The following is a 227,050-nucleotide window of genomic DNA, read 5'->3' as shown; positions in this document are numbered from 1 at the left end:
AAGATAGTTTTCAAACTTAAACATTATAAAAAAAGAGTAATTTAAGATTGAAAATACAGTAGGGACTCTGTAAATGGGGTGAAGCCAGCCCTGGTGACCTAGTGGTTAAGATTTGGTGCTCTCGGGGCTGGCCCCGTGGCTTAGCGGTTAAGTGCGTGCCCTTCGCTACTGGCGGCCTGGGTTTGGATCCCGGGCGTGCACCAACGCACTGCTTGTCCTGCCATGCTGAGGCCGCGTCCCACATACAGCAACTAGAAGGATGTGCAACTATGACATACAACTATCTACTGGGGCTTTGGGGAGCAAGGGGGAAAAAGGGAAGAGGAGTGGCAATAGCTGTTAGCTCAGGGCTGGTCTTCCTCACACACACACAAAAAAATTGATCACATTTTATAAAGATTTGGTGCTCTCGGGGCCGGCCCTGTGGCGCAAGCGGTTAAGTGCGCGCGCTCCGCTGCGGCGGCCCGGGGTTCGCTGGTTCGGATCCCGGGCACGCACCGACACACTGCTTGGTAAGCCATGCTGTGGCGGCGTCCCATATAAAGTGGAGGAAGATGGGCACCGATGTTAGCCCAGGGCCGTCTTCCTCAGCAAAAAAAAAAAAGAGGAGGATTGGCGGATGTTAGCTCAGGGCTGATCTCCTCACAAAAAAAAAAAAAAAAAAGATTTGGTGCTCTCACTGCTGTGGCCTGGGTTTGTTTCCCAGTCAGGGAACCATACCACCCATCTGTCAGATGTCATACTGTGGTGGCTGAGTGTTGCTGTGATGCCGAAAGCTATGCCACTGGTATTTGAAATACCAGAAGTGTCACCCATGGTGGACAGGTTTCAGCAGAGCTTCAAGACTAAGACAGACTAGGAAGAAGGACTTGGCTACTCATTTCCAAACAAACAAAATCAATTGGCCATGAAAACCCTATGAATAGCAGTGAAGCATTGTCTGATATGGCACCAGAAGGTGAGAGGATGGCACAAAAAGACTGGGCCGGGCTCTGCGCTGTGGTACACAGGGTTGCTAGGAGTTGGAATCGACTTGAGGGCACTAACAACAACAAATGGGGTGAATATAACTAGTAACTTGAGATGAGCTGATAATTATAGTTGGGCTCTGAATTTGGCTTAGATTCCTGGTAACCAATGCAAAAAGGGAAATAGGATGGATATTATAGGTCAGACCAAAAAAAAAAAAATACGAATGTTTTTATCTTTTATCTGATAAGAATAAATGGCATTAAATTAATTAGCATTAAATTCAAGGAGGAATAAACCATTTGTCCCCTAAAAAGTTATTGTACTCTTTTAGAAATATCAACAGGAAAACATAAAACTCATTAAATATTTACCCTATCTATAGGTGGTCTACTATTCTTATTAGAGATGAGAAAATGGCATACTAAAAATATATCAGAAGTTACAGGGAGGGGTGGAATATAGATAAAATTTCAAGTTGTTATCTTTCACAAGCCTTCAATATATGTTCATGATGTTTGGAAGGGTTGAGAGATCAGTTGGATAGGAAAGATAAAAGCATTACCACCCTGCTGGGTTGGCACGTGCACTACTTTACAGAGAGGACTGAAAAATTCAATTAATCTTCTTTCTAAGGAATCCTATTTCTTGATTCTTGTAACTACCATCCCTCCTCCCCACCTTCTCACCCGCTAGAATACTTTTTGCTATGTAAAAACGAGAACTCGTTTGGCAGCTCCTCAAAATGTTAAACATAGAATTACTGCATGATCTGGCAATTCTACTTCTGGGTATATACCCAAAAGAATTGAAGGCAGGGACTCAGATATTTATACATCCATTTTCATAGCAGCATTATTCACAATAGCCAAAACGTAGAAGCAACTCAAATATCCATCAATGGATGAATGGATAAACAAAATGTGGTATATCCACACAATGGAATATTACGCAGCCTTGAAAAAGAAGGAAATTCTGGTGAATTGTGAAGTCATTATGCTAAGTGAAATAAGCCAGACATAAAGGAACACATACCATCTGATTCCACTCATGTGAGGTACTAGAATAGGCACGTTCAAAAAGATAGAAAGTAGAACAGTGTTTTCTAGGGGCTGGGGAATGGGGAAGGAGGAAGTTATTGTTTAATGGGTACAGAATTTCTGTTTAGGATGATGAAAAAGTTCTGGAGATGGATGGTGGTAATCATTGCACAACATTGTGAATGTACTTAATGTCACTGAGCTGTGTGCTTAAAAGGATTAAATTAAAAAAGAAAGGGGGAGGGGCTTGTTACTCAGGGTCCAAGGATGAAAGCTGACTGCAGACATTGTCCCAGTTATGCCCCGGTTGGTAAGCGCACTGGAATTGTCAGTTCAGCCCTGGGCATGAAAAGTTCTTCTAGGCCTCTACACTGCACATGCTCTTGGAAAGAACTGTACAGAGATCTCTTTCTTTGCATCTTGACCCACACATCCATGCCCCTCTGCCCTGTGCTGGGAGCCCTCCATGCTGTTACTTAATCTTCCCATCATTGCTAAATCCTTGCTGAAAGATGCACCTCCCTCAATCCCAACACACGGTGTGCTCCCGCTCTGGCCCCAAGTCTCCCATTAAAGGCGCTGGGGTAGCTGCCTAGCCACTCAGCTTGTCTTTCCACCCCATTTACTTCTTCCTTCCTTTGGACTGAGAGCACTTTAATCCTGTGCATTCCATGATGTGTGGGTGGAGTGGACTGTTGGGGACACAGCAGAAACAAAAAATTACAATACAGTGTGGTATGTTTTATAACACGAGTAATGAATGTACGAAGAAGATTGTGATTACCTGTTAAAATGGGATCCAGAGAAGCTCAAAGGAGCTATTTTTTAAAAATTTTATTGTGAAATATTGTATATATAATTAATAATAATAGCTAACATTTATTGAGCACTATTCCAGTTGCTTACATGAATAAATACACTTAAGCCTCAGAGCAATCCTAAAAGGTAGGTACTGTGATTATCCCTATTTTTGAGATGAGGAAATTTGGGCAGAGAGGTGAAATAACCACCTCAGCTGGAGAGTGCTTGAGCCACAGTTTGAACCTGGGCAGTCTATTTCCAGAGCCTCCCTCATAATTGCTACATTATACTTTCTCTCCTATATCAGCCACAAAGTAATATAATGAACTTTCTGTTCTTGCCAGAAAGTATAATCAAATCTTAATATTTGCCATAATTTCTTTAGACTTTTTTTTTTTCAAAGAAAGATTCGCCCTGAGCTAACATCCATTGCCAATCTTCCTGTTTTTTTGCTTGAGGAAGATTGTCCCTGAGCTAACATCTGTGCCAATCTTCCCCTATTTTGTACGTGGGATGCTGCCATAGTATGGCTTGATGAGCAGTGTGTAGGTCCCCCCTGGGATCCAAACCCGCGAACCCCAGGCCACCGAAGTAGAGTGTGTGAACTTAACCACTACACCACTAGGCCGGCCCCTAATCTTCCTCTCTTTTGTGTGTGGGTCGCTGACACGGTATGGCTGATGAGTGGTGTAGGTCTGCACTGGGGATCCAAACCCCCGGACCTGGGTGGCCAAAGTGGAGCCCGCCAAACCCAACTACTAGGCCATGGGGCCGGCTCTAGACTTTTTAAAGATATAAAACAGTATGGCTATGCTAAATGCAATGTGGTAGCCTGGATTGGATCCTGGAACAGAAAAAGGACTTAGTGGAAAAACTGATGAATCCAAATAAAACCTAATGTTTAGTTGTACCAATGTTAATTTCTTAGTTTTGACAAATGTACTATGGTTATATAAGATGTTAACATTAGGGGAACCTGGGCGAAGGGTATATGGGAACCCTCTGCACTGTCTTTGCAATCTTTCTGTAAATCCAAAATTATTCCAAAGTAAAACGTTTATTTAGAACAACAACAATATTATAGATATGAAACCTCATTGATACCTTTCTCCTGTGGCCCCTCCTCAGAGGTAATCATTGTCCAGAATGTGATGCTTATCATACACAGAGCCCGACACAACTCTTAGTGTACTAAAGTGCTGCGCAAGAGCAACATCTTGTTAAAAAGAGGATTTCTTATGGCCTGTGGACTTCAGTGAGATGTCAGGGGTGAGGTGCTTCCTAGAGACCCTGCCCCTCCTTCACATAGGACCCCTCCCCTTGATCAACCCACTTTCACCCTGACCAGCCACCCAGCCCACAGGCTTGGTCCCACTACTGACCTTCTCAAAGAGGCCACCTGTAGGCCATTGCCACTCCCTGCCTGCGGATCCTTCACTCAATCTTTCCCCAACACCGTGCACTGAATTTCTCTGAGCTTGAGGACAAATGAAGACCTCTGAGAGCTGCCAGTCTCTATTACACTCTAGGGCAGCAGACACGAGGCCCGAGGCTCAGCCATTTTCTGTAGGAGAGACATTATTTACACCATGGGCCATGTTCCAAGTGGTAAAATTCCCACCGGAAGCCTCTCTATTTACTCAGCACTCAAGCTATGCACCTACACCACCACCCACCCTACAGGACTCTACATGGGAAAGGGGAAGATCCAGAGCTCTGAGGGCTTCTTTCATTGCTCCAGAGGCTAAAGTATTTCCCTATGTCTAAAAGTCATTAGAAGGGCAATTGCTTGGAGACCTCATTTGTCTGTTTATTTAAAGACCTCCCCCTCAATGTCTATTTATAAAAAGGTAACTGTGTAGACAGAGATTCACAGAGGCTCTCAAAGAGGAGGCATAGAAAGCCCACCAGGGAGGGCAGGAGGGAAGGCCTGAGGCCTGGTCAAGGCTGTGCAAGGCTGACCAGGACAAGTTAAGAAGGGGGAAGTGTCTGGCCAAAGTCTCTGGGAGAATAAATAGGCTTATCAATTGTCCTTTGACCTAGAGATACTGCTCTTTGGTCAGGAAAGACCAAACTGGACCCTTCAGCTTTTGGATTCCTGAATGGTAATGAGGGGATGCAGAGCCCACTTCCTGGGGAAATGGTCTCCTGAATTCTCCCATGTGCAGTGCATCCAGTGCTAGGTTCAGAGGCAGAAAGACCACAGAGGTGAATTGCTTGTTTGTGTTTTTCTCTAAAATTAACACAAAAAAGAGAATATCCACAGGAGAGGAAGTAGGAATGGCGAAGGGGAGGAGGAGTTCAGACTAAGCCCTTCTGTTACCTCACTGCAGCTTTTAACAGCTGACACCTCTAACCTACAAGACAAGGATACTTGTGTTCTTGCTTAAGCAAATATTTGAGCCGATAAGTTCTTGTTTTCTCTATTAACTCACTTAATTTCTTTTGAAATTTCTATGAAGTGTATTGGATTAAGAAATTTGTTTCGTAACATAGACACCTAGAATCACAATGTTTTGAAGAAGGATCATTATGGATCTTAGAGTGAAATATGATTTTATGATACATAAAGCTAAGTCATGCAGTTCTACTTTCCTGAAGAAACAGCAACAACAACAACAACACTCTCACAGTTTTATTAACTATCAGGACTATGTCATGTTTCCTAGTAGAAAAAAGTTTCTCACTTTATGCTGTAGCGATGTGTGGTCCAAATTGCTGTGGACTGAGCCAGAGAACCTGAGTTCTACCCCAGCCCTGTGGTAACCAGCTATTTGACAGCAAGCCTCAATTTTCCCATGTTTGAATGAGAAGTAAATCTCCTGTATATGATCACTAGGAGGCTGTAATCAATGTTATTCATAAAGCTGGAGAGGAAAGTGGACATATGCAAATATAAAATCCACATGACAAGTGTACATGTACGTATATGACATATACAAAGTAATAATGAAGGCACTATGATTAATAGTGTTAAATGCGAAATTTTGCTATCAGAGATTTTTAGCAAGAGAAATTCTCTCCAGAGATGATTAATATTGAAATTGGTTGAATATTTATGGGACATTTACCTTTTGAATTAGAAAGGTCTGTGTATTCTATTCTGAATGATTTTCAGAAAAGAAGTTTAAACAATGATGGGGTTCAGGGCAGGCCGCCCCAAGATGTTTCACTCTCGTATGTGGATTATTTCGAGCTGAAGACAATAAAGGCTCAGAAGAATCATGAAGGACTTCTCCAAAATTGTCTAAAGGAATTTTTAAGATAAGAGGCCTGTCCCCAGGACAGGCCATCACCATAGATAATTCTGGGTATGGATAGACTGGGAGGGTCCTTGCTAAGCCCATTCTTATCAAAGATCTGTTTACTAAACATTTACATTTGTAAGGGAAATCTCCATTTGTAAAGGTATCTCCTGCTCTGTACTAGGAAGAAGTGGGGATGACCTCATCTCTAGAAATTTATCAATGCGGAAGGTGAGGCCTTAAATCTGCATACTCTTGTTTACTGTGCTTTTCTGGTAATCTCCCATAGCTGACTCTCCCCACTCCCAACATCCTCCTTTGTCTTTACCTGAATCTACTTAAGAAGAGAACCTCCACCATTTTGTCAAGTTACCCAGTTTTTCCTGGGCTCTGCCATGTATACATGTTATAAAGCTTTGTTTGATTTTTTCCTGTTATTTTGTCTCATGTCAATTTAATTTGTAGCCCAGCCAGAAAGGACCGGGAGTGGGTAGAAGATAATTTTCCTCCCCTACAACAACTTTCTCAGGTAATTGTCTCAATGTCTAAAGAGCCTAATGGTGAGCAAATTATTCCTTTCATGTAATCCTCTGCTACCTTTGTTCTTAATCCCATGAGGCGGGGCAAAAAGGACATGGATTTAGATATGAACCAGTCCTGGCTTTGGCACCTACTAGCTTTGTGTGAACTTGAGCAAGGTAAATTATCCCCTGCGCCCCAGCCCTTTGTCTATTAAATGAGGATAACAATGCTCACAGCTGGTATCCAGGAAAACAGCTTTATAAGGTGATGAAAATACTGATGATTATCCTAAACTCTAAGGTGTCATATTTATAAAAGACAAGGTATTATGGGAGATCAGAATTGGCCATCTCAAAATATGTCTCTTTACCTTGATCATTTTCTCTGAAAGAAACTTTGACCTCCCCTCCCTGACTAACTGCCTAAAAGAATTTAACTCTGGATATGGATAGACTGGGAGACTCATTGCTAAGCCCATTCCAAGTAAAAGTAGAAGTTACCCTTTGTAAGAGACATTTACATTTGTAAGGGAAATCTCCATTTGTAAAGGTATCTCCCTCTCTGTACCAGGACGAAGGGTGGTGAGCTTATCTCTAGAACCTCTTATCAGTGCGGAAGGTAAGGACTTAAATCTGCATACTCTTGTTTACTGTACTTTCTGGTAATCTCTCATAGCTGACTCCCCCCACCCCCAACATCCTCCTTTGTCTTTAGCTGAGGATAGTGTTTAAGGTGAGAACCTCCACCATCTTGTCAAGTTATCCAGTGGGTCTCTCCCATGTATACATGTTATAGAGCTTTGTTTGATTTTCTCCTGCTATTTGCATCTTATGTCAATTTAATTTGTAGCCAAGCCAGAAAGGACCCACAGTGGGTAGAGGATAGTCTTCCTCCCCCTTCAGTATTAACATTCTAAGATTTTAAACAATTAATTAATTTACTACAATCCAATGCAACCACATGGAAGAATCACATAAAACATAATGTTGAGTGAAAGAAGCCAGATGCAATACAGTAGGTTCTATATGATTCTACAGAGGAGGCGTTCAGGAGCCTGGGAGTGTTCTATTTCTAGATCTGTGCATTGTTTACATGGGTGTGTTCAGTTTGTGATCACTCAAGTGTGAGCATAGAATGTGTGCCCTTTTCTGTATGTATGCTGTACTGCTGTACTTTGATAAAAAGTTAAAATTTTTGATTTAGAAAAATTAGACACCATGGATAAAAAACAACAGCAACAACAAAAAATATCCAGATTTCCCATCTTCTGGAGATAGCCACTCTTAATATTTGGATGTAGATCTTTCCTGAATGTTTTCTCCATACAGACACATATATTTTACAAAATGGGATCATACTGTATACCTTTTAGTAACCCAATTTTCTCACTGGGCAATATATTGTAGAGTCTCTCCATGCCAATAAATTATCAGTTATTTACTGCACAGTGCTGGAGTCTATTTTATCAATGCCCTATTTTGCTATTGCAAGTACTGATAAACAAAACTTGTTCAGACATCTGTGCTCAGTAATTGGTTTATTTTTTTAGGATTCCGAAAACTGGAACTGGGGACTCGAGGAGGACACACATCTTTAAGGCATTGGGTTTTTTCCTAGAAAGACTGCAGCAATTTACATTCCCATCTGCAATGGATGAAAATTCCCCTACTCCTGTTGCCTTGCCAAAAAAGGGGTACTATCATTCTTTTTAATTTTTGCCAGTCTGGAAGTTAGGTGTAACTGAGCACCAGGACTACAGAAGAGGCAGGAGGGGTTTAAGTTCTGACTGTGGGATGGAACAGACTTGGGTCTGCCTTCCAGCTCAGAACCCAGTTTCCTCAGCTATGAAATGGGATAAATGATAATAGTTCCTAAAGAGAAGAATTAAATACCTTACCACTAGTCACAACCACTTCTGACTGTTCTCCCTGCTTCTTCCCAAACTGCCTTCCAATCTCGTTTCCCCCCAGCAGCCTGGGTGTTCCCCTATGACTGTAAATCACATCCCATCATTCCATCACTCCCTAACTTAAAACTCTTCCTCAGCCATTGTACATAGAACAAAACCTTAACTCCTTAACCTGTCTGACCTGAGTCCACCTGCCCTGCCTTTGCCTGCCTCCCTGGCAAATGTCGTCAGGCCTCCATTTCCCTCACCCCCCCTTTGCGAGGCTGCGCTGGCCTCTTTTAGCTCCTCCCGCGGGCCTGTCCCCCAGGCCTGTTTCCTGGATTGCTCCTCCTCCTGTTCCTTCCTGTCCTTGCCTACTTTAGCTTAAAAACCACATCCTTAAAGAGACCTTCCCCACCCCATCTTCTATTTTCTCTCACAGCATCCTGTTTAGTCCCTCCACAGTTCTTATTACTACGTGTAATTATATATTTCTTTGCTTACTTTTGGTACTTTCTGTCTCCCCACCACCTGGTAAGCTCAATGAGAACAGAGACAAAGCCTTTTTGGTCAATGCTGTATGCCCAGTGCCTGCGTCATTAGTAGTTGCTCAATAAACTCTGGTGGAATGAGTGAATAATCATTTCACTTTACCTCTCGGTTGGTGGCTTACAAACTCATTGCTCTGTGATATGGCAAGATAGCTGTCAAATCTTTGTGACCTGTCCATCTGGGCAGCTCTCTTTCTGATCTGGCCATTTCTGATCCCTCCTATCCCCCATCCCTGAGTTCCTGTTTTCTATTTCACCTTCCGCAGCTCTGAAATGAAATATCTGCTACTTTGTACTGTTCGTTAAGTGTTTGGAGTGCCTCCCCCCAACTTAGGGAACCATATATCACACTAATCTAGTTTCTTCAAATGGCACTCTGTCTCAAGGGGTGGGAGTTTCAGTAAATATTCACTCATTCAGTATTTATTTATTAAGTGCCGGGCACTATATTAAGCACTCAGGATACAAAGATGAATAAAATATAGCATTTCCTAACATCAAAGAGGTCACAGTCTAGGGAGTAAAGCACATAATTGTAATATTATGTAGCAAGTGCAATGACTTGCGACATAAAAGACAAAGACCAAGACAGTCTCATGGGAGAAGGAAATCTAACCCAGTTTGAGAGAGAGGAAGATCTGGGCAGGCTTCCCGGAGGACATGTCATTGGATCTGAGCTAGATAAAGGGGAGGAAGGCATTACAAGCACAGGGAACCGCATGAGCCCAAATATGGACCTGAAAGGCAAAATTTTGTGAGCAGGGAAACAGCCAGCAGTTTAGTGTTGCTAGAAAATAAAGTGCAAATCAGAAACAAAGTGCTAAAAAATAAGTCAGAGAGATGGGCTGGGGCCTGATGAGGGAGGGCACTGGAAGTCATGGTTAGAAGCTGGACAGCTAAGCAGGAGGAGGTCACTGAACGTTTTAATGGGGGGAGGGCAGTCAGGTGGGGGAGGTGGTGGATTTGAGGAGGACACATTTGTAGGCAGGGAGACCAGGTGAAATATGATGAGGATCCAAGCTGTTGAGAGAGAGTCAGGGACAGTTTCAAGAAACTTTAAGAGGTAAAACTGGTAAGACTTGGTTACTGATTAAGTGTGGGGCAGGTTGGCTGGAAGGTTGCTGAGAAAGAAGAGAATCAACAGCTTGCGGGATGCAGTTATGATGGAATTCCATCAACAAAGAGAATATCTTCGAGCAGGTTTGGTGAGCTGGAGAGAGTGAGGTGCTACATTAGGTTTGGGATATGTTGAACCTGAGGTGTGTCGACTTAAAAAGCAAATTTGCCTATTTTACCCTCAAAATGAGTTTATTCAGGAATAGCCAAAAGAATTGCAATTCAGGATGTGCATGCTATGGCAAACCATAGGCAAATCCAGAAAACAAAGGAGGGAGCCGCTTTTATAAAAGAAAAGGAGGATAGGGAGGGGCAATTCTAAACCAAAGTCCATTAGGGGAAAGTAACAGGGCAGCAACGGCTTCTCATTGGCTGAGCTGTGGCATTTCTCATTGGCTGGGCTGTTGCTGGGTGGGGAGAGAAATCTTCCTTCAGTTGTAAAGTAGTTTTACTTCCTGTGGAAGATGCAAGTGTGGCTCTCTTCCTGTTTGATGTAATTGGATATGTGATAGGACATGAGAGCTCCCCCTATTATAGGCCTTCCTGACTAATATTTAGTTAAGATTTCTTTTATTAATTTCCACAGCTGCTTGTGGGAACCCAGAAGAAATAGGGCCAGAGATCAGGGCTGGAACTCTAGGTTTGGGAGTCATTACCCCCCAGAGTATTTGGGAGATTTTGATTTGAGATACAGAGAGAGTACTTGGAATGCAATGAGCAGTGGGCCAAGGATGGGGTCCAGGGAAACCTCTGTATTTGTTCTTAGCTGGAGTAAGAGAAGGATAGATGTAGTTAGAGTCCCCTCTTGTTAGCTATTCTTATGTGCTTGTTAATCTTGTTCCTGTTGCCTTCAGAACTCTCTTAGGCTTGAGTAACCAATCTCTAATCGCTAACAATAGCCATCATTTATTGAGCACTTATTATCTGCTACATATATTCTAAGTGCTTCGCCTATGTTGATTTCTTCACTCCTCACATAAAGCTCCATGAGGTAGCTCCCTCCATTTTTTGAGATGACAAAACAGATGCATAGGTAAGCAACCTGCCCAAGGTCAGACAGTTTATAAGTAGGGGAGCCACCTTACCTGGGGCAATTCCTTCTGTGGAGGAGGGCTGCAGTAGCTGCAAGTCTTTCATAAATCAGATTCAAAGCACTTCCTTTAATTTTCCTTTTCTTTCTTTTAGAGACAAAAAGACAGCCACAATGTTGCTTGTTAACATTTCCAGGACCTAAAGATATTACTAAAGAGAGAAATAACTTTTTAATGAGGTCCAGATTCCAGTTAGCCTTATCATGAATTAATTTGGGTTTCTCTCTTAAGTACTAGTGTTCAAAAATGAATAAATATTGCTGAGTATGGCAGGGTGCCATCATTCTGATGTGCACACAATTCCTGTAAATATCCTTTGTTTTAGAATGAGCATTTCAGTGAGGAGACACACAGATCATATGAGGGAGCTCTCACATGTGATATAGATACTCCACAGTTGATGGGCCACCTGTGGGCCCAGCAGAGCTGTGAGGACCTTCCCTACACTCCCATCACGATTCCTAACATTGAACAGTATATTGTAAAAACACTTTGTGTGTAAGAGAACTTTATTATATAGCTTTATTCTGTAGCTTCATTATGTAGCTTTGGGGGGTAGATCCAAGACTCACTGTATCAGCCAGTCATTTTATAGAGAGCTTTTTTTTGTAAATTTTGGGTAACATTATATTTTCTGAAGTTATATCCAAAGCTGAGTAATGATGACCTGTTATAAAACATTCAAAGAAAAAAATAAACCATGCTAGGACCATGAAATTTTTATTGATGCATCAGTGAAGTTATAGAAATATTCTAGAACTGTTTTATATGCTTGCTGGCATGAGAGTGTAACCAAGAGTTCTGTTGTAAATTAGAAGTTAAAACTTTATTTATAAAAACAGGTGGCTGCCCACAGGCCATAGTTTGTCAATTTGGTTTCTAAAAAATATTATATTAAAATGTTATTTATCTGAAAGCCTTTCCTCTAAGATCAGGATATCAAGGATACCCACTCCCACCACTTTTATTCAACATAGTATTGGAAGTCCTAGCCAGAAAAATTAATCAAGAAAAAGAAATAAAAGGCATTCAAATTGGAAAGGAAGAAGTAAAACTGTCTCTATTTGTAGGTGACATGATATTATATATTAAAAACCCTAAAGATTCCACCAAAAAACTGTTAGAAATAATAAACGAATTCAGTAAAGTTGCAGGATATGAAATCGATATATAAAAATCAGTTGCATTTCTATACATTAACAATAAACTGTCAGAAAAAGAAATTAAGAAAACAATCACATTTATAATTGCATCAAAAAGAATAAAATACCTAGAAATAAGTTTAACCAAGGAGGTGCAAGACCCGTATACTGAAAGCTGTATGACGCTGATGAAAGAAATTGAAGAAGACACAAATAATTGGAAAGATATTCTGTGCTCATGGATTGGAAGTATTAATATTGTTAAAATGTTCAAACTATCCAAAGCAATCTACAGATTCAATGCAATCCCTATCAAAATACCAATGGCATTTTTCATAGAAATAGAACAAATAATCCTAAAATTTGTATGTTAGTGCCATCAAGTCAATTCTGACTCCTAGGGATCCTGTGTACAGCAGAGCAGAACTCTACCTGATCTTTTTGCACCATCCTCTCACCTTCTGGCGCTATATCAGACAATGCTCTGCTGCTACTCATAGGGTTTTCATGGCCAATTTTTTCAGAAGTGGGTGGCCAGGTCCTTCTTCCTAGTCTGTCTTAGTCTGGAAGCTCTGCTGGAACTTGTCACCATGAGTGACCCTGCTGGTATTTGAAATACCAGTGACATAGCTTTCAGCATCACAGCAACACACAACCACCACAGTATGAGAACCAACAGACAGGTGGTGTGGTTCCCTGGCTGTGAAAGGAACCCGGCCACGGTGGTGAGAGCACCAAATCTTAACACTAGACCATCAACAGTTAATAATACTGTATTGTAAATTTCAAAGTTGCTAAGAGAATAGATATTAAAAGTTCCGATCACAAGAAAAAAATTTGTAACTATGTGTGTGCAGTGATGGATATTAACTAGACGACTTGTAGTGATCATTTGGCAGTATATACATACATTGAATCACTATGTGGTACACTTGAAACTAATTTAATGTTATATGTCAAGTATATCTCAATGAAAAAAAATAAACACAGAATTTCTAACTCCTCTTTGGGCAGAAATGAAGAGCTATAGAAATTTAGATACTATTTAGGGGCCGGCCCTGTGGCGCAGCAGTTAAGTTCACGCGTTCCACTTCAGCGGCCTGGGGTTCGTGGGTTTGGATCCTGGGCGTGGACATACTCAGTGCTTATCAGGCCATGCTTAGGCAGCGTCCCACATAGAAGAACCAGAAGGACCTACAACTAGGATATACAACTATGTACTTGGGGCTTTTGGGAGAAAAAAGAAAACAAAAAAAAAGAGGAAGATTGGCAACAGATGTTAGCTCAGGGCAACTCTTTCTCAAAAAAAGAAAAAAAAAAGAAATTTAGATACTATTTCCAAATAAGTCTCAGAGTAATGCAAAAAGGAGAAATCAGTCATTTCACCCATTAGAAGAAAGCCAAAATACCAAAAAATCCATCTTAAAATGTTGTAGGACAAACACAAGCTTTTATAGAACCAGGGCAGTCAGGGGGGTAAAATATATATACATAATTTATCTTGACAACTGAATTTTTTGGGTCCCCTGAAATGTTACACCGGAGGCTAGTGCCCTCATTCACCTCACCCTAATCCCAGCCCCGAAAATCAAAACCATCTTGAAGAACTATTGTCTATCATAGGGTTTGAGGCACTAAGGGAAAGCACTCACACAAAATCTCTTCTACCAATACTCAATATTTCGTCAACTCTAATTTATCACTTTATGATCATTATTGCTCTCTTCCTCTCTCTCACACACATATATATAACACTGATACAAACACTTTCTCCCTCTATAGTCCATTATTAAAATGTAAACATTTCCAGTATTACAATAATAGCTAAAATCTATTAATAATAGTTAACTTTGTTGAAAGCCTACTTTACACATTATGTCGTGTAATCCATGAACCACTCCTGCGTGGGAGGTGTTTTTAGTCCCACATTACGATGAAGAAACTGAGGCTCAGAGAAGTTCAGAAGTAAATGCAGCCTCTGGAGACAGACTGGCTTCAAAGCATACCTCTATCACACTTCCTGTGACTTAACTGCCCTGAGCCTCAGACTCCTTTCAAGTAGGTCTACATAAGGATTAAATAAGATAATATACTTGAAGTACTCAGTTCAGTGCCTGGCACATAGCAAGCATTCAATAAATGTTTATTATTATGTAATTGGCCAAAGGTCAATAGCTACTAGGAGATGATGTCATGCTGCTACTGAACTCTCAGAATTCCTTCCTCTGGAGGCAGGGCCTCAACCCTAGGTAGGTGGTAAGACAAAAGGTAAAGAGTATGTATTTACCTCCTTCAAATTAAGCATGACAGATTTTGAATTACCATAGATACTATTTTCAAAATGTATCACTGCCTTGACCGTTCCCATCAGCTGAGCTAGTCAAAGAAATAGCAGTATGAACAGTTTCCGGAGTCATCTAGAAGCATAGCCTGTGGGAGTCCAGGCCTCTGTGCCGGCTGTCAAAATTCCAGTATTACTGTCCAGCCTAGTTTGGCAAACAATGATATTTATGTCTCTTCCCTTAAATGGCTATTTCACAATTGCAAACCACACAATTCACACATTCCCCCTGCTATTCTTCTATTGCCCCATCTCCCCCACCAACACACAGTTTTTTCTAGTCTGGACTCCATATTTAATCATTTAGTCATAAGTTTTTTCTTTAAATATCTCCTTTGCTTAAATTCTGTTCAATTATTGAGACACAGGAAACTAAACCTAACATTAACCTCTCTGCCCCTCCCTCTCAGCCTTTCTCCTCGTCATCCTGAATGAAGGGCCCTACTCCTTCTGAGAGGTCTCTAGTTTTCTCAAGAACTTCCCCCTTCAATTATCCGCTCTCTAGAGTACCATCAATTCTCCCTCTATCAGTCTTATGGGCATACGAATTATTTCTAGGGTGCTATCTTTACAAAAGAATCTTTGACCCTACATTCTCCTCCAGCTATGGCTCCATTGCTACACGGCCCCTCCCAGGAAAACTGTCCACATCCTTATTGCTCTCTCTCTTCAAGCTACTCCAGTTGGCTCTGGACCCTCCCTTTCCACTAAAACTGCCCTTTCAAGGTTGTCAGAGACAACACTGCTGTATGAAATAGTCATCTCTCTGTCCTCATTTGACTTGACTTTTCAGCAGCATTTGGCATGAACGACCACTCCCCTACTTAAGCACTGTCCTTTCTTGGTTTCTGGAATATTATGTTCTCCTTGGTTTTCCAATGGCTTCTTCTTTGCTGGCTCCTCCTTACCCACTGGATCTCTGAATTTTGGTGGATCCCAGTCATATTAGTTTGCTAGGGCTGCAGGAACAAAGACCATGGACTGGGTGGCTTAACAACAGAAATTTATTGTCTCACGGTACTGGAGGCCAGAAGTCCAAGATCAAGGTATTGGCAGGGCTGATTCCTTCTGAGGGCTGTGAGGGAGAATCTGTTCCATGCCTCTCTCCTAGCTTCTGGTGGTTTGCTGGAAATCTTTGATGTTCCACGGTTTGTAGATCTCTGCCTTCATATTCACATGGCATTCTCCCTGTGTGCATGTCTCTCTGTCCAAATTTCTCCTTTTTACAAGGACACCAGTCATATTGGATTAAGGGCCCACCTTACTCCAGTGTGACCTCATTCTAACTAATTAAATCTGCAACAACTCTCCAAATAAGTTCACATTCTGAGGTACTAGAGGTTAGAAATTCAACATATGGAATTTTTTTGCAGGAAAGGACACAATTCAACCCATAGCACCATCTTGGGGCTTCTTTCTGTCTCAGATGATCTTGTATCGTCCCATGGCTTAAATGTTGTCTATATACTAACGCCTCCCAGTTCTATATGCAGCTCTGACCTGCTCCTAGAACTCTAGAGCAGTTCTTCTCAGAGTCTGGCACCCAACTAGGGGCATCAACATCACCTGGGAACTTGTTAAAAATGCAGATTTTCAGGGCCCACCCCAGAGCAATTGAATCAGAAACTCAGAGTGGGGCCCAGCAATCTGCTGTAACAAGCCCTCTGGGGGATTCTGATGCAGGCTGGTTTTAAGAACCACAACTCCAGACTCATATCCAAGTGTCTATTTTTACAATGCTACTTGGAAACCTAATAGGTACCTCAGACAGAACTCATGATTCCCACATCCTCCCCTGCTCTGCCCTCCCCATACCATTTCACCCCATCCTCACCTTAGAAAATGGCACCACTATATCAAAGGGGAGGATATTCCTGTTATAAAAGGAGCAAATGAATAGAGAATGAGCTCAGGGTGCCCAAGGAACAGGAGGAAGTGCAGTCTGGCTGCAGTTTACGAAACAAAGATGGGGCAGAAGCCAAGGGTGAAGGGGCTGGCCAGAGGCTTTTGGTGATGTGTATACATATAATGGTGAGAAACAGGTTTTGTGGCATCAACAGCTCCCTCAATGGAGCTCACCTGTATTCTGGGAAATGGCTTTTCCTAACACAACTGTGAGTGATTAGTGATTGGCAGTGTTCACCGTGGTAGGTACACCTCCGGGATCCCTTTTACCTACAGGTACCTCTGTCCCCGGCTGCTGTGAGTGCTGGTTGATGACAACTCACAACCTCCCCTCCTCCTGGCTGTGGTCCTCTAGCAAACAGGAGTCAGGGCTCCCACAAGGCCATGCCCCACCCTTGCCAGCTGTCTGGCACTGAGCTACAAAAGGGGGATTGACTACGTGGTGCAGTTCAGGTTTCCAGAGCTGCCTGGAGGGATCAGCTTGAAGCTAGCCTCAAGCTGAGACCCATCCTTGCTTGGGTTTTCCCCGTCCTATCTTGCTTCCCTCACTCCCCTCCTAAGAATATTTCCCCAATGAATCACTTGCTCAAGAAGCCTCCTGCTTCTTAGGAACCTCACCCGTAACAGAGAGGAAGGTTCAGGAGAGCTTGGGCAGTTGGGAGTTGGCTGGCCTGAGTTTCTACAGAAATCTACAGAAGAAAAGAGCATACTGAAGAGGAGTTTTATTCCTCTGGACAGAGGCTGGTGGTGATACTGATAATAAGAGGATTACCTTTGTCCGGAGTAAAAGGTCACTTGTGTTATGATTATTAGTATTGTTAAAGCACAGTCCTAAATCTCTGAATCAGAAGCATTCATCAGACTTCCAGTCTATTGGCTATTAAGGTTCCTGAGGTATGGGACAAGTTCTTTTTCCAGAATACTATGCTGCACCTCCCTTCTTTACTCTTCATATTTGAAAATAATGTGACTGAACCAAGGTGCCCATTGGTGGTCACCCACTGTCACCCCCAGGCTGGGTTGGTGTCCTCCTTGGCTCTGCGGTATCCTTTGCTTCCCTAAAGCAGCCACTCACCATACTGCATTATCTACGTAATTGCCTGATAAGTCCAAGAAGGCTCAAGAACTCTGAGCATAATTCAGGCTAACATGGCCTGCTCCCTTGTTATCTCATAGTAGGTACTTGAAAATATTTGCTGAATGATAAAAATGAGAGTAAATGAGTGGATGATCAATATTACCAAACTGCGTAAGTTCCATGTAAAAGCAAATTTGTTTTCACTTGTACAGCATCCCTTTGCCATATGTCTTTTTAATCTGTTTGCTCTATTGCCTCCAATGGACAGCAAAGACCGTGACTTCTAGTTCCCTTTTATCCTTGCAACAGACAATAGAACTTGTGTGTGATTGAATTCTTAATTTTGAATAGTTAATTAACCAGTCAACATTTATTTGAGCACAAACTATTTTAAGGACGTTTTAAAGACAAGAATTTAAAAATAAAACACATGGGGCCGGCCCGGTGGTGTAGCTATTAAGTTCGTGTGTTTCACTTGGGCGAGTGGCCCGGGTTCACAGGTTCAGAGGGATCCTGGGCGTGGACTTCCTTACCACTCATCAAGCCATGCTGCGGGGGCGTCCCACATAGAAGAGATACAACTCTACAACTATGATACACAACTATGTACTGGCGCTTTGGGGAGAAAAAAGAAAAAGAGAAAGATTGGCAACAGATGTTAGCACAGGGCCAATTTTCCTCAAAAAAAATAAAAAAATAAAAAAATAAAAAATAAAAATAAATAAAACACAGTGGTCTTCAAGAAGCTCATGGTGGCCTGACTATAAAATTTGTTCCTCTTAGAAAAAGCGTCTTGTTGAATACAAAACTGAGTTTGGTTTAATATTTGTTCCTTTGTTATACTTTTCACAGAAATACATTCACAAATCATTAAAAATTTCTTCTGCAGACCATGTGACCTAATTTTATCAGCAATTATGGTTTGCATGCCAATCAGGCTCTGGCTGATGGTGCAATCAATACATGTTACTTCTTGGCTAGAAAGACAAAGTTGCTGGGTCATGGCCTACTGTGTGCACCTGTAGGGGAATCAGGTTTCCTATAGTGGGACATGTTTGAATCTGAATGCAAGTTGTAGGGTGGGCAGGCTCACTTTAAGCAGCAGTTCCCTTTAAAGTTCTGGCACTAGATCCCCTGCTCCAGGCTTTGAAATGAAATCAAAGCTTGCTTTGTCCTTGACTCTAGCTTTGGTCTAACACTAGTTTGATAGGTATGTGTACAGCAGCTTTTTAAATTTACCTTTTCCCCTGTAATGGCAGGAACACAAAGTCTTTGAATTTCTTGGCATCTGTGAGGTGAGTCATGCATTTTATAGATTCAGAAATTGAAAGAGGAATGACTTGCATAAGGCCAGACAGCAACTCCAAGAATACAGTGAATCCAGCTCCACGAGGCCACCCAGATCTACTGGCCTGCTGCCCCTCTTCTCATGCCTCCACCGTACCAGGTGTAAACAATAGTAAAGAAAAGCGATTATCGCCCATTGAGAGGAAAAGAGACAGAAGCCAAGAGTTCACAGCATTCGAAAGGGTAAAGACAGACCCAGGTTGCATTTCTGTTCTGCCCAGTTGGGGTGAAGAAATACAGGTGGTGGGTTTCTTCCTTCTCACCTGCTCCTGTCCCACTTGGCCCAACTCAAACAGTCAGCCAGCACTCTTTCTTCAGCAAATGTGTGCTGGGTTCTGGACAAAACAATGTTATAATAAAAACAGAAAAGATGAACCATGACATTGGCTCCAATTGCCCCAAAAGGGTCTTTGTCTCTAAGCTAGAAGACACGTAATCTTGCATTTTCCCATTAGGGATGGAGACATCTTACTTGTCACCCATAGGAAGTCTCCTACTTTCTTGAGCATAATGGGTGTTAGCAAAAGCATCCATCATCTACTGAACACCTATTTGAGCCAAGTACCTCTGGGCATTTGGTATAGTCTCAGGACAACCAATATTTATTGAGCAACTACTGTGTGTCGGACACTAGGGATAGGAGATGCAAAAATAAGTTGGGCACAGTCCCTGCTCTCCAGAGTTATATAGTCTAGTGTGGAAGATATAATCATGATCAAGTAATTAAAATACAGTATTTTAAGGGCAAAGAGGTGAGCCCAGGTGGCTGTGGGAGCACATAGTAGGAGACCCTAACTCAGTTTTGAGATGCCAAGAAAGTCTTCTTGTAGGAAATCATGTCTAAACACTATTCAATGGAAATTATCATCCCCAGAATTGTCTCTGAGCCTCATAGAGTTTGTGGAAGACAGAACACTGGCCCCCCAAAATGCCCACATCCTAATCCCCAGAACCTGTGAATATATTACCCTATATTGGCAAAAGGGACTTTGCTGATGCGGTTAAGTTAAAAATCTTGAGATGGAGAGTTTATCTAGGGTTATCTGGGTGGGCCCAATATAATCTCTTATAAGAGGGAAGCAAGAGGGTCAAAGTCAGTAGTGGGAGATGTGATGACGGAAGCAAGAGGTTGGAGTGATGACAGGCGGGGATCACAAGCCAAAGAATACAGGTGGCCTCTAGAAGCTGGAAAAGGCAAGGAAACAGATTCTCCTTTAGAGCCTCCCAAAGGCATGTGCCCTGCAAACATTTGGTTTTAGTCTATAAGACTCATTTTGGACTTCTTCTAGAACTGTAATAGAATAAACTTATGTTGTTTTAAGCAGCTACATTTGTAGCAGCAATAGGAAAGTTGCTATTTTGTTACATTTTGTTGCAGTTACTCATTTGTTCAGCAGTAATAGGCCAGTAATATAGAGTTTAAGTAATAACTTGCCAAACGTCACAAATTAGATAGAATGAAGCCAGGACTAAAATCAAGAGTGAATATTCTAAAGCCTGGGTGGTCTTTCTCCAAAACTTATGTTACCTCTTAAGAAATTCCTTGGGTATTTGCTCGATATGTTTTGATGAGCTTGTCTGCCAGGCTCCTTCCCATCTCTCTTGCCTAAGGCACACTGTATATTTATGGAGATAGTGAATGGTATTAGATGCTAAAACGCTGGGATGCTAGATAAAGGACAAACATTTGTGGATTGATGAATTGTTTTTTGAATAGTATAATGGAAAGATAACTGGATTAAAGTTAAGAGACTTAGGCTCTAGTCTTGGTACTGGTACTAACTAGCTCTGAGACTCAGCAAACCCTTTCATGTTTTTGGGCCTTGTTTTGCTTATCTGCACAATGAGGGCTTGAGCTAGATAGATCTTGATGTTCCTTGTTTTAAGATCCCACAATTTCTTGAGACTACCAGTATGTCCTATGCCTCCTCCGCAGCACACACACTTTGAAGCCATTAAGACCCGTAGTGGGAGTTGTCTTGGCAACTTGGATACCAGTTCATTTATTATTTAACCAAGGAAAAGGAAAGAAACTTCTCCTCTTCCAAAGGGGCCCATGTTAGCAGAGATCATCTTAAATTCCCTGAGTTTCAGAAAATCTTCAGATCAAGCTGGAAGATTACTTAGCAACTGGCAATGCTGAAGAGAATGATCTCAGTTTGTAAATTCTGTCATTGCATGTCAAGTATTATTTAAATGGTTCTAGCTAATTCCAGAAATGGCCATACTCCATGTTTTCTGGTGCCAGAGCCTGAAAGGAGAGCTTGAAATAAGATCTGGATCTTTGGCAAACGATCTTAGTGGCCCCAGTACACTAGGGTCAAGGCTGTCTCAGATCATGTGTTCAAACTAAATGCCAATTTGTTAACCTAGAGTGATTCTGAGGCTTTAGCTATGCTGGAGTGATACTCTGTGGGTTTCAAGCAACTTTAATGTCACAGCTTTGCATCTTTGAAGCATGGAAACCACAGCACAAATTTCCCTCCACCTTTCTGTGCTGGTCCCAGGTACAATTCTATGACTGCTGCTCTTGTTACCCAAATTGCTTCCTTGACTTTTCTCTGCTTTCTGCACTGCAGATGCCCAGGAACACTCAGGAAAACATATTGATTGTTAACCTGACCAATAAACAAATAGTAAACAATCCCATGGCCTTAAGGTACTTCTCTTTCTTGACCTCTCTATACAGCACTTGACACTGTCATCCTTCTCTTCTAGAACATGTTTCCACCTTATTCTGTGATGCTTTGCTTTATCCACTCCCCTTCTCGGCTGCTCCAGCTTAGTCTCCACCTCTTGCTTCTCTTCTTCCCTTTGCCTGCACATTCTTAGTCTTCCATTTCCATTCTTGGTTCTCAACTCTTTCCTCTGCGCATTATCTCCCTTGATATAACCTGGTCCAACCACAGTATTCGATTAGCATCCTAATGTGGACCGCCCTGAAGTCTACAGAGAGCTCTGAGCTCTCTCTTGAGCCTCAGTTTCCACATACTGAAGGTACTGGGGTCACAGAGCCCAAGCCAAATCCCGAATTCTGCTGCTCAGATCAGAACAGCCGTGTGAATGTGGACAAATGACTTAAGCCTCAGTTTCTTTATTTATAAAATGGGGAGAATAATAGACTGCACCTCATAATATTGTAGTAAGCGTTAAAGTTTATTTTGTAAAGTGATTGGCACATAGCAATCACAATACATATTATCTGTAATTCTTATTTGATTGAGTTTTTTAACTTACATATTCTGTTAGCAGATCCAATGCACACCTCTCCTCCCTAAAAAAAAAACAAAACACAACACCTCACACACCCCTCTAAGGATTCCTACTTCTGTTAGGATTACCTGCCTCCCCATTTTCTAGACCCAAGAGTTTGAAGTCTACTTTGAGCCTCTTTTTTGTCTTTGTATCTGATGAATTGCCAAGTCCTACCTCTCAGTTAAAATCTGGCTCTTCCTCTTCATTCCTATGCTCAATAGCCTAATTTACATTCATTATGGTCATGGTTCCCTAACTCTCTTACTCTCATGTTTTTCTCATGGCCACTCCATCCTGTACCTTGTGGAAACGTTCATCTTGGTGTAGAGCTGTAATTGCACACTCCCCTGGTCCTAAACAAACTTCCACTGACTCATCCTTCTTTTTGAATTCCTCAAAGTAACAGTCAAGTTCCTACACGGTAGGTAGGGTTGAGGCTTGGCTCAAAGAGAGTGAGGGGACGGGGAGAGGACTGCCCTCTGGATGGCATGAGGAGGCGTCAGCTTGGGGTGGGAGAAAATACGAGTCACTTGGTGGTTCTCAGTAAGTGGCAGAGAGTATACAAAGAGAATGGATAACTCCAATCTAAATAGCAAAAAATAGCAAAAATCATATAGGCATGGATAACATTCAATCACAAATATCTATCAAGCATTTACGAAGTGCCATACGCTATGGCTGGGTGTTGGGAATGTAGCAGTGAAGGCAACATTGTCTTTGCTCCCAAGGATTTACGGTCAGGGAGGGAGATGAGTAAGTCCATGGGCCATTATAACACAGCATGAAAATTGCTGGGCTCTTGTAGGGGAATACACAAGAGCAGCACCCACACCCACATGAGGGGGTTGGCAGGACGTGGGAAGCTCCTAGGAGGAAATGATGTCTTAGCTGAGACAAAAATGCGGAGACTCACTTAGGCAGGCGAGGGTGTGGAGGGGTGTTTCAGGATGAGGGGGTCCCTGGGCTCACTGAGAGACAGAGAGACCTTGGTGTGTTGGTGGGTAGGTCTGAGGCTTAGCTGGGGGCAGAGGGGAGGGGTATTGAGAGATAAGGCAAAGGGGAAAGCAGGGAACGGATGTGAAGAACTTTTTTTACCATGATACAAGGGTTGAGTTTTATCCTTGGGTGGTGGGGGGTTGGGGGGTAGCCACTGACAAGTTTTAAACTAAGGGCTTGTTTCGTCAGATTTTCTTTATTCTCAAAAGCTGAGAAAAAGGCCTGGATTTCAGTTGGGAAGAGGCTAAGTACACCAATAATTAGACCTCAAACAATTTCAGTTTTATTTCAGTAATTCTGTTTCAACAACTGAAACAATTTCAATTTCAAGACACTTAATCTTACTTAATTCTTTACCTCCCACCCTTGCAGTTTGTAAGTAACATGGGAAGTCATCAACTGATGTTTGTGCTGTTGTCTAGATTAGAATTTATTGGGATCACAATTACAGGATGTCAGGGTCAGAAAGGACCTCAGACAGACTCCGGTTGAAAATAAAGTCTTTGGCGCACTGAATGGTGGGTCCTTGCTTTTTTTCTGGTTTGCTGTCTTAATTTTGCACCAACTGCTTCTGTGGCCCTGAGTAACTGTAAAACAACCCGAGGTGGAGGCACGATGCCTGGGAAGGCACTGAGTGCTGGTAAGCCTGGCCCAGCCCAACACCCTCCTTCTCAGGGAGGTGGGGTCATGGTGAGCTCCCCACAATGAGCCTGAAGCAGGTTCCCTAGGAAAGAGATGAGAATGAGCGGGAGGGATCAGGATCCTAGAAGAAGGAGAACTCAGCCCCGTTATGCTAATAGAGACGGCTTCTTTTAGTCCAATTTTGAAAAACAGAGATACAATCTTTGCTCCGGGTTGACTCAAAGGCTGGCTTAAGAGAGTTTGGTCCTATGTAGCATGTCATTAGAAAATAATCTTCCTTGATGGCTTAGTCCTTATAAGGGCTACTGTAACATAATGGGACAGCCCTGGAAAGGAGGATTAGTCACAGAGTGGAATGACTTAGATCTGATTATTTCCCACAATGAAGGCTGAAGAAGTGGCTCCCCCAAACCCCAAGTGTTAATTTTAAGGTTACTGGAAATTTCAGCGTCACCATTATCCTAAAATAACTTGTGTCACCAATCTGGGGGACATCTCTATACTTCGAGTTAACACTATAGAGTGTGCTTACATTTCAGAAAGCCTTTTTATTCCATCTACATAACACTGAGATTTCATATACAAGCAACATTGTACAGTGTAGGCTCTGTGAGAGACCTGCCTGGGTTTCTAATCTAGAACCACTCTCCTCTGCTGTGTGACTTTGAGCAAGTCACTTAACCTCTCTGTTAAGGAGCCGCTGGCTCCTCATCTCTAAAATGGGGATAAAAATATCTACTTTACAGATTTGTGGGGAGGATTAAAGGGGGTAATTCATGCAAAGTGCCTAGCACAGTAAATGCATTTCAGCAAGTAACTGCCTTTTCACGTATGGATTTCTGTTGTTCTGTTAGGATAAAGTCACACCTGGGAAAAGAAGTCACAGGGACAACGACTCTGTAAATATTAGCTGTTTCTGTTATTACCAGTCCATCCACAATCCCAAACAATCTTGTTCACTTGTCGCCTCACTGGTGGTGTCAGTTATGACACTGTCTGGGTGATTGATGTCAACCTTCTATTTTACTCATTCTGGGGCGATTTGTGTTTCTTCTATGATTTACCTGCTCTTGTCATTTGTCCACTTTTCAATTAGGGGTAAGTCACCTTTTTCTTACTAATCTCAATTGAAATCTACCTGCACACATTCGTATGACACAGATGTCAGGGTTCTTAGACCCCGAGGAAAATGAGGCAGCCCTGGCCCTGTCTGCACCGATACCTAGAAGATTTTAGAGGCCTCCTTGCAACTGGCTCACCATCACCTCACAGACTTTCCCTCTGCAGCGTCAGTTCTTTCACAAGAACACTCAACACTTCTTTTTCTTCCTTTTAATCCTTTCGCCACTTCCTATTTCCCTAAATACTGAGGCTCCCCTCCCCCACCAAGGAGACTTTGACCATGAGATCTTGTAGGTAAACCACCATGGATCCCAGAGGGAAAACTGAAATCAAAGGAAAAACTGTACTCCAATTACTCTAGCATCTTCCATTACATACCTGCAAATTGCATTTACTTAGCCGATCATCTACCATCTACTCAGGGCTCACAATGTGTCAGGCAAGGTGCTGGCACCTGTCCAAAGATAGGAAGACATGACCGAGGCTCAAGGAGCTCGGACCAAAAAGAAGACCCCAAAGGAAGACAGACCTCGGACTTGGTGAAGTGGCTGCTGTGGATCTATGAACAGGAGGCAAGATGAGGGCAAGGAGCTGCGTGTACTACGTGTAAAACATGCTGAGTGCATTTGTATTTTAATGTTTGTTTGCCTTCTTTTCCTTAACGAAGCCTCTGGAAGACAGAGTCCTGTCATTTTCTTTCGTGCCCTCACAGGGCCCAGGTCTTTGTCCACACTGCCCCACGAGCAGTTCTTCCCTTAGCTCTCTGTGTACCACGAGCTGTGTGGGGTCTGGGGAAACCAGGACGCGGTTGTGCCGGCAGAGCCCCAGTGCCTGTTGACTTTTTTTCCCCGGTGTGGTGGGTTCAAACCCAGATTTCATCCCAATAGAGCAACAAAAATCTGCAAATGAAAAAGCAGTTGCTTTTTGAAACACACTTGCTGTGCTAAGCACTTTACACAAATTCTCTCTTTTAATTCTCATAACAAATCTATAAGGTAGATATTATTATCTCCATCTTAGAGATGAGGAGCCAGAAGCACAGAAAGGTTAAATAACTTGCTCAGAGTCACACAGCTGATAAGTGGTGGTTCCAGACTATGAACCCAGGCAGCTTTCTCACAAGAACCTACCCTATACAATGTTGCTCGCCCATGAAATCTCATTGTTATGCAGATGAAATTAAAAAAGAGAGATAGTTTATTCACTTATTAGATTGGCAGAGACTGGGACGCTGAACGATGTCCAGGATGAGGAGGTCTTGGGGAAAGGTGTGCTCTGCTACCCTGTGTAGATAAGATGATGGACATCCATTCCTCCTTTCCTAACAGAAGTCAGAATTTATTTAGGTAGCTGCCTATCTCCAGCTCTAGAATGGGAGCTAAGCATCCTTAACCTAGTGTTTTTCAAACTGTAAACGTGAAGTCTGTTTGGTGGATCACAACCAGTGTCTTTCTAAAACTGAAATCAAGTAAAAATAGAGTGTATCACACCTTTCATCTGGAGTTCTGGTTTGTGTGAGAAAATAAATGTCTTTATCATTTAAGCCAATTTGCGTTGGGATTGTTGTTCCTTTCCAGCTGAAAGCCTCCTGGATGATTCACTAAAAGTGTGAACTGTGCAATATTTCTGGAGGGCAATCTGACTACATGTGTCAAAAATTTAACTAAACATACTCAGCAATACCACTTCTAGGAATGTATCTCAAAGGAGGAAATTATTGCATGGACGGTGTAAAAAGATGTTCACGGAATCAATATTTTTAATAGCAAAAAACCAGAAATAACCTAAATAATCATCAATAAAGATTATATAAACTATGTTATATTCCAGATTCTATACAACGGAAAGCTATGCAACCAGTAGTATGATGAGATTTAGAAAGCAGTGAATTTTTCCCATCCTTTTTTAGTGTAAAACACATGAACAGGAAATTAGTCAAGCCATTGAGTTAAAATGAAAAGTTAAGATGCCTGTGCTTTTTGCAACCACTGATGTATAATTGATGTATAATTTTAGCACCAGGTGCTAAAACCACTGGGTAAAATGTTATAGGAGCAGGATGTTCACATCGTCTCTAAAGGTCACCCCTAAGGTTATTTATTGATTACGAAGGGGAAAAGGGAACTTTATATTGAAGAGATCTGGCAGATGCCACCTTTACTGAGTGATCAGACTTTGTGATCCCAACGAGGACACAAACTCACATCATGAGCCTCCTGATGTGATACCTCGTGAAGAACCAACACCACTTAGGTCACATTCTTGTCAGAGAGATTTAACCGGAATCTAGTCAAAAGGAAACAGACAAATTCAGATTCAACTGTCTACAAGAAAGTTGACTTGGATTCTTCAAAAATGTCCGTGTCACAAAAGAAAAAAAAAGGCAGGAGAGAATATTCTAGAATAACTCTGTACAATAGAAATATAATGTGAGCCATATATGCAATTTAAAATTTTTAAATAGCCACATTAAAAAGTAAAGAGACAGGGGCCGGCCCGGTGGCGCAAGCGGTTAAGTGCGCGCGCTCCGCTGCGGCGGCCCGGGGTTCGCTGGTTCGGATCCCGGGCGCGCACCGACGCACTGCTTGGTAAGCCATGCTGTGGCGGCGTCCCATATAAAGTGGAGGAAGATGGGCACCGATGTTAGCCCAGGGCCGTCTTCCTCAGCAAAAAAAAGAGGAAGATTGGCGGATGTTAGCTCAGGGCTGATCTCCTCACAAAAAAAAAAAAAAAAAAAAAAAAAACAAAAAAGTAAAGAGACAGGTAAAATTAATTATAGTAATATATTTTTAGCCCATTATATTCAATGTATTGTCATGTCAACATGCAATCAATATACAGAATCACTAATGAGATAATTTACTTTCTTTTTGTGTGTGTGCTAAGTCTTTAGTACGATCAATTCGGACCAGCCACATTTCCAGTGCTCAGTAGCCACCTACAGCTGAACGCTTCTGTACTGGACGGCACAGTTCTAGATTAAAGAGGACTCAAGAGGCATAACACCAAACGAAATGTGGCATCCTGTATTGGAACAAAAAATAGCTATAAGGGAGATTGTGGGGATAATTGGGGAAATTTAAGTATAGACTGTATATTAGATAATATTATTGTATATATTTGAAAGTCCTTGGTAATAATAATACTTAGTTATATAGGAGAATGATGTTATTCTCAGGAGATATATGCTAAAGGACCTAGGTGTAGAGTATGATGTCTTACTTTCAAATGATTTAACAAGTTATAGACAGACGATACATAGATAAATAGAGATGGAGGTAGATAGAGATGCAGAGAGAGAGTGAGCAAATGTTAATAATTGGTAAATCTAAGGAAAGGATGTTCAGATGTTTGTATACTGTTTTTTCCAACTTTTTCAAGGTTTGAAAGGTCTGAGAGTAAAAAATAGATTCCAATAATGGTAATGACATTTTACATTACCGTACGGTTTATGGTGTATTTTCACATATAGTGTTAATTTGATCCTTTGAAAAGTCCACAGAGGTAGATACATGGTGTGTTTTTTATTTTTATTTATTTTTTTATTATTATTATTTTTTGGGTGAGGAAGATTTACCCTGAGCTAACATCTGTTGCCAATCTTCCTCTTTTCTTGCTTGAGGAAGATTGTCCCTGAGCTAATATCTGTGCCAATCTTCCTCTATTTTGTATGTGGGATGCCACCACAGCATGGCTTGATGAGCAGTGTATATGTCCAGGCCCGGGATCCAAACCTGCAAACCCTGTGTTGCTGAAACGGATCATATGAACTTAACCACACCACCACCGGGCCAGCCCCTATCTTTATTTCATAGTCAACAAAAACATTTCTTCAGGGCCTAACCACGTGCTAGGCATGGTGCATACATTTTCTCTTTTAATTTCCACAAGAACTCCCAGAGGCAGACAGAGTCTATTCCATTCACAGAGGCTGACATCTGAGGCTCTGGGAGGTTAGAGGATGGCCAACGTACCCCAATGAGCAAGGCCGAGCGCTGAGGTTTCAATACATCTCTGTCCCACTCTGGGGCCTGAGCTTGTTTCTCCCTTTGCATCCTGTTTATAAGTCCTGTTTTACAGATGTAGAAATGGAAGCCCAGAGAAGTTAACTAACTTGTACAAAGTCACACAGCTACTAAGGTGTCAAAGCCAGAATTCAAGCCCAGACTCAGTCTCCTATCTTAAGACTCTTTTTTTCACAGCACCCACGCCACCTGTGGAACCGCCCTCCCTCAATGAACACTCTGAAACAGGTTTAGGCTCTAATGTGTTGGCTCATGTGAAGAGAAGTCTTAATGAAAGTGCCCTCAGCCCAGGAAATTGGCAGTGGTGTTGGAGTGGAGCCAAGGAAAGGCCCACAAGCTCAGAGCAGGACTCGCTGGGGAGAAGCTTTGTAAGCACAAGACCGCATGGGCTAAATCATCTGATGCTCTGATTAAGAAGCAGGAGGTGCCACACCATGTGATTGGGAGGCTGTAAGCTGCAGCCCTGGAGACATGATCTGGCAGAGATTCCATTGTTGGAGCGGGAGGACGGTACCCAGGCAGGATTACACTTCTGGGGGGAAAAGCAGGTCAGGACTCCAGTCTCACAACTTGTTATGCGGCATTTTTTAAGAGTAAATACTATATTCAGTTTTCATTTAATTTGCAATGAAATTTAAATTTTTCATTGAAAATTAAAATTTTCTTTTAAATTATTTGATTAAAAGACTGTGTGCTTTACTGAAAGTCTTAGGCTAGAGAACAATGAAGTCATTTGTCAAAATGCTCAAATAAGAAAATAGCAATAATAACAGGAATCTAAGGGAACCGTGAGTTGCGCATCAGAACGGGCTCAGCGCAGTGAGGACTTCTCAAGAGGCTCTATAGATATCGCCCCTTTGAAGACCACCCCCTCCTCTCCCATGGAGGATGAGACTCAAGCAGGGATCCACCAGGTGGCCGTAGAGCTAAGAAGGTCATCTACTGAGTGTCCATCTTGCACCACAAAGCACTGCTTGAACTGCTGCAGGCAGCTGACTGGCTATCCTGGAGATAGCAGAGTCCTGGGGCCGCTGGGAGCAGCCAACTGCTCAGCCGTGGAAGCTTCTGCTCCATTGGGCAGCCTGGAATGTGCCTCATTCTGACCATGGCAAGGCCTATGCTAGGAGTCTAACCGAGAATAACACCTCAGCTTAGATTCTGCAGCAACTGTCCATCTAGACCCCGATTCCAGGAATGGTCCAAGTTAGTGCCGAGTGCCCATAAGTGGGACATAGATTTAGTCAGAGATCTGGGAAGCAGCCACTGGTTAAGGCCTATGTAGGTGGTGGTGGCTAAAGCCCGCCAGTAGACACCAAACCCCTGACCGGGTGGTCCTGAAGGAGGAAGTCCAGGCAAGCTGCCAAGATCAGTCATTCGCACAGCCCACGTGGGTCAATGAATCCTGCAGATCTGCATTCTCATCCTGAACTGGTTTTGTTACACCGTCAACCCTGCCTGAGACCTTCCTCCAGACCTGTCTGGAAGGGACCCGACACAAGGGCTGCAAAGCCCAGCAGCAAAGCACTTGTGCTGAGACCCTTCCAAATGCTTTCTCTAGACTGACCAACAGCGCGTCCTCTGTTGTCCAGCTTGAGTCCCACCAGGCTTTTTTTTTTTTTTTTTTTAATTCAAGTCGTTACCCTCCCAAGCACTAGGAAAAACATGATTTACAGAGTTAGTAGCTGACAAAAAGGGGTTGCTACACATGGGCTGGTGACTCTGCAGTCCAGAAGGGCTCAAACTCCCCTGGAGACTCCACACACCCACTGAGCCCTGAAGTGGTTGACCAGACCTCAGGGCCGGAAGAAGCTTGTGTGGCTCAGTCTCAGAGCAGAGTCCTCTGAGCTGGAGGGGCTTGACTGAGAGAATGCTGGAGGGACCTCAACAGGCCAGTCAACCCAAAGACTTAATGTTGGCTACCACATCGTGTGACTTGTGATATCAAAGACTGCTCCTGGTGAAAGGAAATGACGGAGCTTCCACCCCTCAGAGGAGATCTGTTGTCACTGCAATCAGAGTAATACTCTGTTCTATTTCAGTGACACAATGGTCACATTATCTTTTAAACTAAGAAAATTCACGTCAGGCATAATAATATTGCCTCCCCCTCTCTCCTTCCCCTTCTTCCTCCTTCCCTCCACCGCACTCTCCCTTACCCTTTTCTCACTATATTTTTATTGATGTGAAATTCATGTAACACATAGTTAACCATTTTGAAGTGTATGACTCAGTGGCATTTAGTGCATTCACAATGTTGTGTGACCATAACCTCTCTCTAGTTTCAAAACATTTTCATCACCCCAGAATACCCCATAGGCATGAAGCAATCACTTCCATTTCCCCTTCCCTGCAGGCCCTGGCAGCAACTACTAATCTGCTTTCTGTCTCTATAGATTTGCCCATTCTAGACATTTTATACAAAAAGAATCATACAATATGTGACATCTTATGTCTGATATCTTTCACTTAATGTTATATTTTCGAGGTTCATCCAAGTTGTAGCATGTAACAGTACTTCATTCCTTTTTATGGCTGTATAATATTCCATTGTGTGGATATGCTACAATTTGTTTACCCATTCATCCATTGCTGGGTATTTGGATTGTTTCCACCTTTTGGTTATTATGAGTAATGCTGCTATAAGCATTCATGCACAAGTTTCTGTGCAGACATATTTTCCTTTCTCTAGGGTATATACCTAGAAGTAGAATTACTGGTTCATATGGTCACTCTATGCTTAACATTTTAAGGAACTGCAAAAAAATGTTTTACAAAGGGGCTGCACCATTTTGCATTCCCACCAGCAGTGTAGGAGGGTCTCTCTCTCTTTCTTTCATCCAGTGAAACAAAACAAAATCAACAAAACAATTTGCTCATCGTAAAACACTGAGTCTGCCAAGGGCGTTTAAATAACCAACCATCTTTCCTAATAATGATTCACAAAGTGGCTGTGTGAAAAGGTGAGTCTAACACAAACACGCCCATCTGGTCCACTACTTACCCTGGAGGATGGAACAAGCTCACCTCTCCCCTGCATTAGTGGGGGAAGACCACACTGAAGTTGTTCTGCTCCTGGGATGGCTCCCCTGTCAGCTGCTCTTCTCTACATTTTAATCTGGTCTGTCAGCAGGTCAGCTTGGCTGGACACTCACTGAGCATAGAACACTTACCTCCCCAGCTGGTGGGAAGACATATGGAAAAAGATGGCAGAGGTCGTCCAAGGAGCGTATTATATTGTAGACAAGTCTGAACCGACAAGCAAGGAGATGGCATTTTAGAGCTGGAAAGGACTTTGAGATCTCAAACAAGTCAGACACAAGGTTCAAGTGGAGGAAACTGAGGCACCACTCCTCCCCGGATTCAGCAACTTAAACCTGGCCTGTCAGCAGCAGAGGAAGCCAAGGTGGGAAATCAGGTCCATGGTGTTGAGAGCAGTGCTGGTCCACTACACTCGTGTTCCCAGATTTGTCCAACAAGTTCAACTGAGGAGCTGGTAATCCCTCAGCTCTGCCTAGACCAACCAGACCTGACCCTCTGGGGAGAGCATGTGTGCTTTTAATGGGTCTGATCAGGAGGTTTGGGGAACATGCCACTAACTGTGAACAAAATGATAAGGCTGACTTAGCGGCACCAAAGTTGCCTAGTTCTTGATTTCAGTGCTGATATATCCTTGCATTCAAGTGAAAATTTGAAGTCATCCTGTTGTTTGATATATGGCTTCTGTTAGAGCCTACCTTATGGTCTGATGATTTAGACCATCACAGTCTATGATACATTTGCGCGCGTGTGCTCACGCGTGCGTGCGCACACACACACACACACCCAGAATGGATGGAGAGTTGCCTACCTCTTTTAACCCAGATTATAGCAGCTAACCTCGTTGTTCTGTACCTTGCTTAAAAAAATTTTTTTAAGTTGCCTTATATAATCTGATAATAATTATTAAGAAAAAGCATGTGCAGTAGATATTTTTTTAATCCTGATTTCACAGATGAAAAAACCGAGATTCTGAGTCTCAGTTACTTGCTCAAAGTCGTGAAACAAGTTATGGGCTATTATGGGTTGAATTGTGTCCCCCAAAAGATTATGTTGGTGCCCTAACCCCCAGTACCTCATAATGCGATCTTATTTGGAGATAGGGTCTTTACAGAGTAATCAAGTTAAAATGTGGTTATTAGGGTGGACCCTAATCCAATACGACTGGTGACCTTTCAAAAAGGGAAATTTGGACACAGACACTCACACGGGGAGAATACCATGTGAAGACGAAGGCAGAAATCAGGATGATGCTTCTACAAACCAAGGAATGCCTAAGATTGCTAGCAAACCAGAAGCTAAGGGAGAGACGTGGAACAGATTCTTCCTCCCAGCCCTCAGAAGGAACCAACCCTGCCGACAACCCTTTCAGAACTGTGAGACAATAAGCTTCTGTTGGGTTAAGCCATCTAGCCTGTGGTGCTTTGCATGGCAGCCCTAGCAAACAAATACACTGGCCAAACTGAGAGTCAAACCCCATCTGTCTACATTTAATTAAAGTGCACATTCCACAGCACTGCGACCATCTCAATGAGCCCAGAGTGTAGTGGGGGACAGGCATATGAGCAAATGACCCCCTAACAGTTCCGTGACAGCTCTGTGCAAAGACTGTGAGAGCACAGGGTAGGGAGTGTGATGGGGCCACGGGGTTTTAGAGGCACCTTCAAGCAGGTAGTGTCTGGAGGTGGCCTGTGTGCTCAAGTTGGTTCCAGGGTTGTGGTCTAGAATGCGGTACAGCAAGCACATGTCAAAGGCTCATAGATCTCGCCATGTACGCACATGTGAACAGTACCATGGACAGTGGAAAGAGAAGCCCCTGAGGGCTTCTCTTCTATCTCTAAACCATTCTATCTCTAGGACAAGTCACATAGCCTCCCAGGGCCTCAGTTATTCCAGCTATAAAATTGAGATAATAATACCTACCTACCCTGATGCAGGGTGGTAGACCAGATGCCCACTTAAGGTTCATTTGTGAGGTTTATGTTTGGGAGAAGGTGGCTTGCTGTTAGGGTAGTGGTTCCCAAACTGGGTTCAGCCTGGGGAGCTCTGAAATATCCAGATTCCAGGGTCCCTCTCCCAGAGCCTCTGATTCGGTGGTCTGAGGTGCTGAACATTGCCATGTAAAACGAGGCTAACCAAAGGTTTGTGTTTAGATACGAGATGATGCAGTTGGGAGATGCTGTCATATAACCTGCAGAGTACTGAGCTCAAGTTGACCTCGGAACACAAATGTCAGGTGTGTGGTGATCTCTGAGGCTAGTTCCTCATAATGGAATGAACACTTTTGGTATGAGTGAAATGATCCTTCTGTATACACACACATGTATGCACATACACATACATATACTCACATGTGCACACACACAAATACACATGCACACACACCAACATGTGCTGCCGAAGCATTGTGCTACAAGGGAGTTACCACGAGCAGGTCTGGGAAGATCATGAGAGGTGATCCAGGATCAAGGGAGTTGCTGGAGGTGGCTGCAGTTCTGTCTGGGGGAACTGTCACTTTGCAGGATGCACACCTAGAGCATTAGGCAAAATAAACATCACTGTGTCAGAGCTGGGAAAAATTCAGGGCATGGGGCACAGGGGTTGCTAGCAGCGTGAGGGATACTAAAGCGGAACTCAGGGAAAGATTTTTAGAAAGACTTTTGTCACCATGAAATGACATGCCAGGCCTGGTGGCTGCACGGGAGGAGTCAGGGGGTCAGAGAAGAGAGTCTGATAAAGAGCCATGAGCAGGCCCATCTGAATGGCAGCAAGGGAGAACCGAGAGGCAGGTGAAGGGGGCGCCTGTGGAAGGTGCTAACCCGCGAGTCTGAGCCTGAGCTGGTCGTGTGGGGATGTGTGAACAATGACTGGAAGAATCATTCTGATGTTTTAAAGGAGGAGGGGGAAGTAGTGTTTAATACTGTCAACTCTAACAGACATGCTTAATTTCAATAGGTTTACTCTTGCATTAATTGACTTGCTGACTCAATAACTCGTAATCTATCACATTTACCAGGTAATGTATAGGACTTACAATGAAGTAGATTTTTGGCTCAATATAAAGAATTTTTAATAAAAGTCCAAAATAACTCTCTATAAATAGAATCAGCTGACTGATCGCTCTGGGCTAGGACCTCTCTAGATCAGGAGTTTGCAGATCCGAGCTGGGTGGGGCAGTGAATTTGCCGTAAGTGGTCACAAGTGGGAAAAACCAAGAGGTAAATATAGCTTGCAACCTCCGGAGAGTTTAGCCTTTAAGTGTCAAGACTTCAAGTCCAAGGTGTCAAGGCAGGTCAAGTCAAAGCAGCACCGCAATCAGGTGGGAAATCCCAGAGTTGGAAGCCCATTAGAGCCTGGAGCAGAGCAGGAAGCAAGAGCAAGGGCAGGATCCACGGGAGAGTGTTCTAGATAAGTGCTGACCATTTGCGCAAATGTGCTGTGTGTGGTTGGCGGGTAAGAGAAGCTTAAGTGTGCTGACAGGACTGACTACATAATTTGTGAGGCCCAGGGCAAAATAAAAATGCAGAGCCTCCTTGCTCAAAAGTTGTGAATTTCAAGACAGCAACAGCGGAACATTAAACCAAGCGCAGGGCCCCTCTGAGTGCAGGTCCTGTGCAACTGTACAGTCGCTTGCCTGTGAGGCCAGCCCTGTGTGCTGGCTTGGTGGGGAAGGAAGGCAGTGAGCTCCCTGCTGTCTGTGTTAGAGCAGAATCTGCTGGGCACTGCAGAGGTCAGGCCTGTACTGGGCGAAATGGCCCAGAGAATGCCTACTAAAGCCATTCTAATGCTCAGAGTCTTTCATTTTACCAGCTAAAAACACCCTGGGATTTTGTAGATGGTGTAACATGGTCCAGACAAGTCAGCCAAAAAGACAATGCAAAGGTCCCTCCAGGCCCATGTCTAACAATCGAATTACAGCAACTTCCCCATATCAAATTCTTCAGCCTGTCCACGTTGAAGATGGCCACTCTGCTGTAATTTACACAGAAAAGCAAGTACAGTAGCAATGGTACAAATAGGCCAGGCAGGCGGGGTTCGGCTCACCGCATTCATTACTTTTCTAGGTTTCCAGTACATTCTTGGCAGCAGAGATCACAGCCTCTCGTCTATTTTGAAGGGTCTATTTCCTTCCTATCATGTACAGAATGCTGACAGGTGAGAGGGAGAAGAGGGTAATTGGTAATTGGATTCACATTCTGATGTTGTAGCACTCCTGCCTGAGAATAGATCACGAGAAGAGTACCTTCCTCAATTAAACTCGAGAATCTAAGCAACTGTTTGTTATCGCTTCTCCTTCTGGAGGAAAAAAATATGATCTGAAATGTCAAGGTTAGCAGCCTGAAAATATGGCTTAGAGGTCACACATTGGTCTTTTGGCTATCTGTGTATATATAAATACACACACACATACATGTATTGTGTATGTGTGTATATGTGTATATGTATATGCAAGTACATGCGTATGTATATATATGTACATATATATACGTATATGTATATTGTATATATAAAGCACTGACAAGAGTTATGGTGGCTATGAAGACAACTTCAGTCAGCAATATTTATTTTGGGGAAAAATGATATATTCAAAATGCTATAAATCCAGTTCTGAGAAAACTATCACCTGTATTGGGAAACTGATTTCTCCCACATCTGCCTGTGACCAGGGATTTAAGTCGCCTACATGCAGATCTCGAGCTCACTCCTCCCCTCTATTTGCCAAGCCACGTGGTTTGTAAAGCATGTTTCTCTCTCATGCAAAGAAACAGGAACTGGGAGGTTAGGTGGAAGACTGCCAACAGGGCGTGCCAGGAACGTGACCTTCTAGCACCTTCTCCCTGACAAGTTTAAATTGGCAGTTGAAAGCCTCTCTTGGTGAAAAACCACCTAAAAGGATTTTTGGTGCAAGCTGTCTTGAAGCCCTGCACTGACAGAGCTATAACTTAGTTTTATATGCACTCCAGTGAGATTGTGACTCCAAAATAAGGATCGGGTGTCTTCACAGTGCGTTTTCTGCGTGAGTCTGATGATGCCTGGTTTAGAGAAATCAGATATTGAGACAAACAGCTGAAGAGTGTGAAAGGGGTCTGCTAGGTCTTTCCCTGTGTTAAATAGAGGCTTACTTCACATACCGCAGTGTTACTGATTCATATAGATGTAGTGTTAGTAATATTTCAGGCCATTTATTATTTTACTTTAACATATGTCAAAGCTGTCTATATGGATGGAAACAGAATGAGGAACGTGTACACACATTTATTTTACTTCTTCATGCCAATTGGACTCATTTGGTTGGTCCTTGTGGCCATAGCCTTGGGGACCCACTCTTCACCAGGAAAGAGGGACTGAAGTTATAGCTATTTTAGGAGAAAATAATTCATTTATTGGATAAGTCTTGAAAAACAAAACCTACAAAGTCATAGTATATATAACTGCATGTTTTACATGACAGTAGAATAAGAGAAATATCAAGAAAAAAATATGAAGATAAATTAAACATAACTGTTGTTTTTCTCCCATACCAGTCTAGCTGCTTTGATTTCTCTCTGACTCTGAACTCAATGAGGGCAGGGTTGTTTCCACATTTGCAGAGTATTGGCTGTTGCTCGTAAGATGGAGTGCTGTCATCTAAGAGCTTGCATTAACATAGATAACCTCTAAAGGAGTGGAAAAATAAATTAATGATGGGGTGATGAAAAAGTGCTGGAACTAGAGTGGTGATGGTTGCACAACATTGTGAATGTACTTAATGCCACTGAATTGTACACTTCAAAATGGTTACAATGGTGATTCTTACCTTTTGTATATTTTATCATAATAAAAAAATTAATGAGTGCCCATCAGACACTGATTCAGAAATGGAAATAAAAAGAGAACAAAAAGCTCAAAGCTGCCCAAGTCCGTTATCACATGAGTCTGTCCATACCATAGTGCATAGACACGCAAATGTTATGATCAAAATCACATCTACTCAAAGAGAAGAAAGCCCACATACATGGTGGTGAGCCTATAAGGCTAGCATTAACTCTGACATGAAATTAGAAGAAAAAATAAATAACAATAACTAGACATTCTCAAAAGGAAATCCTTGAGCCTGGGAAAGGGATCTGCAAGGGTTGGCACACTATGGCCCATGTGCCAAATACAACCCCACATCTGTTTTTGTGTGGCGTGTGAGCTAAGAATGGTGTTCATATTTTCAAATGGTTGAGAAAAAAATCAAGAGAAGAATACTATTTCATGACACATGAAAATGAAATGAAACCAAAATTTCGGTGCCCCTAATAAAACTTTACTGGAACACAACCACGCCCATTCCTTTAGGTCTAGTCTATGGCGCTTTAGAGCTATCACGGCGGAGTTGGGTAACAGTGACAGAGACCACCTGGCCTGCCAAGTGGCAAGTATTTTCTATGAGGACCTTTAAGAAGTTTGCCAACCCTTGCTCTGGAGGATGGACAGTACTTCCAGATGAAGGTGGACGACCCCAGGGCCCCAGGGTCCAGACTGGGGGCCACCTTTTTGATAAAGCCACCATACAAAGAAAGGTTCATCAAAGAGAGAATCCAGTCCAGCACTCCACAAGGGTCGGGAGGCATAGAGGATGCCAGAGAGGAGGACGGGCCGAGACCTCCTGGGATGAAGGCTGGGAAACAACACTGCCACCTGCCATGTGCTTTAACACACCGTCACTCACATTATGTGTGTCCTGCTTTTGCCTCTTTCAAAGCTCTGTGCGTGCTCATGATATGTAAATGTTCCAGGTATATCAACGTTAGGAGGGTGGCGGATGGAAGCGTTGCTGAGGATCTAGTAGGTGCCAGATATTTAAATGGTAGCTCTTCTAATCTTCCCCACAACTTTCCTGTAAGGTAGGCATTATTAGCCCCATTTTGTAAATAATATTAGCTAGCTTTTTTTCCCTTTTTTTCTGAGTGATTGTCATGGTCTGTGGCATTATTCTGTAAGCTTTACATAAATTCAATCATTCAATCCTCAGAACAACTCTACAAGTAGGTACAATGATTATTCTCATTTTACAATTGAGGTAATCGAGGCCAAGATGTATTAAGTAATTTGCCCAAAGTCGCTCAAAAAGAAAACACAGAGCCAGGATTTGAACCCAGGTGCCTTGGCATGGAGCCAGGGCCTTAACAGCGCAGCTAGACCATCGAAACAGCACAGAGAGGTTCTGGATTTTGCTAAGGAAACAGATGGTAACAGCAGAGCAGCATTTCAAACCAAGCATATCTGACTTCAAATTCCGTATTCTTTCCACTGCTCCTTAACTGATCTTCCTTCAAGGCTCTGGTTCCAGGGGATGGGCAACCAGAAAATGGTCTTAATTAATCAAGAAACCACTACATTTTTTAATTCTAAATTTCATCTTCTGATACCTAGCAATGAGGATAGCTGTCGTTGTCCCCTTCTCTAAAAAGAATTTGGTAATAAAGTGAAAACCTGTCCTTCTTTTTCGATGAGGCCGACCTTCTGGATCTGAGTTGGAATACTGGCTTTTCAGCCAGTTCTTTTCAGAACGGAGATCAATTTGCTAAAGGAGAAAAGGAAGAAGATCAACTCAGTTGCCATTGTATGTAAGACAATGATTTAAAAGACAATCCTTCTCTGATAGATTTAGTTTATCCAGATGGAGAGAACTTCTTTGGCTCTAGACTAAGAAGGCTGGGGGAATCTTTGAAGGAAATTATCCATGGGTAATAATATATTTGCAGTAACGTATGATTCAGCTAGCAAAGATAAGTTCTCACGCTAAAAAAAAACCTATGTTCACAGCAAAGAGTGTAAAGGAGTCAGCATCAGACTCAGTTTGAAAAGTTTGCCAGGGACACCAGCTCAGCATGCTGGGTTCATGAGACTCGTGCCTGCTTAAAATGGATTGCAGTAGTCAGCAGATACTTAGAAGAACAAGATGCCTTGAAATGATTTGGAAGACCGACGCAAAACACCGGAGAGCAGAAGGAACCTCTGTTCTTGTTTCTTTAAGCGTCAGGGGATCAGACTCAGGAGGTTTAAGGAAAGACTGGACCCCAGGTGACGGCAGAGAGACTGACCCCTCTCTCCTCCCTCGCCAACTGCACTTCCTCCCCTCTGGCTTCCACGTGGAGCCTGCAGTGGAGACAGGAGGTTCCCCAGTGACCTTGCTTTGGACAGTGAAGCAAAGAATGAATCATCAGAGGCATTTAGCAGGTGCATAAATGCTACGCCAATGCAAACAGGAATACAGTGCTAAGCTGGCAAGAGTGTTCACATAAATAACATCCAGGGAGACCCTGCAGTTTGCATTCCTAAAGGGAAACAGAGATCAGAAGCCAATAAAGTGGCAATAGGGTGCCCTTATGTGCGTAAGATCTGGTATTCATTTTAGCCGGCGGCATTGCAAAAAGATGGGATAGCTACTTTCTGTTCTAAGCTTTAATCAAATTCCCTCAATCCTGGAGTCTATTTTTCAAACAGTTACTGAACAGCTACTTTGAGGCAGGCCGCATGCCAGCCTCTGGGAGAACAGTCCCTGACCCCCAGGGCTTCACAATCTGGCATCTTCTGCAAACCTCTGAGGAGTCAACCTCACGTGTCACACTTGTTTACTTGTGCTTTTTGTGTGTGTGTGTGTGTGAGGAAGATTAGCCCTGAGCTAACATCCAACGCCAATCTTCCTCTTTTTGCTGAGGAAGACTGGCCCTGGGCTAACGTCTGTGCCCATGTTCCTCTACTTTATATGGGACGCCGCCACAGCATGGCTTGACAAGCGGCACATCCGTGCGAGCCCAGGATCTGAACCTGCAAACCCAGGGCACTACAGCGGAGCGCGCGCACTTAACCACTACGCCACCGGGCTGGCCCTTGTGCTTTTGAGGGTAGAAATGCAGCAGGCTGGGACTCACAGATGCGTGTGCCACTCCTCCCAGGGGGCCCTTCTCTTCTGTGTTCTCCATCACACACAGGGTGGGGTAGTTTTGACGGCTCTGTAATCTCAACCACAAAGAGCTGCTCCACCCTTTGTCTCAGTGAAACTTTGGGTTGTCCTGTAATTATTGCCATGCTGCAATCTAGTGCCATCTGATAAGTACAGATTTCAAAACAGTGCTCATAATTCCTGCCAAAGCTATCCTGCCAACACCAGATGTAAACATTGGCTGACCTACTCGGCCTGGGCTGAGTGCAGGTGCCATAAAACCGGAGACGAGAACTCAGCAACCACCTAGAATAAGATGACGCGTGCACGCACACACACACACGCGTGTGCCCACACACTCACCCTCTTCCTGGTGCTTCGACCCAATCACTTATATGATTCCATCTCAAATTTCTAGAAAAAGGAAGCTGTCCTGAACATAGTGCGTTGAAAAAATAAACATGAGCAATTCAGTAGCTCCCCAGAGGGGAGATCCATAGGGCAGTGTCGGGTTTCCTCCAGTTCTTGCACAGGAGCACGCCCAGGTGGAGTTTGTACTGATCAGGGCTCCAGCCCTGATCCTGGGAGCTGACCGTGAAGGGTCAGGTTTGCTGCATTTAGAAAATGGAAGCCACAGGGTCATTTGGCAGAAGTTACCAGGACCCTGCCCATAGTATGTCGACTGCATTCCAAACATGCAGAGAAATGTTCTAGGAGTAAGCTAGTTTGGCAATCTTTTTAGGGTGGCAAAAGAGAAGAATGCTAATAACCAAGAATTTCCAAGAATGCACTGTGGTCCAGGCCCTGTGATGAGGGCTTCACGTGCATTACCTCATGGAATCCTCACAACCACCGTCTGAAGTGATTACTATCATTCCCATTTCACAGATGGGGAAACTCAGCTTTAGTGAGATTAAGCAATGTGCCCAAAGGTCACGTATCTAGTAGGAGAGGGAGCTGGCATGTGAACCAGATCTGTGCGATCAAGTGAAGGTGGACACAGGCTGGGAGGGGCTCCCCATCTCATGCTGCCCATCTCCTCTTGCTACCATGCTCCCCTCTGCTATTCCCCTGAGGTGGTGGGCCTGTGGGCTGTGCTGTCCTGAGACAGCCTCCCAGGGCAGAGGGAGAAGCACAGAGACTCTGGGGCAGCCCTAGTCCCAGAATGTTTGGGGGGGGGGCAGGAGGAGGGACGCATTCATTTCTGCATACTTGGTAACAAAATCTCCCTTCCCCACTCTTGTTGAACCCCAGGTGCATTTGTTGAGACACCTCAGTTCCTGGCCTCCTGTCATCCACCCAGGCAAAGCTCATCTCTTGTTTTATTTTATATTTTGTCCCCTTTATCCCCCTTCCAAACTTTCATTCTCACCCCTCTTGGATTTGTACACTAACATGTTTACACACATGTCCTTAGATATATGTGTAAACCTGAATGTATACATGGGTATAAATGTATACATATATAGCCTCATTTTGTGTATATGTTTTTAAGTTCTATAAATGTGCCACCAATTTCATTCTATGCCTTCTTTCAGTTGACTATATTTTTTTGTTTGTTTGTTTTGGTGAGGAAGATTAGCCCTGAGCTAACATCTGTGCCAATCTTCCTCTATTTTATGTGTGGCTCGCCTCCATGGCATGGCTGACGAGTGGTGTAGGTCCGCGCCCGAGATCCAAACCCACAACCTGGGCTGCCAAAACAGAGCGCCTCAAACTTAACCACTAGGCCACGGGGCTGGCCCCTAGTTGACTATGTTTTTAAGTTCTATTCACATTACTGTTTGTAAATGTAGTTTATTACTTCTGACCATGCAAAGTATTCCATCCCTGCCCCTCACACTGCACCCCTGGGGGGTGTGTGTGTGTATGTGTGTGCACATGCATGGTTGCATGTGGGTAATATTTGTTTATTGTCTGTTAGCACTCACTGAAATGTATGTTCCATGAGAGCAAGGACTTGGTTTTAATCACAGCTGGATCCTTAGCAATTAGAATAGTGCCAGGCCACAAGAGGTTCTTAATAAATATTTGTTGAGTAAATGAATGAGTATGCGTCCACCACATTTTACTTCTCTCTTTCTCCAGGGAGGAACACCTAGGTCATCTCTCGCTCCCTGCTACCAAAGACACCATGTAGAGCAGAGCTGCTGGGATGGGAGCTATATTCACATTTAACTTCCCCTTCCTCTCTCTCTCATTCTCCTTTCCTACTTTCCTTCCTTCCTTCCTTCCTTCCTCCCTCCCTCCCTTCTCTCTCTTTCCCTCTCTTTCTCTCTCTTCCTCCCATCCTTCCTCTCCCAGTCTCTCTGCCTCTTCTTCCTTCCTTCCTTTCTTTTTTACATATATACCATTCAAAGAGTTCTCTCAGTCTGAATCCACCATAGGCAGATGGAAAGGAGAATATTTGCATTCTTTGAGGCTCCACCTCCATTAGCTATAAATGAAATCTTTTGAAAGGCACTACTGTAGAGATGCTTATTCCTGAGCCGATATACGGGACTTCAGACGATATATTTTTTCGATTTGACAGGCATTTATGGAGTCCCTGCTCTATGCAAACCCCTGTGATAGGTGGGGAAGGGGTGGGGAGGGGGCATGAAGATCAGACTCTGCCCTTAAAGGGGGGAGGACATGGAGGGAGGAGCATGCAACATGAGCAAGGGTGTAGGTGGCCAGGTGCAGACTGCGCACATGTGTTATGGAGTATGCGGCCTTCTGGTCTGTTCTAGAAACTTCTGGGTGCAAGTTTGAGAGGAACGGGATATTTATAGTCTCATAGTATCTCCCCACAGATTAAAACTAACATCATGTGCCTCTTGGCATGATGCCCTAAGAAGATATCACTTACGTAACACTTCTGCCCAAAGTGCATAATCTGAACCTAATCACAAGGAACAAATCAGGCCCAAATGCGAGGTGTTCTACAGACTCTTCATGTTACAACATGAAAGACAAAGCAAAATTGAGGAGCTAGCCCAGATTAAAGGAGACCAAGGTGACACGGCAACTGAAAGCAACGTGTGATTCTGGGTTGGATCCTGGAGCAGGGAAAAGCAATTTCTCTAACGGACGTTACTAGGTCAATTGGTGAAATTTGAATATGGGCTGTATGTTAGATCATATATTGTATTAATGTTAGATTTCCTGAATATGATAATTGTTTTGTCGTTATGTAAGATGATGTCCTTGTTCTTAGAGGTAAAAGGCAAAATACTGCAAATTAACTCTCAAATGGTTTAGCAAAATATCAATAATGATACATGTATATATAGAGAAAAAAAGATGAAGCAGATGTGTAAAATATTAACAATCAGTGGATAAAAAAATGGATAGAGTTCCACTTTTCTTGAAACTTTTTTTGTGGGGTTGAAATTTTTTCCAAATAGAAAGTTAAAACATCTGTTCTAGTGTTAAAGTCAGGGATTTAAACATGGAGGCAGTGTAGCATAAGAAAAATGATGGTTAACACATATGGTGCTTGTGATGTGCTAGGCTCTTTATACCTAGTAAGTTGTTTAATCATCTCAGCCACCCTATCACGTAGGTATTATTATTATTCTTATGCCCATTTTACAGATGAGGAAATACTGCCCAGGAGGTTAAGTGACTTCACTCCCCCAAGATCTCACAGCTAGTATATCAAAGAGCTTAGGAATGTTGGCTCCAAGAACCACACTCTTTACTGCTGCTGTTGTGGGTATTAAAGCTGAGACACCAGTCAGACTGCCTGGATTCAAATCCTACATTCACCATGTTACTAGCTGGGTGACCGTGGGTGAGCTACCAGCCTTAGTTCCCTAAAGTGTTTTTTAAAAATGAGGGTTATAACAGCACCTACTTTATAGGGTTGTTCTGGGGTTGAATGAGGTAGAGCATGTTAAGGGCTCAAAGAAGTGCTTGGTACATAATAAACATATCACGCAGAACCTTCTGGAACCTGGGGCCCAAAAGCTGGTTGCCCTTAAATTCCGCTAACTGTATGGGTGACTGAGAGCAATTAAACAGAAATGAATGACTACAGAAATGAAGGCAGGTTTGAGACAGGGCAGTCATTATGTCAAAACTCACACACAGCAGGAAGGACATTCCACAGGAAGACTAGAAACCACTACAGAATATTCTGAAGTTCTTCTAAACTTCTTCAATTTTTAGGCCCTTCCCTGGATTGTATAGTAAATATCCATAGTCAGAACCATCACCTACACGGAATCCCAAGGGGAGACAATTATCCAATAAACAAAATAGCTCATTCACTTTTGGGCACTGTCTATACTGACAAAAGCCCCTTGGTAAGAGTGCTTGACTCGATCTCTGTCTCTGTCTCTCTCTTTATATATACACTACACACACACACACACACACACACCATCACACCATCCAGAATTCTTTTGGTCTGAATCCCCCATGGGCATGTACATAGCAGCACAGCACTCTGCCTGGCCACGCTGACCAGCCACGACTCTGAGAAGCTCTTCTGCTGGGGATGATACAGTTCCCATGAGTCCTTGTGACAACCACCCCAGAGGAGAGAACAGGAACTCCACTGTTTAAGGGCAGATAGATTCAATGGGCTATCTTTGACCACAGTTGTTCCTTTAGGGCTAGGAAAAGCTGAAGTTGGAAGTTATTTATGTGTATATACATATCTATATATCGAGAGAGAGAGAGAGCTAACAACCTGGAAGTGAAAGCCAAAGTTTGGCAAAAATGATGACCAACAAGCAGTGGTTGGGAAATTTAGATCAAAGTGTCCACAGAAAGTGGAGAGAATTGAAAAATCTGAAAACAGCTCTTGTAGCCCATCAACCAAAACTAGTCCAAACATGACTAGGAACGGGTCAGAGGAAAGCGAACCCAGGAACGTGGGCCTTTTTGAGTAACCGATTTAGCTAACTGGAACTGTTTCCTGTTTCTCCTCAGAGCCTGGCTAGGCTGAAGGCATCCAGCTTTCTGCCCAGCTGGGTGTGGGATGGGGGGTGAGCTGGATGGCCTTGGCTGGGGGAGGGGAGGGACTCAGATACCCTGCAGAGGAGACAAAACTTTGAAAGAGAGGCTTCAGGTAATGAAAGCCTTGGATCACTTTAGTGTGGGTTTATTTTGGGGTAGCTACCAGTGAAATGTCCTCTGGGATTTAATATAACTCTATTTAATTTAAATCTATCATTATATCCTTAGCTGTCCCTTGCCTGCATGTCACCCATGAACTGTGACCTCAACCTAGTCCAGATTCTCAAGATTTTTAAGGTGAACAATCAAATCCATGTAAACATCCCCACTGGAGTGAGTAACCACAGGCCCAGCTTCCTCCTGAAGGTGCATTTATACATTTATGTCAAACGTACAATCACAACACTTGTGTGTTATTGGATGGCCTGTGTTGGAAGAGAATGGTTTGTTGAGGAGGCTGAGTGCCCTGGAAGGAAGTTACTCAATTTAGGTGGAAACCAAACCCTAGCTTTGGTTTCCTCGGGAAATTTTGCAGTAACTGCTTTTGTATAATTAGTGAGCATGGGCTTGACCAAGGCCTTAGCCTAGACCCAGCCATGGCATGTGTGGACATGAGTGGTGCACAGACCTAGAGCCATCAAACTGGTCACCTTTGCCACTCTAGAACCGTGGAGGTGTGTGAGTCTTGGAAGTTTGCTTTTGAAGGAACCACCCAGTCTGGGGTTTTCAAACTTGTTTCTCAGTCTATTGTGGATTGAAGAGAAGGAGGAAGAGGAGGGAAGATGAAGGTTTGGTTCATAGCAGCTTTACTTTCATCTATTGCACATAAACAGGTCCGCATTTGAATGAGGATTCCATTGCTGATAAAAAGAGAAAAGTATTTAGCAATCACAAATTAGTCTTTGCCATTTCACTGATGAGGAGATGAAATTCCAGAGAGCTTAAGTTACTGGCCCAAGGTTGTGAGTTTACAGTAAATGGCCAAGGCTTCTGACTTCACATCCAGGGCCCGTTCTCGCTCCTGCACACCACCCAGTAACACTGAAGATAGCAGAGCTGCGGGTGCTGTTGATAAGCCTTCTCATGGCCAGAGTGACAATTGATTAATCAATCAATTATCTATCAACTCCTACTATGCAGGTAGCATTGTGCCGGCTTCGGTGAGGTACAGAAAAGTGTTTAAACCGTGTCGTCTCTCCCACAAAGAGCTCACTCTATACCTTAAGAGACATGACACGTGGTCAAAAGATGTAAATAACAGTGCGAAACAAGGATGGTGGAGTGTGGAAATCAGTGCCATGGGAATCAGAAGAGGGAGAAAACTCTTCGAGGAACCTCTGTGGAGAGCTTCATGAAGGACATGAGCCTGCGCTGATCCTTGGAGGATGCATTCCAGCCACACAGGTGAGAGAAGAGCCCAGGGACCCTGTGAGGACAGTGTCAGCTGCAGAAACAGAGGTGTCCGTGAGGACATAAGAGAGTATCCCGGCTTTGGGGTATGTTGACACTAGGAAATACTAGGAGAGAAGGCAAAGAGCTGGGAGCCAGGGAGTTGATGAGTACCCGGAACTTGGTGTCAGCAGACGGAGGGTAGATGCGGGGAAATGGCTGCTCAGGATTGCCTGGACCCGTTGGCTTCCCCCACCCTCCCTCCCACCTGACTGATCTGCAAGTCACAGCAATACAGTATGCAGTCCACACCCACTGCTGGGTCCTTAGATCAGACTTTCATCACCCCACCCCCACCTGGCCCTCTCACTGCTCTTCTGGCACGTGATCTGGTGTCCCTACCCTTCTAATGGCCACCAGAATTCTCTTGCTAAAACACCAATGTTACCATGTCCTCACTTGGCTTCAGGACTCAAGCAACCCATTGTCTGTAGGATAAGTCAACACTCTTGGCAGGGCAGAACAGGCCCTTCAAAGGCTGACCACACCTACTTTATGTCCCCTCCCTTCTTGTACCCTTGGCTCCAGGCTGATGTCTTCATAGGCCCTTCATATAAACAATGTACATTATCTTCGATGATTCTCTGAATCTTCCATGCCTTGCTGGCATAGTTCCTTCTTTGCAGAAAGTCTTTGACCATTTGTCTTCTAACTTTTCTTTGACACTCACCTCAAATGCATCACCTCCTCCAGGAAGCCTCCTTTCCCTAACACTCAGGTTCCTAGCCCTGAGCTCCAAAGCATGTCGTTGTTCCTGCTCCATCCCCATTTGTTTAAATATCTACCTCCTCTATAAGCCAGAGCCAGAACCCACGGCCTGATGCTAATTCTGTTCCACCCGGGGCCTGATGTGGCTCATTTTTCATAGGAAGTTGTTAATAAATATCTGATGAGTGAATGAGTGGAAGAGTATGATAGAGAGGAGTAAAAAATGAAGCCAGATTTTCAGGTTGTTGGGGCAAAATGAGTGGAGGACACCATGGGCAGATGTGGCCCTATAAAGAGGCTGACTCTGCCCCAGGAATGGCTCGAGTTTGCCCTTGCTGGGTCATCCCCCCTCCTCCTGCCCTCCCATCCTCTAAGACTGGGATTAGGGTTCCAGGAAGGGCACCCCTGGCCCAAGCTAACTGCGATGATCACAACGGCAGAGGTTTAACATACTTTAAAAACCTATTTTAATGTTAAAAACCAAAAAATAAAATGGAAAGTCAGGAAGAAAAAATGAATTTAGCCATAATCCCATGACCTCAATACCATCAATTACTATTATTTTTCAATTTCCCTTCTTGTCTTTTTCCTTATGTCTTGTGATGGTTAATTTTAGGTGTCAACTTGATGGAGCTGAGATGAACAGAGAGCTGGCGTAACATTATTCTGGCTGTGTCTATCAGGGTGTTTCTGAAAGAGACTGGCGTTTGAATAGACAGACTAAGATCACCCTCACCAGTGTGGGTGTGCATCTTCCAATTCCTTCAGGGCCTGAATAGAAGAGGAGGGCAAAGGAAGGATGAATATTCTCTCTTTCCTCTTGAGCTGGGACTTCCGTCTTCTCCTGCCGCTTGGACGTCAGCGCTTCTGGTTGTCAGGCCTTTGCGTTTGGACTGGAACTACACCACCAGCTTTCCGGGGCTTGCAGATGACTGAAGGCGGGACTTCTCAGCCTCCAGCATTGCTGAGCCAATCCCTCATAACACATCTCTTGCTCAAATCAACACATTGTAGACCTTTAAACTTACACGATGTTGTATGTCAATTATATCTCAATAAAGCTGGAGAAAAACCCTCTTTCTATGTATCTGTATATATCCTATTTGTTCCGTTTCTCTGGAGAACCCTGACTAATACATGTCTATAGTTGCTATTATGGTTTTTTTAATATAACACATAAGTGGGAAATAGAAATTCTAGAGAAGACATCTTTTATTTGCCTCTCGGTGTTCTGCATACCACGGGTGCTTAACAAGTAATTTTAGCCAGACTAATATGTATCCTGACTAAAAGAGTCCTCAAAGGCCACGTGACCACCATAGTTACCTCTTCTGAAGGAAGCCAGCGCTAACATCTCTCCAATACTTCCTGCCCTCTCTTTCCTGTCTGGAACACATTTTCCTCCCTTTAAATCATATTTTTTATTCCTTCAATCTGTCATTTGGTCAACAAACACTGAGTGAGTGCCATTTACGGAGCGGGCCCTGGGCTAGGCCCTGTGCCTACTGCCCCATGGCATTTACTGGCCTATGGCCTGTGCATCCACTCTCATGAGAATCCTGTAGCCCGAGAGCCCCTTCAAGACCCTTTATTGGTGGCTCATCCTTCAGGACTTCTCCAGTTCAAATGGAAAGTCCATGTGTACCCAGGCTCCTGCTTTTGTGTGAGCTGCACCCAGAGGCAAAATAATTGTCCGGCTGTCCCAGGAACAGCCACCAGTTGAGACTGTGTCAGCGGCTCTTTGTTCAGTTCCCAGAAAGGCCGGCCTATTAGGTAATCATCCATTCCAAATAGAGGGCCCGAAATTAACTCTTGCCACATCCTCCCTCAAGCTGACAAACAGTTCTTTCACTATGAAAGAACAAGCGTAACTAACCAGAAAGAGTCTCAAAAATGTCTTTTCTAACTTTAAAAAGGAAACCAGAGAATCTGGCTTCAGGGGCACACACTGGACGATAATGCACGAGGGGAACTCCAAGGAACAGAGTCAAGCCAGAGGGGGCTGGTGTGAGCACAACAGGCATCGTTCTCGGAGAGAAGCCACATTTCTCAAACTGCTCCTCTTCCGCCACAGGGAACGTCAGCACGGGTGGGCTTGTGAAGGCGGTGTTGTCACATGATGGCACTTGAGGAAGGCATTGCATGGACGAAGGCTAAACACTGCATGAACTTCAGAGGAGTTCATCTCAAATGCTGAGACCTAAAGAACCCTGTTTACCTGCAACAGCTTGGAGCTCTTCAGCCTCCCCGTAGACTCACAGACCAGGATGAGGCAGAAAGGAAAGCCAATTTCTTTTTTATTTTTATTTTATTTTTTTTTGTGAGAAAGATCAGCCCTGAGCTAACATCTATGTTAATCCTCCTCTTTTTGTTGAGAAAGACTGGCTCTGAGCTAACATCTATTGCCAATCCTCCTCCTTTTTTTTCTCCCCAAAGCCCCAGTAGGTAGTTGTATGTCATAGCTGCACATCCTTCTAGTTGCTGTATGAGGGACGCAGCCTCAGCATGGCTGGACAAGCGGTGCGTCGGTGTGCGCTGGGATCCGAACCCGGGCCGCCAGCAGCAGAGCGTGCGCACTTAACCGCTAAGCCACCGGGCCGGCCCTGGAAAGTTGATTTCTTACACACCAGAGCTCCTACGGGGCAGGCAGTGGATCAGGTGTCCTCCGGAACTGCTGGGCTTTCTGAAAGGCACACACACACACACACACTGTCATGGGCTGAGTAGTGTCCCCTAATATTCACATGTTGAAGTCTTAGCCCCCAGCACCTCAGAATATGACTGTATTTGGAGACAGGACCTTTAAAGAGGTAATTAAGGTTAAATGAGGTCATTAGGGTGGACCCTAATCCACTATGACTGGTGTCCTTATAAGAAGAGTAGTCTGGGGCACAGACACACACAGAGGGAAGACCATGTGAGGATGCAGGGAGAAGACAGCCATATGCAAGCCAAAGAGACAGGCCTCAGAAGAAGCCAAACTTGCTGAAAGGGAGCAGAATATGCCGCCCCAAAATGTGCCACCCTGGCACGTGGATTATTTTGAGCTGAGGCAATCAAAACCCACAGATTCAGGAAAAACTTTTCTTTCTCCCTTAACTGACTAAAAGAATTTAAATAGGGGGCCTGGCCCAGAAAGAGAGTAATTACCAGAGATAACTTTCTTTCCTTTTTTTTTATTGAGGTCACATTGGTTTGTGGTCTTATATAAATTTCAGGTGTACATCATTATATTTTGACTTCTGTATAGACTGCATTGTGCCTACCACCACAAGTCTAGTTGCCATCCGTCACCGTACACATGTGCCCTTTACTCCTTTTGCCTTGCCCTGACCCCCTTCCCTCTGGTAACCACCAATCTGTTCTCCATATTTATATGTTTGTTTGTTTGTTTATCTTCCACATATGAGTGAAATAATATGGTATTTGTCTTTCTCCATCTGACTTAGTTTGCCTAGCATAATACCCTTAAGGTCCATCCATGTTGTAAATGGCAAGATTTCACATTTTTTATGGCTGAGTAGTATTCCATTGTATATATACACCACATTTTCTTTATCCATTCATCCACTGATGGGCACTTAGGTTGCTTCCAAGTCTTGGCTATTGTGAATAATGCTGCAGTGAAAATAGGGGTGCATATATCTTTTCAAATCACTGTTTTCGTGGTTTTTGGATAAATACTCAGAAGTGGAATTGCTGGATCATATGGAATTTCTATTTTTAATTTTTTGAGGAACCTCCATACTCTTTTCCATAGTGGCTGCACCAATTTACATTCCCACCGACAGTGCACAAGGGTTCCCTTTTCTCCATATCCTCTCCAAAACTTGTTATTTCTTGTCTTGTTAATTATAGCCATTCTGACAGGTGTGAGGTGATGTCTCATTGTAGTTTTGATTTGCATTTCTCTAATAATTGGTGATGTTTAACCTCTTTTCCTCTGCCTGTTGGCCATCCGTATATCCTGTTTGGAAAAATGTCTGTTCATATACTCTCCCCAGTTTTTGATGGGGTTGTTTGTTTTTTTGTTGTTGAGTTGTATGAGTTTTTTCATATATTTTGGATATTAACCCCTTATCGGATATATGACTTACAAATATCTTCTCCCGAGTGGAGATTGTTTTTTCATTTTGTTGATGGTTCTCTTTGCTGTGCAGAAGCTTTTTAGTTTGTTGTAGTCTCATTTGTTTCTTTTTCCTTTTGTTTCCCTAAAAATAACTTTGTTATCTGAAAGACTTACCTGCATGGTTGGGTGAGCATCTGATTACCAAACATCTGCTCCTCTTATCTTCCTGTGAATTGCCCTCCTTTCCTTTGAAGATGCAGGCCCCTATCCCATTTCTTAGCTCAGGATGGCATATACGCCTCAATTGCCTGACTGCCTTTGGGTCTTATATTTTTATGAGGCTCCTGTTAAGTATGAAATTAAATTAATTTTTCTCCTGTTAGTTTGTCTTATGTCAATTTAATTATTAAACCAGCCAAAGAACCTAGAAAGGTAGAGAAAAATTTTTCCTTCCCTAAACTGCCAAAAACTTGATCTTGGACTTCCAGCCTCCAGATCTGTGAGAAAATTAATTTCTGTTGTTTAAGCCACTCTGTGTGGTCCATTGTTATGGCAGCCTGAGCAGACTAATACACCTACTCACACAAAGTCACTCCCTCACGTGCTCACACTCACACATACACAAAAACACTCTCATTCACCTTCACTCTCACACACTCATCCACACAGACACACACACACTTTAAAACAAAAGTCACTCGCACATATATACATGGAGACTCACACACACACTGTCTACACAGACTTACACACTCATTCTCTCTCACATACACTCGCACACATAGTCTGTGGTGAGACACACTCATAGACACTCATCTCCTATACCCCACACCACCTGTGCACTACTTGCTCCACTCACACACTCACACCCCCAGACATCATCCACATACGTAGTTACTCCCCTCACACATACCTCCTGAGCCCAGAGACTTGGGCTGGTGTGGCTCAGGCCTGCACTGAGGCCAGTTCCTTTCCTTGAATAGTGGAGCTTTGCTCCCTGTCAAGCTCATTCCTCTCGTTAGAACCTTGGATCCATCCTGGGGCCCTTTGTCTGGAGTCTGACTTCTTGCGTCCTGACCCTGAGTGCCTGGCACCTTGTTTTCCCGTCTCCCAACACTGGCCTGGACAGGAGCTGGGAGGCCTAGATTCCATTGACCCATGGCAAGGAACAAACACTCTGAACCTCAGGATTCTCATCTCTAAAACCAGTAGTTTAAGCCAACACAGTGATACTCAGAGCGTGTTCCCCAGACCAGCAACATCAGCATCACCTGGAACTTGTTAGAAAACACACATTCTCAGGCCCCACTCAGACCTACTGAGTCAGAACCTCTGGAGAGTGGAGCCCAGAAATCTGTGTTTTAACATGCTCTCTGGGTAGTTCTGAACCAGGTTAAAATTTAAGAACCACTGAACTGGATGATCTCTAAAATTCCTGATAGGGAATATATCTCCCAGACTTGCTGTAGGTATTAAGTATGATCATTCTCATGGGCATTGTTTATGAAATGCCTTCAATGTGCCTGGCCCTTTCCAAATATTATCTCTACAACAATCCTCTAAAGTAGGTATCATTAAAAGTATTTTCCATATGAGTGAAATGAGGGCCAAAGAGGTTAAGTAACTCACCAAGGGCCACACAGCTGGAGATGCGCAAGAGGAGGGTTCAAGTGGGGGCTGCCTCACTGTATTATCTCTACTACCCAACATGGGCTACCACCGTGACGAGTGCCCAGCCCACGGTCAGCACTCAATGAATGTCCTTTTCTGGTCCTATGACCTTTAGTTACCTGCTCTTCCCACCTCAACCAACTCTGCCAGCCTCTGTCACTGCCCTACCTGATTTGCAGTGCCTCCCAGCTCTTCCCCAGCCCCCACCCCAGTTCAACGCTGAGCCTTGTTTCCCTCTGGTGTCCACAGCAGTGAACAGTGAAGCATCACAACCATTCCATGGATGACATCACTGTTGGAGCCAGCTTGGCTACTGAAGAAAGAGGCCAGTCTAGGTTCAAGACCTGTGATGGCCTGGAACACGCACACTCACCCCTCATGACTTCCCCCTAAAAGAAAACCTTCTGCGGGTGATGTTGAGACTTCCAAAGCATTGATCCTCAAAAAACGCAAATCCTGTGGGAGAAACAATGCCGGATCACCTTGAGGCACGCCTCGCCTCTTTCTAGTTTTAGAGAGGAGGCCTGCCTGGTTCCCTAGCGCCACCACCCTGGTCTTAGCAGTGCACTGCTTGGCTATTCCCACCAGGAAGAGAGGCATTTTGTCTGTCTTTTCACTGCTATATCCCTACTTCTGCACATAGGAAGTGCCTGATCAATATTTGTTGATTGAATGAATGAATTCTTGTCCCGTCTACCAGATTCTACCTCAGGGGTGGCTTCACACACTCGCACACGTGTGCGCACACACTCCAGGCTGGTGGAGGAAAGGCCAAGGGAAGGACAGAGTAAGGAGGTGGGACAGAGGGAGGGTGGTAATGGGGCAAGAGCAAAGCACAGAAGGATTGAGAGAGGATGAGAGTGGGTCTTCTCACAGCTGAGGCCTGTAAAAAAGAAATGGAGCTGAGGCTAAAGGAAAAGTATCATAAGTTGGAAATCAGGCCTGAGACATGAATAATGGATGTTTTTCAAACTACGGATGAGGTTTGCTTACAAAAATTATTATTTGTGTTGAGTGCACAAAGGTCACTGACGTGGCCAAGATGGTCCCAAGCACGTGAACTTCCCTGTGAGTCTGGACTCAGACCCAGTCGTGGGGTCACCTTGTGGGCTGGCCTAATTTGGTAGTGTGCAGAGGTGCACCAAGGGGGTTTTTGTGGGCTGGACCTTCACCCTAAACTAGGTTGAGTTCCATGTTCCATCTGTAGAGAAGTCTTTCAGAGCTTTTTGTTTGGGGGAAGTGTTCTGCATAATGTTACACACAGTGTGCTTGCACAAGATTTCGTTGCAACCTGAGCAGGCTGGGGACTCCAGGCCTTCTGTGACCAGGTTAAGACAGAGTCCTCCTACCCTAAGCTCCTCCTCTTCACCTGGGCTTAGTAACCCTCCATTTCAGTGGATCACCTGGTAATTCCTGGTGATTCCGTGACCCAGGGCCCAGCAATCACCCAAAGGCTTGGTTCACCTTCGATTTCTATGCTGCCCACTGCATTCTTCTTGGACAGTCTGCGATGTTGAATAGGCATCACTACCGCCCTTTAGAACCAGGTAATGGTTACTGAGAGCAACTCCCAGACAGGGGAGCATTGCAGACAAAACCTTGGTTAAGGTGGGCAGCAGAAAATAGCGATCTGTCAGTTCCTTTGCAACGATAACCTTCTGTGTGAGGTTGATGAGCGGATGGTCATTGAGGGCACACCACAGGCCCGGGACTCGACCAGCCACCTTCCCATGGGAAGGTCCAGTGGGGCTGTGGTTCGCTGTTTAGAGAGGAAGCTGACACTCCGAAGGGTGGAGTGACACAGCCAGTAAAGAGGGAAAGCCAGGACTTGAACCCACGTCTTCTGACTGCAGACCTGTGTTCCTTTTACCATTCCAAAAAGCCCCCGTTATAAATGACAGTACATGTTCCTGGACAGACTGGCTCACAGGACTTCAGTCATGGAGAAGTGAGATTGTCCCTGCGAGAAATTTACTCAGTACCCGCACAAGCCAGGTGATCAGTATGACTCAGCTTCATGAGCAGCCTTCCCACCCGTGTGGCACTCGAGGCTCAGGGGCGTGTTTGACGCCGGCGGAGGCTCCCCGTTAAGTGCACCGTGTAAACCTATAGATGGTAAAATTACAGGTGTCATGTTCCTCTTGCTCAGCACAGCCAGGCGTGTGGACTACTTCTTATCTTCTTGTAAAGCAAACAACACATTTTATTGGGAATTTAACAGCTGTGAATGGGTGAAGGGAGTCAAAAGGTACAAACTTCCAGTTATAAATAAGTCCTGGGGATGTAATGTACAGCATGGTGACTACAGTTAATAATACTGTACTGTACACCATATCTGAAAGTTGCTAAGAGAGTAGATCTTAAAAGTTCTCACCATAAGGGAAAAAAAAGCGTAACTATGTGTGGTGACAGATCTTAACTAGACTTATTGTGGTGATCATTTTGCAATATATACGAATATTGAATCATTATGTTGTACACCTGAAACTAATATAATGTTATATGTCAGTTATATCTCAATAAAAAAATTTTTTTAATAGTCATGAAATTTTGTCAGTAATATGTAAGCACTGAGTGGATCTTTGAGTAGTAAATGAATAAAATAATATGGCAAAGGGAGTCTAATCACTGAACCCATGCCCAAATTCCTAATTCCCCAAGACAGTGACCTTTCACATTTTTAAAGGACTTGTCAATAATGAGCTGATAACACACTGCCCTGGGGAGGAGGTCAGTTTCAGCTTAGCTCCAAATGTGAAAGGAAATTCTATAAAAACTAAATGTGTGAACAACAACTTCTAGCTCTTCAAAATAGAAGTGTTTTTGTATCACTGGGGTGTCTCAACGGCAGGAAGAGCTAGGAAATGAAAACGTTAGAGAATGAAGTTCACCGCCGGGATGATCATAACCCAGGTGAAAGCTTCGCTAAAATATGGACTCTAAATGAGACAGCCAGCTTCTGGCCTCTGAAGGGGGCAGTTCAACAACCTGACCTTCTCCCCAGAGCCGTGGGGCTTACGGGGGAGAGATGCCCAAGGCAGCCCTTAGTGGCAGCAGACAGAGTGAGCCTGGCCAAGAGCCAGGGGTCTTCTGAGCCCATCCTTCCTGAGCTCTGCTAACTTAACTTTCCTTGAGCTCCTGCACCAGTAGCCTTTTTCCTGAGGTGACTTCAGGTGATCCTGAAGAATCTCTGTGCTCTTTGCATCCCCCAGGACAGTGGGGATCTGGCATTTTCTTTACTGAAAAACTTCTCTCAGGGGCTGTTGGATGCTCTGGTGTTATGAGTTGAATTGTGTCCCCCTAAATTCATCTGTTGAAGTCCTAACCCCAAGTACCTCAGAATGTGACCTTATTTGTAGATATGGTCTTTATAGAGGTCACCAAGTTAAAAGGAGGTCATTAGGGTGGGCTCTAATCCAATATGACTGGTGTTCTTATAAAAAGGGGAAATTTGGACACAGACATGCACACAGGGAGAATCCCATGTGAACATGAAGACAGCCTTTTATTAGCCAAGGAGAGAGGCCTGGGGCAGATCCTTCACTCACAGCCCTCACAAGGAACCAACCTGCTGACACCTTGATCTCAGACATCTGGACTCCAGAACTGCGAGAAAATAAAATTCTGTTGTTAAAACCGCCCAGTGTGTGGTGCTTTGTTATGGCAGCCCCAGGACACCAACACATCTGGTGTGGTCCTCTGCCTGGCCCAGGGGCCCTGTCCACCAGCACAATCCCACAACTGCAACAACAAGCCCAGCACTTTAATCTCCAGTCCCAAAATGAAACCTTTGATTTTGTGTTTTATTTTACTTTGTTTTAAACATTTCAGGACAGTCACATGTGCATAGTTTTAGAAGTCAGTTCGCATAGAAAGGTTTATATAAACAGGCAGCAGGGGTTCCCGGCCTCTTGCCTCCCCAGCACCATCCTACTGCCCAGAGGCAAAGGTTTTCATTGTTCCTGTGTTTAGGTATTCCAGGGCCGGCACATCTGAGTGCAGGCGAAGGTCGCAGAGCAAAGCACTGACTTGTTCCTGTCCCGGGAGCTCCCTCACTAGAACATCACTGGAAAACCCCAGCAAAGGTGAAAGGTGAAAGGAGACATGTTCTTGGGGAAGCAGGACTGCTGTAAATAGCTACCTGGTTTGCTAAAGGGATTCAGGTACTTTAGAATGGGACCGCTCAGTCCACAGTGCTCCTGTGGCTCCTTGTCACAGAGCAAGGGCAGGACCCAGAGCCGACCCTCAGCTGGCAGACTGGAGATCAGCTGGCAGACTGGAGATCGCAGGGCAGAAGTGACCATCCTACCAGATTGTCCTGTTGCCCCTCTGTGCTACGTCCACCAGCGCAGCCTTGGGCGCAGAGAAGACCCTTGATTTGTATGTATTTGCTGCTAATGGTTGTAGCAGCAAGAAGTTATTGTGGGGACCCTGACACTTCCACACACCAGATAATTAATTGGCAGGGACTGCTCTCTTTTGTTCTTTTTTTTAAGAGACTTTATTTTTTATTTTATGTTGACAGAAAAAATTGAGCAGAAACTACATACTTTTCATACACCTCCCTCCACCACACACACAGAGTTTCCACTATTATTAACATCTTGCATTAGTGTGGTACATTTGTTACAACGCATGAGCCAATACTGAGACATTCTTCTTAACTAAAGGCCATAGTTTACATTAGGCTTCACTCTTGGTGTTGTACATTCTGTGGGTTTTGTCCAGACAAGTGTCATGTATCCACTACTACAATATCATACATACTAAGTTTCACAGCTCTAAAAACCCTCTATGTGCCACCTAGTCATCTCTCCCTCCCCGCAACCCTGAAACCACAGATCTTCTTGCTGTCTCCATAGTTTTGCTTTTTCCAGAATGTCGTATGGTTGGAATCATACAGTATGCAGCCTTTTCACGTTGACCTCTTTCAGTTAGTGCTATGCATTTAAGCCTCTTCCCTGTCTTTTCATGGCTTGATAGCTCATTTATTTTCGGTGCTGAATAATCTTCCATTGTCTGGATGTACCATAGTTTATTTATCCATTCACCTACTGAAGGACATCTTGGTTGCTTCCAGGTTTTGGGAATTATGAATAAAACTGCCGTAAACCTGTGTGTGCAGGTTTTTAGGTGGGCGTAAGTTTTGAACTCTTTTGGGTAAATTACAAAGAGTGTGATTGCTGGATCATATGGTAAGAGTATGTCTAGCTTTGTAAGAAACTGCCAAGCTGTCTTCCAAAGTGTCTGTGCCATTTTGCATTCCCACAGCAATGTATGAGGGCTCCTGTTCCTCCGCATCCTCACCAGCCTCTGGTCTTGTCAGTCTTCTGGTTTTGGGCCGTTCTAACAGGTGTGTAGTGGTATCTCATCATTGTTTTAATTTACAATTCCCTAATTATATACGATGTTCACATATATGATATTTTCAAACGCTATTTGCAATTTGTATATCTTCTTTGGTGAGGCATTTTTTCAAATCTTTTGCCCATTTGTTTCCTTATTGTTGAGTTTTAAGAGTTCTTTGTGTACTTTGGATACAAGTCCTTTATCAGATATACGTTTTGCAAATATTTTCTCCAAGTCTGTGGCTTGTCTTCTTATTCTTGTAAGTCTGCTCTCTCCTCTTATTCTTGTAAGTCTGCTCTCACTTCAGACATCTGGAGGGCCAGTAGGACAGACAGTGGCTCCCAGGGTGTGCTGTGTGTGTGTGCAGTGAGACACACCTCTTCTGGCCCACGCTCACTGGGCAGCAGGCTGAGCTGTGGGGCCACATGTAGGCAGTGAGAGAGAGTGTGTGCTGGAGGAACATTTATTTTGGGTGGGAATATGTCAGCTTCCATTGCATTAGCTCCATCCATCCATCTGTCTATCCATCTGATATTTAAGAGGCATCTGCTATGCACCCTGCATGAAAAACTCGCAGGCCAGTCTGGGAAGTGGACAAGGAAATAGATCATTTCAGTGCAACATGAGAAGTGTCTTGGCAGAAGTGGGGCTGAAGGAATATCAGAGTGAAGGTCTCACCTGCTTTGTAGCCTCCAGGGACGCCCAAGGCAGCACCAGACATAGTCCCTGTGTCTGCTGAACCTTTTGTAGGGGTGCCCAGGAGCTTTCCATCACCAGAGGGTGAAGGGCAGGTGGCCCTCCCCATTCCCCACTCTCACTGTCACAGCCACAGCTTCCTCTTTGTCACTTTTACATGCTATCTTCCTCCCCAAACAGGAACTGCTGCAATGCCCACAGCAGCCACGGGCGAAGCAGCTCTGGTGATGGGGTAAGTGGCCTATGCATCCCGGAGGGACAAGCTACAGCCTAGTCCTGAGAGCAACAGCTTCCGCTATGCTCACGGTCAGCCTAGCAGAGGAATTTGGGGTGTGATAGGTACAGGTTTGTTCCCTCAGGTGTGTGGGTGTGTGCATCTTCCTCCCCCACCCTCACCCCTGCAAGGTGCGGCCTGACCAGTAGCCCTCAGAAGGATGGAATCACTCCACGCTCACTACAGTCGTGAAGGGGAACCAAGGAACTTCCCATTTTCTAGGTTCTGTAATCGGCAATATGAGGAAAATGTTTACTCATCACTCTCAACTAGAAATCCTTTAAATTGTAAAGGGAATGCATGCTTCTAGTAAAACATTCTAATGACAATAGAGGAGAGGACAGATGAAAAGTTAAAATCCTTCTCAGTACCCCATCACCACCCTCCTTCTCCCCAGAGAGAACGACCGTTAAGAATGTCTTGTGTCTCCTTCCAGACCTTCCCTAATACATGTCTTCGGTTGTGCAAAAATAGGTTGTAGAATACACAGTGTTCTGTGACTTCCTTATTCACTTATTTCTACATTTTGGACATATTTACATGTTACAATAGATAACCTGATCTCCCTTTTGTTTTTATCAATCTCTCTCTCTTCTTTAAGGCAACTGATTACGCCAATGAAATGCTTTCAACTAGAACTGGGTAGGGGGGTGGTGGTGGCTGTCAGCCACCTTAACAGTGACAGGAGGCAACAGAGTGAAGTGGAAACAACACAAGACAGATCGAGCCCAGAATTCCAGCTCGCTGTGTCATCTTAACAGGTTTCTTAACCTCTCTGGGCTCAGATGCCACATCAGGAAAATGCAGATTCTACATGATTTAGGAGAAAGGCCAGAGTGTAATAGTTGCTCAAGAATTTGGCTCTTCTTAAATAAGTGGAGACATTCCATGTTGGTGGATTGGAAGCCTCAATGTTATTAAGATGGCAATTCTCCCCAAATTGATGGATAGATGCATATCAATCCCTCTCAAAATCCCATCAGGTTTTTTTTTTCCCCAGGAAGTTTTTCAGTGGTTCTCACCTTGTGGCACATTGGAATCACTTGTGGGGAACACTGATGCTGATCCCACCTCAGGGGCTCTGATTTAAAATAAGGCTGACACTGCCTAACTCACAAGGGAGGTTCTGAGTTCCGGGTGAGCTGAAGGAGGTGCAGGTTCCTAGTTTGGGGCCCTGCACATTTGCAGCTAATGTTGGTTTCCTTTCTGAAACCCACGTGCTCTTTTATTCCCAGGAACCTGCATATTGGTAAGAATCGAGGGAGAGCATATCACACGTGTGTTAGTGAACAGATCACATGTGGATTAGTTTCCTAGGGCTGCCTAACAAAGGACCACTGACTGAGTGGCCTAAACCACAGACATGGATGGTCTCCCCATGCTGGAGGCCAGAAGTCCAAGATCAGGGTGTCGGTGGGGTTGGGGCCTTCTGAGGGTTGTGAGGAGGAATCTGTTCCTAGCTTCTGGTGGGTTGGTGGCAATTCTTGGCATTGTTAGACTTGTAGATACATCACCTCAATCTCTGCCTCCTTTTCACATGGCGTTCTCCATGTATATGTCTGTCTCTTTGTCCAAATTTCTCTTTTTTATAAAGACACCAGATCATATTGGATCAAGGCCCACCATAATGACCTTACCTGAGCTTAATTTCCTGTGTAAGGACCCTATCTCCAAATAAGGTCACATTCAGATGTACTCGGGGTTAGGATTTCAATATATCTTTTTGAGGGGACAAGTCAACCCATAACAGATGGTAAAGGACTTAAAATGATGCCTTACATTTAAAATGAATATACTACTGAGCGTATTGCAAAATTTGTGCGGATTTTTAAAGATAAATCACAAAGTATCCCAGGAAGATCTAGCTTTTGGTAAGCAGCCCCTACCACAGGCACCTGCTACCCTCCTCGCCACCTCTCCCAGGGGGTGCAACTCAGCCCTTTAGTCTTGAAGAGCATTTTGATGGCAAAGCTGGATGAGGAAACTGAGGCTAGAAGAAGGGGCCAGGTGGTAGCTACCCTGCGGTGGGCCCTCAAAAGGTATTTGTTCTCCTTCATTTCGCTTGACCAAAGCAATGGACAGAACATAGCCCTAGGTCTCTAAGAGCTGATCGCACTTAGAATCTTCATTAAATCCCTCCCTATTCCCTCCACAGCCCATCAAATATGAAGAAAAGAGGATACATTGATACAGGCCACATCTAAGGCCTATAACCCTTCCATCTGTTTGACCTTTGGCTCTTTGCCTTATTTGGAAAAGCCAAGTCGTGGTTATCGGATGCCACCAAGTGTGTCTGGTGCCGTGTCTCCAAAGGCTCATCTGCAGTAGTCCTTTGAGCCTCTCAGTGACAGCTTCACGGAGGGCCGGAGGGCCAGAGGGCCAGTGTGGCGGCCCCATGGGCTCCACTGCTCTTGTTAGTAACCACACTGGGAAAAGCCCTGAAGATTCAGATGTAACTTCATTGCTAACAAACTGTTTCTCCCCAAAATTCTTGTCCACTGTTGAAAGTGACTCTACGGTGATGTTGTTCATTTTGGGAAAATTCACCCTTCTGACCTGTGCACTTTCAGTGTGTATGTTATTCCTCAGGAGGGTGTTTACTTAAAAAACAACTTTATAAAAGACAGACTGTGATTACCACTGAAGACCAGAGGATGGTCATTATTTTAGAGGACTGGGATTAGTGGTGACTTTTTTTTCTTGTGTCTATTTTCCAAATGTTCTATAACATCATGAAATAACTTTTATTTAAAAATTGAAATGCTTTATCCTAGATGGAAATATCTATTTTTACCAACATCCACAGCTTGTTATAGATGTGGCATGTTTTTGAAAATCAGAGGGAAGATTTACTTTAGGAGATTATCTAACGATGTATAAATCCTTCTATTCCAATTGGCTAATGATGTGATTTCATATTCCAAGATTTTTTATGACTTAGGAATCTAATGTATTTTATTTTACCCTCTATGAATCTTTGCTTTTGTAGCATGTAGATTTCAGCCGATGTCTATGGAAAAAGGACTTAGAACTCTGGGTCTATTTCTAGTCTTTAGAAAGGCTCTGGGGTCGTCGATGTTAATGGAGATGATAATACATTTCAGAACCTGCCTGTTACTTCTGTTTTATGGTTTTGTGGTTGTGGGGATCTCTGAGGCAGGAGCCAGATTATACACCTGGGCTTGGGCACCAAGAAAGGAAGGTGGGAACCCCAGAAAGCCAGGAGAAGCTACTGGCTCCATGCTGAGAGTGTCTCAGAGCTGTGCCCTCAGAGGGCTAGAGAGGACACCATGAGAGTCATGACTGGGTACCAGTCACTCTGGGAGGGGATGAGAGGCCAGTCCTGCCTTGTCACCCTCCTGCAGCATCGGCAGGGATATCATTCACAAGTAATGTTCACTCGAGGCCTCAGGGATGGAGTTCTAGAAGCCCCTCTCTTTCTTGTTCCCAAGTTCTCCCTTAAAGAGTGGACCATTGTTAACAGCCCGACTTGAGATTCCTTAGACAGCATCTCCAGACCTTTGCACATCCTCTTCCCCTTGTCTAGAATGCCCTCTTTTCTTTCATCTGCTTGGCCCACTTCTCTTTCCCTTCAAGACCCAACTCAGACCTTCCCGATCCCTGTTTACCTCTGCATCCTGCTTCTAGCCCAACATCTGACACAAAGTAGGTGCTCAACTACCGCAGAGGACATGGTGTGGTTTCAGGAGAGAGGTGTGGTTGACAGAAACAGTATGGCCTTTAGCCCTGGAGAAAGGTAGTTTGAGTCCCAGACCTGAAATTTACTAACTGTGAGACCTTAAACAAGCAACTGCACCTCCTGTGCCTCAGTGTAATCACCCAGGAACCAGACAGCAGTATTTACCCTGCTTTCCCCACAGGCTTAACGAAGGTGAAAGCATCTTGTGAATTTTTAAGTGCTTTACAAATGTAAGAAATAACAACCATTTTCTGCATTCTTGCTATATGCCAGGCACTTTCATTTGTTATCTTCTGTAGCCCTACAATGACTATGAGACGGATATTAACACTCTAATTCTGCAAAGAAGAAAAGGGAGATTCCGAGAGGTGCAGGGCACACGTGGCAGACCAGGACTCACACACCGATCCCTCTCCCTCCTATAGCACACGCAGGCTGGGGGTACTGCAGAAGGAGCACATCTTGAGACAAGAACCCCAAATAGCTCCTCTCCAGTTGGCTGGAGCTGAAGGGCTGCTCACTTACGAAGCAATGCTCACTCATGAATTACTCAAGCCGTAACCCCACTGAAACTCTAAATACACCAAATGTTGCTATTTATCTCAAACTTCACAAATAGTTTCTTTTTTTCTCTGGTAAAGGATTCTATTGTATCTCAATACCACATAGATGTGTCCTGCTCAAATTAGGTTATTTCCCAATAGGACCAAGTGAAGCAGGGTACAAGGCAGTTTCAAATCTGATCACTTGTTAAGATGTGTTCCGTGACTGAGTAGAGACCAGGTGACTGCTTTTCCTCTTCTTCTGTTTTTTCCTGTTAAGTGGATGGAACCAAAGTTGTTTCTCAAGAGAGAGGAGGCCATATGTTGCTTATAAGTCATAGAGAAGGTCCACTCTGTGTGTCAGCCAGCCATGGCAGGATCAGGCTAAAAGTTCTGCTGCTGTGGTGAGCTGCCCAGAGAGAGATCCTGCTTGCTTCGTTTATTCACATTTCCCAAATAAGAAAACTGAGTAAGGGCCAGGGAGGTGTGTGGTTTCTGGGCTTTCAATATCAATTGTCTCCTGCAAATGCCAGTTAGCCATGGCTGTGTAACAAATGATCCCCAAACATGGGGCTGAAAACAACAGCAATCATTTGATTGTTGTCTCTCCTGGTCCTGGGTATTGACTAGGATCAACTCAGTTGTGCTCATGGGGTTGCAGTCAGACAGTGGCTTGGGCTGGAGTCACTGGGAGGTCCTCTAACCTGCATGTCTGGTAGTTGATGTCTGCCGCAGGCTGGGACCTCAGTGGGGGCTCCCCATGCAGCCTCCCCGTGTAGCCTGAGCTTCCTCACATCATGGAGGCTGGGTTCCTAGAGAGAGAATCCCAGAAGGACCAGGTGGAAGCTGTTTCACCTTGCATGGTCCTGCCTTAGAAATCACATGGTAGCACAGGTCCCCCCTAGATTCAAAGGGAGGGAACAGAGGCCCTACTTCTTGATGGGAGGAATGTCAACATCACATCCACACAACGTTGTAAAATTATGATGGGATGAGAGATGGGGTGGAGGCCATCGTGGAAAATACTATCTGCCACAGGGTGGAGCCTGGACACGCTTGGCCTCCTGACTTCTAGGCCAGGGCTTTCATTCTAGTTCACGCTTTTTGGAGAGGCACACGGTACAGCAGAAGAAGCAGGAATTGACTACGTATAGATTAAAACCTTCTATATGATAAAGAAACCCAAAAAACAAAAATCAAAAATCCCTGGGATATAGTATTTGCAATATATATGACAAAAGGCTAATTAACTTTAAAATGTATAAGGCCCTTATAAATCAGTAAGATTGTCCCAATTAAAGAATAAAAGAAGTAAAGACCTGAAGAGGAAATTGACAAAAGCAATTAAAATGACAAGCATACATTTCAAAAGTGTAACTAAACTAAAAGGCTGTAAGTTTTAATAAACAAACACCCCCCCCCATATTTATCTATCTGACTGGTAAAGATGAAAATAAATGAACTATTCAAAGGCAAAAATACAAGGAATGGGCACTCTCCAACTCTCCTGCTGGCAGGACTATAAATTGGTACAAATTTTCCAGAGGGCAAATGGGCGGTATCCACCAAAAACCTTAAAATTTTGAATAATCGTGAGTTGAAATTTATCCCAGAGAGATGAATAAGGACATTTTGATATAACTACAGGGGTGTTTATTAACTGTTATTTACCACAGCCAAAAAGAAAAAGAAACATCCTAAATGTTCATCAGGAAGAGTTGGTGAGAATTGATAGGACATTCATATACTAGAATATAATACTATGCAGTCATTAAAAGTCATGTTCATATGCATGTTTGTTTCAGTGGAAAACAAAAATATCAAAAAGTATATTTAGCAGGATCCCGTGTTTTGTTACATATATTTTACAAAATATATATAACACGATTTTGTATGTGTGTGTATGTGTGTGTGTATTTACAACATTTCTGGGATAAGACATCAATGCTTTAATGAGACGACTGCTAAATAATGAGATTTCTAGTGATTTCATTTTCTTGTACCTTATTTTTATTTTCCAGTTTTCTAAATGTAAATGTGTTAAATACAAAGAAGTAATAAAGTAAGATAAAGTAAAAATAAATTTCTATTTTAAATATTTTGTGGAAAGGGAGGTGGGAAGGAAGTGTTGAGCGTGGCCTATAGAGCAGACCGGGTCTGGAGTTGGACTCTGCTCTGACACTAACAGCGTGACATTCACCAAGTTCCTTCACTTTGGGCCTCAGTCTCCTGATTTGCACAATGGGCACAATAAATGCTACTTCACAAGGTTATTGTGAGGAAAGACTCCCACTTCCTATTTACGTTCAGCAGATGAAAGCTTCTCTCTCTGGGATCCCTGCTGAGCCCTCTCTCTTCCCTGATCTCTTAAAGTCCTTAATATGGGAACCAATCCTTTAGCATCATCTGGCATTAATATCTACTGAGCAACTAGACACACACTTGCTGAGTGAGGACCATGTCTTATTTGCAAAGGGCCTGCATTTTCTGGAATTAGCCTGGTGTTCTGTGTTATTCTCCACTTACACTCAGAGCCTGGTCCCTGAAGAGATGAGAACAAACTTGGGTGTACACAGCAGTACGCTTAGGAGTACTTCTGTGTATTCCTCACAACGCTGAACACATTGCTGTGGCCAGAGTGCCGTAGATGGCTATAAATGTTTACTGAGTAAGAGATGACTTCGGAGGAAAAGCCCTGGGCTATTTGGGGGAAATCTGCATTAAAACGAAGAGGCTAGAACACTTTTGGGAAACTGTAATATTTGGACTTCCTTTGGTAGCAGGCTACGCAACTGACCAATATTAAGAAAGTTCTTGAGCAGGATGATGGGAAAGCCTGAACTCAACTTCTTTTGGGGAAGTTATCTGGGCTGCCAGGCCTGGGAGCCTCAACCTTCACCCTCACCCCAAACCAAGCAGGCATTGAGAGGCTTTTCCTGCCCTCTAGTGGTCTCCTCTGGAGCTGCCTCTGAGAAGAACAGCCACAGAGGAAAACCTTGAACCACCCTGGCTGGGTAGATTTCAGGCTGTCATCTGAGCTCATCTATCCCCACCGATGCTTCAAGCAACCAGGAAGCCAATCTTAGAGCCTGTTTTCCAAGTCTTTTTGGCCCTTTCATTTCTTAATTTTGCGTTGTTTTAACAAGGACCCCTTGGAGGGGTCCTTCTCCGTAGTAAGGGACTCCAATCCTCTGTACTGCAGCTTTAGGCAGTGTCCCGCATCCCGACTCAAGAGGAAAGGGGGGCGGCCAGGGCTTTACTTCAGAGCCACAGCCGAGCAGTGACAGTTCTGCCAGGGAGGGCCCCTGGCCCTGTCTGCTCTCCTTCCACGTTTTCAAACGTGCTTGCTGGAGTACCCGCTAAAGGCATTTTGCAAAACCGTGTTTCCTCTTACACATTTTATTGTTTTTGAAACATTCTTCATCCTAGGTTTGCTTAGTTACAAAGAGATGTAACTTCAAGTGTATCGTCCATATTGACATTTAAAAAATAAGAGAGTTACATCACTCTTACAAATGTATCCAGCGGAGCCCAAATACAACAGTGATTTCGTGTCTACCAACAGCTATTTAAGAGATACGAGTAATAACGTCTTTTCTCTCTTTGTCCTTGTATTCCCATTCCCCATAGAATGTTATCGTAACCTGATATGTCTTTGTCCTTGAAAGTCTTTTATTGACCACCCTGGACTGAATAACCCAGACTTGAGGGAAAGAAATGGATCCTGGCATGAGGCACCCTGTGGGGGAAGGGCAGAGGAGCCTGTCAGGTGGTGTAGACCACAGGGCGGGGTGCAGACAGACGGGGCTGCAGGCAGGGAGGTTTGAGGACAGAGGAGCAAGGATGGGGGGTGTGCAGTGAAATGAAGTGAGGGGATCAGGGAGGTGAGGTCTGCCCGTGCTCTGCCCTCTTCAGAAGCCCTTGAGGAGGAAGACAGCAGCGGAGGGCCAGGGGGCTGCCACGTGCATATGGACATCAGCACCAAGGACACCGGAGGCCCCCGTGGAGCAGCAAGGAACACGGATGTACAGGATCAGCAGCTGGAGGACAACTTGGCACAGACGTAAGCCGCCCTCCCTGCCCCGGGCTGGAAATGCCAGAGACAGGGACAGTATTGGCTCTTGCAGCAGCCCCTTCCCAGCACTGGGCCCGGCACCCAGAGAACTCAGCTCCTGAGAGAATGTGCGTGAACAGCCCTCCTCTACTTCTCTCACGACTGAGATGAAAACAGACTCTACAGTCTCTACCGTCACCTCCTGCCCTTCAGTTCTTCAGGGGCCTCTGCCGCCTCCCTACACATTCCCTTCGGTTTATAGCACTGAACTTACCCGGGCTGCACACAGCCCCTCTCATCCTTAGAAAGGGAAAGTGTGAGACTGTTCATTTCATGCCTCTTGTAGTGTCAGAAATTCTGCATGTTAACATCTATGTTTTTTGATCTAGGAGACTCAATGCATCGTGGTTGTTTTTTAAACTAAATCCATGAGTGGATGAATGAAACAGTGGAAGCCCTCCAGGGATTAGTAATCAGACCCCAAAACCTTTATTCCTCAGGTAAGAAAATTTTGTTGCTGTAAGTATTGAAAAACGGCTTAAGTAGTAGGGAAGGAGATTCATTTGACTTTAGGACTACTGATTGAAGCAAATATATTTGCATAGTGTGTCTGTCTTTTAAAGGACCCAACATCTCATTCTCTCTGAGAAGCCTTTTTAGATCAGTTATGCCCTTATTATTTCTTTATTGGACTCTGTGTGTGTGTGTGTGTGTGTGTGTGTGTTTGTGTGTATGTGAAATAGATCATTTGAGGCATCAACCTACGGGGTGTCCTTTCTCTCTACACCCCAATCTGGAGACTCTGCCTTTGAGACTACACCCCTGGGCCTCTACTTGCTCCCAGGAGGACTGTTGTTGGAATGGCAGTGAACAAGGGTGTGAGACAGAAAAGACTCGAAAGGCCATGCTTGCAGGCAGAGTGGGCGCCCACGCCTCACTAGTCTGGGAGAGCTCAGAGCAGAGGAGGAGGGCAGAGGGGAGAAAGGAAGAAGGCAGAGGCTGTGCGGAGTCAGCCTGCTCTTGAAGGTGGAGCAGAGCCTGCAAGCAGGGTGGAGGCTCCCACATCCCCGCATGGACCCCTGCAGGGGCAGCCCCTGAGAAAGGGCAGCAAGAGAGGAGGCAGCCCACTGACTGCCCCATCTCTCTCCAGGCAGGATGGACAGCTGAACCTTACCCCGGCTGCAGAAGGGATGGAGAAGGGCTGGAGGAGCCACTGCAGTCCAAGGAGGCCTGGAGGCGGGGATGAGGAGGCTACAGAGTGAGCTGTGAGGATAGACACCAAGGACTCCGAGACCCACAGAAGGAGAGTCCCTTGGAAACAGAGCCACGAGTGCAGGCACCACCCTTGGAGGGTCACTTGGAGTGGAAGGTCAGCCAAAGACGGGTCGAGCTGGGCTGGAGGTGTCCTAGGTGGCAGAGCTGCAAGCTCCAGGGAGTTTAGATTTGGGTCTGGGGGAGAACCCTAGGAAGGACAGGGCAATGACACTCCTGAATACAACTGAGCTTGAACCCAGAGGTGACTTAGAAATTACCGTATTGAACTAGAATTCCCCTGGAGTGAGCAGATTAAGTTGTCTGCCATTACAGGGCTCTGAGTTTGAAAATCAAAATCAGCTATCAAAATAAATAGGACTTTTTTGGGTATAGTTTTTTGTACTCCTGTATAATTTAGACCTGATAATTATACTGTAACTAACATGTATCCTAATTGGATGCGAGTATATGTGAGATGTGATTATAAGATAACTTTTTAATTTTTTTTTAAAACTGAACTACAGACAGTTTTAAACACACTCAAAAGTAGAGTTAGTAACTCCTATGTCGGTTAAGCATCAGCAAAAAACAGATGTACTGCCATTAGGATAACTTGAGGGAGGTTTAAAGTTATGACTGGGGTGTGGGGAACTTCAGAGGAACAGAGCAGTCCTAGGGCGCAGTGCCAGGGGGCTGGTACCTCCCTGAGGTACAGAGAGACTGGAGGAGGGAGCGGCTTCTGGGACCCTGGGAGAGAGTGTGGGGTGGGGGACACCTGGAGAGGGGCTGGGTCCTTCCATCAAGGGATACAGCCAGCTCTCGGCAACTTGGCAGGGAAGGAGTGGGGAGTAAACAGCTGGTCTCACTCTTCTCTCTCCCTCTATCGCCTCCTAGGAAGCGAGGGGGCAAGGAAGACACAGATGTCGTCCATGTGGATCTTGGAGTTCAGATCAGGATAGGGAGAGGAGATGGATAAATGGAAAGTATCCAGCATAATCCCATATACCAACATCCAGCTGCAACTAGTGTATTACGTTTCTATCGCTGCTGTGACAAATTACCACAAATTTAGTGGCTTAAGATAACACCCATTGGTTACCTCCCAGTTCTGTAGGTAAGTCCAGTGCAGTGTGGCTCGGCTGGGTCCTCTGCTCAGGTGTCACGGGGGCCAAAATCAAGGCGTCAGCAGCGCTGCATCCCTTTCTGGAGGCTCTGGGGAAGAATCCACTCATTCAGGCTGTGGTAGAATCCAGCTCCTTGCGGTTGGAGGGCTGAGATCCTCATTTGCTGGTTGACAGCCAGGAGTTGTTCTCAGCTTCTGGAGGTGACCTTGTTTCTGGGCTCATGACTGCCTTCCTCTGTCTTCCAAGACAGCGATGGCTGGTTGAGTCCTTCTTACCCTTCGTCCTCATCTCATCTGCTTTTTCTTTCCTTCTCTCTGCCTTTCCCCTTTGTTTTTAAGGGCCCATCTGGAAAGCCCAGGATAAAGAGTCTTCTTGTTTTAAGGTGAGCTAATTAATAATAATCTTAATTCCATTTGCAAAGTCCCTTTACAGAAGTACCTAGATTAGAATCTTGGAATCTTTAGAATTCAGCTGGCTACAACAATGAGCAGCATTGTTGCCAATCTTAGGTAACAAGTTTTTTTTTTTTTAATTAGTGATTTTTTTTTTTTAAAAGCTTTATTGTGAAGTAATTCACACGCCATACAATCCACCCATTTAAAGTGGACATTCAATGGTCTTGGTATATTACGTTATTAATTTTTAAAAATTGTGGTAGAACAAATATAAAATTTGCCATTTTAACCATTTTTAACTGTACAATTCAGTGGCATTAGGTAGATTCACCATGTTGTGCAACCATCACACCACTATTTGTATTCCAAAACTTTTTCATTACCCTAAACAAAACCTTTGAAACCATTAAGCAATAACTCCCCATTCCCCCTGCCCCTAGCCCCTGGCAATCTCTAATCTACTTTCAATCTCTATGAATTTGCCTATTCTAGGCACCTCATATAAGTGGATCACATGATATTTGTTCATTTGTGTCTGGCTTATTTCACTTAGCATAATGACTTCAAGGTTTATCCATGTTGTAGCATGTGTCAGAACGTCATTCTTTTTTATGGCTGAATAATATTCCATTGTATGTGTACACCACATTTTGCTTATCCTTTCATCTGTTAATGGACAATTTGGGTTTTTTTAACCTTTTGGCTATTGTGAACAATGCTGCAGTGAACATTGGTGTACAAGTATCTGTTTGAGCCCCTGCTTTCGATTCCTTTGGGTATCTACCTAGGAGTGGAAATGCTGGATCATATGATAATTCTGTAACTGGACTGAGGAGTCCAATCGCCCAGGTTCTTGGTCAGTGTAAGAGAGGAATTCAGACACCGATACAACGGCAACAGCAAGCAAGCAAAGATCTATTAGAGGAGAGGTCAGATACTCTCCAAGTGAGGAGCAGGCAGTGCCAGAGAACACATCTGCCCCATGTCTTGGGTTAGTTTTATTTTTATTTGGGCTGTTTAGAGGGAATTAGCATTATCTAGTTATCCACCAATAATGGTCTTCCCTCCACCCACATATCGGGAGGGGGAGTTCTTGACATTCTAGGGGAATCTCCAGAAATGTCATGGCAGTCATCCCCCGAGTAAGGGGGCTAATGCACATAAGAATTTGTATGTAAATTTAAGACAGGTCAATGTCCTCTAGAGGTGTAGAGCAGAAGGCTTTGTGTGTGCTGTTTGTGCACTCATTTTTATTGTCGTGGTCGATGGCTTCAGGCTGCCGTGGCGGCATCAGGCGGGTCTCAGTTCTCCTTTATTTGCATCTTGTAGGATGCCAGCAAGATGCTTCACTGATGCAGCAAGGTCTCCAGCCATGATCCCCCGCTCATGTCTGGATGCCGGTAAGACGCTCCATTGATGCAGCAAGGTCTCCACCTATGATTCCTCGCTTATGTCTACCTAGCTACCTATCTCAATTCTAAATTTAACTTTTTGAAGGACCATGCAACTGACTTTCACGGTGGCTGCACCATTTTATGTTCCCACCAGCAATGCACAAGTGTTCCAATTCTCCACGTCCTCCTCAACATTTGTGATTTTTCTGGGGTTTGTTTTTTGTTTTTTGTTTTGCTAGCCATCCTAATGGGTGTGAAGTGATATCAAACTATGGTCTCAATTTGCCTTTCCCTAATGATTAATGATCTTGAGCATCTTTTCATGTGCTTATTGGCCATTTGTATATCGTCTTTGAAGAAAGCAAAATCCTTTTTTCAAATCTTTTGCCCACTTTTGAATTGGGTTGTTTTTGTTATTGTTGAGTTGTCATTCTTTATATATTCTGCATATTAACCCTTATCAGATATAGAATTTGCAAATATTTCCTCCCTTTCCATGGGTTGGTTATCTTTTTACTCTCTTGATAGTGTCCCTTGATGCACAAAAGTTTTTAATTTTGATGAAGACAAATTTGTCTATTTTTTTCTTTTGTTGCTGTCTGTTTAGTGTCATAGACAAGAAATCATTGCCAAATTCATTGTCATGAAGATTTTTTTCCATTGCCCTCAACAATTAAAAGCAGCCATCAGCAATCAGAACCCACAACACTGATTTTTGGAGAACACGGTTCTTACTGCCCAGCCTAGCTCCAGCAAGCCACACAAGGAACATGGGCTGCTGTCCCCACAGCTGACTGCATGGGGCTAGGGGCTGGTAGCTGAAATTGACCAAAACTTACCAGCCTCTTCAGCAAGCTCTCTCCTGGGTGCTCCAAGTGTCTACTAGATCTGGAGTTCCAAAATGGTTTATTCAGACAGCTCCTGCCAGTTCAGTCATTGTTTTGATGGAGGGATAGATTCCTGGAGCTTCCTACTCCACCATCTTCCCTGATATCAGCTTTAGGTAACTAAGTCTTATAACTAGACTAAAACACTGGAAGTTTTAGCCCTAATAATTTGTCCCCTTCAAGAAATTCACACTGGCAGGCTGTAACTGAGTCCATTGATGGTGCCATTTCAAAGTAGGCCCTTATCACCAATTCCCTTCTCTACAACAACTGCAGCTCTGGGCACCTCATTCCTGCAACTTCAGAGCCCCCTTCACTCTGTCCAAGTCAGAGGCCCTGTCTCATCCCACCCAAGAGCCAGCATGGGTGGCACTGCCCGCTGGTGGCAGCTTAGAACAGACCAGGGATCTTACTCCATGGCCAGTGTCAGGAAAGTGTCTTAGTTTCTAGAGCTGAGGAGGGGAAGAAAAACAGCTCATCTTCAGAACCGAATGAGGAAACTCTTTCTATTGCCTGCAGCTAAAATACATTTTTCTAAAAAAATGAAAAACAATGTCCAAAAGGGTGGTTTGGGGTCTATGATAGCATTAATTTTTAAGTCAATTGCAAGCCTCTAAGTCTTTCATGGACTCGCTTGGGAAACAAACCACCCCTCCTTGTAACACTGGGGGTTCCACAGATTTTGCTGATTATTAAATGGCTATCTTTCCATTGTGAATCAGCCTCCTGACAATAAATCTTTTCATTCAAACAAAATAGAGGAAGATTTTTTTAACAAAAAAAAAATTTTTTATTTTCGGTACTAATATTTATATAGCTGTAAACTCAAGGAATCTTCCAAGTATATATTTACTTGTATAAATCTGGGGGAACAGTTAATAAGCACCTTTAGTGGTTTCCACAGTTTAAGAATTTACCATTTAAAAAATTTTAGAATGAATCTATTAAAATGAATAAAGTAGTTATAAAAATTATACAAAACATGACAAATATTTGATATAGAGGGCTTGATATGGAGTGATAAATATAAAAACAAAGTGAAATTGATTTAAGGAGTTGGGCTATATAAAAGACCCAGGTGTTCCACAAACCTTGTGATTCTTGGGGATATATTTGCCTCTCAAAACAAACTCCAACTATTCAAGGAAAAGCTCTCTCCCGACGCAGGCTCCAATGTGCTGCAGAAGTGGGGGCTGGAGGGGCTGAGGGTACTGAGGTTCAATGGGGAGGAATCTCTTCCCTAAGGAGAAAGGCAGAAAGATTCTTCCATGTGCTCGTGTTCTTTGGCAAAATCTACCATTTTCTCTTTGGAGTTATTTAAAAGTTTTTCTTATTGCTGCTGTTAAATCCTCTCCTCTACCCTTTCTTCTTGGGTTTTCCATTCCTGCTCTTGATCAATCTCTTCGTGATACTTTTCATTGAGCCTTCTCTACCCTCTTACTCTGATCTTTACTGACTCAAACTCCTTATGCTCAGCTTTCAATCCAAAAATTTCTATGTTTTAGGACTCTGGGAAGCAGTTGATAAAAAGATAATACTAGCTACTCATATGGTCAGGAGATGTTTTCTAAACAAATTGTAGAAACATAAACATGAAATGTGGCCAATGGTCCCTTTAATTACACCAGTGAGCAGAAAAGGGTCTGGATCACTAGCATAAATATTCAATTTAGCCCTCCTGGATTGTGTCTTTGGATGAGAATACAGCCAGTAAGGGCCACAGATAGAGGGAGAAACAAAGGAGAGGCAAGCTCATGGTTGATTGTAGATTGGCTCTCATGAGTGGTGGCCAGAGGTGAGGGACTGTAGGGGGGTCATCAGTGGTACCACCCCCAGCCTGTGTCTCAGATGAGTCTCCATGAGGAGGCTGGACAGGGGTGCCAACAGTGGGGCTGTGCTGCCCAAGAGACCAGATGCTGGGATCCAGGTGCTTTGGGAAAGAGGAATAACTTGGTAATCTTTGGTGTAATTTAAGGCACATCGAAAGAATCCCTACCCTCAAACATCTGACTCTACACCTTGAAATTCCTACCATTGGATACTCACTGATTTAAGCCTTTGACTACCAAAGGCTACTGCTGAAATGCCAATAACTTATCAGGGAGGGGCTACTCATTATCACCCACCACATATCCTTATGTCCCCAGGACTGGGTGGGTCTTGATCAAAAGGCAAGTCACGCTCACTATAATGAGGGCCTTGAGCAGGATGCAGGTGGTACAGAACTCAGGGGTAAAAAGCTAGGGAAATCAGAGCACCAAGAGAAAAAGTGTGGGAGGGCTAACTCCCTCCTTCACTCACAGACTTGCCTAGGTGGCCTGGGCTGGTGTGTTGAGGAGCTGACAGGATGGTGGGTATCTTAGAGTGAGGCTGAGCTCATAAGGCCACAGAAGGGGGCAACTCAGGCCTGGGGAGGTTCTGCTCACCACTGGGGTGCTGAGGTTGGGGAAAGGTTCCAGAGCTCTGGGATGGGGCATATAATCCTCAGTCAGGGCCGTATAAGCTTATCTGAGGGTTGGGGTCAGGGGAGTTTTCTGTCTTCGTGTACGGGTAGAGACTTTCCCATTCCAGAAGCCCAGGGCATATGTTCTAGAGAACAGTGAGGGGAACATTGTCGGGGCTCAGGCTGGGTTGACCTAGGCCTGGGAGCCACTCAGCCACCAGGTCAGACAGTTTTCAGTCTGGACCTTTCAAGTAGGTGTTGCTGTGAAATACTCGGAGAGGGAACAAGGCACTTCTGTCTTCATTTCCGCTCGATACAGTCGACTCCCAGGGTGTTGTCAGGGCAACGGCAGGTCCTGCTTCCTGGGATGGCCAAGCAGAGGTGGGTGCAGCCGCCATTGTTCACTGCACAGTAGTTGTGACCTGGAAAAGGCAGAAATCAGCTCAACAGCCATCTAAGAGAGTGGCTTCCGTATTAGCCCCCTTTGTGGTTTCCATGAAGCCAAGCTTGTGAGGGCTCCAGGGGAACAGAGAAGGCTGGACTAGGCACTCAGCTAAACTTATCTACTGGCTGTTTCCTCATCAATAAGGATTTGCCAAATAGACAAAAACACTGATTCCCGATTTGGGGGCTATGCAGATTTACCACGAACGCTATTAAACAGATCTCAGGGAGGGCTGTCCAGCTCTGATTATAACATGGAGTTGGAATTTTAAAGCACAAAGTACTCTCTATTTAGCTTGCCCACTTGGCTTCCCACTTTACTGGAGGGAGGAGGGAAGCCAAGAAGGGGAGCTGGTGAGGGGAGAGGTCTTGGAGAGGCAGCATGGCACAGCCTCCAGAGCCAGGCTGCCTAGCTCATCCCTGGCTCTGCCCCTGTGAGCCGTGAGACTTTGGGCAAGTGGCTTCAGTTTCCTTATTTATAAAATGGGCATAATAACAGCACCTACCTCACAGGGTTGCTATGAGGATTAAATGAACTAATGAATACAAAGCACTTAGTGAGTTAACATATGTAAAGTACCCAGCTCACACTAAGTGCCACATCCACGTTTGCAATTATTATTATTAATAATTATTGTTGTGGCTATTAGGCCAAATGGATGGACTTTTAAAGCAGCAGAGATCCTGACACTGATGTTTCTATTTGGAACCTGAAGACCACATTCTTCTGGAATCAGCCCAAGATTCAATACTTTTCCTCACCTTGTCTGTCCACTTTTCACTTCATTCCCTAATGTCTTCTATTGATTTATCTGGCTCACCCACTATATAATGAAGACCCTGAGGGAAGAGACTGTGTCTCACTTGCCACGTGATCAAGGCTACTACAGGCTGTATAGGTAGCAGCCAGAGTGTGGGCTCTGAGCCCCAGGGTGCCCTCAGCCCCTAAACAGTAAGAGCCCAGGTGAGTTACCTCGGGGACACTGAGACAGGGCAGTGGTGACGCCATACAGTCGGGTCTGCTTTTGGGGGTGGAAGGTATCCGTCTCTTTGGAAATAGCAAGATCTACAGCAACCACAGAATTCCTACACAGCGCAAAGGGCAGAAAGTAAAAACACATTTGATGCTTGAACTATTCTCTACAAGGCAGCCTCTTTTGTAGTCTTGGGGATACTAGATAGATACACTGACCTTGCTTCCTAGACATCCCTCCCTCCTCCTGGGGTGGATCAAGCCTGCATTTCTCTGGTTTCTTAAAAAAGGACAAAGACCAGCTAGCTCTCCCCTCTGGCTCTAAATTCCAAGCTGAGAAATCTGCTTTCTATACAGATGCCCCTGCTCACTGCTGCTTGCTGGGTTTAACCCCTCCTTTTTGCAAGAAGGGGTGGGCAAGAGGGGGCGGTGGGAATATTGCAGTTTAAGAACTATAATGAAGTAGGGGCACGGAGATGGCATGGAGCCCACCAGCCAAATGGCCCTGGGCCAGCTCCTGGGCAAAGAACAGACATGCTCAGGAAGTCCAAGTTTACAGACTTGAAGCTGCCCATTTGGGAGCATCCAGATGATAAATGGTACCTCCTGCTCCCCTAGGAGCCCTGCCCTCCCTCTTCTTCACCATCCTCTCCCATCTCCTGCCAACCAGAAGGGCGAGGCAGAGCGGGCATCTCTGGAGGCTAGAAGGTCAAGCCAAGAGGCCGGATGGGAAGGGCTTGGCCTCCCAGAGACAGGGCAGCAGGGCAGGCCCCCCCGCCCCTGCGCTGCAGCAGCTAACGTACGTCTTCCAGTCTGTGTAATACAGATTCTTCCCATAGCTCGTAACAGCAAAAGGATACTGGAGCCCTTCAAGAACCTTGCGTCTGCTGGGCTGAGTGGGATTCAGGCATTCCGCCCGATTGGTGCCTATGTGGAGTGAAAACAAGTCGTTCATTGTCCATACAAGAAATGGTCCCTTTGTGTCAAAAAACCAGAGTAACAGGGGCAAGAATGAGAGAAATTCAGCTGTTACAATGACAGATCCTAAAGAACACACGAGACTTGCTCTTCAAAACTGGAAAGATGTCTCTTCATCCTCTCTTGCCCTTCTCGTTGGTCAACACTCACCTTGGTTTGGGCACCCACACCTGGTTGTGATGGGGAGACATGAGCTAAAGCAGAGGAACCTCACCTCATCTCACCCATTCCCAGGGCAGCTGGGGACTTAGTAGGAAATGTGTCATCTTCCAGCTCTTGCTCAAGTCCCTCCTCCCTGAAGCCTCTCTAGACCCTCCCTCCCAGAATTCAGAGCCCTTAAGAATTGCTAAAACTACACCACTGGTTTAGCAGCTGTGCACAGCCTTGTATCAATGCCCACATTATGGCTAGCTTAAGGCTTTTGTGTTCATATAACTGTGCATGCTTTACTCCTTGTCCTCCCCAAGTGCAAGATGCAGTCCCTGCATCCCCCGTGGGACCTGACAGTGTCTGGAACAGAGCAGGTACTCAACAGAGACTTGACAGATGATGGACGTTCCTCCACGACTGAGTATCCTGCCCACATCCCTGGACCAAGGGACACCCGAAATCTACCAGGGCAGGGGCACACATCAGGACTGCATTATCTTCCTTGGCTTCAAGTCCTGGTAAGCCCTTGGGGACAAGTGGGAGCTACAGGAATGTAAGTTGTGAATTGCTTAACAGGGTATCAGGATGAGGACAGGCTCTAGGGGTTGGCAAACTTTTTCTTAAAGGGCCAGATAGCAATTATTTTAGGTTTTGTGGGCCAAAAGGCAACATTGAGGACATTATGTAGGCATTAATATTACCTTTAAAAATGTAACACTTAAAAATGTAAAACTCGTATATAGCTGCTGGGTTATACCAAAACAGATTGGGCTGCTTGGATGTGGCCCACAGGCTGTAGTCTGCTGACCTCTGACTTAGAAGATGGAGAACTCTGCCTGGACAGCATCAAATCTAGAGAAACAATACATTTCAGAGCAAAGATATGCAGCTATTTTTGTGCAGGGAAGAAAAACTGTTATCTTAGGCCCTCTTCCCGGTAACAGACACTCTTGATGTACAGGTTGGACTTGCTAACAGCGGGTAACAATAATCGTTTGGTGAAAAACAAAGCACTGCTCCGATCCCAGGAGTCAGGCCTGGGCTTCCCGTCACCTGCATCCACCCAGCAGAGCTGAGACGAGTAAGCGTCAAAGGTCAGTCCATTGGGCAAGCCCAGGTCATCCTGCACAAGAATCTGCCGGTTTGTGCCGTCCATGTAGGAAGTTTCGATTTTGGGGTTATCTCTGTTCCAATCTGTCCAATAAAGGTTCCTGGAGGAGGAAAAGGAGGGGAAAGAGGGAGAGAAACTATGAAGATGCATGAGGCAAAGTTTATTAAAAAGACACTTAAAAGAACCTATGATGAAGACATTAGCAGACATTGAAACACGGAATGGTTAAAAAGGATCTGGAGGTGATAAGACACCTTTTCCTTTGCAAAGACACTTGGATTTAGTTCTTCATTTGAGTTTGGTTATTCTGTTACTAATGAATTCACTTCCCTTAAACATAACTAACATATGATAAAGCTGTTAAAAAAAGAAAAAAATGGAACACCATAACTGACATAAACACACAGGAATTCCCATACGCTGTCACCACACAGGGAGGCATAGCAGACCCAGGGGCTGACCACAGAAGTGGATGCTGGCAGAGGCAGTGGTCAAGGTGCCTGCCCTTGTGGAGGTGGCCCAGTGGCCACAGAACAAGGATGTGGTCTCAAAGGGAAGGAATCAAAGTGCCAAGGAGCCAAGGGCCTGGTGTGTAAGATTTAGAGCTTGCAGTAAAGGAAGGAGAGAGAAAGCATTGATGTGCTGATGAAATCCATAGGAAGGGGTCTCCAAGGTGTTCACCGGGTTGGCCCCCAGGAAGGAGCCCAGGGGTACATTTATCCTACCTTGATACCCTTCTGGGGTTGATACAATTTGGGTGTTGATTTCCATTCAACACAAATGGAAATCCCCAATTTTTGAGCTGTCAACTTACAAAGTCTCTTGGTAAAAGATCTGAAAGTGGACCGTGGTATCAAGTCCATGATCACAGGGGACTGTAATAAATGTTCTGGAATTTCACTATGGATATCTATATGCCACCAACTGTAGACTCATTCATCCTGGACTCATTCATTTCAGGAGGCCTATGCTGGAGTTAGAACCTAACATTTGAGAATATCCAAAAGGGTAGATGCAAATAGAAAAGATGCACACACGGATTTACAAGATACCCTCTCACGGAATCCGTTACGATGCCTCTGGGGTTCACCAACTCAGTCTCAAATAGCACTCGGCGCTGGGTGCCATCCAGCTTTGCAACTTCTATTCGATCTAGGTAAGAATCCGTCCAGAAGATGTTGCGGCCAAGATGGTCAAGAGCAATGCCTTCTGGGCTTCCAAGATCTAGAAGCAAACACAGAACACTTCTGATTTTTTAAGCAGGCAAGATTAGGTTTTTCTGATTACTTAGTGCTATTTCACATGGTGTCCAATTCTTGCACTTTGAGAAAACAAATGGGAATGTGAAATGCTTGTTGTATATAAGCAACACTCAAAGTGACAAATTAACAAGCACCACTCATTCACTTGAGGGGCATCCACCTGTTCGCCACATTGGGAACCAGGCCCATAACGATGCCTAACCTGTGGTCCTGCCTTCAAGGAGCCCACAGCCAATCACAATTCAGACTGAGTTCTGGGTTCTATGGAAACATGGAGGAGGGACGTTGGACTCAGCCTGGGGAGACCAGGGAAGGATTCCTGGGGGAGGTGACACCTCGTAAAGCTGACTCCTGAAGGACCAAGAGGAGTTTGTCAGGCAAAGATCCTGGATAAGAGTTTTCCAGGTAGTGGGATCAGCACATATGTATAAAGGAAGACTGGACATGGCTTGAAGCGAAGTGTACATAATTCTGTATGGCTGGAGACCATGAAGGTGTGGGAGTGGCCGGAAATAAAGTTTGGATGCCCGTGTTAATGAGCTTAGAGCTTATCCCACAGGCAAAGAGGAGGCATTGGAAGATCTTAAGATGGGAAATGGAACAAATAGATTTACCTTATTGATTAATTATTGGGGAAAAAAGGTCATTTCAGAGATATAATATATGCAAAATATCATAGCTGTTATTACTTTTATACAAGTATTAGAAGTACAAAGAAAGAGTATCAGTGATTGCAAATAACAGTCCCAGAAGTCTTTACTATGTTATAAGTAACTGATTTTCAAGCCAGGGGCTGCCCAGGGTAAGCTGACTACAGCATGAACCTGCAGCGCCCACCTAACCTTGTCAGAAGTTCAAGCTTGCAATGGTTTCCTGACCACAAATAAAACCAAATTAAAAATTAAAACTCCCCTAGGGTTTTACTGTTGTCATTTAGGATTCTTTCCTCTCTACTAGGATTAGAGAATTGAAGGTCATTTAGTATGGCTGGAAGTGTAAGCCGGAAGGGGAGGAGGCCGAGGATGAAGCTGCCCTGGCCGAGGGATCTGGGGGATGAGGAAATCATCCCAACACGTGTGCTTTCATCAATACACAAGCAATTCAGACCCTCAGTCTCCTTTCACTAGACTCCTAATACATCGTCACTGTGGATGCTGGGAACGTCCAAGTCCCCCCGAAAGGACCCCCACCAGACGAAGTTTATTAAGAATTAGAAACAGCAGTTAAACAAGGTCTTTATTATTCAAACCAAAGTAGAGATTTATAAAGTATTAAAATATTTCCCATGTCCCTAGAGGCGAAAGGATGGAGAGACTGTCCTCTAAAGGCCTCTTCCAACTTTCCAACAAAACCAGAATAAATCATGTTGGGGTCTGTTTGGAATGAACACCTCCTGTAGGAGTGACATGAGCTGCTCAGACACACACAGAAGAGGGGAGGAAAGGCTGCTCCATGAGAGTCTCTTTACAAGACCCCAGAGGAACCCTGAAAGGAACTCCAAGAAGGAACTGTTTGTCTCCTGATAAAGAGCCCTGGTCCTGACTTCAAACCCAAGAGCAACCAAACCTCCTCCCTCAACCAGGAAAATATTTCTTTATGGGCTACAGAGCCAAATAGGCCTCGAAAACCTCATCCTTTCCTGTGCAGTCAGGGCAAGAAGGAAAGACAGCAGGCAGTATATCCCATACTGCTTATGTCAAAAGGAAATGGATTATGACACTTATTAGAGACGCTTGGTTAGGATTTTAAGAAAGAAAACCTCTTTCACTCACTAGGGATGTACCAACCTGTACCATGATGAAGACTTAAGTGGAAGTTTCTTACTCTCTTTTTAAATAAAAAAAATTGATCCCCAGTGATCTTTCTTCTACAAAGATCACATTCTGGTTTAATTCTGTGTTTTCACAGCAGGCTTTTGCCTGGAATGTTTCTTACTGTGCTTAAAGCTTTCTTGGATGATTATCAGTTCCAAAAGCAACAGGAAATAGCAAACGGTGACCTACTCCCCTCTTCCACTGGGTTTTGAAGTCAAATCATAGATAATAGCAACAACATTTTTAACAGAGAGAAAGAAGATGCAAAAAGGCATTTTCAAACTCCTGTTCATTAAACCAAACCATGAAAACTAGCAGACATTATTTAAATAGCACACTGGCTTCTAGAAAAGGATTCGGGGTCTATGTCCATATTTATTTAACTCAACCTCAGTTTAATTCCTGCTGCATCATCTCTTGTGAAGGAGCCAAGAAAGGAAAAAAAATTTGCCCCAGGGGCTGCTCCACAGGCACAGAGACCCTTCCAGAATATCACTTGTTATGGAAGCATTAAATTAGAAATTGGAAAAGCTACACTTAGCCCCAAGTAAAAACAAAAACCAAATGAGGCTCATATATTTCAAAGATGAATCTTTGATTTAAGTGTTTTGCAGAGGAAGCAAGATGATTTTACACAACAAATATCATTGGCATGACAATGTCTTTTGATAGAAAATATCTGCAACTCAGCGGATGAGTCACTGACTTAACAACATGTCATATTTGACCTTTTCAGTACAGAGGAATTTTTAGAGGCCCTTGATTTTTGTTGTAATGGCCTTTAATCTTGATCAAACATATCCATGTAAAACAGTGCTGACTTGTTGAATGTAGGCATTAAAACAATGTGTAGAGTCCTTGGCTTAAATTGGTATCAAACAATTAAGGAATTGAGGCTAAATGTTGAGGGGTTGGCTGTGCCAAAGTGTCATGCACTTTATCATCAGTAATGCAACAAAACACTGAGGAAGGTCTGTAAAAGTTCAGCCTGATTTGCTGTACTCCTCTGACATAGGCAGTCTGAACAAGTGCCGGTGGGCGTGAGGTAGAATAGAGGAGAGCCCTCCCCACACAATGTTACAGGTTGAAGTGACAACCCTTTCACTTGAAAACTTTCTTGGGCATAGACTCAACTATCAGGGACAACATTTGCCAATACGCTTGTGACCTTCCCAACTTTATGACTCATCTGCCTGTTGCCTTTGGGAAAACCCTAATGGAGCACACTGTGGGGCAGACACTCTGAGGATCTATTCTAGACTCAGCAGCCAGAGGGACAAATGTATATCCAAACTGGATGGTTGAGTTTGGCTTTTATTGTTCATTAAAACTGGCCACATAAGCTTTCAGAGAAAGGCATGGGCACTTACCATGTTTTAATTTCATTCTTCATAGGCTAGCAACAAATCCCAGCTAAGGTGTTCATGATTTAATGATGAGTCCTAGGAGGACTCTTCAGAGAAGGCAGGAAAGGATGGTGTTTGAGGCTGAGGATCAGCCCCTCTCGAATCACCATATCCTGTAAACAATCATACACTCCACCCCTCTACTCTCCCCCAAGAGCCGCTTGGGCTGCTAAAAGCAAAACCAAAAAGGAAGAACGATATTTGCTTGCCCACCTTGTCGAATGATGGTGGTTGGCTCTCCACCATGCAGACTGGCTCTCCCAATGGAAGGCTCACTGATGTCGGTCCAGTAAACCATCTTGTCCACACAGTCGAAGGCCAGTCCAATGATGACTTTATCCTGGAAGTGCAGACCAGTGTGAGAGTACTTCACCCACTGCTCTGACTGACTAATGATGGTGGGAATCTTTCATGTGCTTATAGGCATTTCCATACCTTTTTTTATGAAGTGTCTTCAAGCCTTTGGTTCATTTTTAAATGTTCATTATTATTTTTTTTTCGAGTGTACATCATTATATTTAGACTTCTGTGTAGATTATATCATGTTCACCATCCAAAGACTAATTACAATCCATCACCACACACATGTGCCTAATCATCCCTTTTGCCCTCCTCCCTCCCTCCTTCTCCTCTGGTAACTACCCATCCAATCTCTGTCTCTATGTGTTTGTTTGTTGTGGTTTTTATCTTCTATAAAATGTTTATTATTGAGTTGTAGGAGCTCTTTATATATTTCAGATAAAAATCTTTTGTCATATACATATACATACATGTGCGTCTGTGTGTATGTATGTATGTATATGTATATTTCTTCTAAGCATGCAGCTTGCTTTTTCATTTCCTTAATGATGTTTTTGAAGAGCAAAAATTTTTAATTTTTATTAAGCTCAATTTATTGTTTTTTCTCTTATCGCTAATCCTTTTTGTATATTGTCTAAGAAATCTTTGCCTACCTGAAGATCATAAAAAAAGAAATAAAGACATAAATATTGGAAAGAAAGAGATACAATCACTCTATTCTAAGACAATATGATTATTTATGTAGAAAATCCTGGGGAATCTATGAAACTATTATAACTAACAATTAAATCGAGCAAGGTTGCAGCATACAAGGTCAATATAAAATTGTATTTCTATATACTAGCAAAAAATTAAAACAATAATGTTTATAATAGCATCAAAAACCTAGTATTTAAAAAGATATTTTTAAATGTGCAACATTCCACACTAAATACTACAAAACATTGCAGAGTGAAATTAAAGAAGACCCAAATAAATGAAGAGATAAATTAGTTTAATGGATTGTAAGATTTAATATTGCTAAGATATTAATTCTCCCTAAACAGAGTTAAAGATTCAATGCCATCATATAAAAATCCCAGCAGGCTTTTTAAATTTCTTTTGTTAGAAAATTATAAGATTACTCTAAAATGTATGCGGAAATGCAAAATGAGGCTCTGGGGACCATAGAAGTGGAGGACCAGGATAATCTTTTACTGGGAAAATCAGGGTATCAGCAGACTCTTCCCCCTCAAGAGGTCAGGTCAAAGAGGAGACAGAGATCCTTACCTTACACCATACACAAAAATTAACTCAAAATGAATCAAAGACCTAAATGTAAGAGCTAAAACTAACAAACTCTCAGAAGAAAACATAGTAGGAGGAAGCCTTATAACATTGGATTTGGCAATGATTTTTTGGATATGACATCAAAAGCAAAAATAGATAAATTTGACTTTATCAAAAATAAAAACTTTTGTGCGTAAAAGGACATAATTAACAGAGTGAAAAGGCAACCATGGAAGGGGAGAAAATATTTGCAAATCATATATCTGACAAGGTGTTAATATCCAGAATATATAAAGAACTCCTACAACTCAATAACAACAATAATAAAAAACAACCCAATTACAAAATGGGCAAAGGATATGAATAGACATTCTTTCCAAAGAAGATATACAAATGGTCTTTAAGTGCATGAGCAGATGCTAACATCACAAATCATTAGAGATATGCTAATCAAAACCAAAATGAGATACCACTTCACACATATTAGGATGGCTACTATTAAAAAACAGAAAATAATAACTGTCGGCAAGGTGGTAGAGAAAGTGGAACCTTTGTGTTCTGCTGGAGGAAATGTAAAATAGTGCAACTGCTAAGGAAAACAGTATGGCAGTTCCTCAAAAGATTAAAAATAGAATTACCATATGATTCAGCAATTCCACGTCTGGTTTATATCCAAAAGAAGCAAAAGCAAGGAATCAAACAGATGTTTGTATACCTATGTACATAGCAGCATTATTCACAATAGTCAAAAGGTAGAAGCAACCCAAGTGTCCATTGATGGCTGAATGGGTAAACAAAATGTGGTATATCCACACAATGGAATATTCTTCAGCCTTAAAAAGCAAGGAAATTCTTGGGCCAGCCCCAGTGGCCTAGTGGTTAAGTTCGGCACACTTTGCTTTGGCAGCCTGGGTTTGGTTCCTGGGCATGGATCTACATCACTTGTCTATCAGTGGCCATGCTGTGATGGCGGCCCACATACAAAATAGAGGAAGATGGGCCGGCCCCGTGGCTTAGCGGTTAAGTGCGCACGCTCCGCTGCTGGTGGCCCGGGGTTCGGATCCCGGGCGCGCACCAACGCACCGCTTCTCCGGCCATGCTGAGGCCACGTCCCACATACAGCAACTAGAAGGATGTGCAGCTATGACATACAACTATCTACTGGGGCTTTGCGGGAAAAATAAATAAATAAATAAAATTATTTAAAAAATTACAAAATAGAGGAAGACTGGCAACAGATGTTAGCTCAGGGCGAATCTTCCTTAGCAAAGGAAAAAAAAAAGGAAGGAAATTCTGACACATGCTACAACATGGATGAAACTTGAAGAAATCATGCTAAGTGAACTAAGCCAGTTACAAAAGGACAAATACTGTATGATTCCACTTATATGAGGTATATAGAATAAGCAAATTCATAGAGATAGAAAGTAGCATGGTGGTTGCTAAAGGCTGGGGGAGTTATTATTTGCTGGGTTCAGAGTTTCAGTTTGGGATGATGAAAAAAGTTTTGGAGATGGATGGTGATGATGGTTACATAACATTGTGAATGTACTTAATGCCACTGAATTGTACACTTAAAAATAGTTAAAATGGTAAAAATAAATAAATAAAAAGGACACAGTGAATAGTTATCCTGTTGTTTCTGCACCCTCCTCCCCACCTATCCCACCTAAGTTTTCTGCTTTTCATTGCCTCTCTTTGACACTTAGTCTCTCCCTTTGGTCTTGGGGGGAAATGTAACCCATTCCCACTATCTGAGAGTGTGTGCTAGAGGACACAAAGGAGGAACGATGATCCCTCCTCCAGGGATTTATGTTTCAGTGAGGCTATAGGAGAACGCAAAGATCACTTAGAAATTCCTTCAGCAAATATTTTTTGAGTGCCAAGTGCTGTTTTGGGTCTACGGACACCACTGTGAAACAAATACCTCCATCAAATAGATGGGCAGTTTCTGGCCTTGTGGTGTGTGCTTATATTCCTGGAGGGAAGATATACATCAGCTACAGGACACACACATCGATATAAAATGTATCAAGTAGTGTTGAGTGCTATGATGAAAAGCAAAGCAAGATGAGGAGATAGAGAACAGTGGAGGTTGCAATCTGGATAGGGTGGCCAGGACTGGCCTCTCTGAGAGGGGATGGGCCAGCAGAAATGTGAATGAAGCAAGGCAGTGAAATGTGCAAGAGTCTGGGAGTGAGAGAAGTCCAGGCAGGGGGACAGCATGTGCAAAGGCCCTGAGATAGAAATGAGCATGGTGTGTTGAGGACCAGCCAGAGGGCTGAAGCCAGGGAGTGCGGGGGACGGTGGTAGGGAATGAGGTGGCAGAGGTAGCTTGAGGCCATGGGAAGAACTGGATTTTATTCTGAGTGAAGGGGGAATCCATCAGAGGGTTTGTGCAGGGGAAGAACAAGAATCCACTCAAGGTTGCTTTGCAAGAGGCTTTCGAAAAGCATTTTTATTTTGCAGATTTTTTTTCCCCTGGGAAAGATTTGCCCTGAGCTAACATCTGTTGCCAATCTTCCTCTCTCTCTTTTTTTTCCCTTCCCAAAGCCCCTGTACATAGTGGTATATTCTAGTTGTAAGTCCTTCTAGATCTTCTACATGAGCTGCCGCCACAGCATGGCTACTGACAGACGAGTGGTGTGGTTCCGCGCCTGGGAACTGAACCTGGGCTGTCGAAGTGGAGCGTCCCGAACTTTAACCGTCTTTAACCGACTTTAACTAGGCCATCAGGGCTGGCTCTATCTTGCAGATTTTTTTGCTCGTGTTTCCTCCTGATCAAAAAGAAGAAGTGGGGGGCCGGCCCTGTGGCTTAGCGGTTAAGTGCGCGCGCTCCGCTGCTGGCAGCCCGGGTTCAGATCCAGGCGCGCCCCGACGCACCGCTTCTCTGGCCATGCTGAGGCCGTGTCCCACATACAGCAACTAGAAGGATGTGCAACTATGACATGCAACTATCTACTGGGGCTTTGGGGGGAAAAAAAAAAAAGGAGGAGGATTGGCAATAGATGTTAGCTCAGAGCTGGTCTTCCTCAGCAAAAAGAAGAGGATTAGCATGGATGTTAGCTCAGGGCTGATCTTCCTCAAAAAAAAAAAGAAGAAGAAGGGGGTGTGGCAGTGTGGTGTCTGTGATGTGAAGATCAATGCAGGAAGAGAAAACAGGGCGAGCAGGAAAGACAGTGGAGTGGAGAATGGAGGAAGGGAAGAACTGGATGCCGGGCGCGTGGCAGAGAAGGCTCAAGCAGCATTTTTACCCTCAATTTTTAAGCAGGCTTTGCTGCCAGCACTGGCGAATGATGAGGATTTCTGCTAGACTTTCATCTACAAGAGCTGACGCTCCTTGGTCACTCTTTAGGAGACCCTGACGGCCCCCTACTGCTCCGGCAACCCTGACCGATCCTGCAGTGGGAAGCCCCCAGGTCTCAGGTTTGGTTTCTTGTCAGAAGGTCAGGATTGCAGGTAAAACAGAACACCTTTTCAGAAGTGTCCAACCTCTATCTAATGGACAAAAATTCCTCAACTCCCAGAATGCATCTTTGAAAAAGCTCTAAGCCAAAGCTTGTTAACTGCCTCTGGGCAAATATGAGGCTCTTGAGTGGAGCAGCTTCCCAGAGATGAGTCACTACACTAACTTAGCAGGAAGAGCAAGATAAACCCAGCAGATGCACGCAGACAAGATGCCAAACTCACGTGACGTCCCTGCCCAAGGGATCAGATACCAAAGTGGTCTCTGAAAGGCCTTCCGGACTCTGCTCCTGTCCTTGAGCCACACAGGCAGCGCAGGGATCCAGTGGCCCCATCTAGAGACGGACACTGGGGTCACACGGAATGAAGAGGCCCCTGGCTCTGAGGGTCCAGCCCTGGTCCCTGGTCTGACTACGCCCTGCTTGTTTCTCCAAGTCTTGGAAGCAGAAGTGGCCACCAAGTGCAATAAGCCAGCACTCACCGGGGCATGAAGCAACGCCTTGGCTTCTGTCTTCTTCATGGTGCTTCCCTCCAGGGGGAGGTGCTCTATCTTCCCAGTCTGGGCAAAGAGTAAGTGGGTTCCGGGTGGCAGGGGGATCACGGCGGTAGGAACTGAGGGTCCGTGGTCAGTCGGGGGAGCCACTGTACTCAGACCTAGGTGGCAGGAGATGTCAGTGAGCAAGGCCCGTGTGCAGCAGGAATGCACGAATGCACGCATGTAGGTGCACGCACGCACACACACACATGCACACACACGCACACACAAGTGCCCACACACCAGGTCTCGTCACCTTCATGGCACCACAAACTGCACAGCCACACAAGCCCATTTTATATCTGAAAGCACAAGGAGCAGAAAGACCTCAGTCAATAAAGGGCATTTGTGAAGAAGATAATGCAGGGCGTGAGTTTAACATTAAAGGTCAAGTGAAAAGAAATGGCTTAGCCTCCCCCTTAATGGAAACAGAAATAGAAATAACCTAGCTATTCATGCCCTGCTTTGGATGTGGGCTACAGCAGTGAGCCAAAACAACGCCAACAGCAGCAACCCTGAAGGCGCTCACATTCCAGCGGAAAGGTGCTGAACGTGTTAACGCTAGAGGGGACTGTCAGAGAGAACGTGCCCCACATACCCTGTCCCGGCAGTGGGCAAGTCTCAGACCCTGAGGAGCAGGAACATGCCCCTTCTGGGCTTTCAAGAACAAAATGATGCTCAGGGGCTAATTCTCCCTCAGATTCAGCCTTGCCTCCTAACTGCTGGTCTTGACGCCTGGCACAGCTCCCTGGCTCACCTGACAAGCAAATGTCCCAGGAGGGGAGAGGCAGCCTGTGCTGCAGGGTAAGGAGCAGGGAATGGATGTCGGGAAACATGGGTCCCAGGTTAATTAATTCATGAATTAATGAAGTTTGTGAGTGATCACTTCTTACTCACTTAGCAGCTTTTGAAAATATCTGGTAGGGGATCAATCTATGATTATTAGCTAAATTGAGAATGGAGATTCAAGGATTGATTGTATTAGACTTTGGTAACTTGTGACAATTACCATTTTCAACATTTGTGACAGAAGCAGGATTTTAGAGCTGAGAACTACCCTAGAGATTACTTTGTCATCTCCTATGTTGAGGCTGAGGAAGTTAAGACTGGGGCAAGTATCTGTCCAGAGTCACACAGCATGGCTGGGCCTTAGACGGGACCCCCAGCTCCCAGCATGGCACCTTCCCACTGCCACGGGCTGTCACAGACCCAGCTCGCAGAAACCTTTGTGGCTGTTTCCACCATGCATTGTAAGTGGACATAGTACTAAAGGTCCTAGGACATAACCGTGAAGGAGGCAAGTGTGCAAGGTCGAGAACAGTCCCCACTCCCTGAGTAAACAAGACCCTGCGGAAGGGTTTCGGTTGGTCTCTACCATCCCTGTGATGTCCCAGTGCAGAGACGTTGGAAGGCCAGGCAGCCCACTGCAGAGAGTTTACCTTGGGGACCCAGAGCACGCATACCTCTCTGTTACCAAGTGCAGTACTGGTGCAGTAGGCCCCACTGGTCATTTGCACAGGACAGGTTTGCACAGAAAAGGAAGAGAAGAGGGTAAGAGGAGAGAGAAGGTGAGGGGGAAGAGAGAGATGGAGAGGAGTGGGGTGAATGATGAGGGAGATACAGAAGAGGGCCACAGAGCGGGGAAAAGGAGGGAAGGAGTGTGATTCAAGCCAGTGGAACAGCTCAGGATAGTGCAGGCAGAAAGGACCAACTGTGTCCTCGGCAAGGGCCCCCCAGCCACGCTTGTGAGCACAGCGCTGGGAATTCTGGTCCCTGAGGCCTTTCTCAGGCAGGAGCCCAGGCACAGCGCCGCCCTCCGACTTACAGGGGGGCCTCATCCCAGGCCTGGTCCTGGTGCCCTCCACCTCACGGCCGTCGCGATCCACACACCAGCAGTAGCCGGTGCTGCCGTGGCACTGGGTGGGCTTGTAGTGCCCATGCTCATCACACTCGGGGACAAACAGCCCCAGCGGCCGCTGCCGCTGGGGGTCCGCCGTCCCCGCTGCCCCGAGGATGTGTTCTCGCTCTTGCTGGCATCGGGTTTTCTCCACCTCTATTGAAGAGACAAGCAAAAGGAGAGATCGTGAGCCGTGTCATCCATCGTGTTCACCGGCCGTGGCTGCGGAAGTCCCCGCACCTAACTCAGAACCTCGACAGCTGCCTGTTCGTCACTGGGTTTTGTTTTATTAATTTTTTAAAATTTAAAACAGCATTATTATTTAATGGGTTTAATGGTCAAGAAGATTATATTTACATCATTTTCCTCTCTCTCCTAGGCAATTTATTTTTTCAGTTTTTAAAAATTGAGGCAAAATTGACATAACATAAAATTAACCATTTTAAAGTGAACAATGCAGTGGCATTTGCTACAGTCACAATGCTGTGTGACCACCACCTCTATCTAGTTCCAATACACGTTCCTCACCTCAAAGGGCAACCCCAGACCTTTTAAGCACCTGCTCTCCATTCCTCGCCCCCAACCCGTGGCCCCTGGCAACCACTAATCTGCATTCCGTGTCTATAGATTTACCTATTCTGGTTATTTCATATAAATATAATCATACAATGTGTGATCTTTGGCGTGTGGCTGCTTTCACTCGGCAGAATGTTTTCAAGGTTCATCCACATTGTAGCATGTATCAGTACTACGTTCCTTTTTACTGCCGAATAATACTCTATTGTATGGTTACACCACATTTTGTTTATCCACTTATCAGCTGATGGACAGCATGAAAATTTGTTTTAAGAAATTTTAAGTTTTTCTTAAACTTGTCCTTTTTATCATCTTCAGCTTCTTGTTTACCCACATTGAGTCAAGGTCAAAGATTTTGGGGACCAAAGACCACAGAGCACATTTACCAACATTTGTGTGCTCCCTTTTAATTATGTGCTAGTGTTTGGCATGAAATGTGACCTCTTAACTGCGCCACTCGGATCCCAAAGCAGGGAAATACCGCTGCATCTGTGGGGAATTGCTGATAAGAAGCTATGGCCTGGGAAAAACAGCTCCCAAATATGCAGAGTTGTAGCCATTTCCACACTAGCTGGAATCCAGCCACCAGAGCATCCAGCCAGGCCAGCGCTGCCATCACCTCTGCAGTATCTACCACATGAGTGATGCCCAGAGACCGGCGGGAACCACAGTGACTGCTGAAAGCTCCACTTCAGCCAAACTGAATCATGTTGGCTGCCTCTCTCTTCCTGGCCTTTCCATTTGCTGCTCAATTATGTGACCCCCCCTGCTCCTCCCCAGTTAATCCTTCAAGAATCAGCTCAGGCATTTCCTCCCTTCAGGAAGCCTTTCCGGGCCCTCCAAGGCTGGGCCTGGGGCACCTCCATGAGCTCCCAGGGCGCTCTGGGCTCTCCCATGCTGTAGCTCTTGTCACACCGATGCTAAGACTCTAAGGGGCTGTTCCTGTCTGTTTCCCTGAGCAGATTCTAGGCTCTGAGAGTGACTGCATCTCCTTAACCTTGACTTAGGAAGCACCTACTGGGCTGGAGAGGGGATGCACATGGGAATAACCCACAAGGCTGCCCTCAAAAAGCTCACAGTCTGGAGGGAAGAAAACAAGTAAACACACAGTTACAATCCAGTCAGTGAGTTGACAGAGGAGCCCAGGATACAAGAGATACACAGAAGAGATCCCCTCCTTGGAGCTCAGGGAGCAAAGGAGTGCCTGGTGCTTCTTTTGATCTTCACTGGAAGATTGTGTTTATGCAGATCTAGGGTAGGGCTGCACCGACTTTTCGTTAAGGGGCAGAGAATAGATATATTCGGCTTTGTGTGCCATATGATCTCTGTCACAACTAATCAACGCTGCAGTTGTGGCACAAAAGCAATCAAGTTTAATACATCAACGAATGAGTGTTCCAATAAAACTTTATTTATAAAAGATATTTCCAGGATGAGGAAAAACAAAACCAACACAGGAGCCACAATGCAAAAATATATGAAATCACCAGACCAGAAACAAAATGGAAAGCACCCAGAAATCAACCCCGAAGACACAGAAATCCATAAACTAAATGACAGAGATTTCAAAATAGCTATCATAAAAACACTCAACGAAATACGAGACAACACAGACAAACAATTCAATGAGATTAGGAGTTTCTTCACAAAAGAGATTGAAATCATAAAGAAAAACCAATCAGTGCTGATGGAGATGAAGAACACAATGGAGGAGATAAAGGAGAATCTGGAATCTCTAAAGAACAGAGCTGACAATATGGAGGAAAGAATTAGCACCTTAGAGGATAATACAGATGTACTCCAGATGGAAGAGGAGAGAGAACTAAGACTAAAAAGAAATGAAGAAAGACTCCAAGAAATATCTGACTCTATTAGAAAATGTAACATAAGAATTATAAGTATTCCTGAGGGAGAGGAGAGGGAAAGAGGAACAGAGAGCCTGTTCAAGGAAATAATAGCTGAGAATTTCCCAAATCTAGGGAAGGAGCAGGAAATACCAGTAAGCGAAGCCAACAGGACACCTATATATATTAACAGACAAAGGCCTTCACCACGACACCTAGTGGTAAGGCTAGCCAGGGTCAACGACAAAGAAACCATATTAAGGGCAGCTAGACAAAAACAAAAAATAACGTACAAAGGAACTCCCATCAGGCTCTCAGCGGATTTCTCAACAGAAACTTTACAGGCTAGAAGAGACTGGAATGATATATTCAAAATACTGAAAGACAAAAACTTTCAGCCAAGAATACTCTATCCAGCAAAAATATCCTTCAAATATGATGGAGAAATAGTAACTCTCCCAGATAAACAAAAGCTAAGGGAGTTCATGGCCACGAGACCCCCACTACAAGAAATACTCAAGAAGGCCCTCAGGCCTGAAAAAAAGAAGAGAAAGGGAACACAAAGCTTGGAGTAAGGAGAAAAGTAGGTAGACAAACTCAGAAAAATAGTAGATCTTTACCGGAATAGGTTAGCAACCACTTAAATACTAAATTCAAAGATCAAAGGAAGAAATTCACCAAAAATAAATTTAACCTCATCACTGTAAACACACAGCCACAACACAAGATAGAATAAGGTATAACAAGAAAAACTTAGAAGGGGAAGAGGAAAGCGACTGAATTGATTTAGTATAAGGAAATAGGAGGCCATCAGATAATGGACTATCTCATACACAAGATTTTTTGCCCAAACCTCAAGGTAACCACTAAACAAATAATCAAAACAAAACCACATATGACAAACAAAGAGAAAACTAGAAGAGTCATAAGACAGAACAACCAAACTGAATTGGCAGTCCAAAACAAACGGGACAAGAAACAAAGGAAATGCAAAAGAACCAGAAAATAAGTGACAAAACAGCAACATTAAGCCCTCATATATCAATAATTACCCTAAATGTAAATGGATTGAACTCTCCAATCAAAAGATACAGAGTGGCAGGATGGATTAAAAAGCAAGACCCAACAATATGCTGCCTTCAGGAAACACATCTTAGCACTAAAGACAAGCACAGGCTCAGAGTGAAAGGATGGAAAACAATACTCCAAGCTAATGGCAAACAAAAGAAAGCAGGTATTGCCATACTCATATCACACAAAGTAGACTTCAAGATAAAACAAGTCAAGAAAGACAAAGAAGGGAAATATATAATGATAAAAGGGACACTCCATCAAGAAGACATATCACTTATAAATATATATGCACTCAACATAGGGGCACCAATGTACATAAAGCAACTATTAACAAACCTAAAAGGAGAAATCAACAACAACACAATAATAGTAGGGGATCTTAACACCCCACTTACAGCAATGGATAGATCATCCAGACAAAAAGTCAATAAAGAAATAGTAGACGTAAATGAAAAACTGGACAAGATGGACCTAGTAGACATATACAGAGCACTCCATCCAAAAACAGCTGACTACACATTCTTCTCAAGTGCGCATGGAACATTCTCTAGGATAGACCATATGTTGGGAAACAAAGCAAGCCTCAATAAATTTAAGAAGATTGAAATCATAACAAGCATCTTTTCAGACCATAAGGCTATGAAACTGGAAATGAACCATGAAAAAAAAACTGGGAAAGTGACAAAAATGTGGAGATTAAACAACATGCTACGGAACAACCAATGGATCATTGATGAAATTAAAGGAGAAATCAAAAACTATCTGGAAACAAACGAAAATGATAATATGCCATATCAAACCATATGGGATGCAGCAAAAGCGGTCCTGAGAGGGAAACTCATAGCGATACAAGCCCACCTTAACAAACAAGAAAAAGCCCTAATAGGCAACCTTAAATTACACCTAACAGAACTAGAAAAAGAAGAACAAACAAAGCCCAAAGCCAGCAGAAGGAGAGAAATAATAAAAATCAGAGCAGAAATAAATGAAATTGAGACCAAAAAAAGAGTAGAAAGGATTAATGAAACAAAGAGTTGGTTCCTCGAGAAGATAAACAAAATCGACAAACCCTTAGCCAGGCTTACTAAGAAAAAAAGAGAAAAGGCTCAAGTAAATAAAATTAGAAGTGAAAGAGGAGAAATTACAACGGATACCATGGAAATACAGAGGATTATAAGAGAATATTATGAGAAATTATATGCCAACAAATTGGACAATCTAGAAGAAATGGATAAATTCTTAGACTCATACAACCTCCCAAAATTGAACCAAGAAGAAATGGAGAATCTGAATAGACCAATCACAAATAAAGAGATTGAAATAGTAATCAAAAACCTCCCAAAAAATAAAAGTCCAGGACCAGATGGCTTCTCCAGTGAATTTTACCAAACATTCAAAGAAGATTTAATACCCATCCTTCTCAAACTATTCCAAAAAATAGAGGAAGATGGAACACTTCCTAAATCATTCTACGAGGCCAACATCACCCTGATACCAAAACCAGACAAAGACAATACAAAGAAAGAAAATTACAGGCCAATATCGCTGATGAACATTGATGCAAAAATCCTCAACAAAATATTGGCAAACCGAATACAACAATACATTAAAAAGATCATACATCATGATCAAGTGGGATTTACACCAGGGACGCAGGGATGGTTCAACATCCGCAAATCAATCAACGTGATACATCACATCAACAAATCAAAGAATAAAAACCACATGATCATCTCAATAGACGCAGAGAAGGCATTTGACAAGATACAACATCCATTTATGATAGAAACTCTCAATAAAATGGGAATAGAAGGAAAGTACCTCAACATAATAAAGGCCATATATGACAAACCCACAGCCAACATCATACTCAACGGGGAAAGACTGAAAGCCATTCCTCTGAGAACAGGAACGAGGCAGGGCTGCCCACTCTCACCACTCCTGTTCAACATAGTACTGGAGGTTTTGGCCAGAGCAATTAGGCAAGAAAAAGGAATAAAAGGAATCCAAATAGGTAACGAAGAAGTGAAACTCTCACTATTTGCAGATGACATGATTGTATATATAGAAAACCCTAAAGAATCTGTTGGAAAACTATTAGAAACAATCAACAACTACAGCAAAGTTGCAGGGTACAAAATCAATCTACAAAAATCAGTTGCATTTCTATATGCTAATAATGAACTAACAGAAAGAGAGCTCAAAAAGATAATACCATTTACAATTGCATCCAAAAGAATAAAATACCTAGGAATAAATCTTACCAAGGAGGTGAAGGACCTATACAACGAGAACTACAAAACATTATTGAAAGAAATCCATGATGACATAAAGAAATGGAAAGATATCCCATGCACGTGGATTGGAAGAATAAACATAGTTAAAATGTCTATATTACCTAAAGCAATCTACAGATTCAATGCAATCCCAATCAGAATCCCAATGACATTCTTCACAGAAATAGAAAAAGGAATACTAAAATTTATATGGAGCAACAAAAGACCCTGAATAGCTAAAGAAATCCTAAAAAAAAAGAACAAAGCAGGAGGCATCACAATCCTTGACTTCAAAACATACTACAAAGCAATAGTAATCAAAACAGCATGGTACTGGTACAAAAACAGACACACAGATCAATGGAACAGAATTGAAAGCCCAGAAATAAAACCACACATATACGGACAGCTAATTTTTGACAAAGGTGTTAAGAACATGCAATGGAGAAAGGAAAGTCTCTTCAATAAATGGTGTTGGGAAAACTGGACAGCCACATGCAAAAGAATGAAAGTGGACCATGTGCTATCGCCATTCACAAAAATTAACTCAAAATGGATCAAAGACCTGAAGGTGAGACCTGAAACTATAAAACTCATAGAAGAAAATATAGGCAACACACTGTTTGACATTGGTTTTAAAGAAATCTTTTCGGATGACATGCCTACCCAGACTAGGGAAACTAAAGAAAAAATAAACAAGTGGGACTTTATCAGATTAAAGAGCTTTTATAAGACAAATGAAACCAGAATCAAGATGAACAGACAACCAACCAACTGGGAGAGAATATTTGCAAAACATACATCTGACAAGGGGTTGATCTCCACAATATATAAAGAACTCACACAACTGAACAAGAAAAAAACAAACAACCCGATCAAAAAATGGGCAGAGGAAATGAACAGACACTTCTCCAAGGAAGATATACAGATGGCCAATAGGCACATGAAAAGATGCTCAACATCACTAATCATCAGGGAAATGCAAATCAAAACCACACTAAGATACCACCTCACGCCCGTTAGAATGGCTATAATCACCAAGACAAAAAACAACAAATGTTGGAGAGGATGTGGAGAAACAGGAACCCTCATACACAGTTGGTGGGAATGCAAATTGGTGCAGCCTCTATGGAAAACGGTATGGAGATTCCTCAAAGAATTAAAAATAGAGATGCCCTATGATCCAGCCATCCCACTACTGGGAATCTATCCAACGCACCTGAAATCAACAATCCAAAGAGGCTTATGCACCCCTATGTTCATTGCAGCATTATTCACCATAGCCAAGAAGTGGAAGCAACCTAAGTGTCCCTCGACTGACGACTGGATTAAGAAAATGTGGTATATATATACAATGGAATACTACTCAGCCATAAAAAAGACAAAATTGTCCCATTTGCAACAGTATGGATGGGCCTGGAGCGTATTATGTGAAGTGAAATAAGCCAGAAAGAGAAAGACAAACACTGTATGATCTCACTCATATGTGGAATATAAACCAACACATGGACAGAGAACACTGGACTGTGGTTACCAGGGGCAGTGGGGGTGGGGGGTGGGGTGGGGCACAAGGGGTGAAGGGAGTCATATATATGGTGATGAACAAACAAAAATGTACAACCCAAAATTTCACAATGTTAGAAACCATTAAAACATCAATAAAATAAAATAAAAAAAATAGGCAAAAGACTTGAATAGACATTTCTCCAAAGAAGGTATAAAAATGGCCAATTGGCACATGAAAAGATGCTCAACATCATTAGCCATGAGGGAAGTGTAAATGAAAGCCACAATGACATATCACTTTACACCTCATAGGATGGCTCTAATCAAAAAGATATACAATAATAAGTAATGGCAAGAATGTTGAGTAATTGGAACCCTCATACATTGCTAATGAGAACGTAAAATGGCACAGCTGCTGTGGGAAACAGTCTGACAGTTACACAAAAAGTTAAGCTTAGAGTTACCATAAAACCCAGCAATTCCATTCCCAGGCATATACCCAAGAGAACTGAAAACATGTGTCCACACAAAAACCTGTACATGAATGTTTATAGCATTATTCATAACATCCAAAAGATGGAAACAACCCAAATGTCCATCAACTGAAGCATAGACAAAGTGTTGTGTATACATACAATGGAATATTATTCAGCCATAAAAAGGAATGAACTGACGCAGGCTACAACATGGATGGACCTTGAAAACATCATGCTAAGTGAAACAAGCCAGACACAAAAGGCCACATATTGTATGATTCCATTTACATGAACATCCAGAACAGATAAAGCTGCAGAGACAGAAAGTAGATGAGCAGTTGCCAGGGGCTGAGGGGAGGGGAGAATGGGGAGTGATTGCTGATGGACACAGGGCTTTTTTGGGAGGTGATGAAAATATTCTGGAATTAGACAGTTTATGATGTTGCACAACTTTTAAGTATACTAACCACCACTGAATTGTACACTTTAAAAGGGTGAATCTTATGGTATATGAATTACATGTCATTAAAAAAAAACATGAAAATCCAAAAAAAAAAAAAACAGACAGTGGGCCAGAGTTGGCCTGTGGGGACTATAGCTGTCAACCCCCGCTCTAGGTCATCACTAATTATGTTAGGGGAATTTTATATAAATATTCTAATTAATATATGTCAATTAATGTGTTCATAATAATATATATTATAATAATAAAATATGTAATAATATATATTTCAGGGGCAGGCCCGGTGGTGCAAGCGGTTAAGTGCACGTGCTCCACTGCAGTGGCCCAGGGTTCGCCAGTTTGGATCCTGGGCATGCACCAACGCGCCGCTTGGCAAGCCATGCTGTGGCAGTGTCCCATATAAAGTGGAGGAAGATGGGCACGGATGTTAGCCTAGGGCCAGTCTTCCTCAGCAAAAAAAAAAAAAAAAAAAAAGAGGAGGATTGGCAGATGTTAGCACAGGGCTGATCTTCCTCACAAAAAATAAAAATAAAAATAATAATATATATTTCACAGAATTTTCTGTCTGAAAAGTGTTTTCGATCCTCAGTTCCACCACTTCTGGTGTTATCTCGGGCACGTCAACAATGCTGATTAAGCTGTACCCCTCGGCTGTGGAACAGCGAGGGCAGCAGTAGCTAATCTCACGGGATTATTCTGAGGAGTGAGTGAAAAGTGACGAAACAATGCACACAGAGGGAGATTTAAGTTCTGTGCTCAGATGCTCATTTGTGGCTGTGTCTACACAAGGCCTCCACAGCGACACTCAGTGTGTGCGTCGCCAGTTCTCACGTTAGCCTGCTTAACGTGGCTGCTGCCTTGATGAGAAGCAGTTAGCGTGCCAGGAGAGTGTTTGTCGAACCTGGCAAGGAAAAATTGTGTAAGCTTTTTCTTTTGTCCCTGAGGCTAATATTAAAAAAACAAAACATATTTGATGTAGGAAGAGCCAAACAAAGATACAAATAAACCATCTGGTTGAGAATAAAAATGTTGGTTTTTGTTCACTCTTGGACGTAGAACTTGTTTACTTCCTTAATATCTTACATTTGTCCAGGGCTTTAAAGTGTCCACATAAGCTATCTCCATTCACACGTTTCATTTAATTCTCACTATCATCCTATGCAATAGGCAACTCTGCTTTTTTACACCAAGTGGGAGAATGGAAGCTTGGATTGATGAAGGGACTCCCCCAGGCCACAGCACTCATAAGTGGCTCAGCTCAAGCTAGAACCTGGGTCTCCGGACTCCTAGCCCGGCCCCTGCCCCTCTGCACCCACACGCCCAGTGCCCAGGATGGCTCACACACACTGGACATGTTATGTCAATGGTGATATACAAACGGTAGCTTAACACACGCACCAAAATGATCTGTGGTCCACAGACTCATTTTCCTTCCATCAACGTCTGTATACGGTGCTGCCTTTCCAACTAGAAAACAGTCCTGCTATTCCGTGTACTGTTGACTAAACCAAACTTTTAAGGAAGTAAGGGTGGCTCCCTTTTATGGGGCTGACAGAGTTTTGTGTTGACATGGTGTTCGGTCAATATACAAAATCTCAAGTGATCTAGAATTTACAGTGGAACTTTTAAGTGCCATATCTTGAACTTATAAAAAGGAGAGGAAAACCTTAATTGTGACTCAGAAAATGGAATTTCAAGTGTGCTTATAGAAAGCTGTGATATCACTGGGTTTCTGGGATAGCTTCCCAGCCTGGCCAGCAGGCAGTGAAGCAGCTCCAGTGGGAGCCCCTGCTGAGGGCCCCGGGCCCCCGTGAGGAATTTTCCACTGTGGGTCGAGGGGGAGTGGGGTAATAAAGACACATTTCCTGGCCTTGTTTCTGGTTGATAAAATGATAACTCAGGCAAGATTCTTTTTACTCATCTAGTGTGATCTGCTCTAGGGAGGAAGCATTCAAGACCTGATACTTATCTGGGGAACAGCAGGAAGTCTGGGGTGACATTTCTCAAGGTTGAGGACAAAGAGAACGAGAGAAAAACAAAACAGAGGGAGAAGTAAGGAAAAAAACACATTTTTTTTAATCTCTTGATTTCCATTCCATTCCCTTGCCTGATTAAATCTCTTTCTCTGTGTTAATTCAAATAAAGAACTATAGCAGCCTCTGATATAGTCAAGGGGGTGGAGGAATGAGTTTGAGGAGGTGCCATTTATCTAACCTCTTCCTGCACGGTCGGCGCCCCAGTGCTGGCTACCCCTAGCGGCGCTTTCAAGCACACACCTCAGGACGAGCTACCACGGGCATGGTGATCGACGGCTGGTCTCTGCTGGCTTTGAGACTTTCTGGCTCATAGCCTTGTCTCATTAGCCGCCAAACGGACGCTCGTTAGTCCAAGATTGCCAAATTTCCAAGAATGGGAATTTACAAGTAAAGGACACAATGTCATTCTGATATGGTCTTTATCCTTGTGTTCCCAGGCGTTTATAAGAACACCACCACCACCACTGATGATGATGATGATAAAGATAGCTCTACTTATGAACTCTCTTCATGTCCCGTCCCAGCAATTTTACCCTAGTCTCTAGAGGACTAGAAAGGAAGGAGAATGCCCAGAGAGGGGGGAAATGAACTAGCAATTAAAAAAAGGCAAAACAGGAGGGGAAAGCAGAAGGGTCGTAAAACAGCAGGAAGAGAAAATGCACCTGCAGTCTGTCCGTCTCATCACGTGAAACTGCATCTCTCAGTTTTACTCGCCCCCGTCTCCAGGAGCGCCTCCCTGCATCGTCCTCTCCCAACACCCAGCTAGCATAGGCTTTCAGAATCACTGTATTCATTACATTTCTGAAATCGGGAACCCCACGGACCCTTGAATCGTTTATGGATTTGTGTTATAAGCACCTGCTGAAACCTGCCGTGAGCCAGGTGCCCCGCACGCAGTAGGGATCAGCGCTAAGTAGGAGGGCCCTGGGAGTTCACAGGACCCCAGCAGGGCGACACAGTGTGAGCAGTGGCCGGCAGTGGTCTGAACAGGCTGCTGGGGAGCAGAGAGGAGGAGCGCCTAGTCCGCCTCAGTCAAGGTCTTGCCTGACACCCAGGGTGATGGATCTACGGTGTCCCTAATATGCACAGCGCATGGTCGAGCCCAGCAGCCTAAGGCTGGAGGTTGTCAGGCTAGGAGTAGGGGAAGGATAATAAGCCAAGAAATTCAGGGTGTTGGTGAGGGTGGTTGGTATGACGTTTCCTGGGGTTTAGGTGAGAAGACTTCGAGAAAAAGAAGGGATGAGGAGCCACAAGGCTCAGCGATGACTGCTGATTTGGAAATGAGGCCGTGGGAGAGCGCCAAGCAGGGAGGTGCTGGTCAGAGGGGGCCACGGCCTCAAGACCAGGGGAGTTCTCAAGCCTCTGGGGGGCCTGGTTTTCGGGATCCTCCACCCCTCGACCTCACCCTAGCTGCCTGACTGCGTCTCCTCCTCATTATTCGTCCCTGTCTCCTGTTCAAATCCTGCTTCTCCTCACACTTCCCCTAACTTCTCTACCCACCTAGATCTCTGCTGCCAGCCACTAGTTACCACTTACAGATTCACTAGGAGTTTCAAGGGTTCTCTTTTCCTGCCCAGTTATAGTGTAAACTCCTCCAGAGTGCAGGCATTACTGTTTATGCGCCAAGCACAGTGGCGGGCACATAGTAGATGCTTAAGAAATATTTACCAATTGATCCCCAGCTATGCTACTAGCTAGCCAGGTGCCACAGACAAGTTAAGCAGTCTCTCTAAACTCTCATCCACTGAATGAGGCTAATTGTACCACCCGTGACACATACCAGCCAGTGATGTGGAAAACCAAGAGGTGTGGTGTCCTGGACACCAAATGAAGACAGCGTTTCAGGCTGGAAGGCGAGATCCACGGTACCCAGCGCTACTGAGAAAGGTGAGGCCTGAGCTCCCAGAGTGAGGGGCATTGTGGACTTTGACAGGAGCAGTTCCAGGGTGGGAGTGTAGGGCAAAGGCTGACTGCAGCAGTTTGAGAGGGAATGGGGGACTCTGGAAAGAAGGTAACAGCCTAGTTTAGAATCTAATTACAGACAGAGCATGAAGACAGCAAAACCCAAAATCCGTGGATAACATTTACAATGAAATGAGGTGAAAAGTTAGTCCTATTAATCCCCAAACACAAGCAGTTGAGGACCCACCACCAGGGGCACAAGGCCCATGTGGTATCAGTGTCTGTGTGGAGAAAGCAGAGGGAAGCACAGGGCGTCTAGCAGTTCTGGGGACAGGAGAATCCCAAAGAGTTGACAGGTACTCAGCTAGAAAGCACAGCGGGCCAATTTGCAAACAGCAGCTGACACTGGGAGGGTTTTTCCTACTCCATGGTGGGATGGATGCAAAGCCTAAAGGGGCTGGAAGATCCAGGCCCTAGGAATTCTCAAAATTGATGTGGCTGGCAGGGCCTACACTGGGGAGAAAGTGCTGGGAACAGAATTAAAATGAAGCAGGATGGAGACAACAGAGACAAGGAAAGAGAAGGTCCAGATATAAGTGGGGGAGGAGACCAGGGCCAGGAAATCTCAAAAGTGAGATATTTTTAAACATTTCACCAAAAGAACAGAAGAGGAAGCTCTGCGTAGTCAGGAAAGCTATCTGAACCAGGCTGCCTTCTGCAAGTTCAGGAAAACAAAAATTCACATAAAAATGAGCAACAGAAAAGAATAGAGGTGGACTCCAATACAAAGTTGCTATAGGAGAAAGGCTAACAGGAGTGGACCAACAGCCCTGCAGACAATGCACGCTTGCCAGAAAGACACGCTAGCGGAACAGATCAAACAGGAACCTATTTCAAAATAAGTGAAAAGACAATAAGAAATGATACAACATAAAAGAACTAAATGAATCGGAATTCAAAAAACTCAGAAATTAGGTGACAGAATTCAGGAAAAAATTAGAAATAAAAGAAAAAAATCATTTCAGAAATGAAGACTAAACTAGAAGGAACACAAAAGTGAATAAACATAACAGATTCTGCTTTAAGAGAAACAGAAGGTGGGGATAAGGACAATGTTTAAAGCCAAAAAGAATGGAGATAAATGGATTTGAGAGAAAGGGACAAACACTAGAGAAAGGCAAAGAAGGTTCAATACGTAAAACGGGAGTCCCTGAAGAAATAAACCAAAGCAAGGAAAGAGAACCAATATATAATAAACGTAAAAATAAACTATAATTCAAGAAAAATGTTCTGAAACTAAAAAAAATGATAGGAAATAAATTTTTTTCAATTTACACAAGTTACACACTGTGTAACTAAGAATATTGACCCAGAACAACCAACACCAAGCCATATTCTAGTAAAACTATTGAGCTTTTGAAGGGAACTCTGCAAGGGAAAGAAAAAAATCCTTTAGGCTTCTAGGTAAAAAGGAGAAAATCATCTTCAGATTATCATTTGCATTTTTGACAGCCATGCTTTGTGTCAGAAGAATATTTGAGACAGTCAAGGAAAGAAAATGAACCAAGGAATATTGTTTCCATGAACCCTTCCTCAGGAATCTGCTAGAGAACAAGAAATAGAGAAACACGGACATATGGGCTGGTAGCAAGCGATAAATACACAGCTACTTGTTGAGCTAAGACTAAATGAGGGCTGAAAGGGAGACAATGTACTATGCAAGGGTTACAAGCTCAGGCAATGTAGATATAACTATAACAATGGGGGAGAGTATGGAAAGCACATGCAGAAAAAGGTTTTAATTATTCTCAGAAATTATATTTGTGGTGATAGTATTATTAGTATTCTCAGACTGTTATGTGTAATGTAGGATAAAGCAAATAAGAAACTAGGGTCTATCCTAATTTTTGTCATCACTGTGCCCTTGAGAACCAGGATTCTCACAGTGTGGAAGAAAGGAGATATGGATACAATTTAGAAGAGGTTAAGGAAAAATCCTGTACTCATGAATTTGAATTGGAAACATCAGTATGAACTCATAAGGCATTCCTAGCTCTGTCTGAGCATCCCTAGTACTTAGACTGTGGTCCTGAAATACCACTTTCCACTAAAAGAAACCAGGGCTTCGTGGAGAAATGGCGGGTTCTAGTTCTGAGGCAGGCAATCTACATGAACCTAAAACATCTTGCCATACCAGAGAGCAAGAAAGCTATTGAAGACTATGTACTAGGATCATGTCAAAAGGACCAGTGGCCAGCTTGAAGAGTTTCCATGGGCCAAAGATGGGACTCTGAGCTAAAATGAGAATAATAACTACAACCAATCGATACTCATGAGTTTATAATGATATTAAAAAATTAAAAATTAATTAGTCACCTTCAGTGGCTGATAAGGAGTCAATCTGTTTTCTTGTCAACTAGTAAATAAGGGAAAGATCCAAGCATTTATTTTGCCTTTCCTTTATGAATGTACCACTGGGCAACCAAAGAGTAGATAAGAGGAAGCACTTCTTTATAAGTATTCCAACTAATAAACGAAAAAAACATGATAATAGAATTAGACTATCACCATTTTGCCTCTCACTAGAAATTAACAGACCTAAGCAATGAGCATCAATTCCAACTAATAAATGAGAAAGAAATGATAGACCTAGAATCTCACCATTTGCCACTCCGTAGAAGTTAATGGATCCAGGCCATAATTGTTAATGGCTTCTAACATCACAAAGAGTGAGACAAGCAGACTTTATGTGCCCCTGATATAAGGTAATACTACCACCTACTGTCTTGCCAAAAGGATTGAACCTGAGTCTGATCAAGCCTCTGGACCCAGCTGCCAGTTTGCAGACAATATAGAGGACAGAGGAGTACGTTGAATTGCACCATGAGTACACAATCAGCAAAATCCAGACCCCATGGGAAACTCTAAAACTCAAAAGTCTTGGGTTCTTCAGTAGTCAAACTACAAGGAAAAGAGAGGGATGGAAGAGGAAACTATAGATAGAAAAATGAGCAAGACTAAATCTATAGTGTCTAGGAATGCACACGTGTGAGAAAACTATGGAGAAATGCAAGGAAGTGATTATTGTAAAAGTTAAGTCGGTGGTTACTTTTGGGGAGAGAGAGGAGGCTATGACTGGGACAGAGCACTGGAGGGACCTCTGGGGCTGCTGGTAAAGTTCTACTTGGGTGGTAGTTACAAGTGGGTCCACCTCAGAATGACACCTAGAGCTATACATTTGTTTCATATGACTTTCCGTATCTATGTTGTATTTTGCAATAAAACGGTAGGAAAAAAAGAGAGAATGAGAGAAGAGGAAGTGGAAGCAGCAACTCCAGACAAGCCCTATGAAGAATTAAACTATCAAAGGGAGGAGGGAAATGCGACAGCTGTGAGAGAGGGGTATAGGGTCAAGGGAAGTCTTCATTTTTGTCTCTTAGATGAGAAATATCACAGCTTCTCTGCAGGCTGATTCGAATTAGCTAGTAGAGACAGAAATGGTGACCATCAGGATGGGGGTGCCAACCACAGAAACAGCAATTTCATCTCAGACAAACAACAATCTGGCACATTAAATTGATGTTTGATTGGAAATTTATGATTTTATTTGTAGATGTATTTTAACTTTATAGTTATAGAAAAAGTTGATACCTAGATTTATCTGTAATAAAAATAATCTACGCCAACACTGGAGGCCTTAAGAATGTTTTTCTTTTAAAAGGAGTCTCACTCAATTTTGGGAAAAATTGCTATAGAAAATTCTTTTATATAAGGAGTTCAATAAACATTTTTGTAAACCAAGAAATTATTCAGGCCTCATGTTCCTTATTTATAAAACAAAGGAGATGAATTACAGAATTTCTAGAGCCCCTTCCAGCTCTAACTGGGAAATTCAAGTTTTCTAACCTCTAGTTTGTTTGAACCAAAGTGCAAACTGTAACACAAACAACAGACACATAACAAAAAAAAGTGAACATTAAATTGTTCCTCAGTTTCTTCTTTCAGTTGTATTATCCTAAATGTTTTCATCTCTCCTTGCAGCCCTACTTTCTGAACTCTTTAATTATTCTTCTCTCTGAAGATGTGTGGTGTGCATCTAGACGCAGTATGCTGGTAAGTGCGACTGGCGCCAAGCGTAACGAGAGTGATCAAACATCCGTAGGCTTGGTATTTGCCCTTGAGGACCAGGCTTTACATCTCTAGCCCAGGACATTTTATACTCCTTTTTGATCCTCTAATAAGCTCTCTTACATTACAAAAATCTAGTCAGTTACAGTCCCCCAGACATCGTCCAGGCAAGGTCAGTGCCTGTGGTTGCCGGCCTCCAAGATGGCCCCTAATCCCCCACCTCCTGGTAGTCTCACGCTTATGTTGTTCCCTTTCACACTGTAAGAGGGTTGGCCTGTGACTAATAGTACCAGCAGAAGTGACAGCAGTGTCACTTCCAAGATTAGGTTACAAAAGACTATGGCTTCCCTCTTGGGTGCTCTGTCTCATCACTTGCTCTGGAGGGAGCCAGGTGCCAGGTCTTGAAGACACTTAGGCAGCCCTGTGGAGAGACCCATGCTGTGAGGAACTGAGGTCCTCAGTCCAATAGTCCGTGAGGAACGAGGCCTGCCAACAACCACGGGGATCCTTCAGCCCCAGATGAACCTCAGGGAAGACTGTAGCTTGGCTAATGCCTTGACAACATCATGAGAGACCCCAAATGAAGACCACCCAGCGAAGCTGCTCCTGAATACCTGACCCACAGAAACTGTGAGATAATAAATGTTTATTGTTTTAAGCCACTACCTTTTAGGATAATTAGTTACATAACAATAGATAACTAATTTGGTGGCTTTCAAACCTTCTCACCACGAACCACAGAAATCCATTTCACTCAGCAATTCAGTACAGACAACATACACACACACACACACACACTCATCCACGCACATGTACAAGCATGAATACAAGTATTGTTCATGAAACAATACTTATTCCTACTACATATATTCCACATACTCTCATATTTTCTTGATTATTGTTTTCTATTTCATTCCATTCCATTTAAAAGAGAATGATAATTGCGATCCACTGAACTGATTTCACAATCCACACACGGGCTGTGGGGAAGAGTGCAGAAGGGCAGGGGAACAAATCCTGATTTCCTCTGTTTTGCCATCATTGGTTGATATTGCACTAGCCATGACCTTAACTGACTCACCCTCAAAGCAGCTCAGTTTTATTTTCTAAACTCGTCCCCTCTGATTAGAGTGGGGACCAAATAAATGCTGACTGCTTGACTCCTGTACCTCATTATGTTTGACCTTGGGGGTCCAGATGACACTACAAGTTATTTTTCTCTCTGTTAATATTTCATAAAATATTTTAGTCATACAAAATTCAGAAAAATATGGTGAAAACCACTGTGTTCATATTCTGGCTGGAAAAAAACCAAACACTAGAAATACAAATGCAGCCTTTGTGTGCCCTCCCCAACCCCAAATCCCTCCCTCCCACCACAGAGGCACCCTTTATCCTGCGTTTTTGTTTCTCATTCCCATGCATACATTTTATAGTTTTCTTACACATGGATATGCATATGTAGGTTTATTTTCACACAGGGTTATATTTTATATAAATGGGATCATACTGCAGATATCTTTTCATAACTTTTTTTTTGCTCAACATGTTTTTGAGATTTATCCATTAACTCTAGTTCCTTCATTTTAACTGCTGTATGTTATTTCATTGTATGAATTGTACCAAAATTCATTTGTCCATTCCTCCTGTTGATTAATCATTTAGATTTTTTTCTGTTAACAAACAATACTCAATGAACATTCTTATATATTTCTAGTGCACATCCTCTCTCGAGTCTATAACTAGATGTTGAATTTCCTGAGGGAATAGGATTAAATACATAAACAATCCTAGCAAATAGCTCTTATTGGTTTTATCCTTGTCTCATCTTCATACCCCACCCTACAGGTCTGGATTTGTTTCTGTTTAGTCAACAGCCTTAAAGAGAGCGCAAGGAGTCAGGTTAAAAAAAACAAACAAACAAAAAATGAAACATCTGCTTCTTTTTGAACTGGAGATGTGAAGCAAGGAAATAATGAATGTTAGTCATTTTTAATAGCTGCTGGAATATCTTGACTCAAATTATCATGAACTCTTCTCTATGTAACCTGCCTATCAGAATCTATGGACAGTGCTACAGTTTTTTACCCATAATTTCAGGAACAAAAGGTTGGCCCTGCCTGGGTTCATCTAGGCTGGGGGTCGGCAAAATTTTCAGTCAAGGGCCAGGTAGTAAATATTTTAGGTTCTGCCACAACTACTGAACTCTAAGTAGAACGAAAGCAGCCATAGACTATACATAAATTAATGAGCATGGCTGTGTTCCAATAAAACTTTATTTACAAAAACAGGCAGTGGGCCAGATTTGACCTACGAGTTGTAGTTTGTTGATACTTGTTCTAAGCAGAAGAAAACAATTTAGACCAGCAACATGTAGTATTATATATCAAAATGTAAACTTTAATTTTATATTTTTCTCCTTTTAGATGGGCAACTATCGTAAAAACTGGTCACATCCAGTCCTGCTGAATGTGAATAAATAAATACTTGTATATACTGCTGGTAGGAGTTGAAATTGGTGCATTAATTTATTTCTTCAACAACTATAAATAGCTGTGAGCCCCACCATGGGCCATATACTCCACTGGATACTGGGGATATAAAAATAAGATGCATATGCACCCTATCATCAAGGCACTCGCAGGCTAGCCAAGGGGGCAGACAGAAACAGTTATTAATTGTTTAAAAAAGTGGTGAAATGGAAATTTTCACTTATGTCTTATTGAAACATTTGTAGTGGCATGAATATATCTGGCCAAAAGCAGCAGCAGCAATTAGAAATAAGTAACAACATGACTGGCTAACTCTAGTCTGAGGTGTCAAATATATTCTTAACCTCATGACAGATACCATGTGGTTTAGACGACTGAACCCAGATTGGAGTCCATCCGACAGACCTGGGTTTGGGTCTTGGTTCTAGTACTTCCTACCTCTGGGACCCTTATCTTGTTAAGTTGTAGCATCCTCTGTGTAAATGGAGATTGTAAGTAACAGCACTCACTTTTTTTTTTTTTTTTTTTGAGGAAGTTTGGCTCTGAGACAACATCTGTTGCCAATCTTCCTCCTTTTTTCCTTTTTTCTCCCCAAAGCCCCAGTAGATAGTTGTATGTCATAGTTGTGCATCCTTCTAGTTGCTCTCTGTAGGACAGCACTTCAGAATGGTTTGATGAGCAGTGTGTAGGTCCAGGCCCAGAATCCGAACTGGGGCTGACCTGGGGCTGTCATTATCCTTATGATCCAACGAGATGCCAGTCCAGTCTCAGGTCAGCAGGCAACTTTAGAAGCTGCATACTCCAAGTATAATAGATAATATGGACAATTCTGTGGAGTCCTCAGCCTGCATCATTCCCCAACTGGTTGCCCCTCCCTCGCCACCCCCACCCTAGCTCTATTCCCCATCAATCCTAGGAAACTGTGATGGTTAATTTTATGTGTCAACTTGACTGGGCTACAAGGTGCCCAGATATTTGGTCAAACATTATTCTGGCTGTTTCTGTGAGGGTGTTTTGGATGAGATTATCCTTTAACTCCATAGACCGAGTAAAGCAGATTGCCCTTCCTAATGTAGGTGGGCCTCATCCAATCAGTGGAAGCCCAGAATAGAACAAAAAGGTTGACCTTTCCCAGAGTAAGAGAGAATTCTTCCTTCCTGACAAACTATGAACCAGGACCTGGGCTTTTTCTTGCTCTTGGACTTGAACGGAAACATTGGCTCTTCCTGGGTCTCAAGCCTGCTAGCATTCAGACTGGAACTACACCATCAGCTCTCCTGGGTCTCCAGCTTGTGACTGCAGATCTTGGGACTTGCCAACCTCTATAATCATGTGAGCCAATTCCTCATAGTAAATCTCTTTAAATATAAATATATATATATATTTACACACCTCTCTCTCTCTCTCTCTCTCTCTCTCTCTCTATATATATATATCCTATTGGTTCTGTTTCTCTGGAGAACACTGACTAATAGACCAATTCTTACCCTGCACTGCTTGCTCAAGCTACAAGGATGACCAGACTCCAGGCTGCCAGTACAATCATGGGCCATGTGTGGCACCCAGTGGAGTTGTGCATTGCACGACCTGCATGGCTCTACACTGAAGCCCGTGCTCTGATCTCCCACCTCAACAACCCTTAGGACTCTCCATGGAGCCTCCCACTTCCCCACCTCACCTTCTCTCCCAGGGCCACGTACTCAGCACTCACAAGTATGGCAATGGCCTACCAACTCCAAATGTCCCCGACACCTTACCTCCAGGTATGCAACGGAAGCCATCTCCCTGATAACCAGGTTTGCACTGGCACATGAAGGAGCCTGGAGTGTTGTAGCAGAAGGCGTCAGGGTGACATCGGCTTGGCTGGCATTCGTCTACGTCTGCAAAACAGCCCCAAGCCCAGGGACAATGAGATTTCCTCTGGAATTCATAGTTTACACAATAATTTAAACCACTTGCTCAACTTGGTGGGACAGTGTTTCTGATCTGGGAACAGTGATTTAGAACTCACTAAACATTAATTATCAAAACATTCACTAACTCCCCAATGTCTATCTAGTGCATTTACAAATGTGTTTCACTTCGATGACATTTTCATGAAAAATCAAGTTTGCAAAAGGAAAAAAGAGAGGATTCTTTTGCATTGTAAAATGATGCTCATCATAAATGAGAGCTTCAAAAATGCCGGGGACTTTGGAGACAGATTATTAACTGCTTGACAGAAAAACCTCAGAGACACCAGAAAATTCATGTGTTCAGTAATGAAGAGAAAGTATCTTAGAAACTATAATCTATCTCAGAAAAGCTTGGACTTTTCAGAAATACTCTATGGTATAACGTTAAGTAATTTTGCAAACCAAAGGACCGGGGTACTGTGTTCACAGTCATCTTACCTAAAATTATCGTTAAGAGCACCCTGCCAGCCAATGACGGGCTGATCTCTGGCCTGAAAGAATTCTGTGGAGTCATTTATTCTCTGACTCTGCAGTCATTTATTCAGTAAGGGGACTTCACATTTTTTGGAGCAGAAGGTTAGAGCAGGCCAGATGAATGACTATATGTATATCTTATTAAATAAAAGGCTGGACTTTAAGCTCCATGTATGCAAGGATTGTTGGTCTTTTTGTGAAAGATAATCTCCTCGGCTCCTAGCAGACAGCAGGTATCTAATTGTTGCCTGAATAAGCAAATCACATAGAACAAAATAGTAGGGGGGAGGCCAAGTGTCTTCCCCAATGAGAACAGCCCCCAAAAGAAAATGCATAGTTCAAACTACTGGAGAGATACAAAATGCAGCCCATTTACCCAGTAGAGTTGAGAGAATAATTCTCTTAAATTCGGGGCTGAGTTGGTAATTAGCACACGATAAGTACCAGCTGGGGAACTTTTTCAGGTTACACAGAGAAAAATCAGAGTGACCACGCACCTCGGCAGGCTCGGCCATCCCCAGAGAAGCCCGGCAAGCAGGAACAGGTGTAGGAGGAACCTCCTGTGTAGATACACTGGGCCCGCTCGGATATGTCACAGTCATGGAGGCCACTCGTGCAGTAGTTGATGGGGCGCTGGTCCACGACAGCTTCAAACGAAATGTTGACACACAGTGTTTGGAAGAGAGTCCCCTGAACGGTCCCCTCTAAACTCCCTCCACACCAGCAGTTTAGTCCACTGAGGGGCCTGTGCCTAGACTCCAGACCGCCAGGCATCTCTTCAGGCTTCAGCCCCTGCTCCCCACTGGGCTGCACCTCTGGTTCTCCTGTTTCCTCCCACCTGGCTTCCGTCTCTACATGGTCTTCACAGACTGACACCGAGATTGGTCATTCAGCCCGGCTTTCCACCTCAGTGTCACCCCAGGGCTCTGTCTCAGGCCACTCTCCACACCAGGTCCCCATAACCCAACTTTCCCTTCATCTGGATGCGGAGGTAGAATGCCTGCAGGTGGACACACTTCCTATGGCAACTCTGTTGGTGGAGCATTTGGAGCTACGGATCTGAGACTTCTGCACGGTGTCCTTAACCCTGGCCCACTGGGCAGGTGGAATATTCACTATGAATGCTGAAGCCAAAGTCACCCACTTCCCACCAAGGAAGGGGAAATAAACCTTTCCAGGGCAGTGAGACAGGTATGGCAGAAAGACTGCGGGCCTTTGGGCTAGGCAGCCCTGGGTTTCTACCAGGTACACATGTGTCTACCACGTGGCTTTGGGTAAAGTATATAACTTTTCAGAGCATCTCTGTAGAATAAGAATTACTTCCAACATGCCAAGCACAGGGAGGCCCAGTAAACGGTACTATTATTTTCTAAAGCGTCCTGATGATAGAACTCATAGAACGAGGGCTTAGGAAGTAGGTGAGTGACATAGAGGCTAGCCAATAATACCTCATCTTGTACTGTTGCATCTAGATAGAAGTTAAGGGCTGAAGTCTAGGAGGTGATTTCCAATGGCTGGTTCAGGTTTTCTGGGGTTTCACGCCACCATTTAGCTTCTGGTTTTAAAGCTCTAAGACCCAGGACAGAGTCCCGTCCCTTGCAACGTCAGAACAGAACCTTTCCTTCCCTCCGAGGAGGCCTCAGTGTTTGGATTATCCCAGATGCAGGAGGACTCCTTGCCTTTCTCCTTAATGAGTCTTCCCAAGATTAATTCCAGTTTATCTTGTCTCAAGTGCTTCGAGAGAGAGAGCTCTAAGCACTGTCAGGGGACAGGTAAAGAAGAGGATACTCTTCAAAGGTCTGTGCCAAGTGAGAGGTTAGCAAAGTGCTGGCGGGGAGGCCCAGCCTGTGCACTCAGCAGCTTACACTCCTGACGTCAAGAACATTAACTAACTCCCATGGGACAGGCACCATCAACCAAGGCTTGTGGGCCAAAGGTTTGCTGGATTTTCAATTGCTACAGTGGTCCAAATTTCTGTCTGGAAAACAGTAACCCAGTTTACACCAAACCAGTCCAAGAACAGACTCCTGTTTCCTTGGACCCCTCTCTTCTCTCACTTCTCACATCCTAACATTCTTCTTTGCTCTAGGGTCCTCCTTCTCCCAACTCCTTCAGCTCACAGTGTGAAAGGGAATACTTGCAAAGAACTGGAACCAAAAAAAAGGTAAAAAATATGTATTCAAACAGAACAACCAAGAAATGAGTGTCACTCCATTTTCTTGTCTCTATCTCTTACATCAAATATTTATGTCATTTATAGCTTGTAAGGTTAATCACAAGCTATTAATTATGTTTGCTCAAAGCCCCATTTCATCCCACCCTTATTAACGGAGGAGGACCTTACTGCAAGTACATGTAGTCTTGGCTTCCCCAGCCCAGCCATCATCTTCATATACGTGTTTCTATAACCCTCAGATCTTTTATAGAAAAAAGCAGTTTCTAATTTAATTAATTAATTTTTTTTTTGTGAGGAAGATTAGCCCTGAGCTAACATCCGATGCCAATCCTCCTCTTTTTGCTGAGGAAGATTGGCCCTGGGCTAACACCCGTGCCCATCTTCCTCTATTTTATATGGGACACTACCACAGCATGGTTTGACAAGCAGTGCGTCGGTGCGAGCCAGGGATCCGAACCTGCAAACCCCGGGCTGCCGCAGCGGAGCGCATGCACTTAACCGCTAAGCCACCAGGCCGGCACCTCTAATTTAACTTTTTAATCATTGTTTTTTTTAATGTAAGACCATTTTCCATGCCAAAGCGATTTTCTTCCTACAGAAGCTGTAAAAGTCAACTTTACAACTCCAAACAGTTTAGTTCTACCTTTTTCATTTTTAAAATAAATAGAGCATTTTTTAGCGAATGTTTCACATCAATTAAAATGTTTCACATCACTCTCCACAGCCCTGGGAGATTTTCTCCAATCCTCACACAAATGGAGTTTCTAGATGGTCTTACTGACTATGTTCATTCAAGGAGGAGTAATTTTAAAACCAGGACAGTCAATGCCCATCATTATAAAAGAGAAGCTGCTGCCCCAGCAACCTAAAGGAGACCTACTGCACAGAGCTGTGCTTTCCTCAAGGCTCCTAACCTCGCAAAACGACAACGCCCCTACAACGCTCCACAGTCAGCTAATGGGAAGCTGCAGGGTGGAATGGAGGGGCAAGCTCTGGAAAGGAGAGAAAATTGGGCTCAAAATTAAATTAATTAAAAATTAATTACAATTAAGTTGTAAGCTGGGGTTTCACTTTTCTAGCTCTTTCATTTCTGAAGAGAACCCTGAAAAGGGATTCTGTGCTGACCCAGAATAAGTAGAGCGGGGTCGCCGGCCCTGAGATGCTGCCACCCACCTGACAGTGGTCCCCGAAAGACACCCGCAGGCTGGCTCGGGCTGGGAAATGAGGCAACGTGGGAGAAGGAAGGAGATGCCGAGAGGGAAGGACAAACGGAGGGAAAGAAGTCACACGTCATAAGGAGAGAAACAGGCAGGGAATAAAGAGTAGGGTGGTTTCATACAGCCTCTAGTTACTTTAAGGTTGGAGAATAACATCACAGAAATGAATGCTTTACAGTAACTTCCCCTAACATTGTGACAGGCGAGGGAGGGGGAACAGGGATGCTGCGGGAGACACAGCTAAAGCCTAGGCCTGGCCCTGTTCCTGCCCTGACGAATGGGCAGGTGCACGGTGTGTGCACTGCACAAGGACGCCCACGTGAGGGCTCAGTGGGACCCCAAATTTCCCCACGCTCCGTACGCCAGGCCGTGTATCATAGCGCTGTGTCCAGTCCGAGGGGGCGTCTGTCTTCACATAAAGGTGATTTACGGGCAAGCTGAGGCCGTCTTTCCTTTGTGTAAACACACTTTGCATGTTCCAATTAGCTGCAAAAGTTTTCACCCAGTGGAAAAGAGAAAGTCACAGGTTTACAGAAAACGCCAAATATGGAAGTCCACAAAGCAGCCCGTCCCATAGTGAATACCAATCCTGATGCAAAGATGATAACCTCTGGCCCGTCCACACGTCTGCATGAGCCCCAGCCCCTCACAGCTGGCAGGGCACAGAGCCGGCCTCCTAAACCGTCCGGATTCTTTCCTCACCATTCCCTGCTCTGACCTGGAGAGAAACCTTCCCAACTAAGGATAATGTTTCAATAAGGAATTGCAGGAGCAGTGAAACTGACCATTGAATTATCTGGTGACGAGCCAGAGCTATTTGTTGAATGGTTTAGGCAGACTTGGTTTCATCCATCTGTCCGCACAGTGAGTCTCAAAGGAGTCGATTAATAGGGGTGAAGAGCCAAGTGGGAGAGAATTGCTTGCGGTCTATAGGCAGCGGGAGAATCAGGAAACCTCACTGTGCCGGGTCTGGGTGGAACTTAGTGATCCTCAGGTGGTTTGTTTCGGAGCAAGGGGATCCATCATTCAAACAGAATCTTACTCAGAGTCGGATATGTAGAAAAACAAAAGGCTAGAGGTCGGGGCAGGGGGCAAGAGTCTGCCTACGGCTTCATTGTATCCTCGTTGGCAGCTCCTAAGGCATTGCCAAGGGCTCCCTGGGATACAATAAAGCTATGACCCAGTTTAATCACCCCATTTTACAGGTGAGGAACTGAGGCCCAGAGAGGTTGAGTGTCTTGCTCAAAATCAAATGCCTAGCAGTAAACCTTTGCACACCACCTGTCTTATACCTCACCCTGCCCCTTCAGGGAGTGTGGACGTCAGGAATGGTTGGATACAGAAGCCCAGGACATCATGCCTCACATACATCTGTTCCAGGACTGCACACTTCACCACCCAAGGGGTAAAGGATCCACTACCCAAGTTTGAGTGGAAATGTAACGTAAATGGTGCTGCCATGAAAAATAAACCTTCGCATCTCCTTCATCTCAAAAAGCAGAGAAGGAAGTCAGGCCAAATACACAGAAATTGTTGTTCTCTATTAAAAAAAAAAAAAAGAAGTAACTTTAGCAGAGCTGAAATCTCAACTCTGTGCAAAGGCAACCGGCCTCTCTAAATTCACAGATGTTTGGGTCATACTCAAAATCTGAGAACTGCCTGTTCCCTCCCGCCCTCTAGACACACCTCACCCTGGGACCTCGGCAGCATCATCTGAGTTTCAAGACAGAGCAAACAAGAAGCACGCTAGGGTTTAGTAAACAGCAAGAAAGGGGCAAGGAGCTGGTTCACTGATGCAGTAAAAGAGGAATCTGTTTGAATTTGGGAAGAAATGTTGAGTTCAGATGGCCCATTCAGCATGCTGCCCTCCAGACCTGGAAATCCCTAAGAATCTTTGAACTTGAAATTCTTGGAACCAACAGGTCAAAGTGCAGCAGTATGAAAAAGTGGAAAAACTTAAACAATCTGGCTCTTTGTGGTTGGCCCATCAACATCATCGCTAAAAGCATCATCAACCTAAAGCATAATGAGCCTAATTAACAGCCCAATTCACTTACTTTGATAAAGCTAAGAAATTATGCGGCTACTGTTGGCTTGTAAAATCGAAATCCATAAACAGAATGGCCCAAACTGGAGTCTGAGATGTAAATCAGGAAGAATTCATTCTAAGGCAGGTAATGACACAAGTGCAATATAAGGTGGGCCCTCCACATGAATCCCAAGGCCACTAGCTATAAGGAGAAACAAGTCTAATTGTTTTAATAGCTGTCAAAAGAACAATGAAAAGAATTAAAAAGGAGTTTTATAAGAAGGGAATGTAATGCAAAAGCTTGCAACAGATGAGGTGATGGTGTTACTAATGCAGACAACAACGTTGCTTATTCTTTGTCCACGTGACTCTCCAGTAATCCAGGCAGCTGGATGGAAGGAATGAAGTCTGATTCATTTTTGTAAACTGCCCTCCCCAACACAGAACCTGGAACCTTCCATCTCAGCCAGGACAGTTACCTGGGCAATCTCTTTCACACAGGCACTAACATGCACCGTATCAATAAACTCTTTGAAAAGTTACCTACAGAACTTACCCACACAGGTTCCCTCCTCTGAAAACCGATAGCCCTCCACACACTCGCAGCGGAAGGTTCCTGGGTGATTATTGCAGACTGCGTGGCTCCCACACACCGAGGGCTGTTCTAAACATTCGTCGATATCTACGGCAAATTTTTTTAAAATGCAGACTTTTAAAAACTTCTTCAAACTTCACTAAATAAAATAAAATAGAAAGCATTTTGGCTTTGGTCAATTTTAAAGCAAATTTTTCTATATTCCAAAAGTAGCGTTAAATAAGATGTTTCTTTCTGTGCATAACTTGAGAGAGTGATCCCAGGCCCTCCTCCTAAGTAAATGTGCACTTCCCCCGCCTCTCCTGGAGTTAGTTGCTGAGCCTGGGGCCCCCTAACGTCAGATTGGCAAATACGTATTAGAAAGATGTGCAGACAAGTATCCAGACTCTGAATACGGTTCCTAAACTACAGAGCATATTCAAATATGCTATTGTTCAAAAATATTATCTTTCTTCAATGACAGTTACAAAGAAAAGTTGAACAATTTAAAGCCTAATTGTGAATTTTTCAATGTTATCTAGATTTTGAATGTTAATGCACTAAAAGGAAAGCCATTTATTTTTAATTTTTATTTATTTTTCTTCCCAAGGAAGATCAGGCCCTGAGCTAACATCCATGCCAATCCTCCTCTTTTTTTGCTGAGGAAAACTGGGCCTGGGCTAACATCCGTGCTGATCTTCCTCCACTTTATGTGGGACGCCGCCACAGCATGGCCTGACAAGCGGTGTGTTGGTGTGCGCCCCGGCTCCGAACCCGCGTCCCCAGCAGTGGAGCGCGCGCGCTTAACCACTACACCACGGGGCTGGCCCCAAAGGAGAGCCATTTAATCATAAAATTGTAAATGAACTAGTGGGGTGATGTCCTCTCATATGACAACACTATAGCCATCACATGGGATAATGTGGAACAAAAAAACATATGCTTTGGAGCTGGATATAGCTAGGTTCAAATCCTGCCTCTTTTAGTTACCAGCTTGTGTGGTCTTGAGCAAGTTACCTAACTACTTAGCCTCAGTTTCCCCATTGGTAAATACTCATACTACTACTCATCTTGAGAGGTTCTTCTGAGGATTACAGAAAATGGATGTAAGCCAGAGGAACACCTAGCATGCTCAAGAAATGCAGCTATTAGTATAATTTTTAGGGATTCATCCTACAACATCAGCCATGGGGATGGATTTGGCCAATTCTAGAAACATGGCCCTCAGATGGCCACCAGGCATCGGGGGCCAGTCTGTGGCTACCACGATAGTAAGGCTGGTGGCCGAGACAAGACACCGAGCTAACCTGTCATCATCCTGGTTACCTGTCCACTGATAGAATGAAATAAACACAGTCACACAAGGTCCTTCCTGTGCCAACCTCATTCTCAGAGTGTACACAGTTAGTTACTTCTGTCATTTCTAGAACTCTGAGACGCGTGTGAGGAAGATTTCATAATGACTGAGACCACACAACTCCCCTCCCCCTCTCAACCACCTCGCCTCAATGCCTTAATGTGAATCTTTCACATCTGGGAGACAAAGCTTCATGTACCCACCTCCAATGGGCAGTCTAGCCAGTCTCTCCATTATTGAGACAAACGCCCTGCTGGCTTATTGGGTAACATTGCACAAGACAAGCATTTTTGCCACATCAGCCCCATAATTTGACCTGTCTCCAGGCAAAAACTCAAACCAAATGGTATTCAGCTTTTTGAAAATATACTGCAATGTATGTTTCTGTGAAATGTTGAAGATACAAGACCTCAGACAAGAGGACTGCTCCAGGCACAGCTGGAAGGTTATGGAACAAAGGCCCTCCCAAGGCAACTCTTCAACATGCTGGAGCTGGGGTGGGGATGGGGGGATATTCAGCAAGTGTGGACTTTAACGCTCCATCCACCAGCTGCTGCTCCAAGAACATGGGAGGAAAAGATCATTCCAGCTTTCACTGTCTCTGCACCACAACTCTCAGAGGACACTCCCAGCACAGATGTCTGGACACACTGTGCAGACCGCAGGGCTCCATGGCTTAGACTCAACTGCCAGAGCATGATAGCACAGAGCAACAGTTTTCAATCAAAGGGACAGAACAAAATCACCAGGGGAACCTTTCCAAACTCCACTCCCCCCTGGAAGGTTTATGGAAAGGGAAGCTGTGTGTCCCAAAAAAGCTTCTTAGGTGATTAGAAGGGTGCTCATCCCTCACACCCTACCTAGAGAAGCGCTGGCTTCTATAGGATCTGGGAAATAGGATCTGGGAGCCCGTGGGATGAGGGAGAGGATGGTCTCCTATCACAACCTCCAACTCCATGCAGGTCTACACATATAATCCAAGCTGGGCGACAGCTTCTCTTTAGAGCAAGACCCTAGCAATTTCCCTGCTAATATCTCACGGTCCTTATAGTTTGGAAATTCTTCCTAAAGTCTCATTTAAATCCTCCCTTCTGTAAACTGAGGCTAAGACTTGAATCCTTCCTTTAGTGGAAATAGTGAATTGGTGATAACTGTTCTTCATAAAATATCACATAATCTGCTTGAAGATTATTATACTTATTATTCAATATCTGGTCAACCTCTTCTCTGGGAAGAGATTTCCTTTCATATAAATCATTCTCTAACCCAATAGGAAAATTCTGGATTATTCTTGTAATGACTGCTTCCTTTTCAAATTTTTTCAGAGTTGGAGAGATTATCCAAAACTATCTCTACAGACTCCCAACTGAGAAATATATGGAAGTCATTCTGCCAGGCCCCAGAGCTCTGTGATCCAACTGGAAACCTTCTCCAAATTACCTGGGAGGGTCACTCTGCAGTGTCTAACCAACACCAGCTTTGTTTGGGATGTCATCTATGGTTATATCAATGCTACGCACACTGAATTACAAAGGCTCATGCTCATTTTCTTCTAAGGCACTTTCCAGGTCAAAATAATACATGAAGTGATCTGCTTAATGCAATTTCCTATCAACAGCCTACTGTCTCAACGCATTAACACTTTGAGGCATGTTCTAGTGACCCAGAACAAAAAGTAGCCTGACTGGGAATATACCCACATTCCATGGTGCTAATCTGCCAGAACGAGGACTAACCACAGGACAAAGGCAAGTCCACACACGACCACCTGTCTTCCCAGGCGAGGACCTCAGAGGGTATTCTCTGATAGCAATAGATTACATAAAGCATGGCTGGTCATGCCTTGTGAAGTGGAGCAAGCACTCCCACTATGACAAGCTCAGGCCCCAAGAGTGGAATTAGCCAGAGGTTATGGTTCAGCAGCAGTGGGTTGGGGAATCTCCATGCTTTACTAAGATTCAGCTGGCTTATGAAGTTGAAGCAGGGTTACATGAAGACTACGGAGGTGTACACTTCTTCTGGAGAAATGAGGGAGCCCCATCTCTGCATGCTGTCCATCACATCTTCATGGCCCTGGGAGGGCTGTGATCACACACACGCAGCATCATGCTGCTTCAAACTGGCCTGAGCCAATTCAGCCATTCAAGACTGTTGGGCTCTTTTGGGAAATACTAGGGAACTCTGATGATCAGAGTTGAGTAGGAACTATGCCCCCACCCCAGTGGTATGTTAAAGGAAAGTAAGCCTCAGATTGAATTCTACCACATGTACCAAGTCATCAGCAAGCTGGCTAAACAACTGTACAGGGCGCTCCTGTAAGGGCAAGTCCCTGCTCTGCATTATTTCAGACATTCCAATGAGCACAAAGTCTCACTCTGAAGCAAATACAGCAGTACCCTGACAGCAGGATCTGCTAACCTTCAAGTTAAATAAGCACACTAAATCCGCCATTAATTGGAGGCACTGAATTCCAGACTTAATGTATCATTCCCAAATTCCAAGGCTGCTGGCTCCCCAGATTCCTACCCCAGTCATTCAAGGGGGCTGCTGATCTTTCTGGCCAAACATATGTGTGCACATCACTCAGTTCATGAGGGAATCTTTCTTCTGGCATTCCTTACATTCATTAGTGAGCCCTCTGCTGCAGATTTAGGTACCACTGGTGGAAGCACTAGACATTCTTGCACTAGTTGCCTCTGCTGTATGGACACTTTACTGAGTTAGGAGTCAACTAACTGCCCCTTGGTAGTGAGTTAAAATTGAGTAACAAACATAAATATCAAGCTGTCAACAAGAAAGTATTTAAAATTAAATTATAAGGAATAAAATAAGTGCCATGAGAAGGTAGGTAATATACATGCTTGAGGCAGAGACTTGAGTTCCAATGTTCCAATGTCACTGGCTCACTTTAATGAGCCTCGATTTTCTCATCTATAAAAATAGGAATGAACCTCCTACCCATTAGGATGGCCTCTATCAAAAAAAAAAAGAAGATAAAATAACAAGTGTTGGCGAGGATGTGTAGGAATTGCAGCCCTTGTGCACTGTTGGTGGGATTGTAAAATGGTGCAGTTGCTGTGGAAAACAATACGGCGGTTCCTCAAAAAATCATAGAATTACCATATGATCCAGCAATTCCACTTCTGGGCATATACCCAAAAGAGTTGAAAGGAAGGACTCAAACAGATATTTGTATACCCATGTTCATAGCAGCATTATTCACAACAGCTAAAAAATTAAAGCAACCCACGTGTCCATAGACAGATGAATGGATAAACAACAACAAAAAAAGTAGTATAGGCATATAGTGGAATATTATTCAGTCTTAAAAGGGAAGGAAATTCTGACACATCCTGCAACATGGATGAACCTTGAGGACATTATGCTCAGTGAAATAAGCCTGACACGAAAGGACAAATATGATATGATTCCACTGATATGAGGTCCCTAGAGCAGTCAACTTCATAGACAGAAAGTACAATGGTGGTTGCCAGGGCCTGGGGGGCGGGGGGCGGGATGTGGAGTTAGTGTTCAATGGGAATAGAATTTCAGTTTTGCAAGATGAAAAGAGTTCTGGAGATGGATGGACAGTGGTGATGGTTGCACAACAATGTGAATGTACTTAATGCCGCTGAACTGTACACTTAAAAATGGTTAAAATGCTAAATTTTATGTTATATGTATTTTACCACAATTAAAAATAATTTTAAAAAGACAAAAATGAAAGAATTTATCTCATTAGAGTTGTTGAATTAAATGAGATGGTGTCTGTGAAGCACTTAACACAGACAGTGCCTGAGCACATGCCAGTTATAGTTATCTTATTATGTTATAAACAGCGCTGACTTGAGCTTCCCTTTAAACCTGCGTGTTCTTAAGCTGAAGTGGAGTGTTGCCTTATAAATTCCACTCTGCTGCTCAGAGTTAGTGCATTTGATCAGATGAAAGAAAGGAGCAGTAGCCCTAACATTACCAAGGGAACACTGAATGTGGGGCTTAAACAACTCAGGCATGGCATGCCTGTCAGCATTTACCTCACCCGTGCTCCCTCGCCTCACCCAGCTCTCTGGCTTACAGAATCTGGATACATCCTCCTAGCCTGTTTTCCCCCAGCCCCCACAGTCAGAACTGATGGCTCTACCAGAGCAGGTCCGCCCGTCCCCTCGGAAGCCGATGGAGCACTCGCAGGTGAACTGTGTCCCGGGGCCGGGGCGACAGGCCGCATTGGTGTCACACCCATGAGTGCCGATGTAGCAGGGATTCTGAAGGGCATCAGGGGAGCCGTCTGTGAAGGCAGAGATGTTGAAACCAAGTCAGTATTCAGAAATTCTTGCAGGTTTCCTCCTTCCACAGAAAGTAAAGCACAGCTGATGACCAGGAGAGCAGCAGAGGGTCCTGGAACAGGAAACCAGCCGACTCCTGTGTCACCCTGGGGCAGGATCAGCAAACTACATCCCTCTAGACTGACACCTGTTTTTGTAAATCAAGTTTTATTGGAAAGCAGCCACAACCATTCACTCACACATAGTCTATGGCTGCTTTTTTGCCACCATGGTGGAACCGAGATCTTGTGACAGATACTATATAGCTGGCAAAATCTAAAATATTTACTGTATGACCTTTTAAGAAAAAATGCACCATCCCTGATGCCTAGAGCTACAGTTGTCAAAGGAGGGAGAAAGACACCTGCCATTCTTCTGCTTTTTTGGAGCCAAGCAAAGACAACATGACCAGCTGGAGAAGTGACCCGGGTATGGAGGGAGAACAAAAATAACAGAAAAAGAGAAAGATCTTAACATCTAGACTCAAAATATACAGAACCCTTGGGGCTTTAAGATTTGGATGATGTGAAATCTGAGACTGAGATGTCACGCTAGCTCCCCAAATTGCCAGCTCCTTCCACACAGCCAGAAGCACCCACAGACCAGACCTCAGCACCCACAATGTGCTGTCACAGGGCAGAGTTTGTTGTAGGCTCTTTGCCTGACTTTCATCAGATTTATCTAGATTTCCTCAGGATTAGAGTGTTTTAAATGCCCTGTCAAAGCCAGCAGTCGCCTTTGGATGGTCCACTCTGCAAGGTAACTCACCGGGTTAGCACTCTTCGCTCTACCTCAAACAGAATAATAAAGTGGCCTTAGGTTGGCAGAACAGAGACAGGTAGATTTCTAAGAATCGTAGACGGCAAGACATTTATTTCTGTCAGGAGATACGTTAGCATAATTTTCTTCTTCTTATTGAGAGATGAAAAACATTAAGTCAAAGAGCACAGAGACAGACGTGCAGGCACATACACGATGCCCAGGCTGAGCTGCCATCTCTTACCCCTCACAGGACCGATGGAATTGCTTAGAGCGTAGCGCAAGATCCTCTCTTCCTGGTTGTACAGGACAAACACGCTGTCCACCGAGAGCTGCTGGGTGCTGGGCAGGGCCGTCTGGGAGTCGTCGTGGACGCACTCCTGGAAAGTCATGGTCTGGCGCCACTGGTAAGTGTAGACGTGTGAAGGGGCAGCGCCGTCTCGCTCGGGCTCCGTCACGGTGTACTCCCGGGTGGAGGAGGATGTGATCACTGGGATGCAGAGAGAAGGCAGGAGACAAGGCAGGGAGACAAAGGAGAGATCTTAAGGATGCAAGGGGCTTACTCAAGGGCTTTAAAACCATCAGCAGTATTCCCTGCCCATAATGCTAACCGATGAGAGATCAGATGGAACACGTTAAAGATCATTTTATTTCTGCTGGGACTCATTCTACTCATAGATTTCCCATACTATTATTGGCATTACTTGCATTAGTAACATTTATTGCTTTTTCTCATCAAGTGCTTCTCTATAAGTTCCTAAGCTGCCCAGAACCAATCCAGAGATTAAGTTCTGGCGGAAAGAGCACAGGCTTGGCAGGAGACACCTGAATTCACAATGCACCATCACTCACAATGTGTGTGATCACAGGCCGGTTACTAACTTCTTTAGCCTCAATTTCTTTTACAACATGGGTTGGAGTGAGGACGAGATAACTTATGTGAAATTTCCGGAATCTAGCCAGCTAATACTATTACTAAGATAAACTACCATTTACGGAGCATTTACCACGTGACTAGCAGAGTGCTAACTGCTTTATGTAGGTTATCTCAGTTAGGATTTAATAAATAGTGGTTGCTATGTATTACTCTAGATTAAGCAGTTCTCTGATGTTAAAATATGAGATATTAAATGGGTTTCAGTAGCCAATTTCTGTAAAATTACTGAAGTGCCGTGAGCAAACCTCAATAGAGAAGAGAGGCAGTCTTCCCACTCAGAAGATGGCCTGCTTTTCACCCATACGATGAAACTCTCCACTCACTATTTTTTAAAAAGTATAAAAGACTCTTTATATTTGTGTGCTCTGCTGTAGTTGATCACAAAAGCCAGAGGACAAATAAAAGATTAGTGTAAGCTGCCTCTCGTCCAGCTCCCACGTGCTGGGCTGCCAGAAACACCATCTGGTTGCAGGCTGACTGCAGACTGGGGTCCTGCTGCTCATTCCACCTCCTATCCACTCACTCGGCCCCCCCAGGAGAGCCCAATGAAGCCACAAGGCCTTGGTAACTGGTACAAACTTTCTGGATGGCAATTTAATAAGAGCTTTTAACATGTTCTTATTGTTCAACTCAGCACTTCTTTTTCTAGGAATTAAGTCAGAAAACAACCCGAAATTTGGTAAGATTTATGATGAAGAGGGTCTTTTCAACTCATTAAGAGAAGGAAAAATTAGAAGTAACCTAAGCTTTACAAAATAGAATGGTTTAAAGTAATAGTCATACAATAGAATCATACAGATTCATTTAAAAGTGTTTTCAAAGCCTATTTAATGAAACTATAAAATATTCATGATTTGACATTAACCAGAAAATTGAAGATATAGTAATGTTTGACTGCAATTTTATTCAAATAAAAACTGTACACCTGACTGAGGGTTATATAATAGTATTGCATCCATGTTAAATTTCTTGATTTTGATCATTGTACTGCGGCCATGTAAGAGAATGTTCTTGTTCTTAGGAAAAACACGTGAAGTATTTAGAGGATGAAAGATCGTCATGTCTACAACATACTCTTTACATATATATAGGTATTACTCTCATATATATATGAGTGTGAGAGAATGATACAATGTGGCAAAATGTTAACAACTGATGAAGCTGGGTAAATGGTACTAAAATTGTGCTTTTTTCAATTTTTCCATGTTTGAAATTATTTAAAATAAAAAGTTAAAAAACTATATACGGATGTATATTATAATAAAATTATATTACTTTACTTTGAAATTATATAATATGTTGTGATATCTATACTGGGATAATATAATATGTTGGGATATTTTATATATATATATACAGGGAAAAGGCTGAAAGGAAATACATTTAAATTTAACAATAATTATGTCCTGGTTTTATGACTATAAGTCATGCTTATTTTCTTTTTTTTGCGCTAAAGTCTCTCCAGTGAGTGTGTACTGTGTCTATATTAGGGAAAAGGTGCTTTTAATAAGGACTGCCCCCTGCCCGCCGGCATATTTCCCTCTCCGAGGCCCAGGCGAGTGCCCCGGCTCCGGGCCGCTGCGGCGGGCGCAGGCTGCGCCCGGGCGCGGGCAGGCGGCTCACCCCCGCGCGAGTAGTGGTAGAGCTCCGTGTAGGGCTCGATGTGCACCGCGGAGCCGAACGCGATCTCCGGCACGCGGCCCTCCAGCTCCGTGTCGATGGTCAGGTGTCCGTGCTCGTCGATGCCGCTGAACTGCTGCTTAATGACCAGCTTGCCCGGGTGCCCCACAAAGGTCACCTCGGCCTGGCGGGTGAACTCGCCCCCTGGAAAGCAAGGTCAGTCTGTCACTTTGGGGTCAGGGAAGCCGCCCTCATGCCCGCCCTAGGCTCACAGCGCTGCGTTATGAAGCGGGAGCGGGCTCGCACCTCCTCTGCAGATGCTTTCGTTTGATTGATAGAAATGGGGCTGGTGACGCTGTGGACAGAGCTGGGACATCCGTGTGGCCAACTGAGTCACGCACAGAGGAGAGAAGCTGCTTCCCAGCTACACACCAGCGTCTGAGACGGGCTGGCTCAGGGGTAGTGCTGGGAAAAGCAGGGGGTGGGGTTTGACTCCCAACTGTGCTGGGTACTGGTTCCGTGAACTTGAACGAGTTACTTAACCCCACTGAGCCTCCATTTCCTGATGATAAAAAACGGATACAATCTATCTTGTGGAAATTAGATGAGACAAAGGATGTTAAAAAGTGCTCTGCCCAATGTCAAGGGCTCCAAGATGCCAGTTAAGGGGGTGACTATTCTAACAGCTAAGTGCCGGTCGGGATGGGTGAGTTATTGAGGGCAAACCTCACCAGCACCAGAAACCACCCTAGGAGCAGGAACTCGCCGTGGTCTGTGCAGGGCAGCAGCCCCAGAGAGGCAGAAAAAATACTTCCCACGTCTTCCAGCTTCTTCCCTTTTCCACATGTGCGCACGCCCATTATAACAGGGGCTGGCAAACTACGGCCCCTGGGCTAAATCTGGCCGGCAGCCCTTGAGCTAAGAATGGTCTTTACATTTTAAAATGGTTTTTTAAAAAGCCAAATGAATAATATTTCATGATATGTGAAAATTATATGAAATTTAAATTTCAGTGCCCATTAATTAAGTTTTATTGAACACAGTCATGCTCATTCATTTGCATATTATCTCTAGTTGCTTTTGGTCTACAATGACAGAGTTGAGTAGTTACAACAGAGACAGTATAGCCTAAAATATTTAAGCAAAGCTTAAAATATGTACTATCTGGCCCTTTGCAGAAAAAGTTTGACAACTCTTGCTTTATAGTACCCAGGTCCCAGGCAGATATCCAACTGATAACACAGGTCCTAGGCCAATTAAGAGAGGCCATTATAGTAACAAAGGTTTGCTGTTGTAGGGAATTTGTAAAGACTCTCAGCCCTGCTGAACTTGATGTATGTTACCAAGAATCATCAATTTAGATTAACCCACATACAAGACAGCACCCATGTGAAAAGATATGCACGGAAGGAGTAGGGTCTGTGGGTCTGATTGCAAAGCTCAACTATGTCTGCAAAGGAAAGAGCATGTGTTTGCAGTAGAACACGAACATGGTTATAATACTCAGGATTTATATACCTGAGGGATAGGGAGAAAAAACATGAGGTCATAAATTAGCATACCTTATAGGTAGGTTCACCCTTTTTCAAATATATATCCTCTCCTTTCTTAAAATTGCCACTTTTCAGGAACTTATATATTTATGCACTATAACTTTTGAAAGGTTCCCCATGTAAAGCCTGGAGACCCTGCTTTCAGCAGTGTTTCCACAATAAAGCCATGGCTGAGGCTCCAGCGAGGCTAGGTGGTGGTGGAGAAGGCAGATCTAGGTAGTTGGGGGCAGCAGCCAGGTACCTGTGTCCCAGCACAACAGGCTCCAGGTCCTGGAAGTGGCTGGAGAGGAAGGACACAGGCTCCTCCACCCACGCTGCTCCCAGGAAGGGGCCTCCAGCATGTACAGGTGGGCTGGTCTTGGCAGAGCATGGGGGAGGCCACACTACACTAGGGAAATGTCCTCCAACCATCTGCCCGCATGTCAACTAAAGACTGAACAGGGCACAGTCTCTAAGAAGCTGCAAGGAATCTCAGGCTTCCTAAGACTCATGAGGATTATGTTTATGAGGCTTTATTTACGAGATAGAAATGACAGATTCCTTTTCTCCGAGCAGATATTGAAGAAATGTCAAGGATCAGTTTCAGATTGGTTTGGAATTTGGAGGCAGGCTTGATAAACAGAAGGAGGGAACCTGTGAGCCCCCCACTTTGGGTTGTGAGGCTGTATGAGATGACACCATTTGCTCTGCTGGAGACTTCTAAATCACCACCATAAAATCGCTCCCTGATCAAAACGCAGTTCTAGACAGTCTTAGTTAATATATATTAATGAAAAAGTTATTGATAATTTGACTTCAACATCTTATTTCTGTAGCCACAAAATGCTTATCAGTAAATTGTTTGCAGACATGGAGTTCCCTTTCATTCACCCCCAGAACCCCCAAGCACCACTGTGTGGCCCACTAATTTTAACGTCTGAGACAAATTACCTGTGATGCTGAACCCATTCTTGAATCCATCTTGCTCCACTGCAAACATCCATCCAATGATCCCTCCAACAGGGGCCAGAGGAAGCAGAGAATACCCGATGGTCTCAGGAATGGTGCTGATGGCTGTGTAGGAGCGCCCGTGGTTCATCACCACGTAAGAGTGCAGGTCGGTGTTCTCAAAGACAATGGGGACCTGGCTGTTCCCCACAAAGATCCTTCCTTTCACCTTGCCATTAACTCGCTGTGGGGAACCTGGGAAAAAAATAAAGAAAGAAGCTAGTCTTTCAAAAAAGAATAATATGTCTGGTAGGACCTGTACCTATAAAGCAAAGAAGCAAAACAGAGCTGGGGTAAAGGGCTTTGGGATAAGCGAAAGTAGTTGTTCTTCCCAAGATAGTACCTACGACTGTCGCTGTGAGCCTTAGAAATTCCAACGTCCTGCCTCTCTCCCATGCTGATTGATAATGGACAGCATGAAAGTGGCTCCAGTGGGAGCCACCGTGTGATGGAGGAACTTCAGGGGCAAATAAAATACTCTCAGGAGAAGAACAGTATCACAGGTGATCTAGAACTAGGTGACCATATAATTGATTACTTTGGAGAGCATAAAGGATGGAATTAGTAATTTCATTGGGACAGCAGGGCTAAACTGGATGGTCCTGAGAATCTGGGACATTTGGTGCCTGATCTATAACAATCTTAATAAACATCTCTGGCTCCAACACTGTCCTATGACCCAGGGTTAGGACTGCCAGTCTGAGTCCTGGAGCTTCATCCAGCCCCCAGACGTGGGCACGGCGCACATCACAGGCCACACAGCACAGCCTCTGAGCCAGGACCAGCTTGTTTGTTGTTGATTGTTCCATTTAGACCACTGGGAAAGATGTGAAACCTACTGTGGCAAATTTAAAAGCTTTCTTCATAAATTGCCAGATAGTATATGTAGAATACTGTTTTTAAAATTACATTAATAATAAGTGTTAGCTTATACCTAGGGGAAAATATCTGAAGAGACATACATAAAATTGCTAACAGTGGTTCAGTCAGGGCAATATGGTGAACTTTCATTTTCTATACTATATATCTCTATAATGTTTGAATATTTATAGCTTGCATATATTTGTTATTGTTTAACCAAGAAAAGATAAGATTAAAGAAATTAAGTTGTTCTTGTATTCGAATAAGAAAACTGAAGCTTCCCATATCACCCAGCAATTCCAACTTCTAGGTATATTCCCAAGAGAATAGAAAACAGGTCCACACAAAAACTTGTACGTGAATGTTCTTAGCAGCATTATTCATAATAGCCAAAATAGGAAACCACCCAAATGTCCATCAATTGAGGAATGGAACAAAAGGTGGTATATCCATGCAATGGAATATTATTTAGCTAGAAACAAGGAATGAAGTACTGATACATGCTAAAACATGGATGAACCTTGAAAACGTTATGCTAAATGAAAGAAGTCAAACACAAAAGGTCACACATTATATGATTCCATTTCTATGAAATGTCCAGAAGAGGAAAACCCATATTAACATAAAGTAGATTAGTTGTTGACAGGAGCTGGGGACTTGGGGGAACTGAGAGTGACTGCTAATGGATATAGGGTTTCTTTCTGGAGTGATGAAAATGTTCTAAAATTAGACAGAGGTGAGAGTTGCACAACTTAGTAAACAGACTAAAAACCACCAAATTGTATACTTTAAATGAGTGTGTGAATTGTATCTTTTGAAAAAAACTGAAGGAAGAGGTAAATAAGTCACCTTGGACTGTTCAGGTTTGATGTAGAATTAAATTCTATCAGTTACTGATTGTATATATCTTGTTTCTCTTGCTAGATGATAAATTACTAGGGACAGGACTTTCATATCCAACTCCCTTACTGGATCTTAGCAGAGTTTTCTGTGAGCAGTAAGTTCTCAGGAAAGTTTGTTGAATAACCCCAGACAGATGGGCCCACACCTGGGCACCATCACCCATGTTCTGAAGATCTCTTGCCGTGTTCAGTATGCCCAAGCCAAGCCACTCACCAGGGTCACTGAGAAGCCAAGGCGTACTCAACACAGAGTATTTCTGCACATAAATTGTGTCACTACACTGGGGAATGCTGTGAAGTTAGAAGACTAATATCGAAAAAATGCATCCCCCAAACAATTGCAGAAACAAGCAGGAAAGCCAAGTTAAAGAAAGCAAACACATTTTTTCCACCAAACTTTGAGCTAGAAAAATGTTTCAAAAGTAGCAAGAATCCAACAAATATTTAAACCACAAAACTATTACGGGGCGTGTATATGATGTCAAAATGTGCAGCAGCAAAGTTCGTCACATGTGAGCTTGCCGCCAAACCCAAACTGCTCAGCGTTTCCAGCTCTGATATTTGACATGGAAAGAGCTAACGAGGTTGCTCTTGAAAATAAGCTTTCATTATAGATTTTGGAAGCTTCTCCCAGGGCGAGAAAGGTATAAAAGCCAAGCCTAAAACAAAGAAGCAAAGGCACACCATCCTTGGGGTGGTGGGATTTGAAAGAAAACACATTTACAGAAGTTAAAAACATCCTCAAAAATTAAAAGTGTACTAAAAGTATGAAAAGTATTCAAACTTTTCTTTCATTGCTGAAGATAGTATTTAACAAAACTCACTTTATCTAATTGTGACCCAGATGGAAACTATTTATTCTTCTAGCAAATTAAAATAACTGATTTAACCATAGCTATAGCAAGGGATCTGAAAAACAGAAAACATGCCTCCAATTTAGTTTTATTTTGTCAAATTCTGCAAAGCAATTGAGGGTCCTCATTAAATGCACAAGGAAGACGACCAGTGAGGAGCGAGGTGACTTGGCATCTGAAGGGACAAAAGTTCAGTATGGTGGGGTTCTTGTTTTTGTTTTAATTCCAGTTTATGGCCCCAGGCTCCCATAGGTCTCACCCTCTGAGTGAACTGTTATCCCGACCCCCTAGACTTTTGCAGAGAAGATTCTTCTGACGATCTGAGAACATCAAGCCTGGTTGGTCCTTTCGGGGGCAGAGCTCAGAACTGATGTCAGCCCACAGTTGCATCCATGTTGGAGTTAGCCCCACAATAGGTTTGCGCTCCAGAATTAACTGTGGTGCCCCCCTTATGTCTGCCATTACCATGCTGTGATTTCAGGGGCAGAGGAAAGGAAACCCCGAGGGGCAGGGGGACTGAAATAGACTTTACCCACTGCAAACTTTGGTCTACACCAGCCCACTGTGGCCCTGCTGGGGTCTAATAGCCATTAGGATAGTCAGATCTGTCAGCAAGACCAAGCAAGAGGTTTGAAAGAAACTGAGGAAAATGAGAGGCATTAACAATTCCTGATTTAGGCTGCATAATTTCAACACTTCAGCCTTTGTCCCATGCGAGGAGCAGTTGTGAAGATGGGCTCCCAATGGCAGTCATTTCAGAGGTGGAGAAAATAGCACAGGAAAGAAAGAGACCTCACCTTATTAGAAAAATGGGCATTCCCTGAGGAACGCCCACTGGAGAAGTATGAGAAAGAATAGAGAATGAGACATTCGATGTCATTGTCCTACTAAAAACACTACCCACTTTTAGAGATCTGGGTTAAAGGCAACCTTTCCAAACAAGCACCCAAACAAAAAGCCCACTCCTCCTCCTTCTCCCCCCACAAACTGAACACATAAAAGGAAGTACCTTCTGCCACACATTGCCGGCCATTCCCCGTGTAGCCAGCAACACAGCTGCAACAGAAGCCCGTGGTGAAGTCCCTGCATTCTGCGTGCACGGAGCACTGGTGTCTGTTGTTGGCACACGTCTGGCGGGAATCCGTGTTGTAGCTGAAAACTGCTCAGAGAAAACACAGCACACCTGTAAGCGCTTCCCAGGGCTATGGACCAGGGGGCTTTATTACACTGTGCACCCAAAGCCTTGCGGGAATTCCCATCTACTTAGGCAATTCAGAGACAGGACTCACTACCTGTAGCTACTTACATACAGTCATGCGTCACTTAATGAGGGGGATGTGTTCTGAGAAATGCTTCGTCAGGTAATTTCTTTGTTGTGCGAACATCACGGAGAGTACTTACACAAACCTAGATGGTATAGCCTACTACACACCTAGGCTATATGGTACTAATCTTATGGGACCACTGTCTTATATGCGGTCCATCTGCCATTGACCAAAACGTCGTTATGTGGCACATGACTGTAGTATGGTGGCTCCATTACTCAAGTCACCAAGGCAAATGGGTTTAAAGGAGTTTGAGAAATCACAACAGTGAATTATTAAAAAATGCTATAATCGAATGTACTCAGTGTCACTGAGTCAAGATTAGGTTACAGCTATCCAATATCAATCTTAATACGGTGTCCATCTAATGTAGTCAGAAAGGTCAGCTTCACATTTTGGGGGAACCTTAAAATACCTTTTTTACTATTATTTTTTCTTGTGGTAAAATATATATAACATAAAATTTGCCATTTTAATGACCTTAAAATATTTTAAAACCTATTTGCTCCTTTCTTCTCCCCAGGGGATAACTCAGAAGTTCTTATACTCTAAAGCTGATTAGAAATAATTCCTCAGTCACACCTGGTCTAAAAGCCTTTGACCCAAGAAACAAAAAGAATTTCTCCCTATTTCAAATTTCTACCTCCCAGTTTCATTTTATTAGAATTATGAACTAGCTCATTAGCCTCAATCCAGAGCACATTAATTTGGAATGAATGTCAAAAGCACAAGAGAGGATGAATTTTTAGAGGAGATAATGATCCAATTTATAACTGACTGTTATGGTGAAGATGAAAGTAAAGTTTAGCCTAGATAGATTCAATTAGTCCTGTATATGCAGAAGGAAATTTCCAGTGGGTATAAAGATGGTGTTTGGAGCCGAGAACACTCGGGCCCTGAGCTGAACACATGTGACCCTACTAATTGCTTAATCTCAGCTGTGGGCCCAGCCCAGTGGGTCTGTTATGGGCTGCGTATCTATGGTTGACTGTTCAAATAACACCAGGACTGCACTGCTGGCTACAGAAGACTGACCTTTCTGATAAAAACAGTGAAATAACTAGGAGAGAGGGACAAGAAAACATCTGTTTAAGATACATTTTGGGTTCAAATCTAGGCTTTTCCCAGTACCAAGTCATATACCACCATAAGTTGTTGGGGCCAGATATGATCCCATTTCAAAATGATGGCTTCACAAATGAGAATTTCAGAGACACCTAGACAGAGTGAAAGCCGGATGCGACTCAAAACTCGACACCTGTGAGTAAACATACCCAACACACCTGGGGGAGATCACTCAGAAACCAGCTGTAAGAGCAGAGTGCCATGCACTAAGAGATGTCAGCATCAGCCCAGGAAATCCAGGTGAGGTGTGTGTAGGGGGAACCCTGAGATATGAGCTTTGTCCTCATCATGCCACTAAAGGGCAACTTCTCCATTTCTGTGCCTCCGAAGCGAGTAAGCACACTATCCCTGGCCGCCAGATCCTATCCATGCTTTGGGATACTCGATAAGAACAAACATTTATGACTATTGCTATGAGACAAATCAGAACAAGTAAGGAGAAATAAAAATGAGTGAATAATGAGGAATGGAGTAGATTTTTCTGAGGGCCTTATGATAACTTCGTAGTAGAAGCAGTCAAGAGTCATAATAAACATCATTTAAAGGCTCAGACCATCCCATTTATATGGATCTTAATGGATTATATGTCGACCAGAACAGCAAAAATTAATGAACACAGTTTAGTTTGAACATCCTTTATAAGACAAATCAAAGCATGCTGGAGTTCAAATGGTTTTCTTACAAAATGTAGCAAAAATCTGATATAATATAGTTGACTAGAAGATATTGTACTTTAAAACTATCTTTAAAAAGGGGATCTACTTATTTTATATTCTTAAATCTTCAGAAAGCAACTCTGAAACTGACGGGACCTGGGAGGAAAAATAATCAACCATTCTCCTTCCAAAACCAAGAGGAAATAAATGTCAAAGATAAACTGTGTAAACAGCCAAAGGAACTTCTAAAATGTTTTCTCAGGTGGGTGAATAGATTTCTGATCTCAGAAGTCACAAATAAGAAAATCTGACTTTCAAAATAATTCTAAAGCACTTTTCTCTTGAAAACAGACAAAAAGGAATAATAGGAAACTTGAAAGAGGACATGCTCCACAGTTTCCATAACCACAGCCCTAGTCCCAAAAGATCACTTGGAATCTTTGAGGCCATTGGGCCCATCCACCAATGCTCTGCAGCTTGGAGGGCCCACCCCCACTTCTCAGGGCTCTCATCCTTACAAACCACCATGTAATACACACAACCGACACCCCTCCAGCAGTCTCCTCTGTCTGGAAACCCAAGTGTCCAAGAATGTACCAACTGCAACTTAAATGGCCTTACCAACTCCTGTTTCCTCAACTTCATCCACATCTATGACCTGGGGGTGCTGCTGGGGAAACCTCTCCCCCGGCAACTGGAAAGACCTGGTCCTCTCTGTGGGAGGCCCAGGGGGTCTCTCGGTAGCCAGGCGGTGAGGGGAGAGGACACTGGGCCTGCTGTATGTGCCAGTGTCTCCTCTTCTTGGAGCCTCATAGGGGAAGGATGTGGTGCCCACATGCTCCAGGCCCAGATGTGTCACCGAGTCATAATCTTCATCGTCATATTCTGCTCCATCGTCTAGTCCGAGGTTCACGTCTGAAGGTACCACGCCACTGGCCGTGGCTGGACTCCCAATCTCAAACACCCAGATGCCCTGCTGCCCAGAGTTGCTGCTCCTAGGGGGAAGGACAGGCTCCTTAGAAATCTACTGGCCAGCAACCTACAAACAGCCCCCACTAACCAAGCAGAAGGAGCCCTGGGGTTCTGTGTCAATCTGAAACCCGTTGCCTCCTTCTACCTACAGCCAAGGCTGGAGAGTGGGAGAGCAGATGCAATCATGTTTGGTCATCACAGAGCTGTGACCATCCAGTGAGGTTGTATCCAAATGAGCACAACACTAGCAAAGGCTTACCCTCATCCATTCGAGGGGTGCTTTCCAGGGACATTGTCAGGCCTTAAAATGTGACTTATACTAATCACTGGTCAGATGCCCTACCATATGAGCAACCTGTTGACTGGAGTCATTCATTTTCTCCATTATTCTCTTTCCATGACATGGTGTGATATAATAACAAGTATATATTTGGTCTTTGTCTCCGGTTCTGGCACATAGCTCCTAAAATCTTTGTAATCTCTTGAGCGATGAGTGTCTTTTTGTACGCTAATGAGATTACTGGTGGCTGGAGACTCTAGATAGCTTCAGGATGGGGGCCGGTCACTAGAAAGACCAAGGCATGATTGGAGGGTTGGAATTTTCAGTCCCACGGCCTGACTTCCAGGGAGGGGAGAGGGGTTGGAGATTGAGTTAATCACCAATGGCCAATAATTTAATCAATCATGTCTATGTAATAAAAACCCCTACATGATGAGGTTGGGAGAGCTTTTGGGTTGGTGAATGCATCAAGGGGCTGGGAGGGTGGTGCACCCAGAAAGGGCATGGAAGCTGGATCCCCTCTCCCTCCCACACCTCGTCCTATGTATCTCTTCTATTTGGCTGTTCCTGAGCTGTATTCTTTATAATAAACCAGTAATAGTAAGTAAAGTGCTTTCCTGAGTTCTGTGAGCCATTCTGGCAAATTATCAAATCTGAGCAAGGAGTAATGGGAACCCCCGATTTACAGCTGGTTGATCAGAAGTACAGGTGGCTACCTGGGACTTTCGACTGGCATCTGAAGTAGGGGCAATCTGATGTGACTGAGCCCTTAACTTGTGGGGCCTGCGCTAACTCCAGGCAGTTAGTGTCAGAAGTGAATTGACTTGTAGGACACCCAGTTGGTGTCAGAAGTGTTTTGAGTGAAAACAGTACAGACATGGTTTATTAGAAATCCCAACTCTATTAGCTGTGAATCTTGGACAGGTCTCAGTTTACCTTTTTGTGCTCAAGGGTATAGTGAAATGCAAATGAGGTTCAGAATCTAAAGGCATTTTATAATTATAAAATACAATAGAATAATCCTAATCTCTACTCTTTGCTCTATTTTTACTATTCTTATGCGTCTGTGATTGGAAGTGTTCCTATCAGAAATTAAGTAAAATGACAAGATTACACAAGGGAAAGAAGGGACATACATTAGTGAAGACCACTGAGCAAAAAATTGGGTTGGGATGGGGAATGAGGAATCAAGAAAGTCCTGCAGAAATAGAACTAATCAATCTCTCTGGCTGGGACTTAAGTAAAGGCAGTGGTGTGCAGAGCTTGCTTGCACCAGCTAGTGAGAGCTGTTTGTTAAATTTTAGGAGTTTTGCAAGCCAGTTATTAAACACAGCCATTGTAAAAAGTTAAATTATATAAACTTGCAATTAAATAAATTATATTAAAAACAAAAGCAATAAATACTCAAAACTCATCACATCTGAATTATTTTACTATTATCTACATTTTTGAAGTTGTCTATTGAATCTGTATGGTGAGAATACTATATAATGGTTCATCTTTTCTCAACTCCACATTTAGTAAGATGACGAGAGTATCTGGAATCTGGCCATGGTAGGAGTATTTACACCATGGCAATAGGCACATGCTATAAATGAGGGCTTCCCCCACCTCCAGAGAGCCAGTTGTTAAGCATTTATCAGCACACCGTTAAGTAAAGGGCAGAGGAATTTTAGACTCAATTTGACAATAGGAAATTAGGCGGGGGTTCTTTTTTTATTTTTAAAAGAATAATGGGAGAGGAAAGATTTTAATTTTTAGAAAAGCAGTCTGAGCTTTCCCCTTTTGCCAATTTCCACAAAATTGCCTGTTTGTCTTGTAAGAATTTCTCCCCTAGTCAATGTTGGGGGAAAAGGGTTTTCTCCTTGGGTTCGTAGTGGGAGATAGGTTTAAATAGCTTTTATTTCTAATTTTATACTTATAGAAGAGATGGTAGAAACTGTTTCAGATGAGGATGATATCTAAAAAATAGGAAACCTGTTCATTCTAAAAGTATATGCCCTTGAGTTCATTAGAAAAAAAGTACTACATAATATAAAAACTATATGCAAAATTTAAATCCGTGGGAACATTTTTAGGTAATGTTCTATAATGCCCATTACATTATCTTTAATAAAATAATAAAATGATAAGCTTATTAAGGGGGGAATCTACTGAAAGATAAAGAAGCATACTTGACCAAATTTCCGATTGATTCTCTGTCATTAGCAAATATATTATAAGCTCCGTCGCTCTTCCACAGTGATCCCACTAAACCTTGACTGAATGCCACCAGAGCAGGAACTTGGTCCTCATCCTTCTTTGAGAACGTGGTATAGAACTGCAGACCATCTTCAGGATAAAGGAAAATGGCATAGGAGCTGGAATCAGAGGAGGCCAGAACAGCCTGGAATGTGTTTCTCTGTGAAGATGAGATAGAATGCAGTTACTCAGAAAAATATCTACAGATCTTAAAATGTGCTGTTCTCCCAACTATATATAAAAAGTACAGAGATGGCATATTCTCACTTTATTCTAAAAGAAGTACTTTTGTAGTAAATATCAAGTATTCCAGGATAGCTCCACTTAAATCTCTCTAAGGCTATGTCAACATGAAATTTTCTAATTAATTAGAGTTAACCCAAAATTATAGAGATGGTACCTCCAGATGGTAGCCTAAATCTCATGTAACTTGGCAAATTCTTACCCTTACAATTTGTTTCCATGGCCATTAAACATATTCAACCACAGTCATCATTTAGCATATATTCATTGAGCCCAAGCACCATACAGTAAGAACGAACATGAGCTTTAGAAGAAAACAGATCTGGATCTAAATCCTTGCTCTACTCATCATTGGTTGTGTGATCTTGGGCATATTACTTAAGCTCTCTACGCCTCGATTTCTGAATCTGTAAGATGGAGATAAAACCACCTACTTCAAAGCAATGTTAGGAGGACTATGTGAGATAACATATGAAGGGCTGTGGTCCCTGCACTTGAGACTTTACCGTCTAGATGGGAAGACTGACATGTGAACAAAACATTGCAAAACCAGGGGATCAATTCTAAAATAGAGTTGTTTGCAAGTGCTAGAGGAGCCATAGGAAGAAGTGCCCGATGCTGGGAGGAGCTGGGGTGGAGGAGGCTGTCTGAGTCTGAATGAACAAGCAGGAGTGAGAGTCAGGGAGAGGGTATCACAGGCAGAGAGGACAGCAAGTGCAAGATACTGTGGGTAGATAAATAAATGAATAAATAAGCATGATTAGGGAACTGCAAATAATTTGATTCAGCTGCTGCAAAGGGGGTGCAGAGAAGTGAGGTAAAGGGAGATTGGGCCCAAGAGGCAGGCAAGGGCTCTGTACAAGGGGATGGGTGTTTATCACTCAAGTGAAACAGACACACACTTCGAGAAAGTTAAGGTTTTAAGCAGTTTTCAAGTACACCACTCAGTCAGATACAGGCGGCAAAGCAAAACGTGTCATGCAGGCCCGTAACAGACTTTCCCAAAGTGTGTTCTGTGGGATGTAATGTGTTTTATTTGGGAGGGAAAAAAGGATATGGCCAAAAGGTTTGGGGACTGCTAAATTAAACAAAATTAAGCAAGTTTCTTTACAGTAGGAATTTTCAGAGTGAGTCACCAGAGTGAGTCACCAAGAGGGAGATAATAGTTTTAGCATTTCCCAAACTTATTTGGCCAGGGGAGGCCTTTTTCTCAAGGACTGTCTTGTAGAACTAGTGTTCTGTGGTACACACTTTGGGAACTACCAGCCTGGAACATCTCCCATTTAAATGGAGTGCTTGAGACCTTTCAAGTTTCTCCCTACCCCATAATCCTATAAAAATTAAATAGTGGTGTAGCAAAATTATTTTTCCAAGGAGGAATGGAGGCATGTCCCAAAGAGTCACTTCAGATCTAGAGATGGCTTCTTGACCTACTCAAATATTCCCCTTCCTTCAAGGACAAGTCCAAGCTCTCCACACCCTTACAGCCTTTCCTGACCACTGCGCCCGCAGAGACACCCACCCCTGGAGAATGATGACACTTGGTTCTGAACCACTCACATGGTGCAAATGGTTCTTGTCGCCCCAACTAGAGTGTGGATCTTGTCTTTATTTATTCACATTCCTCAGGACCACTTGATTATTTTAACCTCTCACTTCATGTTAATAACTTCTCTATTTAACTAGAAATTACCTCCCACTATCCACCACCAAAGAGCGCAGCTAGGGGATGCAATTTATCAACTCTATTCTTGCCATGTATCAGTCGTCTCAGGAACTGGCTTACTTTACATCTAATCATCATCAAAACACAGTTATGTAGCCTTGCAGATAAGGTTTTAGAAGTTTCAGACCTGCAATAACCAGCCTACTGGATTTTGCTTTGGATGTCTTATCTTTATCAATAGCATGAGAATGATGTACATCAGAGTAGCACGCCCAGAAGACCAAAGTGTACACTGTCAACTTGTTTCACTCTCTGCACTTGTACCTGGGTGGTGCTTACCTTGCCTTCCTGGGCAGGGTCCTTGCTGGGCCCTTGGTAGGGGGCCACGGATTCCCATGTGACGACCACCACGCTACTGGGCTGGAAAGAGACTTCTGGGAACCCTCTCTGGACACACTCTGCTGCCAGCTGAGTGACAGAGGGGGATGAGTCTTCTCGATAATAAACCTTCCCGAGGCCATCTGTTGTGTCCAAGTCTGCCAGGAAAGGTGCGACTGCTCCGAAGGTCGGTGGGAAGAGCCCAGGATGGGATTCTTTGGCTGGGGGCTCACTCATGGCAATGATGCCATTTGTGGTGACCTGCACAAAACCAGGCATAGTTAAAAGGAGTGCAGAAACAACTTCCTCAGGGGGACTGAGCTCCCAGTCATAGGATACTATCACAGGTACCCACAGTATGTCAAACACAACAGAACTGGAGAAAGACATGACCTTGAATTGCAAAACTCAGCATCTTTTCCTAGGCAGGATGGCTGATAGAAGGAGCATAAGGGAAGAACCATAGGACCTGACTCTGGCACATACAGGTCACCGGACCTTGGGCAAGTATCTTAAACTTCGAGTCTCAGGCTTCCTGTGTGTGCGTGCTTTGTATCTTGCAGAGCACCATTCAAACACAATTCATTATTAAAGCCTTCATTAATTTACTCAACAAACTGAGTAATCCTTACATACCAGGGCTGTGCTGAGTACTGTGGGTCCCAAAATGGGTAGTACACAGTCTCTGCCTTCAAGGAACCCGCAGTCCAGAAGGATATGGGGAAGGACGGACACAAACAGATGATGATACAATAAGTAAAGTGTCAAGAAGTAAATTTGAATGGGACATTATAGTATCATTAATTATATTGAATAGTTTGATGTGTTAGAGTAACAGCTAACATTTATTGACTGTTTACCATGTTGCAGGCATCTTATTAACATCTAATCCTCAGAAGAACTCCGTAAGGCTAGGTACTCCCATTATCCACATTTTTCTGATGGGGAAAATGAGGTAAGTGAATCAATTTGTCCAAAGTCACCAATAAGTGGCAGCCCTGGGATTTGAGCCCAGGGAGCCCGACTAATTGGCCCTATTAATTACTATGCGTACAGCCTTCTTGAAATCGGTTATAACTGCCTATAAAAAGATATCACTGTTCTTATTCAGCTAAAACCCACACTCCTTGGGAAAATGGGAAAGGGATAAACAGCCCCATGGTGTGGGGTGCTGGCCCTCTGCAAAGCCATGCTGAGAATGAGGCTTTACCCCTCTCGCTTCCTTGTTAGTGCATAGTCCACTGATGAGAAAGAGCACCACTCCAGTGGTCTTTTCACTTCTAGAATCTGTGAATTACAAAAAAACAAAATCCCTAATCAAATGGGAGAGATTTTGCAAACGGCACCCTAGTTTGCACTTGAAGAGGTGGCGGATCGGAAAAACACAAATCCAAAAAAAGAGCCTGCCAACAATTCAGGAGTTGATTAGAAGGCCTGTGCGTTTTCCAGGGCACTTATTTCCCTTCCCCCTCCTCCACAGCCTTATCCTGCAGTCACTTCAGACCTCATTACTAGAGGAGGGGGCAGGGGCAGAAAAAAAGGAGAGGAACTTAAGACCAAACCCTTGCAACGTGCCAAGAGCCGGGTAAAAGGGTTCAATGGGGCGGAGCCGATTTGGGACCAGGAAGGGAAAGGAAGGAGAATTTGGAGGGTTAAGTGTGGACTTAGCAAACCCTCCCTTTTTACCAAACGTCATGGGCTGCTAACTGTTTAGGTGACAGGCTTTCCATCATCAGCTGGCAGCAGCAGTGATTTTCTGGAATACGCTGACAGGCTGCAGAGACGGCACTCAGGGAAGGAGCTTCGCCCAGCTGGTCTCTCACCCTCTTCTCCTCCCCAACCCCCCAAACATCTCCCAGCACAAACATCCCAATGGGGTTTACGTGTGGGAGCGTGGGAAACAGCTCACTTTCTCAAGCCACCAGAAGTTGGCAGTTACGGGCTGCTAGTGGGAAGTGATCACACGGAGGCCACATACAGACAACTTAGTTTTAAAAAGCTGTTTTCCAATGAAATTTAAGTCAGTCCAACAATTTTGAAAACACTCCTGGTGTCTTTTATTATTTAGAAACTGGGCGCAGGAATGTTTCTATTTTCACAGGGAATGCTTTAGGAACCGAGTTTTTAGACAAGTATCGTGAAGCACTGCAAACGCTTTGGACAAAGACCAGAGAACCCTCATTAGTATTAGTGCTGGAAAATCGTTTCTCAGCCAGTTTTACAGCACGTTCAACTCAATTGTCTGTGACAATGGAGAAAGATGACATCAAAGATAAATGTCATATACAGAACATCCAGAATTTTCGTTTGTTTCTTAGCTTTTAACTTCTCCCCAGTAAACTTTTTTTCAGATATACCAATTATTGACAGACTTGATGAACAATATTCCCTTCACTTTGGTGCCGGTCTCATCTTACAAATCTGGCAAGCACATGATGCTCCTACTAGCCTTGTTCCTTTTCCCCATCTTTTTAAAGTTCCATGGAGCAATTCAGTAGAAGGGCAGGGAGCACAAAGAGAAGGGCCTAAAGTCACTTAGGAGGCTAGGAGGACAGAACCAGGTACAATCTCCAAAGGGACTAGACTCTCCAGCTGCCTATCCAGCTGCCCAAGGCTGTTGCCATAACTGCCATTCACCCAGCTGCTTAAGCCAGGAAACTTGGGAGTCAGCCTTGATTCCTTCCTCTTTCTCACGACGTCCTGTGTGTCTTACCTCCCAAGTATGTGGCACCTTCTCCATCGCTGCTGCCACCCAAACCCCTTTTCCTCCCCTCATGCATTCACATGACTGGCTTTTCCTCATCTTCCAGGGCTCAGCTGAAATAACACCTTCTAGGAGAGCATCTCCAACATCCAGTATGGACTCCTCCCATTTACCCCTCCTCTGTTCCCTCAGTACCTGACTCCCCCCCACCCACCCATTTATATCTCTGCCTCTGACTTCTTTCCTTTCAGGAGCAGCCACAGTTGTAATGATTTCATTTACTGTCTGCCTGCTGGCTCTGTGTTCTCCCTACCATGCAGTACTGCCTCGCTCAGGACTGGGACCGTGTCCATCTTGGTTACTGCTACAGCTGCAGAGCTTATATGCTACTAGCACGTGTTAGTCCCCTCCTCTCCTAACTTTCTCCAGGAAGTGGGGTGGGAGTTTCATACAGGATAAGGCCTGCAAACCTAGGTTGTTTTAGAAATAATGCCTGACAGTGCACGAGCTCATGGGTGAGCCACATGAAGGATGGCAGCATTGTGTGCTACTGCGGTTCTTCCCACAGGAGTGGGACACTGACTACTAAAACAAAGAGTTTGCATAAATATGAACTGATAACTTGAATCCAAGCAAGTCTCTAGATCTAACCACCAGTTTACAGGCAATACAGGGGACAGAAGAACATGTTAAATGATACCATAAGAATGCGATCAGCAAAATCCAGAAAATGGGGCACTCTGAAGGACAAATACCCAGTTTTTTAAACAAATACATCGCAAGAAAAAAAGAAGTGAGGGGGACCTGTAGATTTAAGAAGTCCTAAGAAACATCTACCAGATGCAACGTATCGTCTTTAGATCCTGATTTAATCCAATTAACTGAAAAGTAAAATAAAACATTTTATGAACCTATTTGGATATTGAATTATATTAAAGAATTATTATATTTTAATAATAAGTTAAAGTCATTTTTTTAGAGATACATTCTGAAATATTTACTATGAAATAAAATGTTTGAGATTTGCTTAAAAACAATCCAATTTAGATGAGGGGGGCAATATTAGGAATAGGTGGGGATAGAAATGAAACCAGATAAGCGATAAATTGATACTTGTTGAAGCATTCATGGGAGTGCATTTGAATATTCTCTCTATTTTTGCATATGTTTTAAATTTTCCACAATAAAACTTTTTTTAAAAAAATCGATAATGAACATGATTGATCTAAAGTTTAGCAAAAATGAGCAACTGGCTTTTATAAATTAGCCAATACTAATGTTCTCTGTCAGGAGGAGGGCCTGTGGTTTTTGTTGTCTAAATTCTTCCCTTCCCCAGACTTGCCCACCCTTTCCTGGCAGCCTCTTCCCCCCCAACCAGGGATTTTCAGGAGTGTTAGTTGCATGGAGTGAGCTAGACTGTGTTAATGAGCAGAAGGTGCTGGAAAAGCAGATTTCATAATTAAAGTTAATCAAAAGTTACAGAGCCTTGAGGCACCTGGTGCAGGGCCCTGAGTCCAGAAAGAAACAACTCTTAAACCAAAGTATTACACAGCAGTCGCCAGTGCTACTCTCTATCCGCCACGTTTGTGCTAGTTAAAAAATTACACAGATTATGGGACCAGATTTTAGTTTTGATCTGAATGTTGGTGAGTAGAGGCTGGAGTAGAAATACATGTGCTGGAGAAAACTTTTAAATTGCTTGCACTTCTCCAAACTCACCACGGTGTTTCACCTACTTAACACTGCAGGCTTTTGCATCTATGGTCCCCTCTGCCCTGAAGACCCTTACTCAGCTCGTGTCCTTGGCAAAGTCCCATTTCTCCTTCTGAAGCCTTCCTGACGTCCCCAGGAGGGTTTACCACTAGCTCCTTTATGTCTGCCCACCTCTCTCTCTTTGCAATTAGACCTTGGAGCCTCGACTCAGGTACCCTGACTCCCAATGGCACCAGCACGTTCCTCATTATAGACCACACCTCAAAACCCTTGTGGATTGAATGTATTCCTGAGAAAGCCTATCTGAGTTATTGAGAGAGATAATAATAATAATGTTATATTATTGTCTTAAGGTAACTCAAAATAACCAAATATTGCCTAGCTGAGGTTCTTGGTGAAGCAAGTGAAACAGGTAAACAGTTAGCCATTGATGATTAGGTAGCTGGTAACTTAAGTTTTTTTAACAATTACTAATTATAACTTTTAGTTGTTCACCCACCCATTGTTAACTGTGTTGCTTAGGCAACATGCTAGCCGACTCCTACGAGGTTCCTATAGACAACATCTTGCTGGCACCTAGCTTACCATGGTAACGGATGTTTGATCTTTTTTTCAGGAATTAGGACCCCTTGTCCAGTTCAAGCCGGTTGAGACCACCAACCCATCAACTGGGCCCGAGGAGATGCCTGATAGTGACCTTTTGACATCAAGAGGCTAAAAACTCCACCCTCTGATCATGCTAACACTACCATTTTGTGAACACGCATCCTATGAAGAGGCGTGAAGTCTAACTACGCGTGTCCAGATCATCAATTACCTCACCTCTCCTCACCTCCAATCATCTATCTCCACATTTCAGACCTTGCCCCCCTAATCCATAAATATCCCTGAGTCCCATTTTTGAGAGGCAGATTTCAGACTTGTTCTCCTGCTTCCTCACTTGGCTGCCTTGTGATTCAAACCCTCTCTCTGCTGCAATCTCTTCATCTTGGTGACTGGTTTTCTGGGCAATGGGCAAAAATGAACCAGGTTTGGTGACATAAGTAACGCACCACTTCTTTATTGAAAAACAGATACTTCCAGCACACTGACCAATGTAAATATTGCCCTGAAATCTTGTTTGCAGTTTACACTGGAAAAAAGAAGTTCCTTTAGCAAAGTTAAACCTCAGCGCAGTGTGTTACTAGCACAACTTAATGCCCCTTTACAGAACATGTCCATCCACTCAGCACAGCAAACAACAGGCTTATCCAGCTGCGAGGGGCAGAACAAGTCAATTATATCACAAAACACCCCAGGGTGAAAATGCCAAGCACCACATGGCCCACAGCTGGAGCCAATTATGTACAACTGTTTCAACCCTGCTGGCATTAAGAAGAGGATGGACAGAGCAACTAACTCATATTGGGGGAGTGTTCCCCATTTAAAAGAGCACTACCTGTCTCACGTTCATCTTTCAAGTGAACTCACAGATAAAGTGAACTTCACTTTTCCATGAAGCACTGGAAAAAGTCTAAATGCAGATACTCAATAAATCAAAATTACAGGTTAGATTCCTTATATTCAAATGCACACTGAAGAAGTGACACAACAAGCATCTTGTCAAGCTTACAGGAGCCTAGTAGCAGTCCCGAAGGCAGAAAGCCGCCTGCAATGGTGGGGGAAATCTTTCTTCAAAACAGATGTGGTTACAGAATATTTGAGGCAGGCACAAATAAGAAACAAATGGGGTGATTTTAGAAATGCAAATAGCTGTACTGAGAAGACAATGAAATTGCATGGAGTTGCAAAAGCAAACTCCAGGGATGGGAGGAAGCAGGAACTTAAGGTGAAATAATTTAGCGTAATGAATGGAAAGGCAGCAAACATTTACTGAGTGTCTGCTAAGTTTGAGGCCCTTTACTAAAGCTGTTTGCATTTTTAAAAATTTAAGGCAACCATTGCTCTTTTTGCATACCTGAAACAGACAAGTAAATGACAAGAGACTTAATTTAGCTTAATGTCACACAGCTGGAAAGTGATGGAACTGGGATTTGAACCCACATCTGCTAGAGTCTATAACCTGTGCTCTTTCTGTTAGTATATTCAGCTGCCTAGTTTAGAGACATTGGGAGCAAAAGTCATGGAAGTTGCAAAGCTTCATGAGATGGACAGCTAGAAAAAGCTGGAAAACTAAAAGGGTCTAAGAAAAGAAAAACCTGATAAAGAAGTCCACAAAATAGCCAAATCCATGACACAATCAAGGGGGAGGTTGACTTCAGCCTAGAGCCCAGAGGGGACCTGGGGCCTGACCCACTTTCATGGTACTTTACAGTTTAGAAAGCATTTTTACTCCCGTCATCTCATTAGACCTAGTAAAGTAGGCAATAATATCATCTTCATTCTTCATTTGAGAAAAATGAGTTTCAGTTGCCTAAGATCATACACTAGAAGTGCCAGAACAAAACTCTCGAGTTCAAATTGCAATTTTTTTCCATTAACCCCACCGAGCCAGAGAAATGGCTCTGGCTTGAATTAGAAATAAAAACAAAAGAATTAGCAGATAAAAACAAGGGACAACTTGTGGGTAATAGTTGAGAGATGAGTCAGGGGCCGGCCCCGTGGCATAGCAGTTAAGTTTGCACGCTCCATTTCAGCGGCCCGGAGTTTGCCAGTTTGGATCCTGGGCGCGGACCTGCGCACCGCTCATTATGCCATGCTGGGGCATCATCCCACATGGAGCAACTAGAAGGACGTACGACTATGACAGGCAACTATCTGCTGGGGCTTTGGGGAGAAAAAAGCGAAAAAAAGGAGGAAGATTGGCAACAGATGTTAGCTCAGGGCCAATCTTCCTCAAAAAAAAAAAAGAGTCAATATTTTCAACTTAATCTAGTTAATGTCTAATGAGAGACTTTGGATCAGTTACCCATCTCTTCTGCAGGAAATTTCTACCTGGGATTACCTTCCAACATTTAAAAATGGTTGAGGTCTTTAAATTTTAACTTCTGTTGTATCTATCAAACAAGGGGGAGTGGTGTCCTTCAGTATTGCAGAACAGGAGACTATCAAGGAAGGGAGGAGATGGCCTTGCCCAAACCCTGAGCCTCTGGGGAGAAGCGTGCTCCTCCTTGACACCTTGGATGTAGGTGTCGGAAGTTTACCTGTGCCAACTGGAGCTCCAGTACTTCCTCAATTTAGATTACACCAATCCCTTAATTTGAACACCAATCTCTCTCTCTTTTTTTTTTTTTTGGTGAGGAAGAGTGGCCCTGAGCTAACACCTGTGCCAATCTTCCTCTATTTTGTACGTGGGTTGCCGCCACAGCATGCCTTGATGAGTGGTGTAGATCTGCACCTGGGATGTGAACCCACAAACCCCGGGCTGCTGAAGCGGAGAGTGCTGAACTTCACTACTATGCCACCGGGCCGGCCCCAGGAAAGCTCTTCTTTACAGAAGTATGCTAGCTAATAAACATAGAAAGAATGATAGAAACAAACAAGCTGACAACAAAACAAAATAAAATGCAGTTCAGCAATCTTTAATTTAATAATTGATTCAGGCAAAAATCATCAATGGATGCTAAAAATATTAGGTAAAAGATTGGTGGCCAAGAGACAGTTGCATAAGGCCAAAGTGTCACCCATAGCTTGCTCACTGCTCCAAAGGGAAAAACACAACTTTACAAACATGATCTAGCTGTCATCTCCTTAACACTAGCAGCTAGCAGAGCAATCACCAGACATCAGTTGCTTCCTAACGTTATACAATATGACGTATACGGCTTCATTCATGAAATATTCTTGTTAAATAATGTTTAATCTACTCAACAATAAAATACAAATAACCCAATTTAAAAAATGATCAAAGGACTTGAATGAACATTTCTCCAAAGATATACAGATGACCAATAAGCACATGAAAAAATGCTCAACATCATTAGCCACCAGGGAAATGCAAATTAAAACCACAATGAAATACCACTTCACACCCACTAGGATGGCTAGAATCAAAAAGTCAGATAATAACAAGTGTTGGTGAGGATAAAGAGACATTGAAACCCTCATACATTGCTGGAGGGAATATACAATGGTACAGCCACTTTGGAAAACAGTTTGATAGTTCCACAAAATGTTAAACATAGAGTTACCATTCAACCCAGTATTTCCACTCCTAGGTATATACCCAAGTGAACTGAAAGCAGATATCCACCCAAAAACTTGTACACAAACATTCATAGCAGAATTATTTATAATAGCCAAAAAGGAGAAGCAACATGAATGTCCATTAACTTATGAATCGACAAATAAAACAATGGAATATTATTCAGCCATAAGAGAATGAAATACTGATACATGCTACAACATGGATGAACCTTGAAAACGTTATGCCCAGTGAAAGAAGCCAGTAACAGAAGGCTACATATTGTATGATTCCATTTATGTGAAATGTCCAGAACAGACAAATCCATAGAGACAGACAGTAGATTAGTGGTTGCCAGGGACTTGGGGAGTAGAAAGGGGGGCAGATGGGGAGTAACTGCAAAAGGATATGGGCAGATGGGGAGTAACTGCAAAAGGATATGGGGTTTGTTTTGGAGGTGATCAAAATATTCCAGAGTTAGATAATGGTAATGGTTGCACAACTCCCTGAATATACTAAAAATCATTGAACTGTGTACACTGTAAAGGGGTGAATTTTATGGTATGTGAATTCTATCTTAATAAAGCTGTTATTTAAGAAATCAAGGAGGTGAGGGCCGGCCCGGTGGCGCAAGCGGTTAAGTGCGCGCGCTCCGCTGCGGCGGCCCGGGGTTCGCTGGTTTGGATCCCGGGCGCGCACCGACGCACTGCTTGGTAAGCCATGCTGTGGCGGCGTCCCATATAAAGTGGAGGAGGATGGGCACGGATGTTAGCCCAGGGCCGTCTTCCTCAGCAAAAAAGGAGGAGGATTGGCGGATGTTAGCTCAGGGCTGATCTCCTCACAAAAAAAAAAAAAAAAAAAAAAAAAAAAGAAATCAAGGAGGTGTATAAAACAAGGGGGGATGTGTACATACATATGTTTGTGCATTTGAGAATCTCTCTGCAGGGAGATAAAAAATTCATGAAAAGTAATTATATCTTAGTGGGGAACAGGCTGGAGGCCAGGGTGGGAAAGACACTTCACTTTTCACTGTTTTTACAAGGTTTTTTTTTTTAACCATTTGCATTGTATTACTATTCCAAAAATTAGTTTAAAAATAAATTTATACTTGTTTCCTAAAGAAAAAAAGATTACCAGTTTTCAGGAAATACAGAGATAGAATAATAAGCTAAACTACATTACAAAGAAATAGTTAAACACAGAAGGTGGGGCATTCTACAGCACAATAGACAGTGATTCTTAAATAAGTTGATGAATCAAAAGGCAGAAGGTATTGTTCAAAATTAAAAGAGACTGAAGAGAGAGCCAAATGTAATGCTTGGTCCTTCTTTGGACCCCAGTCTGAATAAGTCTAGCTATAAAGGATAGCTTTGGGAATACCGGAGAAATTTGGTATCAACTGGGCCTAAATTGATATGGATTTTGTTATGTGTGATAATAGTATGCTGGTTATGCAGGGAAATATCCTTATGTTTTAGGAGTGCATACAAAATATTTAGTGATGTAATGTCATGAAGACTCTAATTTGCTTTGGATACGTCAGCAAAGGGAAATTGATGAAACAAGTATGAAAAATGCTAACAACTGTTACATTTAGGTAATGTGTCTATGCATATTCATGATACTATTTTCTTCCCTTGTTTGTGTGTGTTTGAAAATATCTATAATTAAAAATTAAAGAAAAGAAAAAAATTTACTTGAGAACCAAGTAGTTAAGAAACCTTAGGGGCTAAGGAACATTTTTTTTTTTTTTTGGTGAGGATGATTTGCCCTGAGCTGACTTTGTTGCCAATCTTCCTTTTGTTTGCTTGGGGAAGATTAACCCTGAGGTAACATCTGGGCCAATCTTCCTCTGTTTTGTATGTGGGTCACCGCCACAGCATGGATGACGAGTGGTGTAGGTCCATACCCGGGATCCGAACCTGCAAACCCAGGCCACCAAAGCAGAGCGCACTGAATTTAACCATTACGCCACGGGGCCAGCCCCAGGAACAACTTTTTTCACAAGCAATGCAGTAGTGAGTGCTGTCAGGCAGCGTGAATGGTGTCAGGCAGTGTGAGTGCTGTCAGGCAGTGTGAGCGGTGTCAGGCAGCGTGAGTGGTGTCGTGCAGCGTGAGTGGTGTCAGGCAGCGTGAATGCTGTCAGGCAGTGGTGAGCAGCATCACACAGGGAAATTTGCAAACATGCACAGAAGAATAGTACCACAAACACCTGTATATCATCAATCAGCTCCCACGATCAGCTCCTACTGTCGGGCTCCAGTTCCTGTTTCATCTACTCTTTCCACACATATGCATATTTATTTTTTCTTTTTTGAAGTATTTTTACTTCATATGTATCTCTTCTTGAAAAACAGTTTGTTTCAAAGATGTCCTTTTACCGCCACTTTGTTTCAATCAGGATCGACAAAGTCCTCATCTTGCATTTGGTTAATATGTCTCTTAAATCTTTTAATCTATACCAGTTCTCCATCCTTCTTTTTCTTCCATGCCATTTATTTGTTGAAGAAAATGGGAATCTTTTAAAAATAAATCATGTCACTCATCTACTTAGAAATCACTAACGGCATCCCGCTGCTTCATAGAATAAAGTAAAAAAATACCTAGCATCCATTCATTCATTCATTCATTCATTCAACAGATCATAGCAGAGCTCCCACTCTGTGCCACAGGCACTGCTCCTGGTACCTGAGTAGGTGAATGTGCTGAGTACGGCAGGCCAGACCCTGCCCTCACAGGGCTCAGACTCTAAAGGAAAAGACTAGCAACAAACAGTAAACAAACAAATGAATACACTAGTTTTAGGTGGCTATACATGCTGTGATGAAAACAAGATAGAGCGCAACCAAACATCACAAATAGGGGTCTGCATGTGGGCTGAGACCTGAATGACAGGAAGGCGCAGCAATGGGGAGATCAGAGCCATGGGTCTGGGCAGAGGAAGAGACCTGCCAAGACCTGGATGGGACAAGCTGGCTGCGGTCGAGGGAGAGAAAGAAGGCTGGTGTGACTGGAGCCTGGCGTGTGAGGGGAACAGGACAAGGGAGGAGGGTGGAGAGACGGGCTAGGCTGGGCCATGTGGGGCTTGGCCGACACATGGTGAGAAGTCTGGATGTCATTAAGCGCAAAGGAAAACCCTTGGAGGCTCTGAGCCAGAGTGACCAGGTCTGATTCAGCTCTCCCAGTTCTTCTCGCACCATCGCCCTCACTCGCATTGGCTTCGTTCTGCTGTGGCATGCCAAGCTCCTTCCCTCTACACTCCCACGGTCTCACACGCAGTAATGTTTCCTCCGTGTGAATCATCGTCCTGCCTCCTCTGCTTTTTCACACGGCCGACCTCTACTCATCCTTCAGTTCCAGCTGGGTTGGGAAGGTTCTCCTGACCCCTCCAACTAGCTCAGGTCCCACCACAACATATCCCCACCCTGAACTTCTCCTTCATAGCACTTATCACAGTGGCAATTGATCAATTATTGGTGTAATTATTGGTTTAATGTCTGTCTTCCTCAGTAAACTATAAACTCTGTGAGAGCAGAAACAACACTGGTTTGGTTTCAATCTGTATCTCCAAAGCCTAGCACTGTGCCTGGCATATTAGGCAACAGATTAGATATTTGTTGAATAAACAGATGATGTATCTTAACATTCTACTACATTTTATGATAAATAATATCCAGTGTCCTGAACTAGTAAATATGCTTAGTCAACATCTGGTCACTCAATCAACGAATATTAAAGATCCACGATAAAATGGGCCTTAGAGATAATCTTGTCAAACCTCTTTGTTTTATAAATAAAAGAGACCCGGAATAACAAAAGGCTGATATATGAAGAGATTTGACCTCAATTATAAATTGGTCAACTCCTTTTCAGCCTCCACTAGAAATTAATACTTACTTTAAGTATTCTGTGATTCAACCAGAGCCACTGCTAGACCACAGGGTTCCTTTGGGTAAATTAGAAGCAGGTGACTTTTCTGAGGCTCGGGGCTGGGTGAGTGGCCGGTGGGCTGGACTTCAGCTCCTGCTTGTCCCCTTGGCCAGAGCCTTTGTGGTGCAAACAACCTGCATAACCATGGTGGGGGCCCTGGGCTTGACCAGCAGATCCACACAATTCCTGCATGCCAGCAAGCGTGGCAGCTCTAGGAGTGATGTCAAGAGGAATAAGACACAATCTCTGGAAGCCAGGCGAGCCCACAGCTCAGGACTAGGATGGGACGCCCTCCCACCAAACCTGGGCTGCCACCTCTCAAAAAAAGTCATGGGACCGTGTCGAATATGGAGAACCACTTATTTAACTTGAAGTTTACTGTAAAAGAACTTAATAGGAATGCCAGGAAATATGAGAAAGAAGAAAAGGCCAAGATTAAAAAGGCCATTCAAAGGGGCAATACAGAAGTTCCAAGAATACATGCCGAAAATGCAATCCGCCAGAAGAACAAAGCAATTAGTTTCTTGAGTGTGAGCACTAGGGTTGATGCTGGAGCAGCAAGAGTTCAAACCATGAGCAAGGTAACAAAGTCCATGGCCCTTGTGTTTAAGTCTATGGATGCTTCATTGAGGGGTATGAACCTTGAAAAGATTTTGCCCTGACAGACCAACGTGAACACCAATTGGAAATGCTGGGTGTTCAAACACAACAGATAGAAGACACAATGAGTAGCACTACAACACCAGCAACATCACAAAACCAACTGGCTATGCGGCTTCAAGAAACAGCCTTGATCTCAATAGAGAACTACCACAGGGTTGACAGGTCCTGTTGGCACAAGTGTTGCTTCGAAAGAATAGGATGAACTGTCACAGAGACTTGCTCACCTATGTGATAAAGAGTACTTTAAAGAGTAATTTAAAGAACTGGTGCTTCTGTTTACTTCATTTGCTTCTGAAATATTTTGTGTGCAGGTATAGATAAGTTGTACTCCAATTATACTAAGAACACTATATATGCCAGAATGCTTAAACACTGTTTGTATGTAATCCTTTCTTTTGCCTTGCTGTACTTTCCAACACATTAAAAAATTCCAGCGAGTTTCCACTGTGACAGATTTTATAGTTCATTATATTATGTGTAAAAATATGAGGGATATATTTTTGTCGATGCCTTGACAGAGCTAGCATTAGCTTGTTGCATATGAAACATCTTTCTCAAAAGTTACATCAATAATCTAGCACAAAAGTACTACAGAAGAAAGTATAGAATAAAGGTTTTGGTTTTTTTAAAAAAAGGCATAATCTCTTCTCTCAACAAAGAAGAAAGCGCACAGTTTTGGAGCACTTTACCACATGATGAGCTGTTTAAATATATTAATTCAACGAATGTTCACAACTCCATGAGGAACACAATGATGTCTCTGTTTCACAGATGAACAAACCAAGGCTTACAGAGGTTGGATAACTTATCCAAGATCACACAACTAGTGTGGTAGAACAGAGATTCAAACTCACTTCTATTGGGCTCTGGAGACCTCACTCTTTCGACGCTACCTGCTGATAATCCAACTGAACAGATATAATTAAGATGCATGAACATTTGGGAATATATCAAGCTCCAAATCAGACAGTATTAGAGTTACAGAGAGTTCTAAGGACAGAGATCAATGTCCTCTGCTGGCACTGGTCAGTTAGGAAAGAAGAAGAACTTGTGTTGGCTCTGGGAGAACGGGAAGAATCTGAGAGGTAAGAGATGGAGGAAGTGGTAGGGTAAAAGAATGGACAAAGAGCCAAAGTAAGACCTATTTTACTTTTCTGGGAAATGTTATGGCGAAGCTGGAATAAAGCTATAATGGTAGGGTGAGGCCCTGAATCCAGGCCCAAGAGTCCACCTTCTTCTGAAGTTAGGATGAGGGAGGGCACTAAAGAAACTGAACACAGTTGGAAAGTGTCATATCCAACATGACAAGAAAGATTCAGATGCAAGGGCCTGTTGTGAAGGTGAAATGGAGAAGAACCGGTGATTTGCCAAGATAACCACCACGTTACCCAACCCAGTGGTCAATCCTCAATGCTCATCTTTTTGGCCCATCAGCAACATTTAACATGGTGGTTCACTCCCTCCTCCTTGATACACTTTCTTCACTTGGCTTCCAGGCTACCACCCTCTCTTGGTTTTCCTCTTATCTCACTGGCCACCCCCTTTCAGTCTCCATTGCTGGCTCCTCCTCCTATCCCTGACCTGTTAGAGGCTCCCCTGGACTCCTTCTCTATCTACATGCACTCCCTTGGTGGAGTTCATTTAGTTCTCTTGTTTTAAATACCACCATCTATGTGCCAACAACTTCCAAATTTATATCCAAAGCCCAGGCTTCTCTTCCAAACTCCAGACTCATCCCAGACCCCTGATGTTTAGTAGTATACTGCCTAATATTACACTATACTGTCACGCGTCACTTAACAACGGAGATATCTTCTGAGAAATGCGTCGTTAGGCAGTTTCGTCATTGTGTGAACATAATAGAGTGCACTTCCACAAACCTAAATGGTATAGCCTACTACACACCTAGGCTATATGATGCTAATCTTATGGGACCACCTCATATATGCGGTCTGTCGTTGACCAAAACATCGTTATGTGACACACAACTGTAATTTATGTATTTATTATGTTTGTTGTTTATTTTCCTGCTCCCACTCTCCTGCTAGAATGTAAACTCAATGAGGACAGGGTTCTTTGTTTCATTCACTTGTATTCTAAGTGACTAAAACAGTGCCTGGCACATAGGCCTTTGATAAGTATTTGTAGAATAAATGAATGAAGAGAAGAGGGCGATGCAGCCTCAGGGCAGTGTGAGAACCCTCATAAGGTACCATTAACAAGGAAAAGCAAGTGGTAGTGAAAGCAGCTAAGGGGTGGAGGAGGGTGAGTAATTCTCAGTCTGCCACATGGAACCTGAAGTGACAGATGGGCATTTGGGTGCAAACATATGGTATGATTTTGAAAATCTGGGACCCGTGCTCATGAGAGAGGTCACGGCCAGAGACATTGCCATGGAGCAGGCAGGTGAAGCCATACAGGTTGGCAAGATCGCCAAAGAAAGGAAAAATTGAACAAAGGAAACACAAACCATATTCTATGACTCCAGGGGCCTCATGGTCTATTTGTGGACTGGCAGAATATATAAGGAGGCAAGCAAAGGAAACATTTGCAATGATCACAGTACAGTTTAGATTTAGCTCAGGTCTACTGAGGCATCAGGGAATGAAACTGGTTGGGTGGAGTTCTTCATGGAGACTCTGAGCTCCCCCAAGTTCTAGGGGTCATTTCTCTATCGTGGTTCATAGCACAGGGCATTGGAATCACCTGTTCATCTGTGGCTCCCTCACGACACTGAGACATCCTGGAAGGCAGGGACCTGGTCATATTCAGTTGCTGTGTTTTGCACAGTTTATAGCCCTAGCACCTAGCACAGCCTCCTACATACCCAGGAATCCCTTGATAAACACTGATGGAATGAATCAAGTTTTGAAGAAAGTGAGTAGCCTATATTGGCAGAGAAGTTAGGGTAAAAAGTGGAGGAAAGTTGGAAGATCCTGAAGGATAAGTTAAATTTACCCTACTTAAGGAAAGATTCCTGTATGTAAGTGATATAACAAAAATCTGTTTGTGGAAGATGTATGTGTGTGTCAGTGTGCATGTGAGAGAGAGAGAGAAAGAGAGAAATAAGATGAGAGAGCGAGAACAAGAGACTAGAGGCAGGCAAGTCAAGATACAATCTTTTTGCTATCAAGGATTTCCTTGTATTAGTTTTCCATAGCATGAAGGATTTTATTTCCAAAAACAAATTGAACTTATTAAATTTATTTCTCCATTTTTATGAATCAAGACATAAATAATTTAATATGCAATAAAACCATGTTCTAGAAATTCTTCATTGGTCTACAGAGTTGATCAGAGCTTCTGATCAGCATGAGATAATCAGCATTAATAAACTGAGATGATAAAATTCCAGTCAAAGGAAGAAAATGTTTTTATTGTTCTACACAACCTCATTACGTTTTTGAAGAGCTCTTGCCCAGGGAGGTCAGTTCATTGGCCAAGGCCGCAGAGCTCATGTGAAATGTCCAATGGCTCAGTGAGCTGGTTGACTAGATTTATAGATTGGCCCATTCCTCACTCATTATCCAGGATGCGGTTCAAAGAATGGCTGGCTTCATCGCTGGGACCGTGCTGATTCACCATGCAAAATAAGAGGTTATCTCATGGGGAGAATCAGACCTTATCATGTTGGAAGTCGGCCATGGGCCACAGGAGGAAGTCTGGCAATGAAGATGGCTCCTCACTCCGCCACGGAGCATTTCCCCAGCAGTACCATTCTCCTGCCTTTGAACATGTCTCAAGTTAAGGCAGAGGTATATAATGTTTGGATACCATTTCATCAGCAGCTCTCAAACATTTTGCCTCAGGACTCTTTTACACTCTTAAAAATTATTAAAGACCCCCAAAGGTTTGTGTTTATATAGATTGTATTAATCAATATTTATCATATCAGAATTAAAACTGAGAAAAATTTAAAGATTTATAATACTTAAATAATAATGAATTCATTACATGTTAACATAAATAACATTATTTTTTATGAAAATAAAACCCAAAAGTGCTTAGGGAGAGATGTGTCATTGTTTCACATTTTTGCAAATCAATCTGATGTCTGATGATGGAAGACAGCTGGATTCTCATACCTTCTATATTCAATCTGTTGTGATAGATATTACACATCATGTAACCTCTGGTGAACTCTACTGTATACACACGAGAGCATGGGAGTATAAAAAGCAAATAACATTTTAGTATTATTAGGAAAAGAGTTTTGGGGTTTTTGTTTTTTGCTGAGGAAGATTCACCCTGAGCTAACATCTGTTGCTAATCTTCCTCTATTTTGTACGCGGGTTGCTGTCACAGTATGGCCACTGATAGACGAGGAGTGTAGGTCGGCACCTGGGAAACAAACTTGGGCTGCCAAAGCAGAGCGTGCTGAACTTAACCACTAGGCCACTGGGGCTGGCCCAGGAAAAGAGTTTTGACCTTGTGAATTTCTTGAAAAAGTCTCCAGGATACCCAGGAGTCCCCAGACCACACTTTAAGAATGCTACATTAGGTCATCACTAACGGTATCCTTTCCAAGGGCTCTAAAACCAGCTTTCATCTTGTTTTTCACTATCCTAGCTCCTCTTGTAAACCAGTGTCTCAAGGGGTCCACTTGCCTTCCCAGCCCAATTGCTCACTTGAAGGTCTAATAGCTACAGGGCATCTTCATGTTCTGGTCACCTCATTGGTCCCCAATGCCACAGCATCAAACCTGGCTAACACTTTTTCACTCAAGTCAGCCCTCCCAGCCATCTCGTCACTCTCTCACTCTTCAAGACTAAGAACCCCTCCCTGCCTGCCTTCTTCATATCCCACATGTGATTGATCAGAAATGCTGTTGATGACACTTAGATCACCTCTCAGGTTCACCCTCTGTTCTCCTTGCCACCCTTTTTTTTTTTTTTTTTTCCCCCGAAGGGGGTGCACCGTTCCTGGAAGTACTGCAATACCAGGTCGATGCGTGGAGTGGACGGAGCAAGCTCCTATTCCATCTCCTAATTCCAAAAATCCATTTAATATATTGTCCTCGGATAGAGGACGTATCAGATATTAAACTGATAAGAACAGATACTACACTTGATCTTAGCCAAAAGGCCGAGAAGCGATCCTTGCCACCCTTTTTGTAAGCCCTCATCACCTCATGTCTAGATAAACCAGCAGCTTATGGAACTGGCTTTCCTGCTCCCAAACTCTCCCTGTCTCCCTGTTTGTCCATGCTGTCTTGCAAACCACTGCCAGACTTACCTTACTAAAGACAGGCATATGTGCCTTGTGACCAGCTACAGACAGCTTAACCTACCAACCACGGACCTTCTAGCCATCTTTCATGACCCTCTATGTAGTGTATTGTATCATTTGGCCCCACATCTTCACCTCTCCTTGTATCTATGCCTGTTGCCACTATGGGTAGGGTGACCTGCCTCACCCAGTGACTTGGCTCAGCCATGTGACTTGCTTTAGTCCATGAGATGTTAGGAGACATGACCCAAGCAGAGGCTTGAAAAAGCACTTGAGGGTATTGAACATTTGAAATGTGGCTAGTGTGACTGAAAGGCTGAAATTTTCATATTATTTAATTTTAATTAATTCCATTTTAAATAGCTACATATAGCTAATCACCACCCTATTAGAGAAAATGGCAGTGGAGGATGAGAGAACCATGGAGCTGAACCAAATCACCCCAACTGCCCCTGCTAAAGCCACCCTTGATCAGCCCACCACCTGTTGATTCCAGACACATGAGCAATAAATGCTTATTGTTATAAGCCACTGAGGTTTAGTGGCTGTTTGTTACACAGCAAAAGCTAGCTGATACATTCTATCTCCTGACCCCACCTGCCTATCCAGACAGAAACCTCCTATTCCAACAGAAACCCTCTGCTCCAGTCAGAGCATACTCCTCGCTCTCCCAGCATTTGCCAAGCTTGTTCCCATCCTCATGCATTTGCCCCTGCAGTACTTCCCACCTGGAATGGGCTCTCTACCGCCTGTCCATCTACTGAAATGGGACCTGTCTTTCAAGTCTTACATGTAACCTCCTCTCTAAAGTTCTGCCTCACTGTTCTAGCCCACAACAATCCTTCATGTCCATTACCACATGTTTGAGGCTTGATGCTTGCATGTATTATGAGTCAGACATGGGCTTGGGCTGGAATCCTCGTTTGGGCATTTAACTGGGAGTATAGCCTTGGGTAATTACCAATTATTATTATTTCTTCATCTGAAAAAAGGGGCGAGAGCCAGCCCTGATGGTCTAGTGGTTAAAGTTTGGTGCTCTCATTGCTTCGGCAGCCCAGGTTTGTTTCCAGGTCATGTAACCACACCACCCGTATGTCAGTTGCCTTGCCGTGGTGGTGGCTCACAGAGAAGAACTAGAAGGACTTACAACTAGGATATACAACCATGCACTGGGGCTTTGGGGAGAAAAAAAAAGAGAGAAGAATTGACAACAGATGTTAGTTCAGGGCAAATCCTTCCCTGCAAACAAAAAAGGGGGCTAGTTGTTCTGAGAATTAAATAATGTAAAACTAGCAAGTCCCTGACACAAGTAGATATACTCATCCAATAATGGTTTTCCTTCTCAGTGCGGGTTCCTTTCATTTTCCTAGTCTAGTTCCCAGAACAGTGCAGACCACCTAGTTCATGCTCACATTCCCTGTCAATTCATCTTTTCACTCAGGGCAAGTGAGGGTTTCCATCAGCTCAAAAGAGCATCCACACAGCCACAAACAGTGGTGGATGCTGTGATGTGTCACCAGATCCGCCTTCCGCTCCTGGGAATGCAGCCCTCAGTTGTCAGCCCTCTTTGAGGATTGCCTCCCTGGAGAAGGGTCACACCTCCTTTCAGGGCAGCCGTTATCAAATGACTGATCTCTGTATGGGCGCAGAGGCCCAGCCCTCTCATACAGACTTGAGAGAGCTCTGAAAGGTCATCCCACCTTCAGAGCTCCCAGGGGGCTGGCTGAGACCTTTGTTGGGACTGTATTGCAGCCCAGCTTCTCCCTCTGCTCAATCCTTCTTCATTTCGCTCTCTTCAATAGGTGTGGATCTGAGGAGTTCACCCTAATTAAATAACCTGCCTGTTAATCTCCATCTCAGAGTCAGCTTCCTGGAACCCAACCTGTAGCACAGATATAAGATTCAAAGAGAGCTCTGGGATTCCTTCTCATTGAAATGCAGAGTAAACCCAAATAGACCCAGAAGGTATAGTTTGACAGGAATCATTTTTTAGCAATGGATCTCCTAGATCTTTAAAATGTAATGTAGTTAGTCTGGTGCCACAAGTAAAGGAGGGCAGGAGGCCCCAAATTTAACATAGGAGTTCTTAACTCGGGGTCCCAAGACCCACCATAGGGGGTCATGAGCAGAATTCAGTGGGTCTGTTAACTTAGAGGGGACAAAAGAAATTTCATTTTTACACTTAATAACCCCTAACTGATAATAAGCACTTCCTTCCATTATGAATGCAGGCAACAAAGCACAGTGGCAGTAGCACTTAATGACCCTGCCACTCATAGAAGTCACAGACGCTCTCCTATCACCTTATAGTCACCGCAGTTCTGAGTATTGTTTACAGTTCTCATGATCTTGAAAGTTCAGTAATTAGCTGACCCACCATTGGATTTACTGCTACATCTTGCTATTTAATATGGTTAAAAATAAACACAAAAATTACTTCATACAATTTTTGTTTTAATATTTTGATCTGCATTTCAACATAATTGATTTCCTTGGCAATCCTGTGGATTTTGTTTTATACATTTACAAGCATTATTCTAAGAAGGGGTCCCATAGGCTTCCCCAGACTGCCCACCGGGGTCTGGGCAGTCATCCAACAAGGGCGACACTCTCTGTGGGTGGAGACTTTAAGGGCTCATTCTTTTTAGGCAAAGCCGACAAGCTCCACGTGGGTGTTGTCCAGGCGCAGTCTGCCACCGGTCAGACGACGAGCACAGCCATTTCAAGGGCAAGACAGGATCCAGCCGCTACGCTGTTTGTGTTGTTCCCCCCGCTTCTGGAATGCGCACAGCTTTATATGAAATCCACATGGTGCGCGGCTGGGGAAGGCGCCGGCACGAGAGGACTTCACCAAGTTGACAGCGTCCTTGGGCCCGGCCGGTTCCGAGAAGGCTCCAGGGAGCTAAAGGTCACCTGGCCCCGCTCCCCACTGGGGGCTCCCCACGGTGACAACGCTCGGCTACAGGAAATTGGATCACCGGAGGACCCTGCCTTCCCAGCCCTGAACTCTGGACCGAAACGCGTTTCACTCGAGAGCAGAATCATTGCCGAGACACATCCGGAGTTCACACACACAAACGCAGGGGACTGTCGGCTAAATTCCCGGGGCGGAGAGCCCAGTTGGGCGGTCTTTTCCTGCCTCGGCACCTACGGGAGTCCCGGGGCCCGCGCGCCGGCTGCGACCCATCTCTGGCCCTTGCCCTGCGGAGGCTCTGCGGCCGCGCCTGGTTCCACCCGGACCGAGTTCTGTCCCCAAAGGCGCGGGACAATAGCGAGACGCGGACTGACTTCCCGGCGGCAACGCCGCCTACAGCAGCGGGAGAGGAAATCCTGCCCCCGGTGCCGGGTCCCGGGTCCCGGGTCCCGGGTCCCGGGGTCCCTGAGTCAGGCAGGGCGCGCGCGGGCGGCGCAGACGGGGCGAGCTCCCCAGACCCGCGTGCTCCTCGGGCGACGGTGACCAGGCGGGAGGGAGACGTCGGCGGGCCGGGCGCAGACGGGAGCCCAGCGCCGCACCCCGAGCCCGGGCTGCCAGCGGGTCCGGGTTCCCGCCCACGACGCCCACATCCGTCCGGGTCCGCGGGCGCCCCCCGCCCGCCCCAGCCTTCCTTCCGACGCCCGCTCGGCCCCCCACGCCCTCCCCCGAACGCCCCCACCTCCTGCCCCTGGCCGCACTCACGTAGACCGAGTGGATGTCGGATTTGTCGAAGAAGCGGAGCGCCCCGTTCAGCTCCAGGGCTGGGGAGACGCGGTCGTCCCCGGCCTCCAGCTCCAGGTCCCCATGTCCTGGGCCGAAGGGAAAGAGCTCCTGGCGGCTCAGGCAGCCCCCGGGCCCCGCCAGCAGCAGCTGCAGCAACAGTGCCCGCGTCCACGCAGGCCCGCTCCGGCGGATCGCAGCCAACATGTTCCCGATCTGCTGTCCCGCACACCCAGCGGCTCGGCGGCCGGAGGCTGAGGAAGGCGGAGACGTAACCGGACGCCCCTCGGCAGCCCCTCCACGCCTCCCGCCTCCCAACCGTCCCACCCCGGGAACTAGGGGAGGGAAACCGAGGGGAGATGGGGAGGGCCCCGCCCCGTCCACAGGGCGCCGCGGAGGCTGCCCAATGGCCGCGCGGGGAAGGGCGAGGGGCCACACCGAATCTTCCAGCCGTCCTGGCCGCGTCGCCCTCGTCCCCCGCAGGGTGGTGGGTGCTGGTGGCCGCGATTCCCGAAGCCAACCCAGTTCCCACCGAACGGCCACTCCGGGAGGTGGGAGGAGAGCGCCGGGCCCTGCACCATTGTCCTCTGGTCAGGGCTAAGTCGTGGAGAGCGGGCGACGTGGAAATGCCCTGGATTCAGGAGCACAGCCCACCCCATGCTGCTTGGCGGCGCCCGGAGGTCGGACTGACACGGTCAGACACTGGCAGGAGGAGGGCTAGGTGCTGGGAATTAGCAAGACCGGACTGGGCCAGGAGCGTGTTCACTCGTTCATCCGTCCGTTCTTTCAACTTGATTGAGTGCGGGATCCTGTCTCGGTACTGTGGAAGATCGGCCAGAAATCGAGTTCCACTCTCCGAGACAAAGTCACGAGTGTATAGTATAATTCAGTGTTAGGTGGGATGGGGTCCTCAAGTGATAAAGGGCTGGAATAATTGGCCAAGGAGAGCTTCGTGTGGGATATGGGAATCAAACTGGGTCTTCGGAAGAGGTGGAATTTTATCAGGAGGCTGGAGAAGGGATGTTCTGGAAAGCGGAGAGCGTGAGCTGTGGGTGGACTCAAGGCACCACCCCCAGTCGAGAAACTGGGAAAGGACTATTCGAAGTAAAGCCTTTAATACCAAACCTAGGAATTTGAACTCGCCCTAACACTCAGAGGAGAACTATTGAGTGTTCTTGACAAAGGGAGATAAGCGATGTAAGCGGTATCCTAAATAATCAGTTGATCATTAATTTAGCACTGGGTTAAAAGTAGAGGAAGGTCATCAGAGGACCGTTGACCACAAAAAACAAAAAAAATAGAGGTGAGAAAGGAAAAGGTGGACATTGAGAAGAAATGAATCTAAGAGGCATTACGATGAAAGAAGGAATGAGACCTGATTATGAATTTGATTGGGGGTGGGGGGAAGAAGTAACATTGGGGGCTAGGTTTTGAGCCTGCAGGACTGCAAACCCGCCGCTGCCTTTTGAAGTCAGGGAAGAGGACCCAGGACAGTGGGAGTTGGATATGTGTTTAATGTCAGACCTGTTAACCTAGAGGGGTCAATGGGGCATCCCCATCGCCTGTCACCAGCTAAGGTAAAGGACCTGGCACCCAGTTTGGAATAATTCTCCCAAGAAACAGCAAATTCTATATAATGTTTCAAGAGTCCTGAACCAGTAGAAAACATGAAGAAAAAAAGCAAAAGAAACACACTCTCTGAACATAAAGTCTTTGATCTACTCATGACGTCTTTTTCTTTTTCTTTTAAATTCATTAGCCATCAGAGATAATATTTCTCAAGTTTCTACAGGTATCAGTTCATTTTGCAATCACAATAACCCTAGGAAACAGAGACCATCCCCATTTTACAGAGGAGGGGCATAGAGACCCAGAGAGGTTTAAATCACTTTGCTAAGGTCACACAGCTGAAAGCCTGCACCTGACCCAAGGTGGTCCAGCTCCAGGACTGCCTTACCCACTACAGTAAGTGGCCTCCATATCACTATATTTTTTTCTCTTGTTGTTAAAGAATGACTAATGCTGCCTGCAATCTGTTGCCAAATCCCGTGGCTTTTCCTTCAGGTCTCTCCCGGAATTGCATCGCTCAGAGCCGGCATCTCCCGCCCCAGAAGCACTTCCTGACTCTATCCCATGTCGTCTGTAGCTTTGACTGCTGCATCAACCATCTCCGGGTTTCTGGGCCCCAGCACTGCCCATTCCAACTGCTGAGAGTTCCATATGGAGGCTCTTCTTCATCCTCTGTGCTCACCTGCACACAGCACAGACCATATAACTCCCAGTGTGCACCTCAGACTTGTTTCCTTCCAAACCCCCATCCCACCTTCTGTCTCACGTCAGAGCGGCGGTCTCTGGAGCTGTTGTCTGTGCCTGGAATGCTCTCACCCGTCTCATGAATCCTCTCCCTTTTTGGTACTCAGACAGCTTCTGAAACTCCTATTGGTCCTTGGAATTTTCCTCTGCTAATACAGGAGCAAGAGCTGTTCTCCACTTTGCCGGTTCCAGAGTAGCTCCTGGAGTCCAGCCTGGCTGAGTCCCAGGCTCCTGCCACTTACTAGCCTTATAAACTTGGGCAGGTTTCTAAGTCTCAATATCCTCCTCATTTGCGTGGAATATTCACACCTACAATCAAAGAATTGTTGTGAGATTTAAATAAGATAATCCATGAAATTCTCCTAGCACAGAGCTGGGCACAAAGTAAGTACTCAGTTAATATTTAGCCATCATTATTATCTAAACGTATAGTTTTTGTGGTTCTTATTATTTCGGCATTTACTGAGAATCCGCCATAAGTCAGACACTGTACCTAGGAATTCGAAATATCAAGACCGTTAAGACAATCTCTACTGTAAGCAGCTTGCAGTCTAGTGTGCAAGACAGCACAACAGTAATATAGGAGGATGTTTAACAGATAGAGAGAGCAACAATAGATACCACTTGTTGAATGCCTCTTTCTACTAGATGCTTTACAGAACATCGAATTTAATACTACTAACAATTGCACAAGCTAGTAGCCTCATAGTAAATGTAGGGATGTAGGGATGTATGGAAATGAGATGTAGAGAAAATGAGATTTGCAAAAGTTAGATAATTGGCCCAGTTTCACACCGTTAGTGGAAGATCCGGATTTGAATCCCAGTGTATCTGAAATCAAAGCCAATATTCTTTCTACCACACCCTCCTGCCTTTCTATAGAAGTTTCTTCCTCAGTTTCCATTCACAAGACATATTTGCTCCATTGTTTATACATACTGTTCATGCTCTATTTACACACGCTTCTGTTCCCTAATTTCATCAGTATCATCTTGCTTAAGTCGGTCTAGTATATACTGTAAACTATCTGTCATTTCCTATTTATAGCCTGTACTCACTCACATTGCCTGGTGCTCGGGGGACGTGACATCTGTGCTGTGTCTCCTACCAGGACAATGTGGCTGGGTGCCAGCCACTCCTTTAGAATTTGTAGTTTCAGATACATTTAGTGTATAGTCATAATCTTCATCATAGAATACTTAATTTCAATTGTGCTCTGGTCATTTTCGAAGTGTATATAATAATCAGGTATTTTTCTGTAGTCGTTTCATGTGTTTTTTCCCAGATTTAAGCTCTTTGGGGCAAGGATCCTATGTTCTATTTCTTTTCCAAAGTACACAGAGCCTAGCCCAATGCTGTCTGCACATTAATAAAAGTTAATAGTTTGAGGACTCGAGTACTTTTAAGAATCATTTCCTATCTGCAGTAGCATATGCACTCGCAATTACATAATACACCAGTTGTGTTTTGTTTGTTTTTTTTAAAGTTAAACCCTGTACTTTTGAGACTTGCACTCTTTCATTGACTGCTGTCATTTAGGTGAGTCAGGAAGACAAAATTTAGAAAGAAGGCTATATCTATAAGAAGCCAAGGTAACTTTTCTAAATAGCTCAACTGGCTATTTCACTGAAGGAGACATCCATTCTAATCTCATCTCCTGTGAGGTTTGGCCACTGACTGCATATGGCCATGGATGATTCCTTTATTTACCAGATGTCATGTACAGTTAAATGTGTTAGTGTTTCAATTCCAGAGGAATTTGCTTAATCATGGTTAAGATGATGGCTATTTTAAACAACTTAAGCTCAATTCTTATCTCAGATAAGGATAACATAAATTAAATGACCATCCCTTAACAAAAGATGAGAATCAGCTGGATTTGGTGCTCAATTTATTATATTTTCGAAGAAGATTTGATTAAATGTACTTTGGGGAAACACAGTTATGTCCATCTATGCTTTTGGTTCCCGAAGTTTTCAGGATAAAGTTTAATCCTTCTATTTCCACATCCTGTTTTCCCCTGGACATTTTGCTGGTTCATTGTCATCAGAGTTCCAGCATAAGCTGCCTGAGTTTCACTTGCCTTTTGTTGTTGTTTTAATATTTTGTCTTGATTTATGCAATTTTCAGACTTACATAAAAGTTGCAAGAATAATCCAAAAAATTCTGATATACCCTTCAGCCAGATTTCCTCAAATGTTAACATTTTACCACATTTGCTTTATATCTCTCTGTCTCTCCCCTCTCTCTATATATATACACACACACACACAAACATATACACATAGTTTTATGTAGACTATTTGAGGGTAAGTTGCAAACATGACGTTTCTTTATCTCTGAATACTTTAATATATGTTTCCTAAAAACCATGCTGTTAACATACACAATACAATGACCAAAAAAAGGAAATTAACATTGATACAATATATATGTTATATATACTCTATTGTCTATAATCTAATTTACAGATCTTGTTCAGAGTTCACCAAATGTCACAAGGATGTCCTTTAACAGCAAAAGAATATTCCAGATTATACATTGCTTTCAGTTGTCATTTTAGCCTTCTTTAATTTGAAAAATTTCCTCAGTCATTCTTTATCTTTCATGACCTTGACATTTCTTAAGAGTACAGACCAGTTATTTCGTAGACTGTCTCTCAGTTTGGGTTTGTCTGACATTTCCTTTATAATTAGATCAGATTTTTGCATCAGTTTTGGCAGGAGTACTACAGAGGTGATGTGGTGTCCTCCTCATTACATCATATCAGGAGGCACATGGTGTCAATTGGTCCTAATGCTGATGGTGGTCGTTTTGATCATGCAGCACATTCACTTCTGGATTTTTCCACTATAAAGTTACTGTATTTTCCTTTGTAATTAATAGGTATGTTGACGGAGTTGATTTGAGACTGTAAATATTCTGTTCTTCATCAAGCTTTTACTCTCTAATTTAAACTCCATTAATGATTCTTGTCAGAATCAATTATTATTGTGAGGTTGCCAAATGTTTTTTTCTTCCTATGGTCATTTTTAAACGTTATTCAAAATTATGGTAAAATAACATAATATTTACCATCTTAGCCATTTTTAAGTGTATAGTTCAGTGGTATTAAGTTCTTCGTATTGTTATGCAACCATCACCACTATTCATCTCCAGAACTCTTTTCATCTTACAAAACCAAAACTGTATATCTATTAAACAAATAACTCCCCATTTCTCCCTCCCTGCAGCCCCTGGAAACCACCATTTTACTTTTTGTCTCTATGAATTTGACTACTTAGGCATCTCATACGAGTGGAATCATACAGAATTTGTCCTTCTGTGACTGGCTTATTTCATTTAGCGTGATGTCCTTAAGGTTCATCCATGTTGTAGCATGTGTCAGAACTTCCTTCCCTTTTAAGGCTGAGTAATATTGTGTGTGTATACTACATTTTGCTTACCCAGTAGTCCTTCAACAGACATTTGGGTTGCTTCCACATTTTAGCTATTGTGAGTAATGCAGCTATGAATATGAGTGTACAAGTATCTGTTGGAGTCTCTCCTTTCAATTCTTTTGCATATATACCCAAAATGGAACTGCTGGATCATATGGTAATTCTATTTTTTAATTTTTCAAGGAACCATCATACTGTTTTCCATAGCAGCTGCATCATTTTACATTCCCACCAACAGTGCACAAGAGTTCCAATTTATCCACATCCTCGTCAACACTTGTTATTTTCTGTTTTGTTTTTATGTTTTTTTAATGGTAACCATCCTAATGGTTGTGAGGTGGTATCTCCTTGTGGTTTTGAGTTGCATTTCCCTATTGATTAGTGATCTTGGGTCTCTTTTCATGTGTTTATTGATCATTCATATATCTTCTTTGGAGAAATGTCTATTCAAGTCCTTTGCCCATTTTGAATTGGGTTGTTTGGTTTTTTTTGTTGGTGGTAGTCATTTTTTAAAGTTCTTTATTTTGAAAAATTTCAAACCTTGAGAAAATTTGATAAAGAATGCATCCAAAATCACCAGTTGTTGCCATTTTGCCACATTCACTTTATCTCTTTCAATCTCTCTCTGTATATTATTATTGTTGTTTGCATAACTGTTTGAGAGTAAATTACAGATATCATGACCTTTCAGGCCTAAATACTTGAGCATAGGTCTCCTAAGGACAAAGTACCATAATCGTAGTTAGGAAATTTAATACTGACAAAACTCCATTATCTAAACACACAATTCATATTCAGATTTTACCAATTGTCCCAATAACGTTCTTTGTAGTAAATTTTTTTATGATCCAAGATCTAATCCAAGATCATGCATTGTATTTAGTTGTCCTGTCTGTTTAGTCTTCTTTAATCTGAAATAGGACCTCAGCCTTTCTTTGTCTTGCATGCTATTGACATATGTTAAAAGAACAGATCAATAGCCTCATAGACTGTCTCTCAGTTTAGGTTTGTCTAATTGTTTTCTCATGATTAGATTAAGGTTGTGCAATCTGTCAGGAATACTGCAGAACTGACATGGTGTCCTTCTCAGTGCATCACATCACAAGGCACACGATGTCATTTTGTCCCATTATTGGTGATGTTAACTTTGATCAGTTGATTAAAGTGGTGTCTGACAGATTTCCCCACTGGATTTTTTTAGAAAGTAAGATTACTTAGTAATGTTTCCTTAAGCACCAGAATTATTACTATTATTATTAACAAAGACTTATTATCTTTCACGTTTTCAGAGTTTATAAAGCATTTGCATATATTTTACTTCCATTTCCAATCACTATTTTTCAAATTTTTCATTTAATATCGGTTTTCTTCTACATTTTTTCCTCTCCAACATCATTTGTGAGAATATTTTTAGAACTACATCATGTTCCAAGACAATGTTCATCCTAAGACAATATGACAGGAAACTATTAGGAGATTAATCTAAAAAGCTTATATTTATGGCTTCTCAGCTCCTGTACTTAATTTTCTTATTCCAACAATGAATTTTCATGTGTTAATTTAGTCACCTTTAATAACCTACACTGATCATTCCCTCATTGGTTAATGTTTATTGAACACCTACTATGGACCTGACACTGTTCCATCATCAGGACACACCCAAGAACAAAATATCTTAGTGGGGGAAGATGGACAGTAAAGGAATGAATAAGCAATTATATATTATGTTGGGTGGTGATGAGTAAAAGTGTTATGAATAAAAATAAATTAGGAAAAAATAATTAGGGTAAGAGTTTACAAAGTGACGTGGGTGGGTGCGAGAGGTGCAGTTTTATTCAGGAAGACCGGGGAGTCCTTGTCAAGAAAATACCTTTGCAGCAGAGGCCTGAAGAAGTGAGAGAGTGAGCCATACGTGTGCAAGGTGAAGGAGCATTCCAGGCAGAGGTCTGGACGGGGCCATTTTTGGGCCCTGGGTCAGCAGATGTAAAGTTCCTTAGCAAGAATGGGCTCCCTCTGTTCAGAGAATGGCCAGCAGGCCAGGTGGGTGGAGCTGAGTGAGCGAAGGGTAAACCCCTTGGCCCTATAGGCCACAGTAAGGGCTTTCGATGGTTAGCAAGCACCTGCAAATAGTTCAATAGGCAATATGAAAACCAGAAGGAATCAACTAAATTACTGGAATACGTATTTTCATGATGGAGTTAAATGGCTGCCTCTGGTTATGGAAAACACTGGAGATAGTACAAATCTAGTAGAAGAGAGCCAAGAAGGGAAATGATTCCAGTGTGAGACTAAATGAGACATTGTCACTGGAACAGTAGAAAGATAAACAGCAAAATTCTATTGTCTTCTCATCGAATTCAAATACAGTCAGTTCTGCTATAATGCTTGTTTCAAAATGCAAATCTCTTCCAACGTGAAGTCTGTTATGGAAAGATTTCAGCATTCTTGCATTTGCTTATGCAAAATTTTGTCTAAGAGAAATACCAGATGAACACAGAAAACTGCACCCGGTTGAAGTGAGCTATATAGGAATGCACGAAATGCACACGTGCACAGCTCTCCCCAGGACGTGGAGCCACAGCCATCCGCACCTGGGGTTACAACTTTCTGTCGGATCTCAGATACTCTTCCTCCCACCCCTTCACACTGACTCACAAGCCCCCACCTTTGCAAAGGCCACCCTGGCCCTGTGGCCCCAGCCATCCTCTCTTTAATTCCTGCTCGGCCTACTTTGTGCTTTTCCTCTCTGTTCTCTGTTCTTCTTCTCCCTTTATCTCTCATTTCTCTCTCTCTTTCTCTTTTTTGTTCTTGTCCTCTCACACACAGGCCGTGGGCCCGGGAGCTGGGCACACACTTCCACAAGCGAGCTTCAGGTCTTTTTCAAAGTGAAGTGCCATAGTTGTTGTAACGTATGCATTTCTTAACCACTTAACATGTATGAAACATTTCTACCATTTTTATTTGGTCTTGTTGTTTTTTAAATTTCACTGCTGAAGTTTTTGAGTGTTGTACCCCTAACCCCCTTCTCCCCATAAGCCCTGTGGTTTTGATTTGTGCAGAGATTTTCAGGAATGCGTGTGCTGCAATCTAGCAGAACCTGTCACATTTCCATAACAGATATCAGCACAACAAAGGTAATACACAGATTTCCTTGGATCCACCTATTTCTCTCTGGTGCAAGTTAGGAAAAATTGATCTGCCAAGGCCATACTTGAGAGCGATGACATTTAGGCCATTGTGGGACTGAAGGGCACCTGGCTGATTTCTCCCCTTTAGGCTAACTTGGTCTCCCTGCAGAAGGCCAGGGATTTCCCCTTCCAGATCTTTCTAAAGCATCACTCCTATTCCACATCTCCTAGAGTTGCTCCGGCCCTTGGCTTCTTACCCACTGGAAACCACAGACGGTCATCCATTTAGATGGCAGATAGTAAGCTGGGGAACTCACTAGAAAGCAGGGGTAACTAACTGGAAGTCAGCAAGTGGACGTAAGTCTGGAGATGTACATTAAGGATAAACTCAGCAGAACTCTGTCCAGAGGGACAGGTGGGAGGCCTGCCTAAAGTGAGGGTTTTGACACAGGAATGTTGTACAAGTTAGAGCTGACTGGAATAAGCACAAAAGAGACTATTTGGGGGAATGATTGGTTGAGGAATATTCCGGAGCGTGACTTCCCAAATCTCCCACCTGCCTCGTGGAAAACTACTTGGGTTAGTGGCATTGGTTTTCTGCCCGTCCGAGTAAAATGCTGCTGGGTCACAGAAAACCCCAAGTGGGGTCTTATTAAGCCTCTTATATTCCCAATCACATTTCCTGAAACTCCACTGGGTTGCAAAAGCAAGCCATGTCCCCTGGACATAAAATCCAGAGTCCAGGTACAATTTCTTACTCTGTAACCGACTTTCTGTGTTTTCCACTGGTTAAGTAATAACCACACTAACAGTCATGTTGCAGCTGTGTAATGATGATCAGTCCATAGACACGGAAAGTCAGGTTAAGGGATAGAAGGGGCTAGAAGAGCAGGCCCGGCACAGCCTATCACACCAGGTCAGAGACGGGATGCATTCTTAGGCGAGGGGGAGCCACTGAAAGTGTGTGAGTGGTGACATAAGCTGAGTTGTGCTCTGTGAAGACTACTCTGTTAGTAAGGTTTAGGTGGAATTAGTGAAGAAACAGCATGAAAATGGGAGTGTCAAGGACAATGGAGAAGGTATCCATATACTACATAGGTGGAATCAATATTAAGAGAAAAAGAAGAGGGAAATGTGGTTGCCATGAAAATTTGCCTCTAGGATGGGATACAGGGAGCGTAGTTGACTGACAGCCCCCGCTGCTGGCCTTCTGCATCCACCACCACATCACGCTCAGTCCCCACCTCCCTGAGCCCAGTGAGGCACTGCACAGGCCCATTCCTGCAGCGTGCAGGCTCCTGCATCAGGTGACTCTGCTAAGGAGTCCCCATTGGCCTGGCCAAGAGTCATGTTGCAGCTTGAGTGTCTTCCTACCCATCGTCCTGCTTTCTCCCTCTCTTTTCACAGGCATTAGACTTGCAGTGAGGTCTGATGACTCTCTCTGCCTACTCCGGCCCCCTCCCTTTATCCTTCACAGGTCCAAGAAAATGCATGTGTTTTTGGGAGCGGCTCACACACTGCCCGGTGGGCAAAGAGGACGGTTACATCTGCGTCATTTACAAAGTCTGTGATCACATATGTGATGTCATCTGATCATCACAGCAGCCCTGTGAGGTATGTACAACAGTCTCCACTTTACTGGAGAGGAAACTGAGGCTGAGAGTATTTAAATGGTTGCCTGAGGTCTCAACAGCCAATTAATGGTGTAGCTCAGGCTAAAGTGTGATCTTCTGACTCCAAACACAATACTCTTTCCACCAATGTAATGATAGTCAAGTGTTTGTTTAAAAAGTTTTAAGGCAACATAAAACTGTTACCCAAATACAAGTATTCTTCTTTTTTTTTTGTATTCTAATCTGTTCTAATATGCAAATGTCCTATTCAGGGTTGCCACTATAGCATACGTACACCTTTTTGTAGTCACTTTTTTCCAATTAGCATGATAATGTAATTATTTTCCATGTTGTGACATAGCTTTCATTATTATTTTGCATACATGGCATTTATTAGAGCATAGTTAATCTGATCATCTTGCTACTGTTAGCATTTAGGCTGTTTCCATTTTTTGGCTATTATTAAGAAACATCTGCAGTGAATGTTGCTCTTTCTCTCTGGGGATTAATTCTTCAAATCCTCTTCCCCAAAGTAGGATTACTGGGCCAAAGGATGTGAACATTTTTTGGTCCTTGATATGTACTGCCACTGTTGAGACTGCAGGTGAGGGGAGTTGAGAGAGATAGGACATGAACAAAATCACCACCAACACTGGAGAAACAAGACACGTAGACGATAGATCCAGCTCTAACTTATCTTCCACAAAAATCCTTCCCAGTTCCTCCCAACAGAATTCATCTCTCCCTTTCCTACACCCTGTTATATCAATGATTGTAATAACACCTCATCTTGGCTGAGAACTCTTTAGTGTATAAAGTACATCTACAATCTCATTTAATCTGCAGTACTTTTATCTCCATTTTACAGATGAGGAAACTGAGACTCGGAGTAAATGCCTTGCCCAAGGACACTCAATTAGCAAGAGGTGATGCCAGGTCTTCAAATACAGGGTTCTTCCCATTACAGAGCTATAAAAGGACAGCTCATATCAATAGTGAACTTTTTGTCTTTGTCCGAAGAGGTTGCTGTCCCAAGAGTTGGAGACACTGGTTTTGAAGTAATGCTGACTTCTCCACGTGGACAGGCATCCTCTTCAGCTTTTAGAAACTTCACCAGGTTCAAGAGAGCACATCCAGCTGTGTTCCAGAACAGTTATTCCCACCAGGGTGGACTGAGAGGTGGGAAGGGAGCACGAGGGGAGAATAATCAGAATGACCTTCCCTGGATTCCAATAAGCCGGGGGGTGTGCCAGGATCTGGGAAGCAGGTGGGAAGGCAAGCGCAGGTTGAAACTTGAAAGACAATCTGGTAAGTACCCTTGATGGAGAATCATTGATCAAAGCTAAGGATCTGCTTACCATCAGGATTAGGTTTTTTTCTCCCAGTTTCATTTGGGATAATTCCTATCACAATAGGATTTCCTGTATAAAGCCCATTTAATTCTGATTACAAGCTATCCATTCTTTAGGCACAAAGGTATGAGAATAAAGAAAATTTAAACCCAGATGATGGAAACAGATAAAGGAAGGGGGTTTCAACCCTCTCTTCATTCTAATCCTGGGGAGAAATGTACAGCAGTTTGACCCATGTCCTACTAATGGCTGAGTGGCCCAGTGGGAAAAGACCTGGCCTAGAAACCACATGTGCCCAAGAACTGGAAAACCAACAGGTGCTGTGATATGAACAGTTTTGTTAACAGTATCCTCCATGTTTACCTAGTGAGGGACTTCTTGGAAGCCCCTCTTAATTCCTTTATCTGCTACCTGGGATGCAGATTTGTTAACTGGAGCTCAGCAGTCAACTTGAACCGAGAGTTGAATGGAGGAAGGGTGCTATAGTGAGCTGCAAGGGTCCCCAAGGACTGCATGGAGCCGCCCCCCTGCCTGAACTGCTGACCTCCGGACTTCTATTACGTGAGAGAGGAATCATGGTGAAGGGCCAAGTGCAACATCTTCAGGGGACCAATCACAGAAAGAGAGACCCTCTCTACAGAGTATAAGAACCCCAACCCTCTTATAGCTGATAGCGCAAGATTCCCCTGCGGGGTACATTCTGGTTCCCTGCTTTTCCAGTGCTTGCAGGTCGAATCTGGACTTTGCTCTGACAGGAGCCCTTGTACAGGATCCGGTCCAGATGAGGGCATGGGCAGCCTCTGGGGAGAGAGGCATCTACACGTACTCCGTGACTGATGGACGAGTGCAGGTGTCCCCCGGCGGAGGGCTCCTCAATCTATCCATAGTAAAGGACCAGCTTTTAAAGGTCCAGTCTATTGTGGACTGACACTTTTGTAAAATATGATTAAAATGAAATTTTAAAAAAGACATAAATCTCACATTTTAATAGTAGATTGAACAGACATAAAATTACTCTGTCAAATTGCTATGAAAGTTTCTGATCACAGTTGCTCTCAGGTTCTGTACCTGCCTCATTGAGGACTGGTGACAATCCACAGAGCAGCACTGGTCTGTAGGCTACACTTTGGGTAGTGTGGACCTTTTAACCTCCCCCCAAAAGGAATAGTATGTGCATGGTATGTAGATTTATAGAAATGTTTAGTCTAGATAGATTAAATAATTCTATATTAGACAATTTTTATGCTGAATGATCCTATAATAAATACTTGTAATTTGAAAAGGTTACTACTGCTTGGTTTTCACTAATTTGTTGGAGGCAGTGAAGTGAGTATAAGACAATTCACGGAAGGTCTTAGACCCTGATAGCCTAACGCATTGTTGGGCCACTGAATCAACCAGCCCTGCCTCTGGATTTCTGGTTATGTGAGATAATATAAATTACCTTTTGGCTCAAGCCATTTTGAGTAGCAGTTTCAGTTACTTATATGCAAAAACATCCTAAAAGTTCTGGATGCTGATCCTCAATCCATAGGATTATGGAACTAATTAAAGAACGTGGCTCTACCCTTAATGGGTGACACTCAAGGCCTGCTTATAGTCTCTCCTAAAGATTGGTTTTCTGGTTAACAGTCAACAAAAGCCTGGTTGAAAGTCATGGTTTTAAGGCTGGTTGTTTGAAATAGTCTACCCATCCTTCTGATGACCCTGGAACATTCTGGAACATCAGAAAGCTGCACACCTTGACCAGGTTATTTGGCCCCATTCAGAGTTACTCATACTGTGTTGTATCTTGCTCACATTAAGTTGTTCCTGGCTCACAAAAAGGGATTCTGGAAGAGAAAGCTGAGGGAACACTCTCTCTTATCACCTGTAGATTGTTAAGGACACTGCATACAATATTACTCAGAGCCTTAGATTGTCATCAAATCCAAGAGCTAGGAAAAGCTTCATCCTCTCTAAGGTACTGCTATGGGTTTTCCCCTAAAAATTTAACTGACTGATTGTTCACTCATGGAACTCTCAGAGTAAAATATGATGTTCACTTTTAATAACTGTGCAGACTCTATGGTCTATATTAGCTCCTTTATCATTTCCCCTCGTCTTGATCTTCTGCTCCCATCTATACTATCGTCATTCTCAATTTTTTGAATTTGTAGTAATTTTAATTGTAAATCTCCTCAAATCCTTTATGGAAGGATATGGGAGGGTGTGAGATTAACACATTCCTGTTAACCCTCTTTTCAATATTTAGCTACAAATTAAATCAGATTAATATGAAACTCAAGAGAAAGCTTGAAAGAAAAAGTGACTTGTAAATACAAGTCAGCCTGAAGGGTGTGTGGAAGGGCACAGGGATAATTTTTGGTGATGGGAGGGAGGGATGGAAAATAGATGTCAGGTAACAACTTGAGCAGATCCTCTATCAAAAAATTGGAAACCGTCTGATGCACAAATGAATTTATTACCTGTAATTAAAGTTGCAGACTTTCTCAACACCATACCAGTGTTTTGAATCGTTTATTTGGAGTCCAGAAGGTGTTCACATCCCAAGTCAATGCACCACAGCAAGATTTGGCATGGGTGAAGAGAATGACTTTCCTTTGTAAAGTCAGAAGAGGGTCATCTTGAAAAGATCGCTAGAAAGGCAAACTAGTGTGTATGGGCTGAATTGTGTCTCCCCCAAAATTCATATGTTGAAGTTCTAACCCCAAGTACCTCAGAATGTGACTATATTTGGAGATAGGGCCTTTAAAGAGAAAAGTAAGTGAAAATGAGGCCATTAGGATGCTCCCTAATCCAATAAGGGTGGTGTCCTTATAAGAAGAGGAGATTTGGACACAAAAGGAGACACCAAGTGTGCACACGCACAGAGGAAAGACCATGTGAAAAGGCATCGAGACAGCAGCCATTTTTAAGCCAAGGAGAGAAGCCTCATGGGAAACTAACCCTGCTGATGCTTTGACATTGGTCTTCCAGCCTCCAGCACTGTGAGAAATAAATGTCTGTTTTTTAAGCTGCCCAGTGTGTGGCACTCTCTTATGGTAGCTCTAGCAAACTAAGACACAGTGTGACACCTCAACTTTTCAAGGACTCTCAGGCAGATTTTTTTAAAAGTCTGTGCATTATGTTTATGACTATGTAAGAACATATACCCAGGTAAAAAAGACTGGAAAGAAATCAGCAACATGCTAATAATATATGTATTAGGATGATTCTATTATAAATGATTTTTATCTCCTCTATTTAAAAAACATATGACATAGTTGTGTTAGTTTTCCCATTTCTCAAATAATATTGTATTTTGAAATAGCTTAAGACTCACAAGAAGTAGGTGGATCTTTTTAAAGAAGGAATGCAATGGAACTTGAGGATCTAGAAATGAATTCCTTTGAAACGACCCAAGTTTGTGCAGCTCTTGGAGAGTATACCCAACATAAACCCCAGTTGGAAGCCCTGCCCATTATGTAACTCTTCTTTGACCCATTTACTCATTATATCCCATTCTGCATCCATCTGGTAATAATAATGACTTGGACTCCTTGTCCATTCTTCTCTCAGCTTTTGTTGACATCTTCCTCATTCCTCTAGGTCTGGATCAAACACTCCGAAGCCCTTTCCTGATTCCCCGATGATTATGAATTCCTCCGTGTCTGTATCTCTTCTGTAGTATGGTTACTCTGCTTTGTATTATATTCTTTCTGTGTTTGTGCACCCTCCTCACTGCATAAATATTTACTGAGTGGCTACTATGTGTCAGGCACGGTTCTGTGGAAACAGCAGGGGACAAAGTCCCTCCTCTCATGAGGCTTCCCACAAGTGGCGAGACAGATAATGAACAGGCCCCTACAGTGTCCAGTGCTGAAGGGAGCTGTGAAGAAGAATGGGGCAGAGTGAGGGGATAGAGACAGGGAGCTGCAGGTAAGGAGAGGGGGCATGCTACTTGGAGAGGGGCAGCGAGAAACACCTCTCTGAGGAGGGGACACTAGCCCAGTGGTTTGCAAAATGTGGCATCAGCAGCAGCAGCAGCTACCAGATCATTCCGCCTGATTCTCTCAGGGCTGTGGCTTGACCCAGGCTTGTCACTGCTCCTGGCCAGTGGGGAAGAGGCAGAGGTGGGAATACAGGCTGATAAGCAGGGCCTCAGTTTTAAGGGAGAGTTGAAAACTCCACTAGAACATTCAGGTAACTTCTCAGATTTGAAATGAAGGGAAAAAATAAAGGATTTCCTATTAGAGATGAAAGGCTCTGGCTTTGAAAGGACTGAGTGGGAAAGGTGGATGTTTTTATGGGTTGTTTATCAGGATCTTTACTGGAGGAGGGAAAATGAACCACTTCCTGGAAAAGGAAAGACCCTACCCCACCCCGTTCCACCCGCAATCAACACATATCAAAAGGAAGGGAATGCAGGCAGCTCTCTCTGTTTGAGGCCATCTCCAGCAAATCTAGGACAGCTGTGTCTTGGGTTGCCTGAATTCAGGCTTAAGAGGGTGCTTTCTATGTTGAAATATAAGCAGAAATGGGCTTTGGGAGTTGGAACCCTCATTACCTCTTGTCTTGATCCTAAGTTGTCTCCAGTTGGCAGGCCCCGACCCGCGCTCCATACCACTGCCAGCGTGAGCTCTTAGAAAGGACAATCTGAACCCCGCAATCCTTCATTTGCCCCCTGTTATCCCTTTTGGCGACTCCCAGAATTGTGGAATCTCTAGGCCTATGAACTTTTAAGTGGCAATTGAGAGAACCAACATAGAATCACCCACTTTTTATTGTCACTATATCTTGGTTAGTGACAGGACATTTTCACACCAAAATATCGGAATGACACAGTGTCAGAATAAAAGAGTGCTTTTAATTGAATATGGTTAACTATGAAAAATTCACTTTATTTAAAGTATATATGTATGTATATATAATGATATATGTGTGATTATATATATAGTGTGTAATTATAATACATGGAACTTTTAACAATTTTACCACAGACTAATGACAGCTCTGTCACAGAACAAAGCTGGCCCCAGGACTGTGCTCAGGAGCTATGGCCCGTGGAGGAAGCACAGGCTCTGTAATGGGGCCCACGAGGCCCTCCCCATCCCCACATGCCTCACGCTCCAGCCATTCTGCGCCCCTCGCAGTTTCCTGAGCCTCACGGCCTTCTCCTCCTCTTAGCCTTTGTGTGATCTCTGACTCATCTCTCAGTTGTTACCTCCTCTCTCAAATGTTCTTTGTCCTTCTCCTGCCCCTTAGAAGACAGGCTGTATCACTCATGCCTTAGAATAGTATCACTTTCATATTTTTGTCATTGTGTTGGTGAAAAAGGGTCGTTCTTCCTTACTGCACTCCGTGTTGCATGTTTACCTCTAGGTCCTACCCCAAGAGGGAACACAGAGAAGGTGCTCATGAAATACTTACCACACGGAACTGATTTTGAGCAGAAATTATCCTGCTCAAAGCAAAATTTCCTCAATGACGAGGACTCAGACATGAACCAACTAAATAACAAAGCCACCTCCGTGGGGTGTTGACATCGAATACTACGCGGGAGACCAAGTCATTGGTCTGTGTTCAGAAAGGTCCTGAGAGAGAAATGATGTCTGCAGATACTTAAAACAAATATAACTTAAAATTATTACCCTCAAAATGGAGTCTTCATTTATCCACATAACATTATTCCACAGATAATATTAAGGAGAAAACACAGCTAATTATTATACTGTTAAAAAAATGAGGGGCCAGCCCAGTGGCGCAAGCAGTTAAGTGCGTGCGCTCCACTTCAGCGGCCCGGGGATTGCAGGTTCGGATCCTGGGTGCCCACTGACACAATGCTTGTCAAGCCATGCTGTGGTGGCATCCCATATAAAGTGGAGGAAGATGGGCATGGATGTTAGCTCAGGGCTGATCTTCCTCACAAAAAAAAAAAAAAGAGTAAAACAATGGTTATGAAGCTCTTACTAATATATCATCTTAAAAAAAACAGGACACAATATATTGTGGGTGGGTTTTTTTTTTTTAACCTAAAACTTGTTCAAATATTATTTTCTACAAGTAATCTAACTGAGATGTAAAATGCCTTTTTCACTTAAAACCTGCAGGCTGGGGGCTTATATGGGGGTCTGTGTAATGCACATGCATTTCCTCTCAGCCATGAAGCTCTGCAGAGAAATAAATGGACAGAAACACCTGAGTCCATTTATTCTTGTGGACCCGGTAACCGTATGGACCTAATATCCTTTGTTCCAGTTAGAAGATCTGAAATGAAAACAATCAGCAATGCACTCATTTCGGTCCAAATATGGCAGGACATTTCAGCTCAGAACACACTCCCCACGAGGGTGTCATGCGGCACAGGATGGTTTACAAAAGTCAAGCACTTTTCATCTTCCAGGAACTGGAGTGCTAAATATTTACGAATGTGAAGTGGGACGGGGTGCCCAAGACCCTCTCTGGGGAGGAGTGGTTGACTGAGAGGGGTTTTTTTCCCCTCCTAGGTTTACATTGAAGATATATTATGGCAAAACAAATGATGAAAAATGAGAAATGTGTTCAACTGGTTGTTTGGACAACATGGCATCAGCTGGCTGGTTTGGCCCGTCTGTGGAGCATTTTCAGGCCCATTCTGCTTATCTCAGCATCAAATCATCCCTTACTGCTGTCTCGTTACAATATCGGGGCTCACCACAGAGCAGCTTTCCTGTTCTTTCTGAGGCTGAGTGAGCAATTAAGCTTGAGAAGTGGATTTTTTTCTTTTTTTAGCTGTATTTTAAGTTAATGTTACCACTCTCCACTGTGTTTATTTTTCACTAAAATATTTAGCCTTTTAAAAAAATTATAAAAATCATGCATGACTGTTATAAAAAACTCAAACATTCAGAAATGTATAATGTAAAAAGGAAAATTTCTCCTTTCCCCTCCCTATATCCCACACTCTAGAGGTAATTTGGGATTTATATTAGGAACATAGCCTCTGCAGTCAAACTGCCTGGGTGCACGGCCCAGGTCTGTCCCTCTCCTTGGAAGACCTTGCACAGGTTACTTGACCTCCTTGAGCTCCAGTTTTCTCATCTGTAACATGGGGACAATTATGGTAGTCACCTCATAGAGCTGTTGTAAGGATTAAACGAGTTCTTGCGTGTAAAGGGCCTGGAACAGTGCTTGCACATCATAAGCACCAGATGTGTGTTAATTATCATTAATAGTTGTGGTAATACTGTAAACACACACTATATTACTTAGGATATAGGATCAGTTGCTGTAACAGAGACCCCACACTACAGTAGCTCAAACAAGATAGAAGTTTCTTTCTCTTTCTAGAAGCAGTTGGAGGAGTAGGACCGAGTGGGTAGTTGCTTCTGTTCCATAAAGTTTCATCCCCTAGCAGGGTCCTTGTCTGTATCAAAGCACTATCTCTGGGGTCCTGCCGCAGGAAGGGGACACAGGAAGTGAACAACAACTAAATTCCTTTGGAAGGATGTGACCATTTAGTTGCACGTATCGCTTCTGCTCACATCCCATTGGCCAGAATTTAGACCCTCTGCCAAGCCTGGCTAAAAGGGAGGCGTTGGCTACCCGTTTACATGTAACATTGGGCAACACCACCCCCTGCGATCTTCACACCCACCCAAGCTCATGCAGTCTTTAGCTGCCAGCTGAAAATGGACAGGGGTGGGAGGAGACCAGAATTCTTTTACTAAATGAAATAAAGAAGGGATGCTGACAAACAATTAGCGCTCTCTGCCCCACACACGTTGTCTTTAATGGTATCATTTTGTACATAATGCTCTACACATAGATTTTTCATTTAGCAATATCTTGCATAGGTCTCCCTAGGTCAGTATATACAGATCTAGTCTGTGTTGTCTGTCAGCTCATTGTATGCCAAGGAATAGAGTTCCCTTAATTCACTGAACCAAGTCTTATTGATAGGCCTTGAAGTTGTTTTTGATTTTTGTTTTTATAAACAAAACTGCAATGTGCATCCTTCTACATGGATATCTTTTGCAATTTTTTGCTAGCACTTCTATAACATAGGTTATAGAACTGGGTTGCTAAGGAAAAGGGCATGTGCGTTTAAAATTTTATTACATACTGGGAAATTCCACTCTGAAAATACCATATCAATTTGTGCTTGCTGGATAATCTATAGGAGTCTTCATGTCTTTTTATCTATGGAAGAGAAATCTCCCCTTTGGAGAGAAAATGATTTCCTCTGACGACCTTAAGGATAGAGGCTGTAGCCACAAGCCCCATCCCCACTAAATGATCATCTTGATTTATAGCCGGCCTACTCTGACGGTATGGAAAAAGGAAAAAAGGAAGGAAAGGAGGCAGAAACCGGACATTTATTGAGGACTAGGTATTGTTATCCTTACCTTATCCATGTGGAAATAGAGGCACTGGCAGTTACACACTGCCAAGATCACCTAGCTGGTAAGGATTTGCTCTCTCTCTTCCCTGCTTCTTTGTGAAAACTTTCCTGATTCATTCTTCCCTTCAATCAGCTTTATCGAGGTACTACTTACATACAATACAATTCACCAACCTTCTGTATGCAATTGGCAAGTGTAAACAAATGGATGCAGCTGCGTAACCACCACCACAATCAGGACATGGAACATTTTCTTCACTCCAAAAAGATGCCTTGTGTTTCTTTAGAGTCAATCCATTTCCTCCATCCAGCCCTGGCAACCACTGATCTGCTTTCTGTTGCTATAATTTAGCTTCTAGAATTTCATAAAAAGGGAATTATGTAGGATGTGATCTTTTGTGTCTGGCACCTTTCACTTAGTATACTGCTTTTGAGATTCGTCCATGTTATTGCCTACATTTGTAGTTTCTTCTTCTTTTAATTGCTGAGTATTATTCTACTGTATGGAAACACAAAAATTTGTCTATCCATTTACCTGTTAATGGACATTTGGGTTGTTTCCAGTTTTTAGCTATTGCAAATAAAGCTATGATGAATGTTTGCATACAAGTTTTATGCAAACATAGGTTTTAATTTCTCTTGGGCAAATACCCAGGAGTAGGATTGCTGAGCTGTATGGTAGGTGTGTATTGAACTTTAAAAGAAACTGCCAAACTGTTTTCCAAAGTGGATGTACATTGTGCATTCCCACCAGCAATATATGAGATTCCCACTTGTTCCACATGCTCGCCAGCGCTTGATATTATTGGTCTTTTTCATTTTAGTCATTCTCGGCCAGATTCAGTGGCTTTCCAACCTGTCCTTGATCTCCTCAACTCCCCTCAGACCCAGGAAGGATAGCTTGTCTGCCTTTCCTTCTGGAGGATGGTCTTGCACACAGCCCTCCTCGCACTGACAGAAATGGAAAGGACAGTCCAAGTGAAGTGAGAAGTGACCTGCCAGAAGAGGGAACTTCTGAAAGAAGGAACCAGGTAGCTGTGAGGCCCTAGGGAACAGAAGGCCACCAAGGCCAACCAAAGGGAAAATTTGTGTGAATTAGCAAGGGGAGGAGCAAGAGAGAGCTAATTATCAGAAAGAAGTGAAAATGGGAACAGGGACAGAATGAAAGAGATTTTCATTAAAAAAAAAAAGCTGTGTGAAGCTAATCGAGACATATGAGATTATGCAGAGATACAGCAACCAAACAGTCTGAGAGTGATACTGGCTCAAGACAAGGTTGACATGAAGGAACCCATTGTAGAAAAGAAACCCTATTGTAACTTTGAATGACCTCTGACAAACTAACTCAGCTGGATATGCACCCTCCAGGACATCTAACTGCTCTGTAGATTTTACCACCCCTGCTTGTGCATGTACCTCCCAGCTGCAATAAGATGACAACTTTGTTCTCCTGAGTTCCTCAGGAATGTGATGACCCCCAGCAGAGAGTCTATGCTGATAGACATCACCAAGGACAACTAAAAGATCAGGGTAGAGGGCATTGCTTTGGTCTCCGATGCATGTCCAGTAAAATCAAAGACTATCAGGAACTAGGAACAGATGGATGCCCCCACCTGGAGGTCAGATGGATGCCCCACCTGGAGACCAGCCCCTTATATAACTGGCCTGTAGTCTTTGATCTATAAGGTCGTTCTTTCAGACATTAGTTGGCCATCTTCCCTCTTGCTAGCAAGCTGGAATAAAAAGTCCTTTCTTTCCTACCACCTTGCCTCTTGACTATTGGCATGTCTTGCGGCAAGCAGAAGAACCCCCTTGGGTAGTAACAAGAGCATGGACTCTGAAGCAGGCTGCCCGGGTTCAAATCCTGGCTCCACTACTCACTGGCTGTGCAATCTTGGGCAAGCTACTTAACTTCTCTGTCTCAGTTTCCTCACTTGTCAAATTGGCTTATAATAGCACCCACCTCATGTTATTGTTGTAAGGATCAAGTTATTGCATGTAAAGTGCTTAAAACAATGTCTGGTCCATTAAGCCCTAGGGATGCATTTGCTATTCTTTCGCCCTCATCCTCATGACAAGAGATTCTCACATATTGAGGTATATGGGGTAACTAATTGGGTTCAAAACTGACTTGGCTTGAACTAAAAAGCCTGACTTACGGCCTATCAAACATACATTACTGTACATCTGCTTAACCATTAAAGTAAAGAATACACTCTCTTAAGATAAGAATACATACTTCCCCTCCTACGCCATATTGGTAACACCCTGTTGGTAACACTGAGATTAGTCCCTTTCCTGACATCAGGGTCATGTTGACCTGCTAATTTGCAACTAAATACCACTTTGAAATTTTGATGAAAATGTATCCTAGGTGTGTTTAACGTATGTTGTTTGTTCTAAATAGATGTAAGACTGTACTGAAAACCATGCTTCTCAGGAATGCTTTCAAAAGCCTTCTCAGGTTATAATTCTTACTCTGGCTCAAGTAAACTCAGTTTATTTCTCTTATCTATAGAATGGTTATTGGTTATTTTGCATTGACACTCATCACTGTGTACCTATAAGCTAACTAAACTGCATTTCATTGGCATTCCAAGATTTCCTTGCACAGTACCAAAAATAACTGTTTAGATTATTCTCAGAGTACCCTCAGCAGAGTGGGGGGCAAGAGCCATCATAGGGCAAGCACACCAGCCTTTGATTCTAGGACAGAGCTGTCTAATTCATAGAGCGAGCTCAGGAGCATCTTTTGCAGATTTGCATTGGGATGCCCTTTCATCCTGTTGGTGGGAGAATTTGACAGGCAGTGGGGCAGGAGAGGTACAGCTCCCACTAACCTGCTGAGGGTGTGAATAAATATTGAGGGTTCCTATCCATGAGTTCCCACTCAGTCAGTCTCCTAACACACGGTTATATTTAATCAGTAGAATTGCACAAAGATAGCTTTGTGGGGGATCAGAATTGGCCACCCCAAAAGGTAGCCTCTCTTTGGCATGAGGGATATTTTGGGTTGGTTACTTCTAAAAACTGCAGACATGGGAGAAGCTCTGAAAAGTAGAATTTACCCTTTGTAAGAAACATTTACATTTGTAAGGGAAATCTCCATTTGCAAAGATACTTCCCTCTCTGTACCAAGAAGAAGGGGGGATGACCTTATCTCTAGAAACTCTTACCAACACAGAAGGCCAGGACTTAAATCTACATAGTAACCTTACTCTTGTTTACTGTCCTTTTCTGGTAATCTCCCATAACTGACTCACCCCACCCCCAACATCCTCCTTTGTCTTTAGCTGAAGATAGTATTTAACATGAGAACCTCCACCATTTTGGCGAGTTGCTCAATTTTTCCTGGGTCTCCCCCACATATACATGTTATAAAGCTTTGTTTGATTTTCTCTTGTTATTCTGTCTCATTTCGTTTTAATTCATAGCCCAGCCAGATGGACCCAGTGGGTAGAGGATATGTCTTCCTCTCCTACAGCTTCTTGCCTGCTCTAGACATTCATGGCATCATTGCAAAACTAGACATGCTTTAAAGTTAGTTTGAAATGCATGTGTCTTTTGTAATGCCAAAGATTGTAAAGCAGCTGCATTATGTTCCGACAAACTTCCAACGCTTCCTTTTTTCCTGGCCAGAGTATTTAACTCATTTTTCAAAGTACTGACTGCTGGGGCTGTGTGCCATAGCAGCCGGGAGGAAGCTCTGCGGAGCTGGAAGGCAACACGGGAAATCTGGTCTGGTCTGGTCTGACCCACCCACATAATGCATTCAGCAGACCTGCCCACCCGACAAGGCTGAGCCCCTGGGCTCGCACAGCCTCTCCCCTATAAGCAAAGACAGAGATGGGCAGAGAAATTGCAAGTGAAGATTATTTGTTCACAAGGAAGACAGAGGAAAGAAAAAAGACAACTGAAACAGAATTGCAGCCCATAAAGTGAGGTTCTTGGAGCTCCTGGAGCCTTATTATAAGTTCCTAGAAGGCCAAGCTTGTGTCTTACCTATCTTGGTGTTGATGCAAATAATCTATAGCCAATCTATGAATCAAAATTGGCATGAGTTTATTATGAGCCAGATCTGAGAACCATATAGCCCAGGAGAGTCCTTTCACAAGGGAATAGAGCACTCCAAAGAAGTGAGGGGATACAGAGTGGTTATATACTGTCAAAGAGCATGTCTCACATATGATTGGAATGTCCCTTTTACAATAGTCACGAGATTGCTTTGCCAGCACAGCACTTCCACAATTCCATGAACACAGCGGGTCAGTGATCTCAATGTGGGTGATCACAAGGTGAGCACAGCAGGCCAGCAATCAATTCCTAGCCTAGGGAGAGATACTTATCCTTAAGGAAATGTCGATGTGGGAGAAGTTACGTTCTTATCTTTGGGGCATTGTTCTTGTCTTTGGGACATAGTAAATGCTTAAAGCAGATGTACAATGAATGTTCAATGGCCTCATCAGGCCCTTTTGGAAAAACAAGGTCAGGCCAAATTAGTTTTACACCAAATGGCTTCCTCATATACTCTAATATATCCTATTGCTTGTCATTTATTTATCATTTTCCCCTTTGGATCTATAATCTTTCAATAGAAAGCATTGATGATCAAAATATCATCCCTCGGTGCCAGGGTGGTTGCTGCCTGTGCTGGGTCCATCATGTCCCTCGGTGCCAGGCCTTTATCTCGTTTATTTGCCCAGTTGTCCACGTCAGGGGAAATAATCAGATATAGTGGACAAGCATAGAGGTATACATCAACAGAGGAAGCATTTCATAGGTTTGGGTTTTTTTTTATTAATTTTAGGTTGTTGCACAAACATTCTATATGTGCTTTTCTATGACTCCTTATGTTTACATTGTTTGCAATTACAGATCAAGTACAGTAACAATGGTAATAATTCAATATATTTGAAAAGATTAGTTTAAAATGAGTTCTTAGGCATAGTCCTTATCAGAAAAGGAAATTTGTCCAGGGTTGTAAGATGGATCAACCATCTCAAGTCACCAAGCAATCATTACTCTAGCTTGCATGCCAGTCTTACAACACTGAGAAAAGAAAACAGCAATTAGTTTGAATATGACTAGTGCAAGAATTCCAAGAAGTAATAGAACTAGGAATTGCAATCTGGATGGAAAAAGGGAACTGATACTGGAAGGGAGCCAACCAAACAAATCAAGACTGGGTGTAGGATCTCCTAAGGCATTCACCTGTTTTTTCATGTGTTTCAGCAGAAATGACACATTGGAAGATTCATCAGGTATAAAAACACAGCATTCAGTTTGAATGATTGCACATGTGCCCTCTTGGGATGCTGTAAGACTATCTAAGGCCATTCTATTTTGAAGGACAGCCTTTCTCATTTAAGACATTTCAGTATTTAATAAAGCTATTCCTGCTAGACTATCATTAAGGGCTTGTTGAGTAAATTTAGTCAAAGCCTCTATATGTGATGATATCTTCTAGCCCCAAGGAAGGAAAAAATATCACTGCTAGGTGGTCATACCAGTGGGAACACTGAACGAGCCCATCTGGCTATAAGGAGAGGGAGATTGGCAACAGACGTTAGCTCTGGGCGAATCCTTCCCTATATCCAAGAGAAGCCCAGAGTGCAGCACCCTAGCCATCCAGGAGGCAGCCAAGGCCAGAGGTTTGTTCCATATAACTACTGAGTACCATTAGGAGCCATCCAGTAAACGCCTGGTCTCTGAGACCAGTCTGTTCCAAAATCACTTTCTTTAAGTGTACTAGTATTCTGATATGACTCAGGGGTTATCCAGCCGATCTTTTGAGTGTAATTTGGTAGATTTTGTTTGGAATGATTTCTTTGTTCCCAACATAAAGGTGCCATTATGTTTAAACATCCATGGCTAGGAGTAAGCCAAACATATCCATCCCAAATTTGTGTGAAACCTTTGATAGTTCTAACTGTAATACCTGGTTTCTTCTGTTCATTTGCAAATTGCTGGGATAATGGGATGGTTTGAGTAACAGAAAAAGAGTAGCCGTGCCTTGTATCATTAGTAGCATGGGCTACTGGCCATGTTTCAGGATCATAATTAGTAACATTGGACAAACTGCTAACATTGGAACTAGATCTTTCCATCACCATAAATTGCTTTAGAGCTTTCCAATCCTTGCCTTGAAAGAGAAAGACCCACCAAGGCAACCCAGAGGTACTAGAAAGTGGAAATGGGCCACATATCCAACAACTGGACTGATTTTTGTGTGTGGCAAAGGAATGTGCCCATTGCAGAAAAACATTGCCATCATAGGCCCATTCAGATGTGGAGTGGAAAAACAAACATAGTATTAGGATAGTCTTAAATGCATTTTTGTAATTAATAAAAGGTTTTGTAATTCGGTTCAAATCTATCTTATAAAATTGGAGGGTAAAGTATTAGGGTAGCAAAAAGGTAAGGCAATCTAGAAATTGATTATTTAGCAATTACACAAAGTTTAAACATTACAAGGGTTTAAACGAGGATATATAAGGTTGGGAATACAGGCCTGGTCTGGAGACTTGGGACAGCTGTCTACAACAGATGTCACCTTCTTCTCATCCTGGCTTGGAGATATTCGTCTTCGTCAGTTGAAGTCGGGTGTCAGAGACTAGAGTTGAAGCCCATTCAGGTGGAGCCTTTTTTAAATGAGAAGTGTGAATCCATGAGTCTACACCTTTTAATTTTGCAGCATATGGGTTGGTTAAAAGCACCTGATATGGTCCTTTCCAAAGGAGTTGCAAAGAGGCCCTTATCTGGTGTCTTTTCCAATAAAGAAAATCTCTGGGTTGTAATCATGATTCTTAAGGTCTTCATCTCCGGGAGCCCACTGGGAAAAGAATCAGCTACCAATCTCTCATTTCTTCTAAGTGCCTCAATGAGACCTTGACAATAATGTAAAATATCTCCTTTAAGTGAGTTGGTTCATACATTTCTTCATCTAATTGCATAGGTTGTCCAGTTATTGTTGCAAAAGGAGACAGCCGATGTTTACCAAAGGGTGTAGATCTAAGAATGAGGAGTACTATCGGAAGAGCTTTTGGCCATGAGAGATTAAATGCTTCTGAAAGCTTTGCCAATTGAGTTTTGATTGTGCCATTAGTTCTTTCCACCAATCCTGAGGATTGGGGATGCTAAGCACAGTGGAAATGCTGCATTATTGGCCAAATATTACAAATAGATTTAATTATTTGTCCACTGAAATGAGTTCCCCGGTCACTTTGTAACTCGGTAGGAATTCCTGAAACAGAAATTACTCTCTCTAATAGTAATTTGCCTACTGTTAGAGCCGTTGCTCTTCTGTAAGGAAAGGCCTCAACCCAATGTGGGAACATACAGATCATTACCAAGAGGTATTTATATCCTTGAGATGGTGGCATTTGCACAAAGTCCAACTGCCATATCTCAAAGGGTCCCTTAGGAAGGGGAAAGTGGCCTTGTGACCCATGAAGTGGTTTCTCTAGATTATACCTTGGGCATAAAACACAAGTATAGGCTTTATGGGCCACTGTGGGAAAATGTTTCCAAAAGTGTTGTTTGCCCCAGAAAATCATCTTTTCAGGTGCCCGCTGGGTTAGTTGGTGTATATGTTGGAGCAGTGGCAGTTGTGCCCAAACAGGTACTATGGGTTTGTTATTCGGCCGGAACCACGTCTGTGAGGGGGTCTCAAAACTTCCCCCTTTTGACTGCCATATCTGTTTCTCTTCTTCCGTGGCGATTTCTTGAGCCTGTAGAAGGAAATCTTTTACTGGGTTAGTAGAGTTAATAGGAAGCAGCAGGCATTCTCAAGGGTGGGTAGGGCAAGCCTTAAAGGCTGCTTGTTTAGCAGCTGCATCAGCAAGCCAGTTTCCTTTAGCTTCCAATGTATCTATCAGATTTGGAATGCCCTGGTATTTTAATAATTGCTGGTTGTCTCGGTAGCTGTACAGAATTTAATAATTCTGCAACCTGTTTCCCATTCTTTATAGGCTGACCTGAAGAGGTTAAAAATCCTCACTGTTTCCACAGCATTCCAAAGTCACGTGCTACTCCGAAAACATAACAGCTGTCAGTGCAGATATTTGCTACCTGGTCTCTGGCCAATTGACAAGCTCAATTTAAAACAATTAACTCAGCTTGCTGTGCTGATTTTATCTCTGGTAAATAAGAACTCTCAATTATGTCTACTGAGGTCGTTACTGCATATCCAGCCTGAAAATGTCCTTGTTCATCCTTTAAGTAAGACCCATCTGTAAACCAAATTAGATCAGCATTATCAATTGGAGTTTCTTGCAAATCATTGCTAGGCGTAAGTAGGCAATAAGTTAATAAAATGCAGTCGTAGGCATCTTCCTCTCGTCATGCTGGAAGTAAAGTTGCAGGGTTAAGATTATTACGTCAGGCTAAGGTAATATTAGGAGCAGAGAGCAACAGAACTTCACAGGAGGCTAGTCGACTTACAGAGTAATGCTGAGTGTGATGAGAATTTAGGAGTGTGATGAGTGAGGAACATAGATAGTTAAAGGAGACCGCATCACTATTTCTTCAGTGGTCTTGCATAAGAGAGCTGCTGCTGAAATGGTTCTCATACAAGGCGGAAGCCCTTTTGCCCCTGAGTCTAACTGCTGACTATAATACCCTATAGGTCAACGTTGATCTCCACTTTTTTGAGTCAGGATACCTAAGGCATATCCTTTATCTTCAAGTGCGAAGAGGAAAAATGGCAAGCTGTAATTAGGGTGTCCTAAGGCTGGTGCTTGAGCCAAAATACATTTTAAGGTAGTTACTGCCTTCTCTCCTGCTGTCCATTCAATTAAATTAGGCTGGTCAGTCCTTAGTCATGTATATAAAGCTTGGGCAATAAGTGAAAATTTAGGTACCTAGTTCCTGCAATGTCCAGTTTGTCCTAGGAATGCGCTTAACTATTTCTTTGTCTTGAGAGAAAAAGCCAAGATCCCTTTAATCCTTTCAGAATCAATCAATAGTCCGTCCTGAGATATTAAGTGTCCTAGATATTTTACAATAGGCAGGCAAAATTGTAGTTTGTCCTTGGACACTTGATGCTCCTTAGATGCCAACTGTTGCAACAGATAAATTGTGTCCTTCTGAGAATCCAACTTAGTTTTTGAACATAAGAGCAAATCATCCACATATTGAGTTAAATTAGAGTCATTAGGGAGCTCTCTGTTAGCTAAATCAACCTTGAGTATCTGGGAAAAGTAAGTGAGCTTTCAGTATAGCCCTGTGACCTAACTGTCCAGGTATACTGGCGATCTTCCCACGTGAAGGCAAAAAGATATTGACTATTCTTTCCTACGGGAATGCTAAAGAAGGCGCTGCATAAATCAATGACTGAGAAATAGCAGCTGTTAGTTGGAATGGCTGAGAGCCAAGTGTGTGGATTTGGAACCACAGGATGTCAGGGAATCACAATGTTATTTATAGGTTTCAGATCTTGAACAAATCTCCAGCCTTTTCCATTAGGCTTTTTTATTGCCAAGATAGGTGGATTACAGGGACTAGTACAAGGCACTATAAGTCCCTTTTCAAGAAATTCCTGAATGATAGGCCTTATCCCATTTAATGCCTCTGGCCTAAGTGGATATTGCCAAATATTAGGTAGAGGCTTAGAGTTGTCAATGGTCCCCTTAATAGGGGTGGGCAATTTAATTTTCCCAATATCTGATGAGGATGATGACCATAATTCTCTAGGCACTTGTAATAACAGGTCATCAGTTTTCTCTTCTTCTATTTGAGTCATTGATTTCACAATCATCAACCTTTCAGTAACCACACTTTGGTCAGCTTCCTGATTTTCTAAATCTAGAAGCATTTCACCCTTTTGTGAAAAGGGAATATGGGCATTGTATGCTTCTAGAAGATCTCGTCCAATCAAATGAATTGGAGCACATTTTACCAGGAGAAACACATATTTTCCTTTGATGGTTCCTAATTGAAAAATTATTGGTTCTGATTTAAAAACCTGCATTGGAAAACTTGAAACCCCTACCATTTGAACTGTCTGTTTACTCCAAGAGAGAGGGCAATGAATAAGGGTAGAGTTGAGGACAGATAAGGTAGCCCCAGTATCTACAAGGGCCTTTGAAGTTTCCCTTCCGATAGTTATCTCAATTTCCCCTAAGGTATTTGTGAGGAGGAGGGAAAATGCCCTCTCACCCTCAAAGCATCCCTATTCCTGTTTATTTTTGTCACACCCTAAACCCCATTTGAGCTTATGGCAATCTCATTTGAAATGACCAGGCTTTTTGCAATAGTAACAGACACGGTCATTTCGTTTCTGGTTAGGTTTTACAAGGATGGCTTTTGTTGGGCCACTAAGCTGTTGTAGTTGTATATTCACAACCTTAGTGGCTTTTTCTTTTTACTGTAGAGTTTTAGATAGTTTATCCGCAATATGACAAGAGCACTAGTGTGCATAATAGTCCAATTCAGTTCTTGTCTCTTAACTAACTTTGCTAATTCCTCGTCTAATCCTTCTAAGAAAATTGAATTTAATATTGAATCATTCTGACTATCCTGAAAACTTTTGTGAGCCATCCCAGAGTGCTGGTTGAAGGTTTTCTGAAGCCTTTCACAATAATCAAAGATAGATTCTTCAGGTCTATGCTTGCATGAACGGACTTTAGCCAATCTATTTTCTTGGGAAAAATTACAGGAATAGCTTTACATAAGTTTCGAGCAATATCTCTACACTCTTTAAGGTCATAAGGCTCGCGCTTATGGAAATCCTCCAGGGGATCTTTCCAATCTGCCTCTTTGATCCATTCCTTTGCTTTGCTCTGACACCAGCAAATGCACAAGCTGATATAAATCTGAATATCCTGGTGCATATGTCCTAACAATTAAATCAAATTCTCCAGCAAACCCTAAAGGATCTTGCAAAGGGTCTGGGAAGTTCTTTGTTAAATTCTTAAGCTCAGTTCTTGTCCAGGGAGTATACACAAGAGCAGGCTCACCTCTGGCAGTAACAGGTTTCTCCTTAAAGGGAGCCACTATAACTTTAGGACTCTCAGTATCTGCTCCCTGTGTGTTACTCCTTGTTTTTTCAAGGGCTAGAGGAGGAAGAGGAGGTAAAGGAGGAGGAGGAGGTGGACAGGTTGGGGTATGGAAGTTCAGAAAGGAAAGGATATAAGGGTGCTGAGGGGGAAGAAAGAAGGAGATGAGCTCTGAGGTGCCAAAAGCCGTGGTGGAGGAGATGGAAGAGACAAAGGGGGTGGCACAGCTTCTGACTTCCTATCTCTCTCTAATTCAGACACAGTCTCTGCCAATTTACGGTTAATCTCCTGTAAAGAAGTTATTTTATCATTATTATGTTTCGAAGCCTCTAACTGCCAATCATAATAAACTTCTCATTCTTTTGTTTTAGCTTTATAGCCAGCTTTTTCAACTTATGCTTGCAAATACAGTAGTTTTCAGAGGTCAAATATTCCCCACTTTGGCCATTTAAGACTTAATTCATCCTTAGTTAATCTTTCCCATTTTGTTAAATCCTTGCAAGCATTGTTTCTGTATGCATTATACACGAAACCATCTAGAGTCCCAGTGGGGGGTTGTCAGTCCAGGAGCTGGCCGGCTTTAGAAGCACAGTTTCCCATTTTCTTTTAGTTTAGTTTGTTTGTTTTTCATAAAGTCTGAACAATTTCTAAGGACAGCGTAGTGGGTCAGAAGTGTGCTGCTTGTGAGTGTCACTCCATAAAGGAAGGTCATAAACACGCTCTTACGTGCCTCAGTTTCTCCTGCTGTCATTCTAAGACTGCTATGGGGGCTTGGAGCACATGGGTGACCAACTCTCATATGTGCTTCCCTGGACAAGCCTTTAATTAATTAATGTGAATGATAGTGGAGTTCCCTATGGGACTGCTACACATCGTGAGGCATCTGATCCTCCAACACTCCCGCTCAGGTTCTCAGTCACCTGAGAATGCCTTTCCGCTGGAGGAGCAATGTCCCTTTTCTTTGGAGCTGAACACATTCAGTCTCTCATTTCTCTATCAAGCAGTTTGTTCAGACTTTATAAACAAAATTCTTTCCAATTTTAAAGCCAAATTGAAAGGACAACCAACCCCATTCACTCTAAGCTTCCCCGGCCTAGGAAATTCCCCCTAGGTTTCTCTCCACCTAGGAAATGTACCGGTACCCTTCAAAGTCTCTAGTCGTAAGACCTTAAACAGCTCATATAAACTCTTGGACTGTCAACTTAAAATAAAGAGGTCCAGGTTTCAGGAGAACTCACCGAGGTCACCTGAAGAATGCAGTGATCCATGGGGCTCAATGGGCCCCTGTGGTACCAAGTGCTGGTTCAGTGTAGATTCCAGGTGGTCTCTGGTGGGTTTCTCTGAAATCCTGCTAAGTACACCAAGAAATGTCAATGCAAATAATCCATAACCAATCTATAAATCAAAATTGGTGTGCATTTACTACGAGCCAGGTCTGAGGACCACATAGCCCAGGAGAGTCCTTTCATAAAGGAGTAGAGCACTCCAAAGAAGTGAGGGTATACAGGGTGGTTATATACCATCAAAGGGCGTGTATCACATATGATTGAAATGTCACTTTTACAATAGTCATGAGATTGCTTTGCCAGCACAGCACTTCCGGAATTCTGTGAACACAGCAGGTTGGTGATCTCAATGTGGATGGTCGCAAGAAGAGCACAGCAGGCCAGCAATCAATTCCTAGCCTAGGGAGAGATGCTTATCCTTAAGGAAATGCCGATGTGGGAGAAGTTACATTCTTATCTTTAAGGGCATTTTTCTTGTCTTTGGGACATAGTAAATGCTTAAAGCAGATATACAATGCATGATCAATGGCCTCATCAGGCCCTTTTGGAAAAACAAGGTCAGACTGAATTAGTTTTATACCAAATGGCTTCCTCATATACTCCAATATATCCTATTTCTTGTCCTTTATTTATCATTGGTGAGCTGCTCAGCAGAAAGCAGGCACACAGTGGGTTCTCAGTGAGGTCTCTTCTCTCTTGGCTGCATCACTCCTGGAGGGCCTCCTTCCTCCATCTGTGACAAGCCCCATCATCCTTCTTCCTGCCCCCTCTGCAAGTTGGTGTCCTCTGAGTTCTCTCCTCTTCCTAATCGAAGGTCTCTTTCCAAATGATGTTATATCTTCTACTGGCTTAAACTTCCTCTTTTGTGCTGTGAATCCCCCAGATCTCCAATGCCAGCCCTTGATCTCTCCACTGACTTCCCGATGGACATTTCCATTGGTGTCTCACAGATATCTTAAATCAACATTTCCAAAACTGGAACTTGAATTCTCTCCCTCCAGGGTGAACCTCCACCTGGATTCCTCATCTAGGTCCATGACACCATCTTTCCCCTACTTGATCCACCTAGAAATCTGAGTCATCTTTGACTTCTCTGTTTCCATCTTCTCCCCAGGTCTAATTAGTAGTAATAATTATAGCTAACATTTAGGGGCACATCCTATGTGTTTATAGTAATCCATAACATTTTAATTTAATACACCAATTATACGAGGTAGGTACTCTTATTAGCAAAGTTTTGTAGGTGAGGAAACCACAGCACAGAGAACTTGCTCAAGGTCTCAGAGCTAATAAACAGGTAGCTGGACTGAAACTTGGGTCTGTTTAATTCCAAAGTTTGAGCTCTTCATCACTGCCCTGGAGCCCCCTTGATCACTTGTCCTAAACACCTCTCACCTCTGCATCCCTCTCGTCATCTCCCAGGCTGGCCTTTTTTGTACTTGTATCATTTCTCACATGGACCAATGCCACTCCCTATTAATGTCTCCAGCTTCCAGCCTGTACCTCCATATTGTTAACACGGTGAGTTCTAAAACCTTTTGATGGTTTGACATTGCCTATAGGAGAAAGCCTGACCTCCTAAGCATAGCAAAAGGAAAACAAATTTCTTCACCCAGATTTTCCGCACCATCTCTCTGCTTGCCCACACATGTCCTGTATTTCCATCTCCTCCATGACGGGTCATGATCTTTCACTTTTAGATATTTTGCCCATATTGTTCTCTCAATGAGAGTGGCCTTTCTATCTCACCCATCTGTGAATTCTACTTGTCCCTTAAAACTCAGCTCAAATGACAAGTTCCCTATAAAGACATCGGTGATATTGTGATTTATAATGAGAAATATATATTTGGTCTTTGTCCAGTTCCTGACACAGAGCTCCTAAAACCCTTGGAATTTCCTAAGTCATAAGAGCATTAAAGTGAAAGCGGTGTCTTTTGTTGTTCATAAGAAGCCCCTTTCAACCACACCTGAGTTTATGTTAATGAGGTGACTTTTGGAAAGAGACTAAGGATGGGGGCTGATTGCCAAGGGAACAAACCATGTGATTAGAGGGTTTGAACTTTCAGCCTCAGACCCCAGGGAGAGGAGAGTGCCTGGAGGTTGACTCAATCGCCAATTGCCAATGATTTAATTAAGCATATCTACGTAATGAAGCCTCCATAAAAATCCCTAGAGTACGGGGTTGGGAGAGCTTCTGGGTTGGTGGACATGTGGAGGTGCTGGAAGGGTGGTGCACCCAGAGAGGGCGTAGAAGTCTCTTCCCCCACACCTTGCCCTATGCATCTCTTTCATCTGAATATTCCTGAGTTGCATCCTTTAATAATAAACCAGTAATCTAGTAAGTAAATTGTTTTCCTGAGTTCTGTGAGCCACTCTAGCAAATTATCAAACCCAACGAGGGGGATGGGAACCCCGATTTATAGTTGGTCAGAAGCACAGGTAACAACCTGGACTTGTGATTGGCAGCTGAAGTGGGGGGGTGGGGCTCAGTCTTATGAGACTGAACCATTACCCTGTGGGATCTGATGCTATTCGAGGTAGACAGTGTCAGAACTGAGTTGAATTGTAGGACACCCAGCGGGTGTTGGATGATTGCTTGGTGTGGTAATAACCTCCACACGTTTGGTGGCCAGAAATATTGAGAGTAGTCTGGTTAGTAAGGAGAAACACTGAGATTTTTCCTTTCAATATCCCAGATCTCCTAGGCAGAATTAAATCTTCTCAGCCCTGTGCCTATGTCACTTTTATTTTATTTCTTTAATAAGCAGTAGCAATAATTCCTTTATTGCATGTTACCACAGAGTCCTTGCTGATGACATTATTGTGCCCTTCCTCTTCTAATGTGGACACATTGCCATTGTTACAAGTAGATTCTTAACCATTGGCCATTTATTCACTCAACAATCTCTTACTGAACTCCTTCACTTAAAATCTCAGACACTGTTCTCAGTGCAATGAGTGGAAAATGAGTAAGGACCGGGGCACTGAAGAGCTCTGAGTTCATGTTAAATACACATTTATTATTATGTAGCTTATCTCATAGGGCAGGGACCAGGTTCTAATCATATATGTATTTCCAATGCTTAATATAATGTGTGCTCAAAGCAAGTGTTATATAATTGTTTGTCAAATGAAGGAATGAACCTGAATTCTACTTCTGACCCAATTTATGGATTGAAAATAGGAGAAGTGAGGAATGAGGATAAGATTTCTATTGAGAGCCTGACCTCCTGCTCTCGAACTAACATCCACAGAGAATTCCAAGAAAAACCCAAAGCACACTTTCAGAACCAGCACTCCAATGGCAGTGATGGGACCCTACATGATCTATTTAGGGGCCCTTGGCTTGAAGTTTAGATAAAATTATTGTGGTCATGATGCCAATGGATAGGAGTTTTATAGATCATGGAAGGGCAGGATTTTGCTTTCTCCTACCGATAGAACCTATTATTAACTACAGTGAAGCCATTAACATCAAAATGGGACCTGCAGTTCACTTCTGAACACCTGAAATTACTTCCTTAGTTCTCGTGTTCAAAAAACCCAAAAGGAGGGGCTGGTCTGGTGGCGTAGTAGTTAAATTCACGTGTTCCTCTTCAGTGGCCCAGGGTTTGTGGGTTCGGATCCCGGGTGGAGACCTACACATCACTCATCAAGCCAAGCCATGGCGGCATCCCATATACAAAGTAGAGGAAGATTGGCACGGATGTTAGCTCAGGGACCATCTTCCTCAAGCAAAAAAGAGGAAGATTGGCAATAGATGTTAGCTCAGGGCCAATCTTCCTCACCAAGAAACAAAAAAACCCAAAAGGAATTACTCACTATTCTTTGTGGGATGCTTCCACCGAGCTTGTTGAGCAGTCATTATCAGAGGGAGAAGCAAAAGGGAAGCAGGGTGCATGAGGATAATGGTACAGGTCACAGGCAGGGTGCCCTCTGGTTGGAGCTGGTTGGAGAATTTCCGACATCCAGATGTACAACCTCCACCATGGGACAATTTCAGTGACCACCATCCCGTCTCCGGGAAGGTTGGGAGACCCCAGGAAACATAGAAACAGCTCCCAGGCCTGTAATTTACCACCAGCCCCTTGGTTCCAGAATCTAGTCAAAGCTGCCCCATTGGCCTAAGCCAATGACCCTGTACAGCTCCTGGATTCCCACAGCCTCGTCCCAGCAACGCTAAAACCAAGTCTAGAGTGTGGAAAAGTGGGAAGAGATGGTCCTTCATCATGCCTCAGTCTTGGAGAAAACCTTCACGAATTTCAACATCATCAGTAACTGTGTGACCTGCTCCCCAGGACTTCAGGTGGAGGTGGGACCTTGGGGCAGCCCTGAAACCTGAGGGGTGGAGAGGGCCTCGGGGTCTTCCTCTGTTAATGTGCATGTGAGTGTGTGAGTGAGGGTGTGTATGTGAGTGTATGAGAGTGCGTGTGTGAGTCTGAGAGCGAGTGTGTGTGGGTACGACAGTTTCTGATCTCAAACTACCCCTCACAGCTACTTTCCCATTTAGAGGCCCCGTTGAAGGCCACCTGAGCACTCCCCTGTCCCTCCCCCCCAGCGGAAGAGACGCTCTCCTCTGGGGTCTCCTAGCACACTCTAACTTATGGTCATGATCACTGCCAGCTCTGTATTGTGGTCATTTACAACTGTCTTATCTGCTTGACCGAATTGAAAGCCCCCTGAGGACAACGCAGGATCCAGACTGGCTTTGGGTTCCTGCCCGGCACGTAGTGGGTGCTCGACAATCGTCTCCTGATGTGTGAGTCCACCTCACGCTCAGCTCCAGGGGCTCTTCAGCACAGCCCTGGAGTGTTTTCTTCCCCTACATCCCTCTCCTCTGCTCCACGGAGCACCTGCTCAGACAGCCTGGGTGGAGGTGGTGGCAGCCACTCACGCTGTGTGGAGGGTGGCCCTGTGTCCACTCCACACAGTGTAAGCCCCACCTGACCCCTGGGTCCCTACAAGGCACGGGGGAGTGACTGGAAGCTGGGCCTGGGAGCCAGAGGAGCTGGTCTGAGGTGTCTGAATGACACACCCAGCCTTCTCAGAACCTCGGTTTCTCATCGATGACACGAGGAGCAGCACCTTCCCACCCACCTCACAGGGTCTTGTGAGGTGACAGCCGTGACAGCCTTTGAAAAGCATCAAACGATGTGCAAATACTAAGTAACATTACTGTGAAAATAGGTCTAGTCTTCTGGGGGAAGAAAAAATTATTTATCAGTGTCCTACACATAAGCTACTGAAAATGAATTTGAACAAAGTAGAACTCAAAACAGGAAGAGGGGAACAGCATCCTGAGCTTTTCTGAGGCTGCTCTTTGGTGTGGAGACGAAGCCGTGGGGCCTGGCGTTGGTGGATCAGGCTCTGTAGGTGTAACTTGCCCAGTGCAACTGTGAGGGCTTCTGTCCCCACCCGGGGAGGGAGGTCCCAGGCGCTGGCCCCAGAGGCAGCTGGGAGAAGCTCTCTAGCAAAGCTGCGCTAGGTGTGCAGCGTGTTGGTGCATGCAGTGTCACATCTTTCCTTGCTTCCGTTTCGCTGTGGTTACCTGATTTTAGACGTTGCTGGAAGTTCATTTCTCTCTCTCCTCAGAGAGGGGGCTGTGCTGGCCTTGCACACAGAATCACTTCTCAGTTTCTCCAGGCCAGGGGCCTCTCCCAGTCTTTGCTTTTCTCACTGTCCCTCCTCTAGTCTTTGGCTATTCTACTGGATATTAGTATTTGAAGGGAGGGTAGGTTGGAGGGGGAAGTAAGTAGAGTCAAAATTCAATCTGATAGCAGATTTGATAAATGCTTAAGTAGGGGAGACGTTAGTATTTCACTAACGTTTTATTAAATTTATGTTTCCATATTTCTTTTTATAAGAGATTTTCAAAATCGACCATGTATTGGAGGACAGAATACCAAATTTCTATTTTGTCAATTTTACTAAATTCATACATGGCATGTAAAAACAGAAGGTTCCAGAAGATGGCGCCAAAGTCTTTCTTTTCTCCACCTTGTTCCTCGCTCTTGACTGTCTCCCAGTCAGCACATTTCACCCTCATGAAAATAAAGTTTCTTTATCAGCACAGACCAACTCTAGTTAAGATCCACAGCAGAAAATCCCCAGTAAGAGGTTTAGGGGGAAAAGCTCCAAGAGTTGTAGCCTTGGTTGGTATAATTAGCAACTTCCAGGTTTCCAAATTGTTTACAGATTTTGCACCAGTTCAGTTCTGAAGAAATGTACCAGCAGACCTGAAGGTCAGCCTCACTCCCCATCTGCCACCACCCCCTCCCACTGACCCCATTGAAGCAACAGTCCAGATGTTTTGGGAAACAGCATGGTGCTGGGTGGAACCCCGGGACAGAAGAAGCCTCTAATAGGGGTCTTAGATTTATAAAGCAGGAGATCCTGAGCCCCCCAAGGACTCCCCTCCTCTCACTAGGCCCATGACTGTGCCCCAGGCCATGACCAGAGCACAAATGAAGATGAAGAAAAGGGAAATTGTCGAAGTGACAGGGCTGTCTCCATGTCCTCCCCAAGTGCAGGGGAAGAGGGCTGTTCAAGTGGGGAAGGCAACAAGAATGAGAAACCAACACAGCAGAGCCAGGCTAAACGTGTATGCCAAGCCTAAATATCTATTTATTGCTGTCTGTGTGCACGGCATTGTGAGAACTGAAAAGAGATACAGTCCCTGGCCTCCAGGAATTAATAATTAGGTAGAAAGAAAGTTTATTTCATCCTGGGGTACTTCAGAACCAGCTGACACCCTGTGCTGATTGCAGACATCTTCCATCTTTGTGACAGCATGTCGATAGCTTCAAACTAGCCATGATTTACACCACAGAAATCAGCATACACTACAAATCAGGGCTCCAGCCTCCTTCAGAGCTGAATGTTGACCATTTACCAGCACACATTGTGGTGATTCTGTCCCACCATAATGCAAACTACTAAAATAACGGTGGAGCAGGACATCCCACAGTTGGGAACCAATGAAAAGTGTCATGGGTTTGGAGTCAAGGTGAAGCTCTCCCATTTATTGACTATCTGACCCTGACTAGTTGAGCCTCAGTTTCCATCTCTTTTTAAATGTGACTAAAATGCTAGTTACAGAGCAGTTATGAGGCTCAGATGAGATGGGTTTGTGCAAAATGCTACGTAAACCATAATGGCTTTTACCAAGGCCACAGAGGCAACCTGTAAAATCTGTAAAATGATGATGGTGATGCCTATTTCATCCCAGTTTTATGAGGAATACATAAGGTAATGCATATTTTTTATCGTTTCATTTATTCAGTAATGTTTATTGAAGTTTCCTATGTGCTAGCTGGGCAGTCATAAGAAAAGATGTAAAAACACTTTGTAGATTACAAAGCTTTTATGTGAAAAGTCTTCTGTAAATTAGAAGGCATCATACATTGTTTTTTTCCCTCAACTTTCTTTATCCCTTCCATTCTGGACATGCTCACGTTTGCACTATAACACATCTTGCAGCCAGTATTATACTCTAATGCCTTCGTTTAAACCAAAATACATGGTAGCCATCAGAAATAATGTTATGGAAACAAAACTATGACAAGAAAATGTCCTTGAAATATTCTGTTGATTGAAAACAAATAATAACAAAATTTCCTATATTTCTATATATAGGAATCTGGGAGAATACACATTAAAATATTCACAGTAACTTTCTTTAGGTGGAAGATTAATGATTTTGCTTTTCCTTTCTTGCTCAGATATAATTTTTACTTTTCCTACAAAAATTACCTATGTAATTTTTTAGTTAAAAATAAAGAAATAAAAAATTTTCAGTTAGCTATTTATCTTATAGAATCTTAAATACGGATTTGAAAGGAGGCTGAACGATCATTATAGATGAGGAAACTGAGCCCCAGGGAGATGGAACTGAACTGGTTGGACATCTTTCTCTAAATTCAGCATTATCTTTCCTCTCTGTCCAAATGTGTTTGCTTTTGATTATTAGTATAAATCTATATGCTCTGCAATTAGATTCTCATCTTTAATTATCTTTCTGACTTTTTGATGTATCTACTTACTCTAGGGTAAAGTATGGTAGTTTTTCTTTGACTTGCTTTCTTCTTTTTTTTTAATGTTCAACTGACTGCCTGGTTTCTTTGACTTTTCTCTTTGAAAGACTCCTGAAGTAAATAGCATTTTATCCTAATCAGTGGCCTCTAATTATATTCTTCTCACATTGCCTCTGGTCTCTACCAACTAATTTTCTCAGAAATTTCCACGGGCAACTTATAATTCCTCAAAGCCAGCATTCCTGGAATCAGAACATTTTTTTCTTCATTTGACGTAGACTGCAATAAGAGTTTTTCATACAGAATGTGCAGTATTATTTAATACAAAGGCTTTTGCCCTCTGGGCCTCAGTGTTTCCATTTGCCAAGTGGAAGTCTTCTCAACTCACTTGATGACTCTTTTTTATTGAAAACATCTTGGAAAATCTCAAGCCTTTCCAGCGTCAGCAGACACTTGACTCCTTAGATGGCACGTGAGCAAATGGATGTGGGACCAGGGGTTGTGATGGAAGCCAAAGCATCAGAGCCGCCTCCCAAGACATGGACCTTGGACTGTACACAGAGAAAGCCCAGAGGGGCAGAGCTAAATGTCAGAGCAGATGAATTTGACTGTTGTTTTTTTTTTAATGACGCCTCTTCTGTGACCAATGTCCCACAGCCAGTTACCCTGCTCAGGGCACTGATGGCTACAGCTTGATTAGCCCCTTAGAACAGTGCCAATCATGAGGCTTAAAACACACACACGCACAGGCACACAGTGAATGAACTGACATAAGCTTCCGGGTTCTTCTCTGAGAGTCTAGGGTAGCGCTGTCCAGTACAAATATAATTCAAGCCGCAAAGGTGAGCCACATATGTAATTTAAAGGGTTTTTTAGCAGTCACATTAAGAAAAAGTAAAAAGAAATATGACAATAATTTTAATAATATATATATATTTTTATAATTTTATTTATTTATTTATTTTCCCCCAAAGCCCCAGTAGATAGTTGTAGGTCATAGTTGCACATTCTTCTAGTTGCTGTATGTGGGACGCGGCCTCAGCATGGCTGGAGAAGCGGTGGGTCGGTGCGCGCCCGGGATCCGAACCCTGGCCGCCAGCAGCAGAGCGCGCGCTTAACCGCTAAGCCACAGGGCCGGCCCATTAATAATATATTTTATTTAACCCGATATATCCTAAATATTGTCATTTTTCACATGTAATTAATAGTAAGAATTATTATTGAGATATTTTACATTCTTTTGTTCCTACCAAGTCTTTGAAATCCAGTGTGCATTTCGCACCAAGAGCACATCTCAATTCGGATGAACCATGGTTCCAGTGCTCAGCAGGCACACTTGGCTAGCGGTTACTGCAGTGGAAAGTGCAGACGTAGGTGTATGACTTGCCAAGGTCTATAGGAGGCAGTAGAGTATAAAGTCATGCCTGGCAATTCCAGGTAGATTTAATCTCACCGGTTAAAGATTTCCACTATGTGGAATTGGATGCAGGGAATGAAAAATTACTATGTGCCTGGCATTATTAATAGATACAATTATTTTTATATATAATTCAATACTCCCAACAACCCTATGAGATGAGTGAGGGGATGCTCATTTTACAAATGAGGAAAATGAAACTCAGATAGTCTGGGTGGCTGCCCAAAGGTTCCCCATCGAGCAGCTGGAGGAGGCAGGATGCCAGCACAGGTCTGTTTGGTGCCTGAGCCCAGAGGCTTCCCCTCCCCCACACCCCCAATGTTGCCCCATTTTCCAACCACACAGACGTCCTGGATGGGAGATAAGTGAGTACCCAAGAGTCCAGCGTGGTAAGGTTGCTCAGGCCAAGGTGAGAACACCCAGAAAGGGCATCCAGCTCAGACTGGCTTGGACAGCTTCTTGGAGCAGGTGACTCCTGAGCCTGCCGAGGATGACATAGCCGAGAAGGAGGCCAATTCAGAGAGCTGCCGCAGGAAGGTGTCAGGGGCAGCCCTTTGGGGACCGCAGATGGCTCTGAGTGGCTAGAACAGGGCCCAGGTGTGCTGGGCAGACATGTGGGCTGAGAGTAGAGGAAAAGTCAGCCATGGGCCCAGCACCCAAGGGTTTTACCCTGAGGGCAGGTGATTGATGTGAAAGGATCTGCTGTTGAGATGGCTCCACATCCTGGATGCAGAATGGAGGACCAATAAAGGACTGTGCCCAGGGTGATCCCACTTGCACATTTCCTTTGTAAATGTAAATTTCAAGTCTAACCACGTGTGGTCACCCCCATAACCTGGCCCGGTCAACAGAGCAAAGCGAGAGCTCTGGGAGGTACTTAACTTTCACCCCAATGGATATGGAGTCAGACAAACCCAAACTCCAGTGCTGGCTTTGCCACCTAGCTGTGCCACCTCAGCCAAGACTCAGTTTCTCCATCTATAAAGTCAGAACCACACAGGAACTGACTGGATAGAGCCGGTGTGAGGATTAAATGAAAGAATGCTGGGCAAGTGCTCAGCAGAGGAGCTGATACCCAGCCATGCTGAATGGATCATGCCCAATGGTGTCACTGTCACCAAAGCACTGCCACAGTGGACCTTCAGGACCATAGGTGGATGGCAGCACACGGACTCCAAGTCCCCTCCTGTATCACATGCACTTCAGCACATGGCAGGTGCAGGACACCTGCTCCGTGATACACTTATTCATTCCCAGCTATTCTAAGGTTACATGCCAGGTGCTGGGGAGGGAAAGGCGTTCCTCCCCTCGTGGACTTACAGTCTAGTGGGGAGACAGAGGTTACTTAAATGACACAAGTAATATACAAAGTACAACCGCGACTCCTGTTTCAGGGGAGAACTCACTGTTCTAGTCAGAGAGATGAAGACAGGCTCACTTTGTGTATTAGTTTCCTGGGGCTGTGGTAACAAAGTACTACAAACCGGGTGGCTTGAAACAACATACGTGTATTCTCTCACAGTTCTGGAGGCTGGAAGTCTGAAATCAAGGTGTCCACAGGGCCACGCTCCCTCTGAAGGCTCTAGAGGAGAATCTTGCCTTGCCTCTTTCAGCTTCTAGTGGTGTCTGGCAATCTCAGCTTGCAGCTGTGTCTGCAAATGGTGCACCTACAGCCAACCACCAGGAGAGGGCGCTGAGGCTCAGGCAGGTGGAGGGACTCTGCCTCTCCAGTTTTTCCTCTCCTGCGTCTCCTTTGCACATCGTTCTGCCTTCTCTCCCTCTTCTTCTTTAAGATGACCCAATATAAAGTGAAAATATATTTTAAAATATTTTTTTTCTTGTTGAAAAGAATCATCATATCCTCTTCTCTATTTAACAATCTGGTGAATGAAAAAAAGATTTCAGCCCTCCTACCTCCCATTTAGCTTTCAGAATATGCATTGCTAATACTTCCCTGCAATTTTTCAGGGGACATCAAGAACCTGAGGCAGGAATTCCACTTCTGAGGAGCTGCTCTAAGGATAGACAAAGATGTATTCATTAAGATGCTCATCATGTCAATATAAAATTTTTTTTAAGAAACACTTTTATCTTACTTATAAAACCGCTTTATTGAGCTATAGTTGACATAAACTGCACATATTTAAAGCATACAATTTGATAACTTTTGACATACGTATAAACTTGTCATCATGGTGATAATATTTTGTAATTTTTCTACTTTATAAGGTAGCATTTTGTCATTATGAAATATTATTTTAGAAAATTATTTTAATGACTGCATAGTATCCTATCATGTGGTATATGATTTATAATATTGAAAAATGAAAGCTAATTGAGATATCCAACAATAGAGAATTAGTTGACTCAACTGTGGTCTATTCTTAACATGAAATACGATGTGGCCAAGCAGCTTTTGAAAATCGTTTTGTAGAATATTTATTGACTTGATAAAATGTTCAGGATCGATTTTTAAGTAAAAAATATATATACACGTGTGTTCATGTGTGTATAGGAAAAAACTGAACAAAATTTTAGACAGGCCCAAATGCTAACAGTCGTTATCCAAGGTGGTGGGATTACAAGTGGCTTTTTCTCTATTTCTGCGTTTTTCTACGTTTGATGCACAGAATCATCATAATTAATTTTAAAAGGCAAAAATATTCCATTTTTTCCTGAAAATTAACAGCAACTTAAATGTCCAAAAGGGGAATTTTACACACATAAGATGAGATACTATACAGTCATTTAAAATGTTTTAAAAGAATATTCCATAATACGAGAAAATATTTGTGATATATTTAGTGGAAGAAGCAGTTTACAAAATAATATAACTTAATTTAAACGGTATTGAGGAGCGGTAGAGAAGACGACGGCATAAGCGGACTCTGAACTCACCTCCTCCCACAGACACAACAAATTTACAACTACTCTTGGAACAATTGCCCCTGAGAGAGAACTGAAAACTGGATAAAAAGAACCCCTGCAAGAAGGGACAGTGCTGACTGAGACGGAAGAGGCAGAAATTCCCTTCTGGAGAGGGAAAAAGTCACATTTGCAAGCTGCAATGCTTCATAGCCAGCTAGGAGCAATCCTAAGATACACAGCATTCCCTGGAGGAGTGGGGAAGCTGAGCGGGGAAGCATTGCCACTATAAGCATCTTTTGGACTCAGCACAACAGAGATGAGTGTGATAATATCTGGCCTTGCTGGCTACTAACAACAGTGGGGAACACCCCCAGAAAAGCTATCAGATATAAGGGGGAAAAAGCCTGCTCTGGAAGGGCCCATGCACAGATTCACCCATTTTGGAAAGCAACCTAAAATCACCAGAAAGAAAGATGCACAGTCCTTTGGTGAAGAGACTCACCTGATAGGCTCTGGGTGAATCGTGGTGAGGAGTGAGACCTCTCCAGGGACTGAGACATTGGCAGCAGCCATTGTTGTGACCTGAGGCAGGCGTGTTGACAGAGAAGTTGGATGATGCCATTGGAGTTCTTCCCCTGCCCTGTTTGTCCAGGGTCTGCCACATCCACTATAGCACCAATTTAATCCAGCTCAGCCAGAGTAGGCAGCCCACCCTAGGGACTGGCCCCACCCAACAGCAAGCCCTCCAGCAACTGGTGGGCCTGCATAGGCTGGGTGCCTGGATCCTCTGCAGCTGGGCAAGTGGATCCACCTCTGTGGGGCAGGGCATGTGCAAGGAGCAGGTGGAGTGTGTGGGGCCTCAGAAGTGGGGCAACTGAGTCCACTTCAGGGGGTAGGGGTGCATGCACAGGGCAGGACTGTGTTGATGGTGTGTGGCCCTGTGGGTGGTGGGGCTTATCAGCTGCGGAAGACGTGCTTCTCAAATAGCCATATAAGGGATCAGCCCCACTTTTCAAAGCCTGAAACAACTGGGTGCTCTCGTGTCTGGGGCCAGCCCCACCCAGCTGCAATCCTCAGAGAGCTGACAAGAGCCTTGCAGGCCAGAGGCCTACAGCAATTGTAAGCCCCTGAGCCTAGCAACCAGCCACACTGGGGGCCTACTCACTCAACAGAAAAACTGCAACAGGAATGTGCTATTAGACCTTGCAGCCCACTGTGCTGGGGCTCCCCACGCCCAATAAAGAGACTGAAGGGTCCACAGCAGCCACACACAGCTGAGCGTTACAACCAGCCAGCCAGGGGGACAGCCTAACCTCCCTGGGCACCTGTAACAAGAGCAAACCTGCCACAACAGAAGGACACAAGTAGCCCACACAGGGTCACTCCTGGAACATTTGGAACTGGTGACAAGAGGGAGGCACACTGCAAGGCCTCACAAAGCATCACTTACATAAGGCCACCTCTCCAAGATCAGGAGATGTAGCTGACCTACCTAATACGTAGATATAAGCACAGAGAAAGAGGCAAAATGAGGAGGCAGAGGAATACGTTCCAAGTAAGGGAACAAGACAAAACCCCAGAAAAAGAACTAAATGAAACAGAAATAAACAATCCACCTGACAAAGAGTTCAAACAAAGTCATAAGGATGCTCACTGATCTTGGGAGAAGAATGGATGAACTCAGTGAGAACTTCAACAAATGAATGGAAAATATAAAAAAGAACCAATCAGAAATGAAAATACAATACTGGAAATGAAAAATTCACTGGAGGGACTCAATAGCAGCATAAAGGATACAGAAGAACAGATCAGTGAGCCGGATGAAAGAATAGAGGAAATCACTGAGGCTGAACAGATAAAAGAAAAAAGAATTAAAAAGAGTGAGGACAGTCTAAGGGACCTCTGGGACAACATCAAGCACACTAACATTCGTATTATATGTGTCCCAGAAGGAGAAGAGAGAGACAAAGGGGTAGAGAATCTATTTGAAGAAATAATAGCTGAAAACTTTCCTAACCTAAGGAAGGAAACAGACATCCAGGTACGGGAAGCACAGAGAGCACCAAACAAGATAAACTCAAAAAGGCCCACACCAAAACATATTATAATTAAAATATCAAGAGTTAAAAAGCCACAAGAGAAAGGCAGCAAGTTACATACAAAGCAAACCCCATAAGGCTATCAGCTGACTTCTCAGCAGAAACCCTACAGGCTAGAAGGGAGTGCCATGATATGTTTAAAGTGCCGAAAGGAAAAAACCTACAGCCAAAAATACTCTACCTGGCAAGGTTATCATTCAGAATGGAAGCAGAGATAAAGAATTTCCCAGATGAGCAAAAATTAAAGGAGTTTATCACCAAGAAACCAGTCTTACAAGAAACGCTAAAGAGACTTAAGTGGGAAAGAGAAGACCACAAATAGGAATAAGTGAATTATCAAAAAAAAAGCAATAAAATCACTGGTAAAGGCAAAAATACAGTAAACATAGCAGATCAACCACCTATGAAGATAACATGAAGGTTAAAAGAAAAAAGTACTAAAATTACCTATTTCCATGATAAGAGGGTAACGGATACACACACACCCAAAGAGAGGTTAGATATGATATCAAAAACATAAAATCTGAGAGGAGGGGAGTAAAAGAGTAGAGCTTTTAGAAAGAGGTCAAACTAAAGAGACTATCAACCTAATATATATTGCTATATATGTAGGTTATTATATATGAACCTCATCATGATCACAAACCAGAAACCTACAATAAATACACAAAAAATTAAGAGAAAGGAACCCAAACATAATACTAAAGAAAGCCATCAAACCACAAGCAAAGAGAGCAAGAGAAGAAAAAAGGAACAGAGAAGAACTACTAAAACACCCAGAAAAAAAGTAAGAAAATGGCAGTAAGTACATTCGTATCAATAGCTACTTTAAATGTCAATGGATTAAATGCTCCAATCAAAAGCCATAGGGTGGCTGATTGGATAAAAAAAACAAGACCCATATATATTCTGCATACAAGAGACACACTTCAGACCTAAAGACACTCACAAACTGAAAGTGAAGGGATGGAAAAAGATACTCCATGCAAATGGCAATGAAAAGAAAGCTGGGGTAGCAATACTTATATCAGACAAAATAGACTTTAAAATAAAAACTGTAACAAGAGCCAAAGAAGGGCACTAAATAATGATAAAGGGAACAATCCAGCAAGAGGATATAATACTTGTAAATATCTATGCGCCCAACATAGGAGCACCTAAATATATAAAGCAATCAATAACAGAAATAAAAGGAGAAATAGACAGTAATACAATAATAGTAGGGGACTCTAACACTCCACTTACACCAATGGATAGGTCATCCAAACAGAAGATCAATAACGAAACATTGGCTTTAAACAATACATTAGGCAGGATGGACTGAGTTGCTATATACAGAACATTCCATCCAAAAACCACAGAATACACATTCTTTTCAAATGCACATGGAACATTCTCCAGGACTGATCACATATTAGGCCACAAAACAAATCTCAATAAATTTAAGAAGACTGAAATAATACCAAGCATCTTTTCTGACCACAAGGGTATGAAACTAGAAATCAACTACAGGAATAAAATCAGAAAAGCCACAAATATGTGGAGATTAAACAAAATGCTACTGAGCAACGATTGGGTCAATGAAGAAATCAAAGGAGAAATCAAAAAATACCTGGAGACAAAGATAAATGAAAACACGACATGCCAGAATTTATGGGATACAGCAAAAGCGGTTCTAAGAGGAAAGTTTATAGCAATACAGGCCTAACTCAACAAACAAGGAAAATCTCAGATAAACAATCTAACAGTGGACTTAAAGGAACTGGAAAAAGAAGAACAAATAAAGCCCAAAATCAGGAGAAGGAAGGAAATAATAAAAATCAGAGCAGAAATAAATGAAATAGAGACTAAAAAACCAACAGAAAAAATCAACAAAACTAAGGGCTGGTTCTTTGAAAAGATAAACAAAATTGACACACCTTTCGCTAGACTCACCAAGAAAAAAAAGAGAGAAAGCTCAAATAAATAAAATCAGAAATGAAAGAGGAGAAATTACAACAGCCACTTCAGAAATACAAAAAATTATAAGAGAATACTACAAAAAGCTATACGCCAACAAATTGGATAATCTAGAAGAAATGGATAAATTCTTAGAATCATACAACCTTCCAAAACTGAATCAAGAAGAAATAGAGATTTGAATAAACCAATCACCAGTAAGGAGATCAAAACAGTAATCAAAAATCTCCCAAAAATAAAAGTCCAGGACCAGATGTCTTTCCTGGTGAATTCTACCAAACATTCAATGAAGACTTAATACCTATCCTTCTCAAACTCTTCCAGAAAACTGAAGATGAGGGGACGCTTCCTAACTCATTCTACGAAGCCAACATTACCCTGATACCAAAACCAGACAAGTATAACACACAAAAAAAGAAAATTACAGGCCAATATCACTGATGAACATCAATGCAAAAACCCTCAACAAAATATTAGCAAATAGAATACAACAAAACATTAAAAAGATCATACACCGTGATTCAACGGGATTTATTTCAGGGATGCAGGGATGGTTCAACATCCGTAAATCAATCAACATGATACACCACATTAACAAAATGAAGAATAAAAATCACATGATCATCTCAATAGATACAGAGAAAGCATTTGACAAGATACAGCATTCATTTATGATAAAAACTCTGAATAAAATGGATATAGATGGGGGGCCTGCCCAGTGGCACAGCGGTTAAGTGCACGCACTCCGCTTCAGTGGCCTGGGGTTCACATGTTCGGATCCCGGGCACGCACTGACACACCACTGGTTAAGCCATGCTGTGGCAGCAGCCCATATAAAGTAGAGGAAGATGGGCATGGATGTTAGCCCAGGGCCAATCTTCCTCAGCAAAAAAAGGAGGATTGGCATCGGATATTAGCTCATGGCTGGTCTTCCTCACAAAAAAAACAAAATAAAATAAATAAAATAAAATAAAATGAAATAAAATGGGTATAGAAGGAAAGTACCTCAACATAATAAAGCCCATTTATGACAAACCCACAGCTAATATCATTCTCAATGGAAAAAAACTGAAAGCTATCCCTCTAAGAACAGGAAGCAGACAAGGATGCCCACTTTCACCACTCTTATTTAACATATTATTGGAGGACCTAGCCAGAGCAACCAAGCAAGAAAAAGAAATAAAAGGGATCCAAATTGGAAAGGAAGAAGTGAAATTATCACTATTTGAAGATGACATGATTTTATCTATAGAAAACCGTAAATAATCCACCAAAAACAAATTTTTAGAAATAATAAATGAATATGGCAAAGTTGCAGCATACAAAATCAACATACAAAAATCAGTTGTGGGCCGGCACGTGGCTGAGCGGTTAAGGGCGTGCGCTCTGCTGCTGGCGGCCAGGGTTCACATCCCGGGCTCGCACTGATGCACCGCTTCTTCAGCCATGCTGAGTCCGCATCCCACATACAGCAACTAGAAGGATGTGCAGTTATGACATACAACTATCTACTGGGGCTTTGGGGGAAAAAATAAATAAATAAAATTATAAAAAAAAAAATCAGTTGTGTTTCTGTACACTAAAAACAAAGTAGCAGAGAGAGAAATTAAGAATACCATCCCATTTACAATTGCAACAAAAAGAATAAAATACCTAGGAGCAAACTTAACCAAAGAGGTGAAAGATCTGTACACTGAAAACTATAAAACACTGTTGAAAGAAATTGAAGAAGACACAAAGAAATGGAAAGATATTCCATGCTCTTGGATTGGAAGAATTAACATAGCTAAGATGTCCATACTTCCTAAAGCAATCTATAGATTCAATGCAATCCCTATCAAAGCTCCAACAACATTTTTCACAGAAATAGAACAAAGAATCCTAAAATTTATATGGAACAACAAAAGACCTCCAATAGCTAAAGCAATCCTGAGAAATAGGAACAAAGCTGGAGGTATCACACTCCCTGATTTCAAAATACACTACAAAGCTATAGTAACAAAAACAGCATGGTACTGGCACAGAAACAGATACACAGATCAATGGAACAGAATCAAGAGCCCGGAAATAAACCCACACATATATGGACAGCTAATTTTCGACAAGGGAGCCAAGAACATACAATGGAGAAAGTAAAGTCACTTCAATAAATGGTGTTGGGAAAACTGGACAGCCACATGCAACAGAATGAAAGTAGACCATTATCTTACACCATACACAAAAATTAACTGAAAATGGATTAAAGACTTGAATGTAAGACCTAAACCATGAAACTTCTAGAAGAAAACATAGGCAGTACACTCTTTGACATCGGCCTTAGCAGCATATTTTCAAGACCATGTCTGATCGGGCAAGAGAAACAATAGGAAAAATAAAGAAATGGGACTAAAAAGCTTCTGCACAGCAAAGGAAACCATCAACAAAACGAAAAGACAACCTAACAATTAGGAGAAGTTATTTGCAAACCACATATCTGATAAAGGGTTAATATCCAATATATAAATATATACATCTCAACAACAAAAAAACTAAAAAAAATAGGCAAAAGATCTGAACAGACATTTCTCCAAAGAAGATATACAGATGGCCAACAGACACATGAAAAGATGTTCAACATCATTAACTATCAGGGAAATGCAAATCAAAACTACAATGAGATATCACCTCACGCCCGTCAGAATGGCTATAATTAACAAGACAGGAAACAACATGTGTTGGAGAGGATGTGGAGAGAAGGGAACTCTCATACACTGCTGGTGGGAGTGCAAACTGGTGCAGCCACTATGGAAAACAGTATGGAGATTCCTCAAAAAATTAAGAATAGAATTACCATATGATCCAGCTATTCCACTGCTGGGTATTTATCCAAAGAACATGCAAACACCAATGAGTAAAGATACATGCACTCCTGTGTTCATTGCAGCGTTATTCACAATAGCCAAGACTTGGAAGCAACCTAGGTGCCCATCAAGGGACGAATGGATAAAGAAGATGTGGTATATATACACAATGGAATACTACTCAGCCATAAGAAACGATGAAATCCGGCATTTGTGACAATGTGGATGGACCTTGAGGGTATTATGCAAAGTGAAATAAGTCAGAAGGAGAAAGTCAAATACCGTATGATCTCACTCATAAGTAGACGATAAAAACAACAACAAACAATCACATAGAGACAGAGATTGGATTGGTGGTTACCAGAGGGGAAAGGGAGAGGGGGGAGGGTGAAAGGGGTGATTAGGCACATGTGTTTGATGATAGCTTGTAATTAATCTTTGGGTGGTGAACATGATGTAATCTACATAGAAATCAAAATATAATGATGTACACCCGTCATTTATATAATGTTATAAACCAATGTTACTGCAATAAAAAAAAAATCATGAGAAAAAAGGGCATTGAAAAACAGACTATCATTACATATGCTAAAATATTTCTAGACTGTAGGATTATAGGAGATTTGTATTTACTTCTTTATGGTTTTCTGTATTTTCCAGATTTTCCACAATCAATATGAATATCAACTACAACAAGAAAAGATATTTAAAGGTCCTGTTATAAAATTCACTATGTTAAGGTTGTGAAACAATAGTGAATTTTTATTTTATTTCATATTTTTCTATATTTTCCAAATTCTTCTCAATGCAAATAAAAATGATTTTAAATTGTATTAATTACTACCATACAAAATTGTTGATCAGAGGACACTAATAATAATATACCTCATGATTGTTTAACAGGCAGTATTTCACCCAGTGTTTTCATGCATAGTTTCTCATTTGATCCTCAAAGCAACTCTGTGAAGATGAGATAGGTAGCTAGGTAGACATGAGCGGGGGATCATTGGAGACCTTGCTGCATCAGTGTAGCGTCTTGCTGGCATCCTACAAGATGCAGATAGAGGGGAACTGAGACCCGCCTGATGCCACCACCAGAGTCTGAGACCGGCGACCAGGACGATAAAGATAACAAGTGCATAAACAACACATACAAAGCCTTCTGCTACACACCTCTAGAGGACCTTTCTTTAATTTACATACAAATTCCATATGCATTAGGCCCCCCTCCGCCGGCGATGACTGCCATGACAGTTCCGGAGATTCTCCTAGAAGGTCAAGAACTCCCCCTCCCGACATGTGGGTGGAGGAAAGACCATTATTGGCAGATAACCAGATAATGCTAATTCCCTCTAAACAGCCCAAATAAAAATAAAACTAACCCAAGACACGGGGCAGATGTGTTGTCTGGCACTGCCCGCTCCTGACTTGGAGAGTATCTGACCTTTCCTCTAATAGATCTTTGCTTGCTTGCTGTTGCCATTGTGTCGGTGTCTGAATTCCCCCCTTACACTGGCCAAGAACATGGGCGATCGGACTCTTCAGTCCGGTTACAAGTAGGTCAGCTGTGCTCCTTCTAAGAAGACACCGCCTTCCCCGTTTACACTGCAGGGACCTCACTGCGTCCCGGACTTAGGATGAGTTGCCAGAGAGGGCGGCCGTCTCCCCTCCTTCTGTGCTTTCTCAACACCGCAGACTCCTGGTGGTGCAGCCCTTTGCTCGTCTGCATCTGCAGCTGAAGGCCAGTGCGTGCTTCTCCCTCGAAGCCTTCTAAATAAATGAACAAAATTGGCACAGAATGCTATAGATTTCCAGAAGCTTTTTAAAAAAATCTTTTTAAAAATTGTAGTAAAATACACATAACATAAAATCTACCATTTTAACCATTTTTAAGTGTATAGTTCAGGGGCATTCAGTACATTCACGTTGTTGTGCAACCATCACCACCCTCCATCCCCAGGACATCTTTATCATCCCATCTGAAAGTTTTTGAATCGACAGTCTCATAACGCATTTTATTACTGGTCAGGTAAGGAAACTGAGGCTTTCTTCCTCTCCCCTCATCTCTCTTTCCTGTTTTCTCCTCAATGCTTGCAGTCTGGCTTAAGGAACTGGAACTGGTCCCACTAAGGCCCTCAGCACCCTTCTGGTGGTCGAATCTCACGGGCTGCCTTCTGGTCCTGCCTTGCCGCTGGTCTGCAGCATTGGACAATTCTCTTTTCCAGCCCTCCTGGAAATTTTCTCCTCCCACAATTTCTATAACACATTCTCTCCTGGGTTTTCTCTTATCTCTTGGGTCTTTTCTTCTGTCTTCTCCTCCTCCTGGCTCAGGAACTCATCCCCACTCTGGATTGTTGCAAGAACCACCTGGCTGGTATCCCTGCCTCTGGGCTTCCCCATTGAACCAGGGCCATCTTTCTAACAAGGAAACTGGATCCTGCCCTCAAGTCTACAAGTGTGGCCTAAATTGACAGGATAAAATCTAACCTCCTTAGTTAGATATAGAATGCTCCTTGTAATCTGACCCCTGGTGACCTATAACACTATCCTCACCCTCACCCCTTTATAGTCTGCAGTATAGAATCATTTGCAGTTACAGTGTTGAAAAACCAATCTGTCTTATGCCTCAGTGTCTCCATACATGTGGTAGCTCTATTCTAGAGCTTGTGTTCTAATTGCTTGCGTGCTTGTCTATCTCCCACTACAGGGCAGGCTCCTGGAGGGCAGGGATCTTGCTTGTCCATTTTATATCTCAGCGTTTAGTATAGTACTTTATAGTTGGACAATAAAATAACTATAAGCAGCTCTAGAAAACAGATCAATGTCTTGACGGAGATCTCAAAATCATTAAGGGGTACAGCTGGGACTGGAAGCCAGGTCTTGAAACGCCCTGTCCCTTCCTACCATGTAAACCTCCTTCCTACTGAGGGTCATCCCAGGGACGACAAGACGCTGAGAGGAAATGGCTGCAGTCTCTGCATGGTCCTAGGAAAATAAGAAAACAAAGTAAGTGCTGTAACGCCGGACTAAGGTCGAAAGACTTAGAACCAAAAGGCATTTGACAAGCACCCCAAATTGGAGAATTGAACTACCGCTGGCGTTACAAAGCCACGCTGCAATAGCGAAGTCCAGCCGCTAGAGGGGGCTCCTCTCCCGCCTCCTGCTGAATGTCGTGGAAGGAGAGCAGGCGGTGTGTGGGTGGGAGGGGTGTCACTCTCTCCTCCCCCAGGCCCGGGGCTCTGCCGGCCTCCCGATCGCAGCCTACAAGAGCTTGCTAATTCACGTGAGCTTGCACGAGACAGAGAGGCGGAGTGGTGTGGCTGAAAGAGCTGTTGTCTGCATCAGGATACTTGGGTCCTGCTTTTTTCTAGATCTACCACTAACTCGCCATGTGACCCAATGCCAAGGAGCCCCAAAGGGATATTTAGATCTTTTACAACTTTAAAATTCAGAAAGAGGAAACTTGCGTTTAAAGATTATTCGTCATTTTCCAAGGTATCAGAGTAATGGCGGAATCCTCTCCCGGGGCTGGTAATCACAGACTTCTCCCCTCCACTCACCACGACTATGACCCGCTTCTAGACGACTGTTGCTCATATAATTATTCGAGGCGCTTCTCCCGAAGAAAGAACTGTAGTTGCACTCTTGGTTTTAACTATTTTCATATGTTATGAGTTGAAGTAAATGATATATTTGATTAATCCGTGTGAGATAGGTCCTGCTCAGAGTTCTCTGAAAGATGAAGAGATCTGGCCCTGAGCCACTGCCAAGAAGGAAAGGGGGTCCGGGCGGGGGGGATATGAAAGACGAGAGAGGAGAGACAGAGAGATTTCCTTTTACAAACCCAGATGTTTTCCTTGGTGGTTGTGTGTGGTTTCCACAAAACCCACCTGTCATTTAGTCAAGACTGTTAATTAGGGGGCACAGATTTGGACTGTTGTCTCTAGCCCCCAAGCTGGTTATTAACCAGGAGGCTGAGCTGGTGGCTGCAGCAGACACTGGAAATTCACCAAGTGCTGCCCCTGGGAGATGCTCCACCTCTGAGTCCTAGGTGGCTATGGGGTGGGGGCATTCCATTCTCCAAAGTCCTGCATGGATCTTATTTCTTCTAACATTCACAACCACAAAAGAGGTAGAAAGCACCAGATTTAATTTCCAGATTAAGAAACTGAGGGTCCGAGAGACAAAAATGACTTGCCCAATGTCACCCAACTGGCACATGGAAGATCCGGGATTCAAAGCCACCCTTGACCCCAGGACCATTGTCTGCCTGTCTGCATAACCAGATCCACCCAGCTCAATCCCTGCCCGTCAGCCCTTCTCCATTTCACCATCTGCTAAACAATCACGCCCAGTTCCATCCTTGCTCTGTCTTCCCCAATCCCGTGACTCTCTAAACTCTCTGCGACTGTTTCACAGGTTACTCTCACTTCCCCAACCAGGTGGTAAGTGTCCTGAGGTCAAAGAGCATGTCTCCCACTTCTTCATCCCATATCTCCAGGTACCAAGCTGGGCACATTACTACGAGTGTCATAGTCAATGGGCCAAGAGAGAACCTACAAATGACATTGTGTTCGAAGACCACAGGTTTGGGCTGGTGGAACCACTCTTCTCTTCACGGCCTCAACTCCTTTCTCTCCTACAGTCATGCTCATGTTTTAAAGACCCTCTTGCAGCTCTTTGGATCTCAACTGAAATGTTGCTCCCCCAGAGACCCCCTGACCAGCCAGTCGCAGGTGCCATCCCTGCTTATTCCTTCTCATGGCATCTTTCTCTCTCTCCTTTTCTTCATTTCTCTATAAATTTATTGTTCTTTGTTGAAGATGTTATATAAACCAGAGTTGTAAGCCCCTCTTTGAGTTATTCTTTCCCATGTATGTATGAGATATACATGTTAATAAACTTGTTTTTTGTCTTGTTGATCTGTTATTATGCAGTGTCATCTGAGAATCTATGATGAGTAGAAGAATATTTTTCTCCTCCCCTACAGTATGTCCTGATTGTTTTTCCTTTGGGTGTTTACCTGATAATCTCCTGGTTGCCCCGAGTGGCCCCTGCTGTGGGCAGCAGCCTCCCTTTCTAGGGTTGACAGGGATCAGCCTCAGAGGTGTTGGGGTCTGTCTGCATTTCTTTTGGAGCATCCCAGAGTTTCTTTGTCCATGTACAAGCAAATATGAAAATATTTCCCCCACAGGATCATGTCTCACCCTTGCAAGTTTTCCAACTTCCTTGCTCTGTGCCCAATACTGAGTAAATCTTCTGTAGGTATCTTTTGATGAATTTGATTAACTAACGGTATTGTAACAAAAACTTGGACAAGAAAGAATGTGACTTTGCAATATGCGTGAAAGAAGAGCGGAGGCGCATGCTGAGTATGCACTGTTGCAGCGAAGAGTCTCCCTGCATCTTTTCTGCTCTAGCCCAAGACCAACCCTGCATTCTGGCCTTTGTTTCGCTTTTGTTTTTTAGTGGATGTAAGCAGTTTATTGGGAAATCTCAATTCATTCGTTGTTACAAGGACAAAATTACTTACTTCATGAAAAGGTCTTAGAACAGCGTCTGGCACAAAGACAGAAGCCGACGAGCACTTGAAATTATTATCCTGTGCACTCCTACCTCCTCGCCACAGTTCCCCTCAGACGACCTGTTATCCTGTGACATGGGCTGAATTCTGTCCCCCTGACATTCAGATGTTGAAGCCCTAACTGCCCCCCCCACACACAATGCCTCAGAATGCGACTATATTTGCAGACAGGGTCTTTAAAAAGGTGATTAAGATAAAATGAGGTCATTATGGTGGGCCTTTATCCAGTATGACTGGTGTCCTTATAAGAAGAGGAGACTAGGACACAGACACACACAGAGGGAAGATGATGTGAAGACACAGGGAGGAGACAGCCATCAACAAGCCAAGGAGAGAGGCCTCAGAAGGAACCAAACCTGCTGACACCTTGATCTCGGACTTCCAGCCTCCAGAACTGGGAGACAGTGAATTTCCATTGTCTAACCCACCACTCTGTGGCACTTGTTATGGCAGCCTGAGCAAACTAAGACACCTTGCTTAGCCCCTCATTTCCCAAACATATTAAACTAGAGAAGTTTTCTTGTTTTTGTTTTTTAGAGCCAGGCCCTGTGCCACTACGAGGACACAGGGGAGCACCAGCCACCTGTGAAGCAGTTTCCCTCTGGAATGTGGGCAGAAGGACTTTGCACCCAAGGGTGGGCAGCTCAGCGTCTACCCCAGAACCCCCCAGCTGTGCCTGGGATTGGAAGCCACCTTCCCCGCCAACTCTTTGAAGGTGTGTGTGCAGAGCTGTTGCAGCCACAGCTCCCCTACAGGGAGAAGCCCACCCTCAAGGAGGGGAGACAGTGCAGACGCCTGCCTGGGGTCCCGCGCTCATCACGACGCTTCTCAGGCCAGCCCCACCTCTGCCCTCCCTGAGCTTTGAATCTTCGGCTAACCCGCACCCTTTGCGCTTAAGTTAATTAGAGGTGGTTTGCGACGACGTTTGCAGCTCAGAGGTCCTGACCGAACACAGTCTCTACAGAATGAGGTCCTAACTCAGCAGCTCCTGCTGGCCGGGCTCCAGCCTCCCTCTCACTGCTGCCCCAGTGGTGCAGGAATGCTCCAGGGCTTCCCACAGGAATGGCCACCCTTGGCCGGGCAGTGCCTGCTGTCACCCACCAAACCTCCCCTCCCAGCGACCCCGCTCAGATTCCCCACCCAGAGCTGCGCCTCCCTCCTCCGGGCTTCCCCATCACCCTGGTGTGCGTGCGTGTCTGTCTGTCCTGGGCTCCTCGAAGCCAAGGCCTGTGTCGTAACCCCTTCTGCGTTCTCAGAACCTGCCGGGTGCCGGCGCACGTGATGCATTGAATCCGCTGGGGAAGTGCGCGTGGCTCTCGGCCTGTCCCGTGGCTTGTCCCTCAGCTCCCAGGAGGCCAGCAGTGCTCACAGAGGGGGCAGCCGCAGGCCCCATCGAGGCTCTTACAACTTGCTATTGTAGAGTCAAGTGGGCTCTAGACCGAGACCAAACCTATAAAGAAGCTCATAGTTAAAATGCCACCCAGAGCGGTCACTCAAGCAGCTCTTACTGGAGTGGAACGGAACCGACTCTTACCGGAGCTGGCCCGGGGCTCGCTGCCCTCGCTGGGCTGACCACAGTCCAGGGCCTGGCTGCATATTAAAGGAGAGCAGGCTGGAGAGGGGGAGGTTACAGTTCATAAAGTCACAGCTCCAGTGGCCGGCGGAATTGGCCATGGTCTCATTTGGATTGGCGGTGCTGGGTCATCACTGTGCTCTTTGGCAGCATTGTGCAGTGGCTCAGAGCCAGACACAGTGCCTCCTGGGCCAGATCTGCCCTCAGAGAGCTGTGTGCCTTTAGGGAGGCCCCTAACCTCTCTGAGCCATTCATCACCCAATAGAGAACAGTATTATAAATTAATGGGGATATGCTTAGGAATTAATGAAATACTATGCTTGCAAATGTTTTATTCTAACACCTTAAAAATGGTTGTTGTTGGTTTGTCTGCTTGTTTGGTTTTCTTCGAGCCTATTTAATTCTAATCCCTGGCCTTTCTCGCCCCCAACTCCTCAGGATAATCCCAAACCTGCTTGCTGTCCCTCCTCACAGCCCACACAACCTGTGACATTTGACCTCTTGACCCCTCTACTCTTCCATTTACCAAACCTTCCTTTTTCTGTTCACACTCCTAGTTCCCACGTGTCCCTTGAGCCCTCTCTAACTCTACACTTCCTTCTCTTTCCACCTTACTCTCCTGACACTCAGTCTTGGAGCAGGGGAATTACACATCTCCTAGGTGACTGCCCATCTTAGGGCCATGTGCAGCTGAGTCACTTTTGTGACAATGGAAAATGAGACAACGGAGACAGACAACCGGCATACACCCCTCACCACTAAGGTAATGACGACTCACGGTCCCCCATCACCATTGTTGACCATTCCCCACTCCCAGTTGGTGGGCTCTTCCAGATACAGGGCTAAGCGCTCACACGCATGATTTTAATTCATTTTCACAAGAGCCCTATGAGGCTGATGGCCTAGTCTGGACAAGAAGAGCCACGGTCATCAGCAAGGCTGTGTTTCAATCAGTGGGGCACAGCACTTATTCTTCCAGACAAAGCCCAGAGCCACCCACTTCTTGCTCTGCAGCTTAGCGCCGGGCATGCCAGAGGCCTGCCTCCTCCGCGGAGCCCCCATGCACTCCAGCTCAGCCATCTGCTCCGCTAACCGCTGGGAGACGGCTCAGGCTGCGGGCCCTGAGCTGACGGGGGCTCTCACTGTCATGGGAGGTTGCTCTGAAGCTTGGTGTGGAGGTTGTCAGAGCAGAATGCTGGCTATGTTTCCACGACCCAGGCATGCTGAGGCAGCACATGTTGGCAGGCCACGACTGCTGCAGCCACGGTGTGGCTTTGTGCTCTGCCTGTGGGCAGAAGGGAGCAGCTGCTCACCCACCCACTGGCTCCCCAAACTCATCTGAGCCCTGTGATTTCCTGGGCTTCCCCCTTCCTTTGTTTAGCTGGTGCTATGAACTGAATTGTGTCTCCCTAGCCCCCAATGTGATGGTATTTGGAGTTGGGGCCTTTGGGAGATAATTGAGTTTAGATGAGGTCATGAGGATGGGTCCTCATGATGGGATTAGCACCCTTATAAGAAGAGACATCAGAGAGCTCATGCTCTCTCCACCATGTGAGGACACAGTGAGAAGGTGGCCGTCTACAAACCAGGAAAAGAGCCCTCACCAGAACCCCACCATGCTGGCACCTTGGTCTTGGACTTCTAGCCTGTGAGAAAATAAATTTCTGTGGCTTAAGCCCCCAGTCTGTGGCACCTTGTTATGGCAGCCCTAGCAAACTAATACAATTAGTTTCCTTATTCTCAGCCCAATACAAGACAACAGACACGACTACTGTTGGAATTATTATCCTTGGTGCTGTTTTCACGTTTCAAGAGCACGATTAGCAAGCACTTTGTTTAGGATCTGCTTCTAGATGCTCTTGGACCAAGTTTGAATTCTCTATCTACTCTTGAAAGGTGGGTCCATTCCCAGGGCATCTATCCAAATCTAGGCCTTTGCTGGTCAAATCCCACCAACCCAGACCCCACGAATCCCCAGGATCCCAGCCCTCCCACTTGCGGGGTCCCTTTGCCTTCCCTGCCTCCTCTTTCTCTCCCTCTTTCCCTGGTCTCCAGAGGAGAGGATGTAGGAGGCCTCTCCCTGGCACCGTGGGCAGGGAACTCATTCTTCCCTTTCTAGACACAAAGCGGTCAGTGTGCACCGCCTCACAGAGGAAACATGCAGATGAGGCTTTGGGTGTGGCCGAGTCCTGGCCCCAAGTGCTGGCCTGCATTCTTTCTTACTGCTGCCTTTGTTTTCCCTTTCAGCAGACTGGCTCTGAAATAAGAAGATAATTTAAAACTCTCAATACACCACGACGTGGACGTCACAAAAAACTGGATAATGAGTGTCATCAATTCAAAGACTACTGAAGATGAATCACAGCACAAGAAAACTTGAGATGCCCTGAAAGCTACAGATCATAAGCGAAAGAAAGTTCATTCGAGTTTTCCCAAACTGACACCAATCCTAAAAATCTACGCGACTAACACTAACGAGCTGGGAAGCTGAAACTGTCCTGAACTTCAATCATAAAAACAGTATTTGATCAATCGTGCCAGACAAAAGAATTCTCTTTCTATTCTCTTTACAGAAAATTATATTAGAGAATCATTCTTATGTGAAGAGGAGTATGCAGCCAAGAAACATAGGGAAAAGGGTATTAAAAGATGCCTCAGACAACTTAAAAGTAAAAATATTGCATATTCTTCTGAATTTTGTGATGTTTGCAGTACTGGTCAGCATCTTAAAATTTGTAAATTGCTCTTCTAAATAAATATTCACTGTAGTACCTAATTTTGTATTTGAAGTTTTGTTTTTCTTTCCTTAAAGAGGGGCTCCAACATTGAATAAGCTTCAGGCTCCACAAAACCTGGATCTGGCCAGGCCTCTTGATCTGCTCTCTCAGAAAGGCTTTCAACACATGCCTCACCTCCACCACTTTTGCTCGGCCCTGTGGCTATCAGCAAGCCTTTTTCCACAGTTCACTGGACCTGCAGATTCCAACCACTCTCAGTGGCTAAACATGAGTGTGCCAGGGAGACATGCGGTGCAATCATAACAGCTCATTTTCCCTGCTGCGCATGAACCTTCCACTCCTGAAAACAAGATGTGGCCATTCTTGGGCCCTGAGATACAATGAATTTCCATGGGAGGAATCGACTTCCTCTTCCAAATGTGCTACTTGAACCACTATTTTTCTGGAGGTGAACATGGGAACCTGTTAAGAAGGCTGTGCAGCAATAGCAGGCAGCCTAAATGCCTTTCCAAGAGCTCCTGGAAAGAACTGGGTCTAGCTTTCCCCTCTGAAACTTGAGCAAACCATTTACAATGACTTCCAGGGAGCAGAGTATGATGTTAACATGCTTTTGGGGATTCATCAGTAGTGAACATTTCATTCTGTTTTCAGGCAAGTAGGCAATATTCCATGCTCTTAACCACCAAGGGCCCCAATTTATAATAAGCTCCTTGTTCGCCCCGGATCCCCTTAACACCAAAGTTTTCATGAGATTACAGTCATGCTCCGCATAACATCTTGGTCACATATATGATGGTGGGTGGTCCCATAAGATCATTATGGAGCTGAAAAATTCCTATCGCCCAGTGACATCCTAGCCATTGTAACGTTGTAGCAAGAGAAAAGGAGAAAAGGAGGAGAAGAAAAAGAAGAATACCCAAGACAATTCACAGTGAAGGATTTAGCAGAAGCTTTTGCAGACCTCAACAAGCTCATTAAAAAGTTTGAAAACATGGACTCCAACACCAAAAGGTTTTCATTAATAGTGAGGAATATTGATGGTGCATTATCTGCTTAGAAGCAAATCTATGATGAAAAAAAGAAACAAAGCAAGTAAATCACCATGGTCATATTTCTGAAAAGAGTGACACCTCCTCAAGAAGAGCCTCAGGCATGTTCTTCAGGAGGTATTCCAGAAGAAGGCATTGTTATCATAGGAGAGGACAGCTCCATGCGTGTTACTGCTCCTGAAGACCTCCCAGTGGGACAAGACGTGGAGGTGGAAGACAGTGATACTGATGATCCTGACTCTGTGGAGGCCTCGGCTATCGTGTGTGTCTGTGTCTTAGTTTTTAACAAAAAAGTTTGGAAAGTAAAAACAAAAATAAAATATTTTAAACATAGAAAAAATCTTATGGAATAAGGATATAAAGAAGAAAATATTTTTGTACAGCTGTACAATGTGTTTGTGTTTTAAGCTAAGTGTTATTACAAAGAGTCAAAAAGTTAAAACCTGTTTTAAAGTTTATAAAGTAAAAATGTTACAGTAAGCTAAGGTTAATTTCGTATCGAAGAAAGAAAAA

The 227,050-nt window shown here is 43.5% G+C and overlaps 1 protein-coding gene, 1 long non-coding RNA gene, 1 other non-coding gene and 1 pseudogene across 4 annotated transcripts; 2 read left to right on the top strand and 2 right to left on the bottom strand.

The window, feature by feature from the left end:
* Positions 1-60,102: 60,102 nt before the first annotated feature.
* LOC131407006 (uncharacterized) lies at positions 60,103-79,031 on the top strand. Of its 2 annotated transcripts, XR_009220428.1 has the most exons (8): positions 60,103-60,150; positions 68,350-68,497; positions 68,878-68,988; positions 69,643-69,857; positions 70,637-70,856; positions 71,205-71,248; positions 72,591-72,661; positions 78,848-79,031. It is a non-coding gene; the product is annotated as an uncharacterized LOC131407006 (long non-coding RNA). The 2 variants fall into 2 exon arrangements; XR_009220427.1 differs by having other exon boundaries at positions 70,637-71,248.
* On the bottom strand, positions 74,310-164,158 carry NID1 (nidogen 1). Its single transcript, XM_058542977.1, has 20 exons — positions 163,864-164,158; positions 141,787-142,086; positions 139,472-139,698; positions 136,667-137,040; positions 133,949-134,098; positions 130,266-130,517; positions 127,786-127,986; positions 125,470-125,715; positions 124,286-124,429; positions 118,770-118,895; positions 113,289-113,438; positions 112,120-112,242; positions 91,518-91,745; positions 89,639-89,811; positions 84,337-84,463; positions 80,694-80,865; positions 79,584-79,741; positions 78,206-78,329; positions 77,403-77,515; positions 74,310-76,407 (listed from the first exon to the last, which is right to left on the bottom strand). Exons 1-20 carry the CDS (start codon positions 164,086-164,088, stop codon positions 76,286-76,288), a joined length of 3,735 nt encoding a protein of 1,244 aa, XP_058398960.1. The 5' UTR covers positions 164,089-164,158; the 3' UTR covers positions 74,310-76,285.
* Positions 154,637-155,212, top strand: LOC131406748 (charged multivesicular body protein 1B2-like; annotated as a pseudogene).
* On the bottom strand, positions 159,865-160,055 carry LOC131407736 (U2 spliceosomal RNA). Its single transcript, XR_009220607.1, has one exon. It is a non-coding gene; the product is annotated as a U2 spliceosomal RNA (small nuclear RNA).
* Positions 164,159-227,050: the final 62,892 nt, after the last annotated feature.

Source organism: Diceros bicornis, chromosome 6, assembly GCF_020826845.1.
Source record: "Diceros bicornis minor isolate mBicDic1 chromosome 6, mDicBic1.mat.cur, whole genome shotgun sequence".
NCBI lineage: Eukaryota > Metazoa > Chordata > Mammalia > Perissodactyla > Rhinocerotidae > Diceros > Diceros bicornis.
Note: the sequence above shows the minus strand (reverse complement) of the source record. Positions and strands in the feature narration are given on the sequence as shown.

Excerpts from the sequence above, each read along its gene's own strand:
- NID1 (XM_058542977.1), bottom strand. The coding sequence starts at position 164,088 with ATGTTGGCTGCGATCCGCCGGAGCGGGCCTGCGTGGACGCGGGCACTG. Across the intron at positions 142,087-163,863 it reads CCGACATCCACTCGGTCTAC|GTCACCACAAATGGCATCAT; the intron begins GTGAGTGCGGCC and ends GGTTTTGTGCAG. Across the intron at positions 134,099-136,666 it reads AGTTGAGGAAACAGGAGTTG|TTTTCAGCTACAACACGGAT; the intron begins GTAAGGCCATTT and ends TTCTCTGAGCAG.